At 39.8% G+C, this 288,358-nt stretch overlaps 1 protein-coding gene across 8 annotated transcripts; it reads left to right on the plus strand.

Annotated features, from left to right (window-relative positions):
- The first annotated feature begins 36,635 nt into the window (after nucleotides 1-36,635).
- QKI (QKI, KH domain containing RNA binding) lies at nucleotides 36,636-176,144 on the plus strand. Of its 8 annotated transcripts, none has more exons than XR_002642884.2 (8): nucleotides 36,642-36,875; nucleotides 70,170-70,312; nucleotides 86,283-86,399; nucleotides 135,813-135,956; nucleotides 162,530-162,617; nucleotides 163,986-164,285; nucleotides 166,257-167,116; nucleotides 171,053-176,144. XR_002642884.2 is itself a non-coding variant. In XM_022560773.2 (8 exons), exons 1-8 carry the CDS (start codon nucleotides 36,734-36,736, stop codon nucleotides 171,067-171,069), a joined length of 1,002 nt encoding a protein of 333 aa, XP_022416481.1. In that variant the 5' UTR covers nucleotides 36,644-36,733; the 3' UTR covers nucleotides 171,070-176,144. The 8 variants fall into 8 exon arrangements, 7 of the variants coding, with proteins under 7 accessions (XP_022416512.1, XP_022416489.1, XP_089778366.1 ...); XM_022560773.2 differs by having other exon boundaries at nucleotides 36,644-36,875; nucleotides 164,010-164,285; nucleotides 167,042-167,116; XM_022560763.2 differs by having other exon boundaries at nucleotides 36,645-36,875; nucleotides 163,989-164,285; nucleotides 167,042-167,116.
- The last annotated feature ends 112,214 nt before the right edge of the window (nucleotides 176,145-288,358 follow it).

The following is a 288,358-nucleotide window of genomic DNA, read 5'->3' on the forward strand; positions in this document are numbered from 1 at the left end:
TTGCTGGAGTATCAGGGCTCAGCCAGGGCTGAGCCTCCTCCCGGGGCGGGAGCCTGGCACCAGAAACCCTCACAGAGCAGGCGCCCCAAGGCCAGTCCTCAGACCTGGGATCTGCTGCCCCATCAGAGCCACTGGCTGAGCCCACGTGCTGGCGCTGTGGATGGTCCCGAGAGCGCTGGGCGGGAGGCCCTGTGGTTCCCCAGCTTCAGAAGTGGACATGGAGCCCTGAGTGGGTGAGAAACTTGCCGAATCAGCCACGGCAGAGCCAAGATCCAAACTCGGGCAGTCTTGCTCTGGGACCCACATCCTGAACCACTAGGCCAGCCATTCCCCAAGCGCGGAGGGGACTGAGCAGACTCCGGGGCCCTTTCAGAGCATCCCTGAGGTCAGAGCATCCCTGAGGTCAGAGCATCCCTGAGGTCAGAGCCAATTTCATAATGACACTAGGATGTCACTGACCGTCCTCCCTCTTACTCTCAGGAGTAGATAGTCAAGGCTTCCAGAGGCTGCTTGAGACGTGGTGTTATCATCGCTCTGACAAGTAACGTCCCGCGAGATTTTGTCCTTGTGTCTGAAAAACGTTTAGTTTCTAATAAGGTCAATGTTGATAGATATTATAGCCCACCTATGTCTCTTTGGGATTCTCAATGATTTTTAAGAGTGTAAAGCGGTCCTGAGACAACTCCTAAAGGGCACCTGCTCCAGGCCCCGCCCAACCCACCCAGGCCCTGTACCCTGTGGCCGTCAGCTGCCCACCTGTCCCAGACCCCAGCTGCGGTGACCTCCCCAGCCCACAGCCACCATGCTTACACCATGGCTGGTTGTTCTCACGCTTCACTGGGGCCACATTCTCCTTGGCGAAACTGAAACTTGAAAGTGGAGCGATCCTGGACGTTATCAGAATAGCAGCAGCAATTCTAGAAGATTCTAGAAGATGGCAGCTCGATGATACCACCTGCGCTGGATTCCGTGTAGGTTCCTGAAGTGGATTGTTGGGCTGCTGTGTTCATTCCCCAAGCTACCCCAGGAGCTGTCAAATATCTTTTTCTCACTTAAGGTTGCTTGAAAAAAACAGAAGCTTAACTAATAGGAAAAATTTACTATACCCTTCCTGGACTCCCCAGTCCCCCTGCTTATTATAATGTACTAGTTTACCTTTGGGCTCAGTCAACTGGCAGGTCTCTCATCTGCTGCCTGAAACTGCAGTGGGCCTTCCTCGCTGCGGACCACCCCCGGCCAGCCTCAGCACCGCGCTCCTTGTCTGCCTCACAGCCCCTTGAAGGAAACATCGTGCCTCCAGCTTCTGTGTTCAGATGGGACAAATGAGACCTGGGGTCTGGCTGGCCTAGGCACCCTTTACAAGAATAAGACAAGAAGACCGTATCTTATTCTCTGGGCTCAAAGCCCCACTGAGAAACTGGGTACCTTTTTCCCCTGAGCAACTCAATTGATGGGCGTAAAATATTCCCCTAAATATAAACTGGCCAGTAGGTAGCAAGAGAAAATTTAACTAAAAGAAAATTAACAAACATTAACTATGATCTAACAGGAAAGATCTGTGAATTCCTTGTTCCACAGTGAGTTTTCCCTCTCTGCTCTTCACCATCGGTGGTTTGTTGAATAGATCCCCCTCAAAAGACATGTTCACACCCTAATCCCAGGAACCTGTGCATGTGACCTTATTGGGAAAAAGCGCCTTTCCAGATGCAACTAAATTAAGGATCTAGAGATGAGATCATCCTGGAATACCCAGGTGGGCCCTAAATCCAATGACAAGTGTTCTTATAAGAGACACACAGAGGGGAGACAGAGAGAAGAGGGAAAGGCCATGTAAAGACAGAGGCAGAGATTGGAGTGATGTGGCCATAAGCCAAGGACAGCCTGCAGCCCCCAGAAGCTGGAAGAGGCAAGGGACAGAATCTCTTTAGAGCCTCTGGAGGGAGTACAGCCCCGTCGATGCCTTGACTTTGGACTTCTGCCCTCCAGATCTGTGAGAGACTAGATTCCTTTTGTTTTAAGCCACCAAGATGTGGTAATTTGTTACAGCAGCCCCAGAAAACGAATCCATCACCTTAGATGAAAAACCTCGTGATTTCAGGGACTCCCACCTCTGACTCTAGGAGGTGCCCCCAAGTGCTCCCGGCAGCCCTGGCTGTTCCACCCCTGTACTCGTTCTCACCCTGTTCCCTACCTTCCCCCCAGCTTCTAGGTGGAGAAATGTTCTATGTGGTTGAGTCATCTTGTGTTGATGAACTTACATTCTGGAGTTGCCAGTGATGTCCACAGCTCTCCTTGGCCATTATGACTGGTAAACGTGTTTTATTGGTACATAGATCTTGACCCATATGAGTTTCAGCATAAAACAAAGAGGAGTTTCTTCTTTAGATAAACAGTGCCCAAGGACCAGAAGCATAGCCAAGCCTTGCAAAGACCAAGAGCAGATGCTGATAAGCCTTGAGACCCCAGGCAGTCACTGGATCCCTTAAGTTTTTCCATCCTCTTCATTCTTCTCCCAGTAACCCAGCTCTCCTTGCCTTGGTCAGCTAACGATGGCCACCCACCCAAGTAACATCCATTCCAACTTCCTGATTTCCCTCACCTGAGTCCAAGTAAGCAGCAGAGAGATGACGCCACTAAATGCCAATTCCAAACGCTTGGGAGAAAGAAGCTGAATGGGAGAGACCCCTGGCTGAGACCAAGTGGGCAGAATCACGTAGTATAAGCATGGCTACTAGGGCCCATTGCGGGGAGAGATGGGTTCTCAGAGAAGGGGCCCACAGGTTTGTTCAACATAGCAAAGAAGCCCAAAAGGGACTGGCCAGCGATGGCCACTCCTGGCAGAAGGCGCAGCCCTTGAAATAAGGGGCCATCTCAAGGGGGCAGCCTTGTCCGGCCCCTCTGCCCACACAGAAGGTTATCATGCGGCTCTGCAACTTTCTTCCTACTTGTCCCCTAAATGGATTTATACATTAGAATGTATTGTTAAAGGAATGACCTTGGCTTACTCAGCTCCCTCCGTCCCTGTGTGCTTCCAGCACCCCCGGCTGGATAGAGCATCTTTTAGGAAGAGCCTCCGCTTGGTATTTGCCACACACCCTCCCTCCTGCCCCGCTACCTTCTTCCCCATCTGTGTCCCATCAGACACAGGGACAAATGGGCACAATGCAAGCTGCTGAGCCTACCCCCGCACGCCTCTCTCACTGGGGCGTGGGGGTCATTCTAGGGTGACGTCCAGGTATACATGCGTGGACGCTCACTTTCATATTTCCTCCCTGTGCCACGAAGGAGGTCAGAACTCAGGTCTGTGCTCTAGCTGACCAGACGGGACATTCCGTGATGCCTGGGGACCCTTAAGAGAAACCATATCCGGTTTTGTGTATGGGCGTATGTGTGTGGATAAACATGAAGAACGAAAATGAAATTCCAAGTTTCCAAGGAAGTGAGAGAAGCAAAAACAGTAAACGGGGAAAATGGGAAATATTGTGGCCGTGGCAGCTCAGGTGGGTCTTTGATTTCCCCTCTGCCCCCCCTGGCTTCATGGTTGGTTGCCCCTGGATAATAGAATTTGAAAGTGCCTCCCAAGCAAAGGGCAGAGGACCCTGTTAGGTCTGAAAATGAATGATGAACCCCAGGCTTAGTCCTGGTTGGAGAAGGATAAATAAAATTTAAAATTGGAAATTTGTCTTAAATGGGTTGTTAATTGCCATTGAGCTTCAAATATTTGAGTTTACTAATTTCTCCCTCACCCCCTGAATTGTATTTCAGCAATATTCCCCTGTTATTAGGCTATTAAATCAGACATATCAAAAAGGGAGCATTTATTTATATCTTCAGAGACATGTACATCTAATAGTGTTACTGTGCATATTTTATATTAGGCAAATGCCGCCTGTGATTTGTCTCATCAGCTCTGAAGGGCCTTATTTTAATAAGTGTTTGCAAGATTTGACTTGAGCCAAAGGAGGAAGATGCCCTATATCTGTTTGAGCAGTGATTTCTTAAGAACCTTCACCCTGAAAGAACTAGCTGTTTTTAGACGTTGTAAAATCCCTTCTTAAAGAACCCAAAATGGATAAATTAGGAGCTTGGAATTAACATAAACACGGACCCTGGGCTTCCCTGGTGGCGCAGCGGTTGAGAGTCCGCCTGCCGATGCAGGGAACGTGGGTTCGTGCCCCGGTCCGGGAAGATCCCACATGCCGCGGAGCGGCTGGGCCTGTGAGCCATGGCCGCTGAGCCTGCGCGTCCGGAGCCTGTGCTCCGCAACGGGAGAGGCCACGGCAGTGAGAGGTCCGCGTACCGCAAAAAAAACCCCAAACAAACAAACAAACAAAAAAAACGCGGACCTACTGTACAGCACAGGGAACTATACTCAATGTCTTGTAATAACCTATAATGGAAAAGAATCTGGAAAAGAATATATATATGTATACATATATGTATATATATACATATATATATAACTGAATCACTTTGCTGTACACCTGAAGCTTACACAACATTGTAAATTAACTAAACTTCAGTTTTTAAAAAATGGTTATTGAAAAAATAAAAAAGAATCCAAAATGGTAACCTCTAGAAAACAAGAGATTTGAAAATTGGCTGCAATGCCAGAATATCTCCACGTTAATAAATGTAATAAAACCAGTCAACATCTGGAGAGCATCTAGTGCATGCCACAAGCTCTTTATGAATGCTTATCACCTCATGAAATCCTCACAACAACCCGAAGGGATGGAATATTTTTATCCCCATTTTACAGATGAGCAAAACAGAGGCTTAATGAGATGAAGTAATTTGCCCAAGAGGCAGAGCCAGGACTAAAACTAAAGCCTACCTGACTGGAGCCCATGCCTTTTCCACTTCGCCTCCCTTTGTTGCCAAGAAGAGTTAGTCCACTCTAGAACATCCTCAACCAAAGTGATATCACCCCTTCCCCCTACAAGATGATGGAAATTGACTCTTGGGGTGCAAGAAACCACATTCTTTTTACAGAAGAGCACAGATATCCATACAGCACATCATCAGGTAAACAGTACACCTGTGGTACTAAAACTTCACCGGAGAGGGCAAATAGGAAAAGATATCTGAAAAGGCACCTTGGAGAGATGAAGATGAAAAAGGTAGAGAAAAGGCTATTTTCAAGCATCTGCAGTAATTCACTGCCCCACTTGTCCTTGTGCACAGCGATGGCTTGTCACTGTCCTGCACTCTGATTACTCCTGCTGTTTTGTTTTCACAGCTCAGATAAACCGGACATAAGCTAACAGTTAGCTCACTGTAATAGGAGGGCCCAAGCACCAGTGTTGCACTGCAAATTCCCTTTGGCTGTGATAACTTTCTTATCTGATGAACTTTTGTTAAAAGACCACGAATTCCCATTTCTAAAGGAGGATCAAGTTTTCATGTGAAGCCCTCCCAAATCGCAGGAACGATACTTTGATGTCCCCATTTGTTTATGTTTTGGGGCTTCTTTAGCCCAAGATTCCTGATTCTTTTTTCTATAATGTACAGGAAGGTGGTGGAGAAAATATGAGTTTGGACTATATCAGAAAAACTCAGAATTGAATCATGGTCTACTCCTTCCAATTCATGTCCTGGGGCAAGATATTTAATCTCAAAGAGTCTCCCTTTTCTCATTAGTCATGTGTGGCCATTTAAAATTAAATTCATTAAAATTAAATAAAATTTAATATTTGGCTCTTCAGCCATACTGGCCACATTTCAAGGGCTCAATAGCCACAGGTGGTTTACCAACTGGACAATGCAGGTAAAGAACATTTCTATCCAACAGAAAGTTCTGTGGGACAGCCCTGCCCTAAAGACAGGAAACAGGTTTCAGGCAACAAATTTTCATTGAGAACCAACTTTGTGCTGGCCCTGTCCTAATCACAAGACATGATCAACCCGAAGTCCCTACACTTAAAGAAGTGTTGCTATTATTCTTACTACAGGCTTTTGTGGTTTCCTAAGGAGTGGGCAGTGGAGGTGTTTAAGAATACTAGTATATCAGGGCAACATGGACTTGAGTCTGAGCCGAGTGATATGGATACATTTACTAATTCTCTCAGTTTCATCATCCATAAAATGGGTCTCCTAGTAACTCACAGGATTGTTGTGAAGATTAAATGAGGAAATGGATGTCTGGCACAGCCGGTGCTCACTACGTTACTGCTCCCCTAATTAAGATAAAAATCAGTCGGTTCCCCTAATGGTTAATTGGTTCATATATTAGGATATTTCTCCTGCTGTCTGGGATTTATTGGTTTGTTATGAAGGCCCTATCTCAGTATATTCCTAGAGGTTGCTTGATAAAATAATACTACAGTCACGCTTAAGTTGCCATAGGAATCCATCCTTTGATTCACATTCGAGAATTCATTACTTACATAATAATCTTAACAACGTTCTTGCTGGTATTGGTTGCTGTAATTACAGAAGGTTGGAACTTGAGGAGATATCAGAAAAAAATAGCACGGAATTCACCTGTTGTAAAGGCAAGTGAAACCCAGGGGAAGGAGTGAGGTGCCCAAAGTCACAGCTATTTAGCCGCAAAACAAGGACAAGAAGGTGGGTGTCTAATCTTCCAAGACAGTGTGCTTAGCATTTCAGCACATTTCCTTCGCTCCCTATCGTTTTGGCAGGGCTCCACTCCCCAAAGAAAATTACAATAACCTCTTGATCATCTGTCAGGCGAATAAGTCCTCCTCAGCTCTGAACACAGAAGTGGGTGTCCGGCCTTTGAAGCTGAGAGTACCGGGGTATCCGTGGTGATCGGGGTAGCACGGCCCATGACAGCCAGGGTGGCCGGTGGCCGAGGGACCGTTCGCCTCCCCTGTGTTAGGCGTCACCTCTCCACCACCTCTCCTGCAGACGACCAGCCTGGGAGGGGAGTTGCTTTTCCCCCTTGATGTTTATTTTGTCCAGAGAGTGCTAGTTATCATCTAAAAGAAGACGTGCCTTTGTTACTCTTCTTTGCTCGTCACTGGATAGAAAAGAATCCTGTGCTTTCGAGCATTTTTTGTGACACACTCAAATTTTGATAGAAAGAGAATTAAATGTTAAGAGAAACTGCACATATAAATCCTTAGGCACAAAGAAGGGGCTATAACCCTCAGCCAGGTTTGAACTTCCCTACCAGAAAATGAAATGTTTTACAAAAGTGATCAATTTCACTCCATGGGCAGTGAGGTTGTGAATAAAGAAGGCTTTTTTTTTTTTTTTTTAAATAAAAATGGCTTTTTCTTGTTTTCTTGTCCTCCAGAGTTCAGAACTTTTTTATATTCCCATCAGAAAGCCCCGAGAATGAACACTTCAGTCGACTCTGGATTATTCATGGGCCACCTGGATTGTTTCCATCTCCCGCCACTGAGGTGGGTCTCCATCCAATTACACAGTCCAGGCAGTGAGGGAGGTGGGCTCCCCCTTCTCTTTCCTTCCTTCCCCTCTGGCAGTGAGAGGAAAGGAGGAAGAAAGAGCAGAGTAGAGAGAGACACACTTTCCCCTCAACTGGTGGAGAAGGGGATACATCAGCATTTCAAAGCAGAATAACATGGTTAGAATAATTCAATCACCAAACAATTGGAATTGCTAATGCCTGCAAACTTCAGAGAGCTATATATATTGTTTGATTTTTTTTTTTGTGTCATCACAAATGTTTTTTAAAGAACTCAGCAATTTAATGTCTAAATAACAGGGACCAACATAGTTTTGCCTTTGTATGAGAAAAGTATGTAGTTATAACTCAATGGCAATGTAGAAGCAATTAGATTAGTCTTGGGGTTTGAAAAGCTTTCTTTTTTTAAGGCCTGTGGTTAGTTTTTATGATATGATTGAATTTGTAACAGAAAGCCTGGCCTTGCAATTGGACTCTGATTTAGACTATCATAAAGGGCTTGTATTTCCTTTGGAATCTTATGGCATTGGGCATGTATGAAAATGTCCCAACAGGAAGAGGAGGGAAGAGGAGGAAGTGTATGGATAGTTAGATAAAGTGTGGAAACTGTCACAAAACAGCATCCATCCTGTCCCCTCCATACAGGCATGGAGCAAGCTAGCAATCACAGATTCATCTGTACAATGAGGTATATTGGCTGTATAGCTGCCCGAGCTCCTTTGCACTAAAGGCCCCAGTATTCTGGATGCTCTGCAGGGCTACACAACAATGGGGGTTGATTTCTATTTGGATGAAGGTAACGTGATTAAACCTGAAATTGGCTCTGCGTGTATCACGGCTTGTTTGGGATTAGAATAACGGGAGAGTAGAATTTCCCACCCATCTGTGAAGAGCTTTAAATTAGAGATCAGAATTAACTTGGGGTCCCTGGAAGCACACGGAATGATCCAGTAACTGAGTAAGCAGGCCCTTGCCTGCCATGTCTGGGGGCCTGGAACCCTCCTGGACCCAGTGGGCCAGGGCAGAGACCCCTAACTGACCTTCCCCAGGGGGGCATGTCACCTTCTTCCCTCTCTTCATTCCTGGCTGCTCTGTGGCTCCGCACCACTCATTTTGGCTCCATTAATTCAGCACCAGTTTTCTAACAGTTTAATTTATGATATGGTCTGGACATACTCGCTGGTCCTGACCTTGGCCCTCACCCCAGAATATTATTTTCAGCATTCGCCCTCTGGCTCTCCCACTGCAGCCATGGGCAGGAGGTGATCCATCCTGTCTGGTCCCACATCCCAGGCCCAGAGGGACAAAGGCCCAGACAAAGGAGTCCAGTTCCCACCCTCAGCTCCCAGTCAGGTGGGGAGCCCACGCAGGGATGGGGCAGAGAGATGAAGTTGGCTATGCTTGTCTGCTGTGCTCCTACTTTGAGGACGACACGCAGAACGCTTTTTTTCTGGCAGCACCAACGGTCGTTGCACTCCTCCTACGAACCTGGCATTCACTCGGGTCTCACCTTTGGAGGGACAAAACCCGCACACGAAGCTCTGCCTGAGAAGTCCCAATGGATACGCTCAGATCACACATTCACCCAAAGTAAAGCAGAGCTCCTAAAGAGAGAGGGTCAACGGAACAGGTGTACATCCTAGAGTATGAAGTTTGCCCCAGTCTTAAAGGATATGGTGGACATAGCCCATGACGGGCAGTGGGAAATAAACAGATGTACAACCCAGGTAGACAGTACCTACGTGAGCCAACGCGGAGAAGCTGGGTCCAGCTGACACACCAAGTAACTGAGTATGGGATGGAAGTCCCCCATGACAGGGCCACAAATAACTTCATACAATGGGCACAGCTATTGCCAATCAGAACAGATTCCAGGGAATTCCCTGGTGGTCCAGTGGTTAGGGCTCTGCGCTTCCACTGCAGGGGGCTCGGGTTTGATCCCTGGTTGGGGAACTATTGATAAAATCCCTTGTGCCATGCATTGCGGCCAAAAAAAAAAAGAGAGAGAACAGGTTCCACGGTAGACAAGAGTCACCAGAGAAAAACTGCTCAGGAATGGAAAAGCTCTACCGATAGATCTAAAAGGAACAGGAAGATCATTTAAGCCAGTGTGATATCAAAGAATCTATATTTGTGTTGTCATCCTACTGCTATTTTCTCAGGTGATTCTCTAAAACATAGTTAACTACGTATAACATCATAAATAATGTACCTGTAATTTACATTTTTCTAATTGAAAAAATTTCAGCCATAGCCCCAAGTTACATGCATGATTTAACAGGAGATGAATAACATTTTAACTATGAAAAAAACCTCTGAAATAGTGCTGTTTCCTAACAAAATAGTGGTTTTAATCCTTGGTCCTGTACTTTCATAAGATTACAAACTGGAATGGTTTAGGTTACAGGCACCAGAATAAGTTAGTTGACCTTTTATTGCTATAGCACTTTCAACTTGGAAGGCACCTTTCAATCTATCCTGGCATTTGTTCCTCACGTCAGCCACAGAAGGCAGGCGTGGGTTTGACCGAGAGCTTCATCCTTTAGCCTAAGGTCCCCCTCACTGGGGAGCTGAGAAAGAAGGCTGACCCTCCGTGCTTTGACTGCCTCTGACCCTTCCTCATATTTGGGGACACCCCTCTCTTCTTGGAGAAAACTGCTTCTCTCTCACTGCAACCATCTGCTTCCAGTAGGGATGAGACAATCAAGGACTTGCCCCCATCCAGGGCCCCTCATCCAACCTGAGCGCACGAGAGGCTTTTCCTGGGACTTTTCAACTGGCGTCAGGCTTGGGGCGAGGAGGTGGGCGACTTTAGTCACGTTTTGTTTTTCTTCTTGTAGCAAAATTGTGAGATGTGGGGCGCAGGAGTTGCTGGTGGCAGTGTGTCCAACCACGTGTAGGAAGTCTGCCTGAGAATAGAAAAACAATATTCAGTGAGAAAAGAGAGAGTCTTGCTAGCATTCAGATTTCTGGTTCCAGTGGTTTTTGAGGCTCAGTTGCTTCTTTTCCATGGTTACTTGAGACTGTCAGTAAACACTTTTTTTTTTTTTTTTGCTTAAACTATTTCCAGTTGAATTTATGTTCCTTAAAAGACCAAAGGAGTCATAACTAATGTATCTGTCCACAACATTACACTGCATGAGTTTATCATAATCCACTCTCATATCTGAAGGAAAAGGACTCAGTGAAGTTAAATAACTTATCCCAAATCTTACATTGAGGTGTTGATATAATTATGTCACTCCCCAGTATATGCTATTAGGACCCTATACGTGTAATTAATAAAGGTTCACATACACCATCTCCCTTGTCTTCTATGACAAGCCCTTGAAATGGATTGGACTTGGATAAGCATTGTTAGCCTTAATTTTGGATGAGAAAACTGAGGTTCAGAGACAGTAGGTGATTTCTCTCCTGTCAAACAATCAGCAAGCGTTGGACCCACGTCTTCTGACCTGATGTCCAATGGTCCCTCCAACCACACCTCACGGTACATCCTCACATGCATACAAAACACACATAGACAGGCATGCACACCCAGGTTCATTTCAATCAAAAATGAAAATCGAATTCAGCAAAATAACTGTTCTTCTTAGGAATATTTTTAAGTGTTTTAAGATATTGCTGCTCAAAATTATTTGTACTTTTATTTCCTGCCGAAACATTGGTTTAGGAACCACCTAACTCTTCTGCAGATCTAACTGTGATAAAATATTTTCCATTATCTTGAGTCTTGATAACATATAAATAGCTTGTACTTTGTCTCTTTTGGTTTTGATACCTAATGAAATGTGAAAAAGCAAGATGACACATAAAAGAAAAGCAGGGACTTCCCTGGTGGCGCAGTGGTTAAGAATCCGCCTGCCAATGCAGGGGACACGGGTTTGATCCCTGGTCCGGGAGGATCCCACATGCCGCGGAGCAACTAAGCCCCTGCGCCACAACTTCTGAGCCTGTGCTCTAGAGCTCTCAAGCCACAGCTACGGAAGCCTGTGCACCACAACTACTGAAGTCTTTGTGCCTAGAGCCCATACTCCGCAACAAGAGAAGCCACCACAGTGAGAAGCCCACGGACCACAACAAAGAGTGGCTCCCGCTCGCCACAACTAGAGAAAGCCCGCACGCAGCAACGAAGAGCCATCGCAGCCAAAAAATAAATAAATATAAATAAATAAATTTATATAAAAAAAAAGAAAAGCAAAAGATAACTAATTCAGAGATTAACTTTGGAAAAGCTCCAAAATTGGATCATGTAATTAGTTCACAGCCTTTGGTGGAATTAGATTTATTCAAACAAATTCCATTCACATAGTTTAGGAAGACTGAATGATTTGGTAGGTGAATTCTGCTTAAAATTAAGGATTCATAAGTCTTATTCCTCATTTTCTCTATATATCAACTGGTTTTAACAATCAAGAAAACCCAAGAGCTGGCACTAAATTATTCACTGGAAAAACTGATGGTGGACACAAAAATGGTGGAAAAAAGGCCACAACAAAGCTAAATCACAGCCACTCTTCAAAAGACATGAACATTCCACGAAGGCAAGTAGCCAAGGATGGTAGGCTCCAAACTTGATCGCTTTGGTTGTCGTATCTTTGTGCAACACCGTACAGGGGTGAAATGAGAAAAAGGCTAGATAGGACCACTGGTTTTTACATTGTATTTTTTTGTTGTTGCAGGAAATCTAACATACAGAACGAGCGAAGGTGAGATTGCTGTCATTGTAGGGGCCAGGGAAGGAGACACAGAAGCCCAGGGCTCTGTCAGCCATTGGGCAAGACAAACTCTATGGGGCTTTCCCACTTGAAGCATTTATTACTCAGTATAAGCTGCATTTAACCATATGTTTAAATATTGATTACAGTAATTTGATCATATCTTAAGACATTACTCAATGGAAATTCTTCCTTAGATGATGAAAATGCAGACCTAAGATTCAACAATGTAGATAACAACTAATCAATATAAACAAACCATCCATTTGGGTAAGTCACCTAATCAAATGTTAAAAAGAAAATGTTTGGGTTTTTTTCACTGAATTGACTGGTTGTCTGTCTATATGGACAAAATAAAATGATTGTTTCGTTGTGCAAATATTTCTCGGACAGTTTCCCCCCTGTTTACAAACCAGCTATTTTCAGACGAGTCAGTACATGCACACACTTTCAGAGAACAGAGGGAGACAGGTCAGGGAAGTTTTGAATTTGGCATTTAGCCAGAACACTTTTAAATTCAATTTGGATTTAGGCTCAGCTGTGAAGTGTGTGCCTCCGTGTAGGGCAGTAACAGTTTTAGATTGGAAAAATATCATGATGTGTAACAGCTGCCACTCCCAGCGCTTCCATGAAAACAGACTGGGCTGGTCTGCCAGTTCACATAATGTTTGAGAACTGTGTGCAAACATTCTGAAACAGGCAGTGTCATTAAACTTTGCAATGAGTTGGGTGAAGGTTTCAAGGATCAAATATTTGAGAAACAAAAATCATACCATGAGATAAACCCTTGTGAAAAATGAGACTGAATGAAAAATTGTTTTTAATATTTCAGCTCTGAGTTAAGACTTCATAGAGATATTTTCATTTATTCCTTGCTGTTTTAATACAAATTCAGATCAGTTCTGGTTTGAGAAAAGATGATGTTCTGCTATGCTTTTCTATTTGCATGAAACTCCATGGTAATGAAGCTGAACTAGAGAAAAACAGAGGTTGGATGAAAGAGGAGGTCTCCAAGGTTTTGAGAGTGTAAATGCTGAGTTGCCTATATTTTGTGCGTATTTAGTTGTGTTTCAAAAAAGCAAATTAAGAATTATAAACTGTTTTCAAAATATATATACATATATATTTGAATTAATAAAAAATTCAAATTTTGTCTATATTTCTCCAAACATGACCATTTCTCTGACATTTTGCATGTTTTACTCTGATGTCAGGAGAGGTAGTGTCTCAAGATGATTTGCACACAGGTTTTCCATCCTTCCTTGGGCCTGAGCATTTCTGTGACCTTGGAGTAGTTTCCATGAAGTTCCTGTCAATCAGTAGACACCAAAGGACCTCCCTGACCAGGGACAAACTATTTTTCTTAACAGATTTTATTGCTGATTTCTTATTACATAATTAATTAATTTTATCATAGAAAATATAGCTCAGCAAAAATAATAAAGAAATAAATAATAACAAATAAAAATTCTTTCTTCTTAATCTTCCACACTAGAAATATTACTTTATCTTTGCCCATTTACGATTATTTATACAAAATAAATTCCCAGAAATTACAGCCCAAAGGCAAACAAAATTCTAAATCTCTCGAATATCTATTATTAAATGGCCTTGCAGAAATCTTCTATCAATTTATAGTATTATCATTAGATTATGAGACTGTTTCCTCGCTTTGATAACAGTGGCTTATATCATTAAGACATAGTTTTCAATTTTATAGCCAAAAAATAGTTTTTCTTTTCCTGGACAAACTTCTACACTGTACAGAGTTTGTCTTTGTCTTTCTCTACCCTGTTAGATGTTTCCTTTATGTGTTAGTGTCTCTGCCACTGCAAAAATGTATCTCTGTTTCCCAGGGAACCCTGTTCTAGAACATTCTAGTGTATTCTAGTGTGTTCCTCTACAGGACACTGTTGCAAGGGCCTGAACAATAATTTCAGTCAGGACTTAACAACTGATAGCATCCTGCCATAATACATACATGTTTTTTAAAGGCTATAACCAATAGGAATTTTAAGAAGTAAAGTAGACTTGTGAGGAATGTATTTTTAGTCAAGGGAATCTTTCTTGGAGACCCTCAACTTACTGCAAGCAGCACATGGCCTTCTATGGTGGTTATATAAATGGCTGGCTCTCCTGTTTCCTGTCAAAGTGTTACTTAGATGCCAGTCTCAGCCTAGACCAGGTGCTGAGTGCCGGTCGGCTCCTTACACAAGGCCTCCCCAGAGCCTCTAGCAGCTTGAAGTATGGGCATTAGTTGGGCTTGAACCACATGCCATCAATAGGGGTAATAGTTCTGTATTTATCTATGCATAAATTGATGTGTGTGTTTAACTTTTTTGATCAAAGCCATGCAGCATTCATTTTAAAACACTGAATACTTACACTGCTTTCCTGAGCTTTATACAAAATGTCCTTCTGAAATACTTTCCAAGCAATGCTTTTTTTCCCCCAGGGGGAATTTGGAACAATTTTGTGAACCTTTCACTAAATTTTTCTTTAAAACCTAGATACAGTTTCTTTAAACTTAGATATAGCCAAGTGCCTATTCATTCAGACAAGTAAGTAATAAATGACTACGAAATAATGCTGAGCTAATACAATTCCCTGTCTTTGCATCAGGTGAAAGACAGTTAACAATTCCTGTGTGAACATTTTGTCTTCGTTTTTATTGATGAAACTGATCTAAAGACACTCTGGTTGTAAGCTAAGAATATGTAATGCTTAGATCATAACAATAGTTACATAAATAGACTACAGTCAATTATTATCTCGGCTTCTAATAACTAAGAATCAAGTAACTGGAGTTTTTTTTTTTTGGTATGGGAAATAGGAGACTATGTTCTGTAATTTACTCTAATGTGAAATAAACAGATAAATATTAACAATTAACAACTTGTTTTCAGTGTCAAAAAAAGGTGTAGGGAAGTCTCCTCTGTGTCGAAAGGGGAGCAGGAGATCCACACTCTGCTCCCTTTGGCTAGAGCCGCAGTGAGGGCTGTGAGGGGCCTGAGGTGGGATTTCTCAACCTTTTTTATACCCTATGAAGATAGGTGACAAGAGCCAGGCCGAGTATTTCTTGAATTTATCAAGAATTTTCAAAAATAGCAAACATGATCTTAATCTTTTTGTATATTATGACTTACAAATGAAAATTAATACCAGGTGAGGGGTAATATTCTTTAAAAAAGAAAAAAGAACACTTTTAAGCCTAATACCCTGATGTCATTAGCAGGGCTTTGACCTACTGCTCTGGCATCCTGTGTTCACAGGAGAACAGAACAGAAGAGGAGTAACGGTTGGAAAGACTACCGTTTCTGGCAGTGTGATATTAAGGCCATTAATATGTCTGCATTTCAGTTCCAGTGTGCCCATATATTACTCTATCTATTAAAATATCATAAAGATTACCTATAATTAAAGATGATTTAGAGTCTAAGCCATAACTAGATATAATTTCATGCAAACACATTTAGGGTGAATTCCCTTTAAAGTGGACTTAGCTAGCCTAATGAAAACATTATCTACCAGGCACTGAAAAGACAAGAAAAAAAAAAAAAAAGACGCTATATATGGGCAATACAATAAAAACCGTGACAATCTTCTCATGGATTCATACCCAGATAATCTGTATTGAAGGAATAGGTATAGAGCACTGCCTAAAAGAAAATGTTGGCCAGTTCTTTGTTTTCTAATAAACGGTTTATTTCCAATATTGAAACTCTGTCCTTAACTTTCTTCATCGCTGGGAAGAGCTGGGCGAGCCCGTTCTCATTTTTCAATCATGTTTGATTTCACATTTGTACCGACTTGACACACAGCTACATTTGCAACTCCAGACAGCAAAGATGAAACTTTGTTCCTGCTTTTGTGTTGAGCTGTACAATTTATTTCTCTGGCAACAGATCTTAAATCTCTCTTCCTCCCCCCTCTCTCTTTTCTTCCTTTTCATGGGAACTGTTTGGTGAGCGCCGACAAAGCGCTGTGTGTGTTTTTTTCCCCTTTGCCTGGTTTCTGTGTCGGTGTGTGCAGGCACGCATTCATTAACGTAATGCCTCAACATCCAACAAGAGCGCATCATAAACCCGGGAGAAAAAGCCTCATAAATATTTAGATGCTCCTTCTACCTTCCAAACGAGAGTGAAAAAGCGTATTTCGTGAGGAGTTGGTCTGGGTTAATCTGCATGTGAATCAAGAAGAGGGACAAAAGGATGAAAAGGTGATGGAAACTCGAATACAAACCCTCTGGTCTCCAGGGGGTCATTCATCTTGTTCGTGTCAATACCACGGCGGGGCTTGGCTTTTTTCTGCGCATGAGCAAACAGAGCAGTTTCCAAAGACAGCTGGCAACGGCTGTGTGTGCTTTGTTCTACCTTGTAGTTTTCTAAGGAACGAAGTTGCTTTACACTTTATATTTGACTGATTTCTTCATTCTTCTTAGTTGCTGCTATACATAGGAACGATGCATCTCTATTTAGTGATGTATACAAATATACAAGACAGGAAGTATGGACAAGATTTTTTTGTGTGGCAAAATATACATAAAGCTTACCACTGTAACCATTTTTAAGTGTACAAGCCAATGGCATTAACCACAATCACAGTGTTGTGTAACCGCCACCACTGTCTACTTCTAGAACTTTTTCAACACCCCAAACAGAAGTTCTGTACACATTAAACAACTCCAGACTCTCCCCTCCCCCAACATGAACAAGTTTTTTTTTTTTTTTTTTAAATCCATCCCTAAAGTCCCACCGTGGCGTTAGAACTCCTGCCACTTGATTTTGGAAGGACTGGGGTGTGCACAGCAAGGGAGAGTGAAGGAAGGTAAAGATAAAGAAGTGAGATAAAGCTGGAAAAGTCTTTTCTTTTGAGTGAGATTTCACTGAGCCAATGAACTCAAAGCCTGGGAATGAATATGGGGAAAGAAAACTTGGATGCCAAATGGCTAGTCTGGTTTTCACCAGAATGAAAGAAAATGACAGGGAAAAGTTTAGCAGCTTTTGAAAACTCTCCATTTTTATAAGGAATTGGTTTAAGTAAAATTTTCAAAATAAAATTCAAAGATAAAACCTCGTACTACCTGATATTATTCAAGACAAAAAAGTGGATTTTATATTTTATAGAACTATTCCACCAAATATTGGGGAATATACTGTATGTGACCAAAAAACTGAAGTGAAGGCCGGGAGGATAACCAAAAATTAATTTATATTGTTATTTCTCATTTTGCAAATCTCTGGGGTTGCAACTATGTTTTTTTAAATGAAAAACATATTTAGGTATTATTGGTCAAATTCCACTACAAGGCAACATATTATGCAGGAAATTTGCAATCCCAACCCCCAAATTCTCCACTTTAAGAAATTTTTAATATAACTTCAGTGCAATTTAAAAAGTACAGTACCTTGTAATAACATATAATGGAAAAGAATCTGAAAAAGAATATGTGTGTGTGTGTATAAACTGAATCACTTTGCTCTACACCTGAAACTAACACAACATTGTAAATCAACTACACATCACTTAAAAAAAAAAAAATTGGGCAGTCCTGTTGAGACCATATGTGAGTGACTAATATTCTTCTTTCCTCAGTGGGCTCATGCCTGCTACTCTCACTGATTATTTAAGGAATTTTAATATTTGATATAATGTGAAGATAGGATTATCAAGAGGACTTCAAGGCAGGTGTTGGGGGAGGGGAGGTACATGTAGAGCCAGTGGCCCAAGGGAACTGGGGGAAGGGGCAAAGCTGGTAAATTGGGAACTCTCAGTCATTCTTACTATTTAATGGCAAAACGGTTTCTAATTAGCCTAACCAAAAAGGAGGTTCACTGACCAAGGTGACTGGGAAATATAAATCAGACATTAGCGAATGCAGGAGCTCAAACGATGTAGTAGGGAAGCATGCTGCCATACTGGCTCTGCTCTCCTCTGTGCGGGCATCTTTCTTCTGCGAGCTCTTTCCATGTAGCAATTACCACCATGACCACTGCATCCCTAAAATATCTTCACCAACAACCCACCAAGAAGAGAGGTCCTGTTTTCCTGAAGTTTCGGTGGGCATGGTGGCAATGATTGATTAGCCTGCCTAGGGTCAGGTGGGTCTGTGGGAAGGGCGGGGAGTCCGGTGTGTCCCGCCCATGATGGCGGAGGTATTAAGCCACACCAAAATCACACTACATTTCCAACATAGTGAGAGGTTCTTTAGGGAAAAGAGGAGGGGGGAAGGGGAAATATGCTGAGTAGACAACTATAGCTCCAGCTGTTCACTACAGAATCGATCCTTCACTGAGCTCACTGTATCTGAGTTGTATTGGTAAGGACTAGCTAGGCTGCCAGCCAAATGCATATTAATTTAAATACAATAAAACTGTTTCTTTTTTTTTTTTTTTTTTTTTGCGGTACACGGGCCTCTCATTGTCGCGGCCTCTCCCGTTGCGGAGCACAGGCTCCGGACGCGGACGCGCAGGCTCAGCGGTCATGGCTCACGGGCCCAGCCGCTCCGCTGCATGCGGGATCTTCCCGGACCGGGGCACGAACCCGTGTCCCCTGCATTGGCAGGCGGACTCCCAACCATCGCGCCACCAGGGAAGCCCTGTTTCTTTTTTAGGTAACAGAATTGTGCAGGTGAAGAGGACCGTGACACAGCCTTTCTCCAGGCAGTGCTTTTGGGACCAACATCTTCAAGTCTCCATTCCTGCAGGCCCCAATGGGACAGATGATGGTGCAGGACATCCCTCAGCTCACATTCCAGCCACTAGAACTCAGTCATGTGGCCACACCTAACTTCAACAGTGGTGGGAAGTGTAGATTATCTGTGTGCCCAGGAAGAAGAGGAAATCATTTTGATGAACCACTACTGATCTTTGCCTCACCAGTCACCACCATCCTGCAAATGGGGTGCAAACCAGAGGCACTTGTAAGGGCCTCATAATAGCAGTTATTTCGTTCTTACTGCGTGCTCGGGGTTGTTTCAAGGGCTTTGCATATATCTACTCACACAGTCCCTCTCATCAACCTGAGAGTTGGGATGAGAATCCTGTTTGGAAGACGGAGAAGCAGAGGCGCAGAGAGGTTGCAAAACTAGAAAGTGCTGGAGCCAAGATTTGATACAAACAGGTTAACGACCCAGGGGTGTTGGGGAGACTAACTGAGATGATGTTTGTAAAAGTCACACCCCGCACACAGGAAACAATCAGTGGAAGTCGTGAGGCTCCAGAAGGCTCTTTCCTACTGAGTCCACAGGACCACTGCGGGGGCCTGCATCCCTTCAGTAAATCAGAGCAATTGTTGAACCAACCAAGCTCATGCAAGGGTGGGACCAGCCATCAAGGCTGCCTGCACACATCATCTTCCCAGCGGGACAGCCTTTCCCCAGTATCTGCACACCCTTCCCCTGTCCTTGGCCTCAGGCTCAGTTAGTAGCTCCCGGCTCCACATCCTGAAGGACTTCAAGCATAATCCCACTAAAAGCCCGTTACTTTGTAATTTTTAGTTTACTTGATCATTTTGCTACCGTGCAAACTTCTTGAATGCAGAGACAATCGCTCACTTTGTCTCAGAGACAATGCCTCACATCAATGCATGAAACAGAGTAAGGTGCCTACAAGTGGTAACTGGATATTGACAGTAATTCTAACTGCCAATGTGTATTGAGAAACTGCTATCTTCCCAGCATATTTTAAGGGCTTTATAATCATTGCCTCATTTTATCCTCACAGTAACACTCTAAAGTGGGTATTGTCAGTATCCCCGTTTCGCAGCCTAGGAGACTAAGCATTGCTTAGTCATGGTGTCTGCCCAGCTTCACAGCAGAGTTGGAGCATTCTATCACTGTATCACCTCACTGGGCCAGCTTTAATTTGGTGATGAAGAGACTCACAGCCTGCTCTATGCCAGAGTCATGGAGACACCTGGGAGAAGCAGAGAAGCAATTGAAGAAGGTTGGGCAGGGAGTCCGGGGTGTGAGGGACAGTAAGGACAGACCCCAGGGCCTCAACCACGAGATGCTCCATTAGGGACTGTGGTGGCAAGTTGAAGGTCAGAACGTGCAGCCTCCAGCCTGGGAGAGAAGCTTTGGAGGGGAAGGAAGACAGGGCACCTTTGTCAGGGGGTCAGAGATCGGGCCTGGCCTCCCCAAGCGCTAGGGCAGCACCTCCACAACAGAGAAGGTGTCCCAGGGACCTGCACTTACCGGAGAGATTGATAAGAATGTTCGGGAAATATTCCAAATGGCTGACCCAGGTCTCCGGTGAAATGTAAATGAGGTCAGGCTCTGAACCCCTGCTGGATTTTTCTGAGATTCTCTGGCAACCTGGTAATTTTCCCAATGTTTGTAATTTTTAAAAATGACCTTTTGATAACGAAAACTCCTTTGTCCTTTTCCTAATTTGTGTTTGTTTTGGACGCAGCAGGTTTGAGGAGAGGTTGAGGGCTGCGCCGTGCTGTGTGGCCCACGGGGGACAGGGCTGGTGGAGAACCACGGGAGGAGCTGGAAAGGAGAAGTGCGCAGCCTTAGTTCAGGGGCTTCCGAGGGGGAGGAAGGCAGGGGCTGGGGCTGAGGGGCTGCGGCCGGGCCGCTGGCTTGGGATGCAGGGGGATGGAGGGAGCTGACAGTTCTTTGGCTACTTCTAGAACTTAACTCTCAGACCCAAGAAGCATCTGTGTGTCACACCGAACTTCACGTTGGCATTAGGGGAAACTAGTGCACACAACCTCTTTAGTACAAGTGCAGTTTACATTAAATTAGGATGGAAAGACTATAAGCTTTGCAAATCTCCTTTGTGAGGATTTCGGGATCAGAGACACCCAAGAGCTGGAATCACCTGAGGCTTAGCATCGCAAAGGGGGAGCACTGGCCCCTGGACTATTTGGTCAGAACTGTTGGGCCTTGGAAGCTTCTGGTTGCTGTGCAGATGAGGCACAGGTAGAATAAGGTGTGAGGTTTAATTAGCACGAATATCTTCTCCCCAGATCCGGGGCTTCCTTTTGACTCTGTGGAGGGAAAACAGATAGTGAATGACAGACTCTTTTAGTCTTGTGAGGTTGGCCACGAATTTAATTAGATTCCCATAAGAAATGACAGGTCTGAGGATCCTTTTAGTTTTTCTCCTCTGAAATGCTTTCTAGTATTTTCCTATGGTTAACGTTACATGGAAACCAGGACCTTTTCTTCAACAATGTAGATTTTGCAAACAATTGCAATAACAGCACAAAATCTGAAAGCTCTCTTGAGCCACCTCCAACCAGCCTGAACTTGAGGGCACAGGGGAAGAGCAGAGCCACATAAGCACTCTGGGGTTGAGAGACAGATGAGCTAAAGGCTGAGCTAGCAGGCGAGGAGTGGTACTTTTGTGTTTAGAACTTGAAAAATAGTGAGCTATTAAACTCACTTCCTAGGAAACTTGCCTTTTGGAAATTGTTTCCTTGTACTCTTTTCTTTCTTGTGCAATTCCCCTTTACTGCTTATAGAATGACATCGTTAATGAATGCTGTGCAAGCAAAGCTGAGACTACTGAAGACTGTCAAATGAAGGCTAAATGACAATCACAAGTCTTATGTTAAGTATTTTTTTAAAAAGCTATATTTGCTGGAAACCTAGCAAACTTTCCCATCCAGAAAGTGCAATGATAGACATTAAGGACAAAGTTATGGGATATATGCATCATGGTGCTAATATGCATACATTATGTTATGAATAAAAAATTCTGTCACTTCGAACAAGCAAGTTTCAAGATTAAAGTAACTCATGGCACCTCCTAGACTCTGTGTGGAGAGGCTGTTGGGGGCATAGGAAGTGACCCTCTGACCAAGATGACAGAGAAAATGGGAGAAGGCAGAGGCAGAGAGGCAAGCTATTGAACTGGAGACTGAATGGGGGAGGGGAAACACCAGAGAGAGCGCCAAGCCCTGAGCCCAGATTTGTGTCATCTGCACGACAGCTCAGTGATATGGCCAAGGTTTTGCTTTGGGAGAATCTGGCCTGAATATAGGTGACTTAAGTTTTTTGCTGTGGTCTACAGCATGACCCTCGCTTAGTGCATAATTGTTGTATACAAGTTACAACAAGCCAGTTTTGTAAAAATAGATATCCAGAGGAAAATTCTTATCAAGCCCTTATAACGTCAGGGATCCAGTTATAGTTCAGGTTGAATCACACCCCCTAGGAATCTATTGATAACTCTGGCCCTCTTGGTAACAAGAAAACATATGATGCAAATGTAAATTGTGTTCAACATTAGTATTACAACGGGTATGTGATTCACTGTGAAGCTAGACTCATAAAACTGTTTATTTGAAAGATTCTTTTTTCCTTTCAGCTGCCTTGATTTAATTGTGTGTCCTGGCCTTCACTCTGAAATGATGTACTGAAAATCATTTGGCTACCTTGAAAACCTCTAAGAGAAAGTGTTGGCTCCATTGGTAAATTTTCTGGAGGCTATACACACAGCCTGGGGCTGGGTGGTGGTGACAGATCCCAGGGCAGTGGTCTCAGAGATCTAGGCTTGCTGAAGCTGAGGCTTCTGGGGGTTCCCTTGGAGAGATCAAGTGCACCTCAGGGAAGGCCCTGGGAACCCAGAGCTGTCACCGTCTTCTAGTTGCTTCATATGTGATCTAATAAACTGACTTGCAGGAGCCACTTGTGAGTATCCGAACACTGGACTCCTCCCACCCCACTTGGTGATTTTAAGTTCCTCAAAACATGAGCTATTTTTTCCCATGGTATCTGACTTAAAAAAAAAAAGGTGGGGGGATGTTCATTGCTTTTCTTACCAATGTCTGCTGGGACATAAGGAAGCATGGTTTTAGAAGAAGATATAACACTTATAAATATATATGCACCCAACATAGGAGCACCTCAATACATAAGGCAACTGCTAACAGCTCTAAAAGAGGAAATCGACAGTAACACAATAATAGTGGGGGACTTTAACACCTCACTTACACCAATGGACAGATCATCCAAACAGAAAATTAATAAAGAAACACAAGCTTTAAATGACACAACAGACCAGGTAGATTTAATTGATATTTGTAGGACATTCCATCCCAAAACAGCAGATTACACTTTCTTCTCAAGGGCACATGAAACATTCTCCAGGATAGATCACATCTTGGGTCACAAATCAAGCCTCAGTAAATTTAAGAAAACTGAAATCATATCAAGCATCTTTTCTGACCACAACGCTATGAGATTAGAAATCAATTACAGGGAAAAAAACGTAAAAAACACAAACACATGGAGGCTAAACAATACATTACTAAATAACCAAGAGATCACTGAAGAAATCAAAGAGGAAATCAAAAAATACCTAGAGACAAATGACAATGAAAACACGATGATCCAAAACCTATGGGATGCAGCAAAAGCAGTTCTAAGAGGGAAGTTTATAGCTATACGAACCTACCTCAAGAAACAAGAAAAATCTCAAATAAACAATCTAACCTTACACCTAAAGGAACCAGAGAAAGAAGAACAAACAAAACTCAGAGTTAGCAGATGGAAAGAAATCATAAAGATCAGAGCAGAAATAAATGAAATAGAAACAAAGAAAACAATAGCAAAGATCAATAAAACTAAAAGCTGGTTCTTTGAGAAGATAAACAAAATTGATAAAGCTTTAGCCAGACTCATCAAGAAAAAGAGGGAGAGGACTCAAATCAATAAAATTGGAAATGAAAAAGGAGAAGTTACAACAGACACCACAGAAATACAAAGCATCATAAGACTCTACTACAAGCAACTCTATGCCAATAAAATGGACAACCTGGAAGAAATGGACAAATTCTTAGAAAGGTATAACCTTCCAAGACTGAACCAGGAAGAAATAGAAAATATGAACAGACCAATCACAAGCAATGAAATTGAAACTGTGATTAAAAATATTCCAACAGGGGCTTCCCTGGTGGCGCAGTGGTTGAGAGTCCACCTGCCGATGCAGGGGACACGGGTTCGTGCCCCGGTCCAGGAGGATCCCACATGCTGCGGAGCGGCTGGGCCCGTGAGCCATGGCCGCTGGGACTGTGCGTACGGAGCCTGTGCTCCGCAACGGGAGAGGCCACAGCAGTGAGAGGCCCGGGTACTGCAAAAAACAAAACAAAACAAACAAACAAAAATATTGCAACAAACAAAAGTCCAGGACCCGATGGCTTCACAGGTGAATTCTATCAAACATTTAGAGAAGAGCTAACACCCATCTTTCTCAAGCTCTTCCAAAAAATGGCAGAGGAAGGAACACTCTCAAACTCATTCTATGAGGCCACCGTCACCCTGATGCCAAACCAGACAAAGATACTACAAAAAAAGAAAATTACAGACCAATATCACTGATGAATATAGATGCAAAAATCCTCAACAAAATACTAGCAAACAGAATCCAACAACACATGAAAAGGATCATACACCATGATCAAGTGGGATTTATCCCAGGGGTGCAAGGATTCTTCAATATACGCAAATCTATCAATGTGATACACTATATTAAGAAATTGAAGAATAAAAACCATATGATCATCTCAATAGATGCAGAGAAAGATTTTGACAAAATTCAACACCCGTTTATGATAAAAACTCTCCAGAAAGTGGGCATAGAGGGAACCTACCTCAACATAATAAAGGCCATATACGACAAACCCACAGCAAACATCATTCTCAATGGTGAAAAACTGAAAGCATTTCCTCTAAGATCAGGAACAAGACAAGGATGTCCACTCTCACCACTATTATTCAACATAGTTTTGGAAGTCCTAGCCACGGCAATCAGAGAAGAAAAAGAAATAAAAGGAATACAAATTGGAAAAGAAGAAGTAAAACTGTCACTGTTTGCAGATGACATGATACTATACATAGAGAATCCTAAAAATGCCACCAGAAAACTACTAGAGCTAATCAATGAATTTGGTAAAGTTGCAGGATACAAAATTAATGCACAGAAATCTCTTGCATTCCTATACACTAATGATGGAAAATCTGAAAGAGAAATTAAGGAAACACTCCCATTTACCAGTGCAACAAAAAGAATAAAATACCTAGGAATAAACCTACCGAGGGAGACAAAAGACTTGTATGCAGAAAACTATAAGACACTGATGGAAGAAATTAAAGATGATACCAACAGATGGAGAGATTTACCATGTTCTTGGATTGGAAAAATCAATACTGTGAAAATGACTATACTACCCAAAGCAATGTACAGATTCAATGCAATCTCTATCAAATTACCAATGGCATTTTTTATGGAACTAGAACAAAAAAATCTTAAAATTTGTATGGAGATACAAAAGACCCCGAATAGCCAAAGCAATCTTGAGGGAAAAAAATGGAGCTGGAGGAATCAGACTCCCTGACTTCAGGCTATACTACAAAGCTGCAGTATAATCAAGACAATATGGTACTGGCCCAAAAACAGAAACATAGAGCAATGGAACAAGATAGAAAGCCCAGAGATAAACCCACGCACCTATGGTCAACTAATCTATGACAAAGGAGTCAAGGATATACAATGGAGAAAAGACAGTCTCTTCAATAAGTGGTGCTGGGAAAACTGGACAGCTACAGGTAAAAGAATGAAATTAGAACACTCCCTAACACCATACACAAAAATAAACTCAAAATGGATTAGAGACCTAAATATAAGACCGGACACTATAAAACTCTTAGAGGAAAACATAGGAAGAACACTCTTTGACATAAATCACAGCAAGATCTTTTTTGACCCACCTCCTACAGTAATGGAAATAAAAACAAAAATGAACAAATGGGACCTAACGAAACGTAAAAGCTTTTGCACAGCAAAGGAAACCATAAAGAAGATGAAAAGACAACCCTCAGAATGGGAGAGAATAGTTGCAAACGAATCAATGGACAAAGGGTTAATCTCCAAAATATATAAACAGTTCATGTAGCTCAGTATTAAAGAAACAAAAAACCCAATCCAAAAATGGGCAGAAGACCTAAATGGACATTTCTCCCAAGAAGACATAGAGATGGCCAAAAGGCACATGGAAAGCTGCTCAACATCACTAATTATTAGAGAAATGCAAATCAAAATTACAGTGAGATATCACCTCACACCAGTCAGAATGGGCATCATCATAAAGTCTACAAACAACAAATGCTGGAGAGGGTGTGGAGAAAAGGGAACCCTCCGGCCCTGTTGGTGGGAATGTAAACTGATTACAGCCACTATGGAGAACAGGATGGAGGTTCCTTAAAAAACTAAAAATAGAATTACCATATGATCCAGCAATCCCACTACTGGGTATATACCCAGAGAAAACCATAATTCAAAAAGACACATGCAGCCCAATGTTCACTGCAGCACTATTTACAATAGCCAGGTCATGGAAGCAACCTAAATGCCCGTCGACAGACGAATGGATAAAGAAGTTGTGGTACATGTATACAATGGAATATTACTCAGCCATAGAAAAGAACAAAATTGAGTCATTTGTTGAGGCGTGGATGGATCTAGAGACTGTCATACAGAGTGAAGTAAGTCAGAAAGAGAAAAACAAATACTGTGTATTAACGCATGTATGTGGAATCTAGAAAAATGGTACAGATAAACCGGTTTGCAGGGCAGAAGTTGAGACACAGATGTAGAGAACCAACATATGGACACCAAGGGGGGAAAGCCGCGGTGGGGTGGGGATGGTGGTGTGCTGAATTGGGCAATTGGGATTGACATGTGTACACTGATGTGTATAAAATTGATGACTAATAAGAACCTGCTGTATAAAAAAATAAATAAAATAAAATTCAAAAATTAAAAAAAATTAATTAACTGGCAAAAAAACCCAAGCATGGTTTTGCTGAGCAGGCAGGTGGGGCAGACGCCCCTGTCCCTTCACTCAGCTGTGCCTGCTGGTTGAGCCTCCCATGCTGGGGGCTGGAGAAAGCCCCTGACCTGGCATACTGCAGCCCAACAGCTGCCCAGACCTCACGTTTTAAACCCTGGGTCAGCCCTTAACTGTCAGTGTGAGAACGACGCAGGGAATCGTGGGAGCTCCTGCAGGTCTGGGAAGGCGGTGCCTGTCTGCCCCAGCCCTGGCCCCTCCAGAAGGCAGGATCTTCCCAGCTCCCTCCACTAACTGCTAGCTCAGATGTTTATGAGACAGGGATGGGAGGGAGGCCGCCTCTCCTTTTCCACATTTGCCCCACTACTACAGAGCTGTTTCTACCGTCCGGCCGCTGAAAACTTGGTCTTGGAGAGCATGGAGGCCCCGCGCCAGCTTTGGATCAGCCGTTGGAGCTGACACCCCAGCCAGCCTGGGATCAAGGCTCCTTTTCATCAGGTTATTTGTCCTTTTACTTCCTAGTGTCAGCAGTCCTGGGAACAGGAAATGGTTTTGTGCAATAGGAAGTGGCAGGAAACTGATGACTAACTACTTTTGAGCATTGTGGATACAATTTCAACGTAAAGAGAGATATTTACACACGTTCCAAGACACACGTGCATTGATAAATGAGAGCTATATCCAGGCCTTACTCTTTTCAGTTTTTAAAATGATACTGTTTACTGACAGCTTACTGTGCTCCAGGGATTTTGCTAGGCACTTCATATTCATTCAGTCACATAATCGTGACCACATCCTTAGGTTGCATTGTCCCATTTTATAGCAGAGAAGAGAGAGTCAGAGGTTGTTTAAGTAGTTTCTGGTAACTGCCAGGTCTAGACTCTTGTGCTCAGCTGCCTCCTCTAAGGACCAGCAAACTCTTCAGGGTGAATATTTTAGGGCTTGTTTCATTGCTTGGGGTTTAAAGATAATTCATCTATGTCACCTGTGAGAAAAGCATTCCTATGGCTTGGCAGGTCGTAACGTAGCTGGGCAAGGTATTATGATTTCATATCTTCACTGTGCAGAGGGAAATACTTCTCAGACCCCTGTTGTCTGAGCCTAGAGATGAAAGGCCTCCTTCCCCCACTAGGCTCAGCGCTAGCATCCCTGACAGCGACATGGCCAGCCCCTCCCATCCCACTTGGTATCTGCTCTGTGCTCCAGACTGGTTGATTAAGTGAAAGTGTGCCTTCATGAAATCAGGCACCGGACCAGCTGAAATGCTGAAACCTGAGGGAGAGGAGAAAGTCAGGTCTGGCTATTAGTCCCTAGAGGTAAAGGAACCTGGAGCAGAGAAGGGCCTGTTGCTTCTGCCCACCAGCAGCCAGGCCGCTGGAGAGGAAGCTGCTACTGGAGGGGGAGGTGGATTATTGCTGGCATGTCAGCTGATGGGACAGCTTACAAGACCACCTCTGAACTCCGTGAGCCCAAGTCTTTCTTCTCTTTCCTCATTTCACAATTTAACAGTTTAGTGTTCTTGATTCCCTCCTTATATTCTTTCTGCTCTTTTAATAGCTTTACCTGGACAGAGAGATGACACTAGCAGGAGAAAAGCCCCATCCCACTGTCTGCCACAGTGCCAGCATGCAACTTCCCACTACTACTTAATTCCAGGCTCACACTATAAATACAGGGCACCCGTTTTAGAACCACTGAACAAAAAGTGTTACTCATTTCACTATGCTACATTTTACTTCCACCTAAAAATGATGCTTACTGCCAACGGATATGGAGAAAATTTCAGTGTAATTAATGCTAGTTAATCAAGTTGGTGGCCCTTGAAGATCTATAAAAGGTAACTGTAACACATTTTTACAGATGGGCTTGGACAGAGTATTTAGGAAATAGTAAATGCTGGCATCATCAGTATGACCTGGACAGTTCAGCCAGGGAACGTGAATGGCTATATAGGACTGGGGAGAAAGCTGAGCAGGGGTACTTCTTCGATGTGAAATATAAAGAGTTTACCATAGAGAGGATGATTAATTATTTTTCAGTTCTGGCAACAACCTGTTTATTAAAACATTATTTGGTGGAAAATAGAAAGTAAAACTGAAGACTTTAGTATTTCATTGTAACCTGGTAAACATGATTTTCATAAAGCTTCCTTCTAAATTTGGATATGTGCTCAAAGAACTTATACATATTTTAGACAAAAAATTATCCACTTTAGTTGCAGTTAGTAAAAACTAGTAAACTCAAGTTTAAGATATGAAATAAACAACCTCCTAATACATAACTAAGCTGACACAAATAGAGGTAATATTGAAAATGTTAACAACTGGTATGGCAGATGCACAAATGACCCGAGAGCCTGCTGGCCGGGTGGGAACAGGATGCCAGGTGCCATGCCTTTGGTTGCTGGGTCAGGGGATTCTTGGGGGCTCTGGAGAAAGGGCTGGGAGGTGTGGCTAAGAGCTAACAGCGGTAACTAAGCCCTAAGGGGTGTTGAGTATCAGTGCTGTGAATAAATTGCTTCTTTTTTAGTGTATTTAGAAAATTTTTTTTACTAATAATTGCTTTTACTCTTGTATCTAAATAAATAATAAAGTTAAAGTGATTCTGATAAAATATCATTGCTATACAAGCCCCTTCAATATTAAATTAAGAGGTACTCATTTTCTGACCTGTTATAGATGCAGGGGACTATGGATGCTCTGGACCCATTGCCCCAAATAGTATGTTTCCTGCAGAGTAAGACCTATCTCACACTCCAGGAACCACTGCGTCACACTGCAGAAGCTCTTCACACAGGGATAGACACTGAGGCCCCTCCCTCCACTCCTGTTTTCCTGGTCACTGAGGGCAAGGATTTTCGGATGCTACTATTTACTCAGGTTAGTATTCCAGGCTGTGAGGCACTTACACAGCTGCCTGCCATCTCTAGAACCCAAATATGTCTGTGTTTCTTTTTTCTTTCATTCATTCAAACAAGTAATTATTGAAAGTAGATCACTTGTAAAGCATTTAAAGAGCAGAAAGAACAACAGGCCTGGATTCTACCCTCCAGGAATTTTTATGTTCTCCTAGTATAAGTTTTTCCACTGGGAACTCTAGATGCAATTTTTTAGTGCTCCACTTTTATTAAATTGTAATATGTTTTAAAAAAGGGACAAGATTTGGTTTTAACACTTTAGAAATTATGAAAATAAGATTTTCAGTCAAATGTATTATATTGTCTACAGGAAACAAAAATTCATACATACAATTTTTTTTTATTTTAATAAGGAGTGCAAAATTGGACACCTACGATTTTAGAATACATTTCTTATTGCCACTGCGTGCCCACCCATCTGTACACAGGGTTATCCTAAGCACAGAAATTAAATTACAACAAAGTATTTGCAGATGTGGATGAAAACATTTTATTCAGAGTCACGGAATTTTAGAACTTCTAAAGACTTCCAAGATCACTCGGTTCAAATCTCAGAGACTGAGCTCCTTACTCAGTGTCACACAGCTCCTTAGGCTACAACTAATAAAGCTTTTCTATACCCAGCACAGCATTCTTTTCTCTACATGACACCAGCAATGTTTCAATTAGATATGAGAGCTTAATGTTTGAAAAGATTCAACAACATCACTGGTTAGAAAAAGACAGACTCATAGATGACAGTATTTTAGCGATGAAAGGACACAGATCTCAGGGCACCCAAATTTAACTTACAGAGGGGCCAGCAGGGCTCCATAAGTCACCCAGGACTTGGAAGGTCTGGTTTGAACGTTGTCCCCAGCATTTACTAGCTGTGTGATGAGTCATGTCATTCTGTTAACTCTCTGAGCCTTCGGTTCTTTGCTGTGAAATGGGAATAAAAATGAACTCAGAGCTGCAGTGTACTCAGTGAGATAGTAACTGAAGTGCTTGACAGTTCCTAGGGGCTCGGTAAGTGTCAGTCCTCTGTCCCCCTGGTCCCACTGGGAACTTGGTTTAGAAAGCGTGAATAGAGAGAAAATGCTGGAAAAACAACATTTAGGTTATCAGTTGAATTTCAATAAAGGATAATGGCATTTGGCTAAATGGCTGGGACATGGGTAGGCACTTCTCTTGCTCATAAATTGTTTACTCACATTAGTTATTTAAAAATAACGCGTAGATTATGAATCAAACAGTATCTGTTTAATATGTCAAAAAAATCTAATCACAGATTCATCCTGAAGGAACCAGATCCTAAAGGAAAACAAACAAACAACAAATGAACCCAATCCAGGGAAACACTTTGGAAACAGTTTTGCAATCCTAAAACCATGAATGTCTGAAAGGTGATCAAAACAAAATGCATATTTACTTGTCTCATATTCCTATAATTAACGGACAATTTTTTTAAGTTAAAGTTTCTGTTTAAATAAGGAATGAAGATTGGATTACATGGCACAGGGGCCTGCATCCTGGCTGAGAATGTTTTTGCCTCTAAAGGTTCATTTAGGGTCAAATGAGTAGAAACCTGACACCCTCGTTTAACATTTCACCCCAAGCAGTGGTTTAAACTCAATGTTAGTATTACATCTGCAACCATCATGTTAGTGGTTTAAAAAGGCAGCACAGTTACCATTAGATGCGAGCAGTGCCTTTCATTTTACAAATGCTGTATTTACACTAAGAGACATAGATATAGCCTCACGGAGGGGAGTCCATGGTACTATTTTATTAATTTCTTTGTATTAAAAACAATTCCCAAGGCTCTTCTCTATGAACACGTTAGCTTGACATTCAAGGCCAACCACAATCTGGCACCTCCTACTCTTTATGGAAACTCCTACCCTAAAGCCTATACTTTCCCACTTTCCAAGCTTTCCTTGGTGTCCTCCCTCAGCTCTGTTGCTCTTCCTCAAGCAGGAGAGCCGACGCAGCTCTCCGTGCGGTCTTGCTTTGCTTTCCAGGCCTGGAAGCTAGTGCTCATTTCCATTCTTAAGGTCTTTTTTCTTAAGCATCTACTTTTATTAGTTAACTTTTCATATGTATGTGATATTAACTCCCAGCTTAGTCTGTATGTACGTTAGGGTTAATGACAGGTATTTAGATATAACAGGGACTCAAGTATTTGTTGATTAAAATAGTCACACTTAAAATGTGTCATTTTCAACCTTTTAAACAGTACCTGATAAGCCATCTCCCCAATTCAAAAGGGTACTCAAGAAATCTTTTCAGACAATAAACAAACATTTACTTCACAAGGATAATGGGAAAGGCCCATTCCCTTTCAGGAAAATCTAAGGATTAAGACTTTTAAAAAGAACATTTGGGACAAAAAGCCATCAAAGACTGATGCTTAAGTCCAAGAAATATTTTAGTTCCTGTAAGAACTCCATGGTGCTGAAGAAAAAAATGTTCGGAATACTATAATTTTCTATTTTTAAATGTCAAGAAGAATGGCAATAAACAAATGAAGCCTATCAAATTTAAGAGAACAGAAAGTGTATTTCCACTCGTGGTTAATTACTGATATTCGACGTGGAACCATTTTTAGTGTAATATATTAGATGACAATTTCTCACAGTGAAAAAAGTTCTAAGGATCTTCAAATGGGAGCTAACCCATACATATATTGTAAGTCACTATGTAACTTATGAATACATTGTAACTTACGAATATCATGACTTTTTTGTAATAATGTAAAGTCTTTCCACATTAATTTTTAGCTTTTTAAGCTCCTGGAAGGCAAGTGATGTATCCCAAGAATTTCTGTGTTCCTCACTGCACTTGTCATTTGTTGGGTAATTAATGGTGTGATATATGCCTAAAATGCCCGAGGTAGGAGTTTGGGAGAGAAAAGGGAGAGATATTGTGGATAGCTGCAGACAGGTGAGAAGCCTCGCCCTGTGCGGATCCAGTTCTGCCCTGTATAGGACCAGCTACTTACTATTCTTAAGCATCAGCCATCTCTCTTCTGAAATCTGGCTATTCATGCCCACCTCAAATGTTTGCTGTACAGATTAGAAGAAATAATGTAGGTAAGGGTTTTGCACAGTTCAAGTACTTACTACTTTTTTTGGAACATATTTTTAACGTGCCTATATGTACCACGCACTCTTCTAGGTGTTGGGAATTCTAGACAGAACAAATTAAAGTATTTGCTCTCATGGAGCTTACAGTGTAGGGGGAGGGGACAGACAAATTTACCCATAGATAGAACATGTCAGGTGGAAATACAACCTATGAAAAAAATTAAAAGGGGGAGTGGGTAAGCAGATAGAATATGGAAGGTGTGTGTGTCTACATACATGCATATGCTATTTTGTACAGAGGGTGGTTAGGGAAGCCTTCTCTGATTAAGACCTGAGAAAGAGTGGGAGGGGGCTTGCAGATGTGTGGGAAAAACTCAGCAAGGAGAGGCAACACCAAGGCAAAGTCTTGGAATAGAAGGCCTGCTTGGCCTGTCTAAGGGAAGGGAAGGGGGCGGGACGGGGGGGGGCAGGGTGGGAAGAGCCCAGGCTAAGGTCATCCAGGCGGCACGGGCCAGAGCACCTGGGACCCACAGGCCTCTGTAAGATCTTTGGGTTTTTCATCTGTAGGGGTAAACCACTGAAGAACTGTGAGCAGAAAAGTTATCTATGTATATTTGAAAAGGCAAAAGATAGTAGCTATCATCACACGCTGTAACTGTAAGGGATTTAATACATGGGAAATGAATACTGTCTATCACTGTTCTTTAACTTTTACTTGGTTCACCTAGATTTTAAGAACCGGTGAGCCATATGAAGCTGCAGTTTCTATGGGTCAAAAATGGTGGAACATCATCATAAGTTCCAACCTTACAGGATACGGTTAGTAAAGGGGCACAGAACATGGATTTTAGAATAAAATATAAGTGGATTTGAATCCCAGATCCAGGCCTCATGAGCTACAGTCTTGGGCAAGTTCCTTAACCTCCTTCTCCTTGGGTTTCCTCTTATGTAAAATGGGGATAAAAGCATAAGGTTAAAGCCACAAGGTTGAACTAACAATTAAATGAGATATACATGTAAAGCACTTAGCACAGGGCTTAGGAGCTTAATAAACAAGTGAACAGATTAAGAAGGGAAACTGAACATTTTAAACTAGAGTCAAAAGAATCACTTAGTACCAAACCCCTTTACAACTACCTATCATTTAGCCAGGTAGGGAGGTAGCATACCTTACACTAGTTTTCGAAATGACAACAGCTTTTTGGTCAAATTACTATTCCCTGCATTTACAAAATTCACCCTTTAATAGATAATTAGGTGAATACTCTATACCTCTGCTAACAGTGATGGATGTTGGTGAACTTAAAATATTTGAGTTAAATGTTTTTAACTTTGTCTAACAAAGCAATTCCATTTCCTCTATCAAAGCAGCTTAATTTTAAAAGCAAACTCACTTTCTGCCTTTTAAACGGACAGGCCAGTAGTTACTTGCCAGAGTTTTTGTTTGAAATTCATTTCGTAGTTTCAATACAACTCAAACTTAGAAGTGTTCTTCAGAATTTGTTTGAAGCAAAATTTCCGCCCCCCGCAAAAAAACCACTAAGTTCTCACTTAAGTTAAAACACAGTTGACATGATTATAGACATGAAATAGATATTTCAGCCACGTGTCACGCTTACAAGGGTCAGTTTGATGTTAAATAATTTTGTCTACATTAATTGAACATGTCATAAAGGGCTTGCAATAAAATGCAGATACAGACTTGGTGGTTGACATTACATAACCCAAATTTTCTGAACTGCAACTGCATTGTTGCAGTTCAGAAAATTTCCCCAAGCAAACCTAAATGTTTGAAATCGATTGTATTGCATGAAAAACCTCGTGCCCAAGGTATGATTACTTCTGCAAGTTTGCAAATATGAGTGTTGACTTTCGCTTTTCCAACTAGGTGCATGCTCGGTGTTTCGTTTCTTTATCGCGGCTTCATTTTGTTACTGGATACTGATGCCGTCACGAAGCGCTACATCACAAACAGCTTGCACGTTCCGCTCCCGACTTGGTACCGCCGGTGCTCACTCTTCACCGCAGCCTGGAAGAGCTGGATGCCGCAACGGAGCGGACCCGGGCCCGGAGCGCGGCCCCCAGCCCGGACCCACGACGCACGGCCACCGCCACAGCCACGCAGTCGGGGCGGCAAGGGGCGCCCACGCGAACCCGCTGCTCCTCCGGTTCCTTCCCGCCGCGTGGCTCTCGAAGCAGGAGGAGACCGCTGGGACAGCGGGGGTCGTCGTGCGGGCCCACCAACGACACAGCAGCAGTCGGAGCCCATCGTGAACACGTCCTGCGCAGGAGGACCCAGGGCCAAAGACACGTTACAGCGCAGGGCCGAGAGCCAAGACCCCGCTACTTCCCGCCCCCCGGGGTTCGACGGCCCGGCCACCTCGCGCGGGGGTCCCCGCACCAGGACCCCTGCGCTCGGAACGCCCCTCCCCGTCCCCCGCCCGGGGCCGCGCCCCCTCCCCGGCCCCGCCCCACGCAGGCGCGCGCAGGCCCCGCACCTCCCCCTCTGCTCCCGGGGCCCCGGCGGGGGCGGAGCGACCCTCGGAAGGGGCGTGGCCTCCGGCCCCACGCACGCACGCGCTCTCAGGCATTACGGCTACGTGTCGGGCCACGTGACGCCCAGCCCGAAAGTCCCCCGTGAAGCAACAGGACGATAAAAAAATTTGTTTGGGTGGGGGCGGCGGGGAGGGTGGTGGAGAGGCTTTTAAAGAACTATAGTAACGGGGGTGAGGATAGGGCTGTGCGGCGGCGAGCGCAGCCGTGGCGCGCAGTAGCTCGTCCCGCTGGGAATCCCTCTCCCGTAACACTACAGCCAGACCGCGCCCGCCACATGAGCCGGCCCGGCGGCGGGGAGCGAGAGGCGGCGCCCCCCGCGCCCCCGCCCCAGTGGAATGCACAGCCACCCAGCCCCCTCCCTCGTCTTTCGGCCCAGCACCGGCCCCTCCCTCCGCTCTCGCTCGCCCGGGGCGGCGACCCCGGCCGGCGCCCAGGCCGGGCTCCTCGTGCGCCGCCTCCGTCACGCCGTCCGCCGCCGACCCTTCAGGCCGCCCACCCCGCCGGAGGGAGACGGCGCGGCGGCGGCGGCGGCGGCGCCTGGGCCGGGGGGCTGTGGGGGGCGGCGGCGGCGGCGGCGGCGGCGGCGGCGGCGGCGGGAGGGGGAGGAGCGCGCCGGCCGGGCCCAGCTAACGGCCGCCCTGCTTGGCCCCGCCTGCCGCCCGCCCCCCGCCCCCGGCCCTCCCCGCGTCGCCGCCCCTCCCCCCGCGCCGCCGCCGCCGCCGCCGTTGGCAGCGCCGCCTGAACTGAGGCGAACTCCGCCGCCAAGTGAGTGAGGAGGAGGAGGAGGCGGCGAGGAGGAGGAGGAGGAAGAGGAGGAGCAGAGTCAGAGCGCGGCGGCAGCGGCAGAGGCGGCCGCGGCGAAGACCAGCCCAGAGAGACCCCGAGCCCGCGGCAGAGGCGGCGGCTGAACGGGCGCGACCAGCCGAGCGAGAGGCGGCGGCCCGGCTCCTCTTCGTCCGGCGCCGAGCGGCCCGCGCCCGCACTCGGCCCGCGGAGACCCGCCTCCCGCCCGCCGGCCTCGTGAGCGACGCGCCGAGCCGGCGGCCGAGGAGCGGCGGCGGGCCGGGAGCGCGTCGGGCCGCGGGCGGAAAGTGCCTGCGGGGGCGGGGAGAGCGCGGTGAGCGCGCGGTCCGGCCGCCCCGGCGCGGGAGCGGAGCGGAGCGGGACGCCGAGTCCGGAGCGGCCGGCTGCCGGGGCTCCCCGCCCCTCCCTCCTCTCGGCGGCGGCGGCGGCGGCGGCGGCGGCGGCGGGCGGAGTGAGCTGAGGAGCCTGGAATATGGTCGGGGAAATGGAAACGAAGGAGAAGCCGAAGCCCACCCCAGATTACTTGATGCAGCTGATGAACGACAAGAAGCTCATGAGCAGTCTGCCCAACTTCTGCGGGATCTTCAACCACCTCGAGCGGCTGCTGGACGAAGGTGAGTCGCCTCGCCGGCCCCTCGCGGCCCGCGCCGGGGCGGCGGCCCCTCTTCCCGGGACCCGACGCCCGCCGGAGTATGGGGAGGGCGGGAAGGTGGCCGGTGGGGACCGTGCGCCTGGGGACGGCGAGGCCCGGGCGGGGCGCGAGGAGGCGGCGCCGAGCTGGACTCGCGGGGTGCGGCGGGCGGGCCCCGCCGGCGGGACGCCCCCCCGGACGCGGGGCCCCGGCTCCGGGACCCCTCACCGCCGGCGCCCAAGCGGGTGCGCTGGGGGAGGCTGCAGGGCCCCCGGCTCCCGGCCCGGCCTCTAGCACCGTGACGGCCCCGAGCTGCGCGGGCCTCCCGGGGAGCAGCCCGGCCTCGCCCGCCCCGCGCCCCGGGGGCGCCTGAAGGACACCGGCCTCGGGGTCGCTCCCTGAGGGGGCCCTCCCAGAGGTCGCCGGCGGCTCCCGGAGTGGGAAGTCCGGTGTGGCTTGTGGGTTTTTTTGAAGTTTGTGTAGCTTGGAGTACTCGAGGGGAGTAGCGTGGGGCTGGTTAATTTAAAGGAATTCCAGAGCAGACCGAAAGTACTGCTGATGCAGCCGAAGGCGAGGACAAAATGACAGCGGAAAGCACTTTTTATCCTTTTGTTTGGGGAAGCGAGAAGTGTTCGGGAGTTGAACTTCACTTTTGGGGGTGGGGGTGTGAACGCGAAATACCGCGAGGACACATGTAAACGTAATCCCGCGTCCGAAAGAACTTCGGCGGAGAGCCTTCTCCCGAGGGCGCCGCCGCCTCGGCTGCTAGGACGGGAAGCCAAGACGTTTGAAAGGGCCAAGATAAAAACGAGTAGAAGTTCGCAGCAAAGCTTTGTTGGCGGAGAGCTGTGGCGAGCGAAGAATGACGAGAAGATTAATTTTGGCCAACTCTGGGATTACTTTAACAAGGTCTTAAGCAGTGACCGGGACGATTCGCGTCCGGTGGCTGTGCATTTCTGGGGACGCCTAGGCAAAAACATGACCAACAAAAATGTTTATTTTGAAAATCAAGTAGCGAGGAGTTTCTTCTCTTTAGAAGCATCACCGGAGGACTGCTTAAAGAAAACGGAAAACTGTCCTTTATAGCGATGAGCAGGGGATTTTAGATTTTTTCGCAAGAATTTTGAGAGTTTTTACAATAGAGCTGGGGGAAAGGAATCTGAAGGTTAGAGTTGGAATGTCAGGAAAGAACAAAAGACCGGAAACGTCTCCGTGTTAAAAGGTGGTTCAAGAAGAATCCCAGAAGCTTTTGTTGTCAAGAAAGTCATAGAAACAACTTTAAAAGTACAAAACTGTTCGCTATTACTGCGTACTTGTTTTTTTGCCTACATATGTTAGAACATACAGCAGTAGCCCATATTGAAATTGACTTTTTCCGTAGTTGAAACAGCAAATCTGCTAACACGAAATTGTTCCGGAGAAAATCTGAGCTGTCCCTTTAAGGGGTTCTGCTTTTCCTATTTGTGTTGGCATTTGAAAGATTGTGGAGGCAGAAAACTTTCTGGAATGTCAAAAAAAAAAAAAAAATTGCTGGAACTCTTAAATTGAGTATTTCCAAATGTGGGCGCTAAGGGGCGCCAGTTATTTTTTTAAACATGAGAAATGTTTGGAGCAAAATATGTAGCATACTCAATTACCTGACCTATATTAAATTTAGTTGAAACTTAAATCATAGGTCATTTCATTTGTCGTTTTGTGTCCATATATGTATTTGAAAACTTTGAAAACACTTCCTTTCAAATTATTGGAACAATTTTATTACATTGCAGAAGTAATACGCTATATTTTCTTCTTGGCATATTTTGGTGCAGTTAAAGTTTTGGTAGTATTAGCAAAAATTTTTGTTTTTTCTTTAAGCACAGTTGTACAGAAGGAATCCTTTATAACCATTAAAATGAAAACAGGTTTTGACGATATTAGGGTTAAAGTTAAATTGCATTCTTTGAATTAAAATGTTGAATTCAATCAAACAGCATAGGAGATTATTAAAAAGTTTGGAAATATTTTCTCATTTGCACTATTTGAAGTAAATAATTTGAGTTTCTCTGATTAGTTCTGAAAGGGTTCTCATTTGTACTTTTATGTTGGTCTGAAATCTCTCAATGATAATTTGGAGTTGGTTCTGTTAAAAAGTGTCTAACCTTTGGTAATTTTTAATCTTCTGAATTTAGAATTCCAGTTATGTCATTATTTCTAACAAAGATTTGTTCGTTTCTCTTCGCCTGGAAATAGTAACCATTTGAGTTTTAAATGTTGGAGACCACTGGTTGAGGATGATATATTCTAAATAACATATTTTTTCCCTTTCATTATGGTTTACTCCATCTCTTGTCTCAGTTCTGTCTTGAGTTTTAGCCTTTTCAACTCCCCAGCGTAAAGATTGCTTCTGTATAATAGCTAGGATGTTTAAAAAGGGGCAGCATAATGACTAGGAAGTTTGATTGTTTTTTATCAGACCAGTACAAACACACAGGAAAAGGGGTTATTCCTTAGTGTGGAATAAGCTGCTTCCTGTAATTGTTAGCCTTATTATAAACGTATTTTGACTTAAGAAAAATAGTGGTTTCTGAAGTGCATCACGTTTTATCCATGCTGGGTGACTTAATTCTGAAATTTGGCAAGTTGTGCTTTACCTCTTTGTGGCCTGTCATTGTCCCAAATAAATTAATCATGACTTCTGTTTGTGGTTAGGAATTCTAATTTCCTTTGTCCATATGATTGGCTGAAAAATTGTTTTTAAATTTAGTTAAAACTGTAAATTTTACTTTAGTGATTAGTTTAATCGAGTTAAGATACTGTACTTGGTTACAGTAGATGCGTCTTCTGATAATTAGAAGTTTTGAATGAGTAGCAATTTTGAAATATTTTTCAAAAGTAAGCTTTTGAAAAATTTCCTTGTAAGTTTGAGAGTTTTTATTTGGCTGGTTACACATTTGGGATTTCTGTGCTCTGGATTTTTTTGGTTGATTAAAACTTGAATGCTCTAGACTGAACATTTTAATTTTATGCCAAGTTAACCTTTAGCCTATATTTTACGTATGGACTGTGAACAATCTTTTTTTGTTTTCTGTTTTTTTTGCGGGGTGGGGGAGGGGTTGTCAGCTTTTCTCCCAAGTATCGTCAACCTGGTTGATTTTTTAGGTTGTGAATGCATTCTAGGTTGGGCCAGTCATATGAATGACATAACTTCAGTTGATAATTCCGATACTTAATCCTTCGTTGACAATAGAGACGATTACAGATAAAACCAAGGTTTAAAAGTGTTAAACTGCTCTGTCTTTAAAGAGAAGTTTTCCACTGAACCCTGGGACCATCCATCCTTGGGAAAGAATAGCTATTACTAGGGTTTTTTTTTTTTTTTGGAAACCTTTCTTTGTCGTGAAAATGAAACTTAAGCAGGAACACAGGAACAGTATTTGAATGCAAATTGTTTTAATAAAGTATTGCAGTTTAGAATTGAGACGGTGTAAAAGTAAAAATAAAATCAGTTTGACTTAAAAATCCCAAATAGGGGGAAATGGAGATCTAGGGATATTAAAATTAGATTCTGATTTTTCAGTCTTAGGCAGATACGAAAATTAACGAATATATAGTGTGGTTTATGAGGAAGGCTAGCCTAAATCTTTTTATTGTGAATAACTGAAAAATCAGTGTGTGGCTCAGAAAAAGTGAGCAAACGTGTTAGATTAGAGTCTGCATTACTGATTTGAAAAATTCACTTTTTCATGGTCTTTTTTGGAGTGAGGGAGGATGTAAGTTTTCATTTTGACCTCAATTTATTTTCTCTCCCTGTTCCCTCTCCCTTGAAAATGAGGGCAAAAAGTATTTTAAATTAAAATTTGCTTTACTAGTGAACATTTTTCCATGTTAATTTCCATTTGTTATGCATTCATTATTGAATGTATCATTCTCAGTTTTCCTGCACTTCAATTTTCTTTCTTTTCTTTCTTTTCTTTAGAAATCTTGATCAGTTTAAAAATTATATGGTTATTTCTTGGTATTGAGAGGAATTTTGCTGTATAAGTTTACTATAGTTTTGGGTCCCCCCCCAAAAGAAGCCTTGTTGACAGTAACCAATATCTGTGACAAACAGATTTTATTTAAGTTGAAGTAATTAATCTGTTGTTTATGAGCAAAGGTTGTGTTTTTGTACACACAGTCCTTTGACTTATTAGTGATAAGAAGGAAGCCAGTATTTATAATCAGTTCTTTACATTTTCCTTTTTGCTCCTCACCCAGGAGGTGTCAGCAGCTATAGTAAGGTAATAATGGAAATGAGAATTTGTATCACGGGTCATTTATTCAACATTTATTCTGAATTTTCGAAACTCTACTCCTGTGGGCCGGCTGTGTATTCAAAACGCATGTACATACTATGACGCAGGTGACTTCTCTTTCTTAACTTTATCTAGTTTACATGCTTTGTAGTAAATCTACCAAGGATATAACGTAATTGATTTAATGGAAATAGGTCTCTGCTAATCACATTTGCTACTGTGCTTGGTATGAGCACCTTTTCTTAAATGGCTTTGAGAAAATCAAGTGAAAACAAGTTAATTTTGCCTTTTCAATGCTTTGTACGTATCTTATTTCTGTGATTATCCCCCTAGTAGTCACAGTCCTGAAGCTGATTGAAGTGCATCAGTTTTCCATAAGAACAAATGGCTTTTGGTTTACTTCTTAAGAGAAATAGATTCCTGCAACAAAAGACATGAAGTGGACCCCTCCTTGCCTTTCCTGAGCATGATTCAGATGCTCGTTTTTTGAGGCCAGTGTAAGGTTTTTAATTTGTTTTTTGACTCTTGGTATTAAGAGAATTACACCAGTGTGATTATAAGGGCAGCTTTTTATAATCTGACTGGAACTACGTTTAAATTTACTTGAGAATTCAGTGCTGTTAATACACTGTTTGACTTATAGTGGTGCAGTTATAAATAAGACTTGCTTTATTCAGTTGGAGATGTTGGAAGTGCTATGCCATTGTTAGAATTTATTTTTTGATTAAGGAGCCTACTGAGTGATTTTCTGTTACTTATATGTCAGCTGTTGTGAAGATATGCAAGGATCTATTTTAGGGTCAAGGGAAGGGGATAGTGCATGGGCCCATGCCAAGAAGTCATAATTAGAATTAGGTACCAATTTTTTATTTACATGATTGACAGGACTTAGTCATTTTCTCCGGCCCCTCCTTTTTTGACATTAAGACAGTTCAGTGTGAATTTTAAGTGCAATAATGTATTTTTTTTCCTTAATGAGAACTTTTAGGAAATGCTTATATCCCTTTTTTTTGAATTAGCATTTCAGTTTTAGAACTCAAAATAGCTAGATTGTTTGATATCCAAGTAAGATTTTTACAGCTTTATTTTCATTTAACAGAAAGCAAAAATAGCATTAAACTTTTCATAGTGAGTACAGTTTGTTTTGTTAGTGTGATTGTGTTACGAAATTTGACTATAAATATAGCCCCGGCCTGTGTTAGGTACTACTTTTTATGTAGTTACCATCATACTTAACATTGTAATATTATTATCTCTTTTTGTGTCTGTCTTCCCTGTTAGAATTAGTTCATTGAAGGTGGCCACCTTATAGCCTGGCACATGTATGATCTCAGATGTTTGTTGAATTAATAAATAGGTTCACACTTTAAATCCTGTTCTCATTTCTAATTTCTCTAAAACGTGGGGTTAAGCAGATAGTTTTGGCAATTAGAAAAAAGGTACGTGTATTTTTTTCTTAAAGGTGGTATTTTTTAGAAATCTTACAATATTTTTTGCAGTACTTTCCCTCAAGGAGCCTAATCTTAATTTTACTTGACTACCATCGATATGACTGAGAATTAGAAAGATAAAATTGCTTTACTTATGCAGTAGTTTCTAGCCAGTCCTTATACAAAGTATATCAGTCCATAAGTATATCAGTGCTCGTCTCAGCTCTTGAAAGTTTTGGCATTTATGGAATTATATAGGTGAACCTTCCCCTAGTCAATTACCTATAAAAGTCAACATTCAATGGATACGTACTCTGTGAAAAGCACAATAAATATGAAAGATTCCTTGTCCCTAAGTGCTGCTTTGATGTGCTCAGGATAAATAAGGACTGTTTGAATTGTTTCATTTAGAGGAAAGCTGAGTATAAACATAGGTGGCTGTTACAGTAATTTAACACAAATAGCAATTTTTAAACACAGGTGTTTCTTAAAGCTAATTTGAAACTGTGCCGTTACTTAGAAGACTGATAAATTGACATTTTCAGTTAACTGAAATTTAACCCTCTTAAAAATTTACTTTTCTGTTTTAGCCCTAACAGCCTTAACCGTGTTTTAAAATAAATCTGTCAAGAGTTTTTAACAAATATATAGCTTGTCGAAGTTAAGTGATTTATCCAGAATTCTTGTAATTAACGAGGCAGTGACTGTATTTAATGTATTCAACATTTCCTCAGTTTTCTAAAGCAGAAACTCTTAGTTTGAAAACCCAGCAATCCTATCAAGTCTAATAAAATAAACAAAATTGTGTTTATGTTCATAATGTTGCTTTATGTATTGATTCTAACCTACATATTTTATTATACTAAATTTTGAGGCTGGTGAATCAGTTTACTGTAACATTTCTATCACATTACCTGTAAAACAGAATTTGTCAATTTGGATGCTTTTCAAGGGTGTTGAAGTCTCAGAAAAACATCAAAATGCCATTAAACCCATGAAGTGGTCCTATGCTGTATGGCCATGGTAATAAGGAAAGAGTGTGTGTGATCACAGGTGTGCAAGCATGCATGTGTATAAAGGGAGCCATGCAGTGAATGTGAGCTGGCCTTGAAATCCTTGGGGGTTGGGTGCTAGGGATGGTGAAGTTCAGAGCAAGGAAGGTTTTTAAAGTAACATCTGCCTGGCCTCAGGATTGAAATGATTATATATCAACAGTGGAAAATGGAGTGGGTCTTAAATAAACCCCTGGCTTTTGGCTTTTGTGCAGGATGAGTTGTAAAGGTTGGGCATGATCACCTGGTCAGTTGCAGATTATTGGAGGAACCCGTGGCTTTTAAGCTCATTTAATAGTTTAAACTATATAGGAGAAATTAAAAATGTATAACATACATATATTTATTACATTAAAGAGAAAGGAAAGCACTGGTAAAAAGCAAACTTTTAGGCAGATTTTATTTGGAACCTTGTTTTCGTTACTTCAGTGTCATACTATTTTACAGGGTCTCAAAATTCTTTTACAAAGAGTGTTTGAAGAGGTGTGTATGTGAAAAGAACTAGAAGAAATACAAAACATTTCTTCTTAGATGCAGTTGAGTATAAGGCATATTAAAGTAATACCAGAAGTTCATGGAATTTCAGAGCTACCAGGGACCTGAGAGTTTGGGGGAATGAGGTCTTCATTTCATAGGTGCAGAGACCGAGGTATGGAGAGGTTGTGACTTGTCCAGATCACAAAGCAAGGTGATCTGTTTGGTAAATGTGCCACTCCCTGAGCGGTACTAGAGAAGAAAAACGCAGCCAAGTACTAGAAAACTGCTGCTGTTGCCTCAGGTTGTGAACATGAAGGGGAAAAAAAGCAAATTGGGGGTTTTGCTAATTCTGTGATATGTTGGAGTTGAGCAAAATGCTGGTCAAATTTTCGGAGCTAATATAAATATATATATACACACACATTTTTTACTGGTAAGTCTTTATGATAGTTAAAGGGCTAAAAATAAGAAAGTAAAGGCGTTTTAAGAGACTTTCAGCTCATTCACTTAAACTTCTTAGTTACCAAAGACAGAGCTTTAGCTCTTAAAATAACATGGTACAAATAAATCTAGTGAATATTTAATATTGTTGGTGTTCTTTTTATTACTATTTTTAATAACTACTCGAAAAAACATTTCTGACTGGAAGGTTTTATTTAGAGTTTTAATATTGCTAGGTGATTCGAGTCAGGAATGTATACACTTGTATCAGTTTTAGATTAGCATAGGGTGGTTAAAAGCATAGGTAGGCAACTAAATAAAGCCAGCCAAGAGGTGGGTGATGATGAATCGAATGGAAATAATGCTGCACTGGGTAGCTCCTACATCCCATTCCCGATGCCCACATCTGGAGCATCCACTGTTTCTTTCAAGTTTGTGCAAAAGAATTAAGTATAAACCACAGTTAACTTGTTTGCTGGGTTACAGTAATTGTATCATTCTGATAGAATTGATTAGAAGAAATAAAAAATTTCAAACCAAGGCCAAATATAAATTACTCTGAAATTAACTGCCCCTAATTCTTTATTAGTGTTGCTGCTGTCACCACTGTTGCAGTGATGCTTCCATTGTTATGACGTATTCAAGTGTTGACTCTGCGTGTGTGTGCATGTGTACACAAGTGAGCCAGCATAAAGATGAAAATTAATTCCAGTTTCTGTCCATATGCTAATGAGACTGTGTTGCAAAGTAGTAACAGTTCATTGACAAATAGACCTGGGATTTAATCATGACTTGCAGTTAACTGATTAGTTTAGTGGTCTTGGACATATAGGTAACCTTTCTGAACCTCAGCTTCTTCATCTGTAAATTGAGTTATCAACTGCCCTGCCAAACTTTAAATCAAAATACTCAGAGGCTGGAGAATATTATATGCAAAAGAGCTTCGTAGACTGTAAGGCTGCATCATCTAACTTCTGTCAACATTTTAAGGTTGTTTTTGATAGGATGGACAAGCAGATAAGCAAAGCAGTTTGTAGAGTATGAGAGAAGAAGAGAAAAACGGAGAAAGGTAATTTATCCACATGCGCATCACCTAATTTTTGTGTGCAGGAGAATCATTCAGTAGTAACATTCTGAAAGTTCAGAAGTCACTTTGAGCTGAAGTATATCTAGTAAGGTTGTTTTGAGAAGTGGAACCTGGGTTGGTATTCATAGGTGAATGGTATTATTAATCGGTATTTAATGAGGTGAATGGGGGGGTGAAGGATGTTCCAGCAGAAGAGAAAAGTGCAGTGGTGTCAGAACAGTAGTGATGGGAGATTGAAAGACTTTCACAAAGTGTGTTTAGATGAAGTTACTTGGAATGGCAAATGCATATAGAGAACTAGTGAGAATTAGAAGAGCAGAGCCAGAAGACTAATTCAGGGCTATATTGTGATGGGCCTTGAATGCCAGGGTGAATAGTTCAGCTTGTTTTGTAAGGAACCATCGATGGCTTGGGTTATATCAGGTTGCCATAATGAAATCTTTGGGGGTAAACTAAGAAGAGTGTATAGAATATATGGATTTAAGGAAGTAGAATTTGGATATAATGTGGAGAGTTGAGAGATTAGGGAATTTTAAGAAATTGTTATATTTTCTTGAAATATTTAACAAAAATATATTTTGATCTTTCTGCATTTTAGATTTAAAATCTAGAGTTTTTTTAAAAAAATGGTGTTTATCTAAAAATAAACATGCATACAAATTATTTTTTCTTTACCCATAAGGCCCTAGGTATCTCTTTAAAAACTAGCAGTATTCTACATAGTGACTTCACACTGAACAAAATGGATTAATCCTACAACTAATATAATAATCAGTCAACATTCAGATCTCTGTAGTTGTCCCCCAAATATTCTTGTGACCGAACTGGCTTGTGCAAATCAGAATCTTGACTCAGGACCATTCATTGAATCTGGTTGTTAGGACTTGAAGTCTTTTAAATCTAGAACCATCCCTTTTTTTTTTTTATGACATTAATGTAACTTTCTTGTCACTGGGCTTGTTCCTTTATGTCATCTGTATCTATTACTTTGGCAGTTAGATCTAAAGAATTGGACAGGTTCCAGTATAATGTCATAGGGGATACTGTGTATTTAATGTTGCCTTGCTCTGGGGGCACAGTTCTGGTTCTACTGTTAGTGAACCTAAAATTGATAATCTGGGTTAGAGTGGAGATAGACTGATCCTTCCACTCTAAAGTTAGGTGTTCTTTAAAAGGTAAAGCTTTCTTTCATCAGCAGGGAATATGACTATTATAAAATAAGTTCCTAATGGAAAAGTCAGATTGGTGATTATTCTTATTAATTATTGGTTGGTTGTCAAAGTAAAGTGTTGGTTTCCTAGCTGGCTCAAATGGTGACTAATGAATTTTTTCTGTGTTTCATGATAATCATTATGGGCTCATGGATCTTCATAGACTCACTGCAATTAATATTCTTTTTGATATTCAGGTTTTCACAATTTTGGCCTGTGATAATCTAACTGGCTCTTGTGTCTTTTGAAATCTTCCTTGCTTTTTGGGACAGTTTGATGCCCCAAGCTCACCTGCCCCACAGCTAGCATTAACCCTTTCTCCAAGGTCCTTTTTAATGGAAGTGGTATTAGAGATGTGAATTTAGGCATTAAACATGTTGATTGCTGTCAGGGTGAGGTTACTTCCAGGCCATTGGCCATTTTCTGAGCTAGACAGTATCGTTTTTAAATTAATGAATTCATGTTTGTATTTTCAATTCTATTTTAACATTATATTTACTTTTATAATCATATCTTTCTTTTTCTGCCAACACCAAAATATCATGGTTTCTGACAATGACAGAATTACTTATTTACTTTATCCTACAATGTGGAGAACATACTTTCAAAATAATATTACTAATAATAGTAAAACTACTGAACATGTTTAAATGTTTTTTATACATTTTAGACACGTTACAGATGATAGGTAGAACCAGTAACCTCTTGTTCTTCTGATTGTGATTTTCTTCCTTCTTTCTTTGGCTTTATTCTATCTATAGGGTTTTTCTTTTTCCTACCAAATCTTGTTTTTGACCTTTTGATGATGTCATTTATTAGCTAAGTTCTTTTGTTGTTATACTGACTGTTTCTATTAGCTTTTACCTCATGTCTAGCAGAAATTAGAGGAGAATATATTTTATAATCAGGGGTTAGTGAGTATGTATATTTATGGAGGTAAGATCCAGAGAGATAGTTAACTTAAAAGGAGAAGGTTGTGCTGTTCAGGCTAGTGATTTGTATCTTAAGCCTGAAGGGCAGGAAGAGAAGAGAACATAGCAGGCGAAGTGTTTTAATTTAGTAAATTCTTCTGAATAATATCAGTAAAAGGATAAGGATAGCTCTTTAGGCTTTAAAGTTCCTGTGAGTTAGAGAAAAATCCCTAGGTAGAACTTAAGTATTAAAATTTTATTTCTAAGTAGTTCCAAAATCTCTACTGTAAAGTTTTTGTCCTTAAGAACTTTTGGTAGTAAGGAAGTTATGTTCCAGCAGATGGAGATACTAGTACACAAAAGACAGTGTTTAGTGATTAAAATGTGTTGAGAAATAACCCTCTTGCCAGAATAGGAAATTTTTCTCCTTTAAATTGTAAGAGAAGAGTTGCTGAGGAATGTAACAAATATTGGTTATTGACTTTAATATTTGAGGTGGTATGTAAATCAGTTGTGGTATTTCTTTAAAGAATTTGTCTTTTTAAGAGACCGTGTGTTAGCTATAGAAAATATATAAAATATGACTGGTGTAGGACATTGGATTGATTACAGCAATTTTCTGAAATACAGTTTTTACCTTTACAGCTTCGTTGTTTGAAGAGTTTTTGTTTGTTTTGGAAGGGGACTATGCCTGTTTAAAGGTATTCTGTTTGTATACTATCTTTGCAATTCTAAAATCTTTAACCAGGTAATTGATTCCTGTTTATTAATCTAAGTAAGAAAAAAAAAGTGTGCCATAGTTTACCATTGCATGATAAAGTTCTTTTGGAGATTATAGTTTTACTATAGTAATAAAAAATTATCAGCAGTAAAAAGGTAATCTTATCTCAGTTTATTATAGTTTATAGCATTCCTTGTCAGGTTTTTTTTTTTTTTTTTTGGTTAGGTAAATATTACATAATTTTGCTTTAAAAATGCCTTGCAGTTGTTAAACAAATATTGCTTATTCAAGTTCCTTCTTATGAACTTTTTGATTTGTGGAAGTATGTGTTTCGTTAATAATTAATGCATTTAAATTATATTTTTCTAGTTGCTATACTGAGGTATTTTTAAATTGCCAAGTCAATCGTAAAATACCATTTTTCCTTCCATCACTTGAAGTTGAAGTCAGACATGAGAGAAGAATAGATAATTATCTTTGTTTATATGTAGAGGACCAGGGAAGAAGAGATCTACTGTGGTACCTTTGTAGAACTGTTAATAACTTGTGTTTTGCTTTTTCCCCAGACTGTTCTTTGTCTCCATTTTGTTATTCTTGAAATGTAGAGAATTGAAGATGCAGACTTTTTTTTTTTTTTTTTGGCCACACTACATGGCTTGCAGGATCTTAGTTCCCTGACCAGGGATCGAACCCTGCAGTGAAAGCGCCTGGTCCTAACCACTGGGCCGCTGGGGATTCCCTGAAGATGCAAACATTCTAAATTTACCTTTCACAACAGGGTGGTTTGTGGTCTCTGAATCCTGGGAAAGGTGGTGGTGTGAGGGCAGAGAGTTATCATAGCATACTGTCTTTGAACCTTAATGTGAATTTTTATTTTTCAGAGGAAGATTTTGTGTATACATTTTTAAGACAGTTTCTTATAGTCATTTGAGAGTTTATGAGAATCTTAAATATCTTCCTCCTAGTAATCATTAAAAATGTATTGTTATAAGGAATTAGACACATGTATTCTTATCATAACAAATAATCTTCATCTCATGGAAAAAAACTAAAATGTATCAATGAAAAAATGAAAATCACCCATAAATCAGTGATAGTGACTCTTAACATTTTTGGTGAATTTCCTTCCATTCTTTTATCCCCCCCCCATTTATGGATATGACAACATTGGGATCCTATTTTAATAGTATCACTGAGTGTGTTTTTTTAAAATAAATTACATCATGAGCATTTTCCCCTGCCATTTTATATCCTTTAACAATATAATTTTTATGGTAACATAGTTCGTCTTATAGAGGTCTGTTAAATTTATTAACTCTTCTATTGGACGTATCATTTTGCTTTCAGGAAGTTGTGTGGTGATAATATTAGTGGTTTCAGAAGTTTATTACTTACTGTTTAAAAAGCCTTAAGTTACTGAGTGTTGTAACTGGGCCCTGTGAATACCTATTTCTGTAATGTGGTAATTGGAAATCAGCATTTGATGGTGCATTCCAGTAAAGTGATTGCTCTTATGTGACATGCAATTTTTGAGTAATGTCAGAGTTGCATATTTCACATATTAGCTTTTAATGACAACATATTTATTTGAAATTTTTTATTCTATTTGCAAATATTTGAATGCATACTATGTGTGGGATGTTAGGAGGAATACAACAGGGCTTCAGATTCATTCCATACCTTCAAGTTGCCTGAGTAGGGTAGATAGCATGAAATAAAAGTAATATAAACTAGAGGGGACTAAAGACTTGCTAAAGAGGTCACTTTAGGGTAGGGAGATTATGGAATGTTTCAGGAAAAGAGGTAAAAAACTTCACCTGGCTCTTGAAAGATAAGATTGAAGTGGTGAAAAGGTAAGGGAGTAGTGCTGTAGACAAAGGGAACGCTATCCTTGAATGTGAGAACATTTCGTAGGAGAAAGAAAGTAATTCTTTACTGTAGAAAAGCTTAAATGCCTGGATTTTAGATTCTGTCCTTTTGATAATGGGAGACCCATTTAAGGTTTTTCCTTTTATATCTTTCTCTTAGTTGATTTTTTCATTTATCTGCCTCCATATTTATGTTTAGTGTATATTAATGTGATGGACTGCTATGCTTGCTACAGATTTTCAGATTTTCTTGACTTATTTACTACCCCCCCCCCCCCCAGTATTTTGCCACTTCAGTACTTCTTCTAATCTACACATACCTACTTTGGCTGGCTTTCTGTTCTGTTTTACTCGTACATTTGGATTTACTTAGCCCTTTATTACGATGCCTTTTGTTTTATTTTTTTTCTGTATTGTCTGTTGGTGATTGTGTTGGGTTTAGGTGCATGGGGGAGGAGGTGCATCTGGATTAGTGAGTGTGATTTCTGGAATGGTGAGTCTAAGCTGTGTACTAAAGGTGAGTTGCTGGCATATCTTGTTCTGTATGTGTGGTATGGGTCTTTGTCTTATGCTTGCCTTTCATCATCCTCTCCATTTGCTTTTGCTCTAATGGCTTGAAAGACTGTGCTCTTAGGTTGGAGGGGAGAGATTGAAGATCTGCTAATTTAACTGTGGTTTGAGGGAGGCTTTAGGGAAGTGTTCTTGAAACCCATTCCATGTGATACTGGCTTCTTGAAGTGGTCTGAGAACAGAAGGGTTCTGTAGTCAAATAAGTGCTGCGTATTCTTTTGTGTTGATACGTTAAATATCCAGGACCTGCAGTCGAGAATTTTCTGAAATTGCTTGGTAAAGGAATGCCTTTTTTTCTTTCCTTCTTGGAACTAGTGGTGTGAGGACATATTATGGGACATATTAGAGAGATTATTATAAAGACCTGTGGATCTAGAGAGAGGAAGGTTTAAATAATAATTGGGAATCTTAATTTTGAATGAGAATGCTGGTTCAAGTCAGTTCAAACTATCTTTGAAAAGATAGTTAAATTTCTTTTAGTTTGGGACTATTTCAAATTCCATCTTGAAGGAAGCAAGAAAAGTGTCCTTTCTGGCTTTATATTTAAACAATTGACGCAAAGGGCTTCAATAGTGAATTTTATTTCAATTAGTGTATGTTATTTAAATAAAAATGTAGATGTGCTATTTTAAAAAGTATAATTCTCTAAGTAAAAACAGAATCTTCACAATTTAAACGTTAGAGTGAAACATGCTTTGAAATAGATAAGCACATAGAAATATGTTGATGTTCTAATATATGCCTGGTTTAAGTGTAAAATTTTTAAATTTGGGAACTGATGAATTGTAAGGCGAAGAGGAATTGTTAAATTTTGAAAAGAAAAATATTTGTCTTTGTTAGAGTGTTTAATAAACATTGAGATGCAGTGATGTAGTTTTGTGAGGTCTGTAAATCAGTAACCAGTTGAGTGTTTTCTGTGAACTTCTGTTTTAGTCTATGCACATAAGATGTTAGCTCTCTTTGTTGTTACAGCAGCTATGCAGTCTTAATCATAAAATGAAATTTTGATGACGTTTATAATTTGCAGCAGCCTTTCAAAAGGCGGGGGGAGTACAAGGGTTGGATGGTAGAGTAGCATTTCACCTGGAAGGCCCAAAGGATTTTTGTTAAAAATTTTGTCCTTGTTCAAAGAAAAACTCTTAATTCAGATTTTAAAGCTGGAATGGATCTTAGAGATCACAGTTCCATCCTTTAATTGAATAGTATGTAAATGAAGTTTATTTACATGAAGTTTCATTTTCATGAAGTTTTACAGATTAGGAACTGCTGCTTTCAGAAACTGCTGCTTTCAGAAATGGTAGCTCATTTGGCTCTTGTGACAGAAGTATATCTGTAAGTTATATTATTGGCCAGAGGGTACCTTTGGGCCTGATCCCCTCTTTGGAGGATTATGTCATGACTGATAATTTGCATAATGTGACTACCTTCTAATATGAGTGGTCTTAATTATTTTAAATTTTATTTCATTGCTTGAAATATCTACCTAGGGTATTTTAACTTTTCCTCTAAATAAGAATAAAATTAAGCATTTAATTCACACAGTGATATTGTCATTAAACTGATGTTTCAGGTCAAAGACAGAGAAGGTTCTCCTAGGTTCTTGGTAGTCTCCATTAGCATTTTCCTGCAGGCTGAATCTAGGTCTAGGAACAATTTAGTGTATATTTGGATAAGAACTTTGACTGCCCATGTTCTATACAAATATTTTAAAGTCATTTGTTAGAGTAAACTATTCCTCTCCCCCTCCCCCAACCAGCCTTTCCTTATAGATCTAGGTCATGTGTCCTAGAACAATGTGATAAAAGTCCAAGATGAAGATAAGGGAAAGTGAGAAAGCCACTTGGTATCTTTTGAATACTCAGTTCAGATTCTCTGTTGTTGCTAGACTAATATTTAGACATGTTTATGTTGGTGTTTTGTACAGGTTTTAGTTTCATAGGCCGGATAGAGTAGACTTATCTAAAATTTGAAGGATGATTAATTTAGGAGAGGTGTCTTTAAAAAACACTATGTTCTTTTTTAAGTCTTGAGTAAAAGAAAATATGAAAAGGGGAAGAGAGTAGAGGGATGGATAAATGGATCAGTTAGAGAAGGACGGTAATGAGGGAAGGTGAAAGTAAGATCTGAGTTAGAAAAATCCTAGGTTTGTTTTTAGGTTATAGGAAAATGTACAATTGACCCTTGAACAACACGGGTTTGAATTCCAGGGGTCCACTTATACGTGGACATTTTTCTTTTCTTTTTTTTTTTTAAATAAATTTATTTTTTGGCTACGTTGGGTCTTCGTTGCTGTGCGCGGGCTTTCTCTAGTTGCGGCGAGCGGGGGCTGCTCTTGGTTTCGGTGCGCGGGATTCTCATTGCGGTGGCTTGTCTTGTTGCGGAGCGTGGGCTCTAGGCACGAGGGCTTCTTCAGTAGTTGTGGCTCGCGGGCTCTAGAGCTCAGGCTCAGTAGTTGGTGGTGCACAGGCTTAGTTGTTCCGCGGCATGTGGGATCTTCCCAGACCCAGTGCTCGAACCTGTGTCCCCTGCATTGGCAGGCGGATTCTTAACCACTGTGCCACCAGGGAAGTCCCGTACGTGGACATTTTTCAACAGTAATAAAACATGGACTACAAGGTCCATGTTTGGCTGGATCCATGGTTGCAGAGGAACTGTGGATGCGGAGGGTCGACATAAGTTATACCCTGATTATCTACCTCTTTGTTCAAGGGTCAGTTTTGTTTATTTTACATGTCGGTAAGGGATGTGAGAAGTGGAAGTCTTTCATTCTGTAAGTCAAGAGTCTCCTTGATTGTTAACATTATTTATTGAATAACAAATATTTATTGGGTTGGCCAAAAAGTTCGAACTTTTTGGCCAACCCATATATGCTGACAGTATGAAAGTGAACGAGAAAAATGGTATAAACATGAACCAGAAAGGTATATATCTTAAATTTTTAAATGCTACCTAAAAAGAGAAATACTTTGTTATGTACACATACATATATACTTATATAACAGCTGAAATGAAAGTTTCATGAAATAATAATTTGTATTACCTCTGATGTAATACAGTATTTTTCTGTTCTATTCCATTTAAAAAATACTGGTTGTGACTAATACTATAGATTGAATGGATTGTTTGTGACCTGTGTGGTTTTAGGAAAACTGATGTTGACTCCTGCTATAATTTAGTTTTCAATACAATTTAAAAAAAAAATCCAGCACTTTGCTGGGTGATGGAGTTACAAAGATGAATAAGGTATAGTCCAGTTTTTAAGGAGACATACAATGGAGTGGATAGAAATGAAATAAAAAACGCAGTGGTGTGCTTATATTGCTGTGACAGAGGCATGCACAGGTTAAGATGGGAAGGGATCACATCATTTGCTAGCAGGAAAATGAAAATTTATTCCAGGTTCACATTGTATGATCTGATAATTCATCTTAATGTGAAATTTAAGTTCTCTTTTTTTCCCCTGTAAATTCTAAAATGAATACAGTGAAGTTTACTTGAAAATAAGAGATATCTGAATTTTTGGTCTACAGACCAAGTTTGTAAAAGTAAATGTTAACTTTATAGATAATCTTTAAAAAAATCTAAATCTCACAAGTGAGTAGTATTGTCCTAAATACGACATGGTGACTAGCTTTAATGCCATTATTTGGGAAATATTTTTATTTCTTTTCTGACTTTTTTTCCTTTGAAGTTTATATTGTGACTTACTAAGAAAGTAAAGTTAGATAGAAGTGTTATATAAACACATATATCTTTTAAAATTATCTTTGACCATTGGCTGTTTGCCCAGATAGTAAAAGTTAAGGTACAGTACAAACTGTGAACTTTTGAATGATAGGACAAAGGTGGATACTTAATTATCCAACACTGAAAAATTATGTCTCTGTATTGGAATTTGGAAATATTCTGTATATTGACTTTTGTGGTTAACTGATTTGCTTGCAGTAACACTAAATGTGAAAATTAGGAAATTGGTTGCGTTTTATCCTAAAAAAACTTAAAGCATGGCATTTCTATAGAATCTGATTTCATTTCTGTGGGTTACACAATTGTTACAGGTTTTTCCTATGAGTGATATGCTACTGCATCAGGTTGAGGAAGCTAATATCTGAGTGGATGTGGTGGTTGCCTTAGAATGATTTTGCTGTTAGCAGTGAAAAATGTTTTCCTTATAGTTCTTGTGCAGCAGGCCATGGAGTAAAGCACATTTTTATAATAAAGGTGATGAATTTAATCGCAAACTGGCAGCCAAATGGAAATTGCAGACCTTGATACTGGGAGAAAATTGCCAGTAAAGCAACTCTTGAGAGAACAAGCTTTAAATTTACCCACCCATTTCGACATTGAGGAGAACTTGGGGATCACAGGATATTTTGCTTGGTCTGTTTAGTTCAGATGAATGACACCTGAGTGTTCTATTTAAGAGTTAGAGATAGTTGGTTTAAAGTTGCTTCTGCTTTGTACATAAAGCCTTTAACACATACATTTTTGTATTTTATTAAAATTCTAAAATACTGCTGCCTTTTTGTATTTCAGCACATTGGTATGCCTAATGAATTGAAATCCATTTACCACACTTAACGTTCATCTGCTGTGTAATTCATGTTTCTGCCACTTATATGATGGACTACAATCTTAAAGGATGCAGAATAATCTGGGTTTATAAGCAACATTGAATTGATAAAATGTCTGTCATATAAACTATCAGTTTTTGCTGTTTTATATTTAAACAGTTTATATTATAAAATTTAAACAGAGTAGTAGAATTTCTATTATGGGAAATCTGGACTTTGTCACTTTTTACTCTAAGTAACTAATGCTTGTTGTTGTTTATGAATAACTTAACCCTTGATCCAACATGCGGCATTTAGGGTGTTTAACCCTGAATCTTGGTTATATTGTTGCATGTATTTTAAGGTGTACTTTCCCCCCATGATATACGTATTTGTTAACAGATATGTGTCCAAGTTTAGAGAATTATTTGTGACTATTGGAAAGTGAGGCCTTTCGGAGGATGGTAAATGTTTAGTATGTAAAAAGACCAATGAAAGAGATAAAAATATTTCTTAGTATACTTACTGAAACTACTGGGTTCCAAAGGGAAATAAGGATTTCTTCTAGGAGGTTATCAGATTTTGTTTGGATATACAACCCTGATCTGATAGATTTTATTTTCTGGGCAGTATGGTACATTTTTAGAGTAGAGCTGTGACAAGTGTGTGTTCTCTTTAAGTATAGGATTATAGAAGTGTTTAGTTTTAAAATATGGGAATTTAAATTTGATGGTTGAGAAAGCAAGAATAGAAGGAAGAAAAAAGGCTTACAAATTAATTCTCTGTTTTTAGGAAACAGTTTATTGAGGTTGTGCACGTGAGAGTGAAGGTAAGAAATTAAGAAATAGGAGTATTAGTTTTTCTTATTAAAACAAGTACCAGCAATTGTATCTTTGCCATTGAAAGTGGTTTCATTTAAATTACTTTTAAGTGCCAGATTGTAATAACATCCATATGAGAAGTAAGCTTCTATGTAATGTTGGAGATAAATTAGAACGTTTAGCCATCTCTGAAATTTGCAGAGTTTAAAATAAATCAACTTCTTTATTCTTTTGTCAGTGATACGTGCTTGGTCATTTGGTTTATTTGGCTTAAGTAAGCTGCGGCAAGTTTAGAATTCAGAGATAGACCCTAAAGATAATATTCTTTATGCTCGACCTTTGTGAGAGAAGTGAAGTATAATCATTTTAACTGAGGCTCCTGGTCCAGTAAATTAGTACGTTGAAAGCTTTATTTTCAGTTTCAGAAAAAACTAAAATTTCACGCACTTAACATACAAGATGAAGTTAGAATAAGGCATATGGAATCTATATAAATTGTATACATACATAATATGTATGTTAATATGTTTCAACAATATTTAATATATTTTATATGATGTGTAGTATTTGTATATGCACACATACAATGTATATAACTTATATATAACTTTAATGATATGTAAGTATTGTGCGTGTATGTGTTTGCATTCATGTGTATATATGTGTACACATCTGTATACATATAGTACTTCATTAAAACTGTACTGCTTTTCTTTAGTAGGCTGAGTATAATTAGTTGTTTATAGGCTGATACTGAATTCAGTTTCCATAGATATTGGTGGTGGTTTACTTTTTAAAAAGGTTTTTTTTGTTTGTTTTAGTGATACGCTTCCATTCACATCCAAATTTATTATTGTGATAAAGGTGGCCACGATTTAGTTCAAGATTGTTTATGTCGGAGTCCGAAACACCTGATGCACCTAAGATTCTGAGTTCTGAAAGGGTTTTAGAATTACGTGTTTGAAAAGTCACATCACTGAATTAGCTCAAAATTACAGGATTGTCAGTGGAGTGAAGTAAGGGGAGTGTTCACAGTAATATTGCAGTTTCAAGGTGACAGTGTAAGATGTGATCCTTTTGTGTTGTTTTGTTTGTTTTTGTTTAGATAACTATTTTAAGGTATTAAGTTGTAGTTACGTAAAGATAGATTACAAGCCAGAATGTCTTCTCAACTTTCCTTCCCCCAAATGACTCATTTGAGGTTAAAATAATCTTAAAACTCCTGAAAAGTGGTTAAACCAAAACAGGTCAGATCCTGGAGCAAACACTTTAAAGAAGGTGTTGTGGGAAAGGTGCCAGAGAACATTTGCTCCAAGTGTTTAAGAGTCATTTTTAATAAGCTGAGTGTACTGAGGGGTTTCTATTTGAGTAGTTTGTAAGGTTTTTCTGGATTATATGTTTGAATATTTGAGGAAGAGCTTAGTAAAAATGAGTTGGAAAAATTAAGCTGTATCTTTATTACTTTCTGCCTCCTTTTGTCATTTATAGTGAATTTGTGTGTAAGAAGTCAATTGCAAACAGTATTTGGTAGGTGCCTTTTCTGAGTATCTTTTATGTCTATAGATTCTGCAAAAAGACTGATTATAGATTTTATGTAAGAGATATTCATCCGATCAGCAAATATTATCTTTCAGATCCACCTGTCAGTATACATAATTTTACAGAGTATATAATTTTACATCACAGTCATCGTTAGTGATGATGATATGGATATAACTTATGTATCAGGCACACTCTCGCTCTCTCCATTATCTTGTTTAATCTTTCTATCAATCCCGTGAGCTGGAAATAACTCCATTTTATAGATGAAGAAGTGGAGGCTGACTGAGACACTATAATGGGTTTTTTTCCAAAGATTGCACTTTCAACAGTTTATTCTTTATCACAGATTATTATTTACAGTTTTTCAGTCACCTGTTCTGTAAATTTCTTAAAAAGTAAAATTTTACCTAACTTGTGAACTGATAGTTTATGTTAGTTCTGGACAAAGACCCGGAGAGGCCAGGTTTTTCTTTAAAGTTGTCTTCCGTTATATGCACAGTACATTAAATTAGCTACTGTAACTACCACTCTAAGGAAGGTGGTGGTGTGTTGACTGTGTAAATAGCTTGCTTGACTTGAAAGGGTCATTCTTTTCATAAGAGAAAAGATAGCACAGCATGTTCAGAATGTAGGAAGTATATTAAGTTTAATTCAAAACTTGTTCCATTTAATATTGACCTTCTGAAAGTGGGTTCACTTTTTCTGAAGTCTTGATACTCTGATGTCTTTCTGAAGGTTCCTGCTAATGCCCCCAGCCACCTATGAATTGGCCTGGCGTTGAACACTTTTATGGCCTTTTCCACTTAGCTGCTTTAAAAAAAGTATACTGAAGGGTTCTAATGTACATCTTATCCTTTTCTTGCCTATGAAATTATCTGACTAAAGCTGGCAGATCTTGCTATACTTAGTCTTCCTAGGGGTTTGGTTTCAAACTACTATTAGGGAGGGCCTCTAATGACTGGATTTCACTCATTTTTTAGTGTGATAAGGTTAGTACAGTGTTGTTTGAAATAAGGTTGTTTTTTAGATTTTGGTGTTTAAATCAGTAATTTTCTACTTGTCTTTATCAAGGCAGGCTTTGGTGAAGACAGAACTTTGTTCTTAGAAATTCTGTTTGTTACGAACTTTCCACTGGGAAAAATACATAACCGTTTTCAAGGAACAAATACCCAGTTTGAATGGTAATCTGAATGTTTTCAAACCTTAGCATGGCTGCTCTAAAATATTTGAGAAGTTTTTGAGTAAATGAAGAAATACCTTGAGCAAGGAAAACAGAACCACTTGCCTGGATAATCATAGACATTACTATAAATAGATGGGGTTAGAAGTCAGAAAACTAAGGTCTGGAAAAAAATCCTTGAGTGGGACAGAAGAATATATTTTAAGCTTTTTTTCCCCATGTATCAGATCTATCAACATAATTATGTATCATAAGAGTGATAAATATATGTCTATGTTTTTCCATTTTCATTCTCCTTTTCTTCATCATAATTAAAGTGAGGGTTTATGTATCTAGAATCCAATTTTTCCCTAGCTTGGTCTTTTCCCACTATAGAACCAAATGAAACCATAGAGCTCTGGCTTACTCTTTAAAAATTGCTTTGTCTAGGGCTTCCCTGGTGGCGCAGTGGTTAAAAGTCCGCCTGCCGATGCAGGGGGCACGCCCGGTCCGGGAAGATCCCACATGCCACGCGGCTGGGCCCATGAGCCATGGGCACTGAGCCTGCGCGTCCGGAGCCTGTGCTCCGCAACGGGAGAGGCCACAACAGTGAGAGGCTCGCGTACTGCAAAAAATAAAATTGCTTTGTCTAGTGTTCAGGCCCAGGTATTTATATCCCAGGATGCTCAGTCTCATCTGTCAATCACTTCTAGCGCTCTGATCTATTTACATAGAAACCACTTCTTACTGCTAGAAGAATTATGATGGCAAGAACCATGTAGCTTACCAGTGTGTCCCTAGCACAGTGCCTGATACTGTAGAAAGATGGGTCGTTTTCAGTCAATAATAGGAACTTTTTGAGCATCTGTTACGTGCCAGACACTACGGATATTTGTTAAGTGAAGTAATTTTTTCTGTATAACTCAGAAGCTTATTAGGTCTTGAGTTATCTTAGATGTGCTTGTAAATGAGAGTAGTCATAGACCGGCAGTCCCCAACCTTTTTTGGCACCAGGGACCGGTTTCATGGAAGACAGTTTTTCCACGGATGGGGCAGTGGTTCAGGTGGTAATGTGAGTGATGGGGAGCGACGGGGAGTGACAGATGAAGCTTCGCTCGCTTCCTTGCCTGCCGCTCACCTCCTGCTGTGCAGCTCCGTTCTAACAGGCTGCGGACTGGCACCGGGGGTTGGGGACCCCGTCATACACCTTAAACGATTTGTTGAAGGATATGCAGCTAGTCCCTGGCAGAGCTTAAATGAGAATCTCTTCTTTGACTTTCATTCTACTTTTAATTTGGGTTGTACCATTCTTTCTTTCCTTCATTATTATTGTATATATATTATATATACAATAATATGTTTCCCTCTACGTTTCCCTCCTTTTTTCTTTATCCATATCTCCGATTTTTACCCTCTTCCCCGTCTTTATTTCCTTTTCTGTCTGACTCTTAACTGTCTGCCATCACTGCTTTTCCCATCATCAGGACCACTTGTTCTCGTAGCAACCAAATTTAATTTTGGGAGTTGGAACTATAAAGTATGGAGTCAGACCTAGATTGGGATTCTGACTTTTTCACTTTCAAGTTATGTGATCTTTGGTGAAAGTACTTAATCCCCAAATTCCAGTCTTCTAACTATAAAGTGGCGATGAGAGTAGTACTTATCTGTAAGGAAATCCATCTAAGCAGACTGTAATAATGAAGTGCTGTCCTCCAAGGCAGACTTTGAAGGGAGACTCATACCTTGGAAAGAAGTTTGACCTCATTCGTCTAATCTGAGTTTAAGAGATACTTCTCCTCCTCACTGATTGTGTGGTACCCTCCCCACCATCAGTCAACTCTGTTTCATTCCCAGGACTTGCCATTTTGTGAGATCAGGAGGAAAAAGTTTGGGGTGGGGGCAGTTAAGGAGTGATTTTGAATGTGTCAGTATTACATGTTTAAAAGGCAGTTGGATACAGGTGTTTGGAGTTCAAGGAGAGGGTTCATCTGGAATGTCCTTAACCAGGGTTCTTGTTGGATGGTATTGGTAAAATTTTTATGATAGCGCTTTAGTTTCCATTACAATGAGTTAAAGTTTTATGACCTCAAAAAGACTGCTGTATTCTGCATTTTAAAAGCTCACATTAAAAATGCTTTCCAAGAATATTAAGCGATAATAGAATTGAGTCAGTAAAAATATAGTACGTGTAGTTCTGCCAGTAGCATATGTAACATTAGATTTTCTGAATCCAGTTCTTTGTAAAGTAAAACGGCTTTGGTTTAATTAAAGAGGATCGTATTGTTTACCATATTAAAATAATGTTTTCAATACCCATTATGTTGACATCTGAGGGGACTGTATATGCTGTTCTTGTTACAGAGATGGAAGTTTTATTCTTTCCTAATTTCAGTTTTGATACTTGCTATAAAAGGACCTTTTTGAACGTGTGTGTAGTAGATTTTTATTATGCCTTAAAAAACTCCTTAACTTTTTCATAGTATGAAAGATTTCTCTTGTATATGGGCTGCTGTAACACCTGTGAATGTCATTTGACGTTCATTTGCTTTAGTTCGTGGAATTAAGGTAACGTGCAGATCAACATGTTGCATGATTACAGATTTTAGGCTTTTCCTGCATTGAGTTTAGATGGAGTTTGGAATACAATTAAAAAGGATAATTAAAAATCAAAGAAATTGTTACCTAGGAAAAGCAATTCATCTCTCCCCCTTACACAGACATAATTCCTTCAGAATTTGGGGGTGTTCTGTTTCATTTTCACTTTGGTTTACCAAGTTCCTTTTAACCCCCCCGGGGATTTGAAGTTTGAAGAGGATAAAATACATAGGGACAGACCCCTTCTCACCTCCCCAAATACAACTGTGTAGAGCCTGGTCACACAAGGATTTGGTGCTTTACAAGAGTGTCATTTAAACTGAGTCCTGGTGCCCAGCAGTTTAAGACATTTTGGAATGTGTAATTTTGACAAGAGTAGGGCGGTCTGTGCTTATCATTTGGTCATTGAGTTTATATTAGCCCTTTTTTTGTGGGGTATTGAAAGAGAGTGGGCACAGAATGGGATTCTCTGAAGCAACAGGAGGGTGCACTCCTAATTGATAAAATTTTAGAGCTGCAAGAAACTATGCATGTGATCTGGTCTAACCTCATTTCACAGAGGAAACAGACCCATAGGGTTAAGTTCAGAGCCGCACAGCTAAATCTTGTAGAGAATCAGAAGTAAAATCCAGGTTGTATAAACTCAAGGCCGGTGCTTTTTTCCCTACTGCATGTAGTTCTTAGAAAGATTCCCTTTCTACACAGAAAGGTCATTGTTTATGGATTGTAGTGTTTTTCCTTGTTCTTAAGGAAGATTTAAAAGTACATGTGTTTTTTAAGCAGTACCTGTTAAAGAAAATTAAAGAGATTGTTGAAAATTTTTTTTATTATTTTAAATTAAAGATTATTTTGAATGATTTTGATGTCCTCAGTTTAATTGCTAAGCAGGCATTTTCTTTTTATTTTTTTTAAACACTAGAAAAGTAAGACATTTGCATGGCTTTCATTCTCTCCCACAACTATCCCCCTACTCCATTAGAGTAAGTAACTCTGAAGGCTAAAGCAAACACTTTTAGTTTTTTTTTGTTTTTTTAAATGAATTTAGACTTATAGAGAAATTGAAAAAGTAGTGCCGAGGTTAATGTTAACAACTCATCTGATTAGGAAATTAACATTGATTCATTATTATTTACTCACTTGCCCATATCTATTCAGATTTCACTAGTGTTTCTACAAACATAGTTTTCCTGGTTCAGGATCCAATCCAAAATCCCACATTGCGTTTAGTGGTGATGTCTCTTTAGTTTCCTCCAGTCTGTGGCAGTGTCGCATTCTTTCATCATACTTTTCTTGACACTTTTGAAGATAACTGGTAGTTGTTGTATAGTGTAGAACATTCTTCAATTTGGGTTTGTCTGATGTTTTCTCAGTATTAGATTGAGGTTAGGCGTTTTGGCAAGAAAACTACAGAAGTGCTGTTGGACCCTTCTCAGCGCATCATACCAGAGTACATGTCTTATTATTCTTAATATTAACTATCACGTGGTTAAGGTGGTATCTGCCAGGTTTTCTACTGTACAGTATTTTTTTCCTTTGTAATTAATAAATATCTTATGGGAAGATACTCTGAAACTGTACAGATATTCTGTTTCTCTTCATACTTTCGAATGGTTCTTAGCTTGCAGTAATTATTACCCTGGTGGTTTTCTAATGATGATTTTATTTATCCATTTTTCCTTCTATATTTATTTATTGGAATTCTACAAGGAAAATCTGTCTTTTCTCTCATATGTATTTATTCAATTATATCATTATAGTCTCATGGATTATAATCCATTACTGTCATCGTATTGTAAGTAAAAGCTTCTTAAAAATGTATTTTTGAAAAGTTAATACATTGAGATGATTAAAAATTCAAAGGCCTGTTAGGAGCCTATATGGTGAAAAATCTCTTCCACTCCTATAACCTGGTTACCCATTTCCATTGCTATGAGTTTATTTTTATTCTTCCAGAGATATTAAAAGGGTTGGGAAAAGAGTCGTTAGTAAAAGTTGCTAGATTCTCAAGTATTACTTTTTAGCTGGATTCTGGTGATATCTACCATTTTACCGTTACATATTCTTCAGATATACATTGACAGATATGTCTTAACCAGATTTCTTAACCTTCAGATTTAAATTTTAATACAGCAGGTATTATATAGAGATAAGAACTGGTTTCCCCTGAGTATTCTAAAAAATTAAATGACCAGAAGGCAACATTTTATTAAATAATACTTGATACATAATATGTAAAGCTAACCAGGTTTAAAAGTAACCTCCAAACAAAATCCAATTTAAATGAGAAAGGATGCCTATTTCAATTAAATAATTTTTATTCACCTAAAAAAAATGCTTTCCTCCACTCTGTTCTGTTTTTTCTAATAGCCTATTTTGCCGTCTTTAGGAATCAAGGCCTAGATTTCTTCCCCCAAACTGCTTCTGTTAGCATGGAGTAAAAGAGGAGGGCTGCAAAGACTTTTTTGGTAGTCACTAGTAACAGTACTGGACTGTACTTGTTACAGCATGGCTAGCAATAAACCAAAAGTTGGATTGTTCCACTTTTTTTTAAATTTAACTTTTATTGGAGTATAGTTGCTTTACAATGTTGTGTTAGTTTCTGCTGTACAGCAAAATGAATCAGTTACATATATACATATATCCCCTCTTCTTTTGATTTCCTTCCCATTTAGGTCACCACAGTGTGTTAAGTAGAGTTCTCTGTGCTATACAGCATGTTCTCATTAGTTATCTATTTTATACATAGTATCAATAGTGTATATGTGTCAATCCTAATCCCCAATCCCCCCCCACCCCCTGTTGGTATCTGTACATTTGTTCTCTGCCTCTGTGTCTCTGTTTCTGCTTTGCAAATGAGATCATCTATACCATTTTTCTAGATTCCACGTGTATGTGTTAACATACGATACTTGTTTTTCTCTTTCTGACTCTTCACTCTTTATGACACTCTCTAGGTCCATCCACATATCTACAAATGACCCAGTTTCGTTCCTCTCTATGGCTGAGTAATATTCCATTGTATATATGTACCACATCTTCTTTATCCATTCCTCTGTTGATGGACATTTAGGTTGCTTCCATGTCCTGGCTATTGTAAATAGTGCTGCGATGAACATTGGGGTGCATATGTCTTTTTGAATTATGGTTTTCTCTGAGTATATGCCCAGTAGTGGGGTTGCTGGGTCATATTGTTCCACTTTCTTATTTTCCATCTCTAATTACCATCTCTTAAAGTGAGTTTCAAGGACTTCTTATTCCAGAATTCCTTTATGAAACCCTAAATGAAAGCTGGTTGCACTAGCTATGACCTTGGACAAATTCTTTACTCTCTGAACATTTCCTTCCTTCTTGCCTTCCTTTTTTTTGTAAAATGGGTATTATATACTACCTCAGATTCTGTGAGGATCACATGAAAATTCATATACAGTATTTTTAGCATGGTGGAGGTCCTCATTTAAAAAAAATAGATAGGTCTTTGTTTTTAGACCTGAGAGTGAGTGATTTAGCCTTTATTATAATTTTATATGGGGAATCCAATATTCTGCATTTTGACTTAGAATTCTTTCTACCATCCTAATGAGGATAACTTAATTTTCTAAGTGTTATTATTGTAAAAAAAAAATTTATTTCGTAATGTGAAAGCTAAACTGTCCTTGTAAATCCATCTCCCAGACATGATTACTCTTAATAGTTGTTACATCCTTTTTTTTTTGACTTCTCTGTGTCTATCTAAAAATTCACATAGTATAAGTTGGGTCACATAATAGACATTCTTTTCTGTAACCTTTGAAAGAGCCTTTCCAGGGAAGTGCAGCTACTATTAAATACCTTTCATGTTACAAAACTGCTGCTGAGAACAATCTTGGAACTAGGATGGACTATATCATATTTTTTATGTGAAATTTACCAACAACTTTGAACAACTGTTAATTTTGGCAGTTTAAAGGAGGGCTGTTGAATTTAATTTTGTAGTTTTTCTTTTTGTGCTTATAGTCCTGAAATACAAAACGCAGTTTAACTGGAAAAAAAAAAAAAGATCCCGTGTAGAGAATTGGCAGTAGCTTGATTTTTTTTTTTTTTTTTCTTGCCAGTTTCAGTGTAGTTGCCTCAAAATTAAATCAGATTTATTTGGTCAAGTAAGCAAAATATATTCCATTAAATAGTGCATATTCTCTAGTAACCTGCTTTTTAATTCATTGTTTTTTGTACCTTGTGGATGTGGCTTTTAAAAATGAGCACAATGAAGTTATATTATTCTGTGGGTTTTGCTCAGCTCAAAATATCTTTAAAACTTTCCCTGTATTTAGTAAACCCTGAGTTAGAGGTTCTTTTTTCAGAAAAGATCTTTGTTGCCCCTAAGTACATAAGGGCATATAACAGCCACCTCTTCGTATAGTAGCAGTTGTCCTTTGGTTATAAGTAGACTTAATATTATTGCTATAAGATGTAATGAATTTCATGTAAATAGAGACTGGTGATTTGTTAATTAAGACCTAAAACAACTAAAATCTCACTTTGCTTTTTGCGTTGGTGGTATGCCAGGTTAGCGTTCAGTAAGAGGTGGCTTGCAGATAGTGAGGAAACAATAGGTTCCATCGAAATTCACTTAGAATGATGAGAGCTGTCATTTTAACTTTGTTTATAAAATGTATACTGTGTACATCAAAGCATATGTACATATTTATAAAGAGTGGCTCTTTACTGAACAAATTAATGGAAAATGTTAAATTAAAAAACAATAAATGAGTCTTTGCCTCCTAAGGTTGGAAACCAGTGGATTCAGTGAAGTCATTCAGTAAGCAACCTTCAATCATATGAGGTTCAGGCACAGGGAGGGTAAATAGGAGACTTGTCTGAAATCACAGTTACTGTTAGAACTGTAATCAGAACTTGTCCTGACTTCAGTGTCGTAAGTAACGTGTCAGGAAGTGCTAATGATTTGTTGGCTAGAAAGATGCTGTTGATAAAGGTAGTACTCAGCTGGTTAGAGTTTACAGTGAAAATTGTAAATTCCTTGAGAACTCAAACTGTCTTAGTCACCTTTTCATTCCCATCAGTACTGTCTTGTATGTAATTTGTTTTCTATTATTAAATTGAGTGATATCTTAGAGACTGAAAGAAACACGGTAGAAGGATTTTTAAATTTTAAGTAGAATATATAATTACATTGTAATTTTACTTCACATACTCCTGTCATTAGAAAACAGGTCAGAGTTCCTGTCCTCTTGACTTTAATACCCTATCTGTGGCAGAGTTGATGATGCCTGCTTTCACATCTCTAATCCATATCTCTTACTGTCCTTCTGCCTTAGAGTAGCTAAGCTCATTCCTCTCTTCATTCACCCATCCATCTGTCCAATTTACTGAGTATTAGTTGAGGACCCACTGTATTCCAGGCACTATTGTAAGAGCTGGGGATACAGCAGGTAACAGAATTTCATGGAACTCTAAGCTATTAAATAATCACAAAAATGTTTAGAGAAATACCACTTAAGTGGTAAATGTATCTTTTCTTCCATTATATCATCTAATTGGTTATATGAAGTTGTTGGGTTTTGTATATTATTATTATTATTATTATTATTTTTTTGCGGTACACGGGCCTCTCACTGTTGTGGCCTCTCCTGCTGCGGAGCACAGGCTCCAGACGTGCAGGCCCAGTGGCCATGGCTCATGGGCCCAGTCGCTCCACGGCATGTGGGATCCTTCCGGACTGGGGCACGAACCCGCGTTCCCTGCATTGGCAGGCGGACTCCCAACCACTGCGCCACCAGGGAAGCCCTGTATATTATTTTTAAATCTAGTCATCTTACCTGAATTTTCTTATTTATAATGGATTTTCTTGGTTTTTCTAAGTTTGATAAATTTGTTTACCTGAAAATCATTTTTTCCTCTTCAACCTACTGTATTACTATGTTTAAAGATTTTTTTAAAATATTGAATTATTCTTGCATTCATGCTGTAAATTCCACTTTGTCTTGGTGCATTATTCTTTTAATGTGCTGATGGTGGAGCTTGTTCACTTAGGATATTTGCATCTCTATCTACAAGCAAATTTTATCTGGTTTTCCTTTATGCTATTGTCAGGTTTTTATATGAGTGTTATTAACTTCATAATAAGAATTGGGCAGTTTTTGAGGAGGAAATTTTAATGTAATAAACCAATGTTGAAAGTGCCTTTACATAGAGACCTTGACTAAAGGATATGTGCAATTTTAATTAGATTAAATTTTTCTAATGCCCTCTGGTTAACTACTTGCTGTAATTACTTAATTATGTAAACAACCATTTATATTTAAATTGTAGGTCATTGGAAATTTGATTTGAGAATTGCTGTCATATGCTAATTTAAGATAAACACTAATTTGATACTGGACATCTCTGAGAAAGATTTCATTATGAGAGTAGAAGTATAAAAAAGAACTTAAAGAATCAACTCTTGTCCTCATAATGTAGTTAAACACAAGGTACCTTCTTTTGATTTTTTTAAAAAAAGAGTTCACTTGCTATACAGAGATAAACATTTGGTAAACTTTGACAAGCAAATTGTTAGTTAGGAGATAAGATTCGTTATAACATGAGTATTGCCATCACTGAAGCAGAAAATGTATTGTAGTACAGTATTTTCATTGACAGTCTTTGTAACTGGGTGAGAACACCTTTGATCATGCCTTTTTACTGCAGTGGATTTTATTTAACTGAAAGTGATTTAGATAACTAGTTAAGAAAATTAAAGTGTGAAATTTGATAGTTCCTTAACAGCGATAAATTGAAATTCTGTGTTTGGAAGGCATACAAATACAACTTAAGTGGTAAATGTATCTTTTCTTCCATATGAAATTACTGGTTTTTGTATATTTATATATTCTTTAACCTAGTCGTCTTACCTGAATTTTATTTATAATTAAATCTTTTGGAATTTTATTATTTATTTTAAAAATTAATTAATTCATTCATTTTTGGGCTGCATTGGGTCTTCGTTGCTGCATGCAGGCTTTTCTGTAGTTGCGGCCAGCGGGGACTACTCTTCGTTGTGGTTCACAGACTTCTTATTGCAGTGGCTTCTCTTGTTGCAGAGCACGGGCTCTAGGCGCACGGGCTTCAGTAGTTGTGGCACGCGGGCTCAGTACTTGTGGCTCGTGGGCTCTAGAGCGCAGGCTCAGTAGTTGTGGCACATGGGCTTAGTTTCTCCACGGCATGTGGGATCTTCCTGGACCAGGGATCAAATCCGTGTCTCCTGCATTGGCAGGCGGATTCTTAGCCACTCCGCCACCAGGGAAACCTGGAATTTTGTTTTTAAATACTAATGGACACAAGCTTTTTCCCCAAGGAGGACGTAATCCATAACATGGAGATACGGTTACAGATGCATTCAGCTAAATTAATAATGACAACCCTTATTAGACAGTGTATTCCTTTGGGCAAGGGCCTATCCTCTAGCACATCGTGGAAGCTTAATAAAGAACTCTTGAAGAATTAATTGATATCTTTGTATAGGACTTGATCCATTAAGATAGATTTCTCGTAATTTTTTTTTTTTAGAAGTGATATTCATGCCTGGGAACTGTCATAATTGTTTTAAAAGGTCATCGACTTTAGGTATCTCTGCTTTCTTTCTTTTATTTCATTCATGAACTCATAGTTTGATCTCCATACCATCTTCTCCTCAAAACTTCTGGATCACCAATGGCTTAGTGGTCACATCCTAGGTACCCTCTTTTGCTCTTTACCTTACGGTACTTTTGTGGTATTTGACACTGTTGATCACCCTGTCCTTGAATCTGTCGTTTTTAGCTTCTTTGATGCTTCTCTTCCCTGGTTCTCTTGTCTACCTCCATTTCTTCTTATTTTGAATCTTCTTTTCCTCATCCCTTAAATGGTGCTTTTCCTATAGGGTCATTCAGTTCTTCCTTCTCCCTATACCCCCTCTAAGACACCTCTTCTGTTCCTATAGCTTTAACCTATACATTTGGGTATCAGACTCAGACTTCTGCTGAACTTAAATTTTGTGTATCTGTTGGACATCTCTGTTTGGATATTCCAAAGATACCTAAAATATCTAAGGAAGTGGTCTGGTTTAAATCTCATTCAGATAGGTTAGTTCTGAAGTATAAAGGAAGCCTTGGTATTAGTTTTGTCTTATAGGCATTCTTAGGATAGTTATTTGGCTGAAGCTATCATTTGGAATGACTGGGTTTTTTTAGGTATGGAGAAATTAGGTAAAATAACTGGTCTGTAACATAGTGAATAAAAGCTTGGGCTCTGAAGTTACTTTGGGGACTTCCCTGGCGGTCTAGTGGTTAAGACTCGGTGCTTCCAATGAAGTTATTTTTAATAAAATATATTATTTGGTATAATTTTGATTTCTGGTAGAAATTAATTAAGACTGTAGTTCTGTTAAATGTAGACTTAATCCAGAGAATGACAGACTAGGTCAACAGCTCTTCTTTGAGTTTTAACACTTTATCAATGAAATCCTCCCCTACCCTTTTATTTTTTTTTTTCCTGGGCTAGTAAGAATATTTTTTTGTCTAACACATTTAAAATTTTTACTTTTAACAGAAATTAGCAGAGTACGGAAAGACATGTACAATGACACATTAAATGGCAGTACAGAGAAAAGGAGTGCAGAATTGCCTGATGCTGTGGGACCTATTGTTCAGTTACAAGAGAAACTTTATGTGCCTGTAAAAGAATACCCAGATGTAAGTATATTTTGTTTATATTCAATGTTTTTTTCCTGCTTCACATACTTTGGGAAGAGATATATCTGATGGTAAATACTTAAGCATTGTCAGCTGCTTTTAAAAAAAATTTCATGTGAGGGACTAGAGGCATGAATACTTGGTGTGGATAATTTAATTAAAATTTTTTTTAAAATATGTTTTTATTTGAATGCTGCTGTGTCACTTTGGAAGTCTAGAGCCAAGTAAAGACTTGGTTCTAGATTTCAAATTGAGGCAGGAATTATGGAAAGAGCTTTGGCCTGAATGTCAGAGAGCATCAGGTACAACTTTGTGCTTGTCTTTGATCTGACCTCAGCGAAGCTGTGTCATCCTTTCAGTAAAATGAGAGGCTAGACTTTATGACAGCTAAGGTTCCTTGCAGTGCTAAAATTTTTATCATAACCACTATTTATAATATTTTTTTCATCTTAGTTCCTTGTTCAGCTATTCTCCGCGTATCTTGTTGCAGATAGCCTCCTTATACTATACAATTAATTTATAAAAGGCTCCAACTCTTTGCCTTTTGTTACAAAGCCCTACATGATATGGTCTTTTTTATTTCTGACCTCATCTTAAATGATTTTCCCTCTTCCTCAACATACTGCAGTTAAATTGGCTGTTAAGAATAAGTTAAGTCTGTTCCCAGCCCAGGTACCTTTATGTTTGCTGTGTATTGATCTTAACCGGCTGGCTTCTTCTTGTCATTAAGTTTTTAGCTGAAGTGTCACTTCAGAGAGGACTCCTGACCATTTTATCTAAAAGCAATCTGGTTACTCATTATTTCACTTAAGTCTCTTTATTTCTCTGCAACAGCACTTATTATTTGGTATTTTTCTTTTTTCTTTTCTTATCTCTCCGCAGCACAATATAAGGTACTTAAAACAAGAACCTGTTTTTGTTATTTACTGCTATATTCCCAGTGCACATAATATTGGCACATAATAGGTATCCAGCACCTACTGAATGTATAAAGGCAAATTGATGGCTTTTTGCTGTGTTTCAGAGGACTTTTCTGAAAGGAAATACAAGAAGGGGTTGGTATTGTAAGGTCAAAAATGTGATGTGTACTCTAAGTTGCATTGATTGTATGGATAGTATTATAGTTTGGAGATGGGAAGTAAATGTTATAAGTTGAGTTAATGGGGAAAAAGTGTTGCTATTTCATAAGATGCGTTTCTAATATAGCTTTCTTACAAGCTAATACATTTACTCTTTTTTTTAGTAAGTATTTTTGATTGCAAATATGTAAACAGTTCTGGATAACATAGGCAAAGAAAGAGTTTGTTGGAAGATAATTGGGTGTGGTACAGAGTGTTAAAGGAATAGCTGGAGAACAAAGCTTCATATAAGACAGGAACCAGGGCAGTTCTGAGAATCTCAGCAGTGGGAGTTTAGACCTTCCCTGTTGAGAGCCTTGCTCTTAACATAATTTGGCATCAGTGCCTCTCAGATTTTATCTTCAAACTTCAGATTCTTAGGAGAGAGAATGTATTTTGGACCAGTCTGCCACGAGTAAGGCCTGGGGTTAACTGACATAACCTAGACGTGACCACCCTGGACCTATTCTGGGTATTGGATGATTCCTTGGTGTGGTAAATTGTGATTTGGGCAGCTGTCCCAATTGGAGTCTACTACTTTTTGGTGTTTCATATCTCCTAAAAGATACCAGCCTTCTCATCTGCTTGTTTGAACTCTAAAGGATAAGGATTCAGCACAAGCCATTAACATAGAATAGGTAAGAGCATGAGACTGTGTTAGAGAATATAACCTTAATCTGCCTGGTCCCCATTCTTTAAAAAAAAATGCTATTCAGGGAATGATGTTTATATTGCATTACTTAAAAGACACATGTTCTGTATAATCCTCTAAGTCAGAAGAGATGTATTTTATATTGTGGGTCCAGGGGGAGGCACCTTTTTACTCTATTCCTGTCCTTTTTCCACCAGTTGAGATTCACTGTCATGGTCAACTACAGTTGTTGACACGTGTGTTGGAGCGAAACAGTGTTTAGTTCAGTGGTTGTCAAAATGTGGTCCCAGGACTATAGTATCCACACCTCCTAGGAACTTGTAAATGTTCAAGCCCCACCTCAGACTAGATGAGTCAGCAACTCTGGGGCTAAAGCCCAGCAGTCTGCCTTCTAAGCCCTGTAGATGATATTGATGCATGCTAAAGTTTGAGAAGCACTGCTCTCGTTTGTTTACGTTGTCATCATAAGCTGGGCTAACAGGTAATCACGTAGGGTCCTTTTACCAGGCATTGTTTCAGAAGGCAGGTGGGGGTGGTGAACTGAATGTCTCTGCTCTTATGGAGCAGGCATTGCAATAGCAGAGACAGACAATAAACAAATGAATATTTTCTTTAGGTTCAGTCAGCGCTGTGGAAAAAAAAGTGGAGTAAGCAGATAAACAGTAGCTATGTGTTTATAGTCAAGGAATCTCTTATAAGATGAAGGGAATGCAGAGACATGAATGGAATGATGGGGAGGAAGGCATGAAATCGTCTGGGGGAAGAACATTCCAGGCAGAGTGGTCAGCAGTGCAGTGATTCTGAGGCATGAGCATGCTTGGGAAGTGTAGTAAGATGCGAGGTTAGAAAGTTAGCAGAGGGACCCTATCCTCAAGGGGCTGTGGGTCCCGGTAGGGATTTCCGATACTGCTGAGTGAAATGGAAAGCCAGGGAGTGCTGTGGGCTCAGTTGGGTTTTAATAGATTCATTCTGGCTTCTGTGTGGAGAAAGGCTGTGTGTGATGGTGACAGCAGGGAGACCAGCTAGGCGGCAGAGGAGGAACTTGAACAGGCGGACTTAGAAATGCTTGGATCCTTCATAATTGATGACTTGGAGCCAACAGAATTTGCTGGTAGATTGGATAATGGGGTGTGAGGGAAAATTAGGGATAGCTCAGAGGTTTCGATTGATTGGAGTAACAGAATCACCAGTTCTTGAGCTATGAAAGACTGAGGGAAGAGCAGGTTTGGGGGTGGGGCTTAGGTTCTGATTTAGAGGTGTTGAGTTTGAAGTCAGACATCCAGATGTGGGCATGTCAAATAGGCAGGTGGGTATATGAGTTGTGGATGATTCTTGGCACCCAAAAGTGTCTATTTTATCAAAGCTTTTTAAATGAGAAATTTAGTTATTCATAGGAGAGAAACAGGTATAAAGCTATTTTGGTCCTCCAGATCATTTTTTTTAATACCTTGATTTTAAATTTCTGTTAAAAGAATTTGGCAAAATTGGGATCCGCATATAGTTTTTCTTTGAGGTTATCAATACATACCAAATGAATTAGTAATTGTTTTGTAGTCTGTACTAGGAACTGTATCTCATCTTTAAAAAAAAATTAAATAATGTTAAACAAAATAAAACAAGGACGTGTGTTGTGTGTCTGATTTTGGCAGTATGGAAAAGATTTTATTTCAGAATTATGAATTAGATATTGGCCACGATGAAACAAATATGCATTTTTATTACTCCTGTTTTTCTCAATATGTCTTAGAGATCATTACGCATGCTTCTCTCTCACCTCCCCCTTTTGTATGTAGGCTCGATTTTGTGAGTGAATTCATCCTATTTGACTCAAAAATGCTTTATTAAAGTTTCAAAGGGGCAGTGTAGCACAGTGGGCAAAAGTAGGGACTCAGACTCCTGGCTGGCTCTGCTGCTTGTATTGTGACTTTGGGCAAGTCCGATCCTTAGTTTCCTCATCTCTGTAATGGAGATAGTCTCTCACAGGCTTATGAGGGGTTATAAGTGAGTTAATACATGTAAAGCACTTGGAAAATGCCATTATGCTGTGTAAGTAATAGCAGAATGTAAGCTCCATGACGGTGGGGATTCTTCCCTTTTTTGTATTCTCACTGCCTAGGATAACGTCTAGTAAACAGTAGATGTATAATAAATATTTGTTGTGTGTATCTGTATGAAAGCCTCACTCTTTCAAATATTGCTGAAATTTAAAAAAAATATGTTGCCTTTTGAGTTTGCACGTAGCAACTTATTTATAAAAGTAAGTGTTAATTTGGAGGTATTGTTTTGGAGTTGGCTGTGTATAGCTCTGGGACTGATAGAAAAGAAAGTCTTAGATCACGTGTTTGAGAAATTAGTGCCTTATAGTGTCCTTCGCAGTGTTTTTGAATCAGTGGCTTAATGGTATGGGAATGAGAAGGTAATATGAGTAGCTTGTTGAAGATGTATTAAAAATATTACACATTTATTAATATTTATATTTATTAATAAACCAGACTTTTATTGCATCTCTACTGTGTACTAAGCACGTCCTGGAGGTGGGGATATTAATTTAGTAGAGAAAACTCTTTGACATAGTTGAGGTAATAGTGGGTTTTTGAGCCATTCAGGCCTAGGTTTTGAATCCTGGCTTAGTGCCTTCCTGGCTGTATTTGTCAACAGTCGCCACAGCAGTGCTCTCCATGTAAGCTATCCTAAAACTCAGTGGCATAAAATAACAAGCATTGATTTCTGTGCTCTTTATTTAGTCTACACTGTATGTTGGCTGCAGTTCTGCTGATTGGGCTTAGCCGAGGTTGGTCTAGGACGGCTCTGGGTGGGTTTAGATTACCTTTATGTTCCTGCTGGGCTCAGCCCAAAGGGGCAGCAGCTACTTGGAGCAAGCTCTTTTCATGGCAGGTCACTGGAGTGTCAGAGCCAAGCCAAGCCAAATTGCTTAAACACGTGTAAGACCTCTACCCTTCTTCCATCAGCTAACATTCCATTAGCTCAGTGATTGTCAACTGGATGATTTTGCCCATCTGGGGCATTTGGCAATTTCTAGAGCTATTTTTGGTTGTCAAAACTTGGCGGGAGTACTAGTGGCCTCTAGTGGGTAGATGCCAGGGCTGCTTCTAAACATCCTACAATGCATAGGACAGCCCCGGCAACCAGGAATTGTCCTGCTCCAAATGTCAGTAGTGCTGAGGTTGATAAACTGCATTATCAAATCACTCCGTCCACATGAGAAGGGGACTAGAATAAATATTAGCAAAAAATAATTGAGACTATCACATTGGCTTTGAGCACATGTAAACTTCAGAATCTGTTTCCTTGCCTATAAGATCATAAGGTCTACGTCATAGAATTATTTAGAGGAATGAAGATAACAAATATATGGTATCTGGATAGAGCACTCAGTACGGTTCTTATGATCATGACTAAGGAAAAAATTCCTATCCTTGAAGGAGCCCACAGTGTTATATGAAAGAGAAAAGCTATTGCATTATCATATAAGACTATTTAAGTTTATCATACAGTCATAAAATGACCGACATGGATGAAGACTAAAGTTAATGCATAGGCCATCGAAGTGTTGATTTGGCCAGTTATTAAGGACTTGTTTGAATCCATGAAGATCTTATAAACAGTATATGAATGGAGTTAACTCTGATTGATATAAGTAAAATATGTTATATTTTAATGAGTCAGTAATAATTCTGTCATTAAATTTGCCTGGTTATTGTTTTTGGGTTCTGAGAAATTGTTTTATAGGATCTGCCAGAGTGGTAGAATAAGTTTCAAATATTGGCAGGGTCTAGCTGTTAGGGATATTAGTTAGCCTGTATATACATGAACAGATTAGATTGCGAAGCTGTTAACTTGAGATATGTTATGACTAAATTGTAGTGAGACTTTACCCAGAAATGTTATATGAAGATAACTTTGATTTTCTGATGTTTTTAAAATGGGTTTTAATTTTGAATGATTATAGCATTAAAAGGTTTGTCTTGGGTCTAGGCTATTCGTGGTGACACATATTGTCAAAGGGTTGTACGATGGATAAATGCCCTTTCAAATATTTTTTCCAGCTTGTAGGATTTCAACACGGCAACTATAAATAATAATGTAGATTTATAATGTTTTTCACAGTACACACTAGCTCATGATAATAGTCTATGTCAGTGGTGGAGCATGAGTTTTAAGTCACCTTTCAATTTATTTCTCTTGGGCTTGCAGATAAAATTTGGCTAGTCATAGCTTCAGAGTTAGTATGGAGTTATTCGTAAGTTTCACTTTCTCAAGATTGTCGTCTGCAAATTGCCTGTTGAGCTGGCATTTGTTTTGGAGGAGTTATGAAAAGAGAAAAGGGGTCAATGCAGTTGGTTATCTTTACTTAAGCCTTTGTTCCTTTGACTCTTGTGGCTTTCTTATTGTGTTGAAAGACTGGATATAAACTACTTTCGTCTTTGATCTTCTGAGAAGCAAATGGACGTTAAGTCAAAATTTAATGATCTACTAAGTCTCTCTTCTCAATACCAAGGTTAAGCCTTGATTTTTGGCAGGATATGATCTTAATTTTAAGTGAAAATATTTTAAAACATCTGCACATCTCTCTTTGGTAATTTATACAGGAAACTCTTAAAGATAGACTGTTGATTTGAAGAAGGTTAGTTACATATTTTTATTGAATGGAGTTGTGAAATGTTTCAGATTGCATATTAACCTATTGGAGTTTTTAACTTAGCAGTACAATTTGATAATATAGAGCATGTCTAAGCTTCTAAGTTTTAGGTAGAGAAACTGTTATTGTTGACTTGTAACTTTAAACAGATCAATTTAGTGAAGGTCAATTTCATGACATTTGGTTTTGAAGTTTCATTTTTATTTCATTCTGCAAGGATGTATTGAGGGCCTACTGTGTACCAAATATTTAATAGGCTCTTTGTGGTCTGAGATATACTAAATTTCTTAGGATGTTAATAGAAATTATTCCAAAAAGGATTTCAAGACAGTCTGAAAACGAATTTTGTTTAGTTCAGGTTTTTTCAAAATTTAATGGTTTTTAAAATAAGCCTTCTCAGAGTCTTAAAATGTGAATGCTTTCTTTTGTAAGTAATATATTTTGATATTAAAAAGGACTAGTGTCTAGAAGAACAAGTTAAAAGATGGAGTTTGTTTTTAGGGAAGAATTATTGCTTGTAAGCAAATGTTTTCCAGGCTCAGCTGAGATAGAAAGTTTTGTCTGTGATTTATCTTATCCAAAAAGAGTTTGTTAGGATCTGCTCTGTTAAAATTATTGTTACAAAGGACTTACGGAATTAGATGGAAACCTGATTACAGGCATCCACCTCCATATCTCTAAGATTCTCACTGAAATAATCAAAGGAATAAAATACAAAGATTGGAGAGAAACCTGCCTCTCAGGGCTATTGGGTGTTTCTGTTAGATATTAAAGGGAAGCTCAAGGTGCTGATCTGCTCTTGGCCCATTTTGGGAAAGCAGTGTCTCCTGGAAGTGAGTGAAGCAGTCAGTAACAGAATCTTCCTAACCCTAACCCTCTCCCCTCCAAAGTTGGCAAATGAAAATGGGGTGTGGAGTAGTCCAAGGTTATACCACTTGAGCTTGGCCACCCGTTTTTGTGCCTGCTTATCATAGGTGACCTAAATTTATTTTGTGAGTAAATGAACTCATCATATGAGCAGAAAACTACTGTAGTTTTTGATAGAACCTGCCTTAACTTTACCCCATGGACATTGAAATAGAACTTTTCAATGACTAGCCTTGGACTAAATTTAACTATTTCATTGGGAAAGCATATTATATGTCTTAATAAACCCAGCCCTTTAGAACAAAATAGTTCATAATAAATTAGGGACTTCCTGAAATCTAATTTTTGACTTTAATCTCACTGCCTTTCCTAAGTTCAAAAATAGTATCAGGGGCTTCCCTGGTGGCGCAGTGGTTGAGAGTCCGCCTGCCGATGCAGGGGACACGGGTTCGTGCCCCAGTCCGGGAAGATCCCACATGCCGCGGAGCGGCTGGGCGCATGAGCCATGGCCGCTGAGCCGGCGCGTCCAGAGCCTGTGCTCCGCAACGGGAGAGGCCGCAACAGTGAGAGGCCCGTGTACCGCAAAAAAAAAAAAAAAAAAAAGTATCAGTAAGTAGCCTACCTAGCATGAACTTGGCCATCTCCATGTTTCATATTGGTATGACAATTTTTTCTTTATTGCTTGGTAAGGAATTGATTGAGTTTAAAAAAATGTATCTATGTTGTATTGTTTGGGGTTACAGAACAATGATTACTTTCTTGCCTTTTTATTTGTAAGATTGTATAAAAGCAGTATAAATTTGCAGTTTTAAGGACAGACTAAAAAAAAAGAAAAACAAAATTTGAGAAGTAATTAGAAACATAAGGCCAAAGAGGAGATCTGAGTATAAACCAGTAAAATTTTGATATCATTCAGTAGCAAGAGCCTGAACGAAGGCAGTGGCAGTTGAAATGAACACAAGGGGACAGATTAAACAATGAAAATCTTAAGATTTCTTAGTCTGTTACATGTGGAGGATAATATTGTAGAGGAACCAAGAGTAAGAGATGATAAAAGTACTATATTAATAGAATATAATAATTAAAAGTCACTGTAAACTGAGTTGTACTTAACAATTTAGAAACATTGAAGCAGGGTAATATAAAAGAAGTTACCAGTAAGTCAAATGGAACTAAAATCTGTGCCAAAAAAGAGCAAGTCTCTTTAAGAGCTAAATTAGTACTTTTGGAACAGTGTATGAGGCTGCTATTTTTTTTTTTAACATCTTTATTGGGGTATAATTGCTTTACAATGGTGTGTTAGTTTCTGCTTTATAACAAAGTGAATCAGTTATGCATATACATATGTTCCCATATCTCTTCCCTCTTGCATCTCCCTCCCTCCCACCCTCCCTATCCCACCCCTCCAGGCTGTCACAAAGCACCCAGCCGATATCCCTGTGCCATGCGGCTGCTTCCCACTAGCTATCTACCTTACGTTTGTTAGTGTGTATATGTCCATGACTCTCTCTCGCCCTGTCACAGCTCACCCTTCCCCCTCCCCATATCCTCAAGTCCGTTCTCCAGTAGGTCTGTGTCTTTATTCCTGTCTTACCCCTAGGTTCTTCATGACATTTTTTTTTTAATTCCATATATATGTATTAGCATACGGTATTTGTCTTTCTCTTTCTGACTTACTTCACTCTGTATGACAGACTCTAGGTCTATCCACCTCATTACAAATAGCTCAATTTCGTTTCTTTTTATGGCTGAGTGATATTCCATTGTATATATGTGCCACATCTTCTTTATCCATTCATCCGATGGTGGGCACTTAGGTTGTTTCCATCTCCGGGCTATTGTAAATAGAGCTGCAATGAACATTTTGGTACATGACTCTTTTTGAATTTTGGTTTTCTCAGGGTATATGCCCAGTAGTGGGATTGCTGGGTCATATGGTAGTTCTATTTGTAGTTTTTTAAGGAGGCTGCTATTTATGAATACAGTCTAAGGATCTGTGAAATTGTTTTCTCAAGTTTTGCTGCATAATCTGTGGTCAGAATTACTAAGTATTTGATCTCCTAGACTCATCTTCAGGGTTTGAGGTAACACTTGTAAGCTCAGTCTTGACTCAGATAATCATACTCTTCTCTCTCGCTCTCGCTGTCTCTTTTTTGAAGTTATACGTATTTGTAGTTGAATTATGTGGATGAACTAATAATCACATAAGGGCTTTCATTCATGTAAAAGGTTTGATTAAGGTAAAAAGAATATGTATGTTGATTATTAAAGCAGTGATCCTAATCAGTAAAAGACAGATGACAATTGAAAAGGCAAGGCTTGGTTATGTAAAAGTAGTATGGTAATTATATGCTTTGTGATGTAGGTGGAACTCATTCTGAAAGTAAATTTGAATCTGAAGAGGGTTTTTATAAACTTGGTACTAAACATTTTTTGAATGATTAACAAGAACGAGAAAACTAAACATGAGTGTCTGTTATGATCAGGGTGTATAGGTTTAAGGTCTTTAGAAGAGAGGCATTATGCCCTACCGTGTCCAAGCTCTGTAGTCAACCTAGGTGTTCTAGGATTTGGACTACTTTTTTAACCTCTCATGTATTAAATGTAGGTGATAATGGTAACTGTGTTCTAGTGTTGTTGTGAGGATTAAGTGACTTATTGCATGTAAAGTGCCAAGCATCGAAGTTGGCTTTTACTGGAACACTCATAGTAGAACATATTTCAGCGTACTCAACACCTAAGAAATGTTGAGTGACATAATCCTAGCACTCATGATACTTCCGTATTGAAATGGAAAGTGGAAATAATAGTTGTTTTGTTTCTGTGACATCATTGACTCTGTCATTTGGAATTTATCCTTAGATCAGTCAGGCTTACCATTTAAAAAGTTTCTGAAATGTGTAAGAGTTCCTGTGCTGCCTATAACTTATTTAGTGATTTTACTGAGAGTGAAAAATCACTGTGATTTCTGTGAACTCTTTTAAATTGTATTATCCAACAATCTGAACAAATACTAGTTTCTTCTGAGTGCTGTGTATTGTGTGAGGCACTGTGGATTAAAACACACACACGCACTGTGGATTAACACACACACACTTGTGTGAGGCACTGTGGATTAAAACACACACACACACACGCCCACCCCCACCCCATTGCTGGTTTCTGACTTCAAGGAATGCCCTGCGAAAGACATGCAGATCGTTGCATACTGTGTGACAGAAGGGCTGTAAGAGGTGGGTACAAAGTGTTCTGAGATCCTCACTTAGGAGGAGAAAACATCTGTCTCTGGGAGTCAAAGAACACATAAGGAAATCACAGAAGGAACACTTGAGCTCAATACTATGTGATGAGGATTTGACATGTTTGGTGGGAAGGAAGGAGGAAGAAAGGTGTTAACAGGGAACAAAAATTGAACGTACCTGCTGTTTTAGAGAACAACATGTGTCTGAACAGAGGATAATAGCAAAAATAAAGGTTCAGAAAGTAGTTAGGGATCGATTTAAAGGGCCTTGTTGTATGAGTTTTGACCTTACACCGTGAAAAATATTGTCATCTATTTGTGTCGTAAAACCCTTGTTGGCTTTCATTGCCTTTATATTTTTATTTTAATTGGTTAAATAATGTTTTGTTTTTCTAAGTACTTGTTGTTTAGCTTCCACACGACAATCATCATCTTATTCACCTGAGTTTGTTTTGTATGGTTTCAGCCTCTTTCCCAATTATATCTATACTCATGGGATAAAGATTTGACATAATTAGGATATCCAAATTTATATGCTATAGATTTCATATTTTGGTTATTATTGGTTACCGGTTTTCACTTTTACATCTGTTGATGTAAATGCTTCTTCTTAACATAGCCCTGTGCCAGTAACCGAAGATGTGTAGAAAGGCCTAATATATGAAAGGTTTTGCAAAATGGTTCCTATAGTAATTATTATATAGCTTAAGAAGACATATTTGGCTGCTCATCTAGAATTAATATGAACATAGAGAAGGGATAAGACATCTGTCTCCCCAAAAAGTACGAGGCATTTAGATACATTCATTGTTTGTTTGTGTTTTTTAAACAGAAGACTTTCCTTGATATTCTTCCCCCCCACCCCGAACTCTTGTATCCATGACCAAACTGATTTCAGTTGATGAATGAATATAGTTCTGGCATGAATATTGGTTGGTATTTTCATTTACATTAATGAGTAGCCGAAAGTGAAAATCATGAAGACATATGCTGAAACTTTATTTGTTCATAAATGACAAGAGCAGTTTATTTGCTGAATTGGATAATGGTTTCAGATATTGGAAGAACATTGTGCTATTCACAATGAGTGACTTTAGATGCAGCAAACTTTTAAATTTAATCTGCATTGTTAACATTTTCTCCTTTGCTCTTATAAGTCGAGTTAATAAAACAGTAAATCAAGTCAAACAAAATATTCTGGTACTTTTAATTAAAAACAGTTGTATTGCTAAGTAGTCACGACTCTTGTCTCATCTTACACATTTGCATAAGATGGCTTACTAGTGTTGACTGCCACTTGAGGTGGTCCATTTTTGGTCATCTGCTAAGCAGAAGACTTTATCAATACATATACATTTGTGTGTGTGTGTGTTTGATACCTACTAAATTGCTTTTGTGATCTGATGTAAGGTTTGTAAGATATATAACTAAAATCACCTTACAGATACTAGACAAAATACTTAAAAACAGATTATCAATTTATTGTATGAAAAGCAATCCAGAGAAATACATCTTCTTTTTAAAATTGTTTTTCAAAAATTTTAAGCAGAAATTACTGTTTAACACTTCTTAGAAGTGTTTCACTGAAATGCTTTTAGAAATCCATTTTTTATTCTCTCTTTTGATAGTGTGCCACAGAAGGTTTTATCTTTAATTGTACATTTTTAAAAAGGTTAATGGAAAGATTTGCTATAATACTTTATATTTTGTCATTGGGAGAACTCTGTCATGTCTATTTAAAATTAAGTCAGCAGCAACAAATAGCATTAGACATGACTGTTGTTAACCTCTTCTTTAGAAATTAACATGGCACTTGGCAGAGATATAATTGGTAAGCCACAGAGAAGGTCTGTACTTAAACAGTAGAGTTAATGAATGTCTCTTTTTTCTTCTTTCAGCCATTAAAGTTGTAGTTAGCTTAGGCTGTTTGAAATGATTTTCTTTGAATGTGTTGTGACATTGGTTTAATTGAATGAAGCTGCAAAACTAGCATGATAAATCAACACAGAATGAAGTTTAATGCAAGGCAAATGATATTAACTTGGAAATTGGTTGCAGTAGACAAAGCAGCTGCTATGATTAATTTTTTTTCATTCTCTACTTACACCACTTTGAGAAGGATGACCTTGATGGTTTCAGTTGTATTAGAACCCCAGTGGTATGCACTTTAACACATTTGAGCTCTTTTTTGCTGGTTGTGGTGCAGTAGAGATTGGTTAATTTATAAGGTTAGGAAAATTTTGTTACAGATTTAATATGTTGGTTTTGACTGGCTTTAAAACATTTTTTATTTAGTAAATAATAATTGGGAGGATTACTTAGCTATGGTAGAAGTCTTTTTCTATGTAATCTTAATGCTGTGGTTTCAGCAAAAGAGATTTAATACGTGAAAAGAATAGAATGTGCCAAAGAGGGTCTTTTTCTTTTTCTTTTTTTAAAATAAATTTATTTATTTATATTTTTGGCTGTGTTGGGTCTTCGTTGCTGTGCACAGGATTTCTCTAGTTGTGGTGAGCGGGGCCTAGTCTTCATTATGGTGCATGGGCTTCTCATTGCAGTGGCTTCTCTTCTTGCGGGCTCTAGGCGTGTGGGCTTCAGTAGTTGTGGCACATGGGCTCAGTAGTTGTGGCTCGTGGGCTCTAGAGCACAGGCTCAGTAGTTGTGGCACATGGGCTTAGTTGTTCCACGGCATGTGGGATCTTCCCGGACCAGGGCTCGAAGCCATGTCGCCTGAATTGGCAGGTGGATTCTTAACCACTGCGCCACCAGGGAAGGCCCACAGAGGGTCTTCTAGGTGTTTGTATGTCATGAAGTGGGGGCCAACAACTTTGACAGAGGACACAAATATAAAACAATTACATATTAGTTATTTGAAGTGCTAAAGTACCTCCATTCGTAATGCATTTTTTCCAGACATTCTTTGCCATGTTTGAGATATATAATGTATACCAACTGTATGAGTTACTTTGGAAAAAGATCTGTATAGAGCACAACTATTATTGAGGAAGAGCTGGCAAAGACTACTTATTTTAAGAAGCAGTCAAGGTAGAAATAGAGTAAAGGCATTTTCACAGGTTTCTTGAGAGCAAGGAGAATTTCTCCTCTTCCTCTCCTCCCCTTTCTCCTTTTTAAAAAAAATTCCTAGCATCTATTTCACTCTTTGCCACATAGGAAGCCTTGAATACATGTTTCATTAAGTTGAATTTAAAAATGAAATGTTGTTTCCTATTCTACTGAAAAATACTCAAACTAAACAAAATTACACATAATAAGCATAATGCTTATAAAGTCTGGGTCGAATAATTCTAATATCTAGAGCCCTGGTGGATTTGTTTCTTTTGTCTTGTTGTTTCTTCAGATTTTTGTTAATGTCATTTTACGTTCTTGTGTATTTGGTTATTTTCTAGTGTGTGCCAGATAATGTATTTACTGAATAGCTTACAAAAATAATATAAGGCCTAAGATTATGTTGTCTTCCTCCAGAGAGAATATATGTCAGCTTCTGACAGGTACCTACTGTTAACTATCAACCCAAGATCACCCCGGTACAATTTTGCTTATTGAGGTTGAGACAGTTTTGATGTTCATATGCAGAGTCTGTAAGGGCCTGGGAAATTAGGGTTCACTTTTACCCCCAGAACGCACACCCATCAGATCCCTCCCCAAAGCAAAGACCGGGGACGGGGAGGCGCTCACATTGGTGGTTACACACTCCAACCCACGTCCCTTGAAGTTCAGGCTCTTAGCTGTCCTCTCCGGATTCAGCAAACATACCTAGAGGACAAGGAGTTCCCCAAAGCCAGGCTAACATCCTCTTGATTCTCTGTCCTCCCTACGATCCTGAATTAGCAATTCTTCACAGTCTTGCTGGGTCTCTCATGCATTCAAGCAGATGTTTTTTCCTTCTGTGTCCTATTTTACTGGAATTGCTCAGCTGGTTTGAATTACCCTTAGTACTTAACAGAAAATTCCATGAAATTTTTTAAGAGGTTGCCTTTAAATCCAAGTACATCTAGAATTGACCAACTTCACGCAGTACAGAGTAAAAATATATTAGAACGAGGGCCTGAGAAAGAGAAAAAACACACATATCACAGAAAATCTATCAACAGAGGCCTGGCTCTCTGTTCATTTAGAGCAGACTCTTCCTACTTTTTGGCAACTTGCCAACCCCACCTTTATATGTAGTCACAGATTCTATAAAACTTTATTCCCTCTCCTCAGCTTGGTATGGAAAAACTTACATCGTAATCCCCGGAGGGAAGAGGGCTTTCTTCCATCCTTATACGTGTACTACCCGTCTTTCATTTGGGAATCACTTTTGTAAGATGTGGCGGTGCTGGTGAGCAGCTAAGGCAAAGTAAGAAGCCATTGGAGTACAGAAGATTGAAGAACTGCTCTGGCTGCTTAAGCCTTGACAGCAGTCAATTCTGGCATATTAGTGTTACTAACGATACATTAGCAGTAGGATTAAAATGCAAGAATAAAATAGGAAGTATAAGAATTAGTAACTTAATTGATTGAATAAGTTAATAGAAACCACCCATCAGTCTTTGTGGAACTGATAGTATAAACATTCATTTTTTTTTTGTCTTTTATGCAGATGACATGTGAATGAGGAAAATTTACTTTTCAATATTCAGAGTCAATCTGTTCTTCCCATTGGACTTTTTAAAAAAATTAACTTCTGTGAATGAATACTTGAAATTTCTGTGGAGGGATGATAATTACTTATTTATATAATTATTTTTGTCACTGTCCTATTCGTGATAAGAGTTAAGGTTCTTTGTCAAAGTAGTAATATAAGCTAAAGGTAGAAATGGAAAATAGAAAGGAAAATAAGGATGCAGAGATAAAATTGTGCAAGGAGTGTGGTGAAAAATGTAGACTCTCATGACTTAAATATTTAGTATAGGGTGGAATCCAAATTTGGCCATCAGTGTTCTGGCAGCCAACCCCAGAATACAATTCTCTCTGAACAGTTGCTTTGGAGAAAGTATAACTTAGATAAATAAGACAGGAGTTCTCCCCCAAGGATTTCTGTAGAAAAGGCCACCACTATCTAACATAATGAACAGTTCCCTGAACCCTGTCATAAAGGATTTTGTAGAAGGGATTTGCATTCTTGGGTGGCACCTAAGATTTTGTCTAACTCTTTAATATACTCTGGTTTAGATTACGTGTTGATGGGCAATTGAGTATAGTACCTGTTTTAGTTAGATACTGTTGTTCCTAATCCATAATTTGTATTAATACATACGAAAATTTCAAGCTAAACATGAGCTGCTGTAATTTCACCCCCAGACTTGTCAAGAAATTCATAAGATTTTATTTCAACTTAATATTTTTAAAAAATCTAACTGAAGGAAGTAAATTTATACTTTAAAATAACTTTAAGTGAATAATGTATGGTGATTTTTTTTTCCCCCCAGTTTAATTTCGTTGGGAGAATCCTTGGACCTAGAGGACTTACTGCTAAACAGCTTGAAGCAGAAACAGGATGTAAGATAATGGTCCGAGGCAAAGGCTCAATGAGGGATAAAAAGAAGGTAAGTCCTTGAAAATGGGGAAGGTCTTTATGTGAATAATTTCCTTATACTTTCGAATTTTAGTAACAAAATATCTAGACCCTAGAACACTATACATTATTTGATGTCTGAAACTTTTGAACTTTTTAAAGGTGTTGTCATGATTTTCCCTTTTTGATTATCATTTTTCATTTAGCCAGCTAATATCAGTCTGTGATATTAGCTTTGGTTTTTACACTTGAGAAACGCCAGTTTGGAAATTAGTCAGACTATAATGTTGTATATATAAAAGATGTAACTAAAACTTTGAAAAATCTAAAATGTTTCTTTTGATGAGATTTAAATGAGAAGGATCAAATGAATAACTTTGGATGTATGTCATCTCATCAGGAGAGTTAGTAAACATAGGAAAAAAAGGCTTATAACTAGCCATATGAGAGTCATTTTGGTTTTTACCAACATTTTGTGTTGATTTTAAGTTTTCTAGACATTTTACTTTAAAGTGTATTGTTCCTGCTTTCTGCTTCTTTCTTTTGCCACTCTTGTTTTTCTAGTATAATAAACACCTAACTACCTACTTTAAACATTGTTTTTAGGAAGGTTTTTTTGCCTTGTTTCCTTTTATCCAGTGATACTAAGAGGCAGAATACTTTTGAAATTTCTGCCTGTGTGAAAAATGTTTGACTGATTTTAAAAAATAACCTAGATTTTGATTGCCAAAGATGAGATTTATCGTTAGGAACGGTTTGTTGTTTATTTTTTAAATACATTGCCTTGAAAGGGATATCAAATGATAGACCTGTTATGTTATGTTATGTTATTGTTATGTTAGAGCGTGTGCATTGAATCACTTTGTGGAGCTTACGGAATGACCACCAGACCGATAAGGTATTCTGACTTCATTCTGATATGCATCTTTTTGAGCTTCTCACTTCATTTCATTTAAGCTCTCCCATAAGCTGACTGGATCTCAATCATTTTCTCTCCTTACAGACAAATAATGACTTAGTAGTTAAGTTGGAGGGAGAGGCCAGTCAATGATATTGATTATCTTTAGATCTTATTATAAGCTGTTCTTGTCAGCTGAGTATAAAGATACTTTGAGGGAAGCATGTGAGTTCTCCCTAAGCATATTTAGCTGTTGTATTTAAAACAATTTTTTTAATTAGAATCTTAAAAAAATTTAAGCATATTGTGAATCAGCTGAGTGGCAATCTCATATCGCCGTGCAGTTTTGGTTCCCCTGTTTGCACTTATGGTTGCGTTGCATTAAGTAATGCTAATTTAATAGCCTAGGGACAGTGAGATGAACTCTCAACAACTGAAGGACAAATAAATCTTCACCAAAAGATTAGTGTATCCATCAGTTAAACAAGTTATTAATATCGGTCAGTTAACAAAACGTGTTTTGCCCTCTCCTCAGCCTCTTAGTTCTGTAGTAATGGCTCTCCACTTACTCCACTCACACACTCACAGGCACTGAGGATTAGAGCTTGGAACTGTAATGAGACATGGTGAGTTCTGTTTTCAGTCAAGTTGAACTTTGTAGCCTGAAGAACGTTTTTCTGCTATCATTTTTGACAGAAGATTAGAGTGGTTAAGAGAGTAAGCTCTATAATCACCTTGCTTTTGTTTGAATCTTGGTTCTGTCACTTAGCAGCTTTGTGATTTTAGCAAATTACTCCATCTCTTTGTGCCATATAATGTAGTGAGGGAGTAGTGATGTCACTTCTCTCTTACGATGGTTGTGAGGATTAAATCAGTTGTAAAGCACTTAGAATAGTGTTTTGACACATAGTAATCAATCAATTAATGTTAATGATTGTTCTTAATAAATTTTATATTAACATTATTAGTTAGTACATTTTATGTTTAAACTCATATTGTATCATGGGGGAATACTACAGTTTTTTACGCTTTGGAAATGACAGTACTTTTGTCGTTGCTTTGTGACCTTTGAATATCCCATATTCTGATGGCTTTTCTGTTTTGTTTCTCTGGTGGTTGGTGTGTCCATATTCTGTCTTGTCCACTTTGTTCTTAAGCACAAATAGAAGCAGTTCGCACATTTTATTTTTTTTTTTAATATGTACTGTTGTCTAATGAAATAAAAAATGTTTACAGGTTAATGCATGAAAACAGTAATAAATTAAGACACCAACAAAATTTTAACTGCAGATTATATTTTTAGTTTTATTAAAGTGCTATAGATGAACATACTTAGGGGATATCAAGTTAATTTGAATGGCTGTCGTATGTTTGATATTATGGTGAAGAATTTATATGTAGATATATAATGCCAAGAGTGTTTTCTGTAATCTTAATTTAAATCTGCCCATAATTGTCAACCAACTCATTTTGGTTTATGCTGTAGTAACTCTGCCCATTGAGTTCTTAAAAGTGCTAGTAAAAGATCAAAATGGAAGGTACTGTCGTTCATTGCTTGGCTGTTATTTTTATTTTTTAGTTTTTTGGCTGTTATTTTTAGAAAGAACTTGACAAATAGATGGAAGCAAAAAGAAATATAGTAATAAGGCCGATTGAGGTATATTTCATGTGTTTAAAGGAAAACTTTAAACTTTTCTGCAGAGTTGTCAGTTTATGTAAAAGCTAGAAAATAAACCTTAATTTACTGACTGTCCAAGGTATTATGATGGAATACTGTTTGCTGATTTGTATCCTTCACTGCTAGTCTGATAAACCCAGTGAGGGCATACCATGTCTGTTTTATGGAGTACTTCCCTGTTGTTTGATCAGTACCTGGCACAGAGCAGGAACTGGAAAAAATTATCTGGGAAAGGAGTGAATGTTTAGGTAATAAATGAAAGGCATAGATGCTCCCCTATCCCTGCGCCCCATAAAAGATTTTATAAATAGAGATAATTATAAATCCTATGTGCTTTTAATTCTTTTGGGAAGATAGGCAGTGCTGTATCATTCTAAGCTGTTGGTTTTAAGTAAGGGAGTGAATGTGCCACTTTAATTTTCATTCTCTTAGATTGGTATTACTTCAGCATTATTGATGGGCACAACAGTATTGTCATTGTATAAAAATACCCCAGGGGAATGGTACTGGGTAAACTCATGGAGCCTAAGAGCAAGAACTGCCCTCAGACTTAGTAGGAGACTAAGGAGCCATGCTTGTATTTCTGCTCCCCACTCCCACCCAGAAATGTTGACCGGTGAAATGTCTACAGTTGATCAAAGCAGGGTTAGTCAAATGTTGTGTCTTCTGGAAATTTCCAGTAAGACTCAGCAATTCTAGTTAGAGCTCTTTACTTGAAATGAAGGGATGTACACTCAGGGAATCAGATGACCTTCTAGGGCTGCAAATAGCAGTGGCCAGATGGTATTAACCACTTTCATGATCTGTGCAGTGTCTTATTCAGACCATTCAACAATCTCAAAAGATAGTTTTTACTCTTCTAACAGTAATGGAGGCTTAAAGAGGTCAAATAACTTATCCAGTCCCTCATTTCTAACTAGTGACTACACTCAGTATAAACATATATGTTGCTGGACATTGAAATTCAGCTCTGCAATTCATTCTCTTCAGAACATGGGCTTTGAATTTAAAATTAGATCAATCTGTAATAAAGTTTTAATTCAGTTTTTAACTTTGTTTCCCAAATATATTTGACCACAGTCTCTCCTTTCCAAGAGCTATCCCTGTAACTTCTTGAGGAACTGCAGTGTTGTATGGACCATGATCTATGAAATGTTATTAGAGAGGCATATTGTATAATTGCAAACATAGGTAGAATTTCATAACTGTTTTTACATGTCACTTTCCATATACGTTATAAATTTTTCTTAAATGTCTCTTATAGTCCTATTAATTTCTTATGGTGCATATATATTTTAACTAGTTAATATGTGATATTTTTAGAAAAGTTTAAAAGTGCATATGGTCTGGGAAAAAGTATAGGCACCTGATTCTATCACTCTAGAGACTTATTGACAGTTTTGGTATGTTTTCTTGTAGATCGTTCTCTCTGCAGTTATGTACACTTTTACATGTGTTATAGAAAGTGAATCTTTTACTATTCATGATGCTTTATAATTGGCATTTTCTCCTGCAGCCTTGTACCCTGTCTGTCCTATGTCAGTTTAATTGGCAAGTAACTGAGCTTTATAATGTCGAAGACTTTGTGCTGGCTGATAAGAAAGCACACTTAAAAGATGTTTCAAGGCGATATTGATAGTATATGCAAAAATAAATTTGCTTGATTTGTGGGGGCAGCTTAGACTTTTATTTTTATGAAAGATGTTGTTGCTCTCTCAACACTTGGAAAATAATCAGATTAATACAGTTTTTTGTTTGACATACTGAAGTGGCTGTGATAGCCAGTGATATAACATCACGTACAAACATGGTCCAAACAGCCTGCTTTATTGATCTTGTTGAGTACTAGGCTTTCTCACAACCTCGAGCGTAGGTATAGTTTCTTTAAAAAAAGAAAAAAAAACACAACCAGAAAAACCACCTTTCATCGTGGCACATTTTGAACAACGTTTATTCATCACCCAGTGTCAGCATTGTCCGTCTCCTTCCATCTGTGCCCACATTCCCCCTTACCCTTCCTCCCCCTCCGCCTACCAGATGATTTGGGGAGCAAATTCTAGACATAATTTCAGCTGTAAACATTTTATTAGGTGTTTCTAAAATAGAAGGACTCTTTAATGCTATCATGTTTATGTTTTTTTTAAATCACCAAAACAGTTTCTTTGTGTCGCTATGTATCTTGTCATTGTTCACAGTTCCCTTCTTGTCTCATAAATGTGCTTTGAAAAAACATTTTCATGGTATCCAAGTGAGGGCTGTATATCAATACCTTGCTTAAGAGATTGATAGATCTCTTAAGCCATTCTCACCTTCGCCCCCATTTCTCCTTGTAACTTATTTGTAAAAGGACTGAGTTATTTGTACCAAAGATTTCCCGTGGCTTGTGCTGATTGCACTTTCATGGTGGTGTTTAACACTTATCTCTGTCCCCTGTATTTTTGGTAAATTGGTGGTGAGAAAGGTTTAATCAGATTTAGATCTCCTGCCCTCCCTTCCTCATTTCCTTTCTTCCTTTTGAAAGAAACTTTCATAAGCAGTGCTGTGGTTGTGGTACCTAAAATCTAGTTTCCTCCTGATTTCAGCAGTTAACTGTTGATTGTTTTTTAGGCCCTTTATTTCAGTAGGAACTCCAAAATAGTTATTATCCTGTTTCTTTGCTGTTATTAGCTAGGTTTACTTTTTATAGGAGAGGCGGGATAAATGCTCAGTTCTTCACTTACTAGGTTTAAAATAGTGAGTTGGTTCCTAGGAATCCTCCAGAGGTGAAGAGTGAGGTTTTTTGTTTTAATTTGAGTATCATTATGAATGCATTTAAACAGTTTTAATGCATTTCAGTTCATTGCACTTAAGTGTTTTTAACTGATGATCATGTGGTTTGACCAGTCGGGGGGCCTTTTCAAATTCACTTCCAAGTCCCTTTAACACAATCCTAGTAGTTTGGGGCTAGTAACTTTGTTTTCTGGTGTATATAATAGTCCAGGCTCATTGTAAGATTTCCTCCCCAGACTTGAGATCAGCCACTTCTTTAAGGAACCCTGATAACTATTAGTGAAAAATAGTATTTGGAAACTGCATTATGGGCTCTAGTGTCACTCATTATTTGTAGACCTTTTCAGGACAGAGTTAGGAGATACATTAGGTATACACACACACACACACACACACACATACACACACACACTCAGGAATATAAGTATCTTTACAAAGTTCATTCTCATTTAAAATGAAAACTACAGTGTTTTATTTAATTGATCTTGTATCTATATTTTGTTTCCCACTGAAAATGCCAGTTCTTAATGACACAAAATGATTTTCTTTATTCTAAAATATACAAAACAGTCTCAGAATAACAATACAAACACTACTACCAACAGTATAGTCAGTGAAAACAATTTTTCACCAGTTCTTACTGTTTTTAGGGTATGTTTCACTAGAGAGAGAAATTACTTTTAAAGCACTCAATAGTTTTTCAGTATATATCAGTTATGCCATCATATGGATAAACAGTTAAGGTCATTTGTTACACTTGGATTTCTAGTTTTACGAATTTCTTATTTTTCTGTTACTTGTAAAATATTTACATGGTTCCAAAATCAAATCTAAAAAGTAGGAAATTTTCAGAGAAGTCCTGCTTTTTTCCCTGTCTCTTTTATCTATCCCCCATCTTGCAGTTTGGGTAAATTTTTTATTTTGGTATTTGGCTTATCCTTCCATTTCTTTGTTTTACATGAACAGTTACATGAGCGTGTGTGTGTGTGTGTGTAATTTCTCACTCCCTTCATAGATAATTGTATACTCTACACTTTTCTATGCCTTGCCTTGTTTTTTCTGTTTGTTTGTTTTTTACTTAATAGTGTATCATTAAGTCACTTACTGGCAGTATATAGAGACAGTCTTTATTCCTTTTAATAACTTCATCATATTCCATTGTGTCTGTGTGCCGTAAATTATTCCAGCATTCCCCTATTAATGGACATTTAGATTGCTTCTAGGCTTTTGCTGTAACACATAGGAAGAGTGCTGTATTGAATAGCTTTTATATACATCTTTACGTGTACTTGCTAGTTTATCTTTGGAATAGAATTCCAGAAGTGGTATCACAATATATAGTTTTGCTAGCTAGTGCTAAATTCTTCTCTTTAGGGATTATTGTTTTGCATTACTTCAGCAATGTATGTGAGAACCAGTTTCTCAACAGATTCACCAACAGAGTTAAACTTTCATGTAAGGCGCTGTTAAAGAAGCTGTTCCATAAGTATATATTTCTCTGTGTCTTTAAAAGGTCCTTGCTGTTATGAGCAATGCAGCCATCTCTGATTTCCCAGTTAGACAGTTGTTTGAAATACATTTCTTGTCATTGAGCCCATTTATGAATAATGGTTAGACATAGTTGAAATGGTATTACCATAGCTGGTCTTAAGGTCCATTATATTGTAATAAACTTCTGGTTGGGCCCAAGAAACTAATTACTGTTTTAAATGTTTTCAAGAGGAAAAGTGCTGTAATTTTCTATTAGTTCACACAGCCCTTCTCAGCTAGGGCTCCTCATCTTAGAAGTTCTTCAGTTTCACTGAGAGTGGTTCATAACAAGCACCACTATAGATAGGAGAGGTTAATTATATGTAATTTATGCCTTGGGCCAGGCATTAAGTACTTGATTCCCTGTGGAACCAGTTGAGAAAGGCTGTACCCTGTGAGGAATGGGTTTTTTCTCTGTACTTTATATCCCTGGCTTAATACCCCCCACCCTGACGCATGCCATTGGTACCTTTGACTCAGTGCATCATAGAGTAGGAATTTTTATAGATTCTCTCTTAAAAATGTTAATTTTAGGGCTTCCCTGGTGCAGTGGTTGAGAGTCCACCTGCCGATGCAGGGGACACGGGTTTGTGCCCCGGTCCGGGAGGATCCCACGTGCCACGGAGCGGCTAGGCCCGTGAGCCATGGCCGCTGAGCCTGCACGTCCGGAGCCTGTGCTCCGCAGCAGGAGAGGCCACAACAGTGAGAGGCCCGCGTACCACCAAAAAAAAAAAAAAAAAGTTAATCTTATAAATTACATGCTTAGAAAATTCCATGTATCTGATTTGAATAGTAGTATTTAGCTATAAAAACAGGTCAGTTGCTTTAGAAGAGTGATTATGAAAATTATAGTAAGGTATAATCTGGTTTGGAAGGAACCCTATTAAAGCCATGAAGTCTAACACTTGTTATATCTAATGCTATCATATTTTAGTTTCTGTACTGCACATGGTTGTTACTCTATTTTCACCACCTCCTGTCATAGTTAATTTAATACCTTTTTAGGCAGCAAGTATTTTTTGAATGCCTATGATTTTTTGTCCTCAAGTGTCTTTTATCCCCAAGATACTGATAAATTTGACAGTGGGCTAATGCACAGTGTGGTAGATAACCACAACAGGTGTTATACATTGTGCTGTGGGACGCCAAGGAAGTGATGAGTTCTTTTACAGGTTGAGGGTTTCAGGGAAAGCTAGAGAAGATGGGACTGGAGTAGGAACTTACAGGGCAGATGAGTGGAATGGTATTCTAGAAATCAGAGGTAGGATCAACCAGTATGTGTCCTTATGCTAATGCTTGACATATTGCAGTGGAAGTTATAAGGTATAGTGGGAGACGTGGTATTGGAGACAAGGTTGGGATCTGAGGATAATAGGACCTTGAATATGATATTAAAACTTTTTCTTTTTATTCTAAAAGCAGTGCATTGGCACTTATGTTTTTAAAGTAAGGAGTTATATGATATGGCAGTCAAAGGGATGGATGGAAGGGAGAAGAGACCAAAGGCCACAAACAAATAACCAAGTCTTAGAACACTTTACTTAGAAAGTTCTTCCCCATGTTCAGAAAATCTGTCTTTGGAACTTAGATCCTCTGATCCTAGTTCTACTTTGAATTCAAAACAAAATAATCTCTTAACCTTAGGGCCTTTGACATACTTAATGACAGTCCTGTGTCTCAGAGGTGTCGTACTCTAGCTATAAACTAATTCCCTAGTAACTTTAAGTCCTCCTCTGCTTTTTTTCTTTCTCTCTTTTTTTTTTTTTTTAATGTCATGGGACATAGCATTGAATTCAGCCTCAAAAGTGATCGATTGGGGCTTCCCTGGTGGCGCAGTGGTTGGGAGTCCGCCTGCCGATGCAGGGGACACGGGTTCGTGCCCCGGTCCGGGAGGATCCGCATGCTGCGGAGCGGCTGGGCCCGTGGGCCATGGCCGCTGAGCCTGCGAGTCCGGAGCCTGTGCTCCGCGACGGGAGGGGCCGCAGCGGTGAGGGGCCCTGCGTACCGCAAAAAAAAAAAAAAAAAAAAAGTGATCGATTGGTTTCTTTTTAAAGAGAAAGGAAGGCCTGCCTTTCTGGAAGAGTTTTAAATCTACTTTTCAAATTATCTGCCACAAAAGAACATTACAACAAAATTCTAATTCATCGTAGACCAATTCTTTTGTAAAATATAATGAAATTATCAGAGAAACAGAATTTTTAAAAGGTAATTTTAATCCTATTTAAAATTTTTTGTATCAACAGACAAAACTCTCCAGTCAGAATGCTGTAAAAGTTCCTAAACGCTTGATTTCTGTACTGGCAGGCTACCTTTGGCAGCAGCTCTGGCTTAAACACCAGCTTGCTGTATGATCCGCTGGTTTTTTCAGGACTGGAAACTAGCCCTGTGGTGTCCTCTCCTCCCCACTTTTCTTCTTTCTTCTCATACCCTCATTTTTCCTCTGAGTGTTTTCAAAATATTCATGTTTTTAGTTTCTGGTTACACGTTCATTTTGGACTCAAGTGACTTAGCTTTGTTTTAAGATGGAAGAATATAAAGCAGTGCAATACAAATTAAATGTTTAATTCAGATTGGATAGTATTTCAGTACATTTTTATAGAAAAGAGTCATTGCTTTGCCTGTATTAAGTGCTAAGAAAGACTGGGGAGATTTGAAATAAAAATTCTGCTACTATTTATTTAAAGTATAGTTTTTTTAAAATTTGTAAGACACTCTTCAAGGGATAAAAAGATGGATCCAATGAGAATAAACCTGTTTTCATTACTAAAGTAGCTCTTTGAGTAACCTGTAAAACTTAAGCTAATTACTCTGCCATAGATCTAATAATACCAAGATGAGTTAATTGTCCATGTCTAATGAAATGAGACATGAGTTTCAGTGAAAAGGGAGAGTCCATTTTATCACTAGATGCTGTTAATGAGCCTTTTAAAATTCAGTCTTGATTGGATAGCAGTCAGTTTAGTTAAGGAATCTTTGAGCACCTTATAATGTGTTGTATATATAACAGATTTTCTTTCAGAAGGTTCAGTTCTCTGTGGACAGAATTAGTAGTGGAATGTTGCTTATGTGTTTATCATTATGCTGCATCAGTTGATTTTCTTTTTCAAAATCCTTTAACAAGAACTTTGATGGAAAATTTTTTTCTGTTATATTAGTGACAAATTATTAGACCGTTTCATAAGCCTAGTGAGCCATCCTATTCTATCCTACTACTTTTATTTTTCTCCTTCAGTTATGAAAGATAACAATTTAAAGAAATTATATTGTTGCTCTTTGAATTTTAAAACATGCTATTCTTTTATTTTAAATCATGTATAATTGTTAACTTTTTGACTTTTAAAGACATGTATAGTTGTTATTATTTTTTTAAATCAGGAATTGTTATAGGGCCGGGATGATATCACAGCCTTTGGGTCCAAAAAAGTCAAAACTGTGATTCTTCATTTTGTGAATTATATGTTACTTAGAAAAGAGCAAATAGAAATTATAGCAGGTTAGGACTGCTCCTAACAACTTGGCCAGTTGATTAATTAAGACCTTAAAAGGTCTTAATAAGTTTTCAACTTAAGCTTTTGCTGAATTCAGATACCTATAAAGCATTCTAAATATAGATTACTAATCACTTCACATAGAAAATACTATTATTTTTCATATTCTGATGTGAAGGAAGTTCTGTATCATTTCACCTTTGTAACTAATAAGATTAATTTCTGACTAGTAACTTGTTTTCGTTCTTGCATTTTTGGCAAGGATTTTTTGTTTTGTTTTGTTCGTTTGGGGGGTTTTTTGTTTGTTTTTTTAAATGTTGTGTCCTCAGCACATAATATTAGTTTGCCCCATATTGATGATATTAAGTTTCATCCTTTGGTTAAAATGGCATCAATCATATTTTTTCATTGTAGAGATACTTTTCCCCCATTTAAATTAATAACTAATCTAAGGGGAATACTTTGCAACTTTGTAAATATCCTGCTGCCAACAAAATTTTGCACCCCCCCCCTCCAATACTCTTCCCCACTATTCCCCGTGTGGAGTTAGGCTAAACTCTCCACTGAATTCCCGACTGCCTACTTACCATTTGGACTGGGTTGAATGGGGCGGGGTGGCTGGTGACAGCAGTGCTGAGTTGGTGGTGGTGGTGAGGGTGCAGCACGCTGAGCACCTGTGGTGACTTAGGTCTGCTCTCTCATCGCTCCTCGGGAATTCAGTCATTAATTCCCAAACAGCCCTATGAGGTAGCTACTGTTGTTTTTCTAATTTTATCGGTGAGGAAGTGGAGACATAGAGGAGGTTCTCTTCACCTCAATAGTGAGTTGCTTACTCAGGATTTGAACCCAGGCTGAGTGCAAGAGTTTCATTATTACATTGTGATTTTCCTCAATAGTCTTTTGATCTCCTTATCTCCACTCTTCCTCTCTGGCTCCCTCTGGCAACCAGAGTGATTTTTAAAGAATAATCCTGCAATATATTTTTATGTGTTCAGTAAGAGTCAGCTCTTTACTGTGGCCAACAAGGCCCTGCTTGGTCTTGTGTCTAGCTGCCTTACAGGCTTCTTTTTGCCACCTCTGTGACTGAGGTCCCACCTTTCCATTCCTTCAGCATACTGATGCTCTCCTTGTAGGGCTTTGGTCTTGCTGGTCCCTCACCTGGAATCCTCTTCCCCTGGTATCTTTTTGTAACTCAGTCTCCACTTTTCAGATTTCTGTTCAATTTCACATTTTCAGAGAAACCTTCGGTAGTCACTCTGCCCCAAAACAGCAAACCCTGATGCCTTGCCACACTGCTCTCTTACCCTTTTGCTCCTTGTATCCATTATCACTCCGGACATGCTTTACCTGTTTATTATTATTTATCTTCTCCCATTAAGGGTGTGTGTGTTTGGTGATGAGAGCAGAGAGCTGTCTGTTTTGTTCACTGCCCTGTCCTCAGTTTGTTCACTGCCCTGTCCTCAGTGGTAGAGCTTAAGTGTCTGCCACGTAGTTGGTACCAAGAAAATACGTGTTGAAGGAAGGAATGGTTTGCCTTTTAATTTTGCTTATAATTATTTTACATAAAGAAATTATGACCTGAACAAACTATTATTTTACGGTTTTTTGGATTCTTCTTTAGTATCAGAGGCTTTTACATTCCTCAGTAGTTTGTATAGATATTTGCTGTTTTCTGTTATCATTATGGTTTTATTTATTCAGTTAAATCTTACATTCTTTTATAAATTATTTCGTTCTGCAGGGTAAGATTGCAAATTCCACATTTTCAGTTATTTTGCTTTTAAAATAATTTTAATGACTTAAATTTTAATCGCTTTTGACAGTTGTCTGTTTTTTTCCCAATATGTGAAAAACGTAAAATTAGAATTTTTGAAGTTCTTAATTGAGTAGCAAATATTCTTTTTAACTTTCTGAGGAATTTTTTTGTCCAGTGGTTTAGTTTTTGGAAGAATTTGCTCCGATTGTATAGGTAAGAATTTGCCTAGGCAATTAGTTCTGATTTGTCCAGGTGTGCTATATTTGTTACCAAATGATCTAGGAAAAGTAAGAGTAAATAATGTTTGTTTTGCTAAGAAAAGGTATAGTGTTTCTAAACCATAATTACCTTCATATTTTGAAGTTTTTCTTCTCAGTATAGCTCTTTGGAAGGGCGACCCTAAGGTTTGGTTTGCCCAGTACAGTTTCAGCTGTACTTATTGTCTAGGCATAATTATTAGTATCTCCTTTCACTTTCAAATTATCCTGATTTGGATGACAAATTACATAGTCCCCCTTAGTTTTGGGACATTGTTTTGGTGTTTGTTCAGCTTTCTTCCACAAAGCATTAGCACTGTTCTTAAATCTCCTTGTATTCTGGCTGTCTGAGATTTGTTGTTATGGAATGATACTGTGGCCTTATGAAAGTTTTGATAGAAAATTAAAATGTTGCTTTTAATATGTGTTTCAAAGTGCTGCCCTTAGAGTGAGAAGTGATTTCTGTTTATTTGGAGAAAATAAATTGTGGAAGATGTGTACATCAGAGGATCATTCTGTCCTCTGGTACTTGATCCCTTGCTTGTTTATAGGATTTGATTCTTGTTCTTTGTTAGTTTACTCTTACAGCAGCTGTGGTTAAAAGAAACAAAACAAAACCACTTGGGAGATATCCTTGAGTCCTTTCTACCCTCAGTCAATCATTTAACAGATTTGCACAATTGTGCAGCTCAGTATCTTCTGAGTTCCCACAGGGCCTCCCCACCACCATTGTCTAAATCTGTGCTCTCATTATTTTTTGCCTAGACCTCTGCAGTCATCTCTTAACTGTTCTTTTTCCCCTCAGGTAATATGCATAATATCTACTAAAGTCAATTTTTTTGTTATTGATATCTTGTTAGTATGTTTATATATATGTCTTGTTAGTATGTTTATATATATGTGTGTCTTTCTGTCTAGGTATATGCAAGGTTGTAGTACTCTTTGTCACGAAATAAAGGTTCTTCTCACCCATTGCCAAGCAGTTAAATGTCCTGTTTCCATTCCTGATTTACCTTTAGTTACTATAAACTTTTTTATTTTATTATTTAAGCTGTGTAGATAATTTATACAAAAAAATAATTTTACCTATTAACTTTTAGAATTCCCATTGTGTACAGGGCACTTTTCTTTTTACTTGTTGATATAAGAGAGCATAAGATTTTTGTGTCAAGGCTGTCTTAAGCATTTGTTCAGATTTTTCGTATATCTTAAAAACCTCAGGAGGTAATCGTAGTTGTTCAGAAGCATCTCACATCACAAATGTGATGGTTTAGGACTTAAGGTTTTTAAAAATGTAGTTTTTATAGCAAGTTATAATTATCACAAGAAAATAATGAAGTCACCATGGAAAACAGTACATGAATTTGTGTTTAGAACATTATACATGTGTAGAGCTAACTGGTAGAAGAGTTCTAAATTTAAAAAAAACAAAAACATTTTATATGTTTGGCATGAGGGCAGAAATCATTTGGCAGGAAATAAATGTTATCCTGATCAGATCTCTCTGATAGAGGCTTTTTTCACAGTGGAGTGTTTTGTTGTAGTCAAGGTTGAGGTGCATGTAAATACCCCAAGATGACCTTTCACGTCCTCCGTCACCACCAGGTAGAGGATACCTTACGGGAGTTTCTGTGATTGAGTTTAGGATGCTTGCCATCCCTAATCTCCCTCGCTTGCCCCAGGCTTGTTTAATTAGAACTTGCTTTAAGGTATAACCAAAAGCATATCGTCATTTCTCACTAAACTAGCCTTAGTCTGTATGTTTCTTTTCAAGTGAAATGCGTAGACCTGTGCTCTGTCCAGTAGGGTAGCCATTGGCTGTATACGGAGATTGAAATGAAAACTGAACAAGAGAACAGTTGAGCTGCTCAGTCACGCAGTCACGTTAAAGTGTTCAGGAGGGCCTGTGACAAGTGGCCACCCTTTTGGACAGCAGATGCAAGCCACTGTTATTGTTACTCAGAGTTCTGTCGGGTAATGCTGCCTTAGGCAGAGCAAACTTATATAGAAAATGCGGAGAAATAAGCAGTTAGGAACAAATTATTCCTGTTTCTAGCTTTGTATTTTGAAGTAACTATATTTACAGAAGAACTGCAAAAAGAATATAAAGAGCCCTCCCCACACCCCATGTGCCTTTCACCTCATTTGCCAATTTTTGACATTTACCACTTTAGTGCTCTCAGTCTTCTTTGTTTCTGTCCAACACTTCCCTTCCCTCTTTTCCCCTTTCAATTTGGAATACTTCTTTTTTTGTTTTTTCCTGTCATTGATTATTTGGGGGAAATAAATTTCCATTATTAAAAGTACTTAAGAGATGATTGTGAATGTTTGGCAGGTTTTGTACATTTATCTCTTGGAACATAAACCAGATTCTAAGGGTGCTCATTTTGTGTTTTTAGGTCTTTCCTTCCATTGCCATTGATACAGTATGTATTTAGTTATACTCATTCACTCAGGAGTCACTGATTTCAGTGCTTTTCCCCTTTCTGAAAAACTCTTTAAAACTCATTATAGGAAGAATTAAAAATGATCTAGAAATGTGCTAGTGACCAAGCTCTTAACTTTTTTCCATGGTACCTAGATATATGATTTATTTTGGACCAATTTGCAGTATATGAATAGGCCAATAATAAGTAAAACCTAATCTGGACATAGAAAGTGAGTTTTATTGGCAGTAAAGATATGAATACTGTCAGTGACCATTTTTGAGCAGTTCTCCTTTGATGGAGTGATTAGATGAAAAACAATTCATCAAGCTGTCAAGGAAGACCAGGACCCATTGTGACATAAGTGCCAGGCTTGATGAAAAGTCTGAGAAGCAGTGGTAGTGGCATCACCAAGCTCAAACATATGGTCTTGTTTCATTACCATCACCAACAGTGTACATTTAATTTAACCTTAAATGGCAGTGTAATACAACCAAGTCCATTAACTCCTTCACACAGTATTATTTTCTAGTCTCTTCTATGTTTTCAGTTCCATCCCTTAACCTTTTCTGAACAACCAGACCATTCCTAATTACCCCTACATAACATTTTTTCACATGTTTTTTTCTGTCTAGAAAATTATTTCTTCTACCTTTCAAAATTTATAACAAAATTTAATAAGTATTTTTTGATTCCCTACTCTGGGCCACACACAAAACTGGGAGGTTGTTCCCGTGGAGCACAACTAGAGAGGAAGACAGAAAATAAACAGGTAAGTAAATGAACACTACGGTATGAGATGGTGATAAGTGCCATGAAGAGAATAGCATCAAATGGTGTAATAAGTATGATCAGTGTGGAATGCTTCTAACTAGGGCGTCCAAGTCAGGGCTGTGGGCAGAGGTGACATCTATCGTGTGACAAGAGGGTAAAATGAGAGTAAGTGTAAAGCACTCAGAGAGGAACGACGTTAGATTGTCTGAGGAATAGCAAGATCAGCATGGGTGGAAAAGAGTGGGAGATATCCTTCCATGCAGGCAGGGGAAGGAGTCTGGATTTTATTGCAAGAGCAGCTGGAAGGCAATGGAGGGTTTTAAGCAGAGTGGCATGACCTGAAACCGTTAGAGAGTGGGTTGTAAAGGGATGTGTATACGGATGGTGATAAGAGTTGAAGCAAGGGACTCGAAGGTGGGCTACTGCAGTTATATTTCTGATTTCCTCAGTGAAGTGTGGACATAATTAATGCCCATTAAAAAATTATGTTGTTCTTATCACAGAATTTTAGTCAGCCAGTTTCTTGAAATTTCCGAAGTACAGGAGCATCAAATAGAAAATGCAGAAGAAACACTTAAAAAATTTACTTAAATATAAACAACTGACACATGACTTAAATTACAAAATAGAGAAATAAAGAGAAAGACAGCCAACAAGCACTTTATAAGTTAGTTGAATAGGACTTAAGGTTAAGAAGCAAAATGGTAATTTAAAACCTGTAAGTAAAATTAATTGCCTGGGTAGAGAGAATATGTGAGTATATTTTGCAAGAACATCAGTGGCCATTTTACTTTTTCAAGTCACACCGAGACATAGGTAACAATTTCTGATCTTCTTGAGGTGTAAATGTTTCCCCTCTCCCCAATATACATGATTCTTCTCCATACTAACACTTGCGTATAGCTTATAATGTAAACCTACTAAGTAAGATGAAAATAGTTTCTCAATCAAGTGGCTGGAATATTTAGGAATAATAGGTGTCATTTAACAGAAAGTTTTAAATTGTGTATTTGAAAATTTTTCTTGACAAGTCTTGAAGTAACTCTAAACAGACAATGTGAATTAGGGTATGTTCTTTCCTTTGGTCACTTACCGTGCTTTCCCACCCAGCTCTGGCATATATACACACGAATTAGGTTGCCGAGAGAGATTTATTCCAAGGATATGTTTTGAATGATTTTAACATTTAAAAAAAAAACACCCCAAGGCATTTGAGGCAGAGATGTTTTTTAGACAATAGTTGTTTAATGAGCTGCTTGTATATACAAGGGAAGAGAATAGGCCTGATTGCTCACAATCTGATGTTTGAAAAAGTATTTTCCTGGATCTTATGTATTTGCATATCTAATTGCTATGTAATCAAAACCAAGTGAACTGTAGCTACTTGAAACTCTAAAATGAAAGGCAATCATCTGTATGGGGAGTGGGGGGGAACCCCTAACATGCAGGCTAGCCTGAATATTAGCATTATAGGCTTCTTGTGTTTAATTATAGGTGTCTCACTGAGCAGTAAATGTATGCTTGTGTAATAAAAAAGCGAATATGACCCCGAAACACCAGCTCTGCTTTTTGGTAACAGAGCATTGACTTTGAGAGAACTTAGCATCCTTTGTGTATTTTGGTGATAAGGGATTGTGCCAGAATGGCTGTTAATTACTTGCTTTGTTTGATATGGAAAGCACTGGTTCCACACTTTTCTTCCTACCAGTGACAGCACCCAATTAAAATGTGTATTAAAGCAGCTATAATGCCCTCGGTTATCTGTTGGGAAGACACGAGGTAAAGAAAATTAATTTGACTTTTTCTAGCTGCTTGTTGGCAGCTTTGTGTTTGGTAAATGGAAAATAAATAGAATAAAAAACTATTTACTCCAAGATGTACCGTATATCCTTTTATAGACTTTAACATCTTATTTTATGATTTCTTGCTGCCTCATAAATGGATTATTAAATTAAGAGAGATGTTCTTAATATTCTTAATTTGGAAGTTTAGTAGCCACTGATTATCAATTAAAGCTCTCTGTATATTTTAACTTGTTTGAACTTCTAAATCTAACACAAGTTTAAAGCTCTGGTTTTTTTTTAGTTTCCTTATCATCAGATCAGTAAATTACCTGTTAGTTTGGTATCAATTCACGTTCCTAACTTGAGTCTTTGATCAGTGTAATTTGGATAATTAATAACTACTAAGGACTGCTGTAGGGAGATTACAGGTAATGCATGTAAAGGATGTGCAAGCCTGTGTACATCCTGTGTATGCTGTTTGATGCTGCTCTACTCAGTGTCATTTCTTTTAATGTTGTTTGTCTCTGAAATATTTTTCTTTTAAAAAATTATTTATAAATATATTACAGTAAACTTCCAGTTTGTTATGTTTTTCTGTGCTCTGCCTGCTGTCATGTACTCTCAGCCAATGAATGCTAGTATAGTGGAACACACGCTTACATATTCCTTTCTCAATTATCATAACACTGTATCAAAGTACTCTCAGCCAGTTGAGTGTTCTACATTATATGTGGTTCACTCTTCTGTGAGAAGGAATCCCAAATTCTAGGTGACCCCTGAAACACACATGTGCAAAACAGACTTAAAGGATCTCAGCTAAAGATGTGAACTGGGACCAGACTTGGCACCTAAGAAAGTTTGCAGTTCTGAATTATCAGCGACCTTGGCCTCATTGATGTTTATAAAACACTACCCGTGACAACTGAAGAATTCACATTTTTTTTTCAAGTGCACATGTGCATTCACCAGGATAAAACATATGGTAAGCCATAAGGTGGAAAAGATTGAAATTATATAGGGGATGAGCTCTGACCAAAATGGAATTAAATCCCAAATATTTGGATATTGAAAGCATGTCTTTATATTCCGTTGGTCAAGAGATGTCACAAGAGAAACTAGAAAAAATTTTAACTAAATGATAATGAAAATACAACATAAAATTTGTGATATAAAGCTAAAGCAGTGTTTATAGGGAATTTATATCTATAAAAGTTTGTATTTTAAAAACTTCAGTTATCTCATTTTCTACCTCATTAAAATTTAAAAAATACAGCAAACTAAACCCAAGGTAGGTAAAAGAAGACAATAAAAGTAAGAAGATAAATTACTGAAATAGAAAATTGGCAATAGAGAAAAACAAACTAAAACGTGTTTTTTAAAAATAAAATGAAGATTAATAAAATAGAACTATAGCCAGACTGATCCAGAACAAAAGAGAAGACACTAACTACCAGTGTCTGTAATAAAACAGGGGATATCACTAAAGATCCTACAAATATTAGGAAACTTTTAAGGGAATAGTATGAGCAACTTTCAGCCAATAAATTTGACAACTTAAATGAAAAGTCTTTGAAAAACACAAATTATTACCAAGAAGTGACAGAAATTTGGATAGCCCTATACTGATTAAAGAGGCTGAATTTGTAATTTAAAATTTCCCCACAAAGAAAATGTAAAGCCTAGGTACTCACACTAATAAATTTTATCAGACTTTAAGAAAGAAATAGTATTAATCCTATATGAAGTCTTTTCATAAAAGATATGAGAAGGGAATACTTCATTTTAACTTTACCATAAATTGGTAATTACTAGCATACCATGATACCACCACAAAAAGAAAATAAAGATCAATATTCCTCATAGATGCAGAAATTCTAAATAAAATTTTAGCATGTTGAATTCAGTGATATATGGGATATATCTTGGCAATGCAAGATTAGTTTAACAGCTGTGAATTGATCAGTGTAATTCATCATATCAGTAAATATAGTAAAAAGCTATATGATTATTTCAAGAGATGCATTAAAAATATTGAACAAAAGTCAGTACACTTTCATGATAAAGCCACGTAGCAAACTAAAAATAGAAGGGAACTTCCTCAATTTGATAAAGACCAAATGTGAAAATACTTATAGCAACATCATACTCAACACGAAGACTCAACGCATTTCTCCTAAGATCATAGACAAGGCAAAGATGTTTGCTCTCATTACTTCTATTCCAGGTTGTAAAGAAGGATGGTCTTAGCAAGTGCAGTAAGACAAGAAAAAGAAATTAAAAGGCATACAGACTGGGAAGAGAGATGTGAAACTCTGTGTCCATACTTTCTGATTGCTTATATAGAAAATTTTAAGTTATATGAAAGGTGAGTCTAACAAGAAGAGATCGTGATCTTAAATTTGCATATACCAAGTAGCATAGCTTGAAAATATATAAAGTAAAAATGACCAGAACTGAAAGAAAAACACAAACCCACAATCATAATTTTAGCATAACTCTAAATAACTGATAGAATAAGGAAACTCAAGAATATAGAAGATCTGAACAACACAGCTAGCAGACTTGACCTAATTAACAAAAAAGAACATTGCCCCCAACAGTGCCATAATTCATTCCTTTAAAGTGCATGTGGAACATTTTGCCGAATAACTGTGTGTTGGGCCAATAAAGAAAGCCTCAGCAAAGTTTGGAAGTCTCAAGTTATTCACAGTATGTTCTTTAATCACAATGGAATTGAGCCCTGGGAATCAGCCAGAAATTAAAACTAAGGGTTGGCCGTAGATATGAGGTACATTTAGACTTAAGGATCTAGAAGTAACAGTGAAGTGGGTCAAAGCAAAATTTAATAAATAGAAAATGTGCTGAATATTACTTTCATGATTAACTAAAATAAAAGACGTTTCTTTGAAAATTCATGGGAGATTGGCTCAAGATGGCGTAGTAGAAGGACGTGTGCTCACTCCCTCTTGCGAGAGCACCGAATCACAACTAACTGCTGAATGATCATTGACAGGAAGACACTGGAACTCACCAGAAAACTCACTGGCACATCCAGAGACAAAGGAGAAGCCACAATGAGATGGTAGGAGGGGCACAATCACAGTAAAAATCAAATCCTGTAACTGCTGGGTGGGTGACTCACAAACTGGAGAACACTTACACCACAGAAGTCCACCCACTAGAGTGAAGGTTCTGAGCCCGTCAGGCTTCCCAACCTGGGGGTCTGGCAATGGGAGGAGGAATTCCTAGAGAATCAGACTTTGAAGGCTAGCGGGATTTGATTGCAAGACTTCGACAGGACTGGGGGAAACGAAGACTCCACTCTTGGAGGGCACACACAAAGTAGTGCGTGCATCGGGACCCAGGGGAAGGAGCAGTGACCCCATAGGAGACTGAAGCAGACATACCTGCTAGTGTTGGAGGGTTTCCTGCAGAGGCAGGGGGTGGCTCTTGCTCACCGTGAGGACAAGGACACTGGCAGCAGAAGTTCTGGGAGGTACTCCTTGGTGTGAGCCCTCCCAGAGTCCACCATTAGCCCCACCAAAGAGCCCAGGTAGGCTTCAGTGTTGGGTCTTCTCAGGCCAAACAACCAACAGGGAGGGAACACAGCCCCACCCATCAGCAGACAAGAGGATTAAAGTTTTACTGAGCTCTGCCCACCAGGGAAACACCCAGCTCTGCCCACCTCTGGTCCCTCCCATCAGGAAGCTTGCACAAGCCTCTTAGATAGCCTCATCCACCAGAGGGCAGACAGCAGAAGCAAGAAGATCTACAGTCTTGTACCATGTGGAAGGAAAACCACATTCACAGAAAGATAGACAAAATGAAAAGTCAGAGGACTATGTACCAGATGAAGGAAAAAGATAAAACCCCAGAAAAACAACTGAATGAAGTGGAGCTAGGCAACCTTCCAGAAGAAGAACTCAGAATAATGATACTGAAGATGATCCAGGACCTCGGAAAAGGAATGGAGGCAAAGGTCGAGAAGATGCAAGAAATGTTTAACAAAGACCTAGAAGAACTAAAGAACAAACACCTAGATGAATTAAAGAACAAAGAAACAGAGATGAACAATACAGTAACTGAAATGAAAAATATGTAGAAGGAATCAATAGCAGAATAACTGAGTCAGAAGAACGGATGAGTGACCTGGAAGACAGAATGGTGGAATTCACTGCCGGGGAACAGAATAAAGAAAGAAGAATGAAAAGAAATGAAGACAGCCTAAGATACCGCTGGGACAACATTAAATGCAACAACTTTAGCATTATAGGGCTCCCAGAAGGAAAAGAGAGAAAGGACCCAAGAAAATATTTGAAGAGATTAGAGTCGAAACTTCCCTAACATGGGAAAGGAAATAGCCACCCAAGTCCAGGAAGCGCAGAGAGTCGCAGGCAGGAGAAACCGAAGGAGAAACATGTTGGGACACATACCAATCAAAATGACAAAGATTAAAGACAAAGAAAAATTATTGAAAGGAATGAGGGGAAAAATGACAACATACAAGGGAACTCCCATAAGTTTCACAGCTGATTTCTCAGCAGAAACTCTATAAGCCAGAAGGGAGTGGCACGATATATTTAAAGCAATGAAAAGGAAGAATCGACAACCAAGATTAGTCTACCTGGCAAGGATCTCATTTAGATTTGATGAAGAAATCAAAAGCTTTACAGACAAGCAAAAGCTAAGAGAATTCAGCACCACCAACCCAGCTCTACAGCAAATGCTAAAGGAACTTCTCTAAGTGGGAAACACAAGAGAAGAAAAGGACCTACCAAAAAAAAAACGCCATAACAATTAAGAAAATGGTCATAGGAACATACATATTGATAATTACCTTAAACGTGAATGGATTAAATGCTCCAACCAAAAGACACAGGCTCACTGAATGGATACAAAAGCAAGACCCATATATATGCTGTCTGTAAGAGACCCATTTCAGACCTAGGGACACATACAGACTGAAAGTGAGGGGATGGAAAAAGATATTCCATGCAAATGGAAATCAAAAGAAAGCTGGAGTAGCAGTACTTATATCAGATAAAATAGACTTTAAATAAAGAATGTTACAGGAGACAAGGAAGGATACTACATAATGATCAAGGGATCAATCCAAGAAGAAGACATAACAATTATATATGTACCCAACATAGAAGCACCTCAATACATAAGGCAACTGCTAATAGCTCTAAGAGAGGAAATGGACAGTAACACAGTAATAGTGGGGGAGTTTAACACCTCACTTACAGCAATGGACAGATCATCCAAACAGAAACTTAATAAGGAAACACAAGCTTTAAATGACACAACAGACCAGATAGATTTAATTGATATTTGTAGGACATTCCATCCGAAAACAGCAGATTACACTTTCTTCTCAAGTGCGCATGAAACATTCTCCAGGATAGATCACATCTTGGGTCACAAATCAAGCCTCAGTAAATTTAAGAAAATTGAAGTCATATCAAGCATCTTTTCTGACCACAACGCTATGAGATTAGAAATCAATTACAGGGAAAAAAAACGTAAAAAACACAAACACATGGAGGCTAAACAACACGTTACTAAATAACCAAGAGATCACTGAAGAAGTCAAAGGGGAAATCAAAAAATACCTAGAGACAAATGACAATGAAAACACAAACGCTCCAAAGCCTATGGGATGCAGCAAAAGCAGTCCTAAGAGGGAAGTTTATAGCTATACAAACCTACCTCAAGAAACAAGAAAAATCTCAAGTAAACAATCTAACCTTACACCTAGAGGCACTAGAGAAAGAAGAACAAACAAAACCAAAGTTAGCAGAAGGAAAGAAATCATAAAGGTCAGAGCAGAAATAAATGAAATAGAAACAAAGAAAACAATAGCAAAGATCAATAAAACTAAAAGCTGGTTCTCTGAGAAAATAAACAAAATTGATAAACCATTAGCCATACTCATCAAGGAAAAGAGGGAGAGGACTCAAATCAATAAAATTAGAAATGAAACAGGAGAAGTTACAATGGACACTGCAGAAATACAAAGCATCCTAAGAGACTACTACAAGCAACTCTATGCCAATAAAATGGACAACCTGGAAACAATGGACAGATTCTTAGAATGGTATAATCTTAGAATGGTATAACCTTCCAAGACTGAACCAGGAAAAATAGAACATATGAACAGACCAATCACAAGTAATGAAATTGAAACTGTGATTATAAATCTTCCAACAAAAGTCCAGGACCAGATGGCTTCACAGGTGAATACTATGAAACATTTAGAGAAGAGCTAACACCAATCCTTCTCAAACTCTGTTCCAAAAAATTGCAGAGGAAGGAACACTCCCAAACTCATTGTATGAGGCCACCATCACCCTGATACCAAAACCAGACAGATATACTACAAAAAATGAAAACTACAGACCAATGTCACTGATGAATATAGATGCAGAAATCCTCAACAGAATATTAGCAAACAGAATCCAACAACACATTAAAAGGATAATACACCATGATCGAGTGGGATTTATCCCAGGGATGCAAGGATTCTTAAGTATACGCAAATCAGTGTGATACACCACATTAACAAAGTGAAGAATAAAAACCATATGATCATCTCAATAGATGCAGAAAAAGCTTTCAACAAAGTTCAACACCCATTTATGATAAAAACTCTCCAGAAAGTTGACATAGAGGCAGCCTGCCTCAACATAATAAAGGCCATATACGACAAACCCACAGCAAACATTATTCTCCGTGTTGAAAAACTGAAAGCATTTCCGCTAAGGTCAGGAACAAGACAAGGATGTCCACTCTTGCCACTGTTATTTGACATAGTTTTGGAAGTCCTAGCCACGGCAATGAGAAGAAAAAGAATACAAATTGGAAAAAGGAAAACTGTCACTGTTTGCCCATGACATGATACTATACATAGAGAATGCTAAAGGTGCCACCAGAAAACTACTAGAGCTCATCAACGAATTTGGTAAAGTTGCAGGATACAAAATTAATGCACAGAAATCTCTTGTATTCCTATACACTAAGAACGAAAGATCAGAAGGAGAAATTAAGGAAAAAATCCCATTCACTGTTGCAACAAAAAGAATAAAATACCTAGGAATAAACCTACCTAAGGAGGTAAAAGACTTGTACTCAGAAAACTAAAAGACGCTGATGAAAGAAATCAAAGATGACACAAACAGATGGAGAGATATACCATGTTCTTGGATTGGAAGAATCAATATTGTGAAAATGACTGTACTACCCAATGCAATGTACAGATTCAGTGCAATCCCTATCAAATTACCAGTGGCATTTTTTTACAGAACTAGAATAAAAATTCTTAAAAAAATTTGTATGGAGACACAAAAGATCCCAAATAGCCAAAGCAGTCTTGAGGGGAACAAACTGAGCTGGAGGAATCAGATTCCCTGACTTCAGACTGTACTACAAAGCTACAGTGTAATCGAGACAATATGGTACTGGCACAAAAACAGAAACATAGATCAATGGAACAAGATAGAAAGCCCAGAGATAAACCCACACACCTATGGTCAACTAATCTATGACAAAGGAGGGAAGGATATACAATGGAAAAAAGACAGTCTGCTGCAGGGAAAACTGGACAGCTATATTTAAAAGAATGAAATTAGAACACTCTCTAACACCATACACAAAAATAAACTCAAAGTGGATTAGAGACCTAGTAAGGCCAGCCACCATAAAACTCTTAGTGGAAAACATAGGCAGAACCCTCTGTGACTTAAATCACAGCAAGATCCTTTTTGACCCACCTCCTAGAGAAATGGAAATAAAATAAAAAATAAACAAGTGGGACCTAATGAAACTTAAAAGCTTTTGCACAGCAAAGGAAACCATAAATAAGATGAAGAGACAACCCTCAGAATGGGAGAAAATATTTACAAACACAGCAGCTGACAAAGAATTAATCTCCAAAATATACAAGTAGTTCATGCAGTTCAATATCAAAAAAAAACCCAAACAACCCAATCCAGAAATGGGCAGAAGACCTAAATAGACATTTCTCCAAAGAAGATACACAGACTGCCAACAAACACATGAAAGGATGCTCAACATCACTAATCATTAGAGAAATGCAAATCCAAACTACAATGAGGTTATCACCTCACACTGGTCAGAATGGCCATCATGAAAAAATCTACAAACAGTAAATGTTGGAGAGGGTGTGGAGAAAAGGGAACCCTCTTGCACTGTTGGTGGGAATGTAAATTGTTACAGCACTATGGAGGACAGTATGGAGGTTCCTGAAAAACCAAAAATAGAACTACCATATGACCCAGCAATCCCACTACTGGGCATATACCCTGAGAAAACCATAATTCAAAGAGTCATGTACCACAATGTTCACTGCAGCACTATTTACAATAGCCAGAACATGGTAGCAACCATGTTGATGTCTATCAACAGATGAATGGATAAAGACGTGGCACATGTATACAATGGAATAGTACTCAACCATAAAAACTAATAAGAGCCTGCTGTATGAAAAATAAGTAAAATAAAATTCAAAAATTAAAAAAAAATTCATGAAGTAGATAAACTTGTATAAAACTGATTAAAAAAAAAAGCAGAACTACATTTGATGTCATTAACTGTAGCACTGTTATTTTCTGTACCAGCAAGGGAAAAAAGGCAACCAAATAACCTGAGAGAAAGCTTGTTGTTCATGTAGGAGTTGTTTTGTATAGACTTACTTAGTCCTGTCTTTTTAATTATATTCGTTGGTATATCTTAAAAGGAAAGTATAAGTGAAATTATTTAATACTTTTCTAAGACCATCTCAGAGTTCTGTCTCACCTTTTTACTCAGTCATACTATATAGCAGGCTAGTCCAGGAATGTTGATGATGCAGCCTTTTTAAAGGAGTGCTTCATTATTCTTCCTTATAGTTTTTCCCATAGTATTGCAAGTTTTTATACACGTTCTTGTCAAGAGAAGTAAGGGGTCTGAGGTTTTTATCCTACTTGTAAGCTAATAAGTTAACTTGCTACCATGTTTTTGAGGATTCTGGCAGAAGAACCAAGACTCCTGAATCAGAGACCAGACTTTATTACTCACAGCAAAAGCAGTAACAGGCTATCGGCTTATCTGCACTGATTCCCTGAGCCTCAGTTCCCAGCCTGACATCTGTACACTTAGTGTGCTGCATTGCTGAAGAGGAACCAAGGCCAAGGTCCCAGCACTTGTGAACAAGCAGCAGACCATAGTCTCCTATGCCAGTATTCTCAAGATGGGGTCTCCTTGTCTTGCTTAGTTATCTATGTGACTGACTACAGAAACTGCTCAGTTTGAGGAGATAGTTAAGCTTGCACACCCTGTTAGAACATACAGGGATGCTCCAGGCTTGTGGGAAACTGCCTCTCCCACGAGTGATCAGGCAGGGACAGATGTGTCCTACTGCTTCTGGTATTAGTAAGACACTACAGGTTTCAAAGATGTTAAAATATTTTTAAAAGAAATTTCTTAGAATGGGTGACTTGCTGTAAATAAATACTAATAATGGAAATGAGGGTCAAATTGGAAATATTGGAGATATTTTTTAAATCATGGAAAATCCAGTGAACAACTTTAGAGTTATAAATTTGAAAACTCATGAACTGGAATTCTATATTTTATAGATCTGTTTCTGAATCAATTTTAATAGTAAAATCTAATAAATTCTTTTTGCTTATTAGAAAATATTGTAACATTTTGTATGTGTGTGGGACTGAATTGAGTGGTTTCAAAGTTCTGAAGGTATAGTCAAACTGACCGTTGGTAATTGGGATAATTCTAAAAGTAAAACGAAATGGAGGAGTGCGTTGAGTACGTTTCATTCTCACCATTTTATTAATTGTGTATATTACTGAGGGACAGTGGGTAGGCCAGTGGAATTAGAATAAAAACTATTTTAGTGTAATATATAATGTGTATATTGTGGAAAGAAGGGGTAGATGCAGAGGAATGGCAATTGAGAAGTGGAGACGTGGTTATTCAACAAATGATGTTAGGAGAGTTGGGTTTGCATAGGCAAAAAGAAGTTCCAGATGAATTAAACACAAAGTTTAAGAGCAAAATGGTTAAGTCTTGCATGAAACTGTAGGAGAATGTATTTGTGACTTCGAAGTACGGAAGGGTTACTGAGAAGAAAACTCATAAAGGAAGATGGATAGATATGACTACATTGGCAAAAAAAAAAACCCTTGTTATGCAAAAGACATAAGGAACCATTAAAGGACAGCTACAAAAGTATTTATATTCAGAGTATATGAAGAATTCATTCAAAAACAAAAATAAGACCACAAATCCAGTAGAAAACTGGGCACAGTATGTGAAAGGACAACACAAAGAACAGGAAACTAGAATAAACAGTGAACACATGGAAATATGTTTTACTTTATTAATACTCAGAGGAATGCACATTTTAACGAGAGTGATATACCATTTGATACCCACTGGGTTGTCAAAAATAAAAATACTACCTGGGTCTGGAATGTGGAGAAACATAAACTCCCATGCAGTGAGGTGTGGGGAGTGTATATTGATACTGCCACCTTGGATAGCAATTTGGCAGTGTCTGTTATTAGTAGGTGTTTATTTTTAAGACCTTGTCTGTGGAAATTCCACTATTTATCAGTTCCTTAAGAAAATCCTGCACATGTATTCTGGAAGGTGGATATGAGGGTGTTTACTGCAGCATTTTTTATAATAATAAAAAATTGGAAACAGCATAAATGGCCGTTAATGGGGAGATGGAAATACCGGTCTCTTCATGTAATAGAATATTACATGGTAATGAAAAGGATCAAATACACTTGATTTGACATATACTCAGTCTTGAAATTGTGATGTTTAAGAAAAGGGCAGAGTTTAAAATTTTTATTCTAGGTACATTTCTGTTTAGTGTTAGAAGTATATATTGATGTGTTCTTTATGCATTGAACAATTCGGAAAGGGAACCATATCACATGGTGATATGATAACATGTTATTCCATATGTGAGATGGAATTGCAAGAGAGTTTATGTCTCATTTATTAAACTATTAAGAGATACTTTATTGAATACTTGACTTTTTTTGTGGGTGGGGGCGGATAGGTAATTAGCTGTTTCTATTTAAGATACAAAATTAGTCTAGCAATTGATGGTTAATAAGTGACCAAAGCTTCTCACTTATCTTTTTAATCTCAAATCTGTTACCTCATTGCAACATAATCTGTGCATTTATGTAGGAAATTATTCTCAAAGACTATCTTCTCATGATTAAATACCAGCAAACTAAATTCAGTCATATTCAGGGATGTTAAGGTAAAAATGAGATTAGTATCTCTCTGTGGGTTATTAATGTCTTGAGTACAGGCTCTTTGTAGAAAGTTAAAAATATGTATGCATACGCACAATACACATACAGTCTACTCTTTCTGTTGCTTGAAGGTCTTTTTTGGGTAAAGTGGAGAATTTCTAAAAATTCATCTTGAGGAGGTTGTGGCCTTTTCAATATGCCTTTAATGCCTTGATAACTTACTTGAAGAAGTTTTCCCTGTCTTAACATTTTCCCTGTCTTAACTCCTTTCTATCATGTTTATTGAGTAAAGATTAATCCAACATGTTTAGTAAAGAAATTACTTCTTCACACCAAAAATAATTCTTTTTTTCTTAGCAGTGTGGGTTACCAAACACAAGTTCGTGTGCCTGTTGCACAAGGAGGCCAGATAAACTGAGACGTCAGAGTTTGGAGCAGAGAAAGGTTTATTGCAGGGCCAAGCAAGGAGAATGGGTGGGTCATGCTCAAAAACCCCGAACTCCCTGATGGTTTTGGGGGAGAAGTTTTATAGGCAAATTTTGGGGTTGTGTGACTTTCTTCTGGTTGGTTGGTGGTGAGGTAACAGGGCGGGGCTCCAGCAGTCTTCTGCTCAGCCTGGAGTTGGCATCCCCCACCTGGATGGGGGCCTTAGTTCCTGAAGAGGACCTCAAAGATATTGTTATGTATACTTCTTAAGGAGGAATCAGGATGCCCCAAGGCTGCACTGTTGTTCCTTGACTGCTCCTGCCTTGTCTCTGCATCACCTCTGCTCCCTGATTAATTGTTTGAACCTGCCATTTGGAACTCTTGGAAAGTCAAGGAGACTGATTGAAGCCTGTTTCCTACAAGCAAGAAACAGGGGACATGGAAAGGCTTTTGTGCCCAGGAGGGACCCCTCAGGGTCCTGCTAGGTTTCAGGTTTGGTCCAGATTCTGGAATAGACTTCAATTTTTTCAGCTTAAAAATACTTCTTAAACATATTTTGACTGCTGTGAAACACATGTTGACAAATGGTTAGCCTCTTTACATTCATGCCATAATTATGGCCTTGGTCGCTTAATGGGGTACTTTAAATTTTATTGTATAATTTTTATGAAGGTGAAACTTTAATGATAAGAGTGTAAGTTAGGGGTTAACCAGAGAAGCAGCAGGACACACACACACACACACACACACACACACACACACACACACACACACACACACACACACACACACACACACACACACACACACACACACACTTATGAGGAGTTGGCATATACACCTGTGTTGGTTCCTAGTCGAGGGTCCAGAGCAGGCAGTCAGGAAGGACGATCCATGGGGAAGGGAGAACAATTGTAGACCCATTTGGTGTTTGGAGTAGCTTGAGCTTAGAAAAGGCCTAATCCCAAAACGTTTCCAACTGAATAACGTAGGCCCACCCAGGATAATCTCCCTTTTGAATAAAGTCAACTGGCTAGTGACTTAAATTACATGTACAAAATTCTTTCACAGCAGCACAGATTAATGCTTGGTTGAATAGCTGAGAGGAGGTGTATATATTCTACAAAATGGCCATTGCCTCACTTTTGTCCTCCATGCTCTTGGGAAGGAATACACTTTATTGCTCACCCTAACTTGGAAACACACTAGAATGGAATTCTGGCAACTGTAGTTGACACATCCAGATAACTTAACTATTCTTAAATAGTAGCTTTCTTTATTTAGTTATTGATATTAAAGATTAGTTTCATAAATGAGCAAGGGATATAAATTTAGATGTTATTAGAAGATATGTAGAAGATACACAGCTATTTCTAGGTAGCTAATATCAATCAGGAGTCACCTGGTCCATTTTTGGCCTGTATTTAGGTTATACTTAATAGATGGGTTTACCGGCCCCTGCTAACTTTTTTCCTCCCTGGCATTGATTTTATATGTTCAGTGTACAGGCTCCTTTTAATATTTAATGTGAAGGAAAGTGGTAATTCAGAAGGTTTTTATCTAAGCAAGATTTCAGTTTATTAGAATTCAAGTAATCTAGAAAGATGTCTGATTCTTACCTTAAATTGAAATAGAACTATAGAAGCTGACTAGGAAAAACCCATTTCCAGGAAAACAGGTCACATCAACTGAAAATTAATTAATTCATTTCTTGATTCCTTTATTTAACAGACTTAATAATTTAGTGTGTGTGTTTGTGGTAGGCTGTATGCTAAGTGCCGAAGATACACAAGATACAGTGCCTGTCCTTTTATAGGCAGGATGGACAAGTATAGCTTTTAATTAGAAGGGGCTCAGAGAAGCATGGTTGGAAAATAATATGTTTTACATAGAAATAATTTTCCATTGGTCGTACTTTTTTAGTTTTATTCCAGTAGTGGGCATAACTGAGGGGAGCTACAGACTTACGAAGTCTTGGGGTTTCCTGGGTATATTTTTCAAAATGGTTTCAAACTACTTGAATGTGTTAAGGAAGAGAGTATTTTATACTTTATTGGGAGGAAGGCCTTTGTTGTTGGCATTAAAGCATATGAGCAAGGGATATAAATTTAGGTTGTTAACTGTTAACATTAAGGTTAAATTTGTACATGTAGATAAATTGTTTGCAATTTATGAGCTGCAGACTTTGAAGGTTAGGGTTCCATTTGTTGTGTAGTAGTTTCTGTTATCTGCTGAAAATAAAATCAGTTGTTCTTGTAACATGGAACAATTAGGAAAAAACACTCTGTTTTTCAAGGAAAATCGAGTTAAATCGATATGTAAATTCATTTTGTCTTCATAGAATGTTAATTTTGTACTTTGGCAAGAAGACCCAACGAGGTAAGCCTGGGGAGGCCACAACAATTCAGCCATTTCCAGCTCTCCAAAATACAATAGGTGTTTACAGAGGCTTGCATTTTTAATGGCTGTGTAAATTTATTTATTTATTTAGTATTTAGTCTTTCTTTTTAGAGTAGCATGAAAGTAGTCGTCGGATTGTTCAGTGTAAAGATCTATTGGTACGTGTTCTGCTCTGTAGATAAACTTAGCTGAACTAGCATTGTTATATAGAGTTGGCGTTTACTGAACTTCATATTTTCTGTCCCATTTCCCACCAGATTAATTTTTATTTCAGGAACTAAACATTTGAGTGTGAAGAATATTCTTAAGACGTGTCAGTCAGGAATCCTAATCCTAAGTAGAATCCTCACCCATAGTAGAAATAAAAAGATGAGATCCATAGAGATATGGAGTTGCCTTATCAAAATGTGTCAGTAATAAGAATCAGATGACTAGGACAGCTAGAGGACTGCTAGAGAAGTTCAGATGAAAGAGCTCTTGAGACAGCTTGACAAAAAGGGGGCCTTGGAGATAATGTCACATTTCATGTGGACCTAAGAAGAGAATGGGTTCAGTGATGATGCTTCCAGTATGGCACAGTGGAGAGGGGACATGAGAGAAAGAGTCAGATTTGCGTTCAGTTTTGGGTCTTTTACTTACTTCTGTGGTCATTTTCAAAAACATGTTTTCTCTGGTTGTAATGATTACTATTAGCATTATTTAAGTTGAACTTTGTTCTCAAACTTAACCATAGTAATTGTTAATGGTAAGCTTAATTCATAAGCTTTACAGTGATTCATATGGTTGTTACAAAGTTTGTCTTAGACCTGAGCAAGTGTTTTCCACTGCATTCATATTTCACTTAGATGGTGAATAACATTTGTTACATCTGTTCCTTAATTAAGAGGAACTGGAGCCAAGGATATTCTGAAAGAGAGTGGACTTGGGTGTCCTGTGCAAGCACATCTTATTGTCTTTAATCACTAGTGGACAAGTAATGTATTCTTCCTTGGTCACTGAAAAATATTTCCTTGGTCACTGATGAAACACACACACACACACATATATATTCTTTTTAATTGAAGTATAGTTGATTTACAATGTTGTGTTAGTTTCAGGTATACAGCAAAGTGACTGTTATAATTATTCTTTTTCACACTCTTTTCCATTATAGGTTATTACAAGATATTGAATATAGTTCTCTGTGCTATACAGTCAGTCCTTGTTGTTTATTTTATATACAGTAATGTGTATCTGTTTGTCCCTCCCCCGCCCCTTTCCCCTTTGGTAACCATAAGTTTGTTTTCTATGTCTGTGAGTCTGTTTCTGTTTTGTAAGTAAGTTCATTTGTATCTTTTTTAGATTTCACAAGTGATATCATACTATATTTATCTTTCTCTGACTTACTTCATTTAGTATGATAATCTCTGCGTCCATCCATGTTGCTTCAAATGGCAATATATCATTCTTTTTTATGGCTGAGTAATATTCCATTGTGTGTGTGTGTCCCACATCATCTTTATCCATTCATCTGTCGATGGACACTTAGGTTGCTTCCATGTCTTGGGTATTGTAAATAGTGGTGCTGTGAACATTGGGGTGCATGTATCTTTTCAAATTACAGTTTTCATCTTTTCCAGATACATGCCCAGGAGTGGGGTTGCTTGATAAATATTGATAGTAACTCTATTTTTAGTTTTTAAGGAACCTCCATACTGTCATCCATAGTGGCTGCTCCAATTTACATTCCCACTAGCAGTATAGGAGGGTTCCCTTTTCTCCACACCCTCTCTAATATTTATTATACGTATTCTTTTTGATAATGGCCATTCTGACCGGTGTGAGGTGATACCTCCTTGTGGTTTTTGATTTGCGTTTCTCTAATAATTAGTAATGTTGAGCATCTTTTCATGTGCCTGTTGGCCATCTGGATGTCTTTTTTGGAGAAATGTCTATTTTGATCTTCTGCCCATCTTTTGATTGGGTTGTTCGGTTTTTTTGATTTTGAGCTATATGAGCTGTCTGTATATTTTGGAAATTAAGCTCTTGTTGGTTGCATCATTTGCAAATATTTTCTCCCATTCCGTAGGTTATCTTTTCATTTTGTTTATGGTTTCCTTTGCGGAGCAAAAGCTTATAGGTTTGGTTAGGTCCCATTTGTTTATTTTTGCTTTTATTCCACTGGAACATTTTTAAGCTGTTATTAAGACTTTGAAGCAAATAGTATCTGATTATACACTTATATGGATGTCAGCTGATAACAAGGAGAGGAATTTAAGAATTTCATTTTAGTTCCATATCTCTGAAACTTGAGCATGCTTGAAATGATTTCTAATAAGAAAACAAAACATCTGAAGTTTTATTTTTTATTCTGCTGAGAGATTATTCCTTTCTTGGCTGTTACAGTTGAATTTTCAGGTAATTAGCTCAAATTGTAAAAATAGCAATAAAATCGTTAACCTTTAACTTGAGCATTAACTATTATAACGTTGGATAATGTATAAAATATATAAAAAGTGACAGTTTGTAACAATAAAAAGCCTTAAGTGTAACAGGCCAGGTTTTAGTTGGCAAAAGTTCAGGATTTTTTTAAAAACAGGTTTTAGGGAAATTATAAATGTTGGATGTGTAACTGTAATTCATGAAGGAAAGCATTCATTTAGTTATTTTTGCCTATTAAAATCCCTGTAGAGTGGGGAAGAAAGGTAAGAGACAATTCTAAAAGCTATACCCTCTTTTAGCTTGACTGCCAGCTATTAGATGCAAGTGTTTGAAATGGTACTCTTGGTTGTGTTCATACTTGCTTGTATTCAGACTCTGTTGAAACCCATTCAAGTCATGCTAACAACATCATTGAAGAGTAATCTTGATGTTTTCAATTTATTAACATCTTTGACATGTCAGAGTCTTCCTCTGGATTGGTTATATTTCAGAAGTACCCACAGGAAGTGAAAGTATTTGGTATCTTTAAAAGGAAAATTGCATTCCATAACATACTGTTCTGCATTAATTAACCATATGACTTTTATGCTTATGTCTTGCTAATAGAATTATACTGAAGGGTTATAAGAAAGATATCATTTCTTATATCTTGGTAGCCAAATTTTAATAAAAGAAGAAAAGTCTTGGATTTTTATAGGTGTTGGATGATAGGCAGTATGATATATGAAAAACATGAAACCCTGGATTCACCTAGTTCTTCCAGTTAAGTAAAGTTATCTTTGCTTTTTATCCACTGAGAAGTGTGGATATGTGAAATATGTATTAACACTTCGGAATATTAGGAGAAGAAAGAACTTTGCTCATAATACATTAACCATTTGGATAATTCAGAATTGAATTTTTGCTCACCGTCAGACATTGTATCACCCAAATTGCTATCCAAGAAGTGTAGAGGTATGCTATTCACAGTAATTATACCTACTACTATCTGGCGGTGTATTAGAACTCTTTGTAGAGCTTTTTAAAATGTGGATGTTTCTGACACATCCCTCCTATAATTTCTGGGGTGTGTGGTGGGTTCCCATCTACATCTATTTTAGTTGAAATAGGATAATCTTAAGATACTTAAATATGCCAGATAATTTTAAATGTTACAGATATTTTAGATAAACACACAAAGACTGTTAACCATGGGCTTTATTTACTTTTATCATTCTAATCTTAATTCTAAAACTTCTCAAGGTTGATGGTCACTACCAAGAAAAGAATTATGACATTCCAGGTATTTGGGGGTGGGTACCTGTATTTTTTAATCTAGAGGAATTGTTGATTGATTAATTCCTAATTTATTTTATTTTATTATTATTATAATTTTTTCTTTTTTTTACTGTGGCTTTAATTTTGAGGCTTTGTAATTGAGGAACTGTGACTTTCCTGATGGTTATTTATGTTAACATAATATCAGGAAGGAAGTCCCGCAGTGGATTTAAGGGAAATCCCTGTTAGCTGGAAAGCCATCTTTTAAGAAGACTTAGGAAAGGAGTAGGGGTAGTAGGAGTTACACAGCTTACACAGCAGAAGTTTTAGGCACTGTGAGATAGTCACTGTCTTAAACACCCTTTCATTCATTTAATCCTTGCAACCCTGTAACCTTTACAAATGAGGAAATAGAATTTCGTGAGATATCATCAGTCAGGCTTAGTATGCTGTTTTATAGCACAGTGAACTTTGATGTCTGTCACTCATCTCAAGTGTAAGTAGTTACTCTGTTATTACTTATTTTATGTTTGTCTTCCTTCCTAGTCTCTAAGCTCTTCAAGGGCTTTCATGTTTGTTCGTTACCTGTCATAAACCTTGTTCACTAGGAAAGTATCTTCTGTATAGCAGAAAAAGTTGATAAATATTTATTGAAAAAATCAATGAATATATGAATGAGTTAGTCAAGGTTATTACTGAGATAACTGAAATATGGTACTGAAATAAGGCTGGCATTCAAGTTTGTGTTCTTTCCTCACTATATTATGTACCTTGTTCACTTTTGGGGGGTAGGGAATATTTAATTCCAGATGGTGCTTACTATATACAAAACATTTTGCCAGATAAGTTAGGGAAATGGTTTCTAACATATAAGGACAGTAGTTTACATGTGTTGAGTAAAGAAAATGCATAATGATGTTAAAAAAGCCTACTGTGGGGACTTCCCTGCTGGCGCAGTGGTTAAGAATCCGCCTGCCAGTGCAGGGGACATGGGTTTGAGCCCTGGTCCGGGAAGATCCCACCGGAGCAACTAAGCCCATGAGCCACAACTCTGAGCTCGAGTGTCACAAATACTGGAGCCTGTGCTCTGCAACAGGAGAAGCCACTGCAATGAGAAGCATGCACACTGCAACGAAGAGTAGCCCCCACTCGCCGCAACTAGAGAAAGCCTGTGCACAACAATGGAGACCCAACACAGCCAAAAACACATAAATAAATAACTATTAAAAATAAAAAAGCCTACTATGAATTTAATAATGCATTTTAAATGACTTTGTACTGTGTTTATTATGGTAGCATGCATATATGTTGAGAAACTAGTAGTATGTTTGTATATGACACAGCATTTAGTTTATAGAATATATACATATAAAATAAGACAAATAGATAAGTATTTGAGAGAAACTGATAAAAATATCATAAAAGACATGCAAGTCTGGATCTGTGTAGGGTGGAAGAACAGAAGAATATTAAGCTACTGGTTAGGTACCAAACTCTTACTTAGGCATTTTTAAATGCATTGTGAGTAATTCAGAAAAGAAAAAGAACTGTCTTGCTGTCTTGAGGCTTATTATTCTATATCGGATGCAGAAGACTATATTATAGTATTAAGTATATTATAAAGCCATAAAATTCTATGGAAGGAAGCAAGGTGGGGGAGAGATGAATTCTCATAGAGGGGGTGACTTGGGAAAATATTATGGAAGAAGTATTTGAACTTTTCAGTTTCATTAAATTTTTATAAATTCTTTTTACTACCCTTAGTCTGTTTTCTGTAGAGCTCGTGGAATAATCATGGCTTATTCCTCTTTCTGGGAAGCTGTGGTCATCCTCTTTTACATGTTGTTTCAATTCCAAACCCTATGTAGAAGGCAGTCCAGTGCTTTGATCAGCTGAGTTCTTCAGTCTGAAACCTCAGAGATTACAGGTGGATCTTTATTAAGCTTCTGTATCCTAAAAATTATATTTTGAAATAATTTTGTTTTAATATGTTTAATATATTTTTATTGACTAAGTTAATTTAAAAAATAGATTTCTTAAGCTAGTACTCTTTATCCCTAAAGTACTTTTCCAATTTTTTTTCTAAATTACAACTTCTAGTCATGTTATTTTATTTGCTATTGTTCAGTCTTCCTTTTCCCATATTCCTACTTATGTCATTTCCTGTAATCTTCTATTACTCTTTGATTTTAAATAGAAGCCTGTTCAAACCATGCTGACATCAATTATGAGATGGTAGCTACTCTTCTATGTGCTATACAAACATAACACATTTAGAACTTACTTCTGTTTTACAGATGAGGAGACCAAGGTTCAGATACTTTGCCTGAGATTAAACAGCTAGTAAGTGGCTAGTAAGTGTAATATCATAAATTCCTTAGACTATCATCAAATGGATGTTAAAAATCATATTTAAAAATGGTATTCTAGGGCTTCCCGGGTGGCGCAGTTGTTAAGAATCCGCCTGCCAATGCAAGGGACACAGGTTTGAGCCCTGGTCCGGGAAGATCCCACATGCCGCGGAGCCTGTGCGCCACAGCTACTGAGCCTGCACTCTAGATCCCGCGAGCCACAACTACTGAGCCTGCGCTCTAGAGCCCGCGAGCCACAACTACTGAAGCCCGTGCACCTAGAGCCTGTGCTCTGCAACAAGAGAAGCCACCGTAATGAGAAGCCTGCGCATTGGAACCAAGAGCAGCCCTTGCTCGCCGCAACTAGAGAAAGCCCGTGTGCAGCAACGAAGACCCAACACAAGAAGAACCAAAAATAAATAGATAAGAAAATAAATTTTTTAAAAAAGGTATTCTAAAACAAATAATTGTTTTGTTTTGGATATCTATAGATTTTACTTTCTGAATAAATTCCCTCAGGAAAAAGTTTGTGACAGTGAACTACGCGCTGCCATTCACTTACTGTCTCCTTAAAGTTACCATGCCTAGACCTGGTGATGATTTTTGCTCGAGGCAGCAAGTTACCCTGTAGGTAGATTTGTCAAAATGTTCATCTTGTTTCTTGTTACGGTTTTGAGTGAAATAATTGTAATCTTTTTGGGTTTTTTGTTTTTTAAATATTTAACCTTTCTTGTCTTCTTAACATACTGTTAGTTGTAAAGTCTTTAAGGCAGAAGTGTATAATCTGAAGTCAGTATAGCTGAGTGACATTGAGTAAGTCAGGTTTCTGCCCATTAGTTTGTCATTTTTGAATGAGAAATAGGTATTATAATAATATCTACCTCTCAGGTTTAAAAAGGATTAACTTTATGGATATAAAATGCTGAGTACAAAGCCCTATATATGTTATTTTTTGTTAATAATATTAGCTGTGGCTTCATTTTTGTATCTCATGCTGTACTCTATCTAGTAAATATTGAATAGTTATGGGGCACTTATTGTGGTCAGTGCAAAGAGAGGGGAGGTGAGTGATTCCAGACTTCTTGGAGCTTTTTGGATAGTAATGTACATAAGACTTAAGTCAAAAGAACAAATGATAGAATGGGAATCTAGGAAACATCCTGTCTGAGAGGACCTGGAGAAATTTTCATTGAGGTGATTTCTGAAATTGGATTTTTGATGACTTGGGAAAGAAAACGGGCACAAGCAGAAATGATAGTCCTTTATATTTTTAATCTTCTTTCCTAAGTGTGCTGTCAACAAGTAAATGTTTCAATTTAATATTTTAAAACATCACATTTTAAAACAAATGGTTGTTTTTCTATGCCTTTAATAATCTTTATGTCTGCTAGATGGGGGAATGAATAAGATCCAGTACAAGGTTTCACATATGAATAGTGAAATGATTCTATTAATGCTATATGTGGAAGCATTTCATGCTTCCATGGACAGTAACTGCTTTTATATGAGTGAATGTTAGCGACAGAAACGCAGCCCAGAGTTGCCAGAGGATTTCATGCCAGTTCTTACTCTCGCTCTTTTTCTTTCTTTTTTTTTTTGTTAACATCTTTATTGGGGTATAATTGCTTTACAGTGGTGTGTTAGTTTCTGCTTTATAACAAAGTGAATCAGTTGTACATATACATATGTTCCCATATCTCTTCCCTCTTGCGTCACCCTCCCTCCCACCCTCCCTATCCCACTCCTCCAGGCAGTCACAAAGCACCCAGCCGATATCCCTGTGCCATGCGGCTGCTTCCCACTAGCTATCTACCTTACGTTTGGTAGTGTATATATGTCCATGACTCTCTCTCGCCCTGTCACAGCTCACCCTTCCCCCTCCCCATATCCTCAAGTCCGTTCTCCAGTAGGCCTGTGTCTTTATTCCTGTCTTACCCCTAGGTTCTTCATGACATTTTTTTTTCTTAAATTCCATATATGTGTGTTAGCATACGGTATTTGTCTTTTTCTTTCTGACTTACTTCACTCTGTATGACAGACTCTAGGTCTATCCACCTCATTACAAATAGCTCAATTTCATTTCTTTTTATGGCTGAGTGATATTCCATTGTATATATGTGCCACATCTTCTTTATCCATTCTTCCGATGATGGGCACTTAGGTTGTTTCCATCTCCGGGCTATTGTAAATAGAGCTGCAATGAACATTTTGGTACATGACTCTTTTTGAATTTTGGTTTTCTCAGGGTATATGCCCAGTAGTGGGATTGCTGGGTCATATGGTAGTTCTATTTGTAGTTTTTTAAGGGACCTCCATACTGTTCTCCATAGTGGCTGTACCAATTCACATTCCCACCAGCAGTGCAGGAGTGTTCCCTTTTCTCCACACCCTCTCCAGCATTTATTGTTTCTAGATTTTTTGATGATGGCCATTCTGACTGGTGTGAGATGATATCTCATTGTAGTTTTGATTTGCATTTCTCTAATGATTAATGATGTTGAGCATTCTTTCATGTGTTTGTTGGCAGTCTGTATATCTTCTTTGGAGAAATGTCTATTTAGGTCTTCTGCCCATTTTTGGATTGGGTTGTTTGTTTTTTTGTTATTGAGCTGCATGAGCTGCTTGTAAATTTTGGAGCTTAATCCTTTGTCAGTTGCTTCATTTGCAAATATTTTCTCCCATTCTGAGGGTTGTCTTTTGGTCTTGTTTATGGTTTCCTTTGCTGTGCAAAAGCTTTGAAGTTTCATTAGGTCCCATTTGTTTATTTTTGTTTTTATTTCCATTACTCTAGGAGGTGGGTCAGAAAGGATCTTGCTGTGATTTATGTCACAGAGTGTTCACTCTTTTTCTTTTTAAGCATTAGGCAGCCATTGATATTTGAACTTGCTGGGAAATGCAATTAGAAATCACTTGATCATTTTTGTCCTTTTATGGGAAACTGTTTGCATATATTTAGTTCAGTCTTTTCAGCCTTAACTATGGCATTATCAAGATCATATTTAGCTTCCCAAATGGTCATGGGTACTGTAAGTGGCTCTGCTCTAGTGAAAGTTTACTAATTTTGGTCATGATTGGGACAGACCAATATTATTTGGCCATAGTTTGGCCATAACTGGTGATACATAAGTTGAGTTTCAAAATACAGTAATTACAATTAAATTAGTGGAATTAATATATGAAAATTGGAATGAGGACTTAACGTGACAGATTTTCAATATTTATAGGAGTTAGGTGTTTCTTATGAAGGAAGAATATTGAGAATAGTCCTTTTGTTATTAACTTGGAAAATATTTGACATAAAACTTTAAAAGTTCTTTGAATTTAGCAAATATTTCATTGTGCTAATAAGCATTCGTTGAATGCTTGCTGCCTATAAAGACATTCCTAGATGATGATTTCCACAAACTGAATGTAGAAGTGTTCTAATTTTTATATATTATTAGAAAATAACTTGCTCTGAAAACATGATGGTTGATGGGACTCAAGTACAAGTTGAAATTTTTTTTGAAGTCAACTTTATAACTAGAGTCAGTGAGCAATTTAATTATGTATAATCTCCTTTAAGAAATGTTCCTCAATGTACGTTTCTTAAACTAATTTAAGATTGTATGTACAACTGGGGATAGTTATATGTTAGGCTTTATCACTTGGCTTAAGATGTATATATTCATAAGTGTGTTATTGGAACCTTGGTTTGCTTAAATATGTAACACTTTAGAATTCCTTTCTAGGTGGTTTTGGAGTATGAACTTTCACATTAAGAGCACAGTAGGGGAAGAAGTCTTGTGCTCATTTGCCTGACTACAAATGTATAATTAAAAGAGTCTGTCAGCAGGGGTTGGGGCAATCAGTGTGTTCTGATGCTTCATGTTATAATTACTTTGTTGTTCAAACAGATATTGTAATTAGAGCATAATTTTAAATTTCAGAGGTCAGTGACTTATCGAGGTTTTTGTTGTTGTTTTGGTTTTAATCAAAAACAAAGGTAGTTTCTCAAATTTTGAGAATTTTTTTTAATATTTTTATATCGCTGTATACAGCAAATGAAATGGATGATTTTTTTTTTAAGGTTTATTATTATTTTTTTGGCTGCATTGGGTTTTCGTTGCTGCACGCGGGCTTTCTCTAGTTGCGGCGAGCGGGGGCTACTCTTCGTTGCTGTGCACGGGCTTCTCATTGCAGTGGCTTCTCATTGCAGAGCACGGACTCTAGGCGCGTGGGCTTCAGTAGTTGTGGTGCACGAGCTTAGTTGCTCCGCGACATGTGGGATCTTCCCAGACCAGGGCTCGAACCTGTGTCCCCTGCACTGGCAGGCTGATTCTTAACCACTGTGCCACCAGCGAAGTCCCCTGAAATGGATGTATGCATTGTGTATTAAGACAAGATTTTCGTTTTCCCCTATTGCAAATTTTAGTGAGTGGAGGAATTGTGTATTAAGTGGCCACAGGTTTATCATTTTTGTGTCATTGAAATTTGATAGGCATTTCTCTCATTTAGGGTAAAAAGTGTATTTGTAGGTGTGAGAAATCTGTTTTACCAGGTACTTCTCTGCCAGTTGTTGATACTGTTCTTCATGTGACTTTATCAGGAATTCATTGACAGAGAAAGAGAACATGACGTGGAATTAGGGGAAAAAAAACACTAAATAAATTTACCAGATAATTAATCTGTTTCCTTATCTGCATCCAAATTCCCTACCAGCTCTAAAATTCTATGAGAACAAGATGTGCTTAAAATTCCACATAAAAAAATGTTTAAAGGTAAAATGGTGAAGTAGAAAAACTTCTAGAGAGTCAAGGCTTCAGTGTTCTGTTTCTGGCCCTTTCACTAATTTATGATGCTATTTTAAGGCAATTTACTTAATTTTAGGGCTCTCATGTAGGTGATGTCATGTTTTAGGAATTGGTTGTTGAGAGTTGCAGGCTCTAATGTTCTCCCTGATAGAACACTTCCTGTCTGTATGACTTGGGCAAACCTTATGGGCCTTAACCTCCTCATTAACATGTTAGTGAGAATTATAGGACCTCAGTCTTATGGCTGTTAGGATGACTGAGTGAGGTGATGTGTTTATATTGCTTAGTGTGGTACTCGACAAACAGTAAGTGTTTAATGAAAGCTTGGGTAGTATCAGCATCATTTTCATTTATGAATTTCTTTATCATCACGTGAGAGACTAAGAGCTACTTGACATTTATTTCTCTATAGTACATTTGCCAAGAATATAGACCATAATAAAGTATTATTGGTAAATGTGTCTATCTGTTTCATAATCAGTTATGAATGGTATTATAGAGCTGTTTTATATGCTACTGAACTTTAACTTATTATATAAATAAAGACACATTCCATTTCCTTGAATGCTGTCTTGTCATTTCAGACTCCCTTAAATAAAAAAAACACCAAGGTCATCAGTTTTGAGCTTTGAGCTTTATTTAAACACAGGAATTATTTATGAATAACTTGTCTTTGCTATCATTTTGCTATATTATATCATTTGTTATATTAAGATACAACTTTAGTCTTGCAGTTTTAAAAAGACTGACCCTTATTTACTCCGTTGTTCTGATATATTGAAACAAGGTAATATTGAGCTGATAGAATAAAGGAACAGCACTGTCTTGTGGGATATGAAAATCAGCGCTCATGAGCATTATGCTAGAGAGTCTGAGTGAGTTGACTAAAAGAGAAGTAAGAGAACAAGAATAAAAGATAAGGGGTAAGGATTTTCAAATGTAACTGGCAACTTAAATAGGAGGTCAAAAAGAAGCAGGCCCAGAAACAAAGATAAATGATCAAGGGAGACTGGAGGCTTATATAGGGAGACACAGTAATAGTGAATACAGGCGAGCACTGTGGGGAAACAGTTTGGTGTTTGATTTCAGTGATGCTCCCCAATAATAAAAGCACAGTCGTTCAATTCAGTAAATCTGATAGCTAAAGACAATGCACAGATAGCTATCAGTTATAGTATGACACACTTAGAGCAAAGGATAAATAAAAGTAAATATTAAAGAAAGCATTCTGGACGTAAGTGATAAATTGCATGAAGTTGTGGGTATCAGGATCCATGTTTGTGAATAGGCCAATTTATTGACAGCGTGGAGTGAATGTAAGCGAGAAATGGCACCTGAAGTTAGTATGGATTGAAATGAATGGGTGAATGTACAGCAGCCTCTCTGTCAAGGCAAAAGAAAGCTGATAACTGCCTTTCAGACTTTCTTCAAAACCAATTGGTCTTTGTCCTCAAGTATTAAAACTTCACACTGACTCAGAAAACTCATTCAGGGTCAATAATAGCTGAGACATAATTGGGGACTAGTTTGCAGAAGGGAGGTAATGAGCTGAACATGGTGAGTTGAGAGTGCTTTGGAGACAGTGACACACACATGTCAAGTTGGCAGTTGAATTTGGAGGTCTAGAAATAAGGACTGTGCTGGAAATGTAAATTTGCGAATAAGTGGATACAAAAAAACCCATATTATTATTTATTGCTGAAGATTTGGTGGCACATTATATAAAATGCTTTTGGTGGCTGTAAAACAGAAATTAAAATAATTTGTAATGAGCTGTTTTTTCCACATCAGTTTCTCAGCTGTTTATTCCTGAAATACTATTTGAAATATGACAGTAAAAATTAATGCCTCAACCACAGTTTCTAGGAGATAGACCATATTTGGTGTATCTCCAAGACCATATTTGGTGGTGTATCTCCAAGACCATATTTGGTGTATCTCCATTTTGCTGTCAGTCCTCTCTGCTTCATTTCATCCTTTTCTTTGTCCCAAATTATTTATTAAAGTGAGAAATTTGGGGAGTAGATTCTTACTGCAGGTATTCTGGGATATAGAAGTAGACACCCTATAATCTTACTCTATCTCTTGTTTGTTTATAGCTGAAAGAGAACCTTTATGGATATGTTTTATTGACTTCTGTAGTGTTTGCCAATTCCAGGTTGCCTTTATTATCTGTTTAAGAAACAGAAAGAAAATACAGGGAGAACTTATATTTGTAGTGAATAATTCCTAGGCTCAAACTCACTGTTAAAGGCATTAACTCTTCCTGAGTTAGAATGGTCCACAGTTGTATAAAAGTGGCTTCTGAGTGGAATGATCTTAAAACCTTTTTTAAAATGAAGTTTAATATGCTCATAGATTAAAAATATGTAATTCTGTAGAGCCTGATGTAGAAAACATCCTCTGCTAACAGCCAGCACCACCCACAGTCACTTCTTACTCTTGAAGAGATTCTTTAGGTATTTATTCTCTATTGCTGCATTTTGTGCTTACCTTGCTACTATCTCACTCTTTCATTTTGTGAGAACTCATGGGGCCCTTTCCATTTGGAAGCTCTTATCATTCAGTTTTGTTTTAAAAGTATGTAATACGTTGATGATTTTTCTCCTGTCTGCTTCCTTTTTCTTGGTGAGACATCAGTAATTCAGTTTTTGGACCTCTTGGACTAGTTCTCTAATTTTTATACTCTTTCTCTGCTGTTTTCCATCTCTGTCTTTGCTGCTACTTGGAGGGAGAATTCAGTTTTTATCTTCAAACCCCTCTATCAACGTTTTTTATTTTTACTATCATATTTAAGTTTCAAGAGTTCCTTTTTATGTTTTGAATTCTTTTCATAGCATTTTTTACTTGTTTCAGGGATGCAGTATCTTCTCTTAACTCTCTGAGTCTTTTTGAGCTTTTCTTCTCACTGCCCAGTGATTGCTTTCTTCAGGTGGTTTCCTGTTGTTGGGTTGGCCAGACTTTCCAGAGAAAGGTCTTCCAGTTTCTTGCCCCCAGTGTGTGGGCTGGCTGTCCTCATTCTGGGTGTGGAGTGGGAGAAAAGACTGGATACCTCAGCCTTCACTGTGTAAATGATCCTGTCAGCTGCCCATCAAAACCCAGTTCTAGAAAGTGGAACTCTTTAGGAATACATTTCTAGTCTTTTGCTAGAAATTAGGGAGTGCTAGATAGCCAGCTTTAGTTTAAGGATAGGGGATGCGGAGATTCAGCTGTTCCTTCAGTTTTCCAGTCTTAGCCCCACCCTTACCCCCGACTTTTACTGCTGCCAATTTCCTAAGCCTTTATGGAGGCTCTGAGTATAAGTTGGTTTCTTCTTGCCTGGGTTAGCTAAGTCCCTGACTACTTAGCCATCTGCTTTCTAGTTTCCAAATTGTTTCCTTTCCCATTTTCTTCTTCCTTATGATTTTGTGCGTTTTAAACTGTACAGTGTTTTAGAAGAATTTTAGGAAGGAGTGAAAATTACATTAGATACATTATTAGTTATACTAGATACTACATTAGTAGTATCTATACTAGATACTACATTAGATATTAGTTATACTAGATACTACATTAGTTTCACCTTTTTTGTCTATAAGTGTTTTCGAAACCATAAGCAAGACTTGTTTTGAAGCAAACATTAGGGTAGGTATAATTTTCTTCTATTTTTGTATTTTTAACAGGCACCTAAGTTGATGAATTTATTAAGAGTATCATTTACCAAGGTGTTGTACAACTCGAAAATTTATTCCTCCGATAAAGCACAATTCAAATTATACTGCAGCTTTATTCTTTGTTCTGTCATGCAAATAATATCCGTTCCTTTTTAAATCCTGTGACTTTTGTCTTCCCCATGTATAAAAATTTCTGTGGCAAGTCACTTAGGATTTTAATTTTCATTCTTAGGCCTTTCTAAAATATTTTGGATTATAAATGTTCCTCAGTTGTCCTTGTATTAGTATCTGTATGCATTAATAATACCACAAACACATGCTTTTTAGTGTCTTTGTCTACTAATTATAACATCTGTGTCAGTTTTAGGTTGATTTCGATTGATTGATTTTTCTTATATGTGTTTCATTTTTCTCCTCCTTTGCCTGTTAATTTTTTTTTAAGTTTTTTTTTTTTTTTTGATGAGGACCATTTTTAAAGTCTTATTGAATTTGATACAATATTGTTTCTGTTTTATGTTTTGGTATTTTGGCCCCTAGGCATGTGGGAGCTTAGCTACCCAACCAGGGATTGAACCTGCACCCTGGGCATTGGAAGGCAAAGTCTTAACCACTGGACCGCCAGGGAAGTCCCTGCCTGTTAATTTCTGATTAGATGCCAGATAGTGTGAATTTTACCTTGTTGGGGGGACATATTCCTGTAGTTATTCTTGGGCTTTGTTCTGGGACACAGTTAAATTGGAAACAGTTTGATCCTTTTAGATCTTGCTTTTAAGATTTATTTAGGCAGTATTTGGAACAGTGTTTGGACTACTGACTAATTATTTTCCACTACTGAGGCAAGACCTCTGTGCACTTTACCCAGTGTCTGTATATCATGAAGTCTTTCCCGTCTGGCTCTGTGTGAGAACCTGGCACTTTTACCTTGAATCCTTTGGCTAGTTGTTTCTCTGGCCTCTCGTATTTCTTCCCACATAGGCGCTGATCAGTGTTCAGTTGAATACTTGAGTCAACTTTGTGCAGATCTCCAGAGTTCTCTTTCTGTGCAGCTCTTTCCAGTATTCTTTTTGGTGAGCTCTAGCTGCTTTGGTCTCCCAAGACGCTAAGCTTAGTCGTCTCAACTCAGAGAGGCAGCCTGGCACCGTTCCCAGGCCTGCAGCCTAGAGATTCCCAGGCCAGGGAGCTGGGACAGTAATGGGTCTTACTTCATTGATTTCCCATCTCTCAGCCTCACTGTCCTATTGCCTGAGGTCCAGAGACTTGAGGACTGATGTTTCTTTTGTTTTGCCTGGTTTTTTTTGGTTGTTTCAGGTAAGAGAGTCTTGTTCGTGTTACTTTATCTTGGCCTGAAGCAGATGTCCCTTATTTGTACAGATGTAGAGACACTTACAGGTTCATTAAAATATAAACATACACACACACGCGCACACACACAAGGAACTTTATAAAATTTATCTATAAAAAATTGATAAAATACAAATTTTAGTGAGAAAATATCGTCAACAGTTTTCAACATAAAAATTAAACTCTGGATTTTAAAATTGGTTTTTATTGCCACAGTAGAGGTACATCTACACATTTTATATTTGGCACACAGATAACCCTGACTGATGTTCCCAGTTTCTTGACTCATTGACTCCTCAGGTCTGTCAGTTTTTCATGGTGTCCCCTAGGTGAAAAGAAATACTTAGTAGTTTTTCTTATTATTATTAAATAGTTTACTTCCAAACAACTTAGTTTATCAAAACAACTTAAACAGAAAAAAATTTTATTTTATTTATAAATAGCCACATTATTTATTAATGGGATTTGTTTTCCCTTGGGCACTGTTCACATTCTCAAACCTGGGAATCAGATTGGACACTACCACCCTGTTTTTCTGTTCCACATTGATTTTTGCATGAACTTGGCTTTTTATTACAGCAACCACTGAAAACCTAGCATCACAAAGATAAGACATCATCACAAGGAATATAGCATGATCTAATATTGATAAAGTCCAGTATTTTGAGCTAGAAGTTTGCATGGTATCTGACAGGCATCAACTATTGCTGTTTCCCTTGAAATTTCAAGTACCCCCGTGGTACCCCTGTGAGCATACTGTGGTATCTCTGAGTTTACTCCTTGGGAACACATAGATGGCCTACCATAGGTTGGTGTGCTTTGTTTTGTTTCTCGTTTCCCCTCACAACATTTGGGTGCATTTTCATACTAATGATATTAACAGAAAATAGAGGCAGAAGCGTATACTTTAAGAACTTATTTCTATCCCTATTGGCTGAGTTCCATAGATTTTTTCCTAGCATGGCATCTGCAAACATATGAGTTGTAGTAGAAAGCTGTTTTTTTATACCAGTTTTATTTTCTTTGATTGGAATCTCACTGTTCAGTAAATAGTAATCTTTAAAGATGAAAGTTCAGCAACAGGTATTGTTTATGTATGGTACCTGGCACTGAACCATATGCATTTATTTATACCATTCTTATATTTATTTATAAATTTTTATTGTTTTTAATTTTTAAAGAATTCATATTTATGAAATATTTATAAATATATTTGTATATTATCTCTAAAGCTTAAAGCAAGAAATGGTTCTGAAGTTATTATATCTTAGGTGAAAGGGAAGTATGGCCAACTCTACTTCTAAACCTCCCTATAGCTTGGCAGTGTTTTCAGCCTGGGGCTCACTAAGTCATTTGAAGATACCAAGGAAATGAAACGTAGATGTTCTCTACTAAAACTAGTATTTAAGATGGTATGGTTAAAGAGTAACTGTACAGTTCACTGTTTTCAAAGTAAGGTCTGTTAGAAATACAGTTAAGACTATTCTCACATTTATTCCTTGTTGTGATTATTTTTATAATGAAATGGTTCTATAATTACTACTTGAAATGCTTAAAACAAATGGCATTTGTCTTATACAGTAGTGTCTGTTGGCAAAATACTTTTCCTAATCTTGAATTCAGCCAATGTTATTAAAAGTAGTTGTAACGATACGGAAAAATTGGTGAATTTTAGAATGAAAATATTGGTTCAGTTCCTGAATTGGCAAGGTGTTCGTCAGTTGACCTTGACAGGTGACTTGCTTAAATTAGCCTCGATGACCTTGTATTTACTTATAAGTAAAATATAGGAATGATAACACGCTTTTCATGATAACCTGAGGATGACACTATACATAAGTTTCTTGGTACATAAGAGCACTGCAGGGGTTGTGATTGCCTTGTTCACTCTTATAATCTTAGTATCTGGCTCCATGCTTTTGGTACATAGTAGGTGCTCAACAAATATTTGTTGAATTAGCTATCAATACCCAGTAGTCTCACACTCAGGCTTTTTGCCAAGAGAAGAATTTAAAAGGTTTATAATGTCATAGCAAAACAATGCGAGCATAGCTTAATAATTGCAACAGGTTATTATCATGAAAGATGTGCTCTCTCTTTGAAAAGAAAAATTTGTAATAGTATGCTTTGTAAATTTTTTAGGAGGAGCAAAATCGAGGCAAGCCTAATTGGGAGCATCTCAATGAAGATTTACATGTACTGATCACTGTGGAAGATGCTCAAAACAGAGCAGAGATCAAACTGAAGAGAGCCGTTGAGGAGGTGAAGAAATTACTGGTACCTGCAGTAAGTAATAATTTCCAAATCATTTACTATAGAATAATAGACAAACATAGACGTTGCTCCAATCCTTAAATGGGAAAACCTGTTCCCTGTTTATTTTTTGTGAAGGGAATGTTGTGAGGGGAGCAAACTCAATTAGTGGCCTGTTTTTTCAAAAGTATTATTACCTTTGCATCACTCTATTATAGGGTAGGAATGTAGGTGCGTCATCAGTAAGTAGGGTGATGAAAGCTTTCTCTCTTTTTTTGGATCAGTTTCTCATTGCAAGCAAGTAATGGGTGTACAGAAGTCTGTACAAATTAATACTTATGTTGGGTGAGCTGTGTTAGTGGGAGCACATTATTTGAGTTGTCTGTGGGTTCCACGTACTCTCCTGGCATATATCATTGTTTACCACAGAAAGGTTAATGTTTCATAGTGAAATTTTCCCATAATATGGTAAGATTTTCTTTTAGAAAAATAAGAGCTAACTTTTACTAACGTACCAAGCACCATTCTGAGCACTTTTCACACTTTTAACTCACTTAATATTTCTAAGATAATAAAAACTATTGAAGTTCATACTTAGGGATTGTAGATAAGACACCAAAAGGAATTTTGGAGGGTGACATAAGAAAAGACCCCAAGGAGAGGAGTCACTGAGGCTGGAGAAGAACCAGGAGTGTGGAGTCCTGGAAGCCAAGAGAAGTTTGTTGCTGAAGATTGTTCAGTTAAGATAAGAATGGGGAGTTAACCATTGGATTTAGCAAGTAGTGGTCATTGGTGACCTTGCCAAACAGATTTTTGGATGGTGGATTTAAAAGCCTGATTAGCTCAAGTTCAAGAAAGAATGGGACAACAGAAAAAGGAGTTGAAATTTTTTCCCCTAAGATTTCATTATTTAAGTAAATGATCTTTTCAGTACTCTTGGCCTCTCAGTTCTTTTATTGCTTCATCTTCAGTGATCTTATCCTCCACTCCATATAAAGTGCATTTTAAATTTTAGTACTTTACTCATATTAAAATTTCTAAGTTGCCTTCCAGAAAATTTGTACCTATTTGTAGTCCTGCCAGTGTTATCTGAAAATACCTGTTTCTCAACACAGTCTCAAACCCTGGGTGTTACTAAATTTTTTAATCTTTAATCACAAAAATGTGAATATAATAATTCTCATGGTTCTTAAAAATATTTATATTAGATGAGTTTTTACATTAGCTTTTTGTAACAAAAATTCTAAATCTTCATGATCACATTTTGAACAGGTACACAATCCCTAGTTTCATATTGTTTCTGTGGGGAATATTGATTCAGTTTACATATCATTTACAGAATGAATTTATAGCTAAAGTATGGGATTACCTTTGTATTATTTCAGTATAAATGTTTCTTACCTATCCATGTAGAATAAATTCTTTTTTGGAAAGAGGTAGAAAGAGAGTTGTGTGTAGTTTAATGTTTTTGTGCCTATTATGTTTAATGTTATATAGCAAAAGATCTAATCCTGGCTTAAGGGACCTGGGGGTGTGAAGGGGAGAGTTGGTAGACTTTGTGCTTGATTTAAAATTTTATAATTAAATGTAATAAATATTCCATTTTGTATCTTACATCTGGAGATAAGGCTAATAAATCTCGGTTAAGGTTGTACCTGTGCTCCTTGTGACATAATTTTAATTTTTCTAATAATTTTGATGATTTGAATGTGTCTCCATCAGTTTACGTAACACCACACATAACTTAATGTTTAGAGTTCAAACTTTCAAAATTCAAATTAGGGTTTCAAAACAACCTTGCAAAGTAAGTTCTTTTCTCCCCATTTTTCCAGCAAGCACAAGAACTCAGAGAAACCTTAGCATTTTCTAATTTCACTGCAAAAGTAATAGGGATTTTGAGATGATCACACTTCATTCATTTGTAGAGTCGTAATGCTTTACCTAACAAACTTGTTTACCCTGGATAATACCATTTTTATTTCAGATGTTTCTTTGATTTCAGTAATCCGTTTATTCTAATCTCTTTTGTTTCTTAAATCACAGAATAAACCATGCATAACTAGAGAAGAGTCATTTCTTTTAGTTACATATAGTATAACTAGTCTGGCAAGTCTAAATCTGTTACCATCAAGTATCTACTAAAAATATCCTTTTCATTGTAGGTACAGTTAATCAGTTGTTTAATCTCATTTCCATAAATCTGAACCATACCTCCTCACATTCTTGAGATCTTCAATATACTCTCATAAGTACAGTGAAACATTTTGTGAAAATCAAATCATACTGATAGAAAAGGACTATTGAGCAGTGCCCTGATTTTGCTCATCTTTGGGGACTTAGGTCATCCTTGGCAGAGACCAACTGCTGAGGTATTGATAAGTCTATCTCCAAAAGTATTTCTTGAAGACATATATTCTTGCCAACCCAGTTAAAATAACCTGTCTTTTCGCTTTTAGTCTTAACCCATTCAGTTCATTCTCTCATAAGTTAGTACGAGTGATTTTTTTTTTTTCTTTAAATAAATCATATAAAGATTATCAGTGACTTGCTATTTCACTCCTCTGGAAGTGGGGTAACAAGTGAGTTATCTACTCTGAAATTCCTTATTGTATGCTGAAGAAATGGCTCTTAATTGTAAACAAAGTATGGGTAGTTGTAAAAATTTTAAAGTCAGAAAAGGAAAATGTTTATGAAATAATTAATTTTAGGACTTTTGATGGCTTCATATAAGTATAAAGTAAAATTTCACATGTATTATAAGTATTGGTTCTCTCCAAGTTAGCTTATAAATGGGAGAAAGACTTTTGAAGTACTAGAATGCAGTATAAGGAAATGAGTGAAAAAACATTATTCCTCCTAAAAAGATTATGGGGAAATCCTCAAACTGGTAGAATTTTACTGAGTATATAGGTAGAACATAAGCAAAGGTTATATAGGAAGAAACAATCATGTCAAGATTTGATACGGTAATAGCCTTCTCATTTTAAGTGAACCCTATAAGGAAATTAGTGTTACTTGGAATTATTAGGGATTTGTGATCCTGCATTTGTGATTTCTGGTTTTATGTAACTGCTTTGTTCTAAAAGTTAACTGGGTGGAAAAACTAGCTTTTATGATTCTTATTGGAGTTTTACAATATCGACTATTTCCTAATTTTAGCTAAATATTTAAGACAGGGTATGTTGATCATTTTTGTTATTAGGCCGAATTGCAATGTGCTGCTATATGCTTTTCTATAAATTTTTGTTTCTTTAATTAAACTTCTATGACGCAGTTACTAATTTAATATAACCCTATGATAAATAACTTCATAATTAGACAAATGGTATTTTTTAGTAGATTATTTAATTACTAATTTTATATATATAAACCTTAGGCTTTTAGACATGTGTGTTGAACTGGTTTATTATAATTAGAAAAACTTTCTTCAGATGACATTTTAATGCTTGTTCTTATTCACATCATAATTCTCACACTTTTCCTGTGAGCCTTTCAAAATAAACTGGGCTGTTAAATTTCTTGGCTGAACTTCTTACAGTCTTTGCTTAGCATTTACCTAATGTGCTTACAAATATACAGAATTTTGGGAAATTCACATCACTTTAACATAGATTTGATACGTACAGAGAGCTTGTATATTAAATTAATTTACTCATTTGCCAATTCTGTCATCAGATGTTTTTGTTTCCTTTATTCTTGCTACACTGATACTGTAATATGCTATAAATTCCCATTTCTTTTGCCTTTTGTAACAGAGTATCTAAACCTGCTTTTAATTAATTTGGTCTTAATATTCTCATGTACATATTAGGACAATTGATTAGTTATTGTGCAGGCCCTTGTGAACCATTTTAAGGACTTCAGCTTTTAGTCTAGAATGGGTGAAACCATTGGAGTGCTTAAGGAGAGGGGAATGAATGACATAATCTGATTAATATTCTATAAGGATTGCTGGCCTGCTCTGTTTAAAACAGAATAAAGAACACAAGGTGAAAGAAAGGAAGCTGTTGTAGGAGTCTGCAAATTGTGGCCCATGGGCCAAATCCAGCTTCCCACCTGTGTTTGAATAGCCCATGAGCTAAGAATGGTTTTTACATTTTTTAATGGCTGGGGAAAAAAATCAGAAGAATAATATTTGGAGAAGAAGAATATATCATGAAATGTGAAAATTATATGAAATTCAAATTGCATTGTCTGACAAGTTTTATTGAAACACAGCCATGCTTATGCTTATTCATTTACGTGTTGTCTGTGGCTGCTTCTGCGCTCCAGTGGTGAGTTGAGTAACTGCCACAGAGACCATATGCCCAGAAAAGCCATTTACTGTCTGGCTTATTACACAAGAAGTTTGCCAATTCCTGGACCATTGCATTAATTCAGACGAGAGGTGATGATGGGTTGGGCCAGTGTAGCCATAGCGGCGAGTCATGGTCTGATTGTGAGTATATTTTTACAGTGAAACTGGCAGGTTTTGCTAATGGATTGTCTGTGGGATGTTAGAAAGCAAGGCATCAAGGATGACACCAAGATTTTTAACCTGAACAACTGGAAGGATATAATTGCTGTTACCTTGATGAAGGATATGTTAGGAACAGATTTTGAAGAGATTACTTGGAACTCAGTTTTGGATCTAGTAAATTTGAGATGCCTGTTGGCTATCCAAGTGTAGCTATTCTAGTATTCTGTTAAGATTAACAAATACTTATTCCAGGTTGGCTGTATTTTAGAACACTAGGGGTACAGAAAATTATTTACGGCAAGATCTTTAATATTTAGGCAATGACATTTCCCTAACTGTATTTCATGAGATAATTTTCATAGGTATTTGGGGTAAAGGAAGCCTTTAAATATGCTAGTAAGTATTGTGAACCTCTGGTAGAAACCATTTCCAAATTTAATTGACCATCAAAAATTTTTTTCTGAGATTGTATTCACATCTAGCGTTACAGAGATACCTGTTTGAGAAATAATCTGGAAACTCATGATTTAAATACATAGGAGCTCTCTTTTTAATGCTGAAGAATAGTCATTTGAAGACAAGAAGGAAGAAGAGGTGCTTCTTGAGGAATTTTTTCCTTTTTTTTTACACATAAAATAAAAACTCATTCATTTGAAATGTACAGTTTGGCCCTTGACAACTGTATACAGCCACTTCCACAGTCAAGATTTCCATCATGCCAAAAGTTTTCTCTTACCCCTTTGCTATCAATTAACTACCCCCCCCACGCCCCCAGGCAACGACTGGGGTTAGTTTTGCCTTTTTTTCTATTATGATCTAAAAACTTTATTTTCCCCCCCCAGCCTTATTGGTATAAGATTGACAAATAAAAATTGTTTATATTTAGGATGTACAAGTGCTTTTTTTTTAAAGGTGTACAATGTGATGATTTGATATACATCTATACATTGTGAAATGATTATCACAATCAAGTTAATTAACAAATTCATCATCCCACATAGTTACTGTTTTTTTATTTGTATGATCTACTCTCTTAGTAAATTTCAAGTGTACAGTGTTATTAACTGTAACCACCACACTGTACCTTTGACCCCCAGAACTTACTCATCTCATAACTGAGAGTTTGTACCCTTTTATGGACATCACCCCATTTCCCCTACCGCCCCTCCCTTCCCCCAGCACCTGACAACCACCATTCTACTCTCTGGTTTTATGAATTTACCTATTTTAGATGAGTTTGCCTTTTCTAGATTTCATTTTTTGTGCCTGTCTTTCATGTGGCGTGGCTTTTTTGAGGTTCCTCCATGCTGTTATATGTGTCACTGGGTTGTTCCTTTTTATTGATAATTAGTATTCCATTTGAATACATAAGCCACAGTTTGTTTATCCTTTCACCTGTTGAAGTTTTAATTTTTATTTCTCTGAATACAAGTGATGTGGAGCATCTTTTCATGTGCTGCTTGAGAAATCATATATCTTCTTTGATGAAGTATCTTTAAATCTTTCTATCATTCTTTATTGTCTTTTTTTTTTACTATTAAAACAGTTCTTTATATATATTGGGAATACATCCATTATTGGACAAATATTCTAATCTGTGGCTTGCCTTTGTCTTGTGGTTTTGTGGGAAGGCTTTTAATTACAAATCCCATTTCATTCATAAATATAGAACTTAAATTTTTTTTTCTTTTTTTTGTATTTTTCAAGGAATTTGTCTTTGTCATCTAAGTTAAACTTTTTATCATGAAGTTGATCATAATATTCCCTTTTTATCTTTTTAAGGTATGTAGGATCTGTAGTAGTGTCCTTGCTTTCATTCATTATGTTAGTAATTTGTGACTTCCTTTTTTTTTTGATCAGTCCAGCTCTAGAGCTTTATTAATTTTAATCATCTTTTACTGCTACATACCAGTATTTGGTTTTGTTGATTTTTCTCTATTTATTCCTTTTCTGTTTCATTGATTTCTGCTTTTATATATTCTTTCTACTTTATTAGGGTTTAACCTTATTTTCGCAGCTTCTTAAAGGTGGAAGATTAGTGACTTAAGACCTTTCTTTTATACTTCTGAGACCTTTTGTTTATACTAAAAATTTTCTCTCTGAATAATGCTTTACCTGCATCTCAAATATAATATTATGCTGTATTTTTATTACTATTCACTTCACAGTATTTTCTAATTTTTTTCATGATTTCTTCTTTGACCTATGGGTTACTTCCAGATGTTTCCAAATATTTGGGACTTCTAAATTTATCTTATTGTGACTGATTTATAACTTAATTCTGTTCTTCTCAGAAAATGTTTTCTATAAGATTTCACTCTCTTTGCATCTAATTAGGACTTTTTATATTGCATCACATTGTCTGTTTTGGTGAATATCCCTTTTACACTTAAAAGCACATGTATTCTGCAGTAGTTGGATATGTATTTTATAAATGTCATTTAGATGAAGGTGGTTGAAAATGTTCAGTTCTTCTGTCCTTATCCATTTTCCCCCTATTTTTGTTAATTACTAAAAGAGATGTGTAAAGATCTCCATTCATTCATTGTAATAATATTTATGCATACTAGCGTGTTCTCCTTGAAGGCACTGAAATGGCAGACTAATTTGATGTGTGCACATGTGTACATGTATGTATGTATAGCTTACACAACCTATATGAACAGTTTGGCATCATTAAAAGATTTCACTCTTTATGTAATGGCAACTTTCCCCTTGTTTTAATTTTGAAGTCTTTGTCTCCTCCTCCCCCCCCAAATGCCAATTATTTAATGCAACACATTTTCTAGAGTGATAGTAACAAGCAGTATATAGGTGGCAATCAGTGTTCAAGAAGATGTTATAGAGGTTTACAGGAAGATGTCACAGTGGACTGGGGTATTTAGGGGAGAAGATTTCACATAGGTGGGTGAGACTTGAGCTGGAACTTCAAGGTACAAAGTTCCTAGAGACAGAGGGGATTAGTGTATATGCATTTTAGAGGTGGAGAGTTGGGCATTTCAAGTCATTAGAGTGGTAACAAATGCAGTAGGATTGCACAAATCATGCATGGTCAGGGACTGTCACTTAAACTCAGAACTTTTATTTCCTTATATGTAAAATTGGATTATTGTTGCTTACTTGTCTTAGAAGGACTTTGTAAAGGTAAAAATTATTATTTTAGTTATGTGAAAGTGCAAGACACATGTTCCCTCATTTCTTCTCTTTTTCTTTATGTTGTATGGATTGATTACCTTAGCTACATCATTGGCCATGCCAGTTACAAGCTCATTCCTGGTCACAGGAGGCACCATGCCAAAAGAAAGTGATTCTGTCCCTAACTGCAAAAGGCGCCCTAATTGCTAGTCCATGATCTCACCAATATACCTTTTTGCTTACAGCGGCATAATAAATAAGAAAATTGTAAACCGCTTAATGTTACTTAAAAAAATAACGTGTATACAAGTATCTCTGTGCCCCCACCCCCCCCTCACTCACTCACCGTGGGAGTACATCTACCGTCTCCGGTATCAGGTGCCATCCCTCTTTGAATTAATTCTCATTCTGTTTCGTTGGAAAAGAATACTGTTTCATCATTAGCTAAGACATATAGACGCATATCCTATGATCTTTTCTAATCTTCTCTGAAGGGACATAAAAAACACTAGAACAGGGGCTTCCCTGGTGGCTCAGTGGTTAAGAGTCCGCCTGCCGATGCAGGGGACACGGGTTCGTGCCCCGGTCGGGGAAGATCCCACATGCCGCGGAGCGGCTGGGCCCGTGAGCCATGGCTGCTGAGCCTGCGGGTCCGGAGCCTGTGCTGCGCAACGGGAGAGGCCACAGCAGTGAGAGGCCTGCGTACCGCAAAAACAAAACAAAACACTAGAACAGTGGAAGTTGGGGAATATTACTGATATAAAGACTGGGAAAGTAGAAGTGAGGGATACCTGCTCAAATGTCTTCTTTCTCACTATAATTTTTCCTTTCTTTCAATAAGAATGGGGGTAAAAGATTTCTGTTGGGGAGATGGAATACTAAACTGAAAAGACGAAATGAGTCACCATAGCCTGTATTAGAGAAATTAAGTGATTTCAGGCAGTTGAAATTTACACTGTCTCATAATTTAAGACCAGCTTTGGTACACAAGATGCCACTAGTCCCAGACAATTCGTAAAGTGTTTGTTTCACTTTCTTACTTTATGGGGGGGTATAAGTGTGTCTTTTTTTTTTTTTTTTTTTTTTTGCCTCTTTAAGTTTGTTTATAGGTATTTGAGGAGTTGAACATGAGTTGGTTTTGAACATATAGCTGATCTCTTTATGAAAGCATTTATAAACATAGAGCTCAGTAATATTAACCGAAGTAATTGATCTAGTAGATTCTGAGGAATTTCCAGCTGAGGATTTTGAAATTTAAAGTTGTTGCCAGTTATTTCAAGAATATTATGAAATTTGAAAAAGATTATTTAAAAAAAGTAACTTAAATTCACTTTTTTAAAAAAACTATAGTTGTCAATGTCATCATTATTTGGGAGAGTAGTGAAAAGTGAAGGGTCCTTCACAAAATAATTTTTTAGTAAGTTTGCTTTTCATGTTTCCCAGAGATTTGTTTCTTCTAGTGCTATCACCATTTGACTCATAGGTAACTGTGTATTAATTATCACCAGAAAATAAATGAAAAGAATTAAAGAGTAAGATAGGAAGAGAGGTAGTGACTCTGGAGATAGTGTAGTCTCATCTTGGAGTTCAAGTTTTAAACTGGATTGTTAATGAACTGATGGCCCTGCATTTAGTTCTTGACCAAGGGATCAGTAATTGAAATCTGTGGTATGATTTCCCTCCTTTTCATGTTATTGGGAAAGAAGGTAAGGTATTAAAAGACATCTAGCTGTAATGCACTTGCCCCTTGATAGAGCTGTAATGTGAGAGAGCATCTCTCTTATGTAAAGAGGGTGTTGCTACCATTTTCTGCCTTGCACAACTATTTTAATCTGGATGGGAGAACTGTCTAGGGACCCAGAGTACAGTAATTAGCAGTCTCTTCAGAGTGTCAGAGCAGAATTACCATTGTAATGGTTTAGCTGCAGGATAAAAGGATTGAATTTGGGTCTTCCTGTCTGCCAAACTAAATGAGTTGCCATGGGAATTTTTAAATGTGAGAGGCGTTTACGTAAAGCAATTTGGCGGGTTTGAATAAACTCATAAATTACAGGTTTGAAAGCAGCCAGTCCTTGCTTCCTCTCATATAGGCAGGACTGTATAGAAGGCTGATAGCTTCTTAAATTCTTCATGTGAATAAGCTGATCCATGCTTCCATGCAGATGATCCGATTACTATGGCTTGTCTTTTCACTAAATATAGTACAGTAAGCACATTTAAGAAAAGATATATTCTTCCAGATCTCTGGAGGAAAAAAAGTGACAACTCTAGACATAAATTTGCCTTCCTAAATTAAGTGTATCTTCAAATAATGCTATTAAAGTGATTGTTTTGTTTTAATAAACATTAACCTAAGATTAATTTTGCTTAGTGCACATAATATATATCTTACACTTGTCACATTTGTCTCACAGAGGTGAACATTTAAAGCTTTTTGGAAAACAAGTAAGGTACTTATACTCGTAAACTGGATTATTCAGGTTGCATGTAAATACTTGGCAGAGAGAGCCTCGGCTTTCCCTGTCTCTCAGAAGAACTGGGTTTTTAGTGGAATGACTTTTTAGTGAGAAAATGCTGCCGTAAATGCCTCCGGTGATGAACATCACTTATGCTTCCTCAAGATATCAGTAATAATAATAGTTCTTGCATTGGTGGTTTATATCCACCCTCCAGAAAAAACACTTAGTGAGATTTAAGTATTAAAATTTTTGAGACTGTAAAATATTCTCACGTAATGAATAAGTTCTTTGGGGGGAAGTCTGTTAACATTTTCAAGTCCCTAGATTAAAGTTTTGTAAGGAAAGTGAAAAATTGGTTGTTGCTAACCTTAGTAGCCTGTAAATGTAGATGAATTTTTCAAAAATGTTTCACAAGGAGATGCAGGAACGCGAAATGGTTGTTCAATTCCGATGAGAAAGTATAAAATAAATATTTTTAAAGTACAATAAATAAATTTTTATGTATTACTACTTAAGGTATAATTATCAAAGTAGTAGACTGATTCAAATTCTGTATTTCTAAGATTATTGTTGAACCTTAATAAATCAATAAAACTAGACCCAGTGACAGGGAAGACTTTATAAAAATTACATTTAAATTTAGAATACAAAGACCATCATAGAAGTCCAGAACTCCTGGCATCAAAATGGCGTTAGCATGTTATATGCTTAAGTGTAAGGTACTCTGATGGGAGTGGGTGTGTACTGCTTGATAAACATGATGAGAGAGAAAAGTATTTGCAGAAATTGAAATGTGCTGATTAATTTTTTCTTCCAGAGTGGGACAATTTAATTCAATTTTACATCAGTTTCTTTGTATACCTCACCAGAATTGCAGCTGTGTCATTTATTCTGCATTAGGCCAGTCACAGGAACATTGTTCCAACTAGAATTTTCACAAATAACTAAAAGCGCTGTATCTTTGGATAGATAGCAGTCCATACAGACAGGTTAAATTAAGAAAGTGTGACAAAGTGTAGATTTTAAGACTTCAATCACTATCAAACCAAAATTTTGTGAATCACTGAGCAGCTCTATGAGCTCTCTTTACTACCGTTCAGCCATAATGTTGTCTGGAGGTGGGTCAGGCTTTTTAAAACGATCAGAGAGGCTTTTCCCCAAACTTGAGGCTTCAGTTTAATGAAGTTTCTTGGTGATAATAATAAAATATGTCTTATCTACAAGTTCTCATAAATAAAGGCTTTGAGAAACATCTTCCTTTTTGTTCGTATAAGGATTCATTGAGGAGTAGCTTTTCTAAATACAGTATTTTGTGGGGGTCGGCAGTGTAGATGGCTTACAATTCGGAATGTGAGGTGTTGCAAACATAAAACGGGATCTGGGCTTAGAATAATAGGGCAACGTATGTTTATTTCTGAAGAAATATTTTTGCAGTTTATATGGGAAGTTCTTCCATTTTAATCTTGTATTCCATGCATCCCTCAGAATTTGCATGTTGAATTTGTTATATAACATTTTATACTTGCTTGTACCTGTTTGTTCTTAAATATTAGCGTTTCTATTCCATGATTAAATATGCTGCTCACTGGCTGGGATAATGCAGTTTAGTTTTTTCTCTATTTCCCTGTTAAGTGTATGGTATTCTACACAAATCTCTAAAATTAATTTAAAATATAAATATTTTTATTAAAGAATTCAAGTTATTTAATAGAAAAAAATAGGTGGGTGATTTCTCAGTGTGTCTTCTTCAGTTCAATTATTTTCATGCAACCCTTTAATTTGTTTGCATGCCCTTCTGATGGTTGGTAAGTAGCATCATGTTCCTTCTATATAGGTGAAACATTTGTAATCCATTCACTTTGTATTAATGTACTTTGAAATTGGATTGACAAAAAAAGTTAAGAAAACCAAATGCCCCATATTTTATTTAACTTGCTCTTATTTTTTGACCCTTATACTCAATTTTTCTTGACATTTCAAATGTTTTAGTGTTACATTTATAAGTAGAATTCAGATTAACTACCACTATGAGATTTTAGTAGTATATTAATGATTCAGATGAGCATTTTAGTATTAAGAGTGTCTCAGGTAAACTTATTTGGTAGCTCATCTCATGGCTTGAATTTTCTTCTGTATTTTTGATAGCTGAATTTTGAACATTTAATTTCAAAAGTGATACTTATTATTATTAATTAATTAATTAATAATAAGACTTCTCCTTTATGGGAATTACTCTGAAGCCTATATTGCAGGATTATGTAAGTAGATGTCTTTTGTTTTTTATTCTCTTAACCTTTAATGCCTTTGTGGAGAAAAAATAATCCTTAATGTATAAATTAAATATAAATGGATTTGTTTTTAAAGTTATGCCATTAAACTGTCATGGCATCAGTATTTTTGCTAAACTTCTTTGTAGAATATAATATCTCCGAGCAAGTTAGCAGATTCATGAATTCGCTTACTTTGTGGTATTATTTTATGAATTCTGTGAATGGTAGCGATATGCTCTGTTTAAATAAAATACCTTGATTACTGAGTGTAGCACCTTGTGGAATTATAACATACGTGTAGAAATTAAAAGACTCACTTAGTGACTGTCAGAAGCAGTTCAGTTCACAAACTTCTACTGAGAAACTGCTGTTTACCAGGCAAGAAACTGCTGTTTACCAGGCTAGAAACCAAGACTTCAATACACAGAAAGATTTCGATTTAGTAATATAAATGAGAATGGGACAAAACTAATGAGTTTCCCAAGTACTTATTTGATCGCTTGATACTTGTTCTTCAGAAATGTCATGCTCTCACTAAAGGTGGATACTTCCCAGAGTGATCTCTCTAATTTGTTTTTCTTGGGCAGTCTCATCAGTAACCATACCTCCAAGGACCACTGCCATAGTGATCATTTTTTATTATGCTTTTAATCTTGAACTCCAGATCACCAGTCTTTTCAGCACCTCCCCATGGATGACATATAGGCATCTCAAACATAACATTTCCAAAAGTAAAATCACATCCTTCCCTGTCTTCCTCATACAGTGATTGCTACATTGTGTTCTCTGTGTGGATGACATTAGTTGCCTGGAAGTCATATGTCCTTCATTCCACCTCTGCTTTCCCCCAGGCCCCCACTCCTTTCCACATACTTCCTCATCAAGTTCGGCTTCTGCCTCTTAATAGCACGTGACTCTTACCTTTTCTGTTTTCACTATTGGGCTAGATCCACTGGTACTCCCTCCTAGTTGCAGCTAGAGCTCACTCTCTTTTTTCCTGTCCTTTTCTTCTTCTTTCAGTTTTGTTGAGATATAAGTGACATACAGCACTGTAAGGTGTACACATAATGATTTGACTTACATCATGAAATGATTATCGCAATAAGTTTAGTGAACAGCCATTGTCTCATACGGATACAGAATTAAATAAACAGGAAAATATATTTCCTTGTGATGAAGAACTCTTAGGATTTTCTCTTTTAACAATTTTCATATATAACATACAGCAGTATTTATATTTTTCATGTTGTACATCACATCCCTAGTACTTATTTATCTTATAGCAGGAAGTTTGTACCTTTTGACTGCCTTCATCCAGTTCCCCCTTCCCCTACACCCCGCCTCTGATCTCTTTTTCCATGAGTTTGTTTTTTGAAGTATAAGTGACCTACCATCTTATATTAGTTCCTGTTACACAACATAATGATTTGATATTTCTATACATTTCGAAATGTTCACCACGATAAGTCTAGTTACCATCTGTCACCACACAAAGACATTACATAGTTATTGACTGTATTCCCCATACTGTACATTTCATACCTGGGACTCATTTATTTTGCAGCTCAAAGTTTGTACCTCTTAATCGCCCTCACCTATTTCTTTCTGCCACTGAATCACCTGTTTGTTCTCAGTATCTGTAACTCTCTTTCTGTTTTGTTATGTTTGTTCATTTGTTTTGTTTTTTAGATTCCACAGAGCTCTCTTTTTAATATATAGAAGCACCGTCACACTCCCTGTTACACGTTTGCAGTGGCTTTCTGTCACTGCATGGTAAAAATGAAAACTGTTTAGCATGGCATTCATAGCTCATCTCCAGCTGGTGTGTACCTAACTTTGTTTCATGTTGTTTCTCCTTTACCCACTTATAGTCCCCCCTATATTAAATAACTTAAAGGTCCCAGAACACTCTGTTTATTTGGTGTATTATAGTGATCTCTGGAAGTGGAGGAAGTGGATAGTAGGTTTCATAGTAGAAACTAAGATGGGAAAAGGCTCAGGAAAAAACCACAAGAAAGTTTTCTCTTAAATACTCCACGATTTAAAACTTCCAGTGAAAGACCAGCAAATAGGAAACTTTTTCCCTGAAAACACTACACAGTACTTGTCAGGTTTTTTAAACAAGTACATATTAATATGCAATAGTAGTAGTGTTTCACTTTGTTATTCATAACGTCTTAAAGAAAAAGTTCTATTCTTTTTTAATCTCTAACACATTACTGTTTTGACAGGTGTGTTAAGCATCTGCTTATGTTCATTGAACAAATGTTTACTAGTATTATAGATGCTAGGAACCTAATAATGTAGTTGTTTTTTGAAATTAAGGTATGCAGTCTAGTCTGTTCTGCAACAAATGAAGAGGTGTGCTCCAAATAATAATCAGAACTTTGGTTATAAAAAAAACTTCTGATTTATAAAAGGTTTTTCATGGGAAATTAGGAGAATTTCAAACTTGCAATAACAAAGTTATTTTTTCCTGTGAGAATTTCAGTAATCAAAAGATTTTTGAAAAAGCTATAAATCTGGTACTGTAGACCCAGATTATAACAGGACAGATCCAGAGTTGATTTACTTCTAACTCTGGGACCAGAGCCATTGCCTTTTTACATTTAGCAAATTATTCCTTAAGTATTTATACCAAATATTTAAAGCATCGAGCATCCCAACATAAAGCTCCTGTTGCCTATGGAACGTCAGTCAAATTTTTACCAATAGCGGCTTTGCCTGTATGTATGTTATTCTCTAATTCATTGCTTTCTATTTTCATTTCTTATCATGAAAACTCATGTTAGAAAAAATACCATTTTCTGTCTGTATATTAATACCAGTGGTAAGAATTGTGCCATCCCTCAAAATAATCATACAAAACTGAAGCACTAGAGCTTGTTGAGGAGAAGAAATACTTCTGTAGTTTAAAAACCAAGTAAAGCAGTGATTCTTAGATTTGATCATGACTATAGTTACAAGCCAATTAAAGTGTATTTGAACCACTCAGTCCTTTGTGGGTATTCCTAAATTAAAGAAATGCATTACAGCAAATTCTTTATAAAGCATACATCTTTTACATGAACCCAATTTTAGGTACTGATTTTTGTAAATTAGAAGTATTTGAAATATAAAATCTGCTAATGGAATCTAACATATTTAAGAGTATACTAATTTTATATATGTCTGGTATTTTCCATACTAAAAAGAAAACTTAAAGTACAAGTAACTTTTAAGAACTGTATATTGTACATACATGTGATACATACATATATATTTTACATGCACATGCGCGCGCACACACACACACACACACACACACACACAAAAGCAATCAAAACAAGCAATATTCGTACTCCCTAATCTTTCTTTGTTGTTACTGGACTAGCTTGTCAGGTGAATGCTGCCAGGCGCAGAAAAAGTGATCATCAAGTTTACCTTATACATAACCTTTTTAGTGAACGACAATATTTTTGTAACAATCTTAGCAGATGGTCAGTTTTCATGGGAAAAAAAGTGGGGAAATCACAGCTCTCTAATGCCTGAGAAAAAGCCCAATTTGAAGGAATTGTTCAAGGAACTCAGTGGCATTATTCCCATTTGGTTAGCAATTGTTTTGTTTAGATGTTCTAAAAAATAAAACCAGGTTATTGAAGGTTCCATAAAATGAATACCCATACCTTTGTGTAACCATGTACATTAGAAAAGCCTTTTTAGGACGTAGTTTAACGTTGTGTGCATCTTCTGGAATGAAGAGGGGATTAAATAAATGCAATTCATCTTCATGGTATTTATTCAAAAGAAGTAGTCCCCCATCAGGAGAGCAATTTATAACAGTTTTCTTTTTTCTTTTTGAATTTTTTTTTTAATACAGCAGGTTCTTATTAGTTATCTATTTTATTATAACAGAATTCTTTATAAAACAGAAGGTTAATGTTGAGCGCTAGGGAACCATTAAACACCACCTGACACACATACAGTTGGTTTTACCCTCTAACCATCTCTCACTCCTATTCTTGTCTCTCCATCCCCACTGGAATTACCTCAGTTCGGATATCATTATGTGTTGCCTGGGTTAGGAACCTATAATTGCCTCTTAATCTTGATGATCTTGCTGTATTTTTCCAAATATTCTCCTTATTGAAGCTAGGGTGATGCTTCTAAAATAGAAATCTAATCATGATTCTCCTTAGGTTAAAACACTTGGATGACTTCTAATTACTCCCAAGAAGTACGTCCAGTTGCTTGAGCATGACTTATTACCTTACCAGCTTTACTATTTATTTCATACTCTTGATTCTAAATTTTTGAACATGTTCTTTTTTTCAGAACCAACTTCATTCTTTCTCCCCTCTTTAACTCTCACTCATCATTTAGGTCTCAAATTGTTACATTATTATGTAACGATACCCCAAAGCCTTCCCTCTCTGTTCATCACCAGCCCAAACTTCATTCAGCACCGTTGCAGTGTGTTTCTGGAAGGTCCTTATTGTCAGTTATTTCTCACTGCTTAATATTCTGCTTCCAGCTCCTTTCCCCAGTCCCCCCGCCCCCGCCCCCACCCCCACCCCCACCACCAGTTTCCAAGAGGGCAAACTATTCGTTAGTTAATAAAACCTGTCCAAGAGATAGTGTTTCAGTAAACATTTATATAATGAATATAATGTTTTAGAATTTCAAGGACTATAATACAAAAAATGTTGGTAGAATATTTCATAAAAATAGTAAGATATAAAATTGAATAACAAATATTAAAGGAAAAATTCCATTCATAATAAGACTTATGTGGGAATAAAAATGCTGTTTTCCTAGAGCGGTAGATTATGGGTAATTTTAAAATACAATTTTAAAGCAACATAGAAGCACCTAGATTTGAAAAGACAATACCTAAGTCAATTTGTTTGTAAGTCCCAGTGACTTCAGTGTTTTCTGCTTTCAGTTCCTGGGTATATCCTACTAAACAGACTAATGATCCTGTCCTTGGTAGCTTAAGATGGTACTGTTTTCTCCCTCCTTGGTGGAATATCATTGGTACCTTTTACAAAATAGATCAGTTTAGTGTGTTTGGAAAGAAATCTATTGAGGCAGGTGCCTCCCTTCCCTGTTTTTTTTCCTCTTTTCTTTTTTCTTTTTTTTTTTTTTTTTTTGGCTACACCGCGCCACATATAGGATCTTAGTTCCCTGACCAGGGATGGAACCCATGCCCCCTGCATTGGAAGCACAGAGTCTTAACCAATGAACCGCCAGGGAAGTCAGTGCCTCCCTTCTTGATGAACTCATCAGGTGTTACAGGGAATTCCTTGGCAGCCTGAACATACCTGTTCCATTCCCAGCACATCTGTTGACATTATGTACATTTAAACATTCAGCCAAGACTTGAGGTCACAGCACACAACTGTCATCTATGACTTACAGTAAGTTCCATCTGCTCTTTGAAGAAAGAACTCTTGGGTTTCTTACAATGCTTTCCGGCATTTATATTTTTTTCACCACTTTTCAGTTTTGTTTCTATTGATAATTTTGTTACTAAACCTTTATGGGTTCATTATTGGATACGGTGTGATTTTTACTGTTCATAAAACGCCTCAAAATACAGGGTAAACATAGCAGCCACAAAGAATACAGGAAGAGCCCAAACCCAAAATGACCATGCATAATCAGCTTGCTTAATTAAGGAGAGTGGTTTTATTGGTTTACTGTAAAAGTTAATAAGGTTCAAATCTCTTAAGTAGAGGAACTTCCTAGATTGCTTTCCTCTAAGGTATGGTGTACTCTAGCACAACAGCTGTTCCACTCACAATTGGTCTTGCTATAGAAGAAAAGTTTTCTAAGGCAAGTTCAGTCAACTGCTGTACTTAACTTTCCCTGATTTATTTTATGCCTACTTTAAAATGAGGTTTTTAGATTGCTATGTAGATAGCTTCCCACTTAAGAAATAGGAGAGTATTTGCAATTTACTTCAGAGGTAAAATATTTTTCATCCCTAAAGGAATGTGTTGTTTACATTCCAAATTCTATTTATTGTTATTTGGTTCTTCAAGTGTGACTAAAGCGAACATGGCTTTCTCACTCTCACGGGATGGCTGAGTATAAGAAGTATTCAAGTGCTTTTCTCACATGGCAGCCAAATTCCTATCTTTTGTTTAATTTTACCCTAAAGTGCAGCCAGTGGAAGAGATAATACTTGTGTTATATACCTTACAGAGTTATCAAGAGGATTAAATGAGATAAGAAAGGTTAAATTCTTTATAAACAGATAAAATAGAAACTGTTATTCAAATCCCAGGGGGAAAAAAAGTCTTTTAAAAAATGAAATACTTAATTAGCTTAATTATTTTTTTCTGACCAAGTAAAACTGATAAATGTCTCAACAATCTGCAACAAAAATTATAGTGCAAAAGACAGTCTGATCTGCCTTCACTGCCTTTGCTGCTCCTGTGCGTCAGAGAGGTCAGATGCTGCCAGCTGGCATTTGAAGAAATTACCAACCTTTCTGCCTTCCCTGCTTTGTTTTCCCTTGGCCTTAATTTAGTTCAAAGTTTTAGTCAACTATTTATAATGAAGGTATACCTTTAGATAGCTTATGAAGCAACAAAGAAAAAAAGTTAACGTGGGAGTCGACCAAAATTAAAGGCCTCAGGTGTGTCACCATAATGATTATATCCAAAAATAGTTTGAATATAAGGAAAACTGGCAGTGGTGACTTCAGATTGCTCTAAGGACCAAGTAGCTTTCTGCCTCTGCTCTCCTTTGAGGTCATTAGACTGTGCTTGATGGCTCAGAAACGTAATGAATATCTTCTAGTGAAAAATGGGTTACTTTAAAGAATCCCTGTAGAAGATTGACATTATACTGTAAGTCTTTCAAGACCATTTGGGGTGAATTAGTAGTTCTAACACAGATACTCATAGGTGAGTTTAGTTCTCATGGTTAACCCCCTACAATTGTGCATCACATTTTGTCTGTATACCGTTGTATGTATTCTAGACAGTCCGTGGTTATCATCAGATCCTCAAAGTGATTTGTGATTCTTTCCCCATACTTTTTCATCTGGTCTTCCACTACACCCTGTGTCAGCTTCTGTCATAGTATATTTTTGCCTACTCCTCTTGTATACCTCTCACAGCAAATAGATTTTTAGACCCTGTCTTCAGGTTCTCACTCTTCATCTTCTGCTATAGGATAAGGCTCTCTTAAGCTCACAATTTGTAGTTATCCTTTCTTCTATTGCCCCAGCCATATAGTTTGATAAAGTCCACCTACAATACAGTCAACTTTAGAAGTCTTTTGTTTTTTCCTATAAAATAATGATGTGGCTCTATCATTATTTATGTTTATTTTTATATCTGCTATCATTATTTATATCTACTATCATTATTTATTTATTACTCATACTAGTATGTAGCCTGAGTTGTGGATCATAGAAATCTTTCAAAAGTTTGTCATTTCTATTAAGCTTACTATAAAAAATATTTCAAATTGTATCATACTATATTTCACATAGAAAGGAATAAATGCTTTCTAGTAGACGTGGCTTTTCTTTTCCGAGATCATCACTGCTTTGAGATGAATCTGTTTATAGCTTGTCAAAAAAAGACAGAATGTATTACCCTAAGGTAAAAGTGTTCGTTAGTTTTATAAAATGTAGTTTATGTAGTGTATGGAGCTTTGTATATATGTGTTTGTCAGTGAGTGTGTGTGTTTGAGTGTTTTAAGCTTTTCTGATTAAATAAAATGCCTCATGCTTTTTCTCTGCCTTACCTTGCTTTATCTGTGTTAAGTTGTTGCTGCTGAACCAGGTGTTGTGATTAAATCGGAGTATATTGCATAGTGTAATTAATGGGAAATAGAAAAATACATGACAAGATTTCTTTCCCCTTTACTGTGTCTCTAACATTTTGACCCATGGATTTTTCAGTGAAACGGCCTTTTTTGCATACTATTTGAACTAAGGGCTTGCTTTGTAAAAGATGAGCAGGCTCTGTTGCCCAAGTGAAGTAATGACGTTAATTTGACTTTGCCTCTCCACCTAAGTATAGGAGTTCCGATACATCTTTTCGATATTGAATTTCTGTAACGATTCTGGGAATTTCTGTAATGTACTTCGATCTGTGAATATCATTTTTTTGGTGTGTTGGACTCATTAGCAGAGTATCTGTATCGTAGTAGGTGCTCATTAGCCTCTGTTAACTGAACAGTGAAGACTGGGAAAAGGAAGGAACATGAATCAAGGAACCTTTAAATAATCTAAAGAAATAACAGATCATCATAGAGTGTACTTAGATTTTTGACACAGAATGAAGTTGGTGTTATAAAAGGAGAGGAAGCTGATGTGGCCATAAATGCCAGGCGGGGAAATTCAGATTCTGATGAAGCAGTGCTGGGGAGCCAATTCTTTATCAGGAAAACAGAAACCACGCTAGGTATTTCAACAGAGAGAATTAATAAAGTTATTGGTTAAGTGGGTGTTGAGAACTAAAAACGGAGAAAGGAGATAAGAGTGTAATTCAGATTTAGAAACTCCGGGAAGCAGCTATTATACCAGGGCTGGGAGATAAGAGAGAAAATGGTACTGTTATTAGATCTTAAGACATTTTGAGAAAATTCTGTGCAGAGGGAGAACCTCTGACAAAGTGGTGCCACTTGGCTGGTGATAGAATCTCAGTAGCTCAGAAGAGTGGCTACACTGGTTGTGGCTGAGGGCTGGGGATGCTCAGCGAAGCCAGTTCTAGAAGCACTGGGAGAGGAGTGTGGGGCCTGCAAACAGCTGACCCTGGCAAGGTAGGTGCAGAGCTGAGAACAGCTGGCGCCGGAGGGAGCGGCGTTCCTTCTCCCCTCAGCCAGCTCTTCATTCTCACTTTAATGCCCCTCACTTGGATAGAGCCTAACAAACCAGCTGGCCTAGAAGATATAGAACTATATAGAGTTCTAGACCCAGCATTTGAAAGCATATAGCAGGTCAGCTTGAAATTTAATAATTGCTGTATCATCTTGGAGAAAAATGTTCTGAAAATGGTGTGGGAGATAATTTTTCTACTCGCTTTTTATAGGCTAAGTTGAAAAGTAGACCTCAGATTCTTATTCAGCTGTCTCCCTGACATCTCCACTGGGGTGTTTAAAATAAGCATTTCAAGCATAATATTTTCAACCAGAACTTTTGGAAGTTCACTCAGCCTTTGTCTTCTCATTAAATGGAGTCACTATCTCCTTTATTGCTTGATCCAAAAACCTCATCATTCTTTAATGTCTCCTTTTCCCTCACCCCCTATATCTAGTCAGTCATCAGGTCCTGTCAAGTTAACTTACTTTTTCTGTCTGTGTTACTTCCACCCCAGTCCAGTTCTTCTTCTGTCACCTGGACTGGATTAAAGCTTGTGACTGGGTCTCTTTAATCATACTTGAGCCCCCAACAGTCCATTCACAAAATACCAGAATAAGCCTTTAAAGACATGCTGTTATGTCACTGCCCTGTATAAAACCCTGTATTTAAGTGTAAGTCCTTAAGTTCTTTGTCAGACTTTTCTTTAGTTGACAGGGCAGATGCAGGCGATGATTGGTATTAAAACTGTTTATAAACTGTGGTCACTCTTTGTTTTCTCTTTACTGTTTGCTCAGCCCTGTTCTCCAAGTGAATTAAGTCATGTACTTTAATGTTGGAAAACCTTTTCTACTCATTACTTCAAATTTATAGAAAAGTAAGAATCCATTTTTTAAAAATGTATTGAGTAAGTTCGTGTTTGCAAGGTATTGGAGGCAAAAAGAAGACTGGTGTATTGGTTATTAGTTGATTCATGCCTACAGGTCACGTAAGGAATTTCCTAAAAACAACATGAAAAAATAGAAAAGAAGAGATAACACATGGCTCTATATGATTGATTCCCCCAAAAGGAGTAGCATAAATTTAGGAAAGTGATATCATTATCTGTGGGAATGATTAGCAAAGGCTACTCTGGAGAGGCCAGTGATCTATCTCTGGGCTCTCAAAAGAGGCATACGCAGCATGCTTCTAGAAAAGATCTTGTCTAACTTAGAGGCAGAAAAGCACAAAGTATATATTCCAGGGGACAGTGGACAGATGATTTTGACTAGTGCAAAACATTTGCAAATAGGGCTGCATAGAAGTTGTTCAGCACCTTGAATGCTAAGCTGGAAAGTTTGGGCTTTTATTACAGGCAGTGGTTCAGATTATTGTGTTAGTTGACATTTTAATTATTTGGAAATAAACATTTGTTTTAGCTCTGTTGTACTTAATTACACTGTTGTAGTGGGGTTTTTTTTAATGTGTACTTTATGGATTTTAAAATACCAAATAAACATAATTTTCTTCATTTCTTACGTGAATTCTTTGATGAATTCAAAAAGTGCTTCCACTTTAAGTCACCGTGCATGACATTGGAGAAGGTAATGAGGACTTTGGATCAGGTACTCTGGTTTGAAAGCTGGTTTTGCACTGTGACCTTGTATAACCTTGGGTAAGCTACCTAATCTTTTTGAGCCTCCGAGATAATAAAGTACCAATGCCATAGATCTGTTATGCAGTATAAATGCTTAAATGATGAAGATCTAATATCTAATTCTAATAAGGTAGTAGAACAGTATATAAATTGTTCTACTTTAAAACATTAAAACCATGTTACTCTGATCCAATATTAACCATGATCTATTTCTATCACTTTTAACATAGCTGTTAAATATAGCTGATAACATAGCTATATATTAAGTAATACATGCATAAATTATATATATTTATACAGATCCATAATTTGTCATCCATAATTGCAAACCCCAAAAAGTTCAGAAAAGTGTGTTTATAGTCTTTTTAATCCCACTTAGTTTAAGTATTTTTATGTTTGTTATAGTTTGGATTACTGAAGTATTCCACCAGACCCATTGGGAATGTTATGTAATCATTGGTATATTATTTTTCTACAAATTTGAAAAGTTCTCAAAACACTTCTGATGTCACAGGTTTTAGATGCAGGGCAGTGGACCTGTAGAGGAGTTATCAATGTTTGTTATATTTTTAAACTTATATTTCAAAGATAAATGTGTTACAGTGTTTTGATAATCTTCACGTAATGTTTTCCATGCAAAATACATTTACCTCATGACCCAGCAGTTCCACCGCTAGGTAATTATCCAAGAAAAATAAAAACTTACGTTCACAAAAAAAGCCTTGTAGGAGAATTTTCATAGCAGCATTATTCACAATATTCCAAAACTAGAGCCACCCAAATGTCCATAGTTGTCTCTTGAGACACATAACGTCATGCCCTGTGAGTGCAGAGTGGGTAGGAGTGGTGAGGATGGAAGAGAGAAGCTTGTTCTGGAGTGAGACCACCAGGTTCAAATTCTAGCTTTGCCGACTAAATTCTGTGTTCTGCTAGGAGATACTAGTATAGCCTGCCATAATGTGATATAATTCAGTGTACATACTGTAATTCGTAACTTGTAAGTCTTGGTGGCCTCCAGCAACTGTGTCATTATGACACACTTCACTGACACCACCTAGTGAAAGCTGTGCTGCTCTGGTTTTTATCCTCCTCTGTTGATGTCACTAGATCCGTTTTTCATTTCCTGTACCCTGCAAAAGGCACACACACATATGCACAGGCCCTGCACATGCACACATGTATTTCTTCCGTCATCTTTGCCTTCCTCCCAAGTTTTACACTGCATCACCAGCTAATGAGTGTGGTTATTTTGTTATCCGAAAGAAGCTGTTCAGTGAAAACGTGTTCTAGCTCCTCTTCTTTGTACAGCACTGTGTATGAGGCATTGTGTCACCTCACTTCTTCTTTCATCTTTATTTCTTCTTCTTACTTTTCTGACGTTTTCAAATGTGTACCACTTTCTTGTGGAAGGTGACTGAAGGTATACCTGTTGCTTTTCTTTCTGTTTATATAGAGTATAGTTTATATACTTACTTTGGTATTCTGTTATACATAGATTTGGGTTTGAAACGATGTGGCAAATTTTAATTTTTAGTATCACTAGTTTTCAGTGGACAAGTTTATGCAGTTTTATCCTAATAGATTTCTTTTTATAAATTTCATTTATTTATTTTTGGCTGTGTTGGGTCTTTGTTGCTGCACACAGGCTTTCTCTAGTTGCAGCAAGCAGGGACTACTCTTCGTTGAGGTGCGGTGGCTTCTGTTGTTGCAGAGCACGGGCTCTAGGCACATGGGCTTCAGTAGTTGCCGCATGCAGGCTCAGTAGTTGTGGCTCACGGGCTTAGTTGCTCCGCAGCATGTGGGATCTTCCCGGACCAGGGCTCGAACCCGTGTCCCCTGCATTGGCAGGCGGATTCTTAACCACTGCACCGCCGGGGAAGCCCCATAATAGATTTCTAATTCTTCTCTTCCAGTGACATTGCTTACTTATTTTTATCTTTAGCAAGTAATGTGTCTTTCAAATAAATAATATTACTTCTTTTTTTTCATTCATCTGTACATGTTCATAGGGATCAAGGAATAGCAATTCCACAGAGTGCGAGTATCTTCTCCATTTTCTGCTACTGCAGAGTAGGTTACCGAAAAGTCGGCAGTGGAACATGCCGACATGATGTTTTCACTTACCTTAAAAAAAGTTCTTTGTAGTTTGTTAGAAGTCCACTTCGCAGTTCTCTTTGTTACAAACTGTAGTGCCCCATGTGCTGTTACAGTGCCAGGGACAGAGTTTTGTGTAATAGGAAAGGACTGAGAAGTTTGTCACCTGCTCCTTTTTTTGAATCCAGAAGGACCAATGTTATATCAGAAAAATGTATCATTGGGTTACTTTCCTTTGAAATATTAAGTCCCGAGGCTTAGATAATGCATAAAATATGTGAACAGCACATAGTTCCATTTCTGCCACCATCTTCAGGGATGAACCTCATCTTTCTGTTCCTGAAGATTATCCTGCAGGATTTAGACATTTGAGATTTGTAAATACAGTTAAAGATTTCTCATACCAGTCATTTAAAAACTAAATCCTAGCAAATGACTTGGGGAGATGGGATGAGTGGGAAGATAGGCAGTGATAAATAGGAAATAGGCTCTGTTCTCTAGGAGCTTGTTCTTTGCTTGGTAGCTGTGATATACAACAAACTAATTCAGGGCAGAAAAATACGATCTAGGGATAGCCCTTTGAGAAGGTAGCACTTAGGTTGAAGTCTGCAGGGATGAAGTAGGATTTGGAAAGAAGGATGAAGGGTAGAATGTAGCGCAGAGAAGCATTCAAGATGGAGGAAATAGGAATATGCACAGAGATGAATAACGGAGTGATTTGGCTCGATTTATAACATAAGATATGTGTAAAGAACATAGATTGATTTAACTTGAGAAGATAATTTGGGGCCAGGCCATAGGTAATCTAAATGTATTATTATTTTTTTAGATGGCAAGAGACCATGAAGGGTTTTAAGACATGAGAATGTTAAGAAACATTAAGATGAAAGTTTTGTTTTGGGCAGTTAATCTGGCCATTGTGCATAGATTGATTGGAGAACAGATACTATTAACACATTATTGTAGTAGTTTTGGTAATATGCCAATAATGACAAGAGCAAGGGTGACAACAGTAAATGGAGAGGGTGTGGGGCAAATCCAAGGTAAATGAAATGGCCATTTTGATGATCAGAGGCATCCCTGGGTTTTGCCTGTTGCATAATTACCAATAGTGCCCCATTTCACTATTAAGTTTTTCTTGGCTCGGACAGTGTATCAGATGCCCCTAAAGATGGATTTGCTTTAGAATTGATAGCATTTGCTAATTGAGGGGAGAGCGGGATGTTGGCATAAGAAACGAGAATATATACACAAATTTCAGAAATTCTTACGATTATTTTATTAAATTTTCCTTTTTGGGAGAATTAAACAAATTTCCTTACCTGAATACCACAGTCAAATCTTACATGTTTAAAATCCCAGTTTGTTTTTTGTCTTTTAATGAATACATTTGAGTTTTAGACTCTTCAACAAAGTGATAGGTACTATAGAGACTATACTGTATTTAATTTACCTGATATTTCCATTGATTCCATTTAAAAGTAAAGCTTTTTAGAAGAATATTAATAAATCAGTGTAGCTTACCTTAGGAATGTAGCTGGTGGCAGTTGAGAGTATCCTGTGTATCAACATCCCATTACTGAGAATGGGCTTCAGCATGTAGCACCTTTTGGTTCCCTGATCTTTCTTCCCTGATTGAAACAGATGGCTATAGTCACATGATACCTATTTTAAGGTTTGTGCATAGATATGGCTGTGATGTGTATGGACCATTTCAAGTGCTTAGTGCTCTTGTATTTTCCATGTATAGGCGGAGGGAGAAGACAGCCTGAAGAAGATGCAGCTGATGGAGCTTGCAATTCTCAATGGCACCTACAGAGATGCCAACATTAAATCACGTAAGAATGAGACTGAGGCTCAGCGCTACAGCTGTTTCAGCTGTTTTGTCCCCAGACCTCTCCCCTTTTGGCAGCACAATACGTGAACAGTTAAACAAAGTGAAGAGTTGAAATAACTGTCACTTGATATGGGACTAACTGTCCCATTTTTACTGCTTTCAAGAATTGAGGGCACTCTCTTGATTTTATTTTATGCCAGCATGCCTAAGTTTTGAGTTTACAAACTTTTCTTTTATTCTTTTGATGAAATTTCAACTTCTAAATTCAAGAGTTTCGGGAAATTTTCTGTTAACTTACAGATTTAAGACTTCTAGTTTGTTACATTTATGCAAAGGACAAAATTTTTTTAAAAAAAAAAAGCTAATTTGGAATATATCTGAATGCAGTGATTCTTCTGTTGATTTCTATTCTTTCCCCTTGCTTGCACATTTTTCCTCCAGTATTTTTTTCTCTGTTGATTTTATATGTGAGTTCACAGAGAGCAGTAGATGATACTATTTTTTAAATCCTATTTTCCCCTTTATATGTATTGTGCATGCTTTCATAAACTGTAAGAGGATTGCTTTTTTATATTTAAAAATGAAATAATGTGAAATTTATATTTTGAGACAATCTGAGTTTTACACATCATTCATATGAACATGATGTCATTTAAATTACTAATTTTTTTTAAAGAAATAGAATTTTAAAGACATAGCCAACTTTCCCAAATATAGGCACCCTCGCGTGTTTAGAGTGGTTACTTTTACAAATGGTTGGCTTTAATTTACTCATGAAACTGAGTATATCATTAATAGTCATGTGTTTAGGAATGTAACATTTTTTTGTATTGTTTTTTCTATAAAGAAGTTAATTCCTACAGATGCAGGAAATTAATAACTGTTGGTTATTTGACTAAGTTAATACAATGAAAATTATGCTTTCCTTCATTTGTAACTGAAGCTACTCTTTAGAAATATACCAAAACTGTATTTCTGTGGACTCCAATTACCAAGTATTTTTTAACATCTTTTAATGCAAGTGTTTTTTTGTGCTTCTGCATGCACCATTAGTCTCATGAAATCTTAAAAACATAGATATATCCGATATATGAAGTAAATATAACCTGTTTTAATGGTCTCATTCTTTTTTTCCCCAGTGGCTTTTTAATGTTTGAACATTTATTCTCAATCACGTTGGGGAAGGGGAAGCTGTTTTGCATTTGGTTGGTGTGCTTTGGCATTTCTGTGTGACCAGCGCATGTACTAACGATTTCCTTTTATTTTTCTTCTTCTCTGCTCTCTCCTTCCCTCCCTGCCCTCTCGTTTCCCACGTCTCGCCTTCGGCTGTCCCTGTGCCTCCTTCTCAATCTCTTCGCTTTCACTGTAGCAGCCCTTGCCTTTTCTCTTGCAGCCACAGCCCAGGCCGCTCCAAGGGTTATCACGGGGCCTGCGCCCGTTCTCCCGCCAGCTGCCCTGCGCACCCCTACGCCAGCTGGCCCTACCATAATGCCTTTGATCAGACAGATACAGACCGCTGTCATGCCAAACGGAACTCCTCACCCAGCTGCTGCGATAGTCCCTCCAGGGCCCGAAGCTGGTTTAATCTACACGCCCTATGAATACCCCTACACGTTGGCGCCAGCTACATCGATCCTTGAGTACCCTATTGAACCTAGCGGTGTATTAGGTAAGTTGTTCTCCCTGTATGGTTAATGACATTTTTCTTCATAACTTCTGCTGCCCCAGACTTTGAAATGATATATCCATTTTAGAGAGACAGGTTTCCATTAGAAAGACTGAAAACTAAATTTTATTCTATTTCAGCCTCTTACAAGGGTTTCCTCCTGTAAATAATTGTACCTTAAATTTATTCAGATTCACTTTGGTGACTGAAATTCACTTTGGTTGGGTAAATTTGAGATGAACATTTTAAACAGAAAATACTTTTCACATTTTTGACATCATTGCGGTCATTCTGAGTTTTAGATCCCACCTATTGGCCTATCCTCTTCATCAGCTCCACCACCCAGTTTTTAGGTTCCTTTTGTGTCGGAGATTTATTTGTCAGCTAAATTTTAAACTTCTATGTGAAAGTTTTTTGAGATATTTTTAAAACTGATGTGTGTTTTCTAATATTTGTGATCACTTAAAATATGAAAGGGACCAATAGTTGCATTCTTCAGTTTTCTTCAGCTTTTCTCTTTTGAAGTCCTAGTTAATATTAAACATAAGAGACACTCTTAATTTCAGTAGTACAGTATGGAATGAAGTAAATACCAAGTCACTGAATTAGAATCACATTTGGGACAAAAATTAAGATCATGCTATAAATGCTCGGTTTTACATGAACAAAAAGTGGTGTGCTTGAAAAAGACATTACTGATGCCTTTTTTTTATAGAGTGGATTGAAATGCCAGTCATGCCTGATATTTCAGCCCATTGACTTGCTGGATGAAGGACTAGAGTACAGCAGCTGTTCTAACACGACCAGTCAATGTGGAACAAACTGTTTCCGGGCTGCCCCTTTGTTTTACCAGACAGAATTTGAATTCTTTTTTCTTGAATTGTATATGACCTTGGTGCTGCGTGCATGTTGTTGACTTTTAGGACTTTGATCTTTTAAGTTCTTTTTTTCCCAGCATTAATATTGATTTCTAAAAATATGAAAGTCTTTAATGAACCCGGACACTAAGATTTAAACTTGAAAATTCATTGTTCAATTAAAAAAAGCCACGATGCTCTGTATGTTATCTGTGTGTGTGCATGCACTCAGGTGCCTTTTGTTTCATGAGCAGATACATTTTATTGTACATGTTTTCTGTTTATCTCTAAATCATTGTAAAAAGTATTATAGGTCAGAATTATACAATAGAACTGTTTATGAGAGACCTGTTTCTGTTGCATATTTCTCAAAGCATTTTTAAAATAACATGTAACCTATAACCCCTTTACGTTTTCCTTTCTGTTAACGCTCTGTCCTGTGGCCCCATGCCTGCTCCTTTCCCCCAGAGCTCCTCTCTGCTGCACGCACAGCGTCTGTTCGAGGAGTTTGACTGTTGCTTCCTGCAGGGCTGGCACTCTTAGCCACCAGCTGCTGTTCCAGCACTCTGAATGCAAGATCTCGCTGATTTTGCCTCGTGGAATTATACTTACATAAGATTAGTTTTTCTAAAATGAAAAAAGGGGTGATGGACCAGTTTACTGCTTAGAAACAGCAAGAGGCACTGCCGTAAAATTTCTCATTTTAAAGCAATGTGCTTTTGTTGTGTTGGAAAATTTTTATTTATAATACTTAATTATTAGACTGACAAAATTGAAAGCAAAATATACAGATACCTATTGACATTCATAAGATGAATAATAATGAGTACTAAATGACAAGATTCCATTATCAATTTTATTTCTCGCTTTGCCACCTAAGCAGTAAAACATATTGACCACTTGGAGAACTGAGAAAATATTTCAAATTGCTGTGTTATAATAAATTTGCACACAGATAACATGCATGCTATATATCAAGTCTCATCATATTATTTTAAAATGAGCAGTGCCCTTCAAAACGGATGCAGACATGTGTGTTGGTGGTAGTGAGGAGATTGGTATTAGCATCAGATCTTCATTGATGACTAATTTTTAATTCCCTTCCTTTTATCTTTAGGTATGGCTTTCCCAACGAAAGGCTAAGAATTCAAGAACGGTCTTAACTGAACCCTCATCAGATCTGAATTTAACAAATGCTTAGTCTCAGCAGCCTCCAGGGGGTGGGAGGGACGCTTAGCCTAGCAGTCAGTGACTGACTTGCACTTTTGCACACTGATAGAAAGGAAAAGTATGTTATTAATTGGTTTAGGCTGTAATCTTACAAAGTAACGGTAATTTATAAAGGAGTGTATAGTAGTATACTGACTGCTAAGTGTACTATACTGTTTGCTTTACTAATCACCTAATTCATTGCAGTTCATACTTATTGACTCAAAGTTTAGAACCACAATCTGTAGGCTTTAAGAATTGCTTTTAAACCTTCTTAAGTGATAGACTCTGGAAGTGGTCTTAAGGTTAGCAAATAATTGTCAGTATTAAACATGGCATTATTTAAGTAGTCCTGCTGCAAGAAAGGCACTTCAGTGAATATGTGACTAGTAAAGCTTAACTATGTTTGGATCTAATAGAGTTCATGAAATCTGTAACTTGGGATTGTAAATGAATGGATGAAATAGGTTAAGGCCAAGATTATTGAAATGAATGCAATATTAATAGATGCATATATACGCAACATATTATGGTTAATTTTAAGACTACTGTGCCTTAACATGTTTCCTAAAAGAAAACTTTTGTAGTAAACAAACATTTGAAATCCATTTTGATAAACCTGCTGTTAATGTTTGTTATCTTTTCCCTTGTGAATGTTCTCTAACTTTGTCTTGGTAATTGCAATTTAACTAGGTGCGGTGGCTACTAAAGTTCGAAGGCACGATATGCGTGTCCATCCTTACCAAAGGATTGTGACCGCAGACCGAGGTTAGTTTAGTTCTGCAGTTCTTGTTTATGAGAAATGCGTTGGGTGTCCATAAGATTTGTTACACCACACCTGATGGAAGAGATATCACTGCTTGCCTGCACATCGTTTCTTTTCTTTTTCTAAATTAATTTGTAATAATTGACAGGTTTAAGGGTTGGGTTTTTTGGGGTGTTTTTTTTCCTCCCTTCATATTTTAACTTATTAAATTCTATATTAGTATGTACAATGATTTATTTCTACTAAAACGTAAATTAGTCCCTTTGGGGAGCTATTAAATTTTCATGTTGCCTTAGTTATTTTTCAGGAATAATTTTTGCTAAAATTTACCTTTTAATTGTTCTGAAATTTTGGGTTGGTTTTGCAAAATGAACTTAAGCGGATGGTGCTTTAATGAGAGAAGTAAAGGAATATATGCCTCCTGTGTCCTTTTGGAGAAAACTGAAGATTTAGTTTCCATTTTCCTTTTTAATAAGGTACTTGAACCACTGTATACACAAGGGTATACATGTCAAGTACTTAGCTGAAATCAACAAAGTAAGGACTGTGAAGATAACTTTGATGAAGTTGGATTTTTTTTATAAATCAGAAAATCAGTTCCCTTTTATTCTTACATTCTCTTACCAAAATGGATCCTTTGATTTTTGTTATTTGCTGCTAAAACATATTATCTGAAGGTAAACTATCTCTTGAAGCTCTGTGGTGACGTGAATCCAGCTGTTTGAAAATCCTTTTTGACTAACCTGTGACTGGGAAATAAGTCTTCATTTTTCTCCTTTTCAGCATTTGTAATTTGTGTCCTATATATGCCCTTGGACCCTTTTATAAAATTATTTATGTTTATTGAGGAGTGACGGTTTCGGTTTATTGACATTGTTTTCTAAGTTTGTCATTACAAGGTAGGAATCCAAAGCAAGATAAAAAAGGATTTTTCACAAGCTTCTATTATGGCACATCTATTACCTACTAATTAATTTGATCAGAGTCTCTAATATTAGTGGTGGAAAGTGATGTATTTATACCCCAATCCTACATTTTCTATGAACTTAAGAAAGACCTACCTGTTCTACATGGTGATCTTGAATACTGATAAATATTGGATACAGGTGTTGTCCACATGAGAATAAAATCTTCCCAGAGACACTGATGATAGCATCATACATAATTAGTTTGAAGACTTTTAACTAATACATATATTACTTGTAGAGATTATTCAATAAATAGACCCCCCAAGGTCAATGATTATTTATGAAGATAATGTTAAGTGTCAATGTGTCATGCACAAGTAAACCACCCTCTGTGTATCAGAAAAAGGCTCCTAGTGAAGGAGGAAATTTTTTAAAAAATGTTTTTTTTAAGTAACTTGCCATTTAAGGAAACCACATAATTCCGTGAATAATCAGAGCTTTTTTCCCCCACATTGTTCATGTCTAAAACAGTTCTAAAGAGTATTTAAAAGTAGTTTTTCTTCTGTTAACCTTTCCCTACATGCCCCTTTTAGGAGATTTCTCATAATTTTGTTTTAACACAATAATTACTAGTCTACTTAATACTCCAGTGCCTTGAGATAGTTGAAAATATTAGGAAGATTTTACTGTATTTGGAAATGACAGCACATTCCATGTGAGGCTCTTTTGTAGTTATATGTGTTTGGATTAGTCCTGTCACTGTTTTTATTAAAAATGCAATGTCAGCAAACCGAAATGCTACTTTTTTGTTTTTTAATAACAAATACTCATATACTGCTGTTACTATCACTGTATGCACTCATTGGGTCTAAGGGAGAGTCTGAAATCCTTAAATTATTTTATGATACTACTGTTCTCTCTATTTTTGAGGTTTTTTTTTAATTATTATTTTTTAATCTTTTGAAGGGAAGATTAGTGTAAGTATTCATTTAATGCAAGGAAACTCAGCCCTTAGACATATAACCATGTAATTCTATATGAGCATTTAGAGTACTACATGGTTGAGAAATATCTAGTTCTTTACTAAAAGTAAACCCACCTCTACACATAATTTGAAAACTGAATTTGAAGCCTATAAAAGACCAACTGACTTTGTAGTTGTGATGAACCATAAGTGCTTTTGCACGGTTGATACACCTGTGTGTACTGTAGGAGGCCAGGACTTGGCAGAGGATATAGTCTAGGTTTACTGGTATATATGTAAATGGTAGTTTGTTTATGTATTCCACACGCAAAAAAACATAATCAGAATTTTTCTAAATAATTTTACAGAAACCATCATTTATATAATTTGTTATAAGAAACTTAATACAATTTTAATCAAAATTTTAAGTGATTTCAAAAATGCTTTAAGATTCTATATTTCTGGAGTACCTATGAAGTGGTATGACTACATCATGTTAAATATTTATTTTCTTCTTTGATTTTGGAATAGCAGTTTTTAAATAAAATTCCACTTATTTTTAAGAAATTCAGGGAAGATTTGGTCACACTGAAGATACAGTATTTTTGTAGTATTTATAAGGTATCCTAAATGATAGACTATAGAAAGCATTTTTGTTATATGAAGGTAAACCAGTCCATTATATAGATCATTTACACTCTGTGAAATTACACCTACTGGGTTTTGATTTATGAAGTGGCACAGAATCTGCCTTTGCACTGAATATCTTTTCATTTACATCTCCTCTGCCTTAGTCACAGTGGCAACAGTACAGAAAATTCTCTCAAACCTCAGAATATAGTAGAAATAATTAAGCTATTGAATGAGTCTTAAAAATCATACTACTGTTAAGTGGACCAAGTTTGGTGAAGCAGAATGTGACAGAGGTTGATTAAGGAAGGAGCAACTCAAGGACATTGGGAATGATAACTTTTCCACTTGAGAACTACTTTATGTTTTACTGTAATTTTTTTAATTTTTTTTGTTCTGTTTGTTACTTTGCAAAAGAAAATAGTATTTACAGGTGGCTTCTTTTAAAATATAAAATATAAAGCAGGAATGTATATGAAATGTCAGATTTTATTGTTATTTGCAGAGTATTAGCTTTGAAATTGAATAAAGAAAGCTGTTTGTAGTTTTAAAATGCCTTATTGGTATCAATTAGAAATTTCTTCTATTTTTTGATGTACTTAGAGCTTTTTGAGTATAGAATTTTAAATGGCAGGATTTTACAGTGTTTACATGCAAGTGCATTTTATAAGTGTTCTATATGTGTAAAATAGTATTTTCAACTGGAAAGTGTTGGCTAGTGCAGAAGGCCTGGCCTTTTTCTGGTTCCCATGTTTCCTACACTGCTAGACTACAGTTTAGTATTGCATTGTGTCATGAGGCCAAGAAATTCCATGTTGTTTGTAAATAGAATAATTGAAAAAGCAATAAACATGTATTGAACAAAAGAAACCTTGTTTGGCCCAGAGTTTATGTTGAACCAAATTATTCATAAAAATTTAAATTTCTTTAGATTCATTTCTGTTGATCATCAGTTATTAATAATCACATCCATCATTAATAGTTGCTTTAATGCTTGCATCTGAGAGAATACTAATGCTTAATAGCAGTCAGATACTGATAACTGCACTGACTGTTTCAGAATTCTGTATACCAAACCTATTCATTGTTGTTGTTTTCCAGTTTTCTTCATTGACTGCTACTAACTATTAGTTGTTAGTTGTATTTTATTTCTATTTTTTCCTGTTAACAGTTTTTGGGTTTTTTTTATTTTGTTTTTTTGTGGGAGTGGGCTCTCCTTCATTTGTTCAAATCATGATATGAAATTGTCATGATTTTTATTGTATTCTGTAGATGGTGTCAATCAGTTTGTCAGAATTAAACATGCTTTTTTTTTATTAGTTGTGATTAGTTTTTCATGTTGTCATTAAGCCGTCACTAGCTGAAACTAATCTCTTCTCTATCTTTTCTTTTCTTTTTTTTTTTTTGTTTTTTGTTTTTTGTTTCTAACCACCCAGCCGCCACCGGCAACTAACCTATGACCTTCTGACCTCTGAACTCTTCACCCAATGATGACCTGACCATGCCTGCCTGCTGATCAGTTAACTGGTAATCGCCTTTGCTTGCCTGTCGTCAGTGCAGCGAGCTGAGGCACTTGTCCGTTCGTCTTACCATCTAACCAAACAAAAGACAAAGAAATTGTCCTCCAACTCAGCTTTTGGTTTTTTTTTCGGTTTTTTTTTTTTTTTTTTTCTTTTTTCTGTTTGGGTGAAAGTGGTTCTAGAACCTGCACTGAATAGTAGTAAAGCAATAAGGCCCAATTCATCCCACAGCACTGATCATCTTTTAATGTCCCACCCTAAGCGAACGGTAAGAAGGCCTCACTTCAGAAGGGGAGACAGATGGCCCTTAACTACTCAGTGACAGAGGCAGTTACTGTGAGAGACTTCTAGGAATCTTTTCTTCTCATAGCGAGTCAAAGCTCTCTGAATGTACTGTGTGATGATGCATCATGCATGAACCTTTGGTCAGGGATGTCATTGGTGAAGTGATTTCAAAAAGTATTCAAAATTTGATATGCTCTTTAGTCACTACAGTGCCCTCAAAGGGCAGAAGTTGCAGCCTTTTTTATATTGCCTGCCAAAATTTGAAGTATTAGAAGTGTGCCATGAGAGAAAAACTTAAGGAATTTTGAAAAGTAATGCAAAGAACAGAACTGCAACACTATTTTTAAAAAGATAAATATCTGAGTTAAAATGACTGAACCTTTATTTTACACCTCCTTTAAAAAATATACAAGAACAAGGTACATGCATTATGTGTCACATTACTGGGCAAACTGTTCAAATATTTTTTTTAAACCTCCCTGTATAGAAAAAAATCATTAAGGATGTAAAAGCCATGCTTGCCTATTTGCTGTATACATGTAATGAAATTGTAGATAAAGTGTAGTGCATTGAAACAAATGAACAAAAAGTAGATACTTTTACTATACAAGGGTGCTGGTGCAGAAAAAAATATATATTTTTGGAAATGTAGCATTTTATACTTTCAAGTGTTATAAAAAAAAAAGAACAAAGAAACCCTTTATTTCATGAAATGATTTTTTCTGGTGGTTGTCAAGAAACAAAAGACCAAAAGAGCCTTTTTGTCTTTTTTTTATTTTTTAAGTATTGGAATAAGTCTAAAGAAAAGAAAGTGCCTTATTTTCCTTCATGGTCATTTAGTCAACTGTCCTGTAAGATCAGCTCCTCCCTCAGAATACAAGTTAATGCATGTTACTCAGTCGCCCAGTATGTGAAAGAAGATGTGAGGGGAGACAAATGAGTTGATGGTTTGAATTATATGATTTTTGCCACGTTACCTTGATATAAATTTGCCAAATCTGATACTGTGAAAAAATTTGATAACTTTTCTAATGCCTAGGAAGTAAGTTTTAAAACATTCTTTTAAAATCATAATTGAGTGCTTTTGGTTATTGCGATATTTAATGTTAGTCCAAAGGATTCTGAAATAAAAATTATGTGTGATCTGAACACCACTTTACAGACAAAATTAGAGCTCTGTTTTGTTGGGGGGGAGGGGTATTGGATTTTGTATTATTAATTGGAGGCAGTAATATTATATTAGCAACCTTTTTCACAAAAACGAATCTTTCTCCTTTTCACTCTGCAAAACAAGGTTTTTAAATGAACCAAATTTAATCGGACTTGTTTCTACCAAAGCAGATCACGGTAGTCCATATCTGCTGGTTTTAGTAACCTAAGCCAACAACGCCCCCTTTTTAACTTTAAAAGAATGTGAAAAACTAGCATCATTGTGCATATACTACTCAACTGCATGTGAGTTTAAACTTCCAACTTCCAGTTTCTTACGAAGTTCAGTTTTGTAGTTGAAGCGATTTGTGCACAAAGCCGACATCTAAACTCTTAAGTAATCATTAACTGCTCAGTACCAGACGTGGCAGATATCAGGTGGCAGTGGCTCCCCAGCTCGTCAGCTCCTTCCCTCTTACACACCTTCACAGCTTCACAGTCAAAGGTCAGCAGTAAGCTCAGTAAGCACCTTTGTGGTGACCTCCTCCATCATCTTGTCTCACTTGGAAACCGTTTTCAGTTTATTTACTATGCAATAGACATTCATTGTTCTGTATTCAGCTAGCTTTAGTTTAACATGCCACTGCTTTGTCTACATACAGTTGTTTTGATTTATTTACAATATATGCTGTGCCATTTTGATTTTTATTTTGTTTGGTTGGTTGAATAAATTTGCGACACTCAAACACTTGAGGTGATAGTTTAAAAACGATACCAGTATTTGATCTAGTTTCATCTCAACTATGTTATACCTGGACATTTTAGATGTTTATCAAAGGTCTTTTATGGGGAAGAAAGTAAATGTTTGAAATAAACGTGTGACATTTATGAGTAATGTTGGCTCTGAACAAACGTTTGAAAACTTAGTTGACAAAATTTTGGATCAACTGAAAAAAAGCATGACTTTTGAAATCTCTGAATGCCTTGGTTCTCAGTATTATCATTCTTTATTGAATTTATTTCTTATTAAAATATGTAGTTTTTAAGACTTTTTTTTTTTTCTGACAGTATTATGTAATTTTTTAGTGCGGGTAGATGGGAGTGTCGCTTGTATGTTACCGTACAGCTGACATGTATTTTTGTCTATTCTTTATTATCTCAGTAGTTTCATGCTCTCTATGTATCATAACCAACCTATTGCCTATGAGAAACATGTAAGATAATGTATTTACAGCCATTGTTACAAGTTTATAATGTATTTTTCTATCTTGTTTTATATGTATGTTATATAACATTCAAAAAGAATTTTTTTCTTGATTGAGAAAAGGATACAAAATGCAAAATCCACAATTTTGATAACTGAAAATTGCCAATTGTTTTGCAGTACTTTATTATATTGGGTGTCTTGTCTTTCTTGGGCTTTTAGTTAGCTAATGAATGAATACATTAGACACTTTCGGGTTTTAGTTGGGATTTTACATAGCTTGCATTTTAATTCTTTGGTTCTTTGCTGTTTCTATTAACCCATAGCATTATTTTAATAAATGTTATAATACCAACCTACTAACTCTGGACTATGTCTGTTTATTAACCTTTACGTGTTTAATTAAAATAAACAAATAAAGACAAAGGAATGTAAAGTCTTGAATTCCTGGACTAACCCTGAAGAACGTGACCACAGATAACATAGTCATAACGTGACTTGTTTTTATGTTGTTTGTCAGCTGACAATTCCGCACACTACTGTTAAAATGGCTTTGGTTATTCTGGGCTTTTACTTCGGGGTGGGGGGGGTAGGTAGGTGCCAATAGAGATGGGAACAAAGTAGTGTTGGTTTGAGGCGTTCTTCTAGTCTTGCCACTTGCCTTTCAACCTCTGCATTACTAATTCCACAATTTCTTATTTTTCCTTCTCCAAAATAATCACTGTCTGCTCACAGCATAAAGAATAAAGAGATTCGTCATAATGATATACCCAAGAAACCAGTTTGATTCTTTGTTGAACCATTTTTTTGAAATTTCTATAAGTAGATAATTTTATGGTCACATAAAGCAAGGAATCTGATGTCTTACCTTTATTCAGATTTGTGTTTTAATTAGACATTTTTCCTTTATAAAGAAGTTTTGAACTGTTTTAGCCAGCTGCTCCTGTTAGAGGGGCTAAACACAGGTAAAGCCAAAGGTAGAGTGGCTCTGTGTCTCAGGACAGTCCAGAGTAAGCCGTTCACAACAACCACAAACCCGCCTCTCCTCGTGGAACCCTCAGCAGGAGGTCAAACAGCGTCACTCAGCTTTATGTCTCACCCTGTTAAAAATACAGTCAGAATACATTAATATAAGAAGTTTAAGGGAGAAGAAATAGCATTTGAAAAGTTATATATATCATGGTTTTGCATGCGGGTCAATTTAAGAAGATCTATTAAATATCTTCATGCTTTCCTTGGCTGCAACCTAGGTAAATTGACCTCTACTTATCAATTCTTTAGTGTAACTCTTGAGGTGCATTTTTATTTCACAGATATTGGTATTTCCTTTTCTGTGAAATAGTTCTCCTGGATAATAAAAATTCTCAGGATGAATTTTTGCATTGTAAATAATGCTTATTTTTGTAAATTACATTTTATTTATTTTAAAGTTCTAAAATTTGGGGCTAAAATGAGTCACATGTTACAGAAGACATAACACCAATATGCTATTAACCAATCAAAGTACTACCATAGTATATATACATACATGAAACACATAGAATAGCGAGAGCATCTGATTTAATCATAATTGAGATGGTTCTTTGGATCAAACAAATATATTGTTTCTCCAGTGGGGGGGGGGATGCATTATTATTAGGTAGAGCTTTACTATGCTACTCTGTAAAAGTTCACATTGCCATACAGCTAATATATATTCTGTAAAAATCTGAAGATGTCATTCAAGCTGCTAATATACAAGTCATCATGGCACCATGTCACTGAAATTGATGAAGAATTTCTATACAATTTATTCCACATTTTCTGAAGCCTGTGAATGCAGTCTCATCTCATTTTCAGTTAAGAGTACTACTTTTATGTATATTTATGTCATATTGCCACCTTTTATGTTGTAAAAGTCCATTTTTAAAAGACAAAAATAACATTACAAAACCCACTTTTATACAGGCTGTAACAGTATAAAAAATGGAATCACCGAGTTGTTAGAATGATAAAATGCCAGAGGCAGTTTATTGTTTTATGCTCCTAGTACTTGACAAAGCAATTGAAAGTTAAGCTTTCAGTCGAGAAGTTGGTGAAATTAATGTACTTAGTAGTCAAGCATTTTTTTCTTAGGCAAAATGTCAGGAAAAATGTAGTATGAAAGTCGATATTCACATACACCTACTCTGTAGGGCAGAGTCCACCTAAAAGGGCAGTTGAAGCACCTGTCCATAAAGCCAAGATGTGCATATGTTTACACAAGATAGGAGGTGGTTAAGTTTCTAAAATACTGGATAAATATGAAGGATCTAAATTTTCTAGTACACCAAAAGCGGACAACAGGTTTAAATTGCTCATTACCAAATCAATCTTTTTTTTTTTTACCAGCTAAGTCTAACACTTTTATAAATGACAGTCTAAGGCTTCTCCAGTTTGGGGGGAGGGGGAGGGGTTTGTTTGTGTGTTTGGAATAAGATGTCTGTCATTCCTTGATAACAATTAGCAATTGTAGCATTTCCAGCAAGTCATTTTTAGTAGAAAGAAACGTATTGCTAAATTACAATCCATTATTTAATAGCAGAAATCACCCAGAAAACTTTTTGGACTCAAACTTTCTAGGTACATAAGGTAATTTTTAAACATTGTCACAAGTTTCTTAATACCTTTATTTAAAATGGAAAAATAATTCATATTATAGACAATTTTACTTTTAGAAATATTCATTTGGTACACACATGTAATTTTATCTGTGGTTTCTTTTAACATAACATTATCTAAGTTGAACTGCCTTTACTATGAAGAGATGTAACAAAATTATATGCCTACCTGGTACTCAATGCTGAATCAAACTGGTTCACCTAAGCGTAGTACTCTCCTTTCTGTGTTTCTGCTGCACTAATTGCAGGGGGTGGGAGAGGAGGAGGAAGAATTAATTCTCAGGAGAAGTAGTTGGTAGGTGCAGCAGATAGCAACACAACGTGGATTTCTCATTGCTTACAGTTTTGCTGTCGCTTCGTGGCAAAAGACACCACATTGTGGGGAAAAGCACAGCTCCCATGGTAAAAAATTTATACCTTTTTTAAAAATGCTATTATCGAGAAATTTTGATTACCAAATACATCTTTTGTGGTTTATATTGTAGTGGTGTGTATAAAACACTTAGAATTTTATTTGTGGAAATTGTACATAGAAAAGTTGAAATAGGTCTTCCCAAATCCTATGTGAATGGAGAACCACGTTAAGACTGTACATGACGTGCAATAAACCAACTGGAAAAAGTGCATGTGCTTCATCCTCTCAAGCCAGCGGCAGCTGGAAATGCTGCTTATGCCTACCCCCCCCCCCAAAAAAAAACCACACACACCACACGTATACATATCAGAGTAAAGAATGTACATTTCACTTTCAGTTTCTATTGGTGCTTTTAACACTATTTAAAAGAAAGCAGAAGAATGTGACATCCTGGAGCTCTAATTCACTTCACTACAAGCTGATCATAACATTTTCCCTGATTTCCAGTGATTAGAAGAGGAAATCAGTAAACAGACTCACTACAATGTTTCTCAGTTGGATGTGCATCCCAAATACTTGTTTCTAATTAGGAAACTCAGGTACAATTCTCATATAGTTTTTAGATGTAAGAAAAAAGAAAGGAGTGCTGACCAAATTTTGATCCAGTAGGCTACGTGAAAAGGAGTAGTGTCATCAGTTTTTTGAACAAAGAAGAATTGGTAAAAATACCAGTGGTTTGAAACCTTTTCTCAAAGATTTTATCTTGACATCTAAGTTTTAGGGCTCCTTTGCACCTGAAATTCCCCAGTCCGTCCTTACTCATAAATCCATTCTCCAGGTTTCTTTTCCTCCTTTCTGATCACGCGCTAGAACCTTTGTTTTCCTTAGCACTATTCTCCCCACATGCTTCTAAAAGCCGACAGAAGCTGGGTCCAGAGCATGGGTACAAGCTAGCTGCCCACAGATGGCGTTTGGTTTGGCCTCTACAGTGTTGCTGTTGCTTTAATTACCTGCCAGCATTTAAAGTCTCAGTAGACTTTTGAAAATCTATAAATAAAGTCTACACTTCTTCAAAGAGCAAGTTATCTAGAAAACTGCAGCCTGCATGTGCCTGAGGTAGCCGTCAGCTGAAACCGATGAATTCCACTATCCCTTTTAAACCAAGAGCTCCCAGTTACACACTGCCCCACTACGCCTTACTGCCCCACTATCACACCTGGATTGTTGATTTCCATTCTTCTAACTTGGTTTCGTTTTTTCGTCCCCTCCCTGGTTCCTGTAGACATCTGTGCTTGCCTCTTCAGATTCAGAATGGTGATTTTGACTCTTCAGACACTAAACTAGCTTCTCAAAGGGTATAATGTAAAACAGGTTTTAATGTTTCTCCTTCTGAAAAATCAGATGAGTATCGTTTCTATATAAAAATTAGTCTGATAATTCATACATTTCTTAATATTTAGGGAGGAATTTCTGTTGTGTGGAAGGATTGGATGACATTTGGGTTTCCTTCCAAATGTCATTTTTTTATAATTATCTGCTCCCTCTTTGTAGGAGCTCTTTGTGGTCTTGTTAGAAAGCAGTTAAGCTAATTGAACATTTAAAAAATATCCCACATCTAAAAATATATATATATATTAGTGATAGTAAGTTGGGGATCATGTTTTTCCAGAAAATGTACATTAAAATTAGATTCTCCAGTTGAGTACTATTTTGTGAAGTATAGAGGGAGTGCTTATTTTTATGTGCTATACAGCAGTTCCAGTTTGAGAGAGCATCTCAAAATTAGGATGAAAATTTAACTCCTGTGGTTCTGCTTTCTTAATATATGCACTGGTTACTTAACCGAATACTAAGAAAAACTAGGGGGAAGTGGTTAAAAGTAAAATATTAGAAGAAAACATTTGCGAATTAATCCACAAGTATTTTCTTATGGAACTATTTGAGTTGATACTAAAAATTCCATAAGCACTCATTTAACTTCAAACTTTATCAAGGTCAAGAATGAATAAGGTACCTTGCCTAAGCTTGAAACCTGAATTTTAAAACCCCTTGTCACAGTGTTTTAAGTGATTTAGCCTATAAAATTAGAATAGACTAATAGTGCAGGTGAGAAGCCGTCTTGAACACATTTTAATTATTTATGTTAATGATGCTTTTGCCCATTGTTTTCTCACTGAGGTAAAAGAGCACTGAAAAACTGTTCAGAGGTTAAACTTATTCTAGATTTCTAGATGGTGGGAAAATGGAAAACTTAAAGTTAGTGGGTGGAGCATATGAAAACACCAAAGCTAAGTATCTGAGAAGCTAAGATCTAAACTGGTATGCCAGGGAAGAAAACTAGATCAACAAATCAAACGTACAAACGCCCCACCTTAAACTATTATTCAGGCATCAGTCTGTGGGGCTATTAGCAGGAAAATCGGTTTTGAAGTCAAAGGAAAAAATTAAGAAAACTGGGAAAGTTTGATATCACATCTGAGAGCAGTCAGTCATCACTAAGTATCAGTGTTGGTTTTAAAATGAATTAAGTCTCTCTCATTGTTCTTGGAGCTTATAATAAAAGCAACCTGGCATGGCAGGACACAAAAGAAGAAAATGCCATATAAGTTTTACTTCCATGTCTTCCAAAGGGCATTGCATTTTCACTGAATTCTACATGAGTCTATTTGACAAAGAGATTTTGTGCTCTTCAAGGAAGACATCACAGATGTGAACTCAGTCAATTACCTATACTAATAAATACCAAGAAAGCCTTGTCAATACCTTGACTCCTTCAAAGAGGTGTTAACCCAAATTTTTCTTTTTTTTTATAAGTTTAACTAATTAATTTTTGGCTGCGTTGGGTCTTTGTTGCTGCGCGTGGGCTTTCTCTAGTTGCGGCCAGCAGGGGCTACTCTTCGTTGCGGTGTGCAGGCTTCTCATTGCGGTGGCTTCTCTTGTTGCGGAGCACGGGCTCTAGAGCGCATGGGCTTCAGTAGTTGTGGCTCGTGGGCTCTAGAGCGCAGGCTCAGTAGTTGTGGCTCACGGGCTTAGCTGCTCCCCGGCATGTGGGATCTTCCCAGACCAGGGCTTGAACCCGTGTCCCCTGCATTGGCAGGTGGATACTTAACCACTGTGCCACCAGGGAAGTCCCCAAATTTTTCTAAATTGCTTGTTATCCTCTACTAAAGATTCTCCACCTCCACCCTTAAACTCCATCCTAGAGAATTTATAGCAAAGAAAAGTTATTGAATCAAAGTATAGATTGTATCTAAACTAAAACTAATGAGAAGTCATAGCCAGGAGGTATAACTTGTTTTAATTATTGAAATACACATGTAATATTTTTATGTACGGAACTCCACATGTGAGTAACTGTGCAACGAGTTGTGGCCAGAAAGAGTATTATTAAGGGCAATATTGGGAAGTTCATTCTTTCCTTACCACTGTATCCTCTAAATTCAAAGAGAAGTACTACTTTCTTCAAGACCCCATTGGACAGAGCTAACGGAAAGGAAAAATAGGAAAGAAAAATGTAAACTTAACTAAATAATACAAACTTGAAAAATGGAGTTGGTTACCACACCAACTCCCATTTCTTAAGTATTTTTTCATATGTGATCCTACTAGACCCAAAGGTGATGATAAGAACAACGCACACTGTGAGATCTATATCCTTCTAGCAGGTTCCTAGCTGAGAATTTGGTAATAGTGTCAAAATGAGCCACCTGGCAGACAGTCTTCAGCAGGTGGTGGGGAACGCCTCACGTTTTGATGCACAGTAGGCTCTTCTGCCTCTCCTTTTCCATCTGAATTACCACCTACCCTCCCTATGAACATTTCTTAAGAGTAGGATCTCTTTGTAGAATTGCTGTAACGAAATTAAAATACAGAAATAGCGGGGTGGGGTAAGCTGTCGGGCTACGTGTTAGAAAGGGGTTGTTGCAGTACCAAATCGTCTACCGATGGCTTTAAAAAGTAACTGTCAGATAAAAGACACTAGGAAGTATCCCATCAGGAATCAGTCATGTCTGTCTTGTACTTGGTGTTACTCATATTGATGAATTATGAGCACCACAGTCAACTTTTGAGCCCTTAACTGGATTGGACGCATGGTGTTAAATCAGAGGCAACAATCAGTAGTACATGATTCAATAAACTCAGTAACATACAATGAATAAAAATAACCATTTCTCTGTATATCGAAATGCATTAAAACCAAATGGCTGTGTATCAAACTTATGTTGCCCAAATATGGTAAAGCCATGTAATAAGACAGATTAATGGTTTAAAGTCAAACCAAGAGGAACTCACCCACTTCGGGATCCATGTCCTTTCAAAAATGCTCCTTGGTGACCAGTATGGGAGATTTTGCTATTGGTATTCTTGTTACTCAGAAGCCTCGAATATGTGGTCTGCGTAGACGACAAAAATAGGAAGTTTCAATAGAAGACATCATTTATTGCACAAGTAATTTTCAGCCTCTTTTTGAAACAAAAGTTATCGATTTTTTCTACCACCCTTAAGTTACGCTCTTCAAACAAATCAGCTCTAAGAAATTTTTAAAATATTTATGAAGCCACAAATTAAAAACCATAGAGTATACACTGATGTGTATAAAATGGATGACTAATAGGAAAATAAATATTTTTTAAAAAGAGACAAATGTATAATGTGTATATTGTGCATTTACTTTTTGTTTTTCAGAGCTATATAAGCTTGCTTTCCACAGTTGCACTGTGGACTTATTTTGCCGAAAGCGTCCAAATATCTAAAAACCTGGTGTACTGCAAAGCCAATTAGAAAGGTGTAACCGGCTCCTCAGGAGTTTGTGTGCTTTGTCAAAAGGAATATAAAAACTGCATGTCCATTATCCAAATAAAGATTTCAATTCTACATGTACATTATAACACGCCAAGTTAATTTGGAATATGTGTGTTTACAGAGATAATTAACTATCTTTATTGAGGCTGCTTGATCATAGTTATTTTTTCGTGGTTTCTTCCATCACAGAAAATGTCACAAATAAATAGACGTATTTTATTTTGTTAATTTAATGCCCCGGTGATTCTGGCAAAGGTTTTGTTTTTTAGAGCAGGCTTTAGCTTCACAGCAAAATTGTGCAGACGGTTCAGAGGTTTCCCAAATCCCCCCTGCCCCTCACGTGCACAGCCTACCCCACTACCAACATCTTGCACCACAGGAAGCATTCGTTACAACCGGTGAACCTACGACGACACATCTTAATCACCCAAAGTCCATGGCTTACACTACAGTTTACTCTTGTTTGGACAAATGTTTCAGGGCATGTATAAATCATTAAGGTATCGCGCAGAGTAGCTTCACTGCCTTAAAAGTCTTCTGTGCTCCATCTATTCACCCCTCCCCCAACCCCTGGCAACCCCTGATGTTTTACTGTCTCTATAGTTTTCCCTTATCCATATAGTTGGAATCATACAGTGCGTAGCCTTTTCAGACTGGCTTCCTTCACTCAGTGACGTGCATTTAGTTCTTCCAGGTCTTTTCATGACTTGATAGCTCATTTCTTTTCAGCGCTGAATAACATTTCATTGTCTGAATGGACCACAGTTTATTCATTAAGTTACTGAAGGACATCTCGGTTGCTTCCATGTTTTGGCAATTATGAATAAAACTGCTATCAACATGTGTGTGCAGGGTTCTGTGTGGACATATTTTTCAATTCCGTTGGGTAAATACCAAACAGCATAATTACTGGGTCATACGGTAAGAGTATGTTTAGCTTTGTAATAAATTGCCAAACTGTCTTCCAAAGTAGCTGTATCATTTTGCATGCAGAATTTAACAGAAGGATGATGATTAAGGAGGTAAATATATATATATTTATATATTTATATATATACACACACACACATATATATGTATATATGTGAATTTCAAGACTGAACTGGTCAAGTTACATTGTTTCAATAGACAAATCCAATTTGGAATTCATGCAGATTTATTAAAACTATAAATATAAGTGAAAGAAAAACTCCCCAAATTACTAAGCCATTTTATGCACACAAGAAACGTTTGTGTGCTGAGAAAATTGTGCTGAATACTCTTCCTGTCCTCTGTGAGACAAGAGTGAAGAAACAGCTCTTGCTTTAAAACAGCTCACAGCCTAGGGCTGGGGAAGACAAATTCACGTAATATAAAAATAGTATGTTAATTATCCAGTCTACAGAACAATGGCATTCTAAGCCCCGATTCTTTGCAGAACATCTAGTAAATTTAAGATTCTCTTGTGAATAGGGAAGCAAAGCATATGTTTATGGTAAAGATGGTTAGATTTTAAGAGAAAGTCTTGCTTCTTGATGTAGTCATATCTGAAGTAACCCCATTTCCTAAAAGCCCATCTTATTGAATTATTATTCAACAAAAATAACTGTATAAAGCGACTTTGGTTTGGCCGTTCAGTCTTAAGGGAAATAACCCGTTTGTCCTCCTCCTTCTCTGGTTCCCTGTTGGGAAAGGCGTTTCTCAGGCCCAGGCCCCCGGCAGCTCAGCTCCTAACTCTCCATGTCCTAGGGAACTAGGGGTCTCCTTTGGATCCAAAGCCAAGCCCTAGTGTGATGTAGCCCCCCCCGCCCCAGTGTAGGAAGGCTTATGGCCCTCTTCCTACTAGCCGTGTTACTGAGCTCAGAAATCTTTCTTACTCCCGTGGGATACATTAATAGTTAGCATCAAAATTAAATAGGTCTCCCTGAATCCTTTTACTATGGTCCTTGTCTGAGAAGAGGAATTTTATCTAATGGCAGCATGGCATTTAATCTTAGTAGTCTATATACTTTTAGAATAAGATTCTTCCTTTTTAAGATTGGGAGTCCTTTTGCGAGCTCTGTTCTGTGAAAGCAGCCTCAGATCTCAGTGAAAATACATCTAGTGTGGCCTTAGGGATAGGGGCCCCAAGTAGGGTGTACCTTCAGTTTCATCTCTCTTTGCATTTAACTGCGATTGGAACCTAAGTGCTTAATATCTGCTGAGTGAATAAATGCCACCATATGCCCCCCCGTTTCCAAAGCTGTGCCCAGAGAACTGTAAATTCAAGGGATTGGCTTAGGCCTTGAAATTGGTGTGGAAACCAGTGGACCAGCTGGCTGGACCCACAGTGAAGGCCTTGAAGCAGGAAGAAGGAGGTGGGCGATCACTGGGTTCTAGAACAACCTGAGCCTGTGTGTGCGTTTGATGGCGCCAGTGCCGGGACCATCCTGCCCTGTCTCTTCCATCTACAAAACAGACTATGCCGCTCATTCATGTTCCAATGTTCAGGGCTATCTCTGATCATCACTTTAAGCATACACTTAAGTTACTGAGGGATGGGCAGCATCCAGAAAGCAGTTTATCCAAGTGTCCATATCTCAGAGATGGCCTAGCATCTTTTTATAAGCATCATAAATAAGAAGAATTAGAGAACAAAAAACTCGTCGAAGCCCCTTAGAAGTAACAGTAACTCTGCGATCGTGCAGACTCACACCCTACTGCTTACAGACGAGGAAGCAGATGCCCAGAGAGAGACCCAGAAACGGTATTCCTAAATTCATGCACATGGGCGACAGACCTGGGAGTGGTTGGTTCAAACCTCTGCAATACGCTGAGAAGTGGCACTTTCAGAGCAGAACAACTCAAATTTATAAGGCGCGATTTTCTCACGGGGCTTCACTGACACAAAGATCTGTACTGTAAGTGAACCCCACTCTGCAGCCTATTTACCGCTTCAGGTGGCATTTGCTAAAAACAAAACTGAGAACCAAGAGAGTCACGTTTTCCAGATGTGTGTCTGATGGAATTGCATTGTGACAGGCGACCTACAGCGTGTGTCTCAGTGCTGAGGCGTGAAGGGGGAAGGAGTCACGTATCCGGGCAATTCCAGCCACTCGCTCTCTCCCATTTCCCCAGCGTGCTTGGCATGCGAGGACCTTTGCTAGTGGCATCTGAATGAGTGGTCCCGCGCCTCAGAACCCCCATCCCCTCGGCTTTGGAATCCTGAACTAGCGTCTTCCCCCACATCCCTACCTCTCGCTTATCCCAGAGTGTACCCAACTTTATGCTTTCTGCCAAACTATTCCAAACTTTTCCGTCACTTTATGGCCCAACCTAGATACCATACCCACCTCTCTCCGCAAAGGTGAAGGAGAAGGAGAAAGTGGTATGTCAGGAGGCCTGGCTTTTGCCCCAGAACCCTGGGGGTCAGGTTGGCTCCCCAGAACAGGGCTTCCCAAAGTTTTTCCAGTTGTGGTACATTTAGAAAATAATGGAATAGGTGACGGGGAGCAACGGATGAAGCTACTAATAGCTTCATTAGTATAGTAATAGTATAGTAATAGAGTTACTAGCTGAGTGGCTAATATTTTGGATGGACTTAAAATCCGTTCCCTTTATACCAGGGGTGGGGTAAAGCAGAACCTGTCACTCTGGGGAGAGTCACAATGTGATATTAAATGTGACAGCTCCAAGTTGAAAGAAGTTCAGAGTTAAATACAACAAACAGAAAACGAGGATTGTTCACTTACCCATTATCTCCTATTTAGAACATGGCAGGTGTCACGTTTCACGATCTGAAATTTATCTTGACTTTCTATTACCAAAAATTGTTATAATCTGTTTACTCTTCCTACCAAAACGTAAGGTATTATCTACAAGACATGACTTTTGGTCCTCCTGGGATCCAGTACGTAAGTTCTATTCATAAATGATTGGTCTCTTACTTCTAATGTTCAGTAGGCTGTAGCAGTTTACTTAAGGAGATATTCACACTAATGTTTCCATCAGAAAGCTGTCTGCTGGTAGGGCCTGTGCACTTATAAAGCTCTTACATCTGATGTGGGTTTTTCCAAACTGTACAGTTGGCCACTTAAGCAGAACTGAAATATCTACTATTAAAATACTACACCACATCTAAATTGAGCCCTAGTCTATAAACTCTTGTTTATTTAACCTAAAAGTCATTTTTACCAATAATTACCAGTGAGTACAAAGGCCTCATTCTCTATAACAAAAGCTTAAAAAAATCACCTACTGCTAATATTTGAAATGATACACAGAAGACTAAAAAGCACTCGCCAAACACGTGTCTGACAACTGTTGCCTTAAAGTGTGAGTGTTTGGGCTTCTAAAGGGAGTTCTGCATCGTTTTCACAACAGAAATCAATTGGTCTTGACTTACTTTCATTAATAAATCCTTGGAAAGTACAGACTTAGGTTAGGACTCAGGGAATGGAAATTACCGAATTTTAACCACTTTTCAGTAATCAAGGAGCACACAGCCTAGCTTGAAATGCACCGGCCAGCACGGGGCGTCCAATGAGAAGCAGCAGGGAGGATGCTCAGGGCGGCTCTGCTGTCCGGCCCGTGTGGCCGCACCATCGGGCACTCAGCAAACCCTGGGCAAGAACAACTAGGATTTTGGAGAAGAGCTCATTCTCATGCTTCCTTTTGGGAGGTGTGTAACAATTTGCAAACCTATTTCTCACATGACGTTTGATTTCTCCTTTGGACCGAGGAGAGCGAAAAGCGCCCGAGTCTCTTCGGGTTCTCGATTCACAGGTTTCTTCGCCTGGGATTCTCTCCTATATGGTGGTGTGCTTTTTAGCAATTTGTATTTTCCCAAATATTAGCAGTAACGTGACTTCCCCCCCCCCTTCAAGGAATGAGGCATTTGTTGCCCTTGTCATTATTGCCATAAACAGATTTTAGGTTGAATAATAGTTTGCCATCTATGATGACGGCACCAATATCCTGTGTGTGTCACAGACCTGCCCCAAGAGCATCTGGGAACAGACCTTGGAAACCACTGCCTTGCAAACCTGAGGTATCACCCCAGTGTTCTCCCCACTTTTGTACATAGACACAGTAACGCCAGACAGTGATATGAACCACAGCCAGGTAGAGACATGAAGCAGGGTTTTCTTCTGTGGCCCAGTAGCAGCCCCCTCTCCCATCCAGCAGAACAGGGTTGAGCTCTTACTCTCCCCCAAAAAATCACATCTGTTTTTTTTTTAAAGAGTTAAAAGTACTTGTCCATCACTCAGAATTTCCAGTTAGAATCCTTCATCTCTAAGATTTTATATTAATATCTTTCCCACAACACAGTATCTCCATTTATCAGCGTAACATAGGTTATCTGGGTTTATGGCGACTTTTTACATCTGGTGATTCTGAACAGGTTATTTAAACCTCAAATCTCAGGTTTCTCATCTACAAAATGGACAGACAGTGCCCACCTCCTAGGGCCCTTCAGAGGATTAAATGAGCTAATAATGAATGTAAGCTTCTTAGCACATTAGACTGGGAATGGTATATTTTCAGCGAGTGTTTGCCATTATTGTCTTGTGTTTTTCCTGGTGCTGCATTTATTTAAATATAAATAAACATACATTTAAACTATTTGGAGTCAATGGTCAGGGGGCATTTCCCACCTTATTAAAGTCCTGAAAGGACGTAACACGCCTTCCTAAGAAATGCATGCACTTAAGGTCGGGCACCCAGGCGCTCTTGGAAGTGTTAAGCAACATCTTTTGCACATTTTCTACATGATTAAAATAATTGACGCATTTTATAACAAACCAAAGTTTTCAAATAAAATCAAGCTAGACTCCTCCCCCAACTATAACAGGCATATACGATTGTGATTGCTGGATGTGTCACTCTTAAGCAATGCTATTTAAACCCTATATATCCTTAGAATAAATTCTACTTTGTACATTAAACTTCAGTTTATGTGACTTGAAAATTTCAAAGATCAACAATACCTGCACATACCCCCAACAATTAGATTAGGATGTTTATTCCCCGCTGTTTTTCTATCGTATGAATATTCAGATGAGACACATGCGTGTAAACGATTCGGTTGGTGACCAAGAGGAGGCACACAGATGCCAGCCTAGTGCCGACAGCCTCCAACCCTTTGCTGAGAAACCTTCCCAGAAATGACTTTTAAACCCCTGTCCTCTGCTCACTGATGTCAAGGCACCAGGGGCACGGCCTACGGTGACCAGACACCCTAATGTCCTTTTTCATGGACCACAGAACTTGCGGAAAGGTTATTCTTTTAAACCCTAATGTTGAAGAAATACAACCAAAGAACTAACAAGCAAATGAAGATGAAGGAGGCTCTGCTGGTCATCATTTCGTCCGTGTTCCTGCAAAGGAAGCCCCACTGTCACTTTACCAGTTCCTCCAAGACACATCTGTGACTTTCCCAGGAAGTGATTGGCTTTGCTGTCATTGTCAGAGGAGTGAGCAGTGCAGAGAGAACCCTCTCCTGCGAACAACGTGGGTGACTGGAGCGAGGTCTGCCAGGCCCACTGCCCTTTGTCGTCAAGGGAAGGTGTAGAATAAGCAACCCCATCTGTGCACTACCTACGTGCCTGCTGTTTCCTGACATGCTTCCTGTAGTACAGATTTTGCTTCACTATTTCGACGGGGACCAGGCCAGCATGCAGACAGTAGAAGCCGGCTGCAGCCTTTGAAAGAGCCATCGACTTGGTTCCGAGGGGTGATCAGACACCGAGCACGATTACACTCCTGAATATCTTAGGCTCTTACGCTGCCTGTGTGAGGACAGCTTTGCTTTGCAAGAAACCTAGCCCCTCTGAAAGGTATGACAGAAAATGCAGTAATAACAAAATTACTCAGTGGAATGTGACATAGATCTGCTCTTAAAGAACTCAGAGAGAAAAAGCCAGAGTGAGGGGGAGGTGAGACTAGAACTGAGACTGGGACCCTCAGGTGGTCAGAGGAGAATCCCGTGAGAACCGATGATGAGAATGGTCAAAACACCCTCCTAATTGGGCAGCTGGCGAAAAATGGCGGGGAAAGGAGGTGGCGAGATCGCCAGTGTCAGTGTTGCTGTTGTTTTCTAAACTTGTAAACTCTTACATTCTTGGGTTTTATCTACCACACTTCCACAGTAAAGCACATGCTAGAAATTTTGTTTCCTTGGAGCAGATGAGAATGCTTGTCAGAAAGCAAGAGCCTTGTAATTGGCATTAGAGCAGCTTTCCAAGCTCCAGACTGCAAAAGAAAGTCAGGATGGGAGCTGAGTTGTGGAATAGAGGAGAAAGCTTTGTATAAACATGGAACCACAGTAGCAGTTGTTCAAGTAAATGGATTTTTGAGGTTGGAAGCCCCGTTTTTAAAATAACAGAGGTGTGAAAATGATGCCATTGGTCAACTGACTAGAATAATGAAATTGAGTTGGTAATAAAGCTGGGAAAAATATAGACGGTCAGCAATGTAATCATGCTGGGAACCTCATTTTTCACTCAGAATCTTAAGGAAGTTTCATCTACATGCCATGTAGATTTAAAAGTACTGCATGTTACATGACAGCTTCCTCCATCTGGTCACGTAAGAAACCTCTGGGATGGGAATGAACTGAACTTAGTGGGCATGAACTTAAATTGTGGACACTGTTTACAGTCATACGGCATTTTACCAAAGGCTATTTCCATTTTAAGTTCTTCCCCACTATTTAGAATCAACTTCAATATATTTTCCCGCCTTGTGGTGGAGGTACCTGCAAAGCTATGGAAAAGGATGCTTGAGACCCAACAAATCCAACATGGAACCCACCATCTTCCCTTTCAGAGATTTCTATCTCACCATCCACTTGTTCCCCATGAACCTGGAAGTCAGCCTTGACTCCTTTCTCTCAGGACCTCCCGCTTCCGGTGACCACCCTGTTAGTTTCATTCTCCATTATCTTCCTGTCCAGGCGTGGCCGCCATGTTGATGCTGGACCACTGCAGTCACCCCATCACCCTTGGACAGCACCTCTGCTTCTGACTTACTGTCTCTAGCTAATCCTCCACCCGGCTCAGACGCCCTTCCAAACTAGAGAACATGCCTGGGCTTTCCCACTCCCATCCCTCATTTTTTTCGGAGTCTAGAGCCCAGACAGATTCTGTTTTTTGTATTATCCTCCTTTATGCAAGCCCCTGACATGCCAATTACAATTTAACCTTGTGGACAAGCTATTGTTACTGAGGTTGTGTTATGCTCAAAGCAGCGATTCCTGCAGACATCTCCTTTGAGATATTTGTCACTTTCACACAACATTCATATCCCTTTAGCATCTGCTTTAATCCCCCTCACCCCCACTCTATGCCTCTGTCTATTCCAGCCTCTCCAGTCACCAGAATCCAGCACCCCTTCCCCAAAAACCCACCTTTGTAAAACAGTCGCCTCCAAACCACCCCACACGCCTGCCTTCCTCTGCAAAGCAAAAGCCCGCTAGTGGGACGAACCATGCCTATTGTTGTTCCCGAAACACGTTCTTGAGGGGCTTCAAGTCAACCTATTCCCGAACCACGCTCCTGGGGGGCTCCAAGTCAACCTGTTCTTGAAACACGCTCTTGGGGGGCTCAAGTCAACCTGTTCCTGAAACACGCTCTTGGGGGGCTTCAAGTCAACGTGTTCCCGAAACACGCTCCTGGGGGGCTCCAAGTCAACGTGTTCCCGAAACACGCTCATGGGGGGCTTCAAGTCAACGTGTTTCTGAAACACGCTCTTGGGAGGCTTCAAGTCAACCTGTTCCCAAAACACGCTCTTGGGGGGGCTTCAAGTCAACCTGTTCTTTAAACACGCTCTTGGGGGGCTCAAGTCAACGTGTTCTTTAAACACGCTCTTGGGGGGCTTCAAGTCAACGTGTTTCTGAAACATGCTCTTGGGAGGCTTCAAGTCAACCTGTTCTTTAAACACGCTCTTGGGGGGCTCAAGTCAACGTGTTCCCGAAACACGCTCTTGGGGGCTCAAGTCAACCTGTTCCTGAAACACGCTCTTGGGGGGCTTCAAGTCAATGTATTTCTGAAACACACTCTTGGGAGGCTTCAAGTCAACGTGTTCCTGAAACACGCTCTTGGGGGGCTTCAAGTCAACCTGTTCCTGAAAGACGCTCTTGAGGGGCTTCAAGTCAATGTGTTCCCGAAACACGCTCCTGGGGGGCTTCAAGTCAACCTGTTCCCGAAACACGCTCTTGGGAGGATTCAAGTCAACGTGTTTCTGAAACACGCTCTTGGGGAGCTTCAAGTCAACCTGTTCCTGAAACATGCTCTTGGGGGGCTTCAAGTCAACGTGTTCCCGAAACACGCTCTTGGGGGACTTCAAGTCAACCTGTTCTTTAAACACGCTCTTGGGGGGCTTCAAGTCAACCTGTTCCTGAAACACGCTCTTGGGGGCTTCAAGTCAACCTGTTCCCGAAACACGCTCTTGGGGGGCTTCAAGTCAACCTGTTCCCGAAACACGCTCTTGGGAGGATTTGTCAACGTGTTTCCGAAACATGCTCTTGGGGAGCTTCAAGTCAACCTGTTCCTGAAACACGCTCTTGGGGGGCTCAAGTCAACCTGTTCCTGAAACACGCTCTTGGGGGGCTCAAGTCAACGAGTTCCCGAAACACGCTCTTGGGGGGCTTCAAGTCAAGCAAACACACAGCTGATGATCTTACTCAAGAATCCTGGCAACACTCGCACACCCTTCATGCTCAGCTCCCCAGCAGCATCTCTCCCATCCCTCTCTGCCCCTCGCGCTCTGAATGCCAGTCCTATTTGAATGATTGTTATTCCAACAGATGTGCTCTTTCACCTCTCCAAGCTTTAACCATGCCACTTGCTATTTCCTCTGAACACCATTATTTGCTTCCTAATTTTGCTGGCTAACTGATCCTTGTTTTTCAACACTGAAGTCAGAAAGTCTCTGCTGAACTGCCAAATGGTTAGTCAACCCTTCCAAGTATCTGAGAACTCCCGTAAAGCACTCTGGAAATGTCTGTAGTACCTTCTCACACTCCTCTGTGTCTATCACCAGCTCATGATGACCTTGAGATGGGAACCTTGTGTTATGCATCTAGCACCTAGAATCAGTTCTAACACTTGAAAGATAACCAGTGAATGACTGTTCTAAACTGAATGATAGATTTCTGTGTCTGGTAATACATCAGACTGAGTATTCAAATATGTGCTCCCACTAAAAACAGCAAAACATTGTATAAAATATATTATCAAAACCTTTTAAGCCAACAAAGTAGCAAGAAAGTCAGGAATCCTCTAGTCAAAGTTTAGATGATGGCATGAATCTAGAGAAGTAACTGGAGCATGGAGACTGGCTCTTGCTAAGGGGATATTTGCTAGGCCAGGAAACCTGTGTCTCAATTTCATTATTTTGTGAGGTATGCAGTACAGTATGCAAGACTTGGCACCAGCCCAAGGTGGGGAGTCCAATAGGAGCCCACACCCCAAACAGCTGGGACTCCTTAGTACAAGGGTATATTAGAAAGGACTTGCCCACACAGACATACAAAGGACCATATGGAGAAGTGCCCACTTACAGCTCTGAGTCTGCCTGGTGGAGGAAGAGAAAAGCAGGCTGTCCCTGAGAAGTTTAACCACAAGGTGTCTTCACACCAACTTGCAGCCTGAATTCAAGCCTCCTTGATGGACTAAAAACCATCTCAAGCCAAAGATCTGGTTTAAACCTTCCAGAAACAAAGCATAAATCTTCTCTGGAAAAATATTCCTTCACCACAGGCCTCAGACTTTTCCAACAAATACAATTCTAAGAAAAATGAATGAATAAGCAAACAAGGAAATAAGGCACCAGCAGTGAAAACTCATATATGTGTGTAAGGATATAAATACAGATACAGATACAGCAGAAATAGAGTCACAAAGACTTAAAGGTATGAGAGGTACCAGGAACAGACTACAAAATTTCTATGTCTAATACACTGAAGGAAATAAAAGACAAACTTGGAAATATGTGTGAAAAATAAGAAACTTATTAGAACAACCAAGGACATATAAGAGACAAATAGAATGCCTATAAGTGAAAAATATCATAATTGAAAGTGAAATCCTAATGCTTAGGTTTGAAAGGAGATTAGATACATCTGAAAAGAAAATTAAGAAAATAACCAGGTGTAGCACAGACAATGTGAATGAGATACGAAAAATATGAAAGACAGAGTGGTTTCCAATATACATGTACTCAGGGTTCTAGAAGGAAAGGGAGATCACTAGGCAAGGCCAATAAGTGAAGAAACTATGAGAAGTTTCCAGATCTAATGAAAAACACCAAATCATAAATTCAATAAGATTAATGAATAAAAAGAAATCCACATCTAGACTTTTTAAATTTCATACTTAGTGAAAATATTTCAAGAATAAGTGCAAAATATATTTTCAGATTAACCGAAAGTAAGAGTTTGCCAGCAGACCTATGCTAAAGGGAATTCTAAAAGACGTATTTTAGGCAGAAGAAAAGTGATCCTTGATGAAATATCTGACATGCAAATAGAAGATCACAAGTCATAAATATGTGCATAAGTCTAAATAAACTTTGTATAAAATAATATTTTGAGGTTTATCAAAAACAATATAAAATTAAATGTCCATCAATAGTATATACATTAGAAAGGGGTAAATGGAGTTAAAATATTGGATCATTCAGGGCAGGTGCAAGATGCTAAGGTAGAAAGCCCCTGAGCTCACCTCCTCTCACTGGCGCACCAAAATCACAAATGTCTGCAGAATAACCATTGATGAAAAAGACTGGAACCTACCAGAAAAAACTCTTCTACAACTAAAGATATAAAGAGGGAACCATGGTGAGATGAGTAGGAGGGGTGGGGTCACAATACAGTCAAATCCCATATCCCCCAGGCCAGTGGGGCTTACTTTTGGGAGTCTCAGAGGGCTAGTGGAAATAAGAGACTCCTCACTTAAAGGGCTCACACAAAATCTCACATGCTCTGAAACCCAGGGCAGATGCAGTAATCTGATAGGAGCTTGGGTTAGACATACCTGCTGATCCTGAAGAGTTTCTTGGAGAGGCAGGAGGCAACTTCAGCTCACCCTGGGGACTTAGACAATGGAAGCAACCATTTCTTGGAGCTCCTTCCACCACGTGGACAGTGGTGGTGGCAAGTGCCATTTTGGAATCTTCCCTCTAGCTTATTAGTCCCAGGACTCAAGGCTACCCTTGCCCAAAAGCCTGCAGGCACCTGTGCTGGGACTCCTCATGCCAAGCAACTAACTGGGCATGGACACAGCCCCACCCACCAGCGGACAGGTTGCCTTAAGACCCCCTGAGCCCACAGCTACCTCTGGGCATAGCCCTACCCGCCAGAGGACCCAGGACTTCGCCACACACACCATGCAGGCACTAGACCCAAGATACCCATGGCCCTCCAGCCAGAGAACCCAGGACCCAGTTTCACTCACCAGTGGGCAGGTACCAGGCTCAGAATCCCTGGGTGCTCTGACACCTGCTCTGGGATCCCTGGGTCCTCAACCCAGATCTAAGGACCTCTCTTTACCCACCAGTGGGCAGGAAACAGCTCAGGGGTCTCTTGGACCCTGACTCTACCCACCAGTAACCCAGCACTAGCTCCAGGGACCCCAGGGTTCTGCAGTCAGCTGCCTCATGATCTAGTCCCCCCAACCAGCAGCCAACAGCCTCCACACTAGGCAGGACTTGGCAACCAAACGGACCAGAGGCCAATCAAGCCAACAAGACTGCCCACGTAGGCAGTCTGCAGCAACAGAAAGACTCACACAGCCGTCACAGGGGGAACCCCTAGAGCATAATAGCTCTGGTGATGAGAGGGGAGCACACTGCTGGTATACATAGGATGTCTCCTATAAAAGGCCACTTCTTCAAGTTTGGGAAACATAACCAACCTACCAGATATATAAAACAGCAAGTTAGGCAAAATGAGATGACAGTGGAACATGTTCTAAATAAAGGAACAAGATAAAACCCCAGAAGAAGAACTAAGTGAAGTGGAGAGAGGCAATCTACCCAAGAAAGAGTCCAGGGTAGTGACCATAAAGATGATCAAAGAACTCAGGAAAAGAATGGATGCACAGAGTGAGAAGTTAGAATTTTCTAAATAAAGAGTTAAAAAATATAAAGGACAACCAAACAGAGATGAAGAATACAATAACTGAAATGAAAAATACACTAGAAGGGATCAACAGTAGACTAAATGATACAGAGGAATGGATCAGCAAGCTGGAAGACAGAGTAGAAGAAACCACTGATGCTGAACAGAAAAAAGAAAGAAAAAGAAATCAGGAAAGTTTAAGAGACCCCCTGGGACAAAATCAAGAGCACTAATATTCACAGTGTAGGGATCCCAGAAAGAGAAGAGAGAGAAATGCACTGAGAACATAATTAAAGACATAACGGCTGAAAACTTCCCTAACCTCGGAAAAGAAACAGACATTCAAGTAAGGATAGGAAATGATCCACACACAAAGCTAATAGGAAGGTTAAGACAAAAGTAGTAAAATCATCTATATCCAAAATAAGCAGTTAAGGATACATGATATCAAAAACAGTAATTGTGAGGGGAGAAGAGTACCAATGCAGGTTGTTAAAATGCATTTGAAATTAAGAAATCAACAACTTAAAGCTATCAAGCATATATATAGTTTGTTGTATATAAACCTCATAGTAATGACAAACCAAAAATCTATAGAAGATACACATACACAAAATAAAAAGGAATCCAAACAACACTAAAGATAGTCATCAAATCCCAAAAGAAGAGAACAGAAGGGGCAAAAAAGGCCTACAAAATAACCCCCAAACAATTCACAAAATGGCAATAAGAACATACATATCAATAATTACTTTAAAGTAAATGGACTAAATGCTCCACCTAAAAGACAGAGTAGCTGAATGGATACAAAAACAAGACCTATATATATGCTGACTACAAGAGACTCATTTAAGACACACACAGAATGGAAGTGAGAGCATGGAAAAAGGTATGCCATGCAAATGGAAATCAAAAGAAAGCCAGGGCAAAAATACTTATATCAGACAAAACAGACTAAAATAAAGACTGTAACAAGAGACAAAAAAGGACATTACATAGTGAAAAAGGGATCAATCCAAGAAGATATAACAATTGTAAATATATATGCACCCAACATAGGAGTACCTAAATACATAAAGCAAATATTAACAGACATAAAGGGAAAAAATTAACAGTAACACAATAACAGTAGGGGACTTTAATGCCCCACTTAAATCAATGGACAGATCATCCAGACAGAAAAAAAAAAAATCAATAAGGAAACACTGGCCTTAAATGACAGATCAGACAGACTCAGTAGATATAATATATATAAATATAATATAAATATATTACATATACATGTTATATGTAATATATAAATATATTACATGTAGGTATAACATATATACACATATATATACATAATATATACATAATATATATATAATATATTCTGGTACCAGGTGGCGATCCCTGGGCATCTGGTGCCCTTCAGTGGCCTCATCTGGGTTGTGCTGCCATCCAATGGGCAGGATGGGCATGAGGTGGCCAAGGATGCTGTATCTGCATGGCTGCTGGAGGCACTGTGTGAGCCTGGGGTCAGCCTCGCCCAGTCTGCTGGGGTTTGAGGCAGGAGGTACCATGGTTCAGCAGTGACCTAATCCTCTCCACACACAGCCTGAATGAGAAGGCGGAGCCTGTGTCAGTCCCTGGCCCAGCAGGTCTGGGCAGCTGCTATCTGATCCCAAGAAGGGGAGGAGCAATAATAATATTATTATTATATAAATATATGTTTATATTATGTTTATATTTATCATTTTTATGTTATATTTATATAAATATAATATATATATAATATAAATACATATATAAAACACTCCACCCAAAAGCAGCAGAATACACATTCAACTTCACATAGAACATTCTCCAGGATCACATGCTAGGCCACAAAACAAGCCTCAGTAAATTTAGGAAAACTGAAATCATATCAAACATCTTTTCTGATCACAACACTATAAGACTACGTATCAACTACCAAGAAAACCTGGAAAAAACACAAACATGTGGAGGCTAAACAATTTGCTACTAAACAATCAATAGATCACTGAAGAACTCGAAGAGGATATCAAAAAATACCTGGACACAAATGAAAACAGAAACACAATGATCCAAAATCTATCGTGGGAACAGCAAAAGCAGTTCTAAGAGGGAAGTATATAGTGATACAAGCTTACCTCAGGAAACAAGAAAAATCTCAAATAAACAACCTAACCTTATACCTAAAAGGAGTTAGAAAAGAATAAACAAAACCCAAACTTAGAACAGATATCAAAGATCAGAGCAGAAATAAATGATTAAAATAATAGAAAAGATCAATGAAACTAAGAGCTGGCTCTTTGAAGAGAACAACAAAATTGATAAACATTTAGCCAGACTCATAAGGAAAAAAGACAGGGCCCAAATCAATAAAATCAGAAATGAAAAAAGGGAAGTTACAGCTGAAACTACAGAAATGCTAAGAATCATAAGAGACTACTATGAACAACTATATGCCAGCCAATAAAATAGACAACCTAGAAGAAGGAACGAATTCCTAGAAATCTATACTCTCCCAATTCTGAACAAGGAATAAATAGAAAATATGAACAGACCAATTACCAGTAATGAAATTGAATCAGTAATAAAACAAACTCAAAACAAAAGTCCAGGAAGAGATGGCTTCACATTGAATTCTACCAAACATTTAGAGAAGACATTACACCTGTCTTTCTCAAGCAATTTCATTAAAAAAATTGCAGGGGAAGGAACACTTCCAAACTCATTCTACAACACCAGCACCACCCTGATATTAAAACTAGACAAAGAAGTCACAAAAAAAGAAAACTACAGGCCAATATCACTGATGAACATAGATGCAAAAATCCTCAATAAAATATGCAGACTGAATCCAACAATACATCAAAAGGATCATACACCATGATCAAGTGGGTTTGTCCTAGGGATGCAAGGATTTTTCAATATCTGCAAAAATCAGTGTGATACACCACACTCACAAATTGAAGAATAAAAACCATATGATCATCTCAATAGATGCAGAAAAAACTTTTTCACAAAATTCAACATCTATTTAAGATCAAATCTTTCCAGACTGTGGACGTAGAGGGAACATACATCAACATAATAAAGGTCATACATGACAAGCCCACAGCTATCATCATACTCAATGGTGAAAAGCTGAAAGCTTTTCCTCTAAGATCAGGAACAAGAAAAGGATGCCCACTCTCACCACTTTTATTCAACGTGGTATTGAGGTCCCAGCCACAGCAATCAGACAAGGAAAAGAAAAAGAATCCGAATTGGTAAGGAAGAGGTAAAACTGTCATGCAGATTACATGATATTATTCATAGAAAATTCTGAAGATGTCACCAAAAAATTACAAGAACTCAATGAATTTGGTAAAGTTGCAGTATACAAAATTAATATACAGAAATCTGTTGCATTTCTCTACACTAACAAGCTATCAGAAAGATAAATTAAGGAAGCAATCCCATTTACAACTGCATCAAAAAGGTTAAAATACCTAGGAATAAACCTTCCTAAGGAGGTAAAATACCTATACTTGGAAAATTATAAGACTCTGATGAAAGAAATTAAAGATGACATAGAGAGATGGAGATACATATTGTGTTCATGGATTGGAAGAATTAATCTTGTTTAAATGACCATACTATCCAAAGCAATCTACAGATTCAAAGCAGTCCCTATCAAAATACCAAGGGTTTTTTTCATAGAACTAGAACAGATAATACTAAAATTTATATGGAACCACAAAAGATCCTGAATTGCCAAAACAATCCTGAGAAAAAAGAACAAAGCTGGAGGTATAACCCGCCCAGACTTCAGACTATACTACAAAGCTATAATAATTAAAACAGCATGGTATTGGCACAAAACCAGATACAAAGGACAATGGAACAGAATGAGAGCCCAGAAATAAACTCATGCACTTACAGTCAATTAATCTATGATAAAGGAGGCAAGAATATACAATGGAGAAATGACAGTCTCTTCAATAAGTGGTGCTAGGAAAACTGGACAGCTACATGCAACAGAATGAAATTAGAACATTCTCTAATACCATATACAAAAGTAAACTCAAAATTGGATTAAAGACCTAAATGTAAGACTGGACACCATAAAACTAGAAGAAAACAGAGGCAGAACACTTTTTGACATAAATCATAGCAATTTTTCTTTCTCCTAAAGCAAAGGAAATAAAAGCAAAAGTAAACAAATGGGACCTATTTAAACTTAAAAGCTTTTGCCCAGCAAGGGAAACCATTGACAAAACAAAAAGACAACCTACTGAATGGGAGGAAATACTTGCAAATCATATGGCTGATAAGGGGTTAATATCCAAAATATATACACAGCTTATTAAACTCAACAGTAAAAAAGCAAACAACTTAATTAAAAAAATGGGCAGAAGACCTGAGTAGAAATTTTTCCAAAGCAGACATACAGGTGGCCAACAGGAATATGAAAAGATGCTCATCATTATTAATTAGAGAAATACAAATTAAAACCACGATGAGATGTCACCTCACACCTGTTGGAATGGCAATCATCAAAAAGACCACAAAAAATGAATGTTGGCAAGGGTGTGGAGAAAAGAAAACCCTCATACACTGTTGGTAGGAATGTAAATTGGTACAGCCAGTATGGAAAACAGTACGGAGGTTTCTCAAAAACTTCTACCATATGACCCAGCAACTCCACTCCTGTGTATGTATACGGAAAAAACAAAAACACTAATTCAAAAAGATACATGCACCCTAACGTCACAGCATTATTTACAATGGCTGAGATACGGAAGCAGCCTAAGTGTTCATCAGCAGATGAATGCATAGAGAAGATATGGTATGTGTATGTATACACACACACACACACACACACACACACACACACACACAGGAATACTATTCAGTCATAAAAAAGAATTAATTTTTGCCATTTGTAACAACATAGATGGACTTGGAGGGTATTATGCTAAGTAAATTAAGTCAGATAAAAAAAGACAAATACTGTACGATATCCCTTATATGTAGACTCTAAAAAAATAAGACTAGTGAATATAACAAGAAAAGGGAAGGGTGATGGGCAAGATAGAGATAGGGGATTAATAGGTACAGACTACCATGTTTAAAATAGATAAGCAACAAGGATATATAGTACAACACAGGGAATATAGCAAATATTTTATAATAACTATAAATGGAATATAACCTTTAAAAATTGTGAATCACTATGTTATACACCTGTAACTTATGCAATATTATACATCAACTGGACCTCAATAAAAATGTTCAAAAAATATTGAATCATTCAGGTTAGGCTGGGTTTTCCTACAGTAACAAGCAGTCCTCAAATGTCAGTGACAGAATACAATAAAGCTTTATTTTCCCTTACACCACCTAGCCACATGCAGGTCAGTACGTGCTCAATCACAAGCCCTCAAGGACCCAGCGGAAATGAGTTTCCATGTTGACACATCTTTCCATATTCAAAACGGCAGGTGGAAAAGAATAAAGGGAATCACTCATTGCTTCTTAACCACATACGACCTCCTTCACCTCTTCTTAGCCAAAGCAAGTCACGTGGCCACACCTACATCCAAGGCATGGGGTGTGGGAGGGCAATTCTAGCATGAGATTAAAAGGAAGAGTGCTGGGCACAGTCCTGTCTCTGTTAGAGCAGGAGAACAGGGTTTCTTCAGAAAAGATTGGTGTTTGTTTCTGCAGACATGATAGCACATGATGGGGCAACCACTAAGAAAAGTTACAAAGTATTTAACTTCCATCCTGTGGAGGAAAAACATGGGCAGAAAAATAATCCATACAAATAAGACCAAAAAAAAAAAAAAGAGGAAAATAAAAAGTCAGGAAAAGTAAAAGCTACAAAATAAGAAAGAAGATATAAATGTAAACTTAACAGTTGTAACAAATTATAAATGAACTAAAAAGTTCCAGTGGAAACACAGAAGATTATTATACTGGATTTAAAAAAAAAATCTAGCTACATATTGTTTACAACAGACATATCCAAAGTATAGGCGACAAAGAGACTGAAAGTTAAGAGGATGGAAAAAAATATATGCGAGCAAAATTCCAGGCAAAAGAAAGCAGGCGCTTCTATATAAGACAAAATCAACCTAAAAAAAAGATACATTAGAGATAATTATAAGACATTTGTCGGGGGGACGAGGGGAAGATACCGGAAGAGTAAGATGCGGAGATCACCTTCCTCCCCACAGATACACCAGAAATACATCTACACGTGGAACAGCTCCTACAGAACACCTACTGAAAGCTGGCAGAAGACCTCAGACCTCCCAAAAGGCAAGAAACTCGCCACGTACCTGGGGAGGGCAAAAGAAAAAAGAAAAACCAGGGACAAAAGGATAGGGACGGGACCTGCACCAGTGGGAGGGAGCTGTGAAGGAGGAAAAGTTTCCACACACTAGGAGCCCCTTCACAGGCAAAGACTGCGGGAGGCGGAGGGGGGAGCTTCGGAGCTGCGGAGGAGAGCACAGCAACAGGGGTGTGGAGGGCTAAGCGGGGAGATTCCCGCACAGAGGATCGGTGCCGACTGGCACTCACCAGCCTGAAAGTCTTGTCTGCTCACCCGCCGGGGTGGGCGGGGCTGTGAGCTGAGGCTCGGGATTCGGTCGGAGCGCAGGGAGAGGACTGGGGTTGGAGGCGTGAACACAGCCTACAGGGGGTTAGTGCGCCACGGCTGGCTGGGAGGGAGTCCGAGGAAAAGGTCTGGAGCTGCCGAAGAGGCAAGAGACTTTTTCTTCCCTTTGTTTCCTGGTGCGCGAGGAGAGGGGATTAAGAGCGCTGCTTAAAGAGCTCCAGAGACGGGCGTGAGCCGCGGCTAAAAGCACGGACCCCAGAGACGGCAGAAGATGCTAAGGCTGCTGCTGCCGCCACCAAGAAGCCTGTGTGCGAGCACAGGTCAATACCCACACCTCCCTCCCAGGGAGCCTGTGCAGCCAGCCACTGCCAGGGTCCCGGGATCCAGGAACAACTTCCCCGGGAGAACGCACATCGCGCCTCAGGCTGGTGCAACGTCACGCCGGCCTCTGCCGCCACAGGCTCGACCCGCACTCCGTGCCCCTCCCTCCCCCCCACCCCGGCCTGAGTGAGCCAGAGCCCCTGAATCAGCGGCTCCTTTAACCCCGTCCTGTCTGAGCGAGGAACAGACGCCCTCCGGCGACCTTCAAGCAGAGGCGGGGCCAAATCCAAAGTTGAACCCCGGGAGCGGTGCGAACAAAGAAGAAAAAGGGAAATCTCTCCCAGCAGCCTCAGGAGCAGCGGATTAAATCTCCACAATCAACGTGATGTACCTGCATCTGTGGAAAACATGAATAGACAACGAATCATCCCAAATTGAGGGGGTGGACTTTGACAGCAAGATTTATGATTTTTTCCCCTTTTCCTCTTTTTGTGAGTGTGTATGTATATGCTTCTGTGTGAGATTCTGTCTGTATAGCTTTGCTTCCACCATTTGTCCTAGGGTTCTATCCATCCGTGTTGTTTTTTTTTAAATTTTTTACTTAATAATTAATTTTAAAAACTTTATTTTACTTTATCTTCTTTCTTTCTTTCCTTCCTTCCTTCCCTCCTTTAGACAACAAATCATCCCAAATTGAGGAGGTGGACTTTGAGAGCAAGATTTATGATTTTTTCCCGTTCTACTCTTTTTGTGAGTGTGTATGTGTATGCTTCTATGTGAGATTTTGTCTGTAGAGCTTTGCTTCCACAATTTGTCCTAAGGTTCTATCCATCCGGTTTTTTTTAAATTTTTTTTTCCTTAATAATTTTAATTTAATAATTTTATTATATTTTATTTTATTTTACTTCATCTTCTTTCTTCTGTTTTCCTTCCTTCCCTCCTTCCTTCCACCGTCCCTCCCTCCCTCCCTCCTTTCTTTCTTTCTTTCCTTCTTTTCTTTTCTTTCTTGCTTCCTTGCTTCCTTCCTTCCTTTCTTTCTTTCTTCCTACTTCTACTAATTCTTTCTCTACTTTTTCTCACTTTTATTCTGAGCCGGGTGGATGAAAGGCTCTTGGTGCTGTAGCCAGGAGTCAGTGCTGTGCCTCTGAGGTGGGAGAGCCAAGTTCAGGACACTGGTCAACAAGAGACTTCCCAGCTCCACATAATATCAAATGGCGAAAATCTCCCAGAGATCTCCATCTCAACGCCAGCTCCCAGCTTCACTCAACTACCAGCAAGCTACAGTGCTGGACATCCTATGCCAAACAACTAGCAAAACAGGAACACAACCCCACCCATTAGCAGAGAGCCTGCCTAAAATCATAATAAGTCCACAGACACGCCAAAACACACCACCAGATGTGGACCTGCCCACCAGAAAGACAAGATCCAGCCTCATCCACCACAACACAGGCACTGGTCCCCTCCACCAGAAAGCCTACACAACCCACTGAACCAACCTTAGCCACTAGGGACAGACACCAAAAACAACGGGAACTATGAACCTGCAGCCTGCAAAAAGGAGACCCCAAACACAGTAAGATAAGCAAAATGAGAAGACAGAAAAACACACAGCAGATGAAGGAGCAAGGTAAAAACGCACCAGATCTAACAAATGAAGAGGAAATAGGCAGTCTACCTGAAAAAGAATTCAGAATAATTATAGTAAAGACGATCCAAAATCTTGGAAATAGAATAGAGAAAATGCAAGAAACATTTACCAAGGACCTAGAAGAACTAAAGATGAAACAAACAAAGGTGAACAACACAATAAATGAAATGAAAAATACTCTAGATGGGATCAATAGCAGAATAACTGAGGCAGAAGAACGGATAAGTGACCTGGAAGATAAAATAGTGGAAATAACTACTGCAGAGCAGAATAAAGAAAAAAGAATGAAAAGAACTGAGGACAGTCTCAGAGACCTCTGGGACAACATTAAACGCACCAACATTTGAATTATAGGGGTTCCAGAAGAAGAAGAGAAAAAGAAAGGGACTGAGAAAATATTTGAAGAGATTATAGTTGAAAACTTCCCTAATATGAGAAAGGAAATAGTTAATCAAGTCCAGGAAGCACAGAGAGTCCCATACAGGATAAATCCAAGGAGAAATATGCCAAGACACATATTAATCAAACTGTCAAAATTAAATACAAAGAAAATATATTAAAAGCAGCAAGGGAAAAACAACACATAACACACACGGGAATCCCCATAAGGTTAACAGCTGATGTTTCAGCAGAAACTTTGCAAGCCAGAAGGGAGTGGCAGGACATATATAAAGTGATGAAGGAGAAAAACCTACAACCAAGATTACTCTACCCAGCAAGGATCTCATTCAGATTTGATGGAGAAATTAAAACCTTTACAGACAAGCAAATGCTGAGAGAGTTCAGCACTACCAAACCAGCTTTACAACAACTGCTAAAGGAACTTCTCTAGGCAAGAAACACAAGAGAAGGAAAAGACCTACAATAACGAACCCAAAACAATTTAGAAAATGGGAATAGGAACATACATATCGATAATTACCTTAAATGTAAATGGACTAAATGCTCCCACCAAAAGACACAGATTGGCTGAATGGATACAAAAACAAGACCCATATATATGCTGTCTAAAAGAGACCCACTTCAGACCTAGAGACACATACAGACTGAAAGTAAGGGGATGGAAAAAGATATTCCATGCAAATGGAAACCAAAAGAAAGCTGGAGTAGCAATTCTCATATCAGACAAAATAGACTTTAAAATAAAGACTTTTAGAAGAGACAAAGAAGGACACTACCTAATGATCAAGGGATCAATCCAAGAAGAAGATATAACAATTGTAAATATTTATGCACCCAACATAGGAGCACCTCAATACATAAGGCAAATACTAACATCCATAAAAGGGGAAATTGACAGTAACACATTCATAGTAGGGGACTTTAACACCCCACTTTCACCAATGTACAGATCATCCAAAACGAAAATAAATAAGGAAGCACAAGCTTTAAATGATACATTAAACAAGATGGACTTAATTGATATTTATAGAACACTGCATCCAAAAACAACAGAATACACATTTTTCTCAAGTGCTCATGGAACATTCTCCAGGATAGATCATATCTTGGGTCACAAATCAAGCCTTGGTATATTTAAGAAAATTGAAATTGTATCAAGTATCTTTTCCGACCACAATGCTATGAGACTAGATATCAATTACAGGAAAAAATCTGTAAAAAATACAAACACATGGAGGCTAAACAATACACTACTTAATAACGAAGTGATCACTGAAGAAATCAAAGAGGAAATCAAAAAATACCTGAAACAAATGACAATGGAGACATGACGACCCAAAACCTATGGGATGCAGCAAAAGCAGTCCTAAGAGGGAAGTTTATAGCTATACAAGCCTACCTTAAGAAACAGGAAACATCTCGAATAAACAACCTAACCTTGCACCTAAAGCAATTAGAGAAAGAATACCAAAAAATCCCCAAAGTTAGCAGAAGGAAAGAAATCATAAAAATCAGATCAGAAATAAATGAAAAAGAAATGAAGGAAACAATAGCAAAGATCAATAAAACTAAAAGCTGGTTCTTTGAGAAGATAAACAAAATAGATAAACCATTAGCCAGACTCATCAAGAAAAAAAGGGAGAAGACTCAAATCAACAGAATTAGAAATAAAAAAGGTGAAGTAACAACTGACACTGCAGAAATACAAAAGATCATGAGAGATTACTACAAGCAACTCTATGCCAATAAAATGGACAACCTGGAAGAAATGGACAAATTCTTAGAAATGCACAACCTGCCAAAATTGAATCAGGAAGAAATAGAAAATATGAACAGACCAATCACAAGCTCTGAAATTGAAACTGTGATTAAAAATCTTCCAACAAACAAAAGCCCAGGACCAGATGGCTTCACAGGCGAATTCTATCAAACATTTAGAGAAGAGCTAACACTATCCTTCTCAAACTCTTCCAAAAGATAGCAGAGGGAGAAACACTCCCAAGTTCATTCTACGAGGCCACCATCACCTTGATACCAAAACCAGACAAGGATGTCACAAAGAAAGAAAACTACAGGCCAATATCACTGATGAACATAGATGCAAAAATCCTCAACAAAATACTAGCAAACAGAATCCAACAGCACATTAAAAGGATCATACACCATGATCAAGTGGGGTTTATTCCAGGAATGCGAGGATTCTTCAATATATGCAAATCAATCAATGTGATAAACCATATTAACAAATTGAAGGAGAAAAACCATATGATCATCTCAATAGATGCAGAGAAAGCTTTTGACAAAATTCGACACCCATTTATGATACAAACCCTGCAGAATGTAGGCATAGAGGGGACTTTCCTCAACATAATAAAGGCCATATATGACAAACCCACAGCCAACATCATCCTCAATGGTGAAAAACTGAAAGCATTTCCACTAAGATCAGGAACAAGACAAGGTTGCCCACTCTCACCACTCTTATTCAACATAGTTTTGGAAGTTTTAGCCACAGCAATCAGAGAAGAAAAGGAAATAAAAGGAATCCAAATTGGAAAAGAAGTAAAGCTGTCACTGTTTGCAGATGACATGATACTATACATAGAGAATCCTACAGATGCTACCAGAACACTACTAGAGCTAATCAATGAATTTGGTAAAGTTGCAGGATACAAAATTAATGCACAGAAATCTCTGGCATTCCTATACACTAATGATGAAAAATCTGAAAGTGAAATCAAGAAAACACTCCCATTTACCATTGCAACAAAAGGAATAAAATATCTAGGAATAAACCTACCTAAGGAGACAAAAGACCTGTATGCAGAAAATTATAAGACACTGATGAAAGAAATTAAAGATGATACAAATAGATGGAGAGATATACCATGTCCTTGGATTGGAAGAATCAACATTGTGAAAATGACTCTAGTACCCAAAGCAATCTACAGATTCAATGCAACCCCTATCAAACTACCACTGGCATTTTTCACAGAACTAGAACAAAAAATTTCACAATTTGTGGAAACACAAAAGACCCAGAATAGCCAAAGCAATCTTGAGAACGAAAAATGGAGCTGGAGGAATTAGGCTCCCTGACTTCAGACTATATTACAAAGCTACAGTAATCAAGACAGTATGGTACTGGCACAAAAACAGAAAGATCAATGGAACAGGATAGAAAGCCCAGAGATAAACCCACGCACATATGGTCACCTTATCTTTGATAAAGGAGGCAGGAATGTACAGTGGAGAAAGGACAGCCTCTTCAATAAGTGGTGCTGGGAAAACTGGACAGGTACATGTAAAAGTATGAGATTAGATCACTCCCTAACACCATACACAAAAATAAGCTCAAAATGGATTAAAGACCTAAATGTAAGGCCAGAAACTATCAAACTCTTAGAGGAAAACATAGGCAGAACACTCTATGACATAAATCACAGCAAGATCCTTTATGACCCACCTCCTAGAGTAATGGAAATAAAAACAAACAAATGGGACCTAATGAAACTTCAAAGCTTTTGCACAGCAAAGGAAACCATAAACAAGACCAAAAGACAACCCTCAGAATGGGAGAAAATATTTGCAAATGAAGCAACTGACAAAGGATTAAGCTCCAAAATTTACAAGCAGCTCATGCAGCTCAACAACAACAACAAAAAACAACCCAATCCAAAAATGGGCAGAAGACCTAAATAGACATTTCTCCAAAGAAGATATACAGACTGCCAGCAAACACATGAAAGGATGCTCAACATCATTAATCATTAGAGAAATGCAAATCAAACTACAGTGAGGTATCACCTCACACCAGTCAGAATGGCCATCATCAAAAAATCTAGAAACAATAAATGCTGGAGAGGGTCTGGAGAAAAGGGAACACTCTTGCACTGCTGGTGGGAATGTGAATTGGTTCAGCCACTATGGAGAACAGTATGGAGGTTCCTTAAAAAACTACAAATAGAACTACCATATGACCCAGCAATCCCACTACTGGGCATATACCCTGAGAAAACCATAATTCAAAAAGAGTCATGTACCAAAATGTTCATTGCAGCTCTATTTACAATAGCCCGGAGATGGAAACAACCTAAGTGCCCATCATCGTATGAATGGATAAAGAAGATGTGGCACATATATACAATGGAATATCACTCAGCCATAAAAAGAAACGAAATTGAGCTATTTGTAATGAGGTGGATAGACCTAGAGTCTGTCATACAGAGTGAAGTAAGTCAGAAAGAGAAAGACAAATACCATATGCTAACACATATATATGGAATTTAAGAAAAAAGATGTCATGAAGAACCTAGGGGTAAGACAGGAATAAAGACACAGACCTACTAGAGAACGGACCTGAGGATATGGGGAGGTGGAAGGGTGAGCTGTGACAGGGCGAGAGAGAGTCATGGACGTATATACACTACCAAACGTAAGGTAGATAGCTAGTGGGAAGCAGCCGCATAGCACAGGGAGATCAGGTCGGTGCTTCGTGACAGCCTGGAGGGGTGGGATAGGGAGGGTGGGAGGGAGGGAGACGCAAGAGAGAAGAGATATGGGAACATATGTATATGTATAACTGATTCACTTTGTTATAAAGCAGAAACTAACACACCATTGTAAAGCAATTATACCCCAATAAAGGTGTTAAAAAAAAAAAAAAGACCCAAAGTAGTGTCAGCAATGGGAGTCTGAAATCAGCAAGTCCCGAGAATATTCCAAATGTGCAGCCAGAAAACCAAAGCCCAGGGTCAGAGAACAAAAAAAAAAAAAAAAAAAAGACATTTGTCAATTTTTCATAATTAAATAATTTGGAGCAGATAAATTTAAAAATGATCAGAAGTATAAAGAGAATTAAGCCAAGCGACATTCAGACTGGATTTTAGTGTAGTCTCATTAATCAGTAAAGCAGGTACACAAAAGTAGGGATATAGAAAGCAGATAGACTATTTAAATAATTATGACTAAAAATATTGACCTATTGTTTTTACTTAGAACATTGTATCCAATAACTCCTAAATACACATCACTAACTGTATATTGTACCAAAGTAAGTCTTCAAAAGATTAACTAGACTCTGCTCTCTGTCTACAGTACAATTAACCTAGAAATCAAGCGCAAAAATATAATCAGAAATTCCTCATATGCTTGAAAACTCAGAAATACATGAGCAACAGCATGGGTCAAATAAGGTGTCATAATGAAAGTTAGAACATATTCTGAAGTGACTGATAGTGTAAGTACCATATATCAAAATATGTATGATATAGCTAAAGCAGTAGTGGAGTGACACGTATAGACTTGGAAGTTTATACTACAAAGTATCAGTAAGAAAGGCCAAATGACTGAGTGGGTTCTAGTAGGAGTATGGAGGCAACCATATCTTCATATTCCTCCTCCTAAAACCACACAGAGCAACAAGGAAAATGTATGAAAACACTAATAATATACACCTTTCAGTAAAACTGTAAGATGGAGAAAACCTGTAAACTCCAAAACATCAGTAAGTTTTTTGGGGAAAAAAACCCCCACAGAAATCAGTATAATCAATTTAATCAATACAGTATAATCAATAGCCACTATGGGTGCCAAGAAAGAAGTGGGTGTTCCCAGAGGGTTAGTGGAAACACAAGAATGAACAGGGCAGGACTGAGTACCAGGGGAGAAAAACGGAAAAGTTCTGGAAAAATCCATGGAGAACAGAGGTCTCTGGATTAAAGAAACTGCCTGTCATTCTAGCAACAGACAAAACAGCCCTTTAACTGAGAAACCAAGGGAAGTAGTCCTTTAGCTGATTTGACTTCTTCTGTTAAGAGCTTGTTCAATAAAATTCAACTCACATGAAAATGAATTATAAAGGTAAAACTTCTACATTCATAGAAAGATACTGTAAGAAAAAAAGAAAATGAAAGCTTCTCAGCAGGACAAAATTAACAACAAAAGAAAGAATCCACAAAGCAGAGTATAATTGGCATACAATCTTTGAAAATGAATTGTAAGAGAAAAACATCCCTATAAAGCAACTGCAACTCTGAAAGAACGTCACAAGCCAAAATTTTTTTAAATTCAGAGATGAATGGGAGTCAGAAAATTTTGGAAAAACATGCAAAATCGTTTCATATTGCAGCGTACACAAGGGAGAATGAATATCATGGAAATACGAATAAGGGACAAAGCTTCCCAGGTGGTGCAGTGGTTGAGAGTCCGCCTGCCGATGCAGGGGACGCGGGTTTGTGCCCCGGTCCGGGAGGATCCCACATGCCGCGGAGCGGCTGGGCCCGTGAGCCATGGCCGCTGAGCCTGTGCGTCCAGAGCCTGTGCTCCGCAACGGGAGAGGCCGCAACAGTGAGAGGCCCGCGTACCGCAAAAAAAAAAAAAAAAAAAAGAATAAGGGACAGAGTTCACAGAAATGAGCAAAGAAAAAGAAAACTGATGAAAGGAACTAGAAAAAAAAATGATAAACTAAATATAAGCAAAAGATGTTACCGAACTAGGTTCCTTTGCCGGACTCTCAAGTCAAACGCCGAGCCGCCAAGGTTTGAAGCAGAGACGGTGTTTACCCACGAGGCAGCCCCGCGAGCAGCTGGGAGCACAAACCTCAAAGCTGCCTCCCCAAGGGCAGGGGCTGGGGCTGGAGCTGCTTATCAGATAAAACCGAGGCGGCGGAGCGTGGGGAAAGGCGGCTGGGAATACGAGAAAGGCGAGATGACTGTCCTGCGCAGGCGCAGCTAAGCTACACGCTTCCTCACCAGCCTCAGGTGTTAGTATTTTCTGAGCGTGGAGTTTCGGCGCTCTGACGTCAAGAGGTCACTGAGAGGACACTCACGCATGTCCAGTTACAGGGTCGGTGGTCCCAATCATTCTTAACAGGCTCCAGCTCGGAACCGGACACAGCTGACTCCGAATTCCTGAAGAACAGCCCTGCCGAATATCTTACTAGTTAGGCTCCTTGAGGCCTGAAGGACCTGCAAGATTTTTGTATCAACAATCAAAGCCAGCTTGATCATGAGGCAGGTTACAGATGTAATGGATCTGATGATTTACCCTCAGTTCAAGGAGACCCAACGTTTGTATAACTGATATGCACAAAGATATAAAAAAATAAAATAGGAAAGGTATTTTTAAACTATCATTCAAGAAAACTTCTCTAATGTTTTTTAATGGTGTAAAGTGACCCTAATGTTTATATGGGAGAGATCTATACCTGAAAATAATCAAGAAAAAGGAGAATAGTGAGGAAGGACGTGAACCACCAGCTGGCAGAATTGGAAAGTCAGTGTACTCGGGTCAGCTTGGGAGCTTCTTAGAACAGACATGCGTATCAGTGGAAGGGATAGGAAATCCAGAAATAGATCTCAAATATATGAGAATTTAATATGTGACAAAGTGGTATTTCAATTCAGTGGGCAAAGATGGATTATTTAATACACATTGTTCTGGCACAGCCAGCCATCTATTTGTAAGAAAATAAAAATAAATAAAATATACAATTCTTATCTTACATTATATAAAAATAAATTCTGCATGAGTTAAGTATTCAATTAAAAAATTAAAAAGAAAAAAACACTTCAAGCAAAATAAACAATTATATTTACAGTCTAGGGGTGAGAGAGATTCTTATCTGGCAACCTTGAAACAATAAAATAGTAGAATTACGTGACTATATAGAAGTCAGAAAGTTTTGTATGGGAAAAGAAAAAATAAGCATGCCTAAAAATGAACAAAAATATAGGCATTGTTGAGGAAAGAGTTTAATCTGTATAATATACAGAGAATTTTTACTAATTGCCAAGATGGGTGTAAATAACCCAGTTAAAAAAAAATCGGTGAGAGATTTGGAGAAGTAATTCACAAAAAAGCAAATCCAAAATGACAGTAGTATTGAAAGATGATCAAATGCAAAATTGTCAGTGTAAGATGGCAGCCCAGTCTCGTGATATTTCTGAGCTACCAAACAGTTGGGCAAAAACAACAAAAAGACTTTCTAGTGAGCATGTGAGGCTAAGGGCACCATCAAGCATGGTAAGGAATGTAAAACTTCACAATTGTTTTGGAAAACAAATTGGGAATATTTGTTGGAACAAAAATATACTAACCCTCTAACCCAGCCGTCTCACTCCTGAGAATTTATCCCATGGAAACAAAGCATCAATCTGTAAAATATTTGTAAAAGATATTTATCACAGCATTGTTCACAGTGGCAAAACCAAATGAAGATGCAGAGTCAGGGAAATGATTAAGTAAGTTACAGAACAATCACTGGGGATATTATGCAGCTGTCACAAAAACAAGGAATTAGAATTATACAGAATTGCAGGAATTTTATAGCATATTGTTGCATGTGAAAAGAGAAACTATAATACGATCTCCCTTTCATAAAAAAAACTAACTGATCCCTTCATTATCTAAGTATATGCATGTATGTGCATGTCATAAATATGTGTGAGTATAATTATCTGAACATTGAGAAAAATATTTAATAATCTATAATGTTAACGTCACGTGGCAGAGACCTCTTCCTGGTCGCCAGAACCCAGCTTGCTACATCGATATCCTTGCCATCCGTGACCTGACCATTACCACCTCAAGGTCACAATTTCTGTTAGTTGGGATAGCACAAGCTGCTATAAAAAAGAAACCAAGGAATCTAATGGCTCAAATTAGGTAAAAGTTTGCTTCCTGTTCAGATAAGTGTCCGAGGTAAGTGTTCAAGGTTGACTAATTGCTCTCCCTCAAGCAGCAGTCTGGGAAAACAGATCACTGAAGACTGGTGGCTTGTTATGCTACCGCATAACATTTGGTAAAACTACCCCTGCAGGACCTTGGAAGGCAGAGCACGTGCCTGTCTCACCTGCGGCTCCAGGAAAAGAACTCGTGTCCTTGATTCTTCCAGCGCGTGCCGGTGGCCTCGTGTCTTGGCTCATGGCCTCGTCCTCCAAGGCAGCAGTACAGCAACTACTGTCCTCTCTGACTTCTCCTTTCACAGTCCCGTTTCCTCTCTGACTCTGACCCTCTTGCCTCTTTCTTACAAAAGAAATCGCTGCTGATTACGTTAGCCCCACTTAGATAATCCAAGAGTGTCTCCCCATTCATCTCAAGGTCGTTAATTAATCACATTCACGAAGTCCCTTTTATCATGTAAGGTAACATACGCGTGAGTTTCGGGGCTTAAGATGTGGACATCTTTGGGGGGAAACATTATTCTGTCTACCAAGGAGGGAAAAGAGAGAAAGCAAAGGAAAAGCAAAAAAAAGACCAACGTCATTGGTATATTATGCAAAATTGTTTCTTTGTGTAAACAAGCAACTTTTATTTAGTTTTTAAATTTTTAAAAATAATTTTTATTGGAGTATAGTTGATTTAACAGGCAACTTTTCAAGAGAAAACAATATTTGAAATAAAATCATAAAGGAGGAAGTAAAGGAAGGGGAGGCAAAGAACGGGGAAGAGACAAGAAGCGGAAACAGCAATTTTCGAGGAACAATTTCAGCTAGTGTATCCATTCATGCCACTGGGCAGGCAAAGGTATTTCATAAGAAACCATTTCAAAATTTGATTTTATTTCTCGCAGTCTGGAACAGAAAAGCAAGTGAGGGCACGGATAGAGATTTTCATTTTTAAAACGCTCCCAAGGTACTGCCTTTCTAGAACAGAAAGCTGCTACTCTCTCTTCATTATAGAATCAAAATCTTTTTTCTTTTTTTTCTGAACTGGCGTTCATTGAACAGTCTATCCACCTGAAAGCCAAGCTGGGCTTCATACGATGCCTGCCCATTGATAGGTGCTGGCAAGACCCTTAAGAAGGCCAGATAACTTTTGAAGATGGTATTGAGAAAAAAGTAACACCTAAAATAAAATTCTTAGAGAGAGAATCCCTTGGCGAGAAATGAGATGAAATTAGGCATAATACCTATTTTTATCCTCTTGAAATTCAAATTTTCTGGAACCAAGAGTAAGGTTACAGTGTTTTCTCCTTTAATTCCTGAAGAGTTTTAAGAATAACCATTTCCTTTCCTTCCTTGTCTTTCTCTCACCCTTGAGACTGAATGCAGTCTCATGGAGGCTACCAATGAACAAATTCTCATTTGTGGGTATCACAGGACAGCTTGGGGGGCCACGGGTACAGGCAGGGCCACATGGGTACAGCTAGGGAAGTGTAACCAGTCAGAAGCAGTGCACAAGATCTAAACCTCGATTATAGCTCTTCAAGTCTGCGATGCCCAAGCAATCTAGATCCCCTCTCCACGAGGCTCTTCCCTAACCCTGAAAGGCAGATCCTCCGAGGCTGTCCTCTGAGAGCGAATGAACAACACAACTCAGAACCTGCCTTTCCTTCTCTACCAGAGCTGCTCTTGGCCACCCACCTGCTGTCAGCCCTTAAAGACAATGCAGGTTTCCAGGTGAACACAGGCTGGAGCTGGCAGATGTGTTCTCTTTGACGATCTGTTTAGTCCATTGCTGTTTCAGCTGTAACTGTAAAAAGTAAAGAGACAGATAAATCCAACACTTACACAGCCCCCCAGTAAGTTACTATTATCCACGAGCCTTTAAAAACATGGCTTGCGCAAGAAGGCATTGGAGCTAAATTATCGTTTATGTTTGTCAGAGGAGTTGCAAATGTGTAATAAGATTCCAGAGTTAATGTTTTGTGCAAAGCGCTTAGGAGAGCCAGGATGAAACTGGCTCAGGCTCCTGGGGTTTCAATTAAAGAGAGTTTCTAATCAAGGGTGGAGCAAAGGCTGCTTAGAAAATGTCAGTTCATTGTCCAATCCACTGGTGCAGCCAGGGGTTCCGTCTGAAGGTGCTGGGACACCTTGGACCCCACGCACGTGGCTGCACATTGCCTTGGTGTCAGTGGCTCTGCCCCGAGTTCTTGTGAAGGCTGGCCGGTCAGCACTGAACAGCAGCCCCGAGTGCATCACCCCAGGACAGAACAGCGACAGGAGTCGGTCTGCGTCCCCACCAGGGCACCGGGCACGCCCCTCCTCAACGGTCCCTTGCCGGAAATGCAAAGCGCAAGAGCAGGGGCCTGCCCAGCCCCCCTCTCTTCCTCCCCTTGGCTGTCATCTCTCAGGCCCTCCGTGTCCTTTCCCCGGAAAGGTCGCCCTAGTTGGGGGCTCTTGAGAGACAGCAGCATTGAGTAGAAATGCTGGGGTGCGAGCAACCCCTAGGGATCTGATGGGAAACCCTTTCGGACTTCTGAGAAGAACCATTTGTTTGCTCATATGCTGAATTTTTTCCTATTTCTTTTTTTGTTAGTCACGCAGAGAGCAGGAAGCCCCTGAGTTCTTGTCTTCTTTATCTACATTTTCCAATTCGCGGTTCGACCTGCGAGTGATGAGGCTCTGAGTCTCGGTGGAAGAGGTTTCTTAGGAACTTAGGGCCACTCCTTCCCTCCAGCTCTGCTGCCTGCCTTCCACCTGCTGTCTGATGCGGGGCCTGTGGGCATCAGATTAAATTGTCTGTGAAACAACTAGGTCTCATGCGTGTTGGTTGGAATTGGGTGTGAACAGCTGTTCTCCCGTCTGTACCTGGAGGCAGGGTGGCGTGGAAGGTACAGAGGGCAGCTGGGATGTGGGTGCTGGGTCCAGCCTGGATTCTAGTCTCCGTTCTCCTCACCTCTAACCGAGCTCCCTCCCTGTACTCTTACTCGACACCCTCGAGTAAGCTACTCAAACCGCAGCTAGAAGCATCTTTCTAAAAACAAACGGGACCAGGTGAATCTCTACTGGCTTCCTGTAACACTTGGAATAACAAGGACAAGGGCAAGGGCAGGTCTTGGCTGCAATCCCGCCTGGAACCCTACCAGGGACTTCACTTGAGATGCCATGTGGAATGCACATGGGACCCCATCTGGACCCCACCTGGAATCCTACCTGGGACTCGACCTGGGACCCCACCTGAGACTCCACCTGGGTCCCTACCTGGAAGCCCACCTGGGCCCACTCTCCCTCTTGCTCACCAGGCTCTACAGCACTTGGCTCCCACTGTGACTCTGCCACGCCACACTCACTCCCACCTGGGGACTTCTGCAACCAAGGGCCTTGGTCCCAGTGCTCATGTGGCTCCCTCCTTGTCAATTAGGCTCAGATCTACTGTCTCCTCTGTCCTGGTGTCTAAAGTAGCCTCTGAAGTGAGCCCCCCCTCACCACCCAGCTTATCTGTCAGGGCACTTACCTCTAGTTGAAACAATCTCATTACTGACTTGCTAGTTCACCCCTGCTTCCCACTCGAACATCAGCACCATGAGAGCAGGGACCTTGCTTGGCCGCCTCCCAGTGCCCTGACATCTGGGAGCTGCAGGTGAGCAGCCTGGGCTCAATGTGTCCTCCGTACGCGGCTGCAGTGGCCAATGGGCCGCTTCACTGCTGTGGACCTCAGCCCTCTCACTTATAGAAGATCCCTACTGCTTACCGCAGGTGTTAGAACACACGTACAGGTGAGAGAGAGAGCTCATCTTTAGATACCTCCTGAATTACCCTAAAGTGTATTTGCTCTTCTCAGTGGGCATCTTATTAACACTGCTGTTAAAAAGACCACAGCCACTGGCTGGCTCCACCTTACGTGAGAGCCATGTGTCAGCGGAGTTCCATTGTACAGAGGGGGTTACACTCTTTACTTATAGATTGGGAGGTGAGAGCTGGGGAGATGGGCAGATAGGTGTGACCTACCGAAAATCTACTTACCTCCAGAGGCAGATGAGCTTGGACATACTTTGTGGATGGTGAGTCCGGCACTAACCACATGGATAGCTTTGTTCCCTGTTCCAGCAGGAAAACTGTCTGTCACTATTTTCACTGTATACTGGCTGGCGGTCCACTTACCCCTGCAGGGACTTGGTGAGCTGGGAGGGCGACCGGGGCCCCAGACTCCCTGCAGCGTTGTGTAAAGCAATCACATTAATGGGGATTTTGTGCTAGCGTTTGAAGAATGATAGCCTCCAGAAGGGGCTGATGCAAAACCACAAGGTCTGTGCAGGAAGCAGCCAATTGATATCTGGGCACAAGCTCTCATTTCATTAATGCTGCTGCTGTGAAGCCAAATGAAAGCTTATGAAGTTAATTGAGTAAAACACTAAGAAACAGGCATCTTATCTTAAGGTTGCAGCAACCAGTGGGTCCTGCAGGAATCACTAACACATTGTTTTGATGAAAGTGATTTATAAGGATGTCCTTGAATGTTGAGAAACATAAATGAAAGTTCTAGGTGGCCTGTCCGGTCATTCTGGGACTGTTCCGGACCAAAATATATCCGGATATGCTTTAAAAGGCATTTTCGTTGGTATATCACAGAATAATAAAATCCCAACTAGTTCTTTTTTCAAAAAAATCCAGGTCTCAGCCCTCCTGTTTATGTCATAATCAGTTTACTATTAATTTACATTTATTAACCTCAGTGCGGGCACAATTTTGTGTGTGTGAGTTGAACCTGCAGATGAAAATGTGGTTGAAATAAAAATTAATCTGCCTGTCCCCTTCTTTTTTCCCTTCCCCAGTCCAGGGAAGGCAGAGAATGATGGGGCGGCCTTCAGGGAAGCAGAAGTTCAGATGGCTCCTGGGGTCCAAGGCTCTGCCTGGTCCCCTCCTCTCAACCTCTATATCCACTCCACTAACGTCTTAGTTTTCTGGCTCCTAAAATTCTCTTGTTGTTGGATCCATTGCCGTGGAGTAAAGTTTAGTCTTTCATTAAAATGCAGATTCCGGGCTTCCCTGGTGGCGCAGTGGTTGAGAGTCCGTCTGCCGAGGCAGGGGACACGGGTTCATGCCCCGGTCCGGGAAGATCCCACATGCCGCGGAGCGGCTGGGCCCATGAGCCATGGCCGCTGAGCCTGCGCGTCCGGAGCCTGTGCTCCGCCACGGGAGAGGCCACAGCAGTGAGAGGCCCGCGTGCCACAAAAAAAAAAAAAAAAAAATGCAGATTCCCCCAGGAGAGGACAAATTTTTGAGCCTTAATCACCGCCGTTATATCCTTGGGTCCTATGAGCAGGATTTAGAAGAGGAGGGGGGAGGAGGCTGAGACGGGGAACTGCTGCACAGAGGCGAGTGGAGTCCAGCCCGGCTCCACTGTCTGGCTGCAAAGCTGCCTACAGCCACGCCCATCTGGCTGCCTCTCCATGTCCAGATTTTGAACTTTCCACTTTGAAGCTTCAATCATAGGATAACATCACTCTGAAGCTGCATCTTCTATTTTAACGTGTTGATTTGAATCACCTTTTTGTCATTTTTGTCTCATTTGTGTTGTTTTCATATAAAAGCCGAATAATTTTTCCATTTTCATGCATGATAGTCGCTAAGATTATTTAGCTGCCTAAGTTAATAACAGTCTGTCATCCAGAAAACTAGTTTGCATTTCATTTGGGGAAAAGATTTTAATAATTAAATACAATCAGTAGTGGAATTATCATTCTAGCAAATATCAGAATCGGAAAGAGACGCTGTGAATTTGCACTTAGCGCTAGCGCCATGGATTCCATTATGGCTCTTATTTTAACAAGCTTCATCATCTTTATAGGTTTCTCTCTGATTTCATCTCCTTTCCCTCTTTTATTGCTTGGCTCATATAAATGCTTCTGTTATTTAGTTAATAGGAGGCAGGAGGGAGAGATGTATATTTCCCACTCGATATTAACATTAGGTAAGTCCCTTTGGAGACCTTTTGATCATCCATATAATGTGTGCACTATACTTATATATATATATATATATTTTTTTTTTTTTTTTGCGGTATGCGGGCCTCTCACTCTTGTGGCCTCTCCTGTTGCGGAGCACAAGCTCCGGACTGCAGGCTCAGTGGCCATGGCTCACGGGCGTAGCCGCTCCGCGGCATGTGGGATCTTCCTGGACCAGGGCACGAACCTGTGTCCCCTGCATCGGCAGGCGGACTCTCAACCACTGTGCCACCAGGGAAGTCCTATACTTATATTTTTAAAGGCACATTTGATTAAAGAAAAACAGGGTAAATTCCATGGTCTTAATTTCCAGACTCAGTCAAAGGAGCTGTGCTTCGTTTGTTCCTAGCTAAGAATTCATTTCCTCCCATCCCTTTGGTTCTTTTTTTTTTTTCCAGCTGTGTTGGGTCTTTGTTGCTGCACATGGGCTTTCTCTAGTTGCAGCTACTCTTTGTTGCTGTGCACGGGCTTCTCATTGCGGTGGCTTCTCTTGTTGCAGAATTTGGGCTCTAGGTGCATGGGCTTCAGTAGTTGTGGCACACGAGCTCAGTTGCTCTGCGGCATGTGGGATCTTCCCGGACCAGGGATCGAACCTGTGTCCCCTGCATTGGCAGGTGGATTCTTAACCACTGCGCCACCAGGGAAGCCCTGCTTTGGTCCTTTGATAAAGGCCAAGGGAGGCTGCTGGCGTGGACTGGTCAGCAAGCTTCTGAGGCCAGATCCTCCCTGCACTGTGGTCCTAAAGAGCTGATGTCCGGGGCCTCTGGGCTTGTGTTCAGCGCCGTGAAATGTTGTGGATTTCCCACAGGCCTGTTTTCACACCAACACGCTGGTCTAATTCTTAAAACCTCTGTTTGATCCGTAATTCTTGTGATGGCCTCTGATCCTCTTCCCGGGGGTGTAGTCTGTCGTCGTTCTGGGTGGGGCCACTGTTAACACTGATGGGAGTTACAGGTGGGAGAACAAGAGCCTGGTCCCCAAGGTGGCCCGTCACCGCATGTCTCCCAGATGCAGACAGAGGGAGGGGGACGGTCCCTCCTTCCTCACCCCCCCATCTCCCTCCTTCTCTCCCTGCCTCCCTCTCTCTCCTCATTCTAAGGCCCGTCACAGAGGACTCATTTGCAGGGCACAGCTGGAGGTTGAGGGCAGTGCGCCGAGGGCTGCTGGAAGCTCCTGCGCCAGCCCTGCCTTGGCTGTTCATCCTGGGGAGTCTTCTGAGGACTGTGTCGTGGAATGTTCCCTGGCCCCTGAGGGACGGTGACCTCTTAGCAGGAGCAGCCGGCCTGGCGCTGAATTTCTGGGCCAACGACTAGGAAGGATGAGTCTGGGACCCTGCCTGGAACCCAGCCTTCTTGGGACCGATCTGTACTTTAAATAGTCACAAGGAGGGAATGTAGCTGGTTTGCACTTTTATAAATAGTTTCTTGTTGTTTCTACTTATAACAAAAGCAAAAAACTACTTTTGCTTATAGCTTCTGACTTCAAGTTTGCCTCTTACATGTATATTTCATAGAGATGAAATGTACTGAGGTTAAATCAGTTTCTAGGAAGCACATGTAGTCCTTACCTCTGGAATCCGCACCCCCCCAGCATTCTGCAAAGAGCCAGTAGCACAGGCGTGGTGGGCCGCAGGCGTGGGTAGCTACGTGGTGGAGCTGTGCAGCTCCCACCTCTGTCCTCCCCTGGGGAGAGCCACTAAGCAGGGCGTCAGCCTATCTCCATGCATTTCACTCACTGTGCTCTGCAAGTATTTAATAACCAGGATGTCACGCAAGAATGAAACCACAGAAACATCCTCTCTGCGAACCTGTTTTCGCCATCCTAATGCCGCTGCTTGCTGTCTGCTCTGCTCAGCACTGGTGATTTGCAGGCCTCGCTCCGGGCAGCCTGTGGCCTTGGGCTTTGTGAGGTGCCCGCCTGGCCGCAGGCTTGTCTGCTTGGGGCGTCCAGGCAGGCCCCAGCGGCCTTTCCACGGAAGCTGTGGGCTGTGGTGATGGAAGGGTGGAGGAGAGAGGCACTTCCGTGAAAAAAAATGCAAAAGAAAACAGAAAAGAAAAGCTGTTTTCCTTCAGTTTATAGATTCATGGGGTGGAGGGTGCAGACCCACTTCTTGTGAATCCTGATGCCCATCTGGGGGTGCAGGGAAGATGCCATGCTTACTCTGGGGATGAGGACTTTATAGAATTTATGTTCCCCCAAACCTTCTGCCTAAAAGGAGGGGGAGCGGGGAGAGCAAGAGAAAAGGAATATCATACATGTATCCAAACGAGTTAATAGAAAACCATTCTTTTTGTCTTCACTTGGAAAACACGTGTCTGAGTTGGAAGGAGACTAATTTCAACTCTGGCGCTGGCAGATGAACACGAGTCACGCTTTCCAGAGGCGAAGCCGGCCAGGGTCTCTGCGGTTGGTAAGCTGCTCACCTCTCGAATCCACAGAGCGGTGTGAGCACCCGAGCAGGTTCGTGCTTCACGCAGCCCAGGCTCAGGTTGCTGCTGCGTGTAAGCAATCATGAGAATGAGAAGGATAAAAATACATGTAATAATATTTAGTCATAACAAGTACAACAAACCCTCAAGACAGATTAAATGTTTTCCCCTGTTCCGATGAACGGAGGGCTCTCCGTGGCTCAAGCACAGAGCTTTATCCACATCCGTGTCTCCAAGTTTACCTGCATCAGCATCACCTGGAGCCATTAAAGCCCCGAGTTTGGGATGCAGCAGGTCTGGGGGTCGGCCTGAGGATGTGCGTTTTTGCCCAGGCCCCAGGTCACATTGGTATTGCTGACTCAGGGACAACACTTTGAGAAAAGCTGGTCCACGTGAGCGCATTTAACCCTAATGAGCCTACAAGCGAGCCGTCCTTCTTCTCTCCACTGCCCAGTCAGAAAGCTCAGGCATAGAGGCTTCAAGGACTTGCCTACATTCCAGTCCGAGCGGGTCAGCCTCTGAAGCTTTGGACCAAAACCACTGTTGTCCACACCACACAGCCTCCTCGGGCGTAAAGAGTCCAGTGGAAGCTAGCTGATGGCCTTGGCCTTTGAAAACTGTCTTAGCGTTTCCTACAATCACCCTTATTTCTTCACGTGGAGCATGCCTGGGCACTGAGTAATAATAATAGACTTGCAGCTCTACTTTATGACCCAATAATAAATATGAATCCTTCTGACAAAAGTTGTTTCAGTGGTAAAGGCTGTTTGGTGTTTTTAGCTTTGGGCCTGAGATAGTGAGACCCTTTGCCGAGAGAGAAGAAAGGCACCTGATTTTTCTCTCTGTTTTTTTTCCCTAAAAAGCAAATATCTTTACCTCCCAACTCCCACAAAGCAATTTTTAAAGGCACAATAACTGACCATTGCTAATGAATTTAAACATTGATCTTTTTCATATGTATAGTTTTCATTCTAAGCATTAAAAAAATTCTTGAATGATAAATTTCTAAGCATTAAAAAAAATCTTGAATGTTAGATTTAATCTCAACATCAGCTCTCAACATCAAACACCTGGAAGGGCATGCAAACTTTAAAAGCCAGTGAACTGAATGGGTCGTTTATAACCTGAACGTTCTGGAAGTTGTTGGAGTCCCAGGAGTATACCCTATCAATTATAAATCGGTACTGGGTGTTTACACAGGTTTCTTGTTTATCATGATTCTGAATCTGGTCTTCTGACAGATGACAGTCTCTCCTGTTTTCTTTGAGGGGATACAAGCCTAAAATAATCCACGTGTCAGAGCCCAGCTTTTCTATATGGCCCATCTTGCAAGCAAAGGTGTTCTTTTAGCCGGGGCGACTTTTCTGATCGTAAAAGAGGCATGAGCAGGAATTTCTTCATCAGTTGCAGGCATAATAAAGAGGTCTGAGAAGGCTCCCTCAACTCCACCGTTTCCAGCAGCTAATGTTTATTTCATGCTTGGGTCTGCAGGTGGGCTGGTCCGGGTTGGGCAGCAGAAGGGCTTTCTCCTGACAGATCAGCAGAACACAAGCAAGCCAATGGCCTCTGGTTGTATCACGCCCACTAAGGGGGCAAAGCTGGTTGCAGGGCCGAGCCCAGCTAAAGACTCAGAATTCTCTCCTGCCATGGAAGCGGGCAGGACATTTGCTGAACAGCAGTCTACACCATCAAACTCACAGTGTCTTGTAGCTCCATTAAAAGAATCAATCAATTCAAGGGGAAATAAATCAAATTGGTCATTGCACAGTTTTAACTTTCTTAATAGTCGTCTTCTTGCTGCAGAAATTTAGCCCTAGGTTGATGAGGTTGCTGGGTGTCTGTGGATATGATATATTTCCACTTGGTTCACAGTGAGCGGTTAGCAAATTTGCGGAAGGAGACTGCTTGTATCTTGCCAACACGTCCCAGCCTCTCTTCGTTGATTTTAGTTTTGCCGTAATTAGGATACACGGGTTCTGGCTATAGGATACTAAAGCTGTGAATTATTTCCTGCAAAAACATCTATGATATTAGTTAAAGAGAAAAATCTCACCACCTGTTGCAAAGGAGCTAGATGAAATTATTTGCGTTGGACTAATTTTTTCATTTTTAGCTCCTTTTAGGGTTTGGGTTCGGGTTTTGGTCACACGAACTGACACAGACCATGATTTGTCCTTGTCACAGTTGCAGGCGGTTAGGTAGAGGCCACAGAGGGGACCAACTGCTCAGCCCATCCTCCAGCCCTCCAAGCTGGACGACCCCGAGCAGACACAGGGAGGAAGAGGGTGGGGGGACTGGAGTATCTTCTGGGTCTAGGGCGGCTCTGAGAAGTCTGGACCTCTTCTGTGTTGTGCCTGCTCTGAGGGCCACCAGGACAACGGCTCTTCACTTTCTTTTGGGGTCATGACTTGCTTTGAGAGTCTGATGGAAACTATGCATTCCCCTCCAGAAAACATACACATAAATATACATACCAAACTTTTAACATTTAATCTTTAATATTCCTTTGAAATGCAGTCCTTGAATCCCATCTTCTTTTCTGGAATTTTAGATACAAGTTGATGCAGATGCTAAGATTTTTTAATGCATCTTAAAAAAGTTTTAAGTCCCTACTTAATTAGATTTGCCAACATGCTTTACTGATTTCTTTCACCCACTCTTTGGGTTCACTTTCTTCTTCCTGAAGTATATCCTTTGGTATTTCTTTCAGCAAAGGTTTCTAAGAGTGGTAATTCTTGTCTGCATATGTCCGAAAACATCTTAATTTCACCCTCATCCTTGAATAATAAATTAGCTGGACATAGCATCCTAAGGTCACAGCTCTTCTTCTGTTATCTTCTGCCAGTTTACGCCCTCATTTGTTTGATCTGTTTCATGTTGGGTTTCTTCATCAGCTGGATTTCCCCGTGCTGTTTGTAACTTTTGTTTGAGAACTCACGTTTTATGGGATTCCCTCCTGCGTGCACCTCTTTCAGGTTCTTTTTCGGGCTGTGTTGTGTTTTTCGGGTTCTGTATTAGTCAAGGTTCTCCAGAGAATCAGAGCCGATAGATTTATTATAAGAAGTTGAATCACACAATTAGGGAGGCTGAGTCCCATGATGAAGCTGGAGGCCCAGGAGAACAGGTTGTATGTTTGAAGCCCTGAGAGTGGAGCACCAACAGTACAGAAGGACTCAGAACCAGGAGTGCTGATGGTGTAGACCCAGTCCAAGGGCAGGAGAAATCCATGTCCCAGCTCAAAGTCAGGCGGCAAGAGAGAAAGAGAGAGGGAATTCTCTCTTCCTGCGCCTTTTTGTTCTGTTCAGGCCCTTGAGGGACTGGATGGTGCCCACCCACACTGAGGAAGGAGATCCATCTTACCCAGTCTGCTCAGCCAGAAAGCCCCTCACAGACACCCAATATCTGACAGAACACGTGGGCACCCTGGGGCCTGGTCAAGCTGACACATAGAATTCACCATCACAGGTTGGAGGGGCTGTTTCGGGTGCCCTCAAAGGGGGGCTGGGGTGTGTTGACCTCAACTCCCTTCTGTTTGGGGTGTGAGAGTGGCTGTGGATTTTAAATACACGTGTAAAAGATTTGATCCCTTGTTTCAACGTGTTCGGAGAGCTCCGTGTGTGCTTCCATCGTGATCCTGACCCAGCAGCCCCGTGTCAAGGGACAATGATGGGTGGCAGAGTATGTGACAGGCAAGCTGTAGGGCTCCCAGGAGTGTTGGGGAGCGTCTCCACGGTACAGGGCTGTAGCCGCGAGGAGGGTTTCTAATTCAGAAACGCAGGTGGGATCGAGGTCTGGGCCTCCTGCAGCTCTGCCTCGGCCACCGCACGTGCCCCGAGCAGCGCTGCCCACAAAATCCAGTTCGCATGGCCTCTCGCGCGTGGCTCCAGCCCTGTTACTTCTCAGGTACATCCACAAAACTATTACCTGTTATCTGAGCTACTTGAGCCTCTTTACCTTGAAACCAGAGCTGAGTTGCAAGAAGAAATTGTTGTGTTTAAGTTTCTAATCGCTTTGATTTTTCTGGAAGTACAGCTTCTGTGTGGGAAATGAACAGTAGCCTGGGAGCCATCTGGGCTCACTGCTAGGAAGCTCAGCACACCCCCCGGGCTTTCTAGCTCTGTTTACTCTGAGCTTCTTCTTTACAGCGCTGTTTTGCAAGTCCAGAAGAGTGAAAATATGAAGCCAGCAGGGCAACGGCCACCAGCAGTGCTTGGCAGTGATGTCCTGAGTCGCATCTGTAAGACTTGGCTGATTTATAGCCTCTCTTCTGTGAGGCTAGGGCTCAACGCATCGCCCAGGGTCCTGGTGGGTGGATTGCGCGTTTACTTCACAAGACTTGGTCTGTCAGGTTAGATGTTAGTGGAAGCCATGGTAAGCAGTTACTGAGAAAGTCTCAGTGGTAACATCTATTTGTACTCACCCAAAACTTCCAAATAAATTTAGTTTCCACACAAAAATAGGGATTTTCAAAATTCCATAATTTTGCTACTCAGAATACAATTACAAAACTAATTAGAACAAGTTAATGATAAATATGCAATATATAAATACAACTAAAATACTGAAGGCCATAAACATTATTGGAATAAAAAAATGTATATATGTATGTGTATTTACTGCATGGCAACAGAAAATTGCAAAAACTGCCTATGTGCCTCAAATTAGTTTGTAAATTTAGTACAATTTTTACTTTGACTACAACGGATTCTTTGGCAACTTGGTAAAATGATTCCAAGGAAAATATCCAAAGAAATTTTGAAAAGAAGAGTAATGATGAGATCTTTCTTACAAAAATAGTATTTTCTAAATTTTCCATGAAATTTCACTTTAAAAAGAATGGAGAAAAAAACCTTTTTTTTTTTTTTTTTGATTTGGTGATCTTTGCTCTTTGACTTACCCTCTCCTTGTGAGTTTGAACCTAGTCTCACAGATGGGAAATGAAACCCATAAACTAGATTCATAGTGGGATTTTGAGAGATGCTTTGCGACTCAAAGATACCATGACCCTCAATGTTTAAACTAGTAAAATGCTCACAAAATGGTTAAGATTGGTGTCCTGCAGAAGTCTCAAGTGTCTCCAAAGCAAACCTTAATTGTGGTGTGTGATCTTCTTGTAGGAGACCAGGATATTGTTTCCAGAAGCTATCAGTGATGGATGTCAGTTACAGAGGGCAAAAGCCTTGTGTTTGTTTTACACAACTGAAGAAATAAGACAGCAACAGAGGGCAGCTGGTTTTGTTTCTCTTATTCCTCTTCTCATGGAGGCAGATCAATGACAAGATTAACTCAAAATGTTATCAGAAATGGTTCTAGATTTTCTAGCTCATCATGGGACCAATTCAAATGCTAGTACCTAATAAGAGAAAAGGGAAGGATCCACTTGGTCCCTGAGGTATCAGTGGTCTCAAATTAGGTCATCATCCTTCTAAAATGATAATTACTATTAAGCATCCTAGTGTAGCTATCACTTTCCTGTCAGTGCCTACTTTCCCCTTGCTGTGTCATAACTTTGTTCAGATTTTCCTCCCTCTTTATCATAGCCATACAGTTCAGAAGACATTGAGCATATCCCCAAATCCAGGAACTTATGTTAGCCAATGGGACGTGGAATTCTTCTGGGAACCACTATGGTTCCATGGGGGCCCTGATCTAATCTGTCTGAATCAGATGTTTATCTGTGGTTTGGAGGGGGAGGTTTTCTTTTATTCTCTTCTGCTGGCCATGAACGAGAACACATGTTGCCCTGATGGTTACAGTGACCATCCCACAACAAGCCTTGAGAAGAAATTGATACTAGAACAGGAGAGTGGAGAGAAGAAAAACATCTGGATCTATGATTCCTTCTCCACTGGCCTGTACCACACCTGGGTTCTCTGTACCTCCAATTATGTGAGCTAATAAACTTCCTTATTGTCTAAGCTAGTTTCAGCTGTGATTTCTGTTCCTTGCAACCAAAAGTATCCTATCTGAGATAAATACCATACAGTTATACCTGGGTGGGAGGTTGAATGGTGGTCCTCGAAAATATATGTTCATGTTCTAACCCTCAGAACCTGTGGACGTGATTGTATTTGGAAAAAGGGTATTTGCAGATGCAATTAAGTTAAAGGTCTTGAGATTATTCTATACAACTCAATAGTAATAATAATAATAATAAATCCAATTAAAAAAAGGGCAGAGGAACTGAATAGATATTTTTCCAAAGAAGACATACAAATGGCCAACAGATACATGAAAAGATGCTCAACATCACTAATAATCAGGAAAATGCAAATCAAAACCACAATAAGGTATCATCTCAAACCTATTACAAGGGCTATCATCCGAAAGACAAGATAACAAGTGTTGGATAGGATATGGAGAAAAGTGAACACTTCTGCACTATTGGAATGTAAATTGGTGCAGCTGCTATGAAAAACAGTATGGAGTTTCCTCAAAAAATTAAAAATGGAGCTACCATATGATCTAGTAATCCTACTCCTGGGCATATATCTGAAGGAAATGAAAGCAGGATCTCCTTGAGATATCTGTACTCCCGTGTTCATTGCAATATTATTCACAATAGCCAGGATATGGAAATAACCTAAGTGTCGCTCAACAGATGAATAGACAAAGAAGATGTGAGAAATATACATATAATAATGGAACGTTATTCAGCCATGAGAAAGGAGGAAATCCTACCACTTGTGACAACATGGATGGGCTTTGAGGGCATTTAGCTAAGTGAAATAAGTCAGACAGAGGAGGACAAATAGTGTATGATATCACTTATATGTGGAATCTAAAAAGTCCGAAATCATAGAAACAGAGAGTACTGTGTTGGTTACCAGGGGGTGGGGAAAACAGAAGATGTTGATCAAAGAGTACAAACTTCCAGTTAAAGGATGGAAAAGAGAAGATGTTGATCAAAGAGTACAAACTTCCAGTTAAAAGATGAATAAGTTCTGGGGATCTAATGTACAGCATGGTGATTACAGTTAACAATACAATATTTTAATACAATACAATAATTTAATACAGTAGTATTAAATACTTGAAAGTTGCTAAGACAACAGATCTTAAATGTTCTCACCACAGAAAAGAAACAGTAATTACTGAGTAATATTCCATTGTATATATATACCACATCTTCTTTATCCATTCATCTGTTGTTGGACATTTAGGTTGTTTCCATGTCCTGGCTATATATGATGGAATATTACTTAGCTATAAAGAGGAACAAAATTGGGTCATTTGTAGAGATGTGGATGGACCTAGAGTCTATCATGCAGAGTGAAGTAAGCCAGAAAGAGAAAAACTAATATCGTATATTAACACATATATGTGGAATCTAGAAAAATGTTACAGATGAACGTATTTGCAGGGCAGGAATAGAGGTGTAGACGTAGAGAATGAACATGTGGACACAGCGTGGGAAGGAGAGTGTGGGACGAACTGGGAGATTAGGATTGACATATATATACCATATGTGTAAAATAGATAGCTAGTTGGAACCTGCTATTAAGCACAGGAAGTTCAGCTCGGTGCTCTGTGACGAGCTCGATGAGTGGGATGGCAGAGGTGGGAGGGAGGTCCAAGAGGGAGGGGTTATATGTATACATATAGCTGATTGACTCCACCGTACAGAAGAAACTAACACAACATTGTAAAGCAACTATACCCCAATTAAAAAAATTTAAAAAAAAGGAAACAGTAATTACATGATGTGATGGAGGTATTAGCTACTCTATCGTGGCCATTTTGAAACATGTAAGTATATACATCGACACATTGTTATATGTCACAATGTTAAATGTCCATTATATCTCAAAAAAGCTGGAGAAAAAGAAAGATGAGCTCACCCTGGATTATCCAGGTGGGCCCTAAATTCAATGATGATGGAGACAGAGGTTAGAGTGACGTGGCCACCAGCTAAGGAACACCAAGAGCCACCAGAAGCTACAAGAGGCAAAGAAGGATCCTCTCCTAGAGGCTTTGGAGGAAGCGTGGCCCTGCTTCCATTTTAATTTCAGATTCCTGGCCTCCAGAACCATGAGAGGATAAATTTCTGTTTTCCAAGCCACCGTGTTTGGTAATTTGTCACAGAAGCCCCAGGAAATAAATCCAACCTGGTGGGAGATCAGCTTCAATGAACATTGAAATGAACAGAGCTGAGACCTGTGATTGTTTTTTGGTCCTTCCTGGAAAACTCACACCAGCATCAACCCACAGAGGGACATATCCTGCCTTTTCTTTCTGGTAATTCTTCCAATTAACATCTTGTGTATTGCATGTCTTTCTGGTGCCCTGCCTTTCTCTAAACACCCCTGTGGATTTTTGAGGTTTTGGAGACACATATTCTAAAACCTGATGGGTTGAGGTTTTTGGTCACATCTTTGGCAACTCATCTGTAGGGAGAAGGTAAGAGCTGGTCCAAAAGGGGAAAAAAAGCTGCAAAATCTATGGCATCATTATTCAGAGGAGATTTTCTGGTAGAGTTATATCTAAAATTTTTCAATAAATTAATTTTACAGACTTTTAAGGGGTAGCTTTTAGATGAATGGATATATTACTTGAATTTAAATTCAGCCCATTAAGTCGTCACTTATATTGTTGTTGCAACATCATGTGTTTAATGTTAATGCCACACACAAATAAAAAAGGAACGACACAAGAAAGCTATTTGCTTTACTGTTTTGGGTGAGCTGAGCCAAATGCTTAATAAGATACTCTTTGTAGTCAGAGCTGAGTCTTCCAGAAAGGAGAATACACAGCAAAAGCAAACTCTTCTTATCAGGAGGCATTCTACAGTGTGACAAGACGGAAGACGCAGCCCTGATCACCAAGTGAGGAAGAATACAGCTTCCTTGCCTGTGTCTCCATTCTATCTTCCTCCATTCTGCTTTTCTTCCATTTCCCCAATATATGAATCAGCCCTCTGGTTCCTATTCCACTTCCTTTGCTCTTAATTTTATTTTCTTCCCTGCTTCTTTCTTCAAATATCCTCCGATTCCATTGAGTTTGTTCTACCCCCCAAAACTTGAAATCTGACATTCTCTCTGATCACAATCCCCTACTTTCTTTCTCAGGTAAACCTGGATCTTCACTGTGACCTTAAGCTCAAACTATAGAGTGCTTTTGTGCTAATTAGAAAAAGGTGTCCCCTTTTGGACAGGCAATTTGGAAAATGATTCCCTACTGCATGGTCACAGACCCACAGGCTCAGTGCTTCACCAGGATGACAGCGTGGATGTATACCCCACACATCCCTTAGGGTGAACTTCTGTGTAGTCCGAAAATGGCACAGTCATCTTGGTACCCGGTGCTAGCCATCTCACTGTCCCTTTTCTCAGCCCATCAGGTTGTGTTGGCCATCATTAGCCTGTCTACCACTGGACCCCTTGGTAAATCTTTCAGATACGCTCTCCATGATGTCTCTGATTCCTCTTCCTCCTTGTCCTTTCTTGGACCACATCCTTGAGTGCAGAAAATATGTGTGTTTGATGTGCCACTGGGTCCTCATCCTGGCATATGGAGCTGGTAGAATGGTGTTGCCATCCAGAGTCCTTTGCCAAGAGCTTGGTAAGTACTGAACTAATAAATGCACTGTTTCCTTTCAATCAACCCATTAATCAACTCACATCATTTTCTCTCTGCTGCTGCATTTTACAGAGAAAGTTGTACATCTAGGAAGACTGACATCAATTCAAATTCACATAGTAGAACTCGGACAGCTCTCAGTGCTGCTGGGAAATACTTATACTCATCTTGAATGACTTCTTCTCATAGGTCCCACAGAATGTATTACAAAACCACCATCCTTCTCAAACTCCCACTTGAGTGTCCATTTTTTAAAAATTAATTAATTAATTTATTTTTGCTGTGTTGGGTCTTCGCTTCTGTGCGAGGGCCTTCTCTAGTTGTGGCAAGTGGGGGCTATGCTTCATCGCGGTGCGCGGGCCTCTTACTATCGTGGCCTCTCTTGTTGGGGAGCACAGGCTCCAGACGCTCAGGCTCAGTACTTGTTGCTCACGGGCCTAGTTGCTCCACGGCATGTGGGATCCTCCCAGACCAGGGCTCAATCCCGTGTCCCCTGCATTAGCAGGCAGATTCTCAACCACTGCGCCACCAGGGAAGCCCTTGAGTGTCCATTTTGGGAACAGAATGTATTACCTTCTACATTACTAAATCACCTTACATAAACTTGAGGCCATTTGAGTTTTTCCAACTTCTGCATTCTCCATTTTCTTTCCATCTCATGCAAACTTACCTTGTCCTCAGTAAAGATGTGTCCTTTCTTCTCTACCAGACTACCCCCTCCACTCTCACCATTAATCAAAACTTTGGCCATGTCTTCTGCAAACTCACTTTACCAGTTTTCCCTTTGCTGTGTCCTGTAGATATCATCGCTCCCGGCTGCTCCCTTGCCTCATTTTCCATGCTGGCACCCCAGTTATGGTCCTCACCACCTCTTACCTTGCCATTTCAACAACTTCCTAACGTGTCCCTTGTCTAGGTGCTCCACTCTCAACCTTTACAGGCTGCTACACTAGTCCTTTGGAAGTTCAACTTTTGGTTGTAGCACTTCCCATCCAAATAAAGCCATCAGAGGTTCATTGGTTGTCGATACAGAATGGATTCCAAATCCCATAGCCTGGCCTTCAAGGGTCTATATATTCTGGGTTCAGTGGAAAACTACAGCCTTAATTTCCATAATTCTCCATTTTTACTACAGTAAACGGAAATACTTTCTGTAATCATGCCCCATGGTTTGAGCCTCTGGTTTTATTCACGTGTACATGCTATATTAAGTGGCTTTCAAATTTATTGCAAACTTTCTGCAGGCTGCTTTGTCAATATGTTAAAAAAAATCTAAATGTTGCATATATAATTTTACTTCTAAGAACTTATTCTAAGGAAATAGCAGTGGATGAACACAAGATTTAGAACACTTTAAATTTAAGTATATCTTTCTTTACACTGAAAACCTTTTTCCTAATGTTAACAATTATTATTTGTCTTATCTCTAGTATGTGTGTGTGTTTCAAAATAATAATAATATTATAACTAACAAAAGATAGAGAGAGCAATTTAGGATTACTTTCAGATGTTTTCTGGCCTTAGGATATATCCCATTAAAGATATACCATCGAAATATTGTGTTTTAGGGTTATTATAAGAATTCTTTCATGTGGTTAAGATACAAGCTGGATATTCTTTTGGCTTATTTTCAGTTTTCTGAGAGATTTTTTTTCTTTTTAAATTAATTTTGCTTTTAAAATTTGTAAAACATTATGTAGATTCAAAGCCAAAACCGTTGGGTCAGGTGTGTTCAGTAAGATCGAGCTTCTGACCTTGGACCCTCCCTCCCCTTTCAGTCATACAAGGTAGCACACTAGTAATGTTGCTCTGCGGCTTGGCTTTTTCACTTGACCATTTATCCTGTAGATACAACCTCATAACCAGAGAGAGAGATTCCTAACTCCTTTTACAGCTACATAGTATTCTGTTGTCTTCAAGTTCAATCAGCTCCATTCCCTATTGATGGACATTTAGGTTGTTAACAGCCTTTGCTGTTATGAACAGTAATAAGTAACTAGCCATGTGAACATGTCATTTTGAGTTTTTGCCAGTGTATCTTTGGTACAGGCTTCTAAATATGGAACTGATGGTTCAAAAGGGTAATGCATATGAAATTTTGTCAACTCCTGCCAAATCTCTCTTTACAGGGATTGAATCATTGTCATTCCCACCAGTAAGTCCAGCAGGAGGCAGGTTAAGTCCTGCCTCTTTTCCCATGTGTGGTCAAGCTTTTGGATTTTCACTAATCTGATGAAAAATGGCATCTCAGTTTCAATGAGCAATTCTCCTATTATGTGCAAGGTTGAGCTTCTTTTCCTAAGTGTGTCATTTGTGTCTCTTTCCAAAGAATTGATTTTCATATCTCTTGCCTATTTTCCTATCAGGACACACTGTTATTTTTAAGGATGAAAACTGTTTCCATTCCCTTTTATCCCTTTTACATCTTGAATGTGAGGAAATGGCGGAATCCAGAGGTTAACATAGCTTTCAAAACAGAATCATCACCTTTACATAGTTACCATTTTTCTTGAAAGAATGTCTGCCAAGCTAGGAGTCCACAACTGTCAATTAGACCTACTGACTAATAGTTCGTGGTGTCAATGCCCACCCCCAGCCCAGCCAAAGACCATCAAGAAAACACACCTGTGTTTGTAAAAGTTGGGTTGGTTACTTGTTGTCCTGAGGGGTAACGTACACTACTGGGAACTGTGAGGATTGCAGTTAGAGTGTGTTAAAGAGGACTTATAGGATCTGGGCTTTGGTTGGGTGATTTGGGGGAGGATTTAAGCTTTGCTCTGGATTGGATGCTGTCAGGAAGTGGTGGTAATTCTATGACTGGGCTTTGTAATAAATCTTATCTAAAGGAGGGAAGACTAGATCAAGGCTAGGCTATCACTAGTAAAGACACAGTCACTCATGTCAGCCAGGATGGGGGGATGTCAGGTATTTTGTGGCCTGGACAATGTGCATGGTTTGTCTCTGTTTAAACATGATTACTAGTGGTCTTATTCTTGTCTCAGTCCATCATGGTCACAAAATAGCCTTGTCTGATGTGACATCTTGTGAAGTTTTCTGTGTTCACCAGAAGAACACCAAAACCTGCCAGGCCAGCTCCTGGACAACAGGACTGTTTTTCTGTTTCTCAGTGGGCACCGGAGCAGAGCCTCAGGCCCTGTTACTGTAGTGATGTTACTATCTTGTAATGTTTAGTGATTGAAATTCTGAGGAAGTGAAAATACCCATATTTAGGTATTTATTTCACATGGAATTGTATAATAACTCATCACATGAGCCTTTGATTATGTTCCACCTGAGAGAGGGCCAGGGTCCAGAACTGTGGTCTTCTTTCTGGCTTAGCCTTTCAATACCCAGAAAGTCTTGTCAAAATTGATGTAGCCTAGGGTAGGGGGATCTGGCTCTGAGAGAAGGAATTTTGACTCAGAAAAGAGGGAAAGGGAGGTTGAGGGGAAGAGGGGTGAGCAGCTCAGGGATGGGGGTGGTCGGCTCCAGGGTTGGGAATTGGAAGGACTCAGAGTTGCCCCACCTTCCTCTGGTTTTTCTTAAAATTCCCATTTCTCCTCAATCCTCTCACCACAAACAGGACTTCTAGCAGTGGATGGCTCTGGGGTAAATGTAAATGGATAATAAACAAGAGAAGAGAAGGTTGGCCACATTTGGGATATTGGAACTAAAAATCATTAAACTGTCTTGGAAGCATCTAACAAGGAGGGTGTGGTTATAATACTTCAGGAAGTACACCTTGGTTTGATTAGAAATTCTAAGGCAACATATAAGTCTCTTGAAAATCTCAAGATGTAAATGATTCACACTTTACATTTTTAAAATAATGGATTAGACCAACAAGAAAATAGATATTTAGGTAATTGGAAATAGCACTACATATCTGAATATTGAAAACAGGTATTGCAACCACCTGGAAAGCTATATCACTTTTCTGAACTTCACTATTTTCCTTTGCAAGAGATCTTTCTCTTAAGTTGTGGTACTGATTAGATGTGGCAATGTGTTTTTACAGCATCTGGTATACTTCCTGGCACATAGGGAATATCCAATAAATCATAGTCAATTATAATAATAATGAATCTGAATCTTCTGCCTTAAAAATATTTTGTGCACCTCTAACACGTTGATATTGATCTTTTCTCTTCATAAAGCAATTTTAAGTTATAATGCAAAGGTCATAAGTGGGATTGTCTACATTGCCAGGATGCTAAAAGTTAAGAATAATTAGTTTGTAGGGGTCTTTGGAACCACAGGGAGGCTGCAAGCCCTCTCTTTCTTGAAAAAGAAGTTGCAACCTGCTCAGCTGCCCACAGACCTCCGCATGCGCTGTGGGCAGCCACTCTCAGATCCTCTAGGAAGATATAGAACCAAATCTTCACAGCACAGGAGACTAACCTGAGCGTGGCCTCACCTTGGCTTAGGGCATGGTTAAAGGAAAAGCCTCACCCTGCGTGTCTAACCTCACTCCTCAGAGGTGCTTCTTCTGCCCTAAAGATGTCCGAGAGGCAACGTAGCCTCAGAGACCCCAAGGAGAGGGCAGAACTAGGCTCACCCTCCTGCATGGTGCTGAAATGGACAGCGCTGCTCTGAGCATCCCTGTCCCAAGGCTCCGGGGAGGTGGAATTGCCATCAGCCCTGACAGGCTCTCAAGAGCAAGAGCAGAGTGCCTGGCGGGGAGAAATGCCACTTGGCAAGGGAAAGGCAGGAAGCTGTGGATGCGTGTAATGTACCTGATCAGGCCCTGCCTTTTCCATTGGAGAAACAACTTTAAAATATCAATCTTCTCTCCAGGACCGCCAGCAGCTATGAGTCTGCCGCCCCATCTCAGCCTTCTTCCCAGCACATGGTGTTTGTCAATTAGAGGGAGTTTCCAGAGCTTACTGAGCAAACCCAACAAAATCAGAATTAAAAAAAAAACAACTCTGGGCTTCCCTGGTGGCACAGTGGTTAAGAATCTGCCTGCCAATGCGGGGGACACGGGTTTGAGCCCTGGTTCGGGAAGATCCCACATGCTGCGGAGCAGCTAAGCCCGTGCACCACAGCTACTGAAGCCTGAACGCCTAGACCCTGTGCTCCGCAACAAAAGAAGCCACTGCAGTGAGAAGCCCGCACATGGCAATGAAGAGTAGCCCCTGCTCGCCACAACTAGAGAACGCCCGCATGCAGCAACGAAGACCCAACGCAGCCAAAAATAAATAAATTTATTTAAAAAAAACAAAAAAAATTTAAAAAACAACTTTTATGGCTTCCATTATGTGGCATCCAAGGACAACCTAACCAATAACATTTCCTGCCACTTTCCTCTGGACTAGACAACGCTATGCCCTTAGTCTGAAGCACTGACCACTTGGTCATTGATGATACAGTTAATCAACGATCACTTTCTTAGTATGGCTGAAAGTTGCCAATATTTACCTTCGGGAGTGATGTAGAAACGGACAATAATTTGGATGGCTTGTTTCCTTTTAAAATATGAAATGCCTTGAGGTTGGGATATTATCTATTGGCCATGTGACTGTCTTAAATAGCCAGTGTTGTTCATGACTCAACACTAAACACGTATCTGTTGGGCACTGGGGTTTGCGAAACAAGGGCTGCCCAAAGTGGTCCACCTCTGTATCCACAGAATCCGTAAATATGTTAGGCTACATGACAAAGGGGATTGAAGATTATAGGTAGAATTAAGGTTGGTAGTCAGCCAACCTTAAAATAGGGAGATTGTCCTAGATTATGTGGTGGCCTCAATGTAATCACAAGGTTCCTTTAAAGTAGAAGAGGGAGGTGGAAAAGTCAAGGTCTGAGTGATAAGATGTGAGAAAGACTCCCTTGCTGGCTTTGAAGATCAGGGGAGAGGGGCTGTGAGCCCAGGAATGTGGGTGGCCTCTAGAGGCTGGAAAAACCAAAGCAACCATTTCTCCCCTAGAGTTTCAGAAGCAACCAGCCCTGTCAGTGTCTTGATTTCAGCCCAGTGAGATGTGTGTCAGACTTCTGATCTCCAGAACTATAACAAATTTGTGCTTTTTAAAGCCAGTATGTTTGTGGTGATTTGTTACAGCAGCAATAAGAAACTAATACATCACCTTCCATGGTCCAGGCCCTGTGCTGGGCCCTGAGGATAAAGGGGTGCCTGAGATGCGGCCCTGCCGCAGCGGACTCATGCTCTCTCGGGGCAACTGCGCTGCGGTGTGGTTACTGTTTAGGGTCCACGTCTTCTTGCTCACCTGTTCCTGTCCACATGGTGCTGTGACAACCTGTCCCCCTGTGGGGACGGAGTGGCTAGAAAACTACTGAACTCAGTGAGAAGAAGTGGTTGTTTGGAATTACCCAACTCTCCCTTTAACTCTAGTAAATTATATTACACATTAAAATTTTTTCCCCAACTGGTTGTTTTGATTATATGGCACAATTTAACTCCTTTCCAATCAATTATTTTTTCCTTTGAATAACTTAATTGCCTTTTATCCAAGGTACTCAGTTGTGAGGTTATCCTAAGCCTCTGTCCAGAGGGCCCAGTCTCGGGACAGGCAGGTCTCTGAGCATCTGGGAGGGCAGGAGTGTCCTGGGCCTTCGTGGGCTTGTCGTCTGTCAGGGGATGGAGGGCACTTTCTTGTTGGTTATCGATGCCCTTTCTCTAAATTGTTTGGACTTGGTTTTGTCATCATAGCATCAGTGGAGAAGGAGAAAGGGACAGCTCGGCATTGGGATAAGAAGCCAAGCAGGAAATGCTGACATTAGGGAAAGTGGACAAGCAGAAGGTCTGGGCAAAGCCCTGCTTAAGAACCCAAAGCAGAAACCACAGGAAACCACTGGCTTCCTTCTCTAGGACCCAGCTCGAGCCTCGATGGGCGGAGCTGAGGGCAGCGGGGCGGGGCTGTGCGCACTCTCACCGAGCAGGCGAGGACTTTGTCCTGAACAGAGAAGAGGACGTCGTTTTCCTTTGTTCCACGGCAGCCAAATTCCAGGCCAAGCCCAAGGTCAAGCCATCCATCTGTTCTCTCCATATATGTGGATCCGGCAACTTCTGCAGGAACAGGAAGCAGCGAAAGATATCATCGTTAGAGGGTCCGTGCCGTGGGTCGGTGTGGGAGCCTGGGCGGAGCGCGCCGTCCTGTAATGAGGCGCGGTTCCCAGTCATTTCACCACAATTGTCATTTAGGCTCAATTACGGCCGCGGATCTCATTACCCCTCAGTTATCGGGTTATCACCACCTTGCAGTACAAGGAATGCCATGAAGGGTGCGTTTGTCTTGGCTCCTGGTGGCCGTGCCCTTAAGTGTTGAGCCAGGAGGGGTTGACACAGAGCCGGGCTGGTGGACTTGTCATCCCAGCTGATGGCTTCATTCTTCACAGATATGTGACCGGCTGTCCCACAGGTGGCAGAGCTACGGACGCTCCCCCCTTCCCCCATCACTGCTCCTGAAATAACCCACGAACGTTTCCTCTCATGCCTTGTGTTGTAGGATGAGCTAATATTTTTATTTCCCTGTTTCCACTTTTTCAAAAGCTTCCTTCTTTTATATCCTCATAATCCAGTTACTTGGGCTGCTGGAGCATCATATGTGTGCTCTTTTTCTTTTCAGACGTTCATCTTATTTTCTTTTTTCTTCTGCAACCTGGTTAAATTCACCCATTCATGTATTCGATCATTGCGACTTGATGACTTTATGCCTGACGTTTCCACATTCCAGGGAGAGAAATCACGTGCAAATGAGTCAGTAAATATGTAATTTCAGGAAGGGATGGGGGCCCAGAGGGGAAACATATCAGGACAAACGATAGAGAAACTAGGCAGCAGGAAGGGCAGCCATTTACATAAGGGGTCAGGAGGCCTCTCTGCGCCAGGGTGAAGTGACCTGGAGGCCGGCGGAAGAGCTGGGTGGAGAGCATCGTGGTCAGAGGTGCACGCAGGCCTCCTGCAGGGACTCGGCACAAGGTGAGGAGGGTGATGCCAACTAAGTACACCCAGTAGGGTCCCATCCGTCACTCCCACAGAGAAGAGGGTCTGGACTGGCCAGCAAGGGGATTCAGGACCACAGGATGCTTAACTAATGAAAACTCCCCCCCTGCATATTTTAATATAAATTATCAAGCTATTTCCAGCAAAAGTAGATTTTGATGGAGAAGATGCTTGAACTATCCAGATAGTTGCTTCCGTTTTCCACATTGTTTTGTAGATGGAGACAAAGCCTGATTCAAGTCTTCTTTTATGAACACTGCTTATGACTTATCTTCTGCTGGTAGAAGCACCCACTGCAGATGGCGAATATTAAGGATGCTGCTTGGAGCAAAGTCTTGACTGGGCTGGAATGAGTTGAGATGTTTGGTGATGCTCAATGCCACCACCCCAGCGGGCAGGATGAGAGGAATGTCATGATCCCATAATACACCCACAGTAAACAAAGCCTTAATTTACCAGATAACGGGCTCTTTGTATTTTGCACAGAGATTGCACTGTCAGAGCAGTTAGTGCATAAGATAGGAAAAGGAACAATCTTTCCAGGTAATGTAGGGAAAAATGTAATTTTGCAACACTTGGTAGAGCAGGAGGCTAGAAATTGAGATTGAGGGAGAATGCTGTTCTTTGTTTAAAGAGCACAAATACTGTTTGCAGAGAAAATATCTGGCTTTTCTTTTTTTCTCTCATTTTTAAGAAGTAAAAATATAAAATCTTAAAATGTAAGGAGCATGTTTTCAGGTCCTGTGATAAGCAGGGTAGAGAATGAAAGAGGTGATTTAAATGGTAGAGGCTAAATTTAGCTTTGTTTTTTATGAGTGGCTCATAAAATTTCTTACTGAGGAAAAACTGAATGAATAAAGAGAGGGTAATTCTTCCTCATCTTAAGGAAAATTTGAAATTCTTTTCAAAGAAAATAGCATATAGGCAATGTCTTAGTTATCTATCGCTGTGTAACAAATTACCCCAAACGTAATGGATTTAAATAACGAACATTTATTATCTCAGAGTTTCTGTAGGTTACGAATTGGGTACAGCTTGGCTGCTTGTCCCCGAGTCCCCACACGGTTGTCACCCAGGTGTCAACAGGGCTGCTGTCTCATCTGGAGACTCAGCTCGGGGCAGGGTCCCCTTTCAGGCTCACAACATGGGTGCCGGGAGGATTCAGTTCCTCGCTGGCTGATGGCCAGAGCCTGTCTTCAGTTCCTTGCCTCGCGTGCCTCTCCCTAGGGCAGTCCACAGCAAGGCAGCCGGCATCTGTCAGAGTGGGTGTGAGAGGGCGAGACACAGCCTGGAAGACGGAAGCCAGGGTCTCTGCAGAGCCTAACCTCAGAGCTGACATCCCGTACCTTCTGCTGTTTTCTATTCACAAGAACCTTCCACAAATCCCAACCCATTAACGTTACTGAAGCAGGGATATTTGAAGTGAGCCCATGTCATTTCATGGGATGACCGAAAGCCTGTCTGGGGCAAAAGGATGGTTTTGATAGTTAATAAAACAGGAAGAAGGCAGGAGGGGGGTCTTCGAGGGATTCTGGGGTTCGGGGTTTGAGCGTTAGATTGAGTGATGCCCTGAATACGTTCTCTATAACGGGGCGTCTCGCATGGCAAATCACTTTCCCCTCTGCTGGCTTTTCCCAGGGCCTGGGTGAGGCCACACTTCTCCCGCATCCCACATCCTTGTCTGTTTCCAGAGCCTTGTACATTCACCACATTGTCACCTCCTTAACTTCTGCTCTTGCTGTTTTCATAAGAGCCAGTGACCAAGGCATGGCTGTAGGAGTTTTGAATTTTAGATTACAGACTCAGGTGATGGAGAAAAGTAAGCTATTTACTTTTCCTAATTCATTTCTGTTTTTCTAAATCTCAGTCTGTTTCTAAATCTCTTGCTGCGTGGTCTTTCCATCCTGCTTTAAACTGGGCAGCTTTTCGTCTGTTGTCATTATTTTGTTCGCCTGTAGACTTGGCTGAGGCAGGCACTTGAGTGTGGTGTCTCAGTGCAACGCAGTGCGGTCAGCCCCGCGTGGAAGGTGTTCTGATTAACACTGTGCAGACAAGGAAACTAAAGCCGAGGCAGAGGAAGAGACTTGCCTGGGTTCTCTCTGCAGAGAAGGTGGAGAGCCGGGATTTGAAGCCTTGACTTTTTCCTTCTAGAGCTGCAGCCTTTCTTGTCACGCTAACCCTCCTCTGCTTTAAATCACAACCAGTTGCACACTCTATATTCCCTTTCAGAATGTAAACTTCTGAAGGGAGGGACTTGAACACAGCAGACAATCAATAGATAATTTTTGAATTGAATAATTAAATAAAAAGAAATTGAGTAATGTGAGCGATGAAGTCTAAAGGCAAGTGGTTTTATGTCAAGGAAGAAAGTCTTTTTTTTTTTTTAAATGCAGGTTCTATAAGAACCTGATATTTGTAAAAAAATAATAAATAGCTTTGTTGCTAGGAATGCAAATTCATGACCTACCATAGACAGCACTGTAATTCTGATAAGCAATGTTTGTTCAAACAAGAGTGGTTTAGTGTTATGAATTATTTAGTTTCTCCTTCAACATGCAAAATAATTCAGATCTGATCGCATCTTTTGAAAATGTCAGGTGTGATATTAGACCGTTTTCTTAGTGTCTCTGCTGGTGGGAACCGGGCATCATTTCCTGATCAGTCCAGGGGCCAATGAACCTTCAAAGCCAGCCCAGGAATGTTTCTGGGAAGAAACTAAGAGATGAAATGGAGGCAGAACAAGAAGTTTACCATGCTCAATATCTGGATATTGGAAACACCAGCCACTTGTCTGAGTAGGAACAGGGTCCCTGGTGTCTCAGGGGCAGTGAGAGCACCAAGAGATGCAGACGGGCAGGGGCCCAACTTCACGGAGGCTGGAAACGTGAGACAGAGCCAGCAATTTGTGTGGGGCTGCAATTGTGTCAAGGTTGCCGGTGATTTAATCCTTATTCCCACCCCAGGAGGTACTATTATGAGCCCATTTTACAGATTAGTGAGCTAAGTCTCAGAGACGTTACACAACTTCCTCAAGGCTCAGAAGTAAGCCAGAATTTGCACCCAGATATTCCGATTTTAGGAGGTTCGCACACTCATTTTAAATAGTACAGATGTGTTATTTGCCTGTCTTCAAAATCTGGACATAATCTGGTGCTCCAGAGAGAAGTTCCACGTTTATTCTGTGGAGCACACAGTCGCTGTCACTCAGCCTCTTTCATGTGGGAACTCGGGTCAAAAAGTCAGGCCTGCGGGATGAGCTCATCCTCCAGGCTCTATTCTGGGGGCACAAACACAAAGCAATGCCCTGCATTAACTTGATTCTGCATAGAAATGCATGCCCCTCTGCTAAAGATCTGTCCACATACAACCATGTCGTTTATGTCAGGACGTGTCTGAGTAACCCTCCGAAATACGGGGCTGCGAGGAATTTTGCATCTCCGCTTGGTCCACCAGGAGGCTCAGGGTCCATCCCAGGGCTTAATTCATCCCGAGTTTGAAATTTATTCCCATACAGCCCCTGCATGTGGGAAAACCACCAGATTAGTTGCGTATTTTCCCATTTTCCTTGAGTAGTTTCAGATCATTTCAAGTATCTTTTGTGCATTTCCAAATGGGGATTTACTCTAAGCCTTTCTAAATCTTTCTTTGGAAGTGTGTGCGTGTTGAAATATAAGGTGAGCCCATAAAAATTTCACTCAGGACATAGACCTCCTCGTACCCTCCATTTTGTAATGAGGCTGACCTCGGTGGCAACGTCAACATTCTGTGGCCTTAGGCATCAACTAGAGCAGGGGTTGGCAACTACAGCACACAAGCCAAACCTGTCCCACCTCGCATTTTTTGTAAATAAAATTTTATTTGAAAGACAGCCACACAAATTTGTTTCTGTATTTTCTATGGATGCTTTTGTGTTAAAATGGCAGATTTGATGAGTTGTGACAGAGACCTTATGGACAGTCTGCAATCCCCAAATATTTACCATGTGACCTCTTATAGAAAAAGTTTGCCGACCCCTGAAATAAGATGCAAAAGTAATATACTATTATAGAAATTCATGTATGAAGACAATTTCAGCTGACCTATCTAGATAACAGGGGTGCATTTTTTTTGTAGGTGCTGGCATCACGTAGGGCTTAGTGAATACTTCTACTGTAAACCACTTCATACATGTTGGGTCCTGGGTTCAGGGAACAGGGTGGGTCCCAGTAGAAGTCTTTTCACCAGACGTGTGCCTTTGGGAAGCTGCTTTTCTGCTCCAAAATACCTGAGCAGTTGAGAGCGTCAGAAGGAATAACAGAACTGAATTTCTCTGTGCTACTTTGCGGGAGGTATGGTTTCAGAGCTCTGTTTAGCCCTTGAACTATGATATTTTTCAACAACACTGTGTCTAGGGATCCTTTTAATCTAACCACTCGTTACCACCTTCCCCCCCACTACCCTCATGTAGATTTGGGGAGTAGTTTGCTAAATTTTGTATTTATTATAACGTTCAACCCACATTATAAGTATGGGAGAAAATTATACTCCATTCATTCTGAAACTTGAGTGAGGGGAATTGACAATACAGATACTGAAGCCATTGAAGGAAAAATAATGAAGAATTGAAGCAGTACGATATGTAATTAGAATAAATCTATTTTTAAAACACTTGAGTTCACCAAATAATTTCCTTCTTTCCATGTTGCCTATGTGGACATATCCTTAGCTAACTAAACTCATAAAAAGTCACTGAGATGAGAAAACTCTGTATTAAAATAAAATTTAGATGGATTTTTAGTATGGATTGAATACAAGAACCCATAAAGATTTATTGCTATTATTTCAAACATCATTGAAATTAGACTTAATTATCTGTGCAATTTGCTGCAAATAGCATTTTAGCAATTTTTGATCAAGTATATGTCATTACTTTAAAAATAGAAATGTACCAAACTGCTTTTTAAAAAATTCCCCCCAAACATAATTGCTAAATTGCCTGTTTGAAAAAGCCTGTCTTCTTCCTTTCCTCATCCCTAAGAATTTTGCCACCCCTCACTCTTAAATTGGCAAATAAGTCCTTTTTGTTTGCTTCTTTTCTCGACCATGACGTTTTTGAGCAGCCAGATGTGTCCATGTGAGTACCCAGAATATTCCCTTGGAGGGACAAGGAAAGATATCCCCTTTGGGAAGTTGTAGACTTTGAAAAGACACAGATTAAAGCCTTTTTATTGCTGGGCTTTTCCTTGGGGAAAAGTAATCTTGTATTTTCTCTGAGTGTGCCTCTGTCTACACTGCATGGAGAAAAGCTGAAATTTATCAAGTTAATTAACTTGGATACTTCAACTGAGGAATCGGGCTCTGCAGTCTACTTTTTTAAGGGCTCATTTCCTTCAAGGTGACAAGGTTAAGTTTGTGGAGTTTCCCTGGAGGCTGTGATTTGTTTTTCATACTTGACTTCTTCACGGGACTCTACATCACACAGGTGAGATGTAGCAGCTTCCGTGGGCTGTGTGCACAGAAAGACCTCTCTCCGTGAACCACGCCATCTGGATTTGTTCCTGGCCCGGTTGCGCCCTCAGGCTCAATTTCTCACTGTTTGCTCCAGGATCCACTCCAACGCTCCCCCGACACCTCCTGATCATAGCCGATACCTTGGCGTCCCACCTGCCCGTTGCCCTCACTTGTGCTCTGTTGCTCCAGGCCCTGTTTTCTGCTTGGTTCTCTTCACTATCCATCCAGTCAAGTCTCAGGACCATGATGTCTGGCCCCTGCTGTCCTCGGAGCCTGACTCTTGCTGGCCTCTGGTGTTCAGGATGTCCCTGCATAGGAAGAAAAGGCCAGTGTGTCCAGTGCCTGGAGGCCTTCGGTTCTGAGAGGAGGGGTGTCACAGAGCCTCCGTTTGCACTGACCTTTTCTCAGGGCTGCTTGAGGAGCAGCTCCATGTGGGAGAGCAAGGGTGACCCAAGTTTGGGACAAAACAGAGCCTACTTCTTGGATTTAGATGTACCAGGCAAGTGTAGCCACACTGGGAGCTGAGAGCCCTTGGAATCAATATGTTTAAGACAAGTGCAGGCTGAGGACCAAGGGCAAAGAGCCTTGAGGAGCCATGCTCTCATTCCTCAGACCTGTCTCCCGGTCCAGGACCCTGTGTCTCACATCTGCGTTTTAAGAGTGTGTGTGTGTGTGTCTGTGTGTAATGGGAGTTGGGGAGAGGGAGCGAGAACAAGAGAAAAAGAACCAGCTGGTGAGGAAGAGGGGGAGGGGGGTTGGAGGAGGGGATTGCAAAATATGGTCTATGGTTACTCCCATCCAGGCAGAGCTGCCTCTTTGCAATATGAGTTTGTTTTTCTTCCCATCAGGACTTAAAGCCCATTGTCCCCCGCGTGCTCCCCTAACCTGGGCTGGCCTTGTGACGACATGCTCTGACCCACAGAACACAGTAGGAATGACATTTTGTGACTTCGGAGACTAGGCTTTAAGAGGCTTGTGACGTCTGCTGCCTCTTAGAACACGGCCCCGAACGGCTCTGGGAAGACACCGTCTAATGTGATGGGGTAGGGGGTGGCCATGTGGAGGGGAACTTGGTGCCCAGCCACAGCCGCATGATCACCGGGCATGTCGGTGAGGCCATCACGGCTCTTCCAGGCCAACAGTCCAGCTCGATGCAGCTGCGTGAGTGAGCTCAGGGGAAGGCAGCCGAGAAGCAGCCCCGTCAGATTTCACAGAGACATGAAAAATAATAAATCCATGTTGTTTGAAGTCCGTGAGCTCTGGGGTCGTTTCTTAGGCAGCAGATGCTAAGCCAAGCTGCTTTACACAAATGCTATAAGGTCTTTTGGGGTCTACCTCCACTTCTTTGGGGAACATTACATGTTTCCAACATCCTGAGAGAGTTTATTATCCTAGCAGCTGGCAAGGGAATTCCCCTTGAAGAGAGACTATTCTTTTTGGGAGTAGGGTGATGGTGGGGATTGATGAGGCTTTGAGAGTGCTTTGGGGCAGAAAGAGAGAATGGAGGCACCAAAGTAACAAAACTTCCCTACATGAGAAACAAACAGGGGCCTGGGTGTTGGGGGGAGAGGTGGGGAAGGCTGGAACTGAGCATCACTTTGGTGGGGGCATTTGTAGAAATGTCTGAGGGCTTTGATGGGGAGGTGTCAGATGATTTGCTGCTGACTACACACCTCCATCCTTTACACACAAGAGCCTCATGGGAGCTTTTATTTGGATGCCCAGGGACATCTGGGTTATCCATAGTTTCAGTATATTGAGGACCCGAGAGGTTCTAACATGGCGTAAGGTGTCAGTGAAGTAGATGGTGGGGAAGCTGATTCTTTGGGCACCCAAGGGAGGCTAAGTGGGTAGTAAAGGTCTCATTAAGAGGCAGCATGTGGAGGCCAGAGCAGAGAGCCAGAAAAATGGTGGACCCCAAGCACTTTTCCCTGGGAGTCTTGGTTCAAACCTGTGTGATGGCTCTGGAGAGAACCAGAACTAACCCGAGGTGGGAACCACACAGGGGGACTGGGACCCACTATCAAGAAAAGATAAGAGTACCTGACCAAGGAGGTGAAGGACTTAAACGCTGAGAACTATAAAACACTGATAGAGAAAATTGAAGATGACTCAAAGAAATGGAAAGATATCCCATGCTCTTGGACTGGAAGACTTAATACTGTTAAAATGGTCATACTACCTAAAGCAATCTACAGATTTAATGCAATCCCTACCAAATTACCTATGACATTTTTCACAGAATTAGAATAATCATAAAATTTATATGGAACCACAAAAGGCCCAGAATTGCCAAAGCAATCCTGAGGAAAAAGAACAAAGCTGGAGGCATAACTCTCCCAGATTTCAGACAATACTACAAAGCTACAGTAATCAAAACAGCATGGTATTGGCACAAAAACAGACATATGGATCAATGGAACAGAATAGAGAGCCCAGAAATAAACCCACACACCTACAGTAAATTAATCTTCTACAAAAGAGGCAAGAAGCAAGTGGTGCTGGGAAAGTTGGACGGCTACATGTAAATCAGTGAAGTTATAACACTCCCTCACACCATACACAAAAATATGCTCAAAATGCCTTAGAGACTTAAATATAAGACATGACACCATAAAACTCCTAGACAAGAACATAGGCAAAGCATTCTCTGACATAAATTGTAGCAATATTTTCTTAGGTCAGTCACCCAAGCCAATAGAAATAAAAACAAAAATAAACAAGTCAGACTTAATCAAACTTATAAGCTTTTGCTCAGCAAAGAAAACCATAAACAAAATGAAAAGACAACCTATGGAATAGGAGAAAATATTTGCAAATGATGTGAACAAGGGCTTAATTTTCAAAATATACAAACAGCTCATACAACTCATTATCAAAAAAACAGACAACCCAATCAAAAAATGGGCAGAAGACCTAAACAGACATTTGTTCAAAGAAAACATCCAGATGGCCAACAGGCACGTGAAAAGATGCTTAACATCGCTAATTATTAGAGAAACACAAGTCAAAACTACAATGAGGTTAGCACCTCACACCGGTCAGAATGGCCATCATCAGAAAGTCTGCAAACAATAACTGCCGGAGAGGGGGTGGAGAAAAGGGAACCCTCCTACACTGTTGGAGAAAAGGGAACCCTCCTACACTGAATGTAAATTGGTACAGCCACTGTGGAAAACAATATGGAGGTTCCTTAAAAGCTAAAAATAGAGCTACCATATGATCCAGCCATCCCACTCCTGGCATATACCTGGAAAAGATGAAAACTCTAATTTAAAAAGGTACATGAACCCCTATGTTCATAGCAGCACTATTTACAATAGCCAAGACATGGAGGCCACGTAAATGCCCATCGACAGGTGAATGGATAAATATGGGTATATATACATAGTGGTGTATACTCAGCCATGAAAAGAATGAAATAATGCCATTTGCAGCAACATGGATGGACCTAGAGATGATCATACTAAGTGAAGTAAGTTGAACAGAGAAAGACAAATATCCTATGATATCACTTATACATGGAATCTAAAAAAATGGTCCAAATGAACTTATTTACAAAACAGAAACAGTCTCACAGACGTAGAAAACAAACTTATGGTTACCAAAGGGGAAATGTGTGGGGGAGGGATAAAACAGGAGTTTGAGATTAACAGATACACACTACTATATATAAAATAGGAAAACAACAAGGACCTACTGTATAGCACATGGAACTATACTCAATACCTTATAATAATCTATGATGGAAAAAAATCTGAAAAAATAGATATATAACTGAATCACTTTGTTGTACACCAGAAACTAATATAACATTGTAAATCATCTATACTTCAGTTTAAAGAAAGATAAGAGGCAGAAAAAATAGTCACCTTGCTAGTGTGACTGCAGTTCTAAACTTTGCTTTAGTGAGAACCGGGGGATCATATGCTCGCCTGTGCGGGACAGCCAGGAATGCAGAAGGTGCTCAGTGAATGTCACTCGATTCAGATAAATGGCATGGAGAGCAGACGGGAGAAGGGTCTTCTAGGGCTGTTAATTTCCAGGGAGAGAATTTACAATGTTTTTTTCTGGCTGACTCAGCTGATCAATGTAGTTTCAAGTTAACTTTTTTTTTGTAAAAAAAAATGTGCTTCAATTAAGTAAATAACCACTTACTAACATTCTCCTGAACAATTTTATGCATCTGTATTAGTGTCCTGTTGCTCTATAACAAATTACCACACCTCCAGCAGCTAAAACAAATCATTACCTGATAGTTTCTGTGCCCAGGCGGCCACTGTGTGGTTGTCTGCATCCTCAGCTCAGGGTCTCCAGAGGCTGCAATCAAGGTGTCGGCTGGGGCTGGGGTCTCGTTGGAGGCTCAGGATCCTCTGCTAAGCTCACGTGCCCTGCGGAGAATTCATTGTTTGTGGCTGCCGCTGGCGGCTGCTCTCAGCTCCTCAAGACCCCCGTGGGCCGTTCACAGCATGGACGTTTGCTTTCTTGCAGGCCAGCAGGAGCGAGTCCCTACGATGTCACCTTCTTTCAAGGGTCCCCCTGATTAAGTCAGGCCCACACGGGATAATCTTTTGATTACCAAAGGCAGGGGATCGGAAACCCCACCGCAGAGTGATACCTCGTGACATCCACAGGTCCCACCACACCAGAGGGATGTGCACGCCAGGGGTGGAATCTTGGGGACCGTCTCAGAGTCCTGCCCCCCACAGTATCTGTGTTTCAGCAACTTGCTCCCCGTTTTGGAAGGGGCTGTCACAGGCTGTGCCCTGTCTTCCAGCTTTCTTCCGCTCGCATGGTGCCCTCCCCTCGTGCACTTTGATTTGCACATGCAGCAAAGCCCACTTCTCTGCTTCTCTGACTGCAGGGTTGAGGGTCTGGCGCTTACCTTCCCCCACTGAAACGGTGATCAACAGGAAAGATTTCCTCTCTTCTTTGGCTTTGCAGCATTTACTTTTAATCCAATTGAGTTGAAAGGAAAAACTGGTGTAAATCAGGAGAACGAGGAAAAATAATGTACTGGTCCCCATATTCAGAAACCATATTTTAAGTGACAGGAAAGTTGGTCCACCATGGAGCATTTTCACAGAGACCATATTCACCAGACACATGCCCACCTTTCGTGCCAGCCCAGCTTCATGGAGAAACTAGCTTGATGCTTAATGGGAAACCAAGTAGCAATGGGTTTGCATCTTGTTAGATTCTCTCGAGGTCTCCAGATGACAGTTTTACTCTTTTTTCTTTGTTCTTAGGTGTGCTGTGCTCATTTAGAGCGCAACAAACTCAAAATCAATGTCTGCAGTGTTTCTGCAGCCGGTTCTCCGTGCACGGAGGTGATTCAATGAGGTAATTAATGCCGACATGAAACCATCAGCATGTGTGGGTGATCAAGACTAAATAATTCAGAAACAAATACTCGATGTGTTTGGCATGTTTAGATAGACTTTCACCTTGTTTGCCTTTATAACAGCTCCTAGATTCCCGGTCTGTTGGTAGATTATGAATGATGAGAATGTTACTCCTGCCCTGAAAGCATGGCATTTGCAAATCACATCATCATTTCGCTCTTAAGAAAATACCGTGTTATTCTATTCTGACATATTTTATTTTCAGGATGGAGAGCAGTTATCTACATAGACTCACCTCAGAGCGCCTACAACTGATGGAGCCTTATCACTTACATAAATAATTTAGGCATGAGCGTCATTACAGGTATAAATCAAAAGGACAACTTATGCTTCCAGATCGCCTGTGTTTGTAAATGTATATTGCATCTAGTAAGGTGGCATGCCACCTGCAGAACTATTCAAATGGCTTAAACCTCACTAGCTGTTGGAGTCCGGCAGCCAACCAAGCAGCTGTGACCTCATAGGCTGGTGTGACACAGACCTGATGTTTACTCAGCAGACGGGAGAGGGAATCTGTTTTAAAGCTGGCTGTGCTCTAGAACAGCCAGCCTTGAGGTTCCCTTGACCTCAAGGTGCATGAGAATCACCTGGTGGACTTGTTAAAACACAGGTGGGGGCCACCCCCAGAGTTTCCGATTCACTGCCTTTCTCACAGTGTCCCTGGCGGTGCTGACCACACTTTAAGAACCACTGCAGTAGAAGAATGAAGGATTTCTCATGGAAGCAAAGCTGGACTTTCACTGAAGAAAACACTTTGATGGAAGCTTTCAGGTGACAAATTCAAGGCACACTCTCCAGCTGGTTCTGATTCAGAAGGAGTCAGCAAAGAGGAGTGAAGGAAAGGGAAAAGGAAATTGCTGTGTGTAAAGTAGGGGGTTTGTGGTTGAGCGGCAGCCAGAGAGCAGACCTGGGGCCATGATGACGGGAAGGCATGAAAGGATGGGGATTCGGCCTAGAACATGGTGGCAGATGGAGCATAGACAAGGCTCATAAGAAATTTCCCGAGATAGGGAAGGGCCAGTGAATCCCCAGAAACACTGGAGTCTGAAGTCCGATGTTCAGTTGGAAGGGGTCTGTGGCCCCAGCGCATGCTGGTGTCCCTGAGAACTGCTTAGAAATGCAGAATCCCAGGCTCCACCCCAGACCAACAGAATCAAAATCTGGAATTTAACCAGACCCGAGTTGTGTGATTGCACTTTGAAGTTTGAGAAGCGCCAAGGCAGAGCTGCCCAGATTTTACGATGTCAGCACGATCTGGGACACATTTAATATACAGATTCCAGGGCCTCACCACAGCCCTGAGTCAGAATGTCCAGAGGGAGGCCTGAGAACCTTCTTTAACAAGAGGATCAGCTGATTCTTGTGATAAAGAAAGTTGGGGGGGAACAACTTAAGGGAATGAGGGAGAGAGCTATGTCCTTGCTTGGAGTAAACAGAGGTGGGGATGGGACAGCATCCCCGGGGGCAGAGGGCAGGCAGGGGTGAAAAGCGAGCAGACCAGGAGAACTTATATAGAAGATGATGGAAAAATATCACCTCACTGCCAATAACCTTCAAACCAACTTGCCAATATTAGGAAGGCCTCTGGCCTCCTCTAGACCAATTATCCTCAAATAGGTGTTTGGAGGGGAGAACTTTCGGCCCGTTGGGGACATTCAGCAATGTCTGGAGACATGTTTGGCTGTCACAAGTCAGGGTGATACTGAACTAGGCTCATCTTGCCCCGACACGTAGCCGCCCAAAGCGCTGAGAGACCGAGGCTTACAGCAAAGAGAGGGTTCATTCACAAGACAGCCGAGTGAGGAGGTTGGAGAACTAGCCTCGGACCTGCCTCCCCAAAGGCAAGGGGCCCGGGGTATTTATGGGATGAAGAATGAAGAAGCAGGTTGTTTGATGCGTGGGGAGCGTGGAGAGCGTGGGGAAAGGTGATTGGAGAAAGGTGAGGTCATCGCCGTCCTGCGCAGGTGTACCGAAGCTCCAGGCCTCTGCATGTTCCAAAGGGAGGGGCTAAGCCTGACCTGAGAGTGGAGTTTTCTGCCCTCTGACCTCAAAAGGTCACAGAGCGGACACACGCGCATGCTCAGTTGGAGGGTCGGTGGTCCTATCCGGTCTCAACCAGCTCAGCCGGAACTAGACACAGCTGACTCCAAGTTCCTGGAGAACTACTCGGGCAGGCAGATTTTTGTGTAGGCCAAGTGCTGCATGGAGGACGTGCGAGTCTCAAAAGACCTTGATTCGTGCAGGCAGGTGAAATGGATTTAACCCGCAGTTTCAAGGGCTGCTGCTGGCGTCTAGTAGGTAGAAGCCAGGATATTGCTAACCATCCTGCAGGGCACAGGCCCCGGGACAAAGAATTACCCAGCCCCAGCTCTTTGTGGTGCTGAGGTCGAGAAGCCTGGTCTGGAGCTGCAGTTCTTAAGGGTGATCCCAGGCCAGCGGCAGCAGCATCACCTGGGAACTTGGGATCCTGCCGGACGTGCAAATCTGGGGGCCTGCATATCAGACGTACTGAGTCAGACGCTCCGGTTGGGGCCTGGGGATCTGTGCTTTAGCAGACACTCCAGGTGATTCTGATGCAAGCTACGGTCTGAGAACCACCGTAGTGGGTGGAGTACGGTTTACAGCCCTGCACACACGACTGCACATCACATGAAAGGCTAGCCCTAGAAGGCACCAATACCTGAGGTCACCTGTGTCAGTGAAGGACTTCCTGGGGAGCTCCATCAGAATGCAGGGTCCTGGTCCCACCTTGTTTTTTTTTTTGGGTTTTTTTTTTGCGGTACGCGGGCCTCTCACTGTTGTGGCCTCTCCCGTTGCGGAGCACAGGCTCCGGACGCGCAGGCTCAGCGGCCATGGCTCACGGGCCCAGCCGCTCCGCGGCATGTGGGATCTTCCCGGACCGGGGCACGAACCTGTGTCCCCTGCATCGGCAGGCGGACTCTCAACCACTGCGCCACCAGGGAAGCCCCCTGGTCCCACCTTGGACCTGAGATGCGCAGCTTTCCCCCCACCCCCCTCAGGGCCCCCGTTTTACCACTTTTCCGCACACAGCCCACAGCGTCCTGGGGAGGTGCCTGCAGGCCTTGGTGGCTGCGGCCGGGAAAGTTCTTGCTCTTCCTTGCAACCGGAGAAGCCCCATTTTTAACTGTTGTGTGACCTAGGCTTCTGAAAAACAAAAGCTTTGTTCTGCTGAAAAAGGAGAGAGCACCCCAACTTTCCTCACGCCCTGGTACATACAGAGAATGAGCTACTGATACAACGTGGGGATAAGCAGAGGGGCCTCGGACCCCTGACCGAGCTGCTTGGAGGCTGGAAGGCAAACGTGGGGGCCACCCAGCCACTCCCAAGGCCGGCTGGTCAGTATGTCCTAGAGAAACCATGGACCCAGCACACTGGTTAGGAAGTCCCTCTCCTGGGGCAGCTGTCAGCCCCAGGATTCCTACGACAAACCCCGCTGTGTGAAGAGTGTGGGGGTTTTGCTTGTGAGGACCTAGCACTAACCTACGTGCTGGGTCACTTGGGATTTCCCCAATAATGTTGCCAGGGTGCTCCAGCCACAGCGCCTTATCTAGCATCTCATTGATTTAGCAACTGTTTATTGAACATCTTCTGTATGTTAAGCACTGTGACAGGTCAGTTGACTTCATGTGACTCCATAGCAATGCTGTAATATGTCATGGGGACCGTATCTCCATTCTACTAATGAGAAACAGAAGCTTGGAGAGACGAAGCGACCTACTTACCCCAGGTTACTTGCTCACAGCACAGAGGGGTGTTATGTCTACACTCACCCCCTGCTCCCCCTGCACTCATTGTCTCCCCAGGTGGGAAGCACAGCCAGACTGGGAGGCCAGTTGCTTGGAGAGAGGTTGGAGCCACTGGCCCCAGCTCCTTCAGGCCGGTGTCAACCCCAGGGCCCCTTCAATCCATTTCAGTAAACATGACTGCATGCCTTCTATGTGCAAAGCACTGTGTTAGAAATAATGAACACCGGGGAGCAGCTGGGTGTTTTTATCAGGTCAGTCCATGTTCTAGTTTTAATCTTAATAATATTTCAAAAATTCGAAGCCTCAATGCAAAGGAGATTTCAAGTGCAAAAAGGACGACATTGGAGAACATGAATCATTTTCATGTACGTTTGCGGGAGAAGCAGCAGCAGTTCACCGAATCTGTCTACCCCTCTCTCTACTGAGCATGCTGCTGGACTACAGTTACCAGCTTCCCTTGCGACTGGGTTCTGGTGCGATGTTACCAAGCTCTTGCCGCTTCCAGGCTAGCCCATAAAGGGTCCCCACAAGTGATGCTTGCTCATCTTCCCTCCTCTGCTGGCCAGACCAGGTGACTTTGCAGGCGTGGGTTGAAGACGGCAGAGCCACAGGATTGGATGGGGGGAGGCCTGCCTTCCTGAACACCTGCTGTGGGCTTCCCCCAGCGAGCCAGCAGCCAGGGACAGCCAGCGGAATGCCCCGACGAAAACAGAACCTCCTCAGTCTGGGTCCCGGCTCTGCCCAGTTCGCTGGGAGGCCCTTACAAGTCATTAGTGGTTGTGAACTCTGTTTACGCTTCCATAAAGGGGGATGCACCCTCTGCCCTTCCGAATGGTGACACTGTTCAAAGGGTCAAATAAGAAGAGAGACCGTGGACTCAAGTGCTGGATTGATTGTTAGATTTGTGTCGTTCAGCTGCTCAAAGTTTTAAACATTTTGGAATTAGTTGCCAATACTTAAAATCCAGGAGACTTCACATAAAAATTTCATTTTCCCACTTTTCTTGAAAAGTCAGAGGACTCTCAAGCCTACATCCCCACATGGCCACGACTGGCTGAGGGTCGCAGCTTCCCTTAGACAGACCCCACCAGTCCTGCTGTCTGACGGTTGGGCCTCTTCACTTAGGTTACTTGCTGGCCCTTACAGCATCTGAGTTTTCAACTCTTGTATTACTCACATGGATGCTTTTATTATTAATGCAGTAGCTTAGAATTTATAAAATAAAACCTACATTTAAAAAAAAAGAAATAGCTCTACGTGTAGCATCTGTCTCAGTGAACTGAGCTCAATCAGACTACATTATGAACTGATAGCTGGACATCTCCCAGTAATAGCCAAAAATGACAGGAGAAGATTCTGATTTACAGGGGAGACTGAGGGGGAGACCTCCAATTATTTGGCATTCTCTGGCTCTGGGTCCTTGGATTCAGGGTACTTGGTTGACCTAAGCCCATCCTATGAGCCTTAAACGCCTTGGAAAGAGTATCATCTTACCCAATCCTTGGGAAGCTGAGAAACGCACTTAGATGTGCTGTTCTCATCTATTTCCTCTGGGCCGTAGCTTTCTCCAGGTTCTGTTAGGCCAAAGAGCAAGGAGTCATCACTGACATTCTAAATGTCCTCTATGTTTAGGGGAAGACACGCAAAACCTACGTTTTCAGGTCTTGTAACGAGGTCAGCGCACAGGAGGTGTCCGTCATCTCCGTGAGAACCACCGCCCTACAGACAGCACGACACCCTCCAGCCTCAGTGTGTTAGCGGTAAGGGTCCCCCTTGAAAGTGTTAACAGGCCTTCCAAAGCACAGAACTCACCATCCAGGCCTGACTTCCACCATCCCAGAGGGGAAAACAGTTTAAAAGCAGTGAAAAGCCTGAGAGGCAAAAGAACAAAATTTGAGGAATGGTTCCCCGAGAACCAGTTACGCTTAATTCAGAGCAGAGCCGGAACTGCCCTGCTACTGCATTACTGAAGCTGGGAGATTCGTACTTGCCACTTGGAATATAGTTAGAGGCTTGATTTTGTGAAAATGAAGACTCTTCCTACGAAGGCACAGAAAATAAGATGAAAACATTGGCGTACGGAGAGCCAACTAATGCATTCCAAGCAATTTATTTCATTTCAATTCAATTTAATTCAAGAGATCAGTAGTCATTTATTATTCTACCTGGTTTGGAAATAGTATGTGTTTCATATTTTTCATCATGTTTAAATAAGTCCCTTAGTAGGAAAATATGAGGAGATTCTTCTCCTGTCAGAAAACCATTTAGGAGCTGCTTGTGCGTGGCCTCCTCGGCTCTCGCGTGCGAGGTGGAGAAGGATGTTACATTATGTGACCGAGGGTCGCGGTGGACGAGGGCTGCCCATGCCTCACCGACATTGTGTGGAAGCAAAGCGGGCGCAGCACCGAGGGATATTCAAAGCAGGCTGACACAGCAAAACTGCAAAGTAATCCTTCTTTTATGCCCTGTGCCGGGCAGTCTGTGGAAAACATGCTTTGCAAATAGGGCTTTTCATTGAAGAGTCCATGGGAGAGGTCAGAAGAAGGTCACAAAGGTGGTCTAAATTTGGAAAATAAGAACCATGAGGGGGCTTCCCTGGTGGCGCAGTTGTTGGGAGTCCGCCTTCCGATGCAGGGGACGCGGGTTCATGCCCCGGTCCGGGAGGATCCCACATGCTGCGGAGCGGCTGGGCCCGTGAGCCACAACTACTGAGCCTGCGCGTCCGGAGCCTGTGCTCCGCAAAGGGAGAGGCCACAACAGTGAGAGGCCTGCGTACCGCAAAAGAAAAAAAAAGAACCATGAGGAAAGTGTGGTCCACATCCCCCTGGGGCCTGAGAAATGCAGATTCACCCCAAGTCTCCGGAATCAGACACGATGAAGGGGGCGCCCAGTGCTCGTGTTGGAACGAGCTCTCCAGGTCATCCTGATGCAAGCTGAGGTGTGAGCACGCTGGGTGGAGGGGACCAGTGCTCACTGGCGCAGAGAAGAGAGGGCGGAGGGGATGAGGACATCCTTAACTCACCAGTCAGCAGTTGGCTTCCTCCCATCCACCCCACCCGTTTCTCCTGAGGGCAGAACCCCAGGCAGTGGGGCAGTGAGAGGGGCGCCGTAGGGCTCCCAACCCTGGCTGTTGGTAAGCATCACACGGGGAACTCTCCTAAGAGCGCACACCCTTGGGTTACTCTGATTTCACTGGTTTGTTTAATAATTTATTTACCTCTTTATTTATTTAAGCTTCCCAAGTGAACCCAATGTGCAGCCAGGCTTGAGAACCACCGGTGCCCAGCAGAAGCCCTGACGGTGGCGGAGGGGTAATGGATGGGAGTAAACGTGCTGCTGCCCCACCGGGGATTCACGTGGGAGGGGCAGACGGCACGTCTGTGGAGGGTTCTTTCAGGGTCACTCGCCCAGGAGGGGCTCTGCTATCCCGGGACTCTTGAAAAGCATCAGATACACCGGATACCCACCCCTGCACCTTGTTACTTATCTCTCCTAAAGGGATGCTGTCCTGGGAGCAGCCTCTGCCTTCCCTCCTGCCTGTGTCTCTCCATCCCACACGCCACACACTCAGCCGACCTCACTCCAACCCAACAATACTGAGCTGAAAGGTGATATCAGGGTTTCCCCACTTGCATCCGAAGAGCAGTGCTTTCTTTGGGATGTTTATCCATTTGGCTTTAGAATCAAGGGATTTATTTATTTATTTTAAACGTCGTCCTAGATTTTGGCTAATGGGAAAAAAAAACGCTCTTTTAAAGTTATTCTTATCTTCATTTTCTAAACAGCTGTCAGGCAATAGATAATAAGGGAAATTTCTGTTTCAGAGGTAAAATGAACCCTGCACATGTTTTAGGAGGTGAAACCCTGATGTGCTCTGCTCTCTGTCAGACATACGTGCCCTGTTACTGGTACACCGGCCTCTGAAGGGTCGAAGGGATGGAGTGACTGAGGCAGATCATTGCTCTTCATCCTGTTCTCACTAGTGTCGGCACTAGTGTTCCTTTCACATACGGGGTTATGACTGCTCAGTCTGTCCCCAGATTGTCCCTCTGCCCACCCAGAATTTCCTGTGAGGCACTCTTTCAGTGGTGGTGGCATTACTTCTCTTTCTATCCCTTGGTTCCTAGACTTACGTATTCCTAATGGGAACACGATGCCAGAGAAAGATTCTGATTCGGTGCATGTATTACGTGCTGGAGGATGGAAGTTTATCCTTGGGCAGTTTTACTCCAGAGCTGGCACTTCTCCTGTGTCTTCAGAAGACTGTTCCAGTGCTCGACGTGGTTGGCAGTTTCTGGCTGGTGGAGTACACGTTATACGTAGATCTGACGGTAAGGACACACTCCCCATGCTGCTTTTGTTGTAAAGTGGGGCTGGTGTTCAGTCGTACCGGGTCCTGGGCCAGCAGAGCAAAGACTTTGGCTAGCTCTTAATTAGTGCTTCTGCCTGAGATGTTGCAAGCAGGCAAAGCCATACTGTGAATACATGTGTATTTCTGTGAGACATAACCATTGACCCTTGTGGGGTGGAAGGCATTCGATGTGGTCAACCTGCCTCCAGGTAGACAGTTGGTTTCCTCAGAGGATGGGGCCATATTGAAGGCTCAGCACTGGGCTTCCGTTCAAAGGTTGGAAATGCAGAGGCAACCGACAGTAGCTAGATCAGTCCCAGGGAGTACAGGTGCTCTGTAGGTTGTCTCCAGCTCTGCTACTGACCCACTGCTCATCGTGCCATAGATGCAGATGGTGACGGAGGTTGGCTGACGTCAACAGGCCTAATCATTTCACCTACTTCTTTACTCATTGCCCCTCCAGTGTGGGTAATTTCTGGTGGGTGTCAACATCCGATACATGTGTCTTTATGCTCTGTGCCCACTCCCACATGTCGATACGCCTCTACCTCAGACTTTTTCCCCCCATCTTCCAATCTTTTTCCCTTTCAGGTCCTTGACCAACCAGCCAGGCCATTCACAACTGCCCACGAGCTCATTTATTGTCTGATCTCAGGGAACTTTTCTTGCCACCCAAAAAGAATGATCAGGTGCATTGCCCAAAGTACTGACCATCAGGAGGGTTCTCCCTGAAAAATATGTTTTAAAGACACCCCTGATTATTGTCACGCACCCACATACCCAGCTGACTCAACCATAACCTAAGCTCCCCCTTCCAGTTATATAGAATCACCCCCTCCGGCCATAGGCGTGAACCGAGGAACAGGTGCTCTTGTGACTATGGTGGGCGGCATTGGAGTTTGGACGACCTCTTCGTGCATTTCTCTTGTGCCCTCTGGGTCTACTCGCGTTGGAACCCACACGTACTGCTTTCATCTTACGACAGATAGTACAGAAAAGCGTTCTTTATTTCTCCAAGTAGTGTTGTTGCTTCTCCTCAGTGGTGACTGACAGCCCGGGCATCTAATCAGTGGCTATCCTTCCCTGTCCCTGGTGGCTCTCACTGCTGCCCCTGCTGATATAATATGCCCACCCTGACTTACTGCTTTAGATACAGTGAGTTACAACCCTTTATTACATGCCAGTGCTGGAGAGCTGAGTGTGTTACAAAGGAAACACAGAATTATTGGCTGTCATCTGTACAAATGCATAATGATTTAAAAAAATCTTGTTGAATCCTTTGTCTTATTTATTTATACCTTCTCAAAGCTCACTTTCTTATGTCAGAATGTGGTTCTTCCACAGCAGAGGAATATAATAAAATCTTAGCTTCCGCACTTAAAAAAATACGTGAAGTTTATTAAATAAAAATTAACTGTTACAAAACGGATCCTCTCTAAAGAATAGAATTTTTGGTAACTTACCTTTTAATATAAATAAGGAATTCCCTCCTCAGTTCCATTTTTTAACATTTAATATGTAATTAATTAAAATCATAGTACCTTCACCAGTAACATACTTTTCTTTCATTTTTCAGAAAAAAATGTCTTTCTTATTCCCCAAAGGAACTTTGAAATGAATAGAAATGGGGCCAAGACGGAATCTCCCTAATTCACTCACTCTGCATTTGAAATTTCAGTAACTCTCAATAATATATGTTTAAATGTTTCCATGTTCATTCCATTTTTTAAAAAGTGAACTGATTACCTTTGAGGATGGAGCAACAATCTATGAAAATGAAGTCTTCATGTGGTATATTTAGAACCAGATGTAAACATTGAAGTTATTCTTTGATATTTGACTACCCCGAGTTTTGATTTAATGACATCCTTGTTTACAACTTGAGCTGGTGCTTAGATTGGCCCTGTTCTCACCTACCTGGTTGCCAGTTTCTCACTTCATGGCATCCAACCGTCCCCAGCCCTCATTTCTCACGCTTGCTCACCTCCGAAGCATTCTTGCACCTGTGGATGGAAGTGGAGGGAGGGTTTATGCTGGTCTCCTGGTCTGCCCCCTCCAACCCTGACCCTCCTCAGACTCCACTCTCTTCCTGGTGCTGACATCACCTCTCTTCTTCTCTTTCTTTTCCTCTTCTTGTTCTTCTCATTTTTTCCTTTCCTTCCCCTCTTTCATCTTTTCTTTTCCATTAAAAAAATCAGAATCATATATATGCACTGAGTCAGATAGCACAAATTCCTCCCCATTTTCCTTTCCCCAGAAACAACCACTTTCAACTCTTTCAGCTGATTCTTTCGGTATTTACTTTTCTTTCTCAAAAAAAGCTGATATTCATATTTCTCCTTTTATTTTAGCTTTAGGCATAATTTATTGATTTTCTACTTTAGAAGATGAGGATTGATTTATTTTTTCACACTCCTCCAGGCCAAGCCCACCACACATGTGATACCTTCAAGCTCTTGTTTTTACATCAGCTTAGTATTCCCGTACATGTTTCCAGTTAAGCCCAAACTCTCCTCTAATTGTATAAATCTCTCGTTATCCTCAAACACTTTAGGTAATTCATTAATTTCATCTTCAGTGAATCTCTGGAGACTTCTGAACCACCCAGTCCAGACTGGTGTCTTTCAGTTCAACCATAAAGCTCTGGTTTTTGAAATGCCCTTCATCACCATTTGGGGATCACCCTGCTTCTTCCTTGTTTTGGATCCCTAGCTATGTCTTTTGCTTTCGTACTCTAATCCTTACTTTATGGAGAACATCCTCCTGTTCCTGAGAAAAGGTAGTAGGTGGTACACTTTCAGAGAACTGTCTTATTTGACAATATCTTTGTTCTACCCTCGTACTTGATTACTACTCTAGTTGGCTGCCAAATTATAGGTTAGAAATATCAGTAGGTTAAAACTGTGAAGGATTGGCTTCAGCTTACAACACTGTGGGTGAGAAGTTCGATGACATTTTGATTTTTTGATCCTTTGTATGATACCTGCTTTTTCTTTTCTTCTTGAAAAGTTATGGGACATTTCCTTTGCCCTAGGGACATAATTTTACAGTGATGTGCCTTGGGGTGAATCTACCTTCATCACGGTGCTGGGCATTCATTGGGTCCTTTCCATTTGTAAACACAGGTCTATGTTTTGAGAAAAATTTTCTTGAATTATCTTGCTGATGATTTCCTCTCCTCCATTTTCTCTGTGTGTCTTTCTGGATCTTTTATTATTTGGATGTTGAATCTTGTAGCCTGTCCTCCAATTTACTTTTCTCTCTCTATTTCCTTTTTCGCTCCCTCCCTCCCCTTCTTCCTTCCTCCCTTCCTTCCTTCCTTCCTTTTCCACCTTTTGGGAGGTTTACTAAATTGTTTTACTCTATTAGAACAAGTTTGGCTGCTGAAGTAAGACACAGTAGCAGACACACGTTGTTTCTCTACCATATAACAGCCCAGCATAACTGGTCCATGGCTGTTGTCATGCCCTGAGGTGTCAGGTACCCAGGTTCCTTCTACCCATAGCTCTACTGTCTCTAAGCATTGCTCTCTTTCACAGGATCCAAAATGTTCCAGCACTGTGTCCACATTCTAGCCCTTGTAGAGGGTGAAATGGGGAATGGCGGAGACACAACTAGGATGCTTTGTACATCATTTCTGTTTACATACTCTTGGCCAGAACTTAGTTACCCAGCAACGTTGACTATAAGGGGCTGGAAAGTGTGGTTTTTAATCTTGGATCATGCTCCCACCTAAGAACCGTGGCTTCTAGTTCTGCAGAAGAAGGGAGAATGGATATTAAGTGGCAATTAAGAGTCTCTGTCCCGATTCTCATTTTTGGTAACCCACATATCTACGTACTTTCTTTTTGCCTCCACACAGAAAACATTTGCACCTTCCTAAGAAAGAGAACCCTCAACTCCAATCCACTTACTGCCCTCCCACCCAATCAATGGCCTTTATAACTAGGATATATAAGCAGAATAACCTTAGAGATGACTCCCATTGGACAAAGGAAGAATGAAGAAACCCACAAAAATGACTGTTCCATTGTGATGCTCAAATCCTGCGGGAGACTAAGTTTAGCCCCTGGCCACAGCTGGTTCTGCTCTCTGGGAGAAACCAGCTCCCTCGTCCACTGGGCTCTCTGGGCAGTTCAGCCTTGCCTGTTATCCTCCATGGCCACGTGTAAAGTGGACACTGCAGAGTGTGTCAAATTACAGGACCAATGGCTTTGTGGCCCAGTTTCCACAGGTTTGGAGAATCAAGGATTTTGAACTGGTTGAATGGTCACAGTTGGGTGTCTTCCGCAATGTGATTCACTCAGAAACTTACAGGTCCTTCAGTCTATTTCCTCTGTCTGGTTCCATGGGTAAGACAATAGCCAGGGATCGCATGTGGACAGTTCTCAGCTCAAGATCTCTGTTTATCCCCTCCCCACTCCTTCTTCCTTGAGAGCATCTGAAAAAAAAAAGGTTTTGGTTGGAAGGCAGCACCCTCGTTCCAATTTTGCCTGCTGGGCTGGCTCCCCTGCTCTGCCCGGGAACCCTTAAGGAAAGGTCACTGAATCAGGATTGGGGTCACAGTCTTCTTTCCCACCAAGACAAGACTGTTACCTATTACCACTGCTTCATCTGGGTCACAGAAGCATTTGGCATTTTCAACTCTGCAAAGCTGCCAATGACCTGACTCTTAGCAAGTTGAGATTGCAGGCTGCAGAGAGGACTGTGTGCCCTTCAGTCCCTGGTTCTTTTTCTCTGTCATGTAAAGCTTTGCTTAAAGTGGCAATGAGCGACAACATGTCTCGGTGGATCTCAGCATAGTGAGGCCAGGTTCATGCTCCGGTGACAGGGAGGCGCTGGGGATGTGGTCAGTGGGTGCCGGGAGGGAAATGTCGTCCTGCTGCAGCTCCGGAAGTTCTACTGCGGGGGTGGGGGCAGGAAGAAGCCAGGAGGCTTATTTCGAAACTGTCTCGTATAGTATTTTTATTTACATACAGTATTTTTATTTAGATGCAGTGCTGATTGGAGGGGATTTGGAAGAGTTGCTGGAGATTCAGGGGGGTTTCAGCTCTCCTGATGGCACCATTGATGCTTCTTCCCTGGGCTCCAATGAGGAAACTCCACGAACAGGCAGCTGGATCTGAAGCCTCTTACTTTTGCCCAGTGTCAGTTTGCTTCTCTCAGGCTCAGGCCAAGAGAGACTGGGGGCAGATCTGCTTTTGTCCTTGACGGTGAGCAAAGCTTAGCAGAAAAATCAGCTTCTTTCCATGTCTATGAATCTCCTCCCATTGCTATGTCTCTCGTAACTGCAGCAAGGCAGCATGGGTCCGGCTGATTCACGATTTTATGGCGAATGAACTAGAACAGACATGGTCCTGCTGGCAGGAATCCAAACTCATATACTTTCCTCAGACCTCTGACTTGAGTAATGAAAATTCAGCTGCTCAATTCAATTGGGATCCAGGTAAACAAGAGAGAGAAAGGTGAATAGCAAAAGGTAAATTAAATCATAAAGCAAGTGTCAAGTAGAGGGCAAGGTGGAAGGCAGGCCTGGGATGGGGATGATCTTTGATGTGCAATCAGTATTTCTTGCTACCTTTCTGAAGGGATCGAATTAACCGTGGTGAATGGAAGTGGCTGCACGGCAGGGATCTGCAGAATCAACGGCAGGACAAACTCCCATAACCCACTGCTAACAAAGGGGCTGTGTCTCCTGGCTGTGGACTTGCCCGTGCGTGTCCTGTCGTCCCCATGACCTGCAAGTCCCGGCCGTCGCGCTGAGGACCACCGTAGCTCAGTTCTGCCAGGGATCGGGTCTCGGCACGGATGACCACAGCCTCTGCAGATGTGAGGACACAGTGATTTTGTTTGCTTACTTCTGGCTTCAACCCCGGCCGATGGGCTTTAGACTGGATCTGGGCGAGTCTTTATTCTTGTGCAGACCGACTTTCCTCTCAAAGCAGTAAGGTCTCCCAACCCCAGAAGCTCTCTCCTCTGCTCAGGTGGAAAGCCTGTCTGCCAGGAAGGCGCACATGTTTGTGTGCAAAGGTCGAAATCCACTGCCAGTAGCCGCTCGCGGCAGACGTACAGATTCCGTGACCCTGAGCTGGATTCTCACGCCATTTCCCTGTTTACTCCTGGCCTCAGGAGTGACACATTTTAGGGACCCTAAAGAGAAACATTGGTTATGCTGTGGATTTAAAACAAAACAGAGAGCCGGCTTAGCCAGGGTCCTCCAAATGCTCCAAGGTGGAGGGCAGGGACCCCAGCTGCCTGCCAGCTTCATTCTACAATGTCTGCATCCTGGTGCCCTGGAACTGGCAGTCTGGTTGGAGTGAAGACATGGCACATAAAATCACAAAACCGAAAGCTGATGCGAGGCTTTGCCAGGCTGTGTGTCCAGTGGAAAAGATAAACAGGAGCATGGCCTCAGGAGGGGTGCAGAAGGCAAGCCCCAGCGCCCGGGTGCTGGGGTTGGATCCCACTTGGTGACTTACTAGTGGTGACCTGGGCAGGTTAACTGTCCTCTTTGTGCCTCAGTTTCCTCTACTGTGGATGGAGGTGATTAGCAATGAGGGTTAAATTAGTTCTATGTACAAAGCACTTGGAGAAGCGTCCAGCTCACAGTAGGTGCCCTGGCTTCATTGGGCAAGCTGATCGTTCCCTTTTCCTCATCAACAGGGCTTGTAGGATTCATGGGAACGAGCAGCCCCATCTGGTTGGGCTCAACCGGGAAGCCTTCCCAGACGAGGAAGGATGTGAGTGGAGCCTAGGGAGATGGTACACTTTTGGTGGGGAAAACAAGGGAAGGTATTCCTGGTGGGGAAAACTGCAAGAACAAAGACCAGGAGGCCTGTCTGGGGGGGGGGTGGTAGGACCCGGTACTACTGGCTGACCCACTCCGATGGTCCGTTCTTTTCGGGTGAGAACCTGGTCTGGATGGATCCTGAGGATGAGTCACAAAAGCCGGTGGCAGCTTATCATCAAATCCCACTGACTCTTGGGAATGTGAGCTGGGTTCATCTGTCAGAGAGAAGCAGCCAGCACTGGCTGGAGCCCATGGTTTATTCTGGAGAGAAGTGAGAAACTTTGAGAGCGAGACTGAAGCAACAGTTGGTTGGTGGAAGGGAAGGAGGATATTATCCAAGTGCCATCATGGGGATAGAAGGAGAGCTCAATACCAATTGGACTCAAATCAACTTTGGGATATTCTGAGGGCATCATGGAAAGACTTGAAGGCTCAATGGTCTTTCTCACCGAGACGTTTCCTCCTTGAAGCTGGCTCCCCTTGCTGAGCCATCATAGGGCCCCATATCAATCCCAGTGTATCCTGAGACCCTCACACTGGATTGAGACGCCTCCTCTTTCTCCCTTTGTAGCAGCCTTCCCTCTGCAGAGAGACGAATGTTTCCGCTTATATGTATGGCCTCCACACAACACGTACAGCCCTCATGGTTTCTGGGCTCCTCCACCAGACGGAGACCTTTTCAATGACAAGAAGAAAGCTGGAACCCCCAGAACGTAGTCCGTGTAGAGTTCGCCCGGCTTCCTGGGGGACCATGGACAGGAGTGTTGGGGCCTTGGATTGAACCCTGGAGAATAACAGATCTTGAAAATTGGATCCCAGGATCTGAAATTACTTAGAGTACAAAATCCAACATGGAATTACCCTGTGTGGTTGCTTGAGCCCTTGGTTGGTCACAGATATCTGGGAGCCCCAGAAGGTTCCTGTGAATTCCAGAGAGGAGACAGATGCCTTACTGAGCATCCTTGGAGACATTTGGATCTTTGGAAGGTGAGAATCAGGCCTGATGAAAATTCTCCCTGTGACAGCAAACACAGACATTCTGGAGCAGACCATGCAGCGTGTAGGTCCAGACACGAGCATCATTCATGTGCTCTGATCGCCTCTGTAGGTGACAGTTTTCTGCTGACGTAGTGCCCCTCAGGAAGATGATTGTATTCTGGATGAAACGTGGTTCTTCACAAACTTTAATGCAGGAAGTTAAAGATTGACCAGGTCGATTCAAACCAGGTTTGAGTTGGCTTAAACAAGCAGACTGGACTCCTTGCTCGAGGGCTCAGAACCCCGAGAGCCCTTGTACACACAGTGGAGTGATGACATGAGGCATTTCTGTCCCTGAATCTCAGGAGTCAGTTGTTTAAGGCATATCCAAGCTTTCGTCAGTCTTGGTTTTTCTTGGGATTAAAAATAAATTAGATAGTGGATTTTGAGTATATGGTCTCCAACGCCCTGACTAATTTATCTTGAAGGGAGAGAAACTATCCAATAGGAATGGAAATTGACAAAAGGCCTGCATTGAATTCATCAGTTAATCAACAGGGATATATTGGCAAAGTGATTAACTCTACTAGAAGATCATGGCTCTGGCCAATTCTATTTGCAATCCAAGTGAGGGTGGCAGGAAAAGTGTGTTCTCCTGTTTGGCCTAAAAGTTATACTCATTTCATAGACTGGTGCACAAGGAAGGTGTCTGGGGAGGGAGGAATTTGCATGACTTATTTATTCCTTGAAAAATTGAGCATGTCTTATCTCTAAGACACAGGTTTTGGCATTTTGGAATACACACGCTCCAGACGGACACACACACACACACACAAACACACACACACACATAGACACATAACTCATACAGACCCACACTTATACTCTGCCCTTAAGAAGTTTTACACAGAGGCTTCCTTGATCTTTTGAAGGAATACATAACATCAATTTAAAACAATCTAGTTCTGGGCAAGAAAACGATCTGTCTTTGGCAAAGGCAAGAAGAAAAAGGGTACTAAGCCCATCTATTAACATCTCTCCAGGCTTGTGTTTGGTACTCATTCAAGTTAATAACCATCACTCCTCTCCAAACCCCACCCCATGATCCTATTGGACTATATAATAGACCTCAATAACTCTAAATGAGCTATTATATTCGGCCATATAATTATATATTTAGGACACATGTATAGTTAAAAAAAGAAATCCACAGAAAAACACTGAAACAAATTGCAGAGCAATTTCAGTGACTGATTATATTTAAGCTGTAGTGTGTCAGCTGTTCTCATTTTTTTTTCAGAGTTCCCAAATCTGCTAGACAATATTCCAGAGCTATCAAGTGTCAGTCTTTATTTTGGAATCAAAGTCATTTTGGAAATGTGAAAAGTCTGCTTCCCTGATCTTTTCTTTTTGAGACTCATAAAATATAAAAAATGGCACCTCACTTACTTTTCTTGTTCAAGTCTTTTATCTGCATGTCCTAGTCAAACAATAAGAAGAATAAAAATAAAAGCAGTTGTCATTTACTGAGTACTTACTTTTTGCCAGGTACTGTGGTGTGTATTTCATATCATCTCATCTTAATCTTCACAACAAACTTATGAGCCATGAGTTGTGTGAAGTCCCCGAAGTATTAAATATCTTGTTTAAGGACATGTGGCTCATAAATAGTGAAGTCATGATGAAAGCAGCACTGGTTAGTCCATTCTTATTATTTTGAGCCATAATGACAGCTAATGTATTTTCATTTTGTAAAGTATTTTCGCATATTCACAATGCTGAGAGTACAGATTTTGGTGTTATTCCCATTTTACAGATGGGGAACTTGTGGATCAGAGTGATTGTGATTTGCCCAAACACAGCTCAAGTCCCGGAAGGGCTGCTGGGGGCCACACAGTGGGTAAAGCAGAGCCAGCATGAGAATTGGGTCATCTGACTCCAGACCTGGTGCCACTCACAATTCTACACCAAAGAAACAAAATAACTGAACAAAACAAGACAAACACACACACACAATTCCATTTAGGCATCAGGAGAGTCTTTTGCCCTCAAGCATCAGCCAGGCTAGAGAGGGAATCTCTGCGAACATCGGCGCCGTGGAGCCCGCCCACCTGTACACCTGTGAGGGGAGGCTGAGGGGACCCTAATGCAGCGGTCCAGCCGCAGCACCACAGGGCATCTGAGGAGCCGGGCAAAGTGCAGGAGCTGGAGCCCTGATTCTTCTCACAGGCCAGGGCGTGATGGGGGGAGGAACCGGGCAAGCCCAGGAATGAGGAAGAGTGGGGGGGGGGGGGTGGGCTGGAGGTCCGGCGAGGTGCGGTCATGGTGAGAGCGGACGTCGTGCGCATCGTGTGTGCCGGGAGAACACTGAAGAGGTCCTTTTAATCTTCAGAATGAGCTCAGGGGTACACAGGGTGCATATACAGCCTCTATTCATTCACTTAATACATGATTAGATGTCAGAGCTGCTGGAGCTACATTTTAGGAAATGACTATTCATAATGGAAGTCCTGGCAAGGTTTCCTTATAATCAGCACAAAGGGGTGGAGGGCTCAGCTGCAGCACCCACGCAAAAGGCTCTTAATTTACGAGTGATGTTACATTATGCCGGCTGCCAGATAGTCAGATACGGGAAGTGATACAGTAAGTCATCGGGGATGTGTTAGTTCTTCACTTTTCATTTGACAACCACAGGAAGTGGCCATTAGCCAAGCCATCTGAGGAGAAAGCCTCTGATTGCTGTGCTACGTGCACGGTTTCTTGAATATCTCCAAAGGCCCAACAGGAAAGACGGCTGGGCATACGGGTGGGAAGGGTGTGTGAGCAGAGAGGACCCATGTGATTATCCGTGTGTATTGAGGCCCAGCACCGACAGGCAACCGAAGGGCTCCTGGGACATTTCCAGGTTGGGCCGACCTTACTCAGATTTGTCATAAGCCTTATAAAAATAGTTTGGGGTATTTAGGGGTGGGCGGCAAATGGTGCGTGAGGAACTTATACATATCTAATTCCTTTCCTTGTTCATTTTTAGAGAGAGCAATTCAATACCATGAGATTTCCAATGTGTCATCTTGCATGGAGGCAGATTGGGGCAGGACTTTGTATCCAGGACTGACTGTTGGGTGCAGAGGGTCGGCTGCTTCTCTCCTTTCTGAAGCCCAGACTGAGACCTGAACTGTGGGGAAACTACCAGAGCTCTCGGGTGATAACCCAAGCCAAAGAGCCTGGGGAGAACAGTGGGGTATGCATGTCTTTCATAAAAGCAGTTCCAAAGATGCTGTCATATTTTGCTGATAAGACTCCTGAAGATGGGATCAGGTAACTAAAGCCACAGACAGTGGGTCCCTTAAATATGTACTGAGCAGGCATTTACAGGAGTGTTTGCCGGAAGAGTTCCTTCCCTTTCTACCCAAGTGATGTGGATTTGCCCTCCCAGTTAGATCTTTGGCTTGATACCTTTCTTTTCCAGCATGGCCACCATTGCTCTTTGACTTCCTTGAAATAAATATTTTTATGCTCATCAAAAAAGATTTTTTTCTTAATTAAGATAAAAATACTTTGATAGAATGGTTCCCAAACTTTCTTGCACGTGGGAATTATTGGGGGATCTTTATAACATTCCGATGCTTGGCTCCCACCCCCAGACATTCTGATTTAATTTGTGTGGGTGTTGACCTGAGAATCAGGATTATTAGAAGCTCCCCAAGGGACTGTGATGGACACCAAAGTCTGGGAGCCGCTGCTCTTGTCTTTTTACTCTTCATGACATTCCTCGGCATATCTGCTTAAAAATTCCTTAGCAAATTTTCAGTATTTTCATACATCCTTTTCTCCAACTTGATATTCCTGCATTATCTAGAGCTTGTTTATTAGCATAATGTAGTAGTCCCCCGGGACAGATTATGTTGCTGTAACAAACAATAACATCTAACATCTACAATACAGGTTTATTCCTCACTCAGGCTGCATGTCCAGTGTGGGTCAGCAGGGGGCACTGCTTGTGGTAGACCTTTGGGGATCCAATTGACAAGAGGCTTCCTTTTGGCCTGTGCTTCGCCATCACCTCAATTAGAGGAAGAGAACTTGGCGAAATGCACACTGGCTCTTTTTTTTTTTTTTTTTTTGCGGTACGCGGGCCTCTCACTGTCGCGGCCTCTCCCGTTGCAGAGCACAGGCTCCGGACGCGCAGGCTCAGCAGCCATGGCTCACGGGCTCAGCCGCTCCGCGGCATGTGGGATCTTCCCGGACCGGGACACGAACCCCCATCCCCTGCATCGGCAGGCGGACTCTCAACCACTGCGCCACCAGGGAAGCCCGATCCGCAGTTTAAACCACCAGGGGTGAGCTAAATTTGTGCTGGAAACTCCAAGTCTAGCCCCTGGGCTGTCACCTTTGAGAAGTCCATAAAAAGCCCGAGTTAATTTCTGATAACTTTGTGACCTCAGAAATGGAGCCCAGATTCTAAACTATAAAAACAGTTAAAATACCTTCTGTCACAACGTGAGCCTCTATAGGGTATCCTGGGTGGCTCTTTACAACTGACCCCCACCTAGATTCTGGGTCAGGTCATGGTGAGCTACTCAGAGCTAATATTGAATATCAAAAATGGAAAACGTCTCTACCAAAACAATACATCTGGTGCTATTATAGTTCAGAGACTTTGAATGCCAGAGCTTTAGAATACTGAGGCTGGGTGGAAACTGGGAAGCAGAGTAGTTAAAGGTGAGCATCGCCCGTTGAAAGGAAGTGGAGGACTAAGACAATTACCTTACACTTCAGGCAAGAAGAGGAAGTGCTCGTCTTTCCGAGAGAGACCTTCTAGAATCCTATACCATAGCTTTCCCCAGGCCACCAAAGATCCACAGGACTATTGCCATCTATTCCCTGACTATCGAGTTTCTTCACCTTGGAGGAAAGTGGTTCTCAGGACTTAATGACATTAAGATGTGGCCTGGGCTTTTGGCTTGTAGATCAGCAGTGAAAGCCGATGGCCGCAATGGTATTAAAAACTAAAGACTGCAGTAAAGCATTTAATTGAAAACAATTGGACCCTGCTGGATGGTAATTACCTTGGCTGCTTGCAAATAATATCCTGCCCCTGATACCATGCAAGGAAAGCTGAAACCCAGTGAACAGGCTCTGCTTGATCTGCTTCTAATAAGGATGGAGCTCCCCAAACTACTTTCTCCAGGGGTCCTCCAGTAAAAAGAGTTAGAAATGAAGAGGAGACTTTGCCACAGCCAAGAATTGTAAACACAAAGCATTCGTTTCTAAAACAACCTAATGGATCCACGTTTACTTGGAGAAGATTGAAATTCCAGACACATTCAGGAGAAAAAAAGAAAGATGTTTTACATGCTTCTTTCTTTTCTCAGTTAACGATAGACACTAATGAGGAAGCTGTCTCATTTGAATGATTACCTTTAAGATGTTTGCACATGAGCTGCTACCTCGCCTGAGCAGCTGCAGGCATTGGGAAGCCTAGGCTGCATGGGAATATGCCAACTTTGCTCTTACAGCTTTACCCTCTCAGAGCTAACATTGGCTCAGATAACATGTAAATCTGGAGTATAAATATTCAGGAGGCAGTGATGTAACAATGCTCTGATGGACTCAGCCATGGGGGTTAGATGCACGAGCAAATTTTGGCCACAGGCTCCTTTCTAAATCTAGATAACAGGTGATCTTAAAAGTGTGACTTGGGGAAAGTGGGGTGGGAAAGGGTCTTAGGAGGCCATGGGTTCAGTGGTTCCCCCAGAAACCACAACCTAAGATTCTGCTCAGTCGCCCCTGCTGGGAGCTGTGCGATTAATATTCTTTAATAGGCTCCAGGTTGTTCTGTTGAAAAGCCCTGATCCAGCCCCAACTGCAGCGTAGTCAGCATCAGGATCTCCATTCCTGGTGGTCGTTCCTGCACACCTGCATCTCCCCTTAGTGTGGAGTACTTAGCTTCACACAGACTTCAGGCCAGTTAGGTTAGAATCACTCTGTCATGGTGGTGACCCATAGGGCTTCTCACAAACACTGGTCCCTCTAACTTAGGGCCCCAGTAGGATCGGATCTCTGCTCCCTTTGAAATCAGGCATGGCCACATGACTTGCTCCAACCAATGACATGCAAGGGGAAGTGAGGTTTGTCACTTCAGTGACTCTCCTGTCCTCTTTCCCCTTGCCTCTGCAACTGGCCGGGCTCCAGCCCCATCAGCCTGGTTCCCTGAGTGGCCGGGGACCCCAGCTGACCTGTGTGGGCTGAGCATAACCTCGAGGGCCTGTCCTGCCAAAATAAATGCTTAGCAGAGCTGGGTGGGCTCCTGAAGGGGACCCTGACTTCACGGTGAGGCTCTACGGGGGTGAGGATGGAGCAAAATGAAAGAGGTGGGTGCAGATTATTAAACCGTTAAAGACACTGGGGCGAGGTCTGAGCACCTGCTGCCACCTCCGTAAAGCTCCCCTCAGGTGTTTAGTTTGGGACCCTGAACCTGGAGGGACTTCTCATTTCCACCTGTAGACTCTCCTCACCCCCAGTCACTGGAGTCACTTTTCTGGGCAGCAGGACAGTGTGAACGCTTTAGGCAGGTGAGAAAACAAAGCCCACACAAAACCAGTGAGATGCTATGGCTGTATTCACAGGAAAAAGTTATTTAATCATGGTAAAACATAAAACATCTATTTTAGCTTCAAATATATTGTAATAGTTTATAGAGCAAAAATGAGACGTAAAAAACGAAACAAAAGAGGGAGAATGCGTGTGAAAGATTTCTTAAAAAACAAAAAAATCTCTCCACTTTACTATGGCAACGCTGGCCTGCCTATTTCCTTCTTAGAATATTCTCAGCTGTCTTCAGCAGTTGGGTCGTGTGCCGCTCCCCTGGATGGACCTTCATTTTGCTACTCATTATGCTTAATCGGGGCACAATTCCTTAGATTCCCCTGGTGTGATTTTTTTTTGGTTTTCAGAGCAGTTAGCTGCTGTTCAGTTCTGGAATGTTCTCTGTTCTAGGGCAACCAGGATATTTTCTCTCTCGGATGCTCTATTGCCTGCAGTGGTCCTGGTGCATGATGCCATTCCCTCCCAAGAGGCTGGAGTGTAGAGGGGCCATAAGAGTCATCAAGCCCCCTCTTCTCCGAAGGGAAAGCTTCCCTTCTGTCCATTTGGTAGATGTCTGGTCTTGGCTCTCTTCAGTGACAGGAGTTTTCTGGGGCCTGAGATAACCTATTCCTGTATGGGGACCCAATTTTTAGGAAATCCTTCCTTACACTGAAAACTGTTTCTCCCAGTAGCTCCCACTGCTCTGGCTATGAGTTCTTGGGGGATGAGTCTCATCCCTCTTTACGTGACACCTGTTTAAGTATCTGAGATACTGACCTTTTTCCTCTGTGAGTTATTTTTTTCAGGCTATGTGTAACCATTTTTTTCATCCATTCTTCATGCAATAGAGCATCTAGCCTTACACATAATTCATTCGCTTTTAGACTTGGCCATGGCCCTTTTAAAGCTATAGCCTTCAGAACTTGAGCCCACATCATTTAGAGTCTCATCAATGTCAAGTAGTGACCTTAAAATGGGTGTTCAGAGCTCCTCATACAGATTAAAATGATTTTCAAACTTTTGGGTCATATGTCCTTCCCTTTCCTTTCATTTTTTTCATTTCATTTCTTCTCATATCTTTATTTTCTCCATGTTTCCTTCCCTTCATGTCTTCTCTTCCCTTCCTCTTCCCTCTTCTTCCGTTCCCATGTTCTGGCCACACGAGCTGGTTTTGGGGTCTGGGGTATGTCCCTGTAGCTGCTGAAGGGATGTCCTGACCAGATGCCGGGGGTGGAGATCAGTCTCCATTGGGAATCTCCAGCTGCAGAAATTCTGGAGGCAAAGAAAGCACAGGGTCACCAGCAGATGTATCTGCAGAGAAACAATGCTTTCCTCACATGTGCTAAAGCAGGGACAAGGAAGGGTAATAGGGTCCCATGAAAGACCGCAACTGTGTGAGCCTAGGAGTGCAGACCACTTACCGAGATTGAAGACATGGTCTTTCTGCAACCTTAAGCAGTGTCCTCTTTGGGACCAAAAGGAACTCATGCTTTGAATACAATTTTTGAATCATTGCCTTAGTCTTATTCAGCACTAAAAATTTCAATTGTGGTGACAGTGCCAGAATATGTGAATAAAGGACTATAAATATTCTCCTGATATTGGATTTTGTTTGAGAAAGATGTAATGGGAAAGCAAGTTAGCTTCAAACATCCCATAATTTTTCATGGGCAGTTAAGATAACTACTGGCTGTTGGTTTTATGCTATATAATTGTACAGTGTAATTGCTTCTTGCAGTCCCTTAGTATCTGTTCTGTAGCATTCTATTTTATAGATATTTTTAAGGTGTATGTTTTATTGATTTGGCCTATACACAGCAATAAGCTGCTCTTGGCTTGATTAGATACTAGAGTGAAGCTGAAACGTTTAGTGCATTGATTCTTCATCTATAAAGCTGTTTACTTGCAGTTCTGCATCTATTCATTACGATGGTGTAAGTAATGTTAACGTTAAAAAGAATATTGGGGTTTGTGTGTACTCCTAGTGACAAATTAAAAATTCCATGGTTGGCTCTTTCAGGATACTGCCCAGATAATCTAGGTCAGTGATAGAAAACATAAAGCTATGCCCAGTGGATCACCTTCTAGGCAGGAACTGTGTGTGTTTATACCCTTATCAGGCCTAGAACAGTGCTTGATCAATGTTGGTTGATTGAGTGATTCCGAGGGGGATTATTGTTGAAAATTCCAGAAACGAACACAGCCAAATGATGCATTTCCTCCCAGTTTATTTTCCTTGAGCAAGGATGGGATGATTCTGGTTGGCTCTCTGAGAAAAAGCATGGCGTAGTATAAGACGTGATTATGGGCTTTGTCACTCGTTCCTTGAAAGGGAGTTCTATATAGTTCTTTTCTTTTTGTCTTCTTTAGTGTTTTATTGATGATATTCTCATGGCTGCTACCACTTATATATGTAAATATTGTCTATCTTTGAATATTATTTTATTTTAACGAATCACTATTCCTTTTTTTCCCTCCATTTTGCTTCCATTGGTGACCAATGGTAGTATGTAGGTTAGCAGACGGAAGCTAATGTTGGTGATGAATGGCAAGGGGCAGCCTTTAGGATGGAATGGAGGCTTGTTCTTGGAAATGGCATTAACATTTCAGAGTAACTGGGGATTACATTAGTGCGTTGATTCTTAAATTTTTGAAATGTTCTCGTTTTCTTTTTCCACATTTTGACTGGGTGAGTAAAAATCAGAGTGAAGAGGGAAAGGTGGTTTGTGATTAAAGACAGGAAAGAGGGATCGAGGCATGGTGTGGGAGAGTAGATCTAGCCTCTCTGGGTCTCTGCAAGCTTACAGATGGATGTATGCCTGTAAATGGCTGGAGGAGCCTGATTTAGTTTATCACTGTTAGAGGTAGTTGACTGAAGAAGCCAGGAAACATTATTCACAGCTCTCTATAAAGTGAATAATTTACTCCCTTCCCTCTGATAGAATGAAATCTGTAAAGCCTTTGGGACTCTTTGGATAAAGTGCTCTACAAACATGTCAGATGAGTTTTGGCTTTATTACAGAGGAGCCTGGTTAGGATGGAAAACGGGAGTTAAGTTAAACGTAAGGATTTATTGCCTGAGGGAGCCTCTTTGAACGTAATTGCTTTAAGAAACAAATATGTGATAACGGAGTTAAAATCATCTGAATATTATAAATTTTATTTGATACAGTTACATTTGAATGCAGGTGCAAGTCATTTTTTTGGTAAATAATTAATGTTGTATCTGTAGTCTTGCAAAAATCTCATGTTGTCACTTGAATGCAGTGATATTCACTCATGATCTCCAGCTAAGCCTCTATTACTGGGCCTTACAGGTGAACACTGCAAGCACCTGGCAGCAGTCACTAAGTTCTACTGGAAACTGGGAAGGTGGTGGAGTGCGTGTGTGCCTGTGTGCATGCATGCACGTGTGTGTGTGTGTGTGTGTGATTGACTGCTACAAGGGGAGGGAGAAGAAAGGACTGTGGTAGAGAGGAAGTGGTTAGAGGAGAGAGAGAACTGGGATTCTACAGAGGAATTTGGTCTCCAAGTTCTCCATTTCCTCCTTAAAAAAGAGTATGCCTATTTTTATAGGCCACAGTGAGACATATTGAAATGTCGATTGTATCATTGAATGGGATGGGAATGGGATGTTGAACTAACAGAACATTTTGTACTCCTTGGAGAATGGCTCATTATGTTAATGTCATTTAAAATGGAAGTGGTCTTCAACTGCAGGAAATGAGAAAAGTAATAACAGGAGATGTCTTTGAATGAGTTTAGCACTGTGGCCTGGCAGCGAAATTCCCCTCCCTCCCTCCTCCCTCCTCCCTCTCTCCCTCCCTCCCCCCTTTCTTTCTTCCTTCCTTTCTTTCTTTTTCTTTCTTTCTCTCTCTCTTTCTTTCTTTCTTTTTCTTTCTTTCTTTCTTTCTTTTTCTTTCCTTCTTTCTTTCTTTTCTTTCCTTCTTTCTTTCTTCCTTCCTTCCTTCCTTCCTTCCTCTCCCTCTCTTTCTTTCTTTCTTTCCTTCTTTTCCCTAACAGTGTATTAGTTAATGTAATCAATCAGATTATATTCTTAGAGGACACCAGATCAGAGTCCATAACTAAGTGTCACTCTGGGCAAGTGAAGGAAACATTCTGACCCATAGACCAGGGCACTTAGGTACTTAAATAGGCTAGAGAACTTTATCTTCTAGCTTTCTTCTTCTCTCAGCTTATTTGTTATTAAAGCAGCTTTGGCTCTACTACTATACATTATATATTACATAATACATATAATTATATATTTATTATGTATATTATTTATTTACATATAATTATATATGATTTTTATATATAACTTTATGTACGACATATATTATAATCTATTATTTATGTATTACCTATTACAACCATAAGACTGGGTATAAAATGTAACAGCAGCTTCGAGCCATTCATCCTCCTGGCAGCTGACCGCTCTGATCCCTTGCCGCCTCCCTAGGGTAATGGAACACTTAGACAAAATATAAACATGCCACTTTCTTTTGAAGCAATAACTATTATCAAGCAATTTATTTTATTTACTAATAATGCATGTAAAGTGGAACAGCACCGAAGTGATTAGTTATTTTTGGAAAATACCTTGAAGGTGTCTTCCCGCCATAACCTCTCCATGTTGCTGTCTCACGGGACAGCCAGGCTCCGGGACTGTTGATCTGGTTCTGATGGCAAGGGTCACTCATACTGCTACACAAGATAATATGTGTAACTGCCCATTCTTTAAGCCCAAGAACAGATTCCACCCCTTAAGATTCAAATTCAGTTAAATTGATTGAGAATTACTGGGTAAATGGCCATCTGCCTGAGCTTCTGAATCCCAGACAGTTAACTTCAGAAATCCTTCAGGTGCTCAGTGGATGCCGGGGTGTGGGTGACTACTCCAGGGTGTGGGTTTATCAGCTTTGCACCGTAGCTTTGCTTGAACACTGGGAAGAAACCTTGTGGTTTGTCCTGACATGCTCACGAACAGTTTGCTGTTGAAGCAGGTTTCCCCTTATCCTTGATGATTTTTACAAGAGAAAGGCTGTGAGTCTTTGCTTCGGTAGTTGGTTTGAAACAGATCATTATCCTTTTCACTAAACACAGAGCAGGTCAGAATGGTTTCCTGAAACATCTGGTTTGGGCATTGGCCTCAGGCTCCAACATTCATGCTCATAATAAAATGAGGCTTAATAACCACCTCTGCAGTTGCGCTAGAGGAAGGTTTTAGCAGAAAACCATCAAGTAATGTAGCAAAATGGTTGACTAATAAGTTGACGAACAAAAGACCGGCTTGACTCTGCTCTTGTGCAGGTGATGGGAAAAGGGGGTCATGGTTGTGGTGTCCTTGTGAACAAGGACTATTCATTTTTGCACACCAGCACTTTGTACAGTAGTAGTATGCTGTGGGCAGGAGGAAAATGTTTTGTGAATGAATCACTAAAAAGGTCAGAAGATGAAACAACAATAAGTAATATTCTGTGAGAGGCTGACTGCTCATTTCCACACTGGAATACAACATTAGCCATAGACCCAGTGTGGGAAATGTACAAAGGCTTCCTTGCTATTTTGCCACACTAAGGGTGTGGTGGGCAGAATTCGAAGATGAATGCAATGACACACACCCTTGTATAATTCCCTACTCTTGATGGAATTTAACTTGTTTTTTTTTTAAATAAATTTACTTATTTACTTACGGCTGCAATGGGTCTTCGTTGCTGTGCATGGTCTTTCTCTAGTTGCAGTGGGCAGGGGCTACTCTTCATTGCGGTGCATGGGCTTCTTATTGTGGTGGCTTCTCTTATTGCAGAGCACGGGCTCTAGGCACACGGGCTTCAGTAGTTGTAGCATGTGGGCTCAGTAGTTGTGGCTTGCAGGCTCTAGAGTGCAGGCTCAGTAGTTGTGGTGCACAGCCTTAACTGCTCTGTGGCATGTGGGATCTTCCTGGACCAGGGCTCAAACCCGTGTCCCCTGCATTGGCAGGCGGATTCTTAACCATTGCGCCACAAGGGAAGTCCCTAACTTGTTTTTAACCAAAAAAATTGGCAAAGGTGAAGGGATTTTGCAGATGTAGTTAAGGTCCCTAATCAGTCTACTTTAAATTGATCAGAAGAGAGATTATTCTGTGTGGGCCTGACCTCATCAGGTGAGCCTTTTAAAAGAAATTCTAGAGGTCAGAGACAATCTCTCCTGCTGGCCCCAAAGAAGCAAGCTACCATGAGTTCTGTGGCTGCAATGAAATGGATTCTGCCAACAACCATGTGAACTTGGCAAAGAACCCAAGGTTCAGATGAGTCGCCAGCCCTGGCCAACACTTTGATTCCTGCCTTGTAAGATCCTGAGCAGAGAATGCAGCTAAGCTGTGCCTGGACTCCTGCACAGGAACTGTGAGATATTAATGTATGTTGTCTTAAGCCACTAAATTTGTTGTAATCTGTAATACAGCAATAGAAAACTAATACAAAGGGTGAGTGCACATATATATGTTTTGTGCTATGTTGTATTTCGGTGCTGTATATCTGGGGTGTGATATGTTTATTATTACCTGCAATCAGTATTTCCTTTCATGTTAATTAGAATCCTGTATGTAGGATCTTGGACCAAATGAAGACTTTGGGAAGAGATTTGCTTTCCTTTTCTTACGTTATACAAACTCCCTGGCAACTTCATTGACGTCTTCAGACTTCAGTGGGTAAATGAGCACATACAGCAGACTTGAAAGAGTTTAACAAACTTTCTATCACCTTTCTAAAACAATGTCACCTGCCCATCGAATGTTTATAATCCTTCATTCACGTTATCTGTATTTTCAGTATTATTCCAGCTGATGATAGGATCATTCTTGTGCCAAAGGGCACCTAGTTTTACTTGACGGCAAAATGGAATTTAAACAAATTGTTCTCTCTTGATTCTTGTGAAGTTTGGGTAAATTTCTAATTTTAGGCATTTTCAGGGTCTTTGTGCGAGAAGTGATCACAGCTCGATGGAAACAAGTGGTGACGGAGGTGTTAGGCGGGGGACTTGTGTGTCGATTGGCCCTTTCAACCCTCCCCTACTCCTTTAGAGAGACAAACTAGTTTTCACTAATTAGATGCACGGGTGCGAAATTTGGAAGGCGTTAGTGAAGCAGAGGCAATTTTCCTGCCCCCTTTTGGGTGTTTGGGTGTTTTTGTGTATAGTGCTCCAGTGCCCATGCCCAAGTCCTGGACTACAGGAGGCCACTGTGGTTGTGGCCGTGACATCAGCTATGGGAGAGTGTTCTTAAACTTGCTGCTCCAGTGGTGGCTTCAGAGGAAGTAGCTCCCCTTGGGGTAGTTCTAAATTGTTATTGGAGTCATACTCACAAGTTCAACCTGAAAAGGCTCTATCAGACCCTCTGGCCATATTTAGGCCCTAATTCCATGTACTAAAACCTTAACAGGTTAAAACACCTTGAGTGAGTTCCACTGAACCTTGATGCATATGCCTGGGTTTGCCTGAGTACTGAATATATTTTTTAGTGTATGCATTTTTTTTTTGAACAGTCTTGCAAGAGAATTATCTGTGTTTTAAGCTCTTGTGAAAGTCCAGCTTTGTTTTTTTTTAAATCCCTTTGTTTTGAGTATCTTCATTTTGTTCATTAATTTCAACTCTTACTTTCACTGTTTCTTCCCACCTACATTTAAAAAAGCTTTATTCTGTTGTTCTTTATATAATTACTTAAGTTGTATATTTAGTTTATTAACTTTCAGCCTTTTAAAGAATTTTCCTCCTAAAATAAGCATTTAAACCTATAAATTTCTCTTTAAGTAGTATATAGCTGCAACACATGAGTTTTTTGTTTTTTTTTTTTAGCGGTACATGGACCTCTCACTGTCGCGGCCTCTCCCACCGCGGAGCACAGGCTCCGGACGCGCAGGCTCAGCGGCCATGGCTCACGGGCCCAGCCGCTCTGCGGCATGTGGGATCCTCCCGGACCGGGGCACGAACCCGTGTCCCCTGCATCGGCAGGCGGACTCTCAACCACTGTGTCACCAGGGAAGTCCCAACACATGAGTTTTGATAGGTAATATGTTTATGATTGTTTAGTTCAGAGTATTTGTATTTTCAGTTATGGTTTCTTCTTTAAATTAAGGCTATTTAAAAGGTGTTTTTAACTTTACACATGTATAGAGGATTTAAAAAAAATCTTTTTATTATTGATTTCTAAATTATTTGCACTGGGGCTAAAGAATGTGGTTTGTATATTAACAGTTTTTAGAGATGTGTTGAAGCTTAGTTTATGGCCCAGAATATGGTCAGTTTTTATAAATGTTCCATGTGTGCTTGAAACAAGTTCTGCAATTTTAGGGAACAAGTCAGGATAGTTAATTGTGTTGTTCAAATGTTCTATATTCTTTTCTGATTAAAAAAAAATTGCTTGGTCTATCAATTATTTAGCAAAGAATGTTAAAAATACTCCTCTATATCAGTTTCTTTTGAAGTCTTGCCATTTAAAAATATATGTTATATTAATAGGTGCATATAGGTTTAAGATCATTCTATCCTCCTGATGGAATTGATAATAAAATTGATAATTTTATTATGGTCTAGTGATCCCATTTGTCTCTACGAATGTTTATTGCCTTACTATTTTTCCTATTATTGATGTCAACTCTCTTGTGGTTGGTATTTTTTATGTATATCTTTTAATTTTCAGCTCTTCTGAGTCTTTATGTCCTCGGTGTGTCTCCAGTGTAATAGATGTATATATATATATATATATAATTTTTTAAAAAGATCCTGTCTGACAATTTGTGCCTTTTAACTGATGTGTTTAATCCACTTCCATTTATTGTGCTTATTGATATACTTTATTTATTTCTAATACCTTATTTTTGTGCTTTCTCTTTGTTCTACTTTTTCTTATACTTTTCTTTTTTCTTGCCTGCTTTTGGATTGACTGGGATTTTCCTCCTGTTTCTTCCTTATTATAATTTTTCCATCTGCTTGCTAGAAGTAGTGTATTATCTTACAATGGTTTCCCTAAAAAGTTAAAATATAAAGTTAACAAAATCCAAGGTCAATTAATATATTTACTTTCTAAAGAATACAAAAACCTTAGGATGACTTAGTTTTAATTATGCCCCTCCTAATTAATAAACTATTGTTCTTAGTATTTTAAAATTTATATTCCTACTCAAAATTTGTGTTTTATGTTTATCATTAATTTGGAAAAATTCTCAGCCATTATCTCTTCAAATATTTCTTCTTCACCCTTGCATTATCTCCTTCAGAAACTTCAATTAGATGTATGGTAGACTCTATGATCATATCTCTCAATTCCTCATTAATATTTCCTTTTCTCTCTTTATATCTCTGTGATTCATTCTGTGATATTTCTTCAAATATATATTCCAGTTAACTAATTCTCTCCTCAAAGATGTCTAATATTCTGTTTTAACCTATCCTTTGCATTTCTAACTTCATTATGTTATTTTATTTTTAAGGTTTTCTAATTTTAGAAGATTTATTTGGTTCTTTTCCAAATTTTAATTTTTTAAGAGTCTTACATCATGAGTTTGATATCGTCTCTAATTTCCTCAAACATAGTAGACATGTGTACTTTATATATTCTATTTGGTAATTCTAAATTTTATTTCTTTGTGGGTTTGCTGTTTTGTGCGTTTGCTTTTGATATCTATTGCTTCTGTTGATTCTTTTTCATGGTGGCTTGTATCCTTGAACGTATTCCCTGATTTTGCATTGTGAACTATATTAATTGGAAATTTATTCCTAAACATAATTCTTTGAGGTCTAGGCTTAAGGTTCTTGCCCTGTTCCTGTGGACACAAACACATGGGAGCTACACGGGTAGTGTGATTCTGGACCCAAATGCAGTGAGAGCCAGAATGCGGTTAAGAATCCTCAGGGTGGAATTTTCCCCCCTCCATTTAGCACCAGTGTTGAAGCAGTCTTTTCATACTGTCTCCTTGTAGGTGCTTTTTTCTGAGGGGCCTGGTGTTCATCATGTGGTAGTCTCACTCTGATTTAATGCCTCACTAGATCCTAGACTTCCCCTTATTGTCCCTGCACAGCCCCCAGAGATTAACAGAGCGCTGTATCTTCCAGCCTTAGCCTTTGCTTAACAATGTCTATTTAGGATTTGTCATTACTTTTGACATGTGATAGTTTAGTTTAAATTCCTACCAAGCTAGCTGTAAAAAAGATTTCAAAATGAATATTACATATATATATATATATATATATATATATAAAATCAGTTTTAATAGTTCTGTATTTGGATGCTTTTGATTATATGCTGTTATTTATCTTAATGAAAATGGAAGGTACTAGAGAGTTACTGGCTCACCTGATCCAGATACTTAGACTGTAAATTCCTGAGAGCTTTTCTGTTGTAGGTCCTCATGACGAAAATAAGAAGAAACTTGTGCGAGAGCATCTTGACAGGAGGACTCTATCCTCTGTCCTTATTAATTTGGTTTCCTCAGTTGCAAGTCTGCTTAGAGAAAATAAAAGTTATCATAACATAAAAATAGTCACTAATCAATGGAAGAATGACCAGTCCACATGGAAACTACCTTCCTTATTTTATCAAGGTTTTTATTACATCAGAGTTTGTTCTGCATACGAAATGTTTGCAAAATGAAATTGGGGGTCTTGCAATAGAGGCAGGATTATATAAAGTTGATGAAAGTGATGTTGGGGAGCTGTTCCAATCTTGTGATAGTCCTTGAAAAGTGAGCATCTGATAGAGCCATTTCAGCTAACAAGTGAAGAGTAGATAATTGACAAGGACAGCGACATGTACCTGTTTTAAAAGATTGTGAGGGACGCTTAGAAGCAGAGATGAAGGGCTCTGACTTTTGCAAAATTGAGCCTCTTTTGATTGCACCAAGGAAGTTGAATATAACATGTAGGATGTCATGTTGTGACATCTCCCCCCATCAATACTTGATATGTTGGTTGCTTAATAATAACCTGAAATGATTTGTTTTTACGGTTTTCAGTTTAAGATAAACCCCAGTCTACTGGTTTTTATCACTATGAAATACTGGTTTCTGTTTTATGTGAATTAACTGTGCCAGCTTTTCTTCCTGTACCAACTTAATGATAACAAGGCCTCCTGGGTAACAAATCACACATAGCACAAGTCTGGTGTAAACTCCAAAATCCTTTATTACAAGGAACTGGTGAAAGCCCATAGCCAGGCTGGGCAACAGTACATGCCCCACTGGTCTGGATTCCTCTTCCTTTCCTTGTGTGGTCCAGATTAAGGTGACCCTTTTCTCTGTGTTCCATGCAGATCTGCACTTGGAGGGCCACTTTTTTGTCCAAGGACCTTCATGACCTTTTAGGGAAAAATCAGAGTCTGCATTGATAAGTATTCAAAATTTATTCAGAGTATTAAACATGTCTTGGTGGCATTCTTAAGGTTGTTCCTCTAAATATGGGCTGTAAATTGTCCCACTACTTCCTTTTAGCCCTGGGAATGTCTTTTACTCTGCATGGGGCTGTAGATCTAATGCAACACATAGTCAGTGTCTGCTTGTTTTTTGTATCTTGTTGTTGCCATGCTGGGGTAATGGAGAACATCTTCTCTGATTCACAGGTTGATGGGAAGAATAACTGCTAGCTGGGATTCAAGCTGAGAACAGACTTTCCAAATTGGGCAGAGATCCACCGAGTATCTTGACCCTTCCCGAGCATGTAGTGGAAAAGCTATAGAACCCCTTGGATGCCTCTATTACTCTTCTAATGACCAATATGACAGGCGATGTAATGGTTAATAGCATAGATTCAGGGGCCGGAGAGCCTGCATCTGAACCCCAGTTCCACCTCTCCTGGGGGCATGGCTTGGAGAAGTGAGTCACCCTCCCAGTGCTTTTGTTACCTCATTTGCAAAAAGAGCATCATTGCTTCATTATGGTTCCTGCCTAAGGTTTGTTATGAGGACAAAAATGAGTTATTATTTGGAATATGCTAAGTATATGTCAACTAAGTTTTTGTTACAATAAATTGGACAGACGCCATCATACTGAAAATGAATGAATTCTGAGATTTTAGGCCTAAAGTGACACAGAACAGCTAACAGGAGCATGTGCACGTGTGTGTGGTTGAAGATGATCCTGAGTTAAGGTGCACTCAGCACCATTAAACCTTCTTCAAATGTCAGTACCCAATATGGGTGCATAGAAAGTGAGCGAATATTTGCTGGGATTGAGGATTCTAAATTATTCATGAAGGCTTTGTGAACTTGAATCCTTTAACTCCATCACATCTCTAGTACAAAAGGCAAAACCAATGTTTTCTGGTTATAGATTCTGTAAAATAAAATCCTTCAGCTGTGCCAGACTGGTGAGGCTATTTTTTTTTTTTTTTAAATATAAGGTGTCAGCTGCTGTTTATTGCTTCAGTGAAAGCCTAGCACTGGAGAAACACCAGGAGAAACCTAACTCCATGAAAGAAAAAAGTCGTGAACAAAGGTGTTTTAATCTTTGGATGTGGTATTAAGCTCGTGAGACTGTGCTTTGGGGTTTCTATACAAAGACAAAGATGCCCATGCAGCCCCTGCTACTGTCCTCTCCCCTTTGTTCTGTTCTCTACCTCTCCAGTCCTGCCCATTCTTTAAGCCCAAGAACAGATTCCACCCCTTACCAGGGCATCTCCCCAGACTGACCCAAGGGGAAGTGATCACTCTCCACTTGAACTTTCCAAGTACCATTTTCTAGTCCCTTCTTTCGACATGCAGATGCACTGTTGGCTACTGTCTGCCTGTCTCAGATTTTCAGCTAGAATGTAATTTCAACAAGGATGGAATTTCATTTACACTTCTTTAAATCCACACACTGCCAAGCACAACAGATGCTAAATAAATAGCCACCAAAGGACTGGATCCTTGGACCTTCAATTCTAATCCTGGCTCTGCAGCCAGCTTGCAGCCAACTTGCTAAAGTAGCTTTTGGCAGCTTAGCCACATGGACTGTCACACAGATATGCCTTAAATAATAGTAGTAAATATCATAACAATAGATAGCACTTACTGAGTTTTTATTAATTTCAATATTGTTCTAAGCACTTTACATGTGTTAAATAATTTAATCCTTATAATACCTCTGTAAGGCATGTCATCATCATTTTATAGGTGGGGAAACCGAGGCACTGAGCAGCTGAGTAGCTTGCTTGAGGACATGGCACTAGCAGTAAGAGACAGATCCAGGGTTTAGTCCCAGGCGGTCTGTGCCTCAATCTCAAAATGACACGAGCAGTAATAACCCCACGTGGTGCTGTGTTGACTTGGTGAGGCTGTAGTCCCAGTTATTCAATCAAACACTAGTCTGGGTGTGGCTGTGAAGGGATTTGGAAGGAGTCATTAAAGTCCTTGCTCAGTTGACTTTAAGTGGGGAAGATGATCTTGGGGAATCTGTGTGAGCCCGACTCAATCAGCTAATTTCAAAACAGGGCTGGGCTTCCCAGGTGGCGCAGTGGTTGGGAGTCCGCCTGCCGATGCAGGGGACACGGGTTCGTGCCCCGGTACGGGAAGATCCCACATGCCGCGGAGCGGCTGGGCCCGTGAGCCATGGCCGCTGAGCCTGCGCGTCCGGAGCCTGTGCTCCGCAACGGGAGAGGCCACAGCAGAGAGGCCCGCGTACCGCAAAAAAACCCACAAAAAACAGGGCTGAGGCTCCCCGGGAGAGAGAAGAGATTCCGCCTACCTGTGCCGTGGAGCTCCATCCTGCCGTGATTTCTCTTCCTTGCCATCAGCCCCTTCATGCATGTGTCTTGTACTGTTTCTGCTCCCCTGGCTGGACCCTGACCGAGACACACCAGGACGCCTACTTTGTGCTCCAGTTTACTGTCCTGGGCTCCCCTGCCTGGACTCTCTGCTCCCTTAGATGCTGTTCGCCATGGCTGCTGGTGAAAAATCCTCCCTCCCTCCAAGGTCTGGCTCCGATGCCACACCGGACAGAATGAGCGCCTCCTCTCCTGGGCTCCAGCCCACGATTTCCAGCACTTAGAACACTCTTTTTTTGTGTTCTAGGCAATTCCATCCTCTCCCCGCAGTGGACACGGAGCTGTTTGAGGATAGCAGCCAGGGTCACATCCATCATCAGTGGAGAACAATGCTAGCCTAAGCGTATCCATTTGTGGATACGAAGGATTAACATTTTCTTGGGCCAGGTTGAAAGGGATTGCCTCCCTGCTTTGGTGGTCAGGACATTTGCTTTCCTTACTGGGGTGCTGATAAGTGCTTTTAAACCTAGGAGACAACACAGCTAGAAACATTAGGATTACAGTAACTAACTGGTGATACTCATACTAATGACTAACTTTAAAAATATTTCCCCTTTAAATGCAATGCTTAAATCTTTTCCTCCTAAATTAAAATATGCTGCATATCCACAAAATTCAGAAAGAATGAGTGAGTGTGTGTGTGTGTGTGTGTGTGTGACCTGGGCACAATCACTCATTAGTAACTCACACTTGCATGCGTACATGTCCACAATAACCAGGGATTAATGTGAGTTTGTAGGAATAACTGGATCAGAGGAACATTTCTTCATATCACCCAGGCCCCAAATTAACTGAAATATCATCAGGGCAACGTTCTGACTCCCTCTCTCTGTTCTGTCCTTTTCCCCTTTTGTCAAACAAACAGGCAAAAACAATCTCCAGGAAATGACTGGGGTAAAATTCAGAGCATGTTTACGTGCAGCCAAGTTTGGCCATTCGGCTCTGGGAAGTAGCAGGGGCAGCACGAGGGTGTTCAGAAAAGAGGAGCCCAGTTGGGTGGGCAGGAGAGGTGGAGTGTTGAGAGCGGCTCTGCTTTGATCGCGTTCCAAGGCAGGGCTGCCTGGCGCTGTGTGCTGGGCTCAGGGTGTCGGAAGGAGGTTGGGTCTCCGAGTCTGTACACATGGCTGCTTTGTTGGGGTCTTTGCTGTGAATGTGAGTTTAGCCTCCAGCGTGGAAGCAGAGGAGGACAGATCTGGACATGGCACAATGTCTGATGTTTACTGCAACATGTGCGTTCAACGTGGGGATGCCTTGTGTGGTCCTTCCGGAGATCATGGTCTTTGCAGGAAGTGCTCCCATGGGAGGACTTCCAAACAAACTAGTTGGAGTTTGATGGAGAAGACGGTATTGGTGAAATTCGATTTTAGGTTGAATTTAGTGGTTTTCTTAAAGTACAAGAAATCAAATACCATCTCTTTTTTTTTGTTTACCCTGCACATAGGTATTTCATGTAGGGTTGTGTGTGCATGTGTGTAAGTTGAACAGCCAAAGATGGGATTTTTGAGTTCAATTCTTGTCATTTCTAAGGCCTAATTCATTTCCATCTTTCCTAAGGATAACCTGTGCCTATTAAAAATCATTGGAGAAAGAAGTGATCTTCCTTAATAACATCCTCATAATGTTCTAAAAGCAGAGGAGACCTCAAAGAAAGGAACTGATAAATAGGCTCTCTCCACACTTCTGGGCTCACTCTTAAAATTTTCTATTCAAACAATTTTTATTTTAATTTTTTTTTTTGGCCACAATGCACAGCATGTGGGATCTTAATTCCCTGACCAGGGATCAAACCTATGCCCCCTACAGTGGAAGAGTGGAGTCCTAACCAGTGGACCACCAGGGAAGCCCCTATTCAAACCCTTTCATACAAAACTGCTTCCGTTTGTTTTGAGGGCCGGCAGTATTTTAGAGATGGATCAAGCGTGTGTTCTTAAAGGCAGCACTTTGAGAAAGAAAGTTACTTATTTTCCTTTTTGAAATTGGTGGTGCAGGGTTGGGGGGGGTGAAGGAAGCTGGAGGAACCCCGTGGGCTTCTCTCTTTGCGGTAGAACATTCCCCAGGTTGTAGGTAGGGAAACTGAGACCTCAGGAGCTTAAGAGGCCCATCCCACATGCCCATCCCCTCCTGGGTGAGGCAGCCCAGCCCTGATGAGTGAATCAAAGACCTGATTTTCTTCCCGTGGTAACAGGTTTGTTTTGTTTTTTTGAGTTCTCACATCCAAGCCTTAAAAAAGTCTGTTGTGGTTTCTGGATGGGAACGCGGTGCAGGACCTGGGAAATGTGTTCCTGGCGGCAGTTGTGAAGAGGAAACAGATTGTACACCTTTTTTCTTCCATTGTTCTAGGGTAGGACACGATTGCCCCCAGACAGGGTTGTTAGGAAAGAAAGTTCACAGCAACTCATGAAGCACTGAGGAAGCTCTAGATGAACGGCCCTCGGGAAGTGCAACGCATCAGAATGGAGCAAACCGAAATAATCGAGATAGTTCTAAGTTCATAAAGAGGGTTAATCGGGTGTCCCCCCAGACAATGGAATTTCAAACAGGAAGACCTTCAGTGCACCCAGAGACGGTTTCTCAAGGATGTCTACGGTGTCGTCTAAAGGAAGCAGTGAGGAAAGAGTGTTTCCTCAGCAAGTCGTGGAAGAGCTCAGGTGGGGCCACTCCCTGCTTTGTGCTGCTGGGGGCACACGTGCACAGCCTCTCGCTCCCTCATTGTGTCTTGCAGGTGTTTGGCTGTCCTTCGTAGCCTGACATGCAACAGGCATTTAATAAATATTATCATCGTCTCTCATGAGAACTAGAGGCCCATCCACATGAGAGTCACACACCTGATCACTGGGGTGAGCGTTCTGTTCTGGACAGCGGCTGTTTTCATATTTAGGTGATTCTGCGGAGAAAACATTAAATTGCTCAGAAAGCTTGAAGGATTTCA

The sequence above is a fragment of the Delphinapterus leucas genome, chromosome 12 (assembly GCF_059928025.1).
Source record: "Delphinapterus leucas isolate spDelLeu-1000000601 "Yukka" chromosome 12, BTC_Dleu_Yukka2, whole genome shotgun sequence".
Classification (NCBI taxonomy): domain Eukaryota; kingdom Metazoa; phylum Chordata; class Mammalia; order Artiodactyla; family Monodontidae; genus Delphinapterus; species Delphinapterus leucas.

Bases quoted from the DNA above. Each gene is read 5' to 3' on its own strand.
- QKI (XM_022560754.2), top strand. From the start codon at position 36,734: ATGGTCGGGGAAATGGAAACGAAGGAGAAGCCGAAGCCCACCCCAGAT. The intron at 86,400-135,812 runs GTAAGTCCTTGA...TAAATTTTTTAG, and splicing joins CAATGAGGGATAAAAAGAAG to GAGGAGCAAAATCGAGGCAA. The intron at 162,618-163,985 runs GTAAGAATGAGA...CTTTCACTGTAG, and splicing joins AGATGCCAACATTAAATCAC to CAGCCCTTGCCTTTTCTCTT.